Raw genomic sequence first — 288,358 nt, forward strand, 5'->3', positions numbered from 1 at the left:
GTCCTGAGTTCAATTCCCAGCAACCATATGGTGGTTCACAACCATCTGTAATGAGATCTGGTGCCCTCTCTGGCCTGCAGGCACACATGTAGGCAGATATTGTATGCATAATAAATGAATAAATATTTAAAAAAATGTAAAAATGAAAGAGTAGTGGTTTTTTCCAGAGAAGCAGAAAGATGTCTCCATTATATGTACAAGATGTCTATTATTTCTGTATTGTTTATGCAAAGAATGAAGTAAATCATCTTCTTCCCTTCTAGTGTTAAAAAGGAGATGAAGAACCCAACAGCACTATGGAGTATGGCTTGGAAGGAAAATAGTTTGGTTCAAGGCTAGTTCAGGGCCTTGTTTCATATTAAGGTTGAGGGGATTTTTACTTTTTTTCCTTTCCAAAGTGTTTTCATATGTATTGTTTCATCTTAGTCTCTCAGTAGGTCTCAGAGGCAGCAAAGTCAGAACTTGTTAGCAAAAGTTTACAGATGAAGAAAATAAGATGGCCAAGACTTGGTTCAGTGATTTCTTCAAGGCCACCTCTCTAATTAGTGACAAGGCCAAGGTTCAGAAGCATGTCTCCTGTTTACAAATACCTTCAAGTCTTAGACACAAAATTCTAGTAGTTCTTGGGTAATGATCATACATTCTGCAAACTGAACTTTACCAATTTCTAAATGCTAACATTGGGACCTACTGAGCTGCACTAAGTTAATTTAATGCCAAGAGTGATTGTTTCGCACTCTTAAGTGGTCCTGGGTTCAATCCCCGGCACTGTACGGGTGCATGTACACACATATCAACAAGTTGTTTCAATTCCTAGCATCAAAAACATTAATATTTCAAGTTCTAGTATCAAAAACATGAATAGTAAATGAGGGGTAAAGGGAAATATCTAAAGGTAGAACACTTGCTTGTCATGAACAGGGCCCCAGGTTCTATCCTTTAGTGCTAAATTTCTTTTAAAGGGATCAGCAAATTGAGATGGCATTTTCTGATTTCTAGTACTATGCTCAAGGTGTTTTGTTAGATCTGTCTAAATGTTTGAGAGTGGCTTCTTACGTGTTTCGCCTCTAAGGACATAAAGCAGATTGGGAACATCTAAATGACCACTGTGAGAAACTTCCTTGGCATCCTGGGATATAGGGCAGGCAGCAGTGAAGAAGTGGGAACCAGAGAAGGGACACCTGAATTGTAGAAAGCTTTCCAATGGAAGGAAGGGACTGGATAAGGTTTGCCTGCGATGAGGAAGAAATTGCATAGGAAGCAAGACAAAATAAGAATGCCCTGTTGATTCAGCGTTGACTTGTCAACACTTTCCCTGCTAGTGTGAAGCTCTTTAGAAAGTGACTTCCCACTTGTGGCTGCCGAGAAAACACCCTGAGAGGGGAGATAAACTGCTAGGTCAAGGCGGAGATATCAGCGTCAGGTGAAGTACCACATTCATCTCTCAGAACTGTTCCTGGAGCTCTTAGGCCTGTTTTAAAGGTCAGAGAAATAAGTTCAGCTAAGAACAAATGATTAGATAGTTTCAGGCCTCGTGTAAAAGCTGATTCTTCCAAAAGGCACATCGTGAATTGGCCATCTTATCAATGGATGCTCTTTCTTATAGGCTTGTTTTCTGCTAGGCACAGCTTTGCAGATCTTTGGCTTGGTCATCTCTGTGGGGCAAGTGCAAGGCAGTGCCAGGAGTCCTGGATGACTGAGACTATCATAGGACTCCCATAGACACTAGCAGGGAGCTAGCTTATAACTGAGCAGGGACATCCTCAGTGTTCCTTTATTTAAACTAAGCTCCCAGGCAATGTTCCATCATGACTCCACACAACTAGTGTGTACGTGGAACAGCCTACACGCACAACCCCACTATATTCACTGGTTCTGAGTGTACCTTCCTTTCCACCCCTGTAGGCAAGGTCCAGATTAGCAGTCTTGTAAGTCCCCTCCCCCGCTCCAGGACCTGGGTCTCAGGACCTTTTGAAGAAAAGGCACTCAAAAACTTGAAGGCGCTAATCAGAAAAGTGTACTAGGCCACGAGGGCCATGCACACTGACTTTCACCTCGGTTTGCTTGAACTGAAGGAGGGGCGGGTAGCACTGCAGTAAAGAGGAGGACCAAAGAGGGGGCCTACTTGAATGAAACAATGTAACAATTGATGTGAGGCCTCGCCTTGCTCCCACTCCTCAGCGATCCTATAGGCGAGGTCCCAGTGACTGCCCCTCCCCATTGCTCCGTTTTCTTGTCCATTAAGCACCATCCCTCCGCCTCTCTTTCCTTCTTTTCTTTTTCCCCCTTCTCTTCCCCCTCCCCCCTCTCTCTCCAGCTCCGTGTCATTTCCTCCTAGGGCTCACTAGCTGCCTGAGCGTCTCCAGCCGGGAGAGTAGGCGGAGCGGGGCGGCGCGGCGCTGGAGGACGATGGTGGCTGAGCTGCTGGGGGCGGAGGCTCGGTAGCCCCCGCGGAAAAGGAGCCCGGCGGCGCCTGGCCAGCCGAGCCGAGGATGGAGAGCCGGCCGGGGTCCTTCCAGTACGTCCCGGTGCAGCTACAAGGGGGGGCGCCCTGGGGCTTCACCCTGAAGGGGGGCTTGGAGCACTGCGAGCCGCTCACGGTGTCGAAGGTAAGGAGCGCTGGCTCGCTCCTCACGGCGTCCAACTTTGAATGGGCTAGCGGGTGCGCAGAGTGCGCCGGTGCGGGCCTCAGCCCCACTTGGCGACTTGGCCGGCCAGAGTCCGAGGGGCTGTAGGCGCACGGAGGGGGATCGTGCTGCGGGAGCGGGCTGCAACTCAGAGTGGCTGGAGGATGGGACCCGAGCCACCCGGCCCTGCCTGAGCTGTGCGCACAGTCCCACTCGCAGGGCACTGGGGCAGCTCGGCTCCCCCCACGACGAGGAGGCCACTCACCTCCGTGTGGGCTGCAGGAAATGGCGGCTGCTGGGGGTTCTCCTTGCTTCGGAGGCCCCTGCGCCCCGCAGGACAGCGAGGGGCTGAGGGCTCAGGCGGTGGGGCTCGGCGCTAGCTCTCCCTGCTCTCCCTGGGGCTGTCCTGCCCGAGGCAGGTTGCTGGGCTAGGGTCTGGCGCAGAGCTAGGGGGATGAGGCATTGCTGACTTTTCTCAGTCTCTTGTCCCGCAGCCGGACGCACACACACCCCGTGTTCAGCGCCGGGGCGTTGCTTGCTGCCGGTTTCACTCGGCCTTTTCCTCCCTCCCGAGTACTGCCCCGCGCCGGCGCGATTTCTTGCACGCTGAGAAGTGTGTGGAGAGAACTTTTGTGCGGTGGAGCACAGCTGTGCTGAAGTGGCCACTAGGGTTGGTTTGATTTAGGAGCCTGTGATCAGCTGGAACCAAGTTGCAGCTAGAGGCCAGGGGAGAGAAGCTCCCCCAAGAGCTCGGGAACCTCCAAACCCAGACGTCTTGAGTGGGGGAAGTGAGGGTGGAGGAGGGGGGCAGTTGGGGCAGTTACTGGAAGAGTGAGTGACTTGTAAGACGACTCACCTTGAAGCACTAGATTGCCAGGTGGAGGGACTTCCTGAACTTTAGCCCATTTTTGTTGTTGTTTTAGTTTCTCTACACACTCAGCTCTCTCTCTCTCTCTCTCTCTCTCTCGCTCTTCCAAACCACGCAAACTGCAGTTGAGATTGTAGATGGCGGTTTTGGCGGGAGGTAGAAAGACGTAGCTTTTTTAAGGTAACAAATGTGACTATAGGGATTCTGCTTTTCCGTGTTGTTAACATAGCAGCTGGGCTCTGGGGATTACTGCCCCCTCCTCCATCATAACCCATCTTGCTTTCTCCATGCGTTGGAATGGCTCCCTAGCTAACTTGTATGGGCGTTCTTCAGGTGTCGGGGCAACGCTTTATGTTGCTCATGTGTGAGCCAGTCAGCTCCGGCTCTCTGAGGTCTATTGAGGTAACATTTTGTGGGGGGTATTGGCAGGGACCCCGAGAGGATCTTTAGCCTCCCCAAACCAGGCTCTCTTCATCCAGTATTTGTAACCAGATATATGCCTTTGTGCTGTACCCTTCTACTCCCCCCCAACACTTCCCTTGGTGTTCTCTGGAGCTACTTAAAAAATCAAACAGCTCCATTGGAGAGAGGGGTATCCTAGCCTTGAAGAATTTCTTCTAATCAAACTCCTCCTCTTCCCCTCTCTTTCTACCAAGGTCACAATGGGATCTGCAGCCCATGGTAGTCTGGCAGTTCCTCCCTTTCTTTTCCTCCTTGGGCCGCCCACAGAATTTTCAGTCTGCCTAGACAACCTGCCCTAGAGAGGTGATTTTTCAGCTTTGTCCAGGCTGACCCAACCTGCCAGACACCTCTGAGAGTGCTTGTTGCTGTGGTCCTGAACTATTTTCTGAGCCCATAGGAGCATGGCAGGGGGTGTTACTAAGCATGGGGCAGCCAGCAATTTGTGGTCTGGCGTGGGGATTATTTGGGGGTAGATGAGGGTTTTCTTGGCCACACTGTTAAGGAAGTGCCTCGTGTGTGGAGAGGCAGGGTGCCTTTTAATGATTCCCTTTCTGCTGAATGTACACTTGGCCCCTATTATATGAAGGTTCATTATTACATGCACGGATATGCAGGAGGTAAAATCACTTTACCCATTGCTTTCAAACAGCCTGGCTCCTAAGAGTAAAAGCCAGGTATAACTGGGTTAGCTAGGATGTTACATAAAGGGGGTGGTTTTTTTTTTTCAGTATAATGTTTGCCTCCTTTTTTTCTTAGCAAGAAATGTTTCATTAATCCCATTTTCATTTTTTATACTTTAATGCATTTCTTTTTCATTTCATGAGATATTTCATTAATCCCATTCTATTTTTTTTCTACTTTAGTGTGCTTTCTTTATGCTTTAGAATAATAAAGCTGTCTCCCCACAGGTCTGCATTCACTGGTGGCTTTGGGCTAGAAATAGAGTTGAACTGGTAAATTAAAACTATCTGGATTCTAATCCTTGCCTTGCCATTTTTTGTTCTGGAATCCTGGGAATACCACTGCCTTTCCTGGGCATCCCTAGGTCTCAGATGAATTTGAAGTGGGCAGTCCTTAAACGACACTGTGATGGTTTGGGAGGGAACCCATTGTCCTAGCCCTGGCACTCTCTTCACCTGAACTGCTATGTAGTAGGGAAGATGGCTGTTTCATTTGTGTCTGATGGCACTGTGTAAGGTGTGCTTCTCGTTCCTCACTTCCTCAGCCTATCACAGGCACACTGGGAGACAGTCAGGGAAGGCTACAGAACATCTGATGGGAAAACCGACTCTTTGGTTCTTCCAGTGGCTTGCTTCACTCCATCATGCTGTTTATTTACCGTGGCCTAGAGAATAGCTTGATTTTGGGGGGAGTACTACAGGTTGTGAGAACCACGAACTAATAACTTTCAGGGATATATCTAGTCTTCTCAGCCTCTAACTCCAGTGATGTTTTCCATGCCATAAAGTCCTCCAGGATGGTTGTATTTCTGGTATACATTAATGAAGTCTGGGCCCAAGGAGGTGGGGAAAGACTGTTTTGGTAACTGAATAACTTAGCCTTGTGAAAGACAGAAGAGCCCAGAGCCATGATAGAAAATGGCAGCAAACCTCCTTTTGTGCTGGGGAAATACAAAAGTAGTTTTGGTTAGGATGATGGGTTGTGTCTGCTTGGGAAAGGTAGGGATATCAGGGAGATGAAGGAAATTGAGAAAGGGTGATTGGTAGGAGGAGGAGGTGTGGGATAGGAAAGCTTGCTTTCCATTTGCCATGGATAGACCTTTAGACCTGGGAATGATCAGGTTGGGAAAATCATCAGTTGTGGGAAAATCATCCTAGATGTGCAGAATTCAGCTGCCTGATTTATTGAGACTTGTATAGCTATCTGTTGATAATCAAGTGACAAAACGTGGATAATCAAATGGCTTTCTATTGATAATCAAGTGCCAAAAAGAGCAGTTAAAGCCAATTCTATTGATTATCACAAGTTGTGGGAGGTAGTTTATGATTTTCCCATATGCTATGGTAATATTACTGAAGTCATGACAAATGAAAGAAGATGACCATGAGGGAGCGGTTCTTTGACCTTACCAAGATTAATTTCTTTGACTAGCTTTTCATACTAGACCAGGGAGGGTACTGTTGAATGAAATGGGGATTCTCTTCTAATCAGATGTTTCTGTTTTACTGTGTAGGGTCCTTATCTACAGTTTAGACAGTTGTCCATGAAGGTGACATCTTGCATTGGAAAATAACTTTTAGAGGGTAATAAGTGAACCTTGCAAAGTCTGCCACCAGTGAATCTGTATCATATAGGGTCTTTTAGAGGCTACAGAGATTCAAGCAGTATTCTTCTTGTGTGTGGAAGAGATAGAAGGAGGGAAAAAATGAATTGCAGCCTAAGGTTCCTGGGTTAATTTCAAGTTCGTAAACATGTGCCTTTGAGTTAAACAAACATAGAGAAAAGAAAGGGTGGGGACCAGTGTCAGGATGCAGGGAAAGGAGGAGGAGAACTAGGATGAAAAGACAGGCCAGAAGATTGTGCTTGCTCACTCAACATATTTGCTTTTTTTCTGGCCTGTTTTTTGGTTAGGTTTCTCAATTTGGCACAGTGAGTCAAACGGGAGCTAGTTACTGTTCTCTAACAAAGTGGGGTGGCGTGGGAGAGAAGTCTGCAGGAGAATGCCTACATAGCATGCATGGATATTCCCCTGCCATTTTACCCCTGTCAGATCCAAGTAAGTATTTACAGAGTGCCAATAGGCATGCCTGCCTCATGTTCATTATCACAGAGGATGAGAGAATGACTTTGATAAACCGTTTGCTATTCTTGACCTCGTACAAAGGCAGGGCCTGCTCTTCAAGTTCTTTGTAGACTCCACTGCCTCCCACTCTACCCTTATTGCTAGACTCTCAAAAAGAGGGAGTAGAACCTTTAAAGGATGTCCCAAATGATCAGATTTAAGTTTTCTTGTGACTGGAAGTAAATTTGACTGTGCTTTTGAGCTCCGGTTGGATGCAGAGGTTATATAAGCAATGATATACCTTTCAGATATTTCAGCTGCGTCAGACCTAGCCCCACCCCATCAAGGGCCTGGCAGTCCCCAAAGTGTCTTCACAGGGTATGGATTGTAGGAGATAAATGCAGTCTGATTGCTTATATGAATCCTTTCCTGATCTTCCCCACCAGAATCTATAAAGATGTCCACTGCTTCAGTTCTATGACTTACTTCTGCCTTCCTTCCAGAAAGGACACAGCAGGTGGGGACATGGAATAGGAATCTATCTAAGGATAGAAGAGGAAGGCAGAACAAGAAGATTGTACAGTATGTCTTGTAAAGCTTGGCTAACCATTGCATCCATAGGCTTTTAGGTCCTGTCATATGTAACTTGCATACATAGGATTTTAGGTCTGTCAGATATGCCCAGTATCCTGCTGATTTGTTCTCTGAAGGAAAGGGGGCCATGCTTGTCACAGGGTTTTCCCTTTCCGAAACCCCAAAGACAATAGCTTCAGCTGGAAGACACTTGAGCATTGTTCTTTAAACAGTTAAAATGTTTTCTCCTTGCTTTCCCCAGAACCCTCTCCAGGAATTTTGTTAAAGAGAAAAAGAGACAGTTTCAGACGGAGACTACTAGTTATGGGGCAATTATCATGAGAGGACACGACTGTGTTTATAGGTAGGCTTCTTCCAACCAGAGGAAAATGTGCTGAGCCATCTGTGAGAAGTTAATGAAGAGCAGTAGAGATTACAGGAAGGCATGCTTTCAGTGCCCGCTGCCACCATGCCCCAAAGGGCATGTTTAACTCAGGGCTGCTGGGCTGCTGCTGCTCCTGGTGGGACTCAGAGACTGTGTCCCAAAGTTTTGAGAAGCCACCTAGTTTAAGATCATTAAGGAACTTGCTTTGGAGCGTGTCTCTGATATATTCTCTACTGATCCTGGGGGAGCGTGTGCGTATTTAAGCCTGTCCATTTTGCTGCTGTCAGGTTTTAGCTGTGAACAGTTTTCCCCCTATGTTGAACTGCAAACATTTCTTCTTGCCTATCATCCATGGGACTAAACTCTGCAAGTTTGGACCATATAGAACCATGCTGCTTCCTCTAATTTAGAAAAAAACCCTTGAGAGAGTGAAAAAAAAAATTATGTACTTCCTCAACATTTTCTTATGGGGTCTGAGATTCAGCTTTCCCCTCTGTACTTTCAAGAATAAGATTTATGGACTTTCTCAACTCTTATGGGATCTGAGGTTACTCTCCCCATTCTGGATCCACTCCACCTTGTCCACTGTGTGTGTTCTCTCTCTCTCTCTCTCTCTCTCTCTCTCTCTCTCTCTCTCTCTCTCTCTCTCTCCCTCTCTTCACCTCAATTTCTGGTGCTTAAGATCAAACATAGGACATTGTGCTCTACCACTGAACTATATCCCTACTCCTTTCTTAACTTATGGAGCCCACAACAGAATATGGCAACTGGCGAAAATTATAAAAACTGAGACTTTTTTTGTGCTGAGAATTGCTTCCAGGGCCTTTTCCATGGTAAGTATGCCTCCTACCATTGAGCTTCATCTATAGACCATTCTTTTAAAAACATACAGCTGAGGGGGTCTGAAAAGATGGCTCAGCAGTTAAGAGGGATTCTGTTCTTGCAGAAGTCCTTGTTTGATTTCCATTATCTAAATGGCAGTTCAAGACTATAACAGTTTCAAGGGATCAACCTTCTTCTGACCTCCACAGGCTCCTTTATGCACGTTCACACACACTCATAAAATAAATATTATTAAAAGAAGATACAGCTGAGGGTGATTAGGTTTATCCGGTGGCCCAGTCATAGAAGGTCTGTGTCCATGTCTAATAGTTGAAGGAAGTACTATACTTCTGGTAATCACTACTTGTCCAGGGTCTTTATATAAGCATGCAGGGAAGCCATGTGATAAATTGTGTGTGTGTGTGTGTGTGTGTGTGTGTGTGTGTGTGTGTGGTATGTATGTGTTTGCAAGTGTGTGTGCTTGAGCATGTGTGGAGAGGTCAGAGGCAGATGTTGGATTTTTTTCCTTCTGTTCTCTACTATATTTTTTGAGACTGGGTCTCTGAGCCTAGAGCTCTTTCATTGTCTGGACTGCTCGGCCTTTGAGCCTCTGGGATCCATCTATTCCTGACTCCGCCCCAGTGCTGGGGTTATAGGTATACATCATCCCACCTGGCTTCTATGTGGGTGCTAGGGATCTAAACATGGCTCCTTGTGCTTACACAACAAACACTTTACCCACCGAGCCATCTCCCTAGCCACATATAAAACATTTTTGAGTGATAAGTTTTATCTCCTACCATTAATGTGGAATTTCCCCTACTTCTAGCCCAGAGCAGCCATGAGAAAGACACTCCATGGGAGAGGAGACAGAAGGCACATAAGACTTGCCTTCATGGAGCATATATGTCTAAGCAAAGACATCATTAAATTACAGAGGAGGAAATGGCATTTAATAAATGTTGTCAAAAATCAAAATTTGGTTTTTTTTTTAACCTCTCTGAACTTCCCTTCTAGGAAAAGTAATTATTTCCAAAATTGAATATACAAGTCATATGTGACATATAAGCAGTCACACACATATATAGTATATATAGGATATATATATATATATATATATATATATATATATATATATAGTCTTTAAGTAGAGGTTTGGATATGGAGTCTTTGCCCCATGACTCATCAGGTATACTGCCATTGACACTGATTGCAGTGGTTCCTTGAAATAGCCACAGAACTTACTCCTGTTGGAAGGCTTACATTTATAGGCTTTTACAAATCTATCTCCCAGTATTTCACCATTTATCCCCTGATCTGTGAAAATGCCTTTTTTTCCCTCCTGAAGCATAGACCAGGAATGGATTGGATTAGGACTTAACCATCATTTTTGGAGAACGATGGGTCTAAGGGAAAGAGAGTTGAAGTCTAGAAAATATGTCCACAGTGACACTTGACAATTAGTTGTCATTAGGCTCATTCAGAATAATTCTAGAGAGACCTATTTAATCCATATCTTATGGCCAATGAAATTATTCCACATAACCATACTGTATACTATTTGTCTATAAGAGATGGTATTCAGGTCTGGCAATGGTGGTGCATGCCTTTAATCCCAGCACTCGGGAGGCAGAGATAGGCAGATATAGGCGTATCTCTGTGAGTTCGAGGCCAGTCTGGTCTACAGAGCGAGTTCCAGGACAGGCTCCATAGCTACAGAGAAACCCTGTCTCAAAAAAACCCAACCCCCCAAAGAAATGGTACTCAGAGTTCCATGATGCTTACTTACACAAGGTATTCTTCGAAAACATCTCTAAGTTATAGAAAAGCACCCTATAGCTAGTTCTGCTACAGAGATCTGGGTGACTGTGGGATTTCTGTTGCCATCAGTGCCTAATGTCCTCAGACCCTCAATATGTGTGCTATATTTCCCTGCAAACTGAACTCCAGGTTTACCTGAGAATTATCTGGCAACCGTTTTGTGCTGAGCATGTTGATAATGGGATCACTTTCTCTTAGCATCCATAAAGCCAAATATTTTGTTTGTTTCCTGGTGCTCCCTAAAACATTTATTTCTGACAGACTTTAATTAAGTCATGGATGAGTAAATTGAAATACAATTTCTCATAGCTAAAGATTATGTTCTAAGGGCTGGGATGAAGTAAGATTTGTGTCCTCGTGTCCCTTAGTCACCTTTAGTGCAAATAGGCGAGCGGAAAGCTAGTCACGTGTCTTTGTTTTGTAAGAGATGATCTGGTTCTTCCTCACACCACACTGGCATGTTTATTTGGGCAGAGCCGTCCTGCTGGGGCACTGAAGTGGCAAGGATCGAGATGCCTTGAGCTCTCAAAGTCATTTCTAACCCCTCCCTTTTGACTTCTCTTTCATCCCCTCCTCTTTCAGTGTGTCTGTGACTGTGCCCTGCGACAGAATGAGCCCTTCCTCAAAGAACAAGACTCAGTTGGCATTCAGCTAAGCTATCTTTATTTCATGTCCGGTCCTCACTTCCCAGCCTGCACCCACAAGCACTAGTTGTTTCAGGCTTACAGTTTGGGCTCTCTCATTCAAGGGTCATTAGTCTTTGTTCATTTTCTGCCCTGCCCTCAGTCCAAAACCCAGTTTCTCGCTTTGGTTGCAGTGAGCTCTTCTACTTTGCTCTACCAGCTTTGTCTGTCTTGGCTCACGTGTGCTTCTAATAGGAGCTGAGAGGAGCCAGTTGAGGCTGTTAAGTTTGAAATCATTCAGTAAATTCTAGTGGAAACAGGGGATTTGACACACTTCATTTTTTTTCTGTTGTGTCTGAGTTAAGGACAAGTCTTTTGTCACTTCCATTATTTATAGATGCTTAATAGTTTTCTGAGTAATCTTGGCATGTTCCTTCACCTCTTTGTGCCATCCTAAGTTTTTTGTAAGAATCTCCATGGAGCAAGCTTCTTCTTTATGGAAGGCCGATGAAGAAGGGCTTGTGAGACCTTTCCTGTTCTGCCTGTGGAAATGACTGACAGCAGGCAGCTCTTCTCGATCTTCTACACTGTTTTTCCCGTTTTACAGAAGTGGCTATTTCCTGGTGTGCTCTCAGCGATGGCATGGTCTGTTAACTTTCACTCAAGTCTTTTAATGTTACATCTCTAAGGAATGTGGGAGGTAGCATTCATTGACAGGATCAAGGGTTAAGCCCATGGAAGAAAGATGTCTTCTTTCTTTGAGACTGTCTTCTTTGAGCTGTCTTCTGGCCCTGCATGCCACCCAACAGATATCTAGCTGTTTCTCTTCCTGTAAGCCCCTGGCAGGAAAGTTTTGAATGGTTCTCCTATATTGTCTTTCACATTCTATCAGGAACTGATTTTTCTTTTGAGAAGAGGGGGTTGGAGGTGAGATGAGGTAGAGCTAGAAGTAAAGCTGGTTTGACTAGTTATTCAGGAAAGGGGTTAGATACTCGTGGCTACAGCCTCATCTTTGCTTATGATACTATGACAAGCTAAAGCCTTGTCTTTGTTGGGCTGTCTTGCTGTTTTCCATTTCTTTTTTTCTGTGTTTAAGTAAAAGTCTCCCCCAAACTTCCACAGGCAAGTGCTTTTAATGGCATCTCTCTAATTGAGTGTATGAGTGATGATGTTTTGACTACTCAGGGGTGAGTGTGTGTCAGAGCTGACTCATGTTCTTTGGAGGAATTGACTGCGACTTTGGGGCTTTCTTAATTTACATAGTTAATCAAGAGAGGTCAAGACCATAGGCTGAAAAAGGGATCAGGCAAGGATCCAGATACTTCCAGATATTTACAGTGTAGGGCCTGCAGTTTGGGCTGGTTTTCAGCAATCTGTTGAATGCAAAGGATGGTCAGAGCCTACACATGGAGGGATCAGAACAGATATGTCTGTTTCCAGGTATTGTGCATGTATTTTCATGTAATATTTATAGTAGTTCTTTGAGGTGGATACTGATGTCTCAGTTATGCAAATAAGGGATTGAGACCTAAGAGAAATTAAGTGACAGACTCAAAATTGTACACTGAGTGAGAGAGCCGGCATTGAAACTTAATTTGGGAGGCAGAGGTTTCAACCATAGTGCCACCACAATATTATTCTAATTTTAATCATTTTGTTTCATTTTGTAGTGCTGTAGACAGAACTCAGGCCTTTGTATATGCTAGGAAAAGCTGTACCACTGGGCTAATCCTCTGGCATTCAAACTTCTGTCTGATTCCAAATCTCAGTTTGTTTTTTTATAATGCCACGCTTGTATTTGTTAAGGAAAGAGCAAAGCTAAATAGAAATGGGTGGGGAGAAAGGAGAGGAATGAGAAATGAAATTTAGTGAAGAAACTGGTAATATTGTCAATAATTGCTCCTGGTGGCTGGGGTCAAAGGAAGGTTTATGTTTTAAATCTCAAATCAGGGTAAGGAAATTAGGCTGGGATTCAAAAGACCTGAAGTGTTTTGTGGGTTGTTTTTTCTTGTGTGTTCTTTTTTCTCTGGCAGTACTGGGGATAGCACCTACCACTTTGGGCATGCAAAGAGATTAGTCTACCAACAGGGCCATACCCCAGGCTTGGATTTTCTGAGCTACAGCTTCATCTGCAACCTTCAGAAAAGCTGAGCCTTAGTTTTACCTCTGTTCCTGATTTGTGAACCTCGAGCAAGTCATTTTCCTCTTCGTGTCTAGGTTCCTTAATTTTCAAGTAAAAATTATCGGATTTGCATGGCCAATAACAATTAGTGAATAAAGAAGCCAGGAATTTGAAGGCGAGCAGGGAGCGGTATATAGGAGGGTTTAGAGGAAGAATTGAATTAAATTATAACCTCAAGAGTAAAATAAAGTGAACTGGTATGGTTGTTCCAATAGAGAAGATGATTCCCTTTATCCTTTATTTCATATAAATACCATAGGTAGATATGATTAAAGGAGGAAATAGAATATTCCCTAGGTATCTTTATTAAATGGAAAGTCTTGTCAAAGAATTTTGAACTTAACAAATAAAACATTTGAGGGTAATGAGCATGGAGTAGCAGGGAAGCTTTAGTGTGAGGTCTGCAGCTGCCAGAGGTAGAAAGACAAGACATGATTTCTGGCTCATGTCTAAATAGCTGGAGCTTTAAAAGCCTGTGTTAAACCTTGCTTGGCTGTCCAAACAACTCCCAATTAAGACTTCAATCAATCAATCAGTCAACCAACCAGTCAACACCTATTTGTTGAGCACTTTGCAGAGTGCCTATGCGTAAAATACAGAATTCAAGAGATGACCACCATAGTTTTTGGATTCCCAAATAGATGGCGAGTTTACTAATGTTTATTTGTGTATTGTGGCCTGGACATACGGTACATGCATATTTACTATATGTCCAGGAAACATAAAGCTTTAGGTGCCAAGACTGGGACATAAAATCTAACATTTATTCATGGGTCAATGTTGGGAGCTTTGTGGGAAAAGTAATAATTGAAGCTGGGCCTGAGGGACCCATGATACTTAGGTAGTCATGGGAGGCAGAAGAGAGTTGATTTTTAGCAGGACAAAGAATGACTGTCCTAAAGACCAAGCAGGCTTAATATATTTAAAGCAGGCATCTTGTATGCTACCGGTCGCATAACTGCATGAGAACTAAACTGAACAACAGACAGGAATGACAGTTTGAAACAGTGTGGCAATGTGCTGAGTTATATGTTATCGAGCTACCAGAGGTTAGAGATAATGTGTACTATTGAAGAAAAGACGCAGAAGTAGTAGGAATCAGACGTAATGTCTATATTTCAAATGTAGAAGGTAGGGATTGGAAAGGGCACCTAGTTTGTAGTTTAGTTTTGGATCTTTTGATACTGTTTATGAGTCCATCAAGTTAGGTAACCTAGTAGGCAGGTAGAGACAAAGAGAAAGGGGTTTGTTTATATTTGTTTACTCTGGGGTCTAATCAGTTAAAATAACAGGTCATTCCCTTAGGGATACTATGGTCAACACACAATTTACTAATCTATTGATTGTTGCGTAAATTAGTTAATTGCCAGACAATCTTATGCCCCAAAGACATGGGAAACTGGCCTGCTTTGTGATTTAATGAGCTTCCCTAGCTTTGTCTTGTTGTTTTCTCCAATCTGCAGGATGCCTAGCCAGTGGAGGTGTTGCTAGCTGGAGTTCTTTTTATATAAATAGAACATTCAAGGGATGAGAAAATGGGAAAAAAATCAAACAAAAACTAGAAGAAACTGTCACAATGCCAAACCTCAGATGGACATGATAGAATGGATTGAGGCTGCCAAAAACCATCAGTTTACTTTGCCAAGATGTTTAATGATTGTTTTCTGTATATGTAAAACAAAATGTGGTGGCTTGGTGAGGCAAACCTCAAACCACCGGAGTTTCAAGTTTCTCTTCCATTTTTATTGTTAGAAGTATTATCCTCTCTGCCTGGCATGGTATTATTAATCTGTGACTATCATTGTTTATGTTTCCACAATAGTAAGGGTTCTTAAATATTACCTTTAAAAATATTGTTAAACCTCTCCTTGCAATTTCATTGTCTTAAGTGGTATCCTTACCACCCTAAAATCGAGAGGAGATGAGGATTCATTTCACAACCTCTTTTTCTGTAAATCTGGCTAGAAAACATTACTTTATCATCAAAACTTTATCATACAAATTTGGAGTGGTTAACTATAGCACTAATGTCCTTTATGGACATCCTTAATGAAATGCTTTGGAAAGGTTCCATTTGTGTGCCAATTTGAAAATCAGTCTATCTCTTCTGCTTCCCATACTTCACGAGTTGACTTTTTAGGTCATTACTACTTTTGTGCAACATCATCTGCCTTTCTCCACCTTCAGAAACTAAATTCAGGACTTTGTCAAGATGCTCATATTGTGGAAACTGACCTAAATCCTCGTCCCATTTCTTTGTAGATGGAATGACACTGTTGGCAGTAAGGTTAATGGGCATGTTGGTTCTTTAATTTGCCTCTTCTCTCTGACCAGGTGAAATAACTTGTAATTTATATTTAAAATCCATTCAAACACCTAGCTACTGGGGAGATTTTTTTTTTTTGTGTGGAAGAGATTACCAGAGTGCCTGGCTTTTACAAGAGCTAGCTTGCTGACTGCGCTGCTGTGTGAGCTGGGGTGGGAGGGTATAACTCTTTTCCTCTGGATGGAATGGGCTCGCTATGTAATTTTCATGTTTTCTGCATGCCCTCAGCTTGAGAAATGTGCAGTGTTCTGCGACCTGCTCAGGCCCTCCCTGTACAGTATCTGCTCAAGGAAGGTTTGGCTCTTAGTCCTTTTTAGCTGTGATAGGGTTTGACTTAACAGACTTTCCCTTCCCTGCACCTAATAAAACAAAGGAATAAAGGACTGGGAGGAGTTAATTTCCACTGCTAAGACCCAGGTGAGGCACTTCGGTCTCTCAACCCTAGGTAGGAGCCCCAATTTAAGGCTGAAGTTTAGTTTATGCCTCTAAGTGATGGTGATCTGGAACAGGCCCCTGATAATCAAGTTTGGCCCCATACTGGCTCTTCTCTTCCCCTTTTCTTTTGTCTCTCCTTTTTCTCTTCTCTCCATTTTTCCCCTCCCGTTCTGTTGACATCTTAGAGGAGGTGGGTTTCTAGTGGCCAAGTCAACTGTTACTGTTACGGAGGTGTGTTTCACGGAAGCTCCACTCACCCGACCCCACCAACCTCAGCACAAAATTAGGAGTCTTAATCTGAGTAAAACATATCATTGGGATCACTCCCAACTCAAAAGAGCGGCACGGGAATGAGCTGGGGGATGGTGAGCTCAAACGGGAAGAGGCAGTCTTGAAACAAGATTTGGAAAGAGCTGGAATGGGCAGAATGGAGCCTCCTTGTGGAGGAACAACTGCAGAGGTGTAGTTGCCCCCTTAAATGGTTTCCCACCTTTTGATCATTGTCGCCTACTGGAAATTATTTAATACTTTCCCACTGCCTGTAGAATAGAGCCCAAATTATTTTTGCCGGGTATTACAGATCGGTCTCCCTCTGACTCTGGTCTTAAATTTTTATTTCTAGTATCTGCATTAGGTTCCAGGTTATCAGACAGAATGGTCTCCTCTCTGTTCTTAAGCTCCTCAGTGGGAAATTCTGCCTTTTGTCCTCCCACTGTGGTGTCTCTTCTAGTGGCCATAGTTTTCCCTACAGTCCTCTGCTTCTTCACTTCTCTGCCTTCGTCTGTTGGGTCTACCCACGGCAGATCACCAGTTCTGTGTCCACAGGGCATGTCATCCCAGGCGCTACTGATGGAAATGCCCGACTTCCCCTAGCAGCTGTGGTGAACCTCAAGTCCACATGTTAGCTACACATGGGGGCAAGACATGAAAATAATGGTGGTGAGGCAAATTAAGAAGGACCCCTCTGGTGCAACTTGAGATGTGAAGAGGGATGGCAGTAGTGGAAGATGGGGCTGTCTCCAGGCCGTCTGGCTTGTATCTGTGTGTAAACTGTGGTCCCCAGGCTGGCAGTGGGGAGTGATGATTATAGCGTTCATCATGCTGCTGGGAAGTGTTGCTGTGAGACTCCTAACGCAACAGCCATTCCACTTGTTACTCTATGTTCAGAGTGGGTATAGTAATTTCTGTGCTTGATTCGAGTACTTCATTCCTTCAGCTGAAATGCAATGACTTTAAATCAGTGCGTGTGTGCGCGTTCGCACATGTGTGTGTGTGTGTGTGCGCGTGTGCGTGTGCGTGTGTGTTTTCACTTTTGCTTAAACAAGCCCTGACGTGTTCTATTTCACTGGCCTTGGTTGTGAGTCACTGTCTGGTATTTATACATAATGCCTTAAGTGTCTTCGTTATTTGACCATGACATTCCTTTTCTCACTGTTTCACTCAAAGCTGAGAATACCAAGAAAGGAAAGAAGGAACTGACTTCCCCTCATTCCTAATGAGGTTTCATGTCATTGGTTCTTGCCTGTGTGACGGCCAGGTTATCTTAGGGCACTAGGGGGACAGGTTAAGGAATCGGTGTTAAAACTCACTGGGACAGCACGGGAAGAGCAGAAGTCCGTGGCTTACTACTGACCAGTCTACTGCTGCACAGTGGGTTTTACTGGCACGGGACTTTCAGAACTGGACCGTCAAGGCACCCCAGGAAGTGCATATCCTCATCGGAATCCCTCGTAAGTATGAAAGAAGTGCAAATAATTAGAGCATTCTTAACTTGAAAATGATTTGATGTTTTCATACTTTTGTGGGGAATTTGAGTAATATTACCATGTTCCTTAATTCTAAATTTTCTTGGAAACGTGTTTCTAAGGGTGTGAGAATGGTACACCCTGTCTAGGGACACCTTAGTTATCAAAGGGACAGAGTCTCAGATCGGAAGGACATTGCTGTTGGCATGGTCATTTAAAGGCCAGACAGCCAGTAAATCATTTGAGAAGGAATTAAAGGTTCAAAGGGCAGGAGAGAATTCTTTGGGTGACCTCATAGGTGCTTGAAAAATCAAAGGGCTGGCTGATGTGCTTTTATGTATTGAAGGCTGGTCTGAACGGGCAAGGGAATGGAAATTCACAATAGGAAATTAGCCTTGCTGTTTTTATGTACTCGGGAGCCTTAACTCTGGGCTGGAGATGATCAAAGTTTCTATTAAGTAAGTGTCTTTTGTGTTCTTGAAATTATGCATGGATATTTATTATAATGTCGTCACTGCCATAAATTAAGTCATACTGATCCTGTTTCACAGATGAAAAAAAGTGAGGTCCAGAGAGGCCAAGCATTGTTCTTAAGATAAAGCAGAGTAGAGCTAGAATCTGAACCCACCTTTAACTGACTCCAAATCATACACTTGCCTCATTATACCTTAGAGTTTTGTTTAAAAGATCCCGTTTTTATACTATCTCATATTATCTTTCTAATCCCACTATTTACTATGATGTGGCTATGTTGCTGTTTGCATTGTAACATTGGACGAAGTTGAACCTCACAGACCATCTTAAAGCTTTCTTTGGAAATTCATTTAAAACACAAATTAGACACTCAGGAAAAAAATACAATGAGAGGTACTTAGTAATGTCCCTATTCTAAGATACAGACATGGAGGCAGGAAGGTTAATTAACTTGCCAAAATTCATGCAGTAATAGTAACTGGCAGAGTTAGTATTCAAAATTTGGTTTATCTGTTCCCTATCCTCCTAGTGCTCCCATTGTTTCTCGAACTGGGAAGGGAATTAGCAGTAAACAAACATTGGGTTTGGCCTTCTTGGTCACTACAGATCTATCTTTTTTGCCAACAAATAGGAAATGAAGGATAGCTGCTTCCTTCCTCCCTTTGCTTCCTTCCTCCCCATTCCCTGTCTTCTTATGAGGGCAGTTTACGTGTTTAAATTTTTATTTTGGAGGAGTAATAAATGTTCACGGACCAAATTTTTAAAAATATAAACAGATGATCTCACTTCATCCCTATCCCTAAACCACCTAAGTTTTCTTCCTAGAGGCAATTGCTGTTACCAATTCCTTATATACCTTGTGTGGGCTCATATACATTATGTGTGTGCTCAGTTGTTGTATTTCCTCCTTGCCTGTGTCTTCCTTATTCATCTCCAATGTGGCTTTAACTGATGTCTACTTGAAGGCTATATTTGCTATCATTTCTCCTGTCTTCGTTGTTTTTTCTGTACATGTCTTGAAAGCTGTTTACTAGGAAAAGGCAAAGAATTTCCTGCTCCTTTTATTCTCTTATCTCTCTCTAGCTTTATTTTGCCAACTGAACTTATTTTTTAGACTATCTATATATACACAGGCAAATGTGAATATATATTTCTTTATTTTGCTTCTTACGCAACAGGTAAGTGAAGTGAAGCGGGCTTCTGTGCCTTTTGGCCTGGAGGACTTTCTTATCAGTATCCAGAGAGCTACCTCCATTTAAAAAACAGCTATTATCTGTAATTATTTAACCAACCCCTAGTATCTTTTACCATTGGTATTGTTTCCACCATACCATTTTGACTTGATTGTCCCCAAAATCCTGTTGTCGGCATGATTTCTGTGGCGCCGAGTGGCCTTGCTCTCCACCCTCTCGCTGTTTTCACATTATGCTCTGTGAATCAAGGAGAATCCGTCCGAGTTTAGCCCCTGCACACTTCTCTGTCCCTCTGTCTCCCGTCCATCCTAAAGTCATCATTAATTAAAGTTTGTAGTTTTTAAGTCACTTGTCTTTCACTCAGGAAAGAGCAGTGAAGAAATCTCATGACTCCCAAATCCCTAGTCTTTACCTTTTCACTTATCTGGTGGACAATGTTTGCTTGAATATTGTTTCTTTTTTCCCTTGTAAGCCTCAATATGTCTAAACGGAACTTGTTATCGCCTCCTTACAAAACTGCAGTAGTCCCTGGCCTCTTCACCTCCCACTCACTTAGATTAGAATCTTGGAGTCACCACTTACTCATCCCTATATCATGTTAATTATCACATCCTGTCAAGTCTCTCTTCCTTCAAAATAGCCCCTTCAATTCTTGCTCCTCCCGCCCTCCCTCAAACCCTTGTTACTTTGTGTCTGGATTTTTGTGCTGCTGGCTGGTTTGCCTGTTTCTAGGCTTACTCCTTTGTAATGTATCCTATAAGCCACTTCCTGTCTTTGAGAAATTTAGTGACCTTTGTCTGTACAACAGGGAAGCTGGACTCAATGGTGGAACTCTGAAGTTCTTACGTCTGCCATTTCCTTCAGAGATTGTTGAAAGAGTGTATCTCAGCCTGCCACCATTACCACTCCCAGTGCTGTCCCTTTGCTCTCCTCTGCTTCTTGTGACTACATGCTCCTAGCAGTGCCTTGCATGCAGCTTTTCTCCACATTCCTCCTAGAATCGTTACCTAAACCAACTCACATCGGAAGGTCTTAGAGGAAGGGCGCACACCCTGAGCAACACTGACCCCTGCCTGAGCACCATTTCTAGCACTGTGAATTTGCTTGGCTGTGCTCCTCTTGTGTACGTCCTCCCACTAATGAGAAGCACTCTCCAACAAGCCAGGGCTTTGAATGGTCACGTAGCTATAGTTCTACATCGTCTGCTATCAACTGACACCTATTGCCCTGCTTTGCCAATACTCCATTATTATTTCCCATAGTCATTGCTATGTATTGTTAGCCCCAAATGTGACAACTCCCAATTTCCAGAACATGCTGAGTGCTTTGCTCATCATGGTATCTCAAATACATTTCTAATCCCAGCTACCTATCTGAAGCCAACCTAATTTGAAAGTCTCCACAAACAATATTTCTTATATTCGGTGTACCATAGCTTGATTCTTCCAGTAAATCCTGCAAGCTTTTCCCACTTTTCCTCAGATGCTCACCATGTTCTTTTTCAATGTTTTTTCTGTTTATTAAATGATGCTTTTTTATGGTTCAGGGGTGGAACCCAAGGCCTATGTACTGAGAACTAAATGAGGAACAACATAAAGAGGAAATGTTTTATTACATTGTTTATCTGCAGTCTGATCTTTTCTCTTCCTTGCTCTTAACATTTACTCTTATTACTGAAACTGATAAAAATGTGCTTTGGAAAGTATAGATGTGTCTTTACTCTATGTACAGACTGGATTTTCTGTGTGTTGGGAGGGAGAGAGACAGACAGACAGATAGGCAGACAGACAGAGATGTGTAGTGTGGTATGGTGGTATCTTTTGGAGAAATAAAACTTTGTTTTTTTATGCTAAAGAAAGACCCTTTAGATTTCTGCATCCTACAGAACTTCCTCTCCTATCTCTTCTCTTCCTTTGTCTTTTCTCATTTCCATGTTTCTCTCCCACACACGCATAATTTCATAGTGACTGTGGCTTCCCATGTGTATTTTGTAAATGACTTCTACTGAATTTGGCCAGTCTCTTAGGTTGAATGAGATATGCTTGTCTAGTATATTAAACAAAAACTTGATTTACTATCCAGACAAACAGGCTAATTCAATGGGCAACATATCGTTCTCTAAAGGATCATGATACTACTGTTAATTCCCTGTGGGTACCAATTTAATGGCGTTTCAGAAGTCAATAAATATTTAAGTAGTTCCAGTTGCAGCATTCCAGTTCACTAAGTATTAACTATAAATCACTAGTGGGTGCTTAAAATTTTCTTTTGATGGATTGGCTGATATTTTACATGAATATAAGTAAGTAGCTAAAGGGCTCTAGTTTGGTCCTGTAAAGTAAAACTGTACTCTTGATTTCTCTCTCTGGCCCTGTGTTTATGTCATCCCCACTCTACCCTACCCTGTACAGTTTTCTCAGGGCCCCCTTTCTTCTCCCTTTACATATTTCATCGTACTCTTTAAGGGACTGGTTGTGATTATTACTGAGCCATATGGGAACCACACATTTTAGTTTTTCCTCTACTGTCTGGAGTAAAAGAATCTCAAAGATTGCTTGTTAACTCTTGAAAGGCTTAGGATCAGGTGGCCCCATCTTAAATTCATCATCCAAGAAAGCCAGAGCGAGTAACTCTCTTCTCTATTTTCATTCAGCTGACACCTGACTCTGTTTCTCCAAACGGCTAATACTAGCTACTCAGGTATATGTTAATGTGCAGCTTTTGTCCCCCGGTGTGTTTTAAACTAACAGTATTCTGTATTAGAAGGGTCTGGGAGTCATTGTAAGTAGTTACCACTTCAAGCCTGGATTGTGCCTTCTGGATGAAGTTTGGGTACAAAATACGGACACTGATGTCTTTTCATCTTTCTTTTCAGTCCTCCATTCAGAAAGCATATTTGTGGTAATCAGCTTTCATAAGAAATACGTGGGACCCTCTGAACGTGGGTGACAGTTGTATTACTGGGGCAGACTGAGGGGCCACTGGCAGTGGCACCAGGATTTATCATTACTGCATGCACTGACTTTTTGGGAACCCATTCTCTTTGGATGGATACCTTGCTCAGCTTAGATATAGTAGGGAGGGCCTTGGTCCTTCCTCAAAGCAATGTGCATGTGCATTACCCTCTCTGAGGAGTGGATGGGGAGTGGGGGGGGAAGGTGGAGGGAAGGGGAGGAGGGGAGGGAGTGGGAACAGGGATTGGTATGTAAAGTGAAAAAGATAGTTTGTTTTCTTTTTTTAGAAAATAAAATAAATAAATAAAAAAGAAATACATGAGAAAATCAAATTACAGAAAACAAAGTTGATTTGGGTCATAGTTTTAGGAGTTTGATGCATATTGGTTGGTCCCGTTGCTTTAGACCAATGGTGACATACCACAGAAGTAGCTCATGGTGGATCAGACCCATTTATCTCATGGCCAGGATGTGTGTGTGTGTGGGGGGGGTGCATGTGCACACATATGTGGGTGTGCATGTGTGTGTTGTCTGAATGTATAAGAGGGAGAGAAGGTGAGGGGAAAAAATGAAGGAGGGAAAGGAAAAGAGACCAGAGTCCCACAGCCCCCTTCTGATATCCCTTCAATGATACACGGATGTCCCACCAGACCCTACCTCTTAAAGTTTTCACCACCTCTAATAGCACCAAATCAGGGAATAATTCTTTAATACACAGGCCTTTGGGGGACACTTAGGATCTAAACCATGGCAATATTCCTATGCCTTGTTAAAATTTTATATTCATTTAACTTTTTATTGTAATGAGAACACTTAAGATCTGTACTTTGAACAAATTTAAGTGGAAAATATATAAACAACAGGCATCGTATTTAGTAGATGTCTAGAATATTAGTCTTTTTTTTTTGATTTTTCAAGACAAGGTTCCTCTGTGTAACAGTCCTCTCTGTCCTGAAATTCTCTCTATATACCAGGCTGGCTTCAAACTCACAGAGATCCTCCTGCCTCTGCCTCCTGAGTACTGAGATTAAAGGTGTGCACCACCACCTGGCCATTGAAAGGTATTCATCTTATATAGCCATAGTGTTGTGCTTATGGAACAGAAGTTTCTTATTTGTATCCCTGTCTCTGGCATCCACCAATTCTACACTATTTCTGTAACTTTATCTAGTTTAGATACCTTGTGTAAATACAATCATGTAGGATTTACTCTTCTGTGATTGGATTATTATTTCATTTAGTTTAGGGCCTTCCATATTCACCTGGATAATTTTTTTTCAGAATAACATTCCATGGTGTAGTATATCAAATTTTCCTCATTTATATACCTACAGATGAACATTTACATTGTTTCCAAATCTTGTTTATTGTGAATAATGCTGTAATCAACATGGGAAGGCAAATATCTCTTCAAGATCCTGGTTTCAATTCTTCGACATTAACACCTGAAAGTTGCATTTCTGGGTCATATGTAGTCATGGTCTATGATGTACCACCTTGTTGCATTCCAGTTTGTATTCTATCCAAGAGTCTACAAGTATTCTGGATCCTATACATTCCCACCAGTGCTTATTTTCTAATTTTAACTATGATTAGTTATCTCCATGTTTTTTATAATATTTGTATGTCTTTTTTGGAGAAACATCTACTCATATTCTTAGCCTGGAATTTATTTTTTTTAAGATTTTATTTATTTGCTATGTATACAGTGTTCTGCCTACAGGCCAGTAGAGGGCACCAGATCTCACTATAGATGGTTGTGAACCACCATGTGGTTGCTGAGAATTGTATTTAGGACCTCTGGAAGAGCAGCCAATGCTCTTAACCACTCCAGTACCCAGCCTGGAATTTTTTTTTAAATGAGATAAGTCCTTGCTAGTTGCTCAGGCTGGCCTGGAACTTTACTATGCATCCAGTTTGGGTCATTTCAAATAAAGCTATTTGCTGTTATGTTCCTTATGCCTTTTGGATCCTGTAACAGATAAATCGTTTGCACATATTCTTCCCCATTCTTCTTGCTGCTCTTTCATTCTGTTTCTTTTTTTCTTTCTTTTTTTGTTTTTTGTTTTGTTTTGTTTTTGTTTTTCGAGACGGAGTTTCTCTGTAGCTTTGGAGCCAGTTCTGGAAACTAGCTCTTGTAGACCAGGCTGGCCTCGAACTCACGGAGGTCTGCCTGCCTTTGCCTCCCAAGTGCTGGGATTAAAGGTGTGCGCCACCACCTCCCGGCTTCATTCTGTTTCATTTGTTATGCAAAAGATATATAGTTTTCATGTTTCATTTGATCAAAGAGAGTTTCATTTCTTCAATGTGTCTTTTTGATACCATTGTGTTTGTTTCTGGACTTCTGTTTATTGGTTCATCCCTGTGCATGTCTGTTTTAATGCCACTGTCATAGTATTTTAACTCCTGTTATTTTATAGCATAACTTAAAACTGTGATATGTGATGCTACCAGCTTTGTTTCTCTTTTCTCATTTTTATTAGCATATGTTTATTGTATACAATGTCAGGTTTCATAATAACATCATTCAGGTATATCGTGTTTCACTTAACTGTCTTCAGATTCTTCTGTTTTTCCATAAATTATATGATTTTCTTTTTATTCATAGCTGAATAATTACATTGTATATATGTGCCACAATTTCTTAACTTATTTATTTGTTAATGGCCACCTAGGATGATTCTATAATTTTACTGTTATGAATAGTGCCACAATAAGTATGTGTTTTAATTTTTTTTGTATTTAAGGCCCTGAGTGAGTCATTATGACTTTTATATATTTTTCTATTTCAGTAAAATGTGTTATTAAAAGTTTAGCAGGGACTGCAATCCCTTGCTTTGGTAGTGTATTGCTTAGCTTTCCTTTTCAACTCACAAGTTAGGGTCATTTAGGAAGAGAAAATATGAATGGAGAAAACATTTCCGTCAGATTGACCTATGGGCAAGCCTTTGGGGAATTTCCTTGAGTGATTATTGATGTGAGACAGCCCAGTTCTCATGTCACTACTAAGCTGGTGGTGCCATCCCTGGGCTGGTGGTCCTGGGTTCTATAAGAAAGTGGCTGGGCAAGCCAGTAAGCAGCACCCCTTTATGGCCTCTGCAGCTCCTGTCTCCAGGTTCCTGCTCTGACTCCCTTTTGATAATAGGTTGTTATTGGGACTGTAACTGTAAGCTGAAGTAAAATAAACCCTTTTGTCCCTAAGTTGCTTTTGGTTGTGGTAATTAAAACAGTTATAGGAAGCAAACTAGACCAAGTCGAATAGGCATTTTGACATTAAGTCTTCTGCACATGAGCACAGAACGCTTTAGCGTAGAGTGCATTTATCATTTACTTGTAGCTTCTTTTATCAATATTTTGTTGTTTTTAATATGTAAATCTCAATTATTTCATTTGTTTGTTTGTTTCAAGACAAGATTTCTCTGTGTGGCCCTGGCTGTCCTGGAGCTCGCTCGCTCACTCTTTAGACCAGGCTGACCTTGAACTCAGAGATCCCCCCCCCCCCCCCCCCCCCCCGCCTCTGCCTCCTCAGTGCACTTTGCCACTGCCAGGCATAAATCTCACTTTCTTTTTTTAAAGTTTTTTTTTAATTTTTATTTTTTTAAAGCAACCTTTTCTCATTTTACATACCAATCACAGTTCCCTCTCCTTCTCCTCTTCCAACTCCCCTCATCTTCCCCAGAATAAGGCATCCCATGGGGAGTTAACGAAGTCTGACACATCATCTTGAGGCAGGACCAAGGCCCTCTTGCCTTATATCTAGGCTGAGTATGGTATTCCTTCAAGGAGAATGGCTCCAAATTGCCAGTTTAAGCACTAGGATAAATCTTGGTTCCACTGCCAGTAACCCCACAGACTGCCCCAGTCACACTACTTCCCCACATTCAGAGCGCCTAGTTTGGGCCTATGCAGGTTCCACCACTGTCAGTGAGCTCCCACTAGCTCAGATCAGCTGTTTCTGTGGTCATCCCCAACATGGTCTTGACAAGACTGGGGAAGGACAGAGAGGGAGAACAAGGAAAGAGATATCTTGATTGAGGGAGCCATTATGGGGCTAGCAAGAAACCTGTCACTAGGGAAATTCCCAGGAATCCACAAGGATGACCCCAGCTAAGAATCTAAGCAATCGTGGAGAGGATGTCTGAACTGCTCTTCCCCTGTAATCAGATTGATGACTACCTTAATTGTCGTCATACAACCTTCAGCCAGCAACTGATGAAACCAGATGTAGATCTCTGGACCAAGCTCCCAGAGTCCAGTTGAAGAGAGGAAGGAGTGATAATATGACCAAATCTCATTTTCTTATTTATGTTTTGTCTTTAAATATTTTGTTCTTGACATCAACACAAATTAGATTCACTTACTTCCTTTCCATGAATTTCATTGTTAGCACACAGAAACAGTACTCATTTTGCATGTTGAGTATGATTTGATTTCTTGAGACAAAGTCTCCCTGTATACTACAGGCTGACCTGAACTTACTGTGTAGCTCAGGTTGGTAGCAAATTGTGGCCATCCTTATGGCTCAGCTTCCCAAGTACTGAGATTACAGACATGCACCTCCATGCTCAGATAAATGTTAAATTTTATATCTTGTAGCTTTACAGAGTTCATTTTTTCTACTATTTCTGTATATGGTTGTGTAAATAGTAGTTAGAAATTTCTACATACAAGATCACGCTATCTGCAAAGACGATTTTCCTAGCTTCTTTTAAATTTTCTTTTCCCCACCTGGTAATCTAATACAGAATGTCTACTACTGTATTGACTAGGAGTGGTAGGAACAGAGTCTTGCTTATAGATCCATTTGGCCCTGGGCTTTTCTGTGCTTTAGCTTTGTGATTATTTCTATATACTAAAAATGTTCTTTTTTGAGGGCCTGAAGAGGTTGCTCAGTGGTTATGAATGCTTGTTGCTTTTACAAAGACCTAACTTTGATTCCCAGCATCCACATGGCAGCTAACATCTGTGTGTAATTCCAGTTCCTGGAGATCTGTTGCTCTCTTCTGGCCTCCATGGTGAATAGACACACATGCAAGCAAAATACCTGTAAACTTAAAAAAATGAAAAATTCTTAAAAACAATTTCCTCTTTGACCCATTTGTTCAAAAGTGTGCATCTTTTCCACATTTGCAAATTTTCCATTATGATTCTGCATTAATTTCAAGTTTGAACACATTATGGTTGAAAACATAATTAGTGTGGTTTTAATCTTCTTAAATTAATTAATATTCACTTTGTGACCTGGAATGTTGTCTATCCTGGGGAATGTTCTAATGGGCACCTGAGAAGAATATGTATTTTGCTGATCTGAGTGGAATGCTTTTATGTCCATTAGGTCCATTCAGTCTGTAATATTGTTTAAGTCTGCTATTTCCATCTTGCAGCTATCTATGTGAAAATTCTCTCCATTAATAAGAGTAGATTATTGGGTCCTCATGCTATTACAATTTTACTATGACTTTTTCCATTTGTAGCCACTTTTATGCATACATATTATCACTAAATCATCCCAGTTAATTGACCCTCTCCCCCTTTATATTTTCTGACAGTGTTGGACCTAAAGTCTCTTTTGTTTGTTGTAAATTTAATCATTTCTGGATCATCATTTCATGTCTCGCCATTTTTAGCTCATGTATTTTCTTAAATCTATAGCAAATCTTTTATAGATGACTTATGTAGGTAGCTCTCCACATGTAAGGGTCTGACATCTACAGATTCCACCAAGCAAGGCTTGAAAATATTCACAAAAAAGCTTGATTTGTACTGAATATATTTTGTCTTCATTTTTGTCATTATTCCTAATCATCACCATTTAACAAATTCTATTTGCATAGCATTTATATCAATTATAAGTTATAAGTAATCTAGAGATAACGTAGAATGAGGATGTGCATAATGGCTGTGTTTTAACATTTGTGAGTGTCTGCAGATTTTGGTATATACATGTGTATGTGTAGGGGAGAGGCATATCCTGGAAAAGAGCCCCTGTGGACATCAAGGGATTACTCTAGGTAATCTTACTTTCTTATCCTTTCAGCCATTCTGTATTTTTTCTTTTTGGATTGGGAAATAAGTGATTTCTACCTAGAGTAGTTATTGGTAGGAAATGATTGAGTATTGCTATTTCTTGTTCATTACATTCATTCCATCTTATAGACTGTTTATATATTTGGTTTTGTTTTGTGTTTTTTGATGGCCTCCATTTTATTTGTTTGTTACTTTTTTGATATTAATCGGTATAAATGTTTTCATTTTTCCTTTTGTGCATATTCTATAGATATGTTCTTTGTGGCTGATATAGGTTTATATAAACTATCATGCAATTATAACCTATATAAGATAATAACAACTTAGTTGAATCACATGTAAAAACTACAGTATTACTCTCATAATTTATGGTATTGATGCCATAATTTATATATATATATATATTAAGATTTGATGATTAACATATTTCAATGTTTCTCTTAATGTTTATACTAGGATTCAAAATGATTTACCTAATATTTTCATAATAATATATATGTACTTTATTGTATATTGTCTCTGTTTGCATATTTATCTTCATCAGCAAGTTTTATATGCCTTTGTGTTCCTGCTTATGTTTCTTGCATTCCCCTATTCTTTTAACAGGTAGGGGAAATCCTTTAATAATCCATTCTCATTCATATCTATTTTCCCCCCACTTGTCTTCCTACCTTTCTTCCTCCATTCCATTTCTTTCCTCTTCTTTATTGCCTTTATTTTACCAGGCACAACATTCTTAACATGGCTGGTTTCTTTTATCTTTTATACTTTGAATCTGTATGTCACTTTCCTTTTTGACCTGTAAAGTCTTTCCTGTGAAGTCTGATAGTCTAATGAAAGTTGCCTTATATAAGACACATTATTTTTCTTTCTTGTCTTTTCAAAATTCTGTTTCCTTTGAACAATAATTGAGCTGTGTCTTGATGAGGATTTCTTCACATTTATCCTATCTGCTGTTCATTGACTCTGGATATTAATTTCTTTTCTACATTTGGGAAGCTATGGATCAATACTTTTTAATAAGTTTTTGGGAAACCTTTTCCTCTTCTCCTCATGGAACTCCTGTAATGCATACATTGGTTTCATTCATGGTGCCCCATGAGTGTCTTAAACTCTCTTTGCTCTTTCTCTTTTCCTTTTGCTTCCCTAATGGGATTAGATAGGATAATTAATTTTGAGTTTAATAATTGTCTCTTCTGATTGATCTAGTCTATTGTTGAATGTTTCTAGTGAATCTTCCAGTTTAGTTACCATTCTTCAGCCCAAGATTTCTGCTTATGTTTTCCCATTTCTTTGTTGAAAGTTTTACTTTGTATACGTATTATTCTCCTGACCACCTCCAGGATCTTTATGCTTGTTATCTAAATGCTGTCTGATAAATTATATTTCCCTGCTTCATTTTGTTTATTTCAGGAGATTCATTTTGTTCCTTTGTTTGGGGCTTCTGTTCCTCGATTTTTTTTTTGTTGTTGTTACATTCTGCTCACCATTTAGACAGTTAACTCTTTAATATAGTCCTTATGTATCAGTTAGCTCAACTTTAGATTTTCATTGTTTTCAAACATTTGTACTAATTTAACCTCCATTCTTTGCTATTGGTGGCACCAAGGATTTGTGCATATACCAAGTCCAGTTAGCAGCCTGGCATAACACCGAGGCCCGTCTCTAGGACAGTCTCTGGAAAAACTGCATTAATAGATACTATTCATCTCTTTCCCAGCCCAAAGAGAAACTCGGGTTTTTGTTTTGTTTTTTTCTGTTTGCTCTGTATTGAACCTCTTGGTAGCACTATGGCAACTGCCAGCATAAACTGTCATCTAGGATCATACTGAACCTGGTAGTTAAGACTATGCAGGTCCTGTTAGCTCTTCAGGACAGACAAGGCCAGGGTCGAAGAATATTATTACTGAACTGCAAGAGTCACTAAAAGAGTCCTAAGTAGACTTCACATGTCCCCTAAAGAAGTTGGGGCATTGGGCAGGTGATCACATTCTTCCCTTTTGTGGTTTTCATCTGTTGTCTCCAGTGTTCTCTAGGGAGAGGGCCTGAGGTGACAATCATCTTAACCGCGGTCTCAGTGACCACAAAGTAGCTAGAGTATATGCCTACGACAATCAGTACTCTAAGAGAAAGCTAGAACTGTTCTTTCCGACGTCCCTGGAAAAGTCAGAGTGTTAGATACCTGCTCCGACTTTCTCTTCTTGGGGAAAAATTATAAACTGGTGAGTCTCTTGTCAATCATATAGTGGAGTGCAGCGGGTAATGATTATGAGAGGGTGTTTCAAATTTCTCTACCAGTTTTGGAGTGATCACTTTCACATTGACCTGTGGTCCAGGAGTGGCTCCTTTATTTTCAGAATTTCTTTAACTTTGATTGGTTTGTTAGGACTTGGCGCGCACACGCGTGCATGTGTGTGTGAGTGTGTGTGTGTGGGGGGGTGTGGGTGTGTGTGCACCAACACTTGTGTGCATGTGGGCCTACCATAGGTGTGGAAGTCCTAGTCTGGAGGGTGCAGTCATTCACTCCTTCTGTCATGCAGATTCCAGGGATTAAGCTCAGCTCCCTCACCCACCCACCCAGCCACCTTGCATTCCTTTCTGGATTTCTTGGGAAGGAATTTGCTGGTGTTTTACTCTTGAACTGGTGTCACCATTGGGATGAGAAAGTTAAGAGTTTCCTATTCTGTTGTCTTATGTTGATCTTTATTGGATAAATTTGACAAGTATAGTCAGTGTTATTGTGAAAGTGTTGAGGAAGCAACTTAATTTTGTCTTTTATAGCTTTATTGAGGAATAAATATTGTACAATAAAATATCTGCAACTGCATAATTTGATGAATTTTAATAATGCGTGTGAAATTATTATCATACTTCAGATATCTGTGACACTCCAAAGTTTTTTTGTGCCCTTGTGTAATCTAGCATTTTTGATATATTTTTTCTTTCTAACAGTGATATGAAACCCAGAACCTTTCTGTACCTTTCTGTTTGATTCTAGAAGTTATATATAACTTCACTTCTTAAGCTTAAGTTTTTGTATGCTGTTGAGGAAAGGACTGAAGGGTTTGTTTTGTTTTGTTTTGTTTTGAATGCTGAGTATTGAACACAGGGCTAGATGTGTGCTCTACCACTGAGCTACATCCCAGACTCTTAGATTTTTGAGACAGGGGCTCACTAATTTGCCCAGGCTAGTCTCTAACTCTCAGCTCTCCAGTCCGCACCTCCTCAGTACTGAGGTACGTACCATTGTATCTAGTTGTTTGTTCCCCTTTTTTTCCATCTAGTGGTTTCAGTAGTATTTGTTGAAGTAATTACCTTTCCTCCACGTGACTTATATATTTATCTTTGTAGTGATACCATACTATCTTGAAATCAAGTAGTCCTCAAGTGGTGTTGTTTTTAAAGGGGTTTTATTTACTTCCAGTTGTTTAATTCAACCTTTCAATTTTTATTTTCAAAGATTGTTGGTATTATGATTAGGGTGGTCTTATATCAATAGATCAAGTTGGGAGAGAATTAACATCGTAATGACACTGGTTCTTCTAGGTTAAGAATAAGATGGCTTTCCATCTATTTAGATCCTATTTTGTTAATCTCAGTCATGCTTTGTAGTTTTCTTCGATTGGTCTCAGACACATTTTGTTAAATTTCTCCCTAAATATTTTCATATTTTATGCTACTGTCCGTGACTTATTTTTAAATTTTTACTTACTGTTGATTTCCACTATGTAGAAATATACTCAACTTAATCTTATTTATTTCACCCATTACTCCAAGTATCATTTTCATAGATTCCTTAGAATATTTTAACCTAAATTGTTCATATCATGTACAAATAACGGTAAGTTTACTTCCTTTCTGATCTATACCTAGACCTGATTTGACCATCAGTTTATGGTTTGATGGCATGTAGCTTCTCATTTTATTTCATTTCCTAGGAATTCTCAGGATGATATTTAAGTATAAAATACAGTATTGTTATCTGGAAGTAAAATATGGTAGAGTTGATTTCTAGAAAACATTCTTCTTGCAAAACTGAAATTTTGTGCCAGTTGATTAGCAACTCCCTAGCCCCTAACCACCGTCTTTCCATTCTTTATTTCTTTTTTTAATATTTATTTATTTATTCATTATGGATACAATATTCTGTGTGTATGTCTGCAGGCCAGAAGAGGGCACCAGACCTCATTACAGATTGTTGTAAGCCACCATGTGGTTGCCGGGAATTGAACTCAGGACCTTTGGAAGAGCAGGCAATGCTCTTAACCACTGAGCCATCTCTCCAGCCCTCCATTCTTTATTTCTGTAAGGCTGACTATTTTCAATATCCCACATAATTGAAATCACTTGGAATGTGTCCTTGTTTGACTGACTTATTTTGGTTAGCATAATGTCTTTAATGTTTGTCCATGTTGTCATATGTTACAGGATTCCTTTTTTTAAAAAAATTTAATTGAAATTTTTATGTGTATGGGTGTCTTGCCTGCGTGTTGTCTGTTAGCTTGTTGCATACCTAGTGTCTGTGGAGGCCAGAAGAGGGTGTTGGATCCCCTGGAGCTGGAGTTACAGATACTTGTGAGTCACTACACGGATGCTGGGAATTGAACCCAGGTCCTCTGGAAGAACAAGTGCTCTTAACTGCTTAGTCATCTGTCCATCCCATTGTTATTTTTCTTTTCGTTGATTTATTTATGATAGGAGAGGGTATGTGCCACAGAGTAGGTGGAGGTCAGAGGAAAATTTGCAGGAGTTGGTTCTCTCCTTCTACTTTGTGGGTCCTGGGGATTGACTTTAAGTAGTCAGACTTTACTGAGCCATCTTTCTAGAGGCTAAATACTATTTTATTGTGTGTGTGTGTGTGTGTGTGTGTGTGTGTGTGTGTTTGTACACATGCATACATTTTCTGTGTGGTAACATTTTAAAATCTACTTATCTGTTTACAGACACTTGTTTACACTATATAACTTGTCTTAGACACCAAGTTCCTCAGCAGTTATATGAGGATTCTGATAGTACAAATTTATAGTTATTGTGACAATTAAATTAGACTGTGTGTACATTGTTCCTAGAAAAAGACTTGGCAGAATATATATCTCCTATTCATTTTTTGAGCCTTACTATTTTAAAGAGTCAGCACTATGTGCTCTTAACATTTATTTCCATTTTTTTTGTTTTTGTCATCAAATAGTTCGTCTAAAGTTTTAAAAGGAAAACATATTACTATAGTTAGGTTTTTCTATATTTTGGATTTGATATATTCTCTAAGTGTACTATCTCAACAAAATTGCTATTTATTGGACTTATAAATTTACCATTATAAATATTTTCTTTGAGCTTCTTCAGTTTGTTGCTGACATCCCTGGGTTATGGTAATCAGAACTACACATGGTATTTCAAGTGAGAGCAAATATGAAAGACTTGAGGGTGGGGTGAGGTCAGGAGAGAGGAAAGATAGCATGCAATTTCCCTGGGATTTACAACTTCTGACTTGACTAGAGCAATAATTCTTTTGGTTCAAATAGCATATTGGACTTTTTTTTTTAATTCAGGAAACAGTATAGAATAACTTCCAAATCTCTTTCCTGTTTAGAACTGATAGCTTGGAGCCCCTGAAAATCCTGTCTCCACCCAAGCACAGAACAACAGTATTACTTCGTATTTGTGCCTGCTGAGCCCCTGACACTGGAGCTAGAGTCTCTGGGAGGGCTCTTGGTTGGACTCTCAGCACATAATTATAAGGATCTAGGGTTCGAGAAGAGTTGAGCTGCTTCTCATCCATTGCTCTCCCACCTCTGGCCTCTCTTAGTAAGCACACTCATTACAATTATGTGTATATTTGGAGAGTTGTCCGCTAATCTTCCCCTGCCCATTCCTAACGTGCAGTAGGGTCTAGATCTGTTTATATGACCTGAGTTGTCTTAGTCTGTTTTGTGTTGCCTCGGCAGGCATATTCTGTGGGACAAAGTAATTTCTAGAGCAGAGCTTTCTTTCTCATAGTTGTGGAATCTGGGGAGTCCGAGGTCCACTGCCTGCATCTGGCTTTCTTGCTGCATTAGAACCCTGCAGTAGAGTGCATCAGATATGCGAGGTTCTTTATTTTTCCTGTTGTTGTTACTGTGCTAAATTACCTGAGAATAACAATTGAAGAAGAAGAAAGACTGCTGCTTTCCCGAGTTCTCAGCCTGTTTTTAAGCAATATGTCACAACAGGGGGAAAAAAAATCCAAAAACAAAAGAACAAACTTGTTTACCCTGTGGAAGACAGAGGACGGTGAACCGGAGGGGGTGCAGGCAGGGAGACACAGGGAGACAGCCATCCTGGCCACCGGTTATCTACCTTCTTGAGCTAGGCCCCATTTTCTCAATTGTTTACTACCACCACCTATAGGGTCAGTCCTTGAACAATGACCCTGTGGGGGGCATTTCAGATTCTAACTGTGACACATAATGTGAAAAAGGAAGCTCGGGCCTCCTCTTCACAAGGCCACTAATCTCTTGCCATGGACGACCCCTACACCTCCCCAAAACCCCACTTTCCAATACCATGAAGATATTAATTTGGGACTTAAGTCTCCAACATATGAATTGGTGATGATGGGGGAGTGGGGAATCATTCAAACCATAAGAAGGATACAACAAAATTAGCTTTTTTTGGTATACAAAAATGCAAATAAGCAGCTTGTTATTATTTTGCTCTAACTTGAAAAAATGTCCAATGAAAGAAATCGTGCAGCTTAATTTGGTAATAAAGTTAATATTTAAGTTAACATGCCACCATAGCAGAGGAAGGAATTTACTAATTAATCTCAAATTAGCTTGGTAGATGGAGATGGTTGAGGTGAGGGAGAGGCTTATGTCCATGTTTAACTTCTATTGGAGAATTTCGGATGGGAGGACAAGCAGTACCCTGGTAGTATTACTGTTGAATTGTCTCAGTGTTCCTATGCACACAGGGGACACGTCTTGGGTGTCTCCTAACTTAGTTTCTTTCAAGCTACAAGTTCATCTGGTCAACATTGTTGGGCATTTGTCACATGTAAGAATTACATTTCTGAAACAGGTTATTTCTCGCTTATTTGTTCCGGTCAGACAGACTGACACTTTGAGGGGATTCTTCAGTTCTTTTCAGATGTGGAATTGAAATGAAAAGAATGCATGGTCCCTCACCATGCATTCTGTTCAAGTTTTTAATTCACACAAAACAGGTAGGTACCATGTACTGCTTTAATAGCGTGAGTCCTATTCCTAACTATTCCCAGCACCACACATGGTGGTTCCCCTTGAGAACAGAGATTTGACTTATCTGGTAGTCATTGGCAATGGTGACTGGATGACTCTGTTAGAACAGGAAGGAAGAACCAAAGATAGCAACATCCAGTAGTGGAGGGTTGGAGGCCCATTGTGTGAGACTTTCCTCCTCCTTCCTGTGTGTTCCAGACTCCCTGATTCCATCACAGAACTATCTGTGCCTATTTCCTGGCCAGGGGCAGTCTAGATAGCTGGGGATCCAAAGTTTCCATTAACCCCCTCTGGTCTGGAGTACTTAAGGAGAAAATACCACATGACCAACTAATTACCATTATTTTATTCTCCATAAGCCTGTTCCCTTTATTTTAGGTCATCAAATACAACATCTGTGATACTATTTTGGTTATCTATATTACTGTGTTTATGAGCTCTTACAAAACTAAATCTTGGGTTCTGGAATCTGAGCACTCCAAATAATTAAAAATCGTTAGTTTTCACCTGATTCTGTATTTTCTTTAAACTGTCAACTATTTTTTTTCCTCTGTTACTAATAAAATCCATTTCTTTGAGATGTTAGCAACATGGACTCTGAAGTCCTTTAGATTTGAATTCAAGCACACTGAATTTTGTCTTCTAGAAAAATAAGGGTGGGCAGCTAAGTGGTGGAACAATTGTTTAGCATGCCCGAGGCCCTGGGTTCCATTCTCAGCACTGACAAGCATACGAATAAACAAGCGACAGACAAACACGGGTGCTATCCTAGGTGTGGTGGCTTGCATCTACGACCTCAGCACTTGGAAGGCTGACATAGGAAGACTACTGAGAGTTTGAGGCTGTCCTGGGATGTACAGTGGATTCTGCACCAGCCCAGGAAACAGTGTGAGACAGTCTTAAAATACCCACCCCCTGAAAAAAAGCAACAACAAAAGAAAGATTTGTTCTAGGATCTCCCTGTCTCGTCATATATTTAGCCTTCAACAGCTTTTTGAGGCGGATATAATTGAAAGCCCCATATCACAGATGGAAAGACTGAGGGATGTACTGATTAAGGTACATGCTTATGATCACACAGTGGGAAAGTGTTAGAAAGTGATGCTGGATGTCAGACTGGAAGCTTTCAGGTTCTATAGTCCTAATGACTACGTTGAAATCAGTTTTATGGCATCTTACATTATTTTTATGATTTGACTCTTCAGCTGAGAGAGGAGAAGAAAACATTTTATATGTTACGTTTAACTACAGTCTAGATCACAATTATCACAGAATATGCCAGAGGTCCAAGGAAAAGGTCCAGTGGGGGACGATCCATAAATTCTTACAGGCAAGATGTATACCTTAAAGGTTGTATTGGTGATTGGATAGTGACAGAAGTTCTACATTTATTGAGATACAAATTCTAACCAGTAACCCGAACTTCCACAACTTTCCTGGTGTCCCAAGTCACAGATAATCTCCATTTGTGCTCTTTTGACCCCAATGGATGTACAAAGGAGTAAACAAGTTTGCTTGAACCTCAGCCTCCTCATCTTTATAGCTTCAGACTGTCTGTTCACTTCGTCCTCCACGTGGGTGTCATGGCACAAATGTTTCCAAGGTGACTTTATGATCAAGAGGGCTATGGCTACTTTTAAATATAGTCTTTGAAAGTGATTTTAGTTGCTTAGCACTTAGTGCCTCTTGGATGGTAGCATTTAGAGCAGAAGGAGAGAAATGTACTTTTGAATGACCTTACCCTCTAAGAGAGGAAATGGACAAATATACATGAGAGTCCTACGGACAACCTAGAATGAATAAATCTGCCAGTTGATTACTTCGCCAATCAACTTTAGGGCCCTCTAGATCATTGCTTCTGAAACTGCTGTGCATGCAGACCACCTACGGGAAGGATATTCAAATGAAGGCCCCGATTTACCCAATCTGGGCGGAGCCACCTAGTCTAACAAACTTCTAGGTGAAGCTAGTGATACTGGCCCAGGGATGATATGGGGATGAAGGTGCCACACGTCAAGGAGGACAAGCTATATAATGAAGTACTTTCATTATTGAAAATTTTTGATCTGATTATATGTAGTCTGGAAGGATTATTGGACAATATCATAGAAAAATCAGTTCAAAGTTGGTGTGCTGGGAATTTGAGAGCTTCTTTGGGAGTCTGAACAAAGTGTTAATACGATCAGAAAGGTGGTTCTTGATGCCTGGTGGAGGGGGAGGATGGGTCACAAAACCAAAAGGATATCTAATTCTGAGACTGTTATGGAAATCTGGGCAATGAGAGGATAAAGGCCTGGAGTATGATTGTGACAGTGGACATGGGCAATAAGGCATGGCTGGAGAGGGATCAGGTGCCACAAACCACCAAATATGCATCACTTAAGATTCTTCAGTAGCTCTAATGGTTGAAGTCTCTTTCTTTCTGTTTCTTTTTCTTTTTTTTCCCCAAGACAGGATTTCTTTGTGTAACAGCCCTGGCTGCCCTGGAACTCACTTTGTAGACCAGGCTTGTCTCGAACTCACAGAGATCCACCTGCCTCTGCCTCCTGAGTGCTGGGATTAAAGGTGTGTGCCACCACCACCTTGCCTTATTGAAGTCACTTTCACGTCAATCATTTTGTTTCATGAGCACAAATGAGATTATGTAACAGAAACTTAAGCCGTGTCTGAGAAATGTCCAGCCTAACTGCAAATGAAAACTCATAGCATATGAGCTCAGAACTGTGCAGTTTGACCTTTACAGGTTTTTCTCATTAATACAGTAAAATATTTTACATGTGAAAGTAATTTATATTTGAGATTATGTTACAGAGTCATACTGTCTATCCTTTCCTCCAGTTCTCCTGCTTAATTATAGCTCTTATCCTTGTCTTTAGAATTTTTTTTAAAGATTTATTTATTTATTATGTATACAGTGTTCTATCTGCATGTGTGCCTGCAGGCCAGAAGGGGGTACCAGATCTCATTACAGAGGGTTGTGAGCCACCATGTAGTTGCTGGGATTGAACTGGCAGCACGGGAAGGTCCACCCAAGCATTCGTGCCAACTTAAGAAAATGGCAGTCTGTGTGCTTCCTGCAGGATGGGCCCACACAGCTTGGCCTGTGGAAGAGTCTCCTCTGAGTCTTCTAGATTTTATTTCCTGAGGAGTAAGGAAGACTTCCTTCAGGAGAGACTGTTTCAATTAGGAATCTACACAGCAGCCACAGACCTAGTTTACGTTAGGGATGCTCTCTGGCCACTGGTTGTCTTTTTTTTTTTTTTTCCCAGAGTTTTCGTCTTAAGTCCTAAGGTGTCCTTTTCTGAGGTAAAATCCATCACCTTTTGGACACGTCAGCAAAAACATAATTGTTAATGCCAATGTTCTGAGACTGTAAGGAAGTTGAAAGTTTGGCTTCAGGGTGAAGTCTGTAATTAGTGCATTTGCTCATTCAGTGACAGGGAAGCTGAACTCTAGCACCATATACCATCTCCAAGAATGGGGTTACCAGAAGTTCTCAGAGTGGGAATTCAAGGAGACAGCTGATCTTCATTGGGACATTGTGCATCTTGAAGGTCTCCACCAACAGGAAGACATTCTTTCATAACCTGTGATTCTGTGCCTGTATTCAGCCTCAAATGAGGGCTAGAACTGTTTGTAGAATTGTTTTGGAATAGGTGAATTATCTCAAGCTTAATTTCCTCGGATCAACCTTCATGCTCATTACCTGTTTCTTCATTGGCCATGATGACCTGGCTTTTGTTTTTAGATAAAATATAATCATTTACCAGGATGGATGCATCTTTCATAAAGCATGTAAAGAACATAGGCCTTGATGTAATCCAGACTTTGGTTTAAACTTTGGCGTTGTCACACTGAAGCAGTAGAGTCCTCAGTTCTCTGAACTGTTACCTAGAAAATGGGTATCTCCCTGATAGGGGTATTTTGTATCTCAATTTATGAAGACAATGACTATCATTTATTAGACATGAGCTAGATTATCACTATCTGATGTGCCCTTTAAGGTAGTTACTAAAATTAGCATATAAGGCAAAAAGTATGAATTGAAATTACCACTGACAAACCATTGAATTGCAAGATTACTACATCTGTGTACAAACCCCTATACAGTAAATCATTTACAAAGCTTATGAACGGGATCAAGGAAATGCCAAAAAAGTACCTATGTAGGTACCTCAGTAATCCAACATTTTTACCTCAGTAATCCAACATTTTTGCCTGATAAAGATGATTATCAGTTTCCCTGTGATAAATAGGGGATCTGTGGAGAATTCTGGAGTCTTTGTCTGTTAGTTTTGTTCTATTTCATTTTCATATTAATCCTTACCCATAAGAGATTTCCAGCTGTAAAAACTTGTATTGTATATAAAACACTGCCTGGTGTCTGTCACAGCTGCTAAGTGTGTGAGAAAATGTTAACTACCATTTTTTTTTTAATTAGCTGGAGTCCTAACAGTAGTAGTAACAGTCACACTCTAAGATGTGGGATGGTACCTAACACAGAACTACAACACACACACACACACACACACACACACACACAGACATACACGAGTGCACACACACGCACACACACGCACACACACACATTGTGCTTATAGAATGTAGAAAGGATTTGATCACATGTTTTCTATCACCATGTTTCTTTCAGTGAACCTTTGGTCACCAGACACTTTACCCTGGAGTTTGCTCTCATATCAGCTTTACAGGAGAGCAGGCCTGTTATGCTAGGCCCCTAAAGAGCAGATTGCATAGTATGTGGAGACTGGGAGTTGGCCTTACTCACCTGTGTGCCTCTGCAGTCCCTGGTGTATAATAGGTGCTTAGTGAAAGAGTGGATGGATAGAAAAAGAAAATATTTTAATGAAATTAGAAGAAGTCTTACTTACCTAACAATGTTGTAATGGAATAAAAATATTAAGTATACTTAAACAATAATAAATAGTACACATTCAGTAAGTGTTGGCTATTCCTATTGTCCCAGCGTGTCTCTGCTTCTTTTCGAGATTAATATAACTTTGTTTTTAAAAGTCATTAAAAGCAGTGATATTTGTTGTTTTGTTGTTAACTTAGATAATAGGTCAAAGTTTAAAGAAAATTGGCCACATTCCTGTTCCTTACATTCATATTGTGTGTATCTATTTCACGCTTTACTCTTACATGCCTATACATATCTTAATAACAAGATAATTTTAAGTACATTGTTTTATAGTTCATTATTTTATACTTAACAGTATGCTCTAGAATAATTTTCTGTGCATTCTATGTAATCATTTCAATGACTTCACTGTATCACATTTTATAGATGCTATAATTGGTATTTAATTTGCATCTACTGTTTGGTTCCTATAAACAGTGCCAAAATTACCATTTGTAGATATACATATTCATGTACTTACTGGATTATTTTAGTAAGAGAAAGTTGAAGGCTTAATTTCTCCAATTCCTATGAACTGTATGTAGATACAAACATGTGTGCAACTGCTATTCGAGAGGATGCGCATCCTCACTCCCTCCATCCTGCCAAGATGAGGAAACACGAAAACTTAAAGAGAAATAGTTGCTTTTTGCCCTGGTTTCCCAGCTGGTTTTATTATAAAGTGTTTTTCCTTCAGCTGTTGTCACCCATGGTAGGTGGTTCTCTATGTCTTCTTTCCTTGATTACACGTGGTTTGTGACTTTGACCAAAATAAAGCCATGTGATTTCTAATGTAAATTCCTAGATGGTTAAGCGATGAGGAACAGTTGCTTTTAGATATGGTTGCTTCCATGAAAATATTCCAACCTATTTTCAGGCAGTATCAACTTCTAAGAAAACTGAAGCACAGGGTCTCCAGAGCATCTTAGGCTTGAGTTCTGCTAAACTGTAAGTGGGTACTGCTAGAAGGGAGGACCAGACATAGTAAGTTAAATCTCTGGGATTCAGAACAAGACTTTGGTGTTTTACTCTGAGATAGGATCTCAGTGTAGCCCATGTTAGCCTTAAACTCAGTGTATAGTTGAGAACAGTCTTGAATTCCTGGTCTTCATCCTCCTGCTTCCATGGAATTACAGGCTTCCACTGCCCCTCCCAGCTAAGAGAGCTGTTTTAAGGGAAGCTTATAAGTTAGTGTCCTGTTTAAGGATCCCTTGGCCACACCTTCAGTAAAAATACCCAGGTTTCTATGGAGCCTGACAGTCTTCAAGTGTCTGGCCAGCCTTCAGAGACTAACTTACCCACCCATTCTTCTGGCTTCTTTTTTTTTTTCTTTTTAGCAGCCAGAGTGCCTCTTGAGCATAACTTTTCTATAAGCATAACTTTTCTATAAGCATGGCTGAGGAGGGGAAGTGTATGTTGAGAAGCCTTGAATCTGGATCTCCTCATCTAGCAGGCTGCATTCCCTCTGACTTCAAAGGCTGGGCACTGGTCCAGCAATGATGCTCTTGGCCTCTGCAGGAAGGTGGGGCCAGGTGTGGGAATGCAAACAGACTGTGGGGCCTGTAGGAGGCAAATAGGCAGAATGAGAATATGTGACCACAGGGGGGTGCAGATGCCTGTGTGCTTGGCAAGGCTCCACCTTGCAAAGGGTACTCCTGGCAGGAATGTTTTCTCTGATTTGTGTCAGGGAGTGGGACTGTTTTAAATGTCTAAGTCTAAATTGGGCGATGTTCTCCATAAGCAATAATAAGCATGGAAGTAATTTCCTCTGGAGCCTCGACTGTATTACTGTCAGCTCACCAGCATATTATACTGATGGGGCCTGTTGAGCCTTAAACAGTTTCCTGACTTCTCTACGAATGCAGTCTCTCCACTCCTAGCAGATTGCTTGTCACTGTTCAGTGGTTATATGTATGCTCCCTGCCTTGACAAACAACGCCCTATGGAGATTTCAGACTTTGTCTTTCTCCTCTTTACACAGTTCTCCAGCTCACTGGCCTGTGAAATTTCACCAGGCCTCGACAGTGTACATACCTTCTCTTCTATTTGTAAGTAAACCGATGCACATAGCTTTTCGTGTGTTTGCATGCATATCTAGGTACACATTCTTGGCACCCCACGGCTATCTGGAGATGTTTGGCTACGCCATAGGAGTGAGTATGCCTGGGTAAAGGCAGGTATTTTGTGTGAGCTTTGTCAGAATGTCTGACTGGGGAGTGCAGTGGCGCAGACCTGGGGGCAGGGTGGAGTCCTGCTGGAGGACAGTAATTAACTCCTCTTTTAGACAGACAGGTTTCCCTAACGCGCTTTAATTGAACCGTGACTCTGGAGAACAGGAGGCTTATCATCCAATGTTGAGAGAGTAAAAAAAAAAGAAGAAAAAAAAAAAAACCACTGACAGTGGAGGAAAATGTCTTCATCCCTTCTTTCCCCCCAGAATCTGTCCAGATTCTAAAAGGACTTTCTAGTTAAGAAAAGTTGGGCTTTGAGGTGCAAATGGAGTCAAGGAAAGCAAAGGTTTTCAATTTTTTATGGTAATTTATTTTTTGAAATTATATTTACTTCATTTCCTCCACTTCCTTTCCCTTTCTCCAGCCTCTCTCATGTGCCCGCCACCCTCTTTAAAATTCATGGTCTCCTTTTCTTTAGTTGTTTCTCTACATACATGCACACATGCGTGTATGCACACACGTGCACGTGCACACATAGAGATACAGAGAGAGACACACAGGGAGAGAGACACGGATTCTTAACTATATGAGTACCACTTGCTCAGTCTGTTTAATGTTACATGCATGTGTATGATCTCAGGGCTGGCTACCTGGTATTGCATGACTAAGGGGCAAAGATTTTAAATGATTCTTCTCCAACTCTTCTAGACTCTAAGTCCTTTGAAAGCATTTTCTTCCTTAGATTTTTATTTTCATCCTGAGCCCGCAGAGCACAGAGATCCAGTGACTGGTGAGTGGAATATTGGAGCAGGGGGAGCAGCAGCAAGGCTTTTTGAGTTTGTTGATGGCCCTGCCGACTCCCAAGTAACAGCCCAGGAAGGAAGACTCTGGTGGGGAGGTTTTGTGTCCAGAACTAGCCTTAGACAAGGGACCTGCCCTCCCCAGTCATGAAGTAATTGGCAGAATGACTAGAACAAGTGAATGATTGTGCCATAATTAGTTTCTGACCCGAGGGCATGCCAGCTGTAGCCCTGCCTGCCAGTCTGCTAGCTGCCACCAGGACAGATATGCCTCATAAAAGCCCAAGCAACAAGGCTATATTCTGTGGCCCTGCAAAGCCAGATGACTCAGGCCCATGAACTGAGAGTGACTGAGCTAGTGTGGTAGCGTTTCCTGAACTGACCTTTTCTACGTTTCATTTTATGCAAAAGTAACCTTTATATTTATTACAATTGTTAATCCTTGCTTTGACTTAATTGTAATGACTTTTCCTCTCCCTTCCCCCCTTCTTTCATCCCTTCCCACCTCTGTTCTTTGTTTTTCCCCTTTCTTTTCTTCTTTCTTCCCTTCCTCCTCCCTCTTATCCCTATCACTTTCTTTCCCTTAGTTTTCTTTTTCTCTGTTTTCCCTCCCCCTCCTTTTTCCTTTGTTTTGGGAGAACAGTTAGACTAGGGTTCATCTGGCCCATTGTGTGACAGTAATTGAAAGCATTCCCTTCTGATCTGCCCAGGAAATGGCTGAGCCAACATCTTCAGGTCTCACTCCCCTGCCCTGTTGCTGGGATGATTGCTGTCCAAATCTCCTTTTCCAGTTTCTGGAGCATTCAAGAGACCTAACTTTGTAATGAGAAATCTATCAACCTGCCAACCTAATTCACAGAAGTGTTTACCAGACTGTCGGTGCCAGACCTCAGCAGATCTGGATTCTAAAAAGGGTTTTGCTGCTAAGGATCTGTGCGTTCTCTCCTTTCCTGCCCATCAACCTGCACTGCATGTTTATTTCAGATGCTCAGCATATGGGAATCACTGCACCAGTTAAAGCTAAGTTAACGGTGCCGACAACTGTTTCTGATCAAAGCACTGGGCAGCTTGTGTTCCTAGGTAGAGGAAACGAGCTCAGTACTCATGAACAGTACTTTTACATATAAGAAACAAATGCATTCACAAAATGAACAACTTAAAGCCTTATTCTTATTCTGCAGTTTCCTTCAGAGCTCTTAAGATTCTTGTTTTCCAACACCTTTAATCTCAGCACTCAGGAGGCAGAGACAGGTGGATTTCTTAGTTCAAGGCCAACCTGGTCTAAAAGTGAGAACAAGTTAGCCACAGCTACACAGAGAAACTTTGTCTCAAAAATAAACAAACAAACAAACACTCTTGTTTCCAACAGCATTCAGCAATTTCAACACCCAGTCCTATCTAGGAAGCAGATGCCAAGTGCAGAGTCTGTCAATTTTTTGTTTGTTTGTTTGTTTGTTTGTTTTTATCTCCTTGCCATCAAGGCCAAGTTTTTACAGTTTAAATTCCTTCCAAGTGTGTGATTTTGTTGGTTGTGCTGTTCAAAATCAATATATCTTTTACATTCCCACTGAGAGTGAGTGATCTTCTTGTTTTCCATTGCCTTTCATGTGTACATCGACTTCTTTGGGAGGGCTGGTGTCCAGGTCTTTCACAAAAAAATGGCTCTCTGTTGATTGTGGGAGAGTCTGTCTGTCTTGCTTTGATTTCAGGCTTGAAGCAACTTTTCCAGAAGCCAACTTGAAGAAGAACTAGCAGTTTATTTTTAAAAATAAGTTTGAGATTGGGTCACAGTGCAGTTTTCATATATTGTGAAAGCCAAGCTTATTTTTTTTTAAATTTTATTATTATTTGCTTTTTCAAGATAGGGTTTCTCTGTAGGTCTAGAACCTATTCTGGAACTAGCTCTTGTATACCAGGCTGGCTTCAGACTCACAGAGATCTGCCTGCCTCTGCCTCCTGGGTTCTGGAATTAAAGGCAAAGCACAGAGAGTTTTTACTAAACTAAACAAGTGCCCATTTAAATGTATTTTAGTTCATAATAGACAAATGAACATAATAATGAGTTTATTATGGCCTGTTCCTCTTTATTCCTAAGATGGCCACATCTATTCTCAATATTAGTAATTCAAAGCGGCTAATGCTGTATTTCCTGACTAGAGGTGTTTCCATATGAAAATATTTGTATTATGAACTAGAAGAATTTGTTAAAATGCTTAGTGTTCATGAAAAGCAAACACTTTTGCTAAAAGCCTACAACTCAAGAAAAACCATTTGCAGCAATGTCTCACTTGTCTCGAAGCTCATAACAAAGTTTGAACTACAGTAATGGTTTAAAAAGAAAAAAAAATGCCTCAGCATTTTGAAATAGCTGCCGCAAAGTCTGTGGTACCAGAGGAGAGAGCTTTGTATACTAACTTCAGAGACACTCACTGATCCTTAGTTTTCTTCTTTCTTTTGTTTTATTTTTCTCTCATTCCCTCCCTCTCTCCCTCTCTCTCTCTCCCTCCCTCTCTCCCTCTTTTCTATCCTCTTTCCCGCCCTAACTTTCTTTCCAGCTTTTGCATTTTTGAGATTAGGCTTTGTGGCTCTGGCTGGCCTTGAACTGCTGGGCTTAATCTGTCCTCCCACCTCCGACTCCCTGGTATCTGGGGACTATAGGCACCTGTCATTGATTCATTTTACTGGGAGCCTGTTACTTTTTTAGGTATAGAAGAATTAAATCAAGGAATTAGAATTAGGGGCAGAAGATTGACTAGATTTGGAGAAGTAGTATGTTCTAAAAACAGGTACAGTCCAAGCTGAGTGTGAACAACTAGTATGGGTATACCATAAACGCCAAGACAGGCAATGCAGAATAGGCAGAGAGCGTTCCTTGCTAAAATTAAGATTGTGGTAATAATAGATATTATAATTAGTATATATATATATATATATTAATTATATCTGCCAGGTTTTGCTTAGGCATTTTACTATTACTGGGCATTTAAAGTTATTTAAAAATTCTTACACTTATAAACAATAGTGTTGTAAATAGCTGCCACAAAAATTGTGTTTCTTTTGTTGAAAGTTACTGCTTTCTGATATCTTACCAGAAATGTATTAACTAGGACAAAAGGTAGAACTGCTTTATTACTGCTGTTACATGTTGTCAGACTGTATTTCCAAATCCTATACTATATAAGAGTGCCTGTTCGTACAGAATCCTGACACATTGAATGTTATCATTTTAACATCTTTGCTAGTTCGATAGGTTAGTAAGTATACTATCCATTTGTTCCTTTTTAATTTATTTAACAAGGCTTTTCATTTTAAATGTCATATTTTACTGTCTCTTTGTTCCATCATTTTCTTTCATCACTTTTCAGGGAAGTCTGGACACTGATCTTGTATATTTTTATCCACTCTTTATATTTTGGGCAGTCAATTTTATCATTTATATTTGTCACACATTTTTCTAATTTTATTGTTTTCATTTTTATGTGAGCGTTATCATCTTTCACTATGGAAAAGTGTTGTCTTTTACATTTATGTATTCAAATACATCCATCCTGTCTGTGATGTTTCTTTCATTTTTCAATATTCAAAAATTTACCACTCCTCCACAGATGGGACAAATATGTGATTCTATCTTCCCTGTTCCCTCAGGGTATTTTTTTCTTTTTGTATTTAATTCCTGGGCCCATCTGGAATTTATTTAAGTGTATGGTATGAGGTATGGATCTAAAGTAAAATCTCCATACTAATATCCATATGTTTTAGCAATTCAATTTGGCAAATACTGCTTGAACTTTTCTTCTGTGCTAAGCATGGACTAAGTACCACAACAGGTCTTAAAGTCAAGTCCATGCTCTCCAAGTCTGTGACCATCTCTGTTTCCTGTCTCTGTCTCTCTGTCTCTGTTTGCCTATCTGTCTTTCTCTCTCTCCCTTCCTCCCTCCTCCCTCTCTGTGTGCATGTTTTTGGCATTCTCTCTGTCTTTCTCCCAAGAGAAGTGCAGTAATGGCTATAATAATGTATATATTTATGTAACTATAGTAAAGCACAAGAAAATCTTGATAGGTATCATTAGAAAGGTTAGGAGCAGGAACTGGAGGTGTAGCTCAGAGGTAGAGTGCTTGCTTAGTATGCATGAAACTGTTAGTTTGATTTCTGGTATATCCCCTACTCCCCCCACACAAGATGTTAGGCTTCTGGTATATCCCCTACTCCCCACACCCCCGAGATGATAGGATTCTTGTACATCCCCTACCTCCTCCGAGATGTCAGGCTTCTGGTATATCCCCTATCCCTCGCCCTGAGATGTTAGGATTCAGAAGCTGTGGGAATTTAACAGACTGGGATTCTACACAAATGAGTAAAGAGTCTACCCAAATAAGTAAAAGACTCAAAATAGAATGGCATTTGTAACGTATTCTGGTGGCAAGATTTCATTCATTCAAAACCATGCAGTGAATAGTCTTGGACTTGTGCTGAGAACTTAACTGTGCCCAGAATAGTCCCTGTCCTCAAGGATCTTTCAGGGTGATGATGATAAAGAGTCATACAAGAGAAAGAGAGTAGAGATTAAAATATAAGGACCTCTCACATCTTAAGTCAAATCATGCTTTCAAATGCAAGGTATGAATTTGAATTGGCATTTCTTCCAACAGTATATTCTAATATCTAGTAAGCACATGATGATAATATGCACTCAGCATCATTCATCATTAAGGAAACAGAATCAGAACCACTACAACAAAGTTTTCACATCTTTAAAATTGTTATGATGAAAAAACTAAAATTAAGTGTTGTTGGTAATGGTGTAGCATTAAAATTAGAATTCTTTTATACTTTGCTGGTGGAGATATGAAATGATACATTTCCTTGGAAGAAAGTTTGGCAGTTCTTCAGAATATTGAACACAAAGTTACAATAGTATGATTTGACTCTGGAATGTCTCTCTACAAGCCTTGAATGTTTGATTCTCAACTGGTGATTCTGTTTTGTAAGGTAGAGGAAACTTTCGGGGTTCTGACCTAAATATAGAAAGTAGATAATTAGAACCAGACTTTGAAGGTTATGGCTTGTACATGGCTCCTTTCTCTCTGTTTGTTTATTGTCTGCCACTAGGTACGTACCTTCCGCTACATGCTCCAATCTCTATGATTTTCTTCTTTACTATTGGCCTAGAATCAATGACACCAAAGACTATGGCCTGTAATCTCTAAGACTGTAAGTCGAAATGAATCTTCTCCTTTAATTTGTTATGGCAGATATTTAATCACTTCAATGAAAAGCCAACTAACACAGAGTGGAGTTGTTGCTAACCTGTGAAACTATTTGACAGAGTTTGGAGGAACAGGCTAGATGTTAACAGGCTAGGAGCTTAATGGTGATGGGGGGGGGGAGCCCAGATGATCAGAATGCGAATAGGAGGAGTGCGGACAGTGATGACTCTGCTCGTGAGATTTCAAGTGGGAGCCATCGCACTATTAGGAGCTGTAATAAAAGCCTCCGGTAAAATAACTTGCCCACATATTGTCCTTGTCCTGAGTCTGTGTGAGATCCCACTAGGAAAAGATTTGAAAATACAGCGTTTGATCAGGAAGGCAGGTAGTTTAAAGTGGCTCATAGGAAGGTTGTGGTGGTGGAGATTAGACAGACCCATTAAACAGAAATCAATTACTTTGCATTTGGATAATAGAAAATACACTTCAAGGTTGTCCCAGGAATTGTCAAGCCTCTGTCCCCATCCTAATAATGCAAAGGTTTTAATTAATTTGGAAAACCTTTTTGAAAAAAAAGAGTTTCTGGATTTCCTGAGTATGCAGGGCCTCCTAGGGAAATTATTAACCCATGGTTAACCACACAGGCACACAGGAGTCACCACAACCATTATTCAAGAGTGTGTGGCTCTCTTCAGTCTGTTAGCAGAACATGATGCCATGCCTGTGATGCCCATTTTTTTAGGTATGCGGAATTTATAGAGGCATAGGGGCTTCTACTCATTTCAGAAGAACGCTTAGGAGGCTAGGTGATGTGTGCTGGAGTCGGGATCTCTGCAGACAGCTTCTGAAAGGGTGCTGCATCAAACTGAGGGTGGAGCCTGAGCTCCAGTGGAAATCTAAGGAAGTCTGAGATGCCAAGGCCATGGAACATCTGCTGAGAAGATGAGCAGAGGCACCCAAAAAGAGAGACCATGTGTACTACAATGAGCAAAGCACTAGCCTGGGCTCCCCAACCTCATTGGAACTTATATCAGAATACCACACGCTCCAGAAGTTGACATGTAACTAAAGGATTTAATGCTTGTCTTTCTGAGTTTTGGTCTTGTACTTGCCCTGTTCTTCCTTGCTGCTCTCATATTCCTCCAGTTTGGAATGATACTGTTTGTTTACTCTGAGATTAAGTGTATAATTTCTTTCTGCTTCTTTTGTTTGACTTACTTTTCTTTTCTTTCTTTGTTTCTTTCTTCCTTCCTTTCTTTTTTTCTTTTTTTTTTTTGATTTTTGAGATAGAGTTTCTCTGTATATAACAGTCCTGGCTGTTGTGGAAGTCACTTTGTAGACCAGGCTGGCCTCAAACTCACAGAGATCCACCTGTCTCTACCTCCCGAGTGCTGGGATTAAAGGTGTGCACCGCCACTGCCATCCGGCTTCTTTCTGCTTTTATGGGGGCTCACAGCTAAGTGTTTGCCTTGAGTCTCAGAAGACACTTTGGACTTAAAGTTTTGAACAGTGTTGTAATGGTTAAGATGTTGTCAATGCTTGGAGATTGTCTAGGTGAATTTTTCTTTATGACATACGGTCATATTCCCTTGGGGGCCAAGAGTGGATTGCTGCTGTGTGAAGACGAAATCCACATTCAGACTTAGATGTTGAGTGTTTGGTTCCCAGCTGTGGTGCTGTTTGTGTGGAAACTTTAGGAGGTAGGGTATGACTAGAAGAATTAGGTCACTAAAGGCATGGCTTTGAAGGTCATATCCAGTCTCAGATGCCTTTCTCTCTGTCTGATACCTGTCCAACATGAGGCAATTAGTCTCTGCCACATCCTGCCGCTGTCATCGTGTTTGACTCACCACAGGCACAAAATCAACAGAATTGAGGGCTGTGGTCTGAAGCCTTTGAACCCTTTAGTTTAGACCAAAGAAATCTTTCTTTCTCTAAGTTGTTTATATCAGGTAATTTGTTATAAAGAAGAAAGGCTAACTATCATACCATACGATCCAGAATTTTCACTCCTAAGGGAAATTTAAACATGCGCATGCGCACACACACACACACAAAACAATATGACTGCCATTAACCTGAAAGTGTATTATGTTCACTATTTACTAGCCATCTACTGATGAATGTGTTATATACGCACAGTGAAATAGTGTTCAGGAATGGAGAGCAATAAAGCATTACTGTGTGGCACTATGTGAGAGAACCTAAAAAATATTATGGTTAGTGAGAAATTCAAGACATACAAAGGCATATGTTATATGGTTTTACTTATATGAACTGCTCAAAATAAGACAATTTTGTAGACGCAGAAAGTTATTAGTGGTTACCTGAGGATAGATGCTGGGAATTGGGGATTATTTTTCTCTTAAGTATGATATATGTGCTCTAAAATGAGATTTTGCTGATGGTTGTACAGTTTGGAACTAAGTTTAAAACGGGTGAGATTGATCAATGCAAATTGCCAATCAACAGAGGGACTAAGATTTAGTGGGTTAATAAAATAGTAATTGTAGAAATCATATGAAGAATACTACTGGCAACATGAATTAAGACTTAAAATTACTTACTGGTTAAAGTGTAATTCTCACATTTTTATTCCTGGTAACAGTCTAGGACCTTGTTGTTTTGTCAGCATCTTCTATTATCTTTCTCTACTCTTCTGTGGAGTCTCTCCTGTGAATTCTGTCCTCTACTTTTTCCTCTCCCTGTCTTGAACTTGTCCACCTTTTGAGACCTTCACTGGTGTTGTAGCTTAGCTCCTAATGCTCATTTTCTCTCTCTTTGTTATATATATATATATATATATATATATATATATATATATATATATATATATCCCCCTTCCTTCCTCCCTCCCTCCCCTCCTTCCCTCTTCCTTCCTTCCTTCCTTCCTTCCTTCCTTCCTTCCTTCCCTCCCTCCCTCCCTCCTTTCCTCTTCCTTCCTTCCTTTCTTCCTCCCCTCCCTCCCTCCCTCCCTCCTCCTCCTCCTCCTCCTTTCTTTCTTTCTTTCTTTCTTTCTTTCTTTCTTTCTTTTTGATTTTTTGAGACAGAATTTTTCTGTGTAGCATTGGAGCCTACCCTGGAACTCGCTTTATAAACCAGACTGACCTCTAACTCACAGAGATTTACCTTTCTCTGCTTCCCAAGGGCTGGGATTAAAGGCATGCACCACCACCTCCTGGCCTGCCCATTTTATTTCTAAATCTGGACTTTTACCTCTCAAAATTCTGCTTCAGTTTCTTTGATGAAATAGTAAATAATCTCTTAACAGATGTTTACTGGACATATACTGTGAATTTGGCCCTATAATGATACTCGTGATGCCCTGTGGTATCAATCTTTATGTATGGCAAATAATAAGGCTTTCAGTGTGCAACAAAACTGCTCAAGAAATTTTGAGTAGCTATATTTCATAGTAGCGTTAGCTTAGCTTATAGAAAGGTCTTTATTTAAAAATGACACATGTAACTATTTTTTCTTCATCCTTGAGTTGTCCATATGTCTTGGGGTTTAAGCCGGTCTGTTCTGGTAAATCACCTCTCCAGAAAAACAAGTTAAACATTATTGTGCTTGTGATTTCTGTAGTAGACGTGCTCCTACCGTGGTCAGTTTCAATTTACTAGCGTGACATTTAACTAAATCATAGTTGGTAAGTTAGCTAGTCTGAGCCCTTCACTCATCATATAGCAATCATATAGTTTCAACTCTACTAAAAAAAATTCTGTACTGTCTCTGAAGTATCCTCTAACTTTTTGGAGATAACATCTCATGTATCTGAAGCTGGATCAGAACTTGGTTTATAACCAAGGCTGATCCTGAACTTCTAATTCTCTCTCTACTTCCTGAACTCTGGGGTTTCAGATGTGATGCCTGGTTTTTGTAGTCCTGGGAACTGAACCCAGGGCTTCATGCATTCAAGGCAAGAATTCTGCCAACTTAAATTTTATATTATCTTGGAAGAAGAGAAATAATACTTCTTGAATGCCAACTCTACCATCTGTGCCCTCTATGTATTCCTTTCCATTACCTTATAATGGAGATTTATATCTTATAAGTCAGGAGATAGAGTCCCAGAGAGGCAAGGATCACTGCCTAAAATCTGCACAGCTGAGATTATATCCTGATTATTTGACATCAGCAGAAATTCATGGTCCTTTCACCATGCTATGGCACCTTCTGGAGAAAAGCTAGCAGCAGAGACAGTGAGACAATGAACCTTCTCAATGGTAGTTCCTTGGATAGTGTTTACCTTAGGAGCTTTGGGCATAAACTTATCACTTACTACACAAGAAGATACTGGGAGTAATCTCTCTGGGACTATCAGGCAGAAAGGCTGTCAAATCAATGCATGGTATGAAGAGGGAACTTCCTAACGCTTTCATAGATTTAATCCCAAGGAAAGGATCGACTGGAAGTTCTTGACTGCTGGGGAATATTTAGTGGCTGAGATTGCTGGAACAACACCTTTTTATAGGCTTTAGGTGAGATCCTGAATTATCTATTAGTGAGGTCAGTGCCTTCTCTGGAGATCATAGATTTCATGCCAGGTAACATGAATGACTGGATAAAGTACCTGAACACAAGTCTATGACATCATTGCTTAGACTGTGCTCCAACTCGCAGCTCTCCAGCCTCTACTTCCAAAGATGATTATATGCCCTAGCTATCATAGTAAGCTAATGATGAGTAGATGAACTCTTTGCCTTCCTCAGGCCTGGTTGCTGTTCAAATCTCTTCTCAGAAATTCATAAGTCAATAACATGAAAGTTTCTCATGTTTTCTCACCTCACAATATGAGTGTTTTGCCTACCTGATATATGTGCATCACATGTAGACAGTCACCTTGGTGGACGGAAGAAGGTGTCAGATCTCATGGGGTTGTCGTTACAGATGGGTGTGAGCCATCATGTGGGTTCTGGAAATTGAACCTGGGTCATCTAGAAGAATAGCCAGCACTATTAACCACCTAGCCATCACTCCAGCCCCCAATGCAACAATTTTATTAGTAATTATTTAAAGATAAATAATATCACTTGGGTGATGAAATATGTAATATATTTTGAGAAACCCTCTTTACCGTCTTAGTAGAATTCTCTATACTGACTATATGCTATATGCTAAGTACAGAGATAAGTGCTTCATAATAAATACTACAAAGACTCTTTTTTATTTGGCCTGGAGAGTTCATATGTAGAAACATTAGTAATCAAAATTATAGTTTTCTGTAACTATAAATCGTATATGTATTCCACTATATTACCTTACTTTCTGTGTTAATATTTGTTCATTGATTCAGGGAATATTTATTATCTTTTTAGAAAGATTTATTTTTACTATTTGAAAGTGTGTTTGTGTATGTGAGTGTGTGTGTGTGTGTGTGTGTGTGTGTGTGTGTGTGTGTGTTTGTACCTACCTGTAAGTGTAGGTGCCCATATAGGTCGAAGACATAGTTACTCCTGGAACTGGATTTACAAGCAGTTGTGAACCGTCTCATGTGGGTACTGGGAACCAAACTTGGGTCCTCTGCAATAGCAGTCTGTGCTCTTAGCCCCTGAGCCATCTCTCCAGCCCAGTTAAATCTTTTGCATGTCAGACAATTGAAAGAAATGGGAACTATCACTTTGTGAAAATACCAAGTAAAAAAATTTTCTTATACTTTTTATTCCTGTTCCTTATAACGACAGTGCCACTAATCTGGAGTTACCATGAAGTGTTTCTTTGTTGTTGTTGTTGTTTTGTTTTTGTTTTTTGTTGTTGTTGCTTTTTTGTTTGTTACTTTGTTTGTTTTTTGGTTTTTCAAGACAAGATTTTTCTGTAGCTTTGGAGCCTGTCCTGGAACTAGCTCTTGTAGACAAGGCTGGCCTCGAACTCACAGAGATCCGCCTGCCTCTGCCTCTCTAGTGCTGGGATTAAAGGTGTGCGCCACCACCGCCCGCCTAGGAATTGTTAAATAACTTCACTTCTTCCCACTCCTGGGAATTTAAGGAAGGTTTCTGAAGTGGGAAAATCCTATTGAGTTCCAGAAGATAAATGATACCCTAAGCAATTGTCTTATGGAGTCCATCATCTCTGTTTTAAGCGCACTGTGCCACAAATACATGGACGTGCTTAGGGCCTTCCGCGGTTGTGAGGAGGGAACTGAATCACAATAAATTCACAAGCTTCATTTTACTCTAACTTTAAGTACTAAGATTAACACTCAGATCACACATTATAGTCCATAAAGTTGTGTGTGTGTGCGTGCACACACACACACGTGCACTCACACGCACACTTTAGTTACAGAGTGGCAACTATTGGGTTAAAAAAAACACAGATGATGGATCCCCACAGTCTCTAGCTCCCAAAGTTTTAGTTTTGATCTTTAATACCTGAGATGTTCTCAAGAAAATACTTATATGAGATTTCTTTAATATATATAAATTCTAGAGACAATTAATACAGATGAAAAGAGTCAATTCAGTTTGTTAAATAAGATATTAAGAAACTCAATTGCCGAATTACTGGAAGCAACTAGAAGAAGCTTTCAACAGGACAAAGCCTAGCCATAAAGACACAGGTCCCTAGGTCAATTTGCAGGACCAAATCGAGATGGAGGGAAGCATGGGTGGTCAATTGAAGCTATCCAATTTCAGCAGTGGAGATCATGTGGAGCTGAAGCTAGGGTACACCCAGTTCTCTACCCAACAGTCCATGGGCGCATGTACTAGGTGTTTGGATGTCAGTGATAACAGCTCATATGGGCATTCCAGGGTACCTACTGGAATATGGGGGCAGGGATTTTCAGGTCCTTGTGTCTCTGAACAAGGAATTGAGCAGAAAAACATGGGTGGACCCAAAGCGGACACTTTGCTAGGAAAAGATACATTTTTTAATGTAGTAAGTGCACAGGGCACAACAAAAGGAGAGTTTAGTGGCTCACTTGGCACTGTCCTACAAAGAGTTAGGTCTTCTCTTAGTGAGAAGTTTTGGATCCATTTTCACAGTGTGGCATTTAACAGACTCCTGTATTTGCCTTGAATCCACTAGCCATTTTCATTAAGTTTTATCTTAAAAGCATTTGTATAGCTTCTTTAGCTTTTAATCTAAATTGTATGCCTCGGAGTAGCGGGGAAAATAAGGTATGGGCGTAGGAATGGCCTTTAGCTTTCAGGTGAAGATTTCCAATGTAATGCCTTATTAGGGCATGTAAAAGGCAGTCGCTAATTCCGGGGCTAGCTGCACTAAGTCCTTAGAGTTTTCAACATTTTCTACATTTGTTAAACTCCATTCATTTAGTAAGTGCACTTGGGTTATTGAGTAAGCCAGAAAATGGAACTCTAATATTAGAAAGAAAATGAATGTTTTTACCTGCCATGTTAAGAGCTACCGGAGGCATTTCAGTGGTTGGCTGCAGTTACGTCAGTGGGGCTTTTACTAGGAAACCTATTTCAGCTCAAGGCTTTAAGGGTAGTCATCACTGAAGCTGAAGTGCCTCCCTCCTTTCTGAGGGTGAGCTAGCATCTCTTTATGTTCCCTTTTTACAGGGGAGGCTTTTAGAACCCCAGCGAGAGTATTTCTTTTCCAGGAAGCTGGTTTCTCATCGTTGGTGAAAGCATTGCCTGTTTAGAGTATGCTTCTGTCTGGAGTTTCTCTGTTTGAGGGAAATGTATTGTTTCCCAGGGCTAAGGCTACCAATTGGGATTGCTCTTATGTCTGTGATCATTTCCTCTGAGCCTTTTAGACTGTTTCTATTTTATCTCTGTTGTTGGTAATCCCAAAAGCCAAAGTTAAAAGTTAATTTGGACTCTCTGGGGGCCCATTGCCTCCTTTTGCAATTTCCTTCTAATGCCTCCAATGTATTGACTGATGAGATAAGTGTTATCTTATAAAAAAGAATAACCTTTAATTATGTCATATTACATACCTATAGATAAATATATGCCTTTTTCTCCTCCTCCTCTTTCTCCTGTTTTCCCCTCCTCCTCCTCTTCTCCTCTTCACCTCCTCATCCTTTTCCTCTTTTCCTCATCCACTTTCTTCCTTTTTTTTGAGACAGGGTTTCTCTGTGTAGACTTGGTTGTCCTGAAACTTCCTATTTAGACCAGGCTGGCCTTGAATTCGTAGAGATCCACCACTTCTGTCTGTAGAGTGCTGAGATTAAAGGAGGCATGTACCACTATGCCCGGCTTATATGCCATCTGTTTGAGCAGCTTCTGTCTTTTATAAACCAATCAATTTACCCCCTCACCCCATTTCTTATTTGGACCTTCTGCTTAAGCTTATTGACTTCGTTTTTTCTTCCTTCTATTTCTGTTTTTGAATAATACTTTAGGACAAAACCATCATCTACAATCCCTTCTTACATAAAAGCATTCTTTTTTCCTTACCCGTCTTTACCAAAATATGCATTTTGTATTTATAATGTTTATATCTCCTTGTTATTTGATAGTCATTTATGTATTATTTATCTTTAGATAGGTTTTATTTATTTTCCAATGAATATACAAATACCTTTTATCTTTTCCTCTTATTAAAATTAGACTCTTTCACATACAATGTATCCCAATTTCAGCTTCCCCTCCCTCTACTCCTCTTAATTCTCCTCTCCACACCCCATTTAGATCCACTTCCTTTCTGTCTCCCATTAGTAAAAGAACAGGCTTTAAGGATATAATAATAAAATATAGTAAAATAAAATATAGGATAAAACAAGCACTGTCACATCGAAGTTGGAAAAGACAAACCAAGAAAAGGCACAAGAATCAGAGACCTACTCATTTGCCCACCCAAGATTCCCCTAAAACACTAAAGTGGAAGTCATAATACGTATGCAGAGGACCTGGTGCAGACCCATGCAGGCCCTGTGCATGCTGCTTTAATCTCTGTGCATTCATATGAGATTTCCTCAGTTGATTCAGAGGACTGTATTCTCCTGGTGTCCTCCATCCCTTCTGGCTCTTACACTCTTTCTGCCTCCTCTTCAACGGGGGTCCCCTGAGATCTGAGGGGAAGAATTTGATGGAGACATCTCGTTTAGAGCTGTGTGTTCCACAGACTCTTTCTACTGGTAATACCTGGCTGTGAATCTCTGCATTTGTTCCCATCTGCTTCAGGAGGAAGCTTTACTGCTGGTAGCTGAATAAGAAACTGACCTATCAGTATAGCAAAATGTCATTAGGAGTTGTTTTATCAATAGATTTTTAAAGAAATATTTTGTTAGACCAGTATTATTTGGTTTTACCCTACCTTCATTGACTATCCAGTCTCTGGTTCTTGGTCGCCCAAGCAATGTGGAATAACAGGTTTCATCTCATGGAGTAGGCTGTGAATCAAACCAGATATTGATTGGTTACTCCAACAAACTTTGTGTCATCATTGTCCTATCATATCTTGAAGCTAGGACATTGTTGTAGATCAAAGTGTTTGTGGCTGGTTTGGTGTTTGCATTTCTCTTTTGGGAGCATGGAGAGTACCTTCTTGTACCAAAGACATTAGGACATAGTGGCTCTGTGTCGACACCAGCTTAACTTCTCCATGTTCAATGAGTTATATAGGTGTTGTCTTCAGTCTTGTTGGTTTGAAATAAGTAACCATTTCATTCAAGCAGAAAAGAAAATACCTTCTTCTCATAACCTCATGGAACTTTCTCCAAATTGACCACATATTCAGACACAAATCAAATCTCCACAGATATAAGAAAATTGCAATAACATCCTGCATCTGAAATAACATCCTGAATCTTATCTGACCTCCAAGGATTAAAGCTGAGTATCAGCAAAAGAAATAATACAAACTCATGGAAACTGAACAATGCTTTACTGAATGAAAATGGGTCAAGACAGAAATAAAGAAAAAAATTAAAGACTTTCTAGAATTGAATGAGAATGAGTACACAACATACACAAACTTATGGGGCACAATGATGAGTTCTAAGAGGCAAGTACATAGTACTAAGTGCCTACATAAAAAATTGTGAAAAACCTCATACTAGCAATTTAACAGCACCTGTGAAAGCTCTAGAACGAACAGAAGTCACACCCAAAAGGAGTAGAAGATAAGAAATGATCAAATTCAGGGCTGAAATCAATAAAATAGAAACAACAAAAAAATCAATAAAAAAATTTCAATGAAACAAAGAATTAGTTCTTTGAGAAAATCAATATGATTAATAAACCCTTATATAAATTAATTAAAGGCAGAGAGAGAATATCCAAAGTACCAATATTAAAAAAGAAAAGGGAGGCATAACAGCATACACTGAAGAAATGCATAGAATAGTAAGGATATACTTTAAAAACCAAATTGGAAAGTCTTAAAGAAATTAATAATTAACAATTTTCTCAGTACATATCACTTATCAAAGTTAAATCAAGATCAGATAAGCAATTTGAACAGACCCATAACTGAATCAGAAGTAATTATTAAAAGACTCACAACCTGGAAAAGCCCACAGCCATATGGTTTTAGCATGGAATTCTATAAGACTTTCAAAGTAGAGTTAATGCCAATACATCTCAAACTGTTCCACAAAATAGAAATAGAAGGAATATTGTCAAATTCATTTTATGAATGCACAGTTACCCTAGTACGCAAATCAAGTAGAGACCCTACAAAGAAAGAGAATTACAGACTAATTTCCCTTATGAACATATATGTAAAAATTCTCCATAAAATACTTGCAAATTAAATTCAAGATACATTAAAAAATATCATCCATCGTGGTCAAGTAGGCTTCATCTCAGAGATGCAGGGAAGGTTCAACCTACATATGTAATCCACCAAATAAACAAACTGAAAGACAAAAACCACATGATTATTTCATTAGATGCCGAGAAGACACCCATTCATGATAAAGTCTTGGAGAGATTAGAGATACAAGGGACATGTGTAAACATACTAAAGGTGATTTATAGCAAGCCTATAGCCAACACCAACTTAAATGGAGAGAAAATCAAAAACAATTCCACTAAAATCAAGAAGAAGACAAGATTGTCCACTTTCTTATTCAATATAGTACTTGAAGTTTTACCTAGAGTAATAAGACAACTGAAGGAGATCGAGGGCATAGAAATTGGAAAGGAAGAAGTCAAAGTATCCTTATTTGCAGATGATATGATAGTATACATAAAGGACTCCAAATATTCTACCAGGGAACTCCTATAGCTGATAAACACCTTCATCAAAGTAGCTGTATACAAAATTAACTCACAAAAATCAGTAGCCCTCTTTTATACAAATGACAAACAAACTAAGAAATAAATCTGGGAAACAACACTTTTCACAGTATCATCAATAATATAAATTATCTCTAAGCAAGTAAAAGAATTACATGACAAAATCTTCAAGTTATTGAAGAAAGAAAGATGGAAAGATCTCCCATGCTCATGGATTGGTAGGATTAATGTAGTAAAAATGGCCTTCGTACCAAAAACAATCTACAGATTCAATACAGTCCCCATCAAAATTCCAACACAATTCTTCATATATCTTGAAAGATCAATTTTCATCTTTTTATGGAAATGTAAAAACCCAAGATAGCTAAAATAATTCTGAATAATAAAAGAAATGCCGGAGGTATCACCATCCTCAATTTGAAGTTGTACTACAGAGCTATAGTAGTAAAAGTAGTATGGTTTTGGCATAAAAGCAGACACATGGATCAATGGAATCAACTTCAAGTCCTAGACATAATTCCAAATACCCATGGTCATCTTATTTTTTAATTTTAAAATATTTAAAGTGTTTTTGTTGCATTATACATTTAAGTGGCCAGAAACACACACTGGAAAAAGGACAACATCTTCAACAAATGGTACTATTTAAACTGTATGGTTACATGTAGAAGAATCCAAATAGATCCATACTTATCACCCTGCACATAACTCAGCTCCATATGGATCACAGACCTCAACATAAAGCCAGGTACCCTGAACCTGACAGAAGAGAAAGTGGGGGATAGCCTAGAACTCATTAGCATGACATGAGACCTTCTGAACAGAACACCTATTAGTGTAGGCACTCAAAACAACAATTAATAAATGGGACCTTATGAAACTGCAAAGTGTCTGCATAGCAAAGGATACCATCAATAGGACAAAGTGACAGCCTACAGAATGGGAAAAGATTTTTTTAACCAACTACACATTCAGTAGAGGGCTAATATCCAAAATATGTAAAGAATACAAAAAAGGGATATCAACAACCCAGTTAAAAAAAATGAGAGAATTCTCAATAGAGGAAACTCTAACAACTAAAGAGCACTTAAAGAAATATTCAGCCTCCTTAGGCATCAGGGAAATACAAATAAAAACTACTCTGAAATTTCAAATTCTACTTGTCAGAATTGTTAAGATTGATAGAACAAGCGACAGCTCATGCTGCTGAGAATGTAGCGTAAGGAGGGACTTTCATCCATTGCTAGCTGGTGGAAGTGCAAACTTGTGAAGCCACTATGCAAATCAGTGTGACAATTCCTCAGGAAGATGGAATGGATCTACAAGATCCAGGTATACCACTCCTGGTCATACACCCAAAAGATCCTTCATCCTACCACAGAGACACTCACTAAATCATGTTCACTGCTGCTCCATCATAATAGCCAGAAGTTAGAAACAATCTAGACATCCCTCAACAGAAAAATGGATACAGAAAATGTGGTACATTTACACAGTAGAGTATTACTCATCCATTGAAAAATGACATCATGAAATTTTCAGGCATATGGATGGAGCTAGGAAAAAATCATCCTGAGTGAGGTATCCCAAACCCAGAAAGACAAATATGGTATGCATTTACTTATATGTGGATATTAGCTGATACGTCAATGATCACCAAGCTACAATCTGTAGAACCACAGAGGGCAGTTTAGAGTAAGGGACTAAAGGGTACAGATAGATCTTATTAGGAAAAGGAAACAGAATAGACAATTATGGATGGATGGAGGGACTGGAACTGGAGGATCAAATTAGGGGAGGGTCTTGAGGGAGATAATATGGGGAGACTTCGCTAAAATTAAGGGACATTTGAGGAGTAATATGGAAACCTAATACAGTAGAAACTTCCTAAATTATATATGTCATGTAAATAAAATCACCAAATAATGGTGGAGACAGAGTCCAAACTGGACTTCTTACCACCAAACAAAACTTCTGTTACCAGGATTGGGTCACATTTAATTGAGTTTTTGCCCAAGGGGTCCCCTGGGAATCTCCCAAGTACTTCAGGCTTTTGCCAAGCATTCCTTAATAAAATTACTAAATTCTAATTAAAGCACAAGAAGCTGTCTAAAATACAAGCAAAATATGTTAGTCCTTAGATACTGTTTTTCCCTTTTAACTAAAGGCAAGATTAAAATCTGGCATCTCTACTTTTATTTGTATTCATTTTCTTTCCTCAGAAGTAAACTTAAGATTCCTTTAAGGATGCTCAATTAACAGCAGCAGTTTTATTTCAAAAATGACTATTATTTTTAGTGCCAAATTGTCCATGATAAGGACTTTGATAAATCTGTTTTTCCAAAACAGCAAGAAGTAGGGAGCAGGGAAACAAATAACAGGCAATACATACTGTAGCTTCCATACCTTAATGCCCTCATTTCAAGCTAAAAAATTATCTTTTCAAGTTCATATTCACACATACATTATAAATTAAGTATGCCACGAGTAGTAATTTTTGGACTACAGTGATGGCCCAGCAGGTACAATTGCTTATTGCTCTAGTCTGAAGATCTGAGTTCAATCCCTGGAACCTACAATGGAGAGAGATTTGACTCCTGAAGTTGTCCTCTGACCCCCACACAAGCACCATGACACATGTATACTCATACTTATGTGTGTGCGTGTGTGCACACGTGCGTGCGCGTGCACACACACACACACACACACACACAATTTTAGCATGCAGTAAGTAAAACAATGAGCAATGAACTGGCCACAGATTTTACTACAGTTATTTTCAGGAATTCTGGGGATATATTGAATTTTGCCACATACCGTTTTAGACATAGAATGATACATGCAAACAATTACATTAAAACAATTATCATGAGCACCTGACACAATTGCATTAAATCATAATATATGCTATAGTCAACACAAAGTAGGAATTTTACATCTGTCTATGTTTGAGAGTTAAGAAAGGCCAAGTGGAAGTAAAAATATCAAGAGATAAGGTTTTGTTATCTTTAATAAGTTATATACCTTTCTCTCTACAGACTGAGACTAGATTATACACAATCCTCTACAAACTGACTATATAAAGTATACAGAAGGGGGCAATTGAGGCAAGCTTAATATTTTAAAGGTCTTCAGTAGCTGGATGAGAAATAGGACAAGGTTTGTATCCTTTTCTTCACTAACCTCTCTGGTGGATTTTTAGTTATTGTGTTTGGTTTTGTCTGTTTTTTGAGACACGGTTTCTCTGTGTAACAGTCTGGCTGTCCTGGAACTCACTCTGTAGACCAGACTGGCCTGGAACTCACAGAGATCTACCTGCTTCTGCCTCCCAAGTGCTGGGATTAAAGGTGTGCACCACCAATGCCTGGCTCAGGTTTCTTACTACAATTTTTCATCCCTACAAACAGGCCCTCTACTATCAGTTTATGTCCATGTGTTCCTCTTAGTGTTTTATAATTCAGTCCTAGTCTGGCAGACTCCAGGCAGACAGCCAAAGGATTTGCATGTGTCCTAGCTTCCTCCCAGATCCTTTGTTTCCTCTCAAGGGTACAGCAAATTGAACCAAGTATAGTAGGTCTTTTCGTTCTTTGGCCAAACCTCTCTATCACACAGCATGCATGAAGACCAGATGGTATTATAGTGAACTGTTTGCCTCTTCTTCTTTAGATTATCAGGATCAATTTAATTTCAATTCTTGAGGATTCAGTGCAATGTGGAGCCTGGGGAAACAATGTTTTCTAAGAGGAAAGACAATAACTGGAAGGCCTCTTGAGCTGGGGATGGATCCCTCTGGTCCACATATAAAGTCCTCCGCACTTTGTGATTTAGGGTCTTCCCCAGTTCAACCATGCTAAGAAGCCCTAATGCTTTGAAAATGTTGTATAGTTTCATCATCATAACAGGCATCCTTGCTGAACTCAACTGTGTCTACTAAATTTCTAGTTGAATACAACAAAATACCTGATAAAAGCATCTGAAGGAAAGAATGATGTATTTTGACTCATTGTTTGGGGTTGCAGTCCATCATGGTCTGGAAGTCTTGGGCCATCTGGTTATTTTGTATCTGCAGCCAGGAATCAGAGAGATTAAGTTCTTGTACTAAAAAAGCTCAAGTCTTATTTGTAGTAAGTTTGGGACTCCAGCCCATGGGCACACACATGTTGCTGCCCACATTCAGGGTGAGTCGTCCTTGTTGTGACCAGCCTTTCTGGAAGCTGTCACATAGACATACCTAGATATATGTCCCTATGGTAATTGTGCATCCTATCAACATGGCCATGAAGATTACCCAGCATGTGGGGGTAGTCAGGCAGAGGGTTAGAAACACAGATTTGAGTCCCCAACCCTTTTGAGTTCACTTACTTTCTGCTGTTGTTTGAATCAATCACTATTGTTGTCTTTCCAGGGACTACGTTCATAATAAATTCTCTGGGCCTGAGATACAAGTCCTTGGCATGGACGTCTCTGAGTTTATTTTTTTTCACCTTGGTGTAAAGCAAGGTCTCCCTCCTATGAGGCCCCCAAAATGTCCAAGTGGCTCTTTAACAAGAGGAAAAGGCTTGTCTATATGAATAGCTCTTGTGTCCCTGTTCTACCCCATATTGCTGTCCAAGATAAAAATGCAAAGGCTTTCTCTAAGGTCTCATGCTGAAGGGAGCATCTTACTATCTGGGAGACTGCATATATACCCTCAACCTACTTCAATAAGTTCACAGTTTGTTCCTTTTAACTTATATGAATAAATTATCAATCTATGCCTTCTTGTTTGTGCTGGACAGGTGGTAGTGTTCTGCACAAACAAGAGACAAAGTCTTTATGCTGCTGCATTTTTATTCAACATGGAGTCAGTCTACTGCTGCTCTGTGAAACTGAGCTGTAACATGAGGGCCAGCTTGTTGGGGTTTCTGTCCCACCCAGTACCCCACAGCCGGCATACCCCAAGGAAAATCACACGCAGGACTCCATAAGATTATAAAATGATTGGCCCTTTAGGTCAGGCTTCTTATTAGTCCTTGTAATTTATATTAATCCATTATCATTATCTATGTTAGCCACACGGCTCAGTACCTTTCTCAGCATGGCAGCTCACATGTTGCCTCTTCGATGATCTGGGCAGAACTGCGGAGGGAGCTTCCTGCTTCCCAGAATACTCCCAGTCTCTTTGCTCCACCTCTACTTCCTGTCTGGCTTTCCCACCTATACTGCCTGCTTGGCCAATCAGCGTTTTATTAAAATATGATTGACAGAATACAGACAATTCTCCCGCATCATTGAGCCACTCACCTCAAGGCTCAGCCTGAAAATTTTCTATATGAAGTAGCTTACACTAGGGAATAGCCTGATAGCCACAATCTTCAGTTCTTAAAATTTATGTTTGGCTTTCAGCACTTGAAGTGATTTCAAAATATGCTTCCCTTTTTCTCAGTGCAAGTGAGGATCATACAGTACAGCCGTTTCTTTCAAAAATGTTCTTTGAAAGAAGAAGCACCTGGGTGTGGCCACAGTTCAGCTACATGGGAGACTGAAGTGTAAGGGTCTTTTGAACACAGGACTTCGTGAGCACCACTGCTAGGAAGACCCCCTTTTGAAAAGCAAAATGAAAGCCCCACAGAGTCCAAGTTAGGACTGTAACCCAGTAGTAGAGTGCTTGCCTAGTAGATTCAGCTCTCAGCACCACAAAACCAAAACAGACCCACTTAGGAGTACTAGGCAGGAGCTTTAAGGGGTCATTTAGGAGGCTTGGCAATATATATCCCACCTTGGCTTAGAATTTCAGAAAGTTTAATCCTGCAGATGGACACACCATTCCTTTTTACTACTGGTAAGTGCCTTGTTATCTCTTCTGTTCTTTTGTAAATTCAAGCACGTAAGGAGCATAACCTGTCTGAGAGGCATGGAGTCACCCTCATTCCTGGTGGGAGAACAGGGCATCGTTTTCATTCTGCAAACTTTCTCTGAGCCAAGGAAGGCACAATCCTCTACAGACTGACTGAACTAAAGCGGAAAGTGATTTAAGCTAGGGCTTCAGGGTCATTAAAGAACCATCTGCTAGTCCATTGAGTCCTTTAATTCACAGGAAAGACCGAAAGGAACTCACTTCTCCGTGGGAATTAATTCTTTTTTCCTTTCCCCTCTGCCATTCCCCACTGTGCAATCTCTTCTTCTATAATAACAATTTTCAACCTGTGGATTGCAACCATTTTTTGGGGGGGTCTCATATCAGATACTGTGCATATCAGATATTTACATTATGATTCATAACAGCAGCAAAAATTGCAGTTATGAAGAAGCAACAAAAACAATCTTGTGTTTGGGGGTCACTGCAACCTGAGGAACTCTATTAAAGGGTCGCAGCTTGAGGAAGGTTGAGAATCACTATTTTAGAACATTCCTTCTCTCTAGAATTCCATCTCTCTTCTTTAGTTTGGCGGATGTGTGACTATATTCATTAAGAAGGATGAATGTGTCGCACTGTATGTGCACTATCATGAATATTATGGGTCAACTATGTAAGGGATGGAAGGGAAAGAAACACTCAATTAACAGAATCTTCCTAGTGCTGTTCCCCTTGGAAGAAATAATAGAGCTGGAATTTAGGCCCCGAGTTGACCTGACAATTTCTGTGTTCAATACTTTTTGTTGTTTTAGGGAGAGTTTAACACAAAGGAGGATTCAAAACTGGCATTCAGTTTTTCTCCTTTGGAAGGCAGTAACTTAAATGTATTCGCTCACATAAAAGGCTTTCACAATTGTCTTAGGCTCTCAGCAATTTTCCTTTATTGATGATTTAGAAATCTGCTTTTAAATGAGGACCCTTGCGGAAGGCGGGTTTTCTTTTTGTAATCTTTCCATGTATAAAGGAAAGGTAGGATGAGAGTCATTGCATTTCAGGGGAAACCCTTCTCAATAATCCTAAACCACATCAACCATCCCCTCATCTTGATAGTCCTTCCAGTCTGGCAAAAGCGGTCAATCATCTGAAAGCCAAGGCCAGGAGGTCATCTTGTATGAAAATAGGCACAACCACAGAGAGATGTGACCCTGGGCAAGCACGTCAAAGAGAAGAAAAGGGATTGGGGATATGATAACTATGATAACTCAGTGGTTAGAAATTTACACGGCTCCTGCAGAGGACCCAAGCATGGTCCCAGCACCCATATCAGGTGACTTATAACCACCTATAATTCAGGAGATCCAACACCCTCTTCTGGCCTCAGCAGGTTTCATGCAAGCATTAGGTACACATCCATTCAGGCCAAACACTCCTACACATAATTTTTTTAAAAGAAGAAGAAAAAGCACATTTCTTAGCATTATGTTGTGGGTGAGAGTCACCCATCCACTCTGTCAGACAAGGTTCTTATAGAACTCATTTCCCATAGGTCTTTGTCTCCAAGAGTCACGTGTAGCCAGGGGAAACTAAACAAGGCTCTAAAATGGAAAAGATATCGGAGCAGAAGTCCTTCAAAGATTGGTGTGGTGATCAACCTGTGTCATAAACAGAGACAGACATATTTATATCTTAGTACATTTTTGGATTTTTAAGACAGTTTTCAAAAGCTGTGCCAATTTTGTTGGCTTTAACTCATTGTTAATTTCAAATGGTAACTGTAGCCATTGGAAAACACAGGTTCTTATTCCCATCTTAATTGCTAATATGAATTCTCAGACCACATACTACTATCTATTCTATACTATCTGGAAACAGAGTGGCTAATAATGAGCCTAAATGGGTTAAAAATATCACAGGGTTCAAATAGACCTTACTGCAGGCAAGAGAGCTGACAGAGATGCGACCAAGATTCTCTATTGGTGATCACATTAGCTATTTTTTAGTAATTTATTTATTTGTTTATAAAAATTTCCACCTCCTCCCCTCCTTCCCATACCCTCCCACTCCCCCCACTCCCTCCCCCCCCACTCCCTCTCCTCCTCCCTCTCCACTTCCAAGAGCAGTCAGGGTTTCCTGCCCTGTGGGAAGTCCAAGCTCCTCCTCTCTCCCTCCAGGTCCTGGAAAGTGAGCATCCAAACAGACTAGGATTCCAGAAACCCAGTACATGCAGACAAAACAAGACCCAGTGCCACTGTCAATGGCTTCTCAGTCAGCCCCCATGTCAGTCACATTTAGAGACTCCGGCTTGATCACATGCTCGTTCAGTTCCAGTCCAGCTGGCCTTGGTGAGCTCTCATTCGATCAGTCCCCTTGTTTCAGAGGGTGAACGCCCCCCCCCACCACGATCCTGATTTCCTTCTTCACGTTCTCTCTCCTTCTGCTCCTCATCTGGACCTTGGAGGCTCAGTCCAGTGCTCCAATGTGGGTCTCCGTCTCTATCTCCATTTATCGTCACATTAGCTATTAACATAAAGAATGTAGCATAAAAAATGCCAAAGTACAGGGCAGGTTCAAAACATAGAAAGACTCCCAGTCACATTGGGTCTGGAGGAACTGCTCTTCAAGAGGGCCCACAAAAAGCCAAGGGGCTACAGGGACTTTATCTGTTGCTCCATAATACATAGCTCAGCTGGCATAATATTGATACACTGATGACTGGATTATGTTTGCCACTGGACCCCAGTATTAAGTGCCTCTGTTTTTATGTGAAATAGTTGAGGGCATTGAATTATTCATTGATATGGTATATTTGATAAATTCATGCTTTGATTTCTCTGTTATTATTTTGGCAAAACTAGGCAAGCACTATGAGCTACACCTTCAGCACACACACATATAATTGATATATATAATCAATTAAATTATTCTCAAAATAGTATATTTTATAGTATGTATATATGCAATCTTTGAGACTATAATTATTACAAGACTTCTCTCTTTCTTTTCTTTCTATCCCTTCTGTATCTCCCTCCCCACCTCACTCTGCTTCAAATTCATGGTCTCCTTTTTCATTAATTGTTATTGCATGTGCATGCACACACACACACACACACACACACACACACACACACACTTCTCTGACATCTCTGACATATTTTTGCTGTACACATGTGTCCATGTGCTCCTGGTCTAATTTGGTAAGTTCATACTTTATTGCTAATTTTTTTTATTTAAGCACTAATATTTTCTTTATATGTTATTTATCATTCTTACCTTGAAGTTTTTGATAGATCAGTCATGGTTGATCACTTGCACAAGCAAAGGTCAGAGTTATTTTGCTCAGTGTTTTCTGATTTATAAAAATAAACTTACTAGAGATAAAGCACAGTCTGAAAAATGATTTTCTATATAATATGCTGTACCATACGGCAGGGTACAGCTTGATCTCCACAGTTGGGCACAAAAAGCCTGGAACAATGTTTCTTTCTCTATTTATACTCAAGATTTAGTGAACACCTGCTCAGAACATCCTGTGCTCTTTGAAGATGTAGGAACAGTCCAAGGGAAAGGACAAGGTAAATTCTATTTACAGAGATGTGCTCGGCCCTTACATACTTTCAGGACATCTTGTGCGCCACAATTCATTCTCCACATTACATAGATAAAGAGATCAAGATACCAATATTTATATGACTTGCGCAGTTACTCAAGGACAGGAGCAGTTCAAACTTGGATAGGCCTTACTCCCAAGCCCATTTTCCCACTGACCTAAGCTACTATTTTAAACCTTACTGTTTAGCTAGAGAAAAAGCCAGAGAAAGTAAAGTACTATGTTAATTATAACTAAGCCACGATTATGCAGTCGAGACAGCATGTATAGGCATGATCACAAACAGTGCTAGGATAAGACTTTATTTTTCCCTGCTGGTGTTGAAGAGTCTTATGTGGAGTGGCACCAAGAGTAGACAAAAAGCTATCTACAACATAGCCCACTGCTGCTAAGGGAAATAGTTACTCTTCTCCTAACCCACTATAGAAACAATTCTGGACCGAAATCTGACAATGAACTCCAGTTATTCCTGGGTCTAAGTTATCATTAGCTCCCTAGCTAACATTCTTTTTCGAAATTGGTAGATACCCTTTCGGAAAAATAAAATAAAATAAAATAAAAAAACCAAAACCAAACAAACAAAAACAAACAAAACCAGTGGGTTTCTACTGGTGAGTAGAAAAACACTAGTCTTCTGTTGTTCTCCAAGAGTCTATAGGGCTAAATGTACGATAGTTCTGGAGAGAAGATTCAATTGACCTGTTTTATTTCTGTTTTTACATGACCCTAGGAACAATAATTGCACAGTTGTCCAAAATGGTGGCACGAGATAGAGCCATATACATTGTAAACTATGTGTAGCCTGATTCCATTATTTCAACTAGAGCTACAGAATTCAATCATTGATTCATTAACCTTAGCAAGATCAACTGATTTGTTAAAACAAAGAAAGGCATAATTTGATACTAAATTATATTCTCCTATTTATATGCCTTTACAAAAACTTGAGTGGGATATTGATGACAAATCTTGAAATTTTATGTTTTATTGAGCATGACAGGATTCTACTGTTGCATTGAGACTGGTGTACTAAGTGATTTCTTAAAGGCTTGACAATTCATGATGGCCAGAATCTTGAAGCAGCCCATTTCAGGATTATCTGTAAACCACGGAGTGTTTTGAGAGTTTTTAGTTAAATGTCAAGAGTTTCTTAGTTCACCATTTTCCAACCTGATCATATCCTTTAGAATGATGAAGGATGAGTATTATAGATAAGGCTTCTTCCCTTATAGTCCTGAAAGATAGTTGAGGTCAGTTAAGATTTACTTTCGAAATAATTCATAGTTTGAACTTCTCTGAAAGAAGTAGAGGTGTGAGATAGTAGGTCTTTGAACCTTCTTAAAAGGAGCCTATTCACAATCTTCTAAGTTCCCCCACAACATTTATTTTTCTCGGCTGCTAGAACTGAACTGCCTTGCATTATACAACTGAACTAAATTTCTAACTTGGAAATTTACCTCTCTGTACCAACCATTCCATTTCCAGAAAGAGGCTAAGGTAATGAGATGTCTATTTACATGTAGTAAGTTTAATGTACTCAAGAAAATTTTCTGTTGTTCCTTTGCAGGTTACTATACCTCTGATAACTCTTAAGATACAGTTGTGATGGGGGGGGGGGCAAATTGCCAGGATTCCAATGGTAAGGGCACAGTCAAATTTAGGTCGGCACTGGAAACCAGTTCAGGGGATCAATAATTCAAAGTTTCCTATACTAAGAATAGCAAACATGTCCTATGTGTTATATAACTAAAGCACCTTCCTTATGCATACCACAATCATCCAATCTTTGTGCCTTTCAAAAATGCCTGCTCCCCCTTTCTACATGGTGAATGTTCAGCTCTTCTTCAAGGTCCAGCTCACATGACATATTTGCTGTTTAACATTTCTCTCGTTCAGGCCAACTTACTCTTTCTGTAGTCACACAACCTATTGTATATATTTCTATTCTGGGATTGCTCATATCGGGAAAGAAGTCTATGTCCATTGCATGTCTCTACTAAATTGTGAGCTTTGAAAATTGCCAGTTGTGCCCAATTCATATTTGTTTTCTGCATTGGCCAGAACAGATCCTGACATATAAACACTGAGTCAAGTAAATGCTGATTCAGTAGTAGAATAATTTAGCCAGATATGGCTATAAGTTCATATTCTTTGACTATATCATCATCAAGTTTTGTTATTATACTCTCCATGTATATATTTAAGGGACTTCTCTTTCTTCACTGAGGATTGAACCTGGGTTATTATACATACTACCTATGTGCTTGAATGCTTAAATTTTTGACCACATGGTTTTATTTCTTTGATCAAAAGATTCATTTGTAGCCTTCAAGCAAATTTGTCCAATGCTCATATTGCAGTGGAGCAACACTGGCTCCCTCTTGTGAGGTACTCTTAGAACTTCTTGTACAATTTCTTAGGAGCTCTGTAGACAAATCCCTCTTAGGAGAGCTGTTCTCGTGATTTGAATGTTTTAGCTCTTAAGTGTCAAGAAAATGCCAGTTCTTCCTTGAAAATCTTTAAGCTCTTCACATGACAAGACTGAAGGATCGTAATCAACTAACGATCTTCTAGGATTGCTGTTAGTTTGGACTCTGAGCTTCCTAAAGCAGAAAAGATTCCTGGAGTGTATCTTTGTTTTGAACTTACTATTTATTCATCTTTCTTTTTTTAAAAAAAAATTCGAGGATGGTTTCTCTGTGTAACAGTCTTGGCTGACCTGGAACTCCCTCTGTAGACCAGGCTGGCCTTGAACTCACAGAGATCCACCTGCCTTTGCCTGGTGATAGGATTAAAGGTGTGTGTCACCACTGCCTGGCCATAGAGCTCATCATTATGACCAGATATCAGAAAGTAATTCATGCCAGTTTTTAGTTGTTCTCTATTAATATTTATGTTTCAGAAGATCATTTCTTGATCTACTCTTACTGCTTCAGACTGTAGCCTTTGGAAACACATGAAACTGTTAATACTTTAAAAAAAACACTTATTATTTTTTGAGAATTTCATACATGAGTTCTTTATTTACATTATTGTCACCCACTCCTTTTCAACTTCATGACCTCTTGTCTAGTTGTTGTTACAATATAGGTACATGTATTAATACATATGTATGTAACAATAAAAGTTATACAATAATTATAAAGAACCTGTTGAGTTAGTGTTGCTTGTATGTGTATGTGCTCAGGACGAACCACTAGGGTTGGGTAAGCTATTTGAGGGCTCATCACTTGGGACTGAATAACCTATCAGGGGACTCATCCCTGGAGAAGACTGATTCTCTCTCTTTCAGAAGTCATTAATTCTCTGCGACTCTTCCTCTAGGGGTGGGGTCCTGTGAGATTTTCCCCATCCACACTGACATGACAGCTGGCCTTGCTTAGGTGACCATATTGTTAAGATTTCATGGGTGCAACTCCCTGTCATATATAGAAGATACTATCTCACAGCAGACATAACCTGGTCCTCTGGCCGTGATAATCTTCCACCCTCTCTTCTGTGAAGTTCTCTGAACCTTAAGTCCAAGGTTTGTGTGTTTTATATCTATCAATTGGGGGTGGGCACTGCACAGCAAATTGTTCTTTGTATTTTGACCAGCTGTGCATGTCTGTGATGGCCTCCGTGTGCTACAAAAGAAGGTTGGGCATTGTGGTGTGTAGGCTTTACAGCTAGTAGGACAGTTGATGGTTCCCCCCACCCCCTGAAAGCTTGCGTAGCATCTTTGGATACTCTAAGAGCAACTCCTCAGGAAGGAGGCTTCCAGGTCAGTTGCAGCTCCACCCTTCCCAGCCCTGTGTCTCAAATGTGTGATGTCTTAAACAGTATGGACTTATCTTCAAGTTCTGGGAAACAGCAAATGGCAGCATCATTAATAAATAACTGCTAATAGTTAGCTAAAACCAAATGCTAGGTTATTCCTAATATTTCTACATCTACCCCCACCCCAATGTCTGAGCACCTTCTTAATGTCAGATGTTCTGGTCTGATTTCCTCCAGGTCTCTCTCCTGTTATCCATAGGAGAATGGCTCTCAGTTCTTTCTTTTTTCCTTTTTTAAATTAAGATTTTTTAATACAATCTTTTCTCATTTTACATAGCTATCCCTGTTCCTACTTCCTCACCTACTTCTTCTTTGCCCATCTTCCCCCCACCCCACTTCCCCATCCATACTTCTGAAAGGGTAAGGCAAAGGCTGACACTTCACTTGGAGGCTGGACCAAGCCCCCTTTCCCACCCTGTATCTAGGCTGAGCAAGGTATTGCTCCAAAAAGAATGTGCTCCAAGATGCCAGTTCAAGCACTAGGGATAAATCGTGGTCCCACTGCCGGGGGCCCCACAGACTGCCTCAGTCTCACAACTGACCACCACATTCAGTGGGCCTAGTTTGGTTCTATGCAGGTTCCCCCACTGTCAGTCCAGAGACAGCAAGCTCTCACTAGCTCAGGTCAGCAGTTTCTGTGACCATCACCATTGTGTTTCTTGACCCCTTTGCTCATATTATCGGTCCTCCATCTCTTCTACTGGTCTCAGGTAGCTTGGCCCAGTGCTTCACTGTAGATTTCTATATCTGCTTCCAGAAGTTTCTGGTTGAAGGTTCCACAATGACAATTAAGGTGAGAAAATTAGAAGGGGGGGTGGGAGAAAGGAGGGTAGAAGAGGAGGGGAAGGGGAGGAAGGAGGAGAACACCAGGAAATGGGATGCTCAAGAAGGGGGAAGGACAGTGAGGGAGAGAAAGGAAAGAGATATCTTGATTGAGGGAGCCATTAAAGGGCTATCGAGAAACATAGCGCTAGGGAAATTCCTAGGCTCTCAGTTCTTAATCTTAACTAAGTCTGGCTAATTCCTTTCTCGTTGCTGGCTCCAGAGTTTATACCTTTTACGTGTTATCTGTGCTAAACATTTACTGTTCTATGCAGCCCAAATATTTTAAAATCACCTATATCTTCTGTGGATCCTACATGACCCTCCTTTTTAGTTCATATGAATAAGCTCTCAATGAGAGGATTTTGCTATTTTAGAGATTCTTCGGCCAGAGCAGGGTCTAGTTGAACTGGAGGGCACCGGATCTATGTTTGGTTCATTTAACTTTTTGGAGGCTATGCTGTTAATGACCTTAAAGATAATTATCAGAATTCATGAAATATCGTCTATAAAGCTTCAAGTATTGTATTTGAGCACTTAGTGGGCACACCAGAGAAGCTACTGTCCTGGTTCTTCTTCCTGTTAGCTTTACCCTGCCCACCACTGCCCTCTACTGAGAAGGGTTAGTAACTGCTTTGAACCCCAATTCTTTCTGACTTGAGCAAAGTAGCCCCATTCAGTTTAATTCTGTTTTAGCCCTGTAGATGATGGCTATGTTGTACGAGACCTGAACTGGAGGAGGGTAGAATGGTATCACTGTGGTAAAGTGGGCCCTGTGAAAGCAGTTACGAAGTGTCACTGCCGTCTTGAGGCACAGCACAGCCAAATTAGAGCCTATGTTTGCAGGTATAGCTGTTTGTGAGAACTTAAGAAATGACGAGATCCAAAAGGATTCACCATGGATTTTCGGAATATAATTCACAGGTTTTTTTTTGTTGTTGTTGTTGTTGTTGTTGTTTTTTGTTATTTTTTTTGTACATGGTCGTGTAAATAGTCAAAATAATAGCCTGAAATTGAATTCATTCTCAGGTTTTCTGGAGAATATGCGTGTGACCTGTGTTCTTTTGAAGGAGGGACGTTTATGTATAATGGTGCTATTAATCTCTCTGGCAGAGCAGCATGGATTTGCATAAGTGCAATACAAATCAGAGGACCCGAGACCCATACTGATGAAAAGAAATGTTTTTGGAATTCTCTTCTATGGAGGATTTTGGGGGTGTGGACGGAACTCCCTAAAGTTGGCAGTCATCTACTAGACTGGATAAAGAGGATTATCTGAGTAAAATACAGTATTTCAGTTCCTCTGCTGTCAATGCTCCCAGATTAGTGTTCACTCTTTTCCTTTCTCTACTAAATGAAACTTGACCTGTTTAGTATATTAAAATGAAAACTTCCACTTGCCATATTATTACACACCTCTAGTATTAGCTATTCAGGAAACTGAGGCAGAAGGATCACCTATGCCAACAAGTTCAAGGCCAGCCTGGGCAACATATAAGGATCTCCATTTTAAAATATTCTATTTCCCTACTGATACTTTCTATTACATGTAACATTGTTATTATACTTTTTACTTGTTGACCCAAGCTTAGGTTTTGTGAACATATTATGTCACTTTGAAATATTTTCTCCTATATCCATCATCTGGTCACTGTCACAGTATTCTTTTTCCTTTGCTTGCTAGGAAAGGCCCAGCATATGTGCCATACAGCTTCGCTGTTCTGTGGTTGTTTCTTTCTATCATGGCTGATATTTTGTCAGAAAGCTCTGCCTTCTGAACCCTTCTGAAGTTTGTAGTTTGCTTATTAGTGACTAGCTGGATTATTATTTTAAAGCCCCCCCCCCGCCACACACACACTGCATCAAGTGTCTGATACTGGCCCTCAGGGAGACACAGCATTGGGCATGCTCAGAAGCACTCCGGGATCACTGCTATGATTCTATGCTCTTTCTTTGGCCATGCCCAGCTCCTAAATCCCACCAATTGCCGGCTAATTGTCCTGTTGTCTGTAGTATTGGATTTGAAGTCTATCAATTTAATTGGATTGGCTTTTTCCAAGGAATAATTTGAGGTCACTGCTTGTTTTTTCCTGACCCTAGAAAAGCTTCCAGTTGTACCACCACCACCACCACCACCACCACCACCACCACCACCACCACCACCATTCTTACTTGTAATGCAATATAGGCTGCCTTCAACCTTGACTCTGTCTTCAGGTCATGTTTTTCCCCCAGTTCCCTTCACTATAACCTCCACAGTTTCTACTGTGCTTCTAGGTTTACTACTATTTGTGCTGTCTCGAGTGTAAAGGTAGTGGCTTTGGGAAAGGGTTAAGAGCAATGAGGCTTTCTATTTGCTTCCTTGCTTATTTGCTCTTCACAATACTGGAGACATAGCCCAGAGTGACAGGCATATTGTTACAGTAAGGGCTCTCCCGTCCCCAGCCTGTTTAATTTTTATTTTAAGCAGGGGATGCTCAATAAGCTGCTCAGACTTGCCTTGAGCACATTCTGTAGCTCAAGCTCCCTGTGAACTTGTGATACTCTTGTTTCTTTTCCCAGTTTAGATGGAACTACAAGGCGTGCATCACTAATCCCAACTGTTCCTTATTTCTTTTTGTGAGACAAAGATCTCACTATTTAACTCAGGTTGGGCTGTGTTTTCTTTTCCCTTCTCAGAGTTTAAAAAAACTCATATTTCATAAAAATATGAAAAATAATAATTATAAAATATATTGTTGCATTGATCCTCCCCAGTCTACCCTATGGGTCCTGGAATTACAAGAGTCCACAATCACACCCACCGCCGGCTATTTTTTATGGCTTGCTTCTCTCTCCAGTCAAAGTTTCAGAGCCAGGACACTGGTGACACATGACACTCCCACTACAGGAACTGAATTCTAGATAGAGACGGTGGTCCTTTTGGTTTCGCCTGTCCTGCTGTGTGCTATTCAGAGAAGAACTACTGGTATCCGCTGCTCTAAGCAAACTATGCATGGAGGATGGAAGGAGGACAGAGCGGCTCCTTTCGGATCTGCTCCTGGGACTTAGTCTAAACATGTACAGCTGTGGCCAATTGAGAAGGCTGTAGCCCTTTTGCTCTCAGGGAGAGCGCCACCTGCTGGGAGGGAGCAGAGAGAGCGGCTAGATGAGGGGAGCAGGGGTGGGTACAAGTAGGAGTGGCTTGGGTTCTAAACCATACACTTGTCTTTTTTTTTTTTGACTGTTTTTATAGATTTTTCTCCAAAAATGTTTCTTCATTTGTTTTAGGACTTCTTCTAGAGGCTTTAAACAATTGTCTTTCGATTTGTTTTTTTCCCCCAACATTTCTCACCTCTTTCACTGGTACATGGCAGGAGCTTTGGAGAATGGCCGTGATGGCATTCCAGTAGTCAGTCTCCAAACAACATATTTTTATAATTATTATGTTTTTTAAAAATATTTTTATGTTTTATCTTTAAAACTCTGAAGGGAAAAGAAAACACAACTATATGTATGACTTTAAAAATATCACCTTGGGTCTGGAGAGACGATTTAGTGAACTAACAGCACTTGTTGCTCTTACAGAGAACCTGGGTTTGGTTCTCAACACCCATAGGGCAACAACTCTAGTTCCTGGGGGACACAACGCCCTCTTCTGGGTTCTTAGGGCACTTGCCATGGAACACACACACTGTGGCCCATACACATCAATAAAAATAAAATATAAGTAAAATAAACTTAAAAATAAGTTCTTAATATGCTATTTCCTTTTCTCTTCCTATCTTCCTATTGAGCTTGGTTACCATTGCGAGCCATTGCTTTTGGAATTAAAAAATAAATTACGGCCCCTCCTGTGGAGGTTGTCCCAAGTTACATTTCTGTATGCTATAGGCTCCTAAAAAGTTTTATAGTAATTGTCTTATGCATTTTAAAACAACTTAAGAAATAAAAGACAAAAATGCATATATTGTTATTACCTACATAATTTAACACAGTGTTTTTGTTTTCATGAATATTCAAGTTGCTCTCTGATATTACTTCGTCAGGGCTAGGAAATTTCTCAAGGAAGGCATGTAAATAATACTTCTTTTAGTTTTCATTATAGGGAAGCATATAGTGTCATTTTGCCTTTAGTATTTTAGGTAACTACTGATTATATGATACATTGTTTATCATTTTTCTTGCATGATAAAGTTTTCATCCCACTCATTGTTGCTACCCTTTACTTTTTGTACAGCAGTCCACTACTAGTCTTGTTGGTATTCTTTTGTAGGAGAGGAGTAATTTTCTCTTGATGCTTTCCCTCATTCCTGTTTCTCTTTGTTCTTAACATTTTGGCTATGCTGTGTCTGAACTATTGTGTCTCCCCCATTTGGAGTTTGAGCTCGTTAGCTTTGTAAATTAGCCTCGCCATCAAAGTTAAAAGGTTTTAGTCATTGCTCTGCTAATGTATCTTCAGACTCTTTCTCTTTTCTTCCCATACTTCCAGTATTCCTATGTTGGTGTACTTAATGGTTTTCCACATTTCTTTGAGGTTATGTTCCTTTGGTTCCATGTTTTTCTGTTATATATTTTACGTGATTGCTAGTAATATGTACCCATATTCATTGATTCATTCATCTGCCAGCTAAGATCTACTCTTGAGTCTTTCCAGTAACTATTTCATTTGTGTAGTTGTACTTTTCAACTCCAGAATTCTATATAGTTCCCTTTATAATTTCTGTCTCTTTATTGGTGTTTTTGACTTGATTTTTTTTGTTACAATTGACTTCAATTATTTCAACATGCATTGGTTTAGTTATTTTAACATATCTATGACAGCTGCTAGGTCTAGGGTATAGTGCTCACTTAGAGCACTTGCCTAGCATATGTAAGGCCCTCATTTGAAAAAAATGAGCAGGAAAAAAAGAAGATATAATATCTTCTTTATAATCTTTGGCAAATCCAACATTTGGGCTCCTTCAAAGGCTGTTTGCAATGTTTTATGTTCTTCCTGTGTATGGGTCACAGTTTTCTGTTTCTTTTATTATATAGTTGCAAATAAACCTGTATATTAAAAATGATATGTGAACTCTCTTCTATATCAATATGCATAGCAGTTTTTTTGAAGCCTTGTTTTGGGGTGCTAGGGCTTGAGCTCAGGGCTTTGTATGTACTAACCATGTATTTGTTCTACCACTGTGATTGGGTACCAGTTTTAGGTAATGACCTTGCTATCCTTTAATATCTGTAGCTTGTTATTTGTTTAGTCATCTGATTTTGCTGTTGTTGAAGATGATTTGTTTGGACTACTTCTGTGAAGTCTAATTCTCCTACCATGTGTATTCTCTGATGCCTATGCTTAAATTCTTAATTGTTTTTGTTTTAGCCTAGCTTCATAGGGATCACCCTCAGGTCCACATGAAGCATTTATCCTTCAAACACTGTGCTTAGACATTGACTCCTTACTCATAAACTTATGTGTAGTTTGGAGTTTGTTTTCACAACTCAAGGTACTTATAGTTTAATCTGATGCGCTCTCTCTCCCTCTCCCTTCCTCTTCCTCCCACCTCTCTCAGCTTCTAGGGTTGAATGTGACTTCTTTAAAAACAGCCTAGATTTCTCTGAGCAACTCCAGAATAAGAAGAACCTACTGTTCAACCCATGTTTCTTCAGGGTTGTGTAAGTCCCTTGATCTGATAGATCTGTGTAGATGGAGAGGATTTTTCAGTCTGCTTGCTTTCTCACTCGGATTGCTCCCTGCGAAGCACATATGCACACAGACTTCTAGATTTCCAGATATTGGTGACCCCAGGACAGCTCTGCTTAGCACTGTCTTTTGTTAAACTTCTGGTGAGTTTGCCATTTCATCAGGTCCAAATATTACAGAGTTGCTGCTTCCCTCTTAGTTGCTCACCTAGATCTCTATTTTTTTTATAAGCCCACAGTCATAGAGCCTTCTGCATATTGTTTCAGATACACTCAGTTGCTTCAGACAGAGGTGCTAGAAACTTCTGCCTTCATTACCCTACTTTCCCAGAGTGGAACCTATGCCTCCCTCCCTGTACTGGAACTGAAGCAGTACCAGGCCTCCGTTTTTATTTATTTTTTTATTTAACTGGCCTCAGTTTTTTTTTTCATTGCTTCTGAAGCAACAGCACTGCTCTATGAGCAAGTCCTTGGAGGATAGTAGGTCCTGATAGTCTCTGTTTGTACCCCCAAACATGAAAGATATGCCTTCTTTTTCAGTAATGGCAGGGTGATGATACCATTGCTATTGGTTGGTCTTGCCTGGAGCAAAGTGTTCATAAGTGGTAGCATCCTAGAGCTTTCTATAACAAAAGATTCCTGCCCCCCCCCCCCGCCTCAGTGAAACTCCAGATGATAGAGAGAGCCTATCTCCTATCCATATTTGTCTGGAATAGATCTTTAACATTGGGAAAGAGGTGACTTAGGAACCAGTCATGTCTCAAATACCACTGACCCCTATTGTTCTGACCACACTCCAGTAGATAAAGTTGACTATTTCTCCACTTCCTGTATGACTTTAGGACAATTTCAATTTTCTTTTAATAGTTGGCTTTTTCATAGATAAATGTTTGTTTCTCTGGAGAAAGGATTCACAAACTCCCTATGACTCCATTCTCAAATTACTACCAAAAATAATTTCTGACATGCAATTCTAAAGGTAAAATGGATAAAACTGCAAATAAGCCTTGAATGAAGCTTGAAATTTTTGTGCTTTGAAACCCACTATTAAAAATTGAAGAGATAGCCTCGTTTTATACTAATGATGTAATAAGTTGCTATAAACACATTAGTTTATAACAATAAAATTATTTTACAGTTTTACAGATTAGAAATATGATATGATTTTAGTCCATTTTCTATTCTAATAACTGAATGCTTCATGCCAGATAATGTAAAAATAATGAGTGTCTCTTCAGCTAATGTGTCTGGAGTATGGGAGGTCTCAGGTCAAGGTGGGGGGTTCTGCAGAGTCCCTAGATCATCATGGGGAGACTGCATCAAAAGGTTAGAGGAGCACAATATCAGATAGAGTCAAACTGGTTTCTCTAATAGACACACACTTGATGTAGCTGCTAACCTATTTACCCATTCATGATACCAAGTCCTTACGGCTCGATCACCTATAGAAAGTTCTACGTAGTTCTGTTGCTTAATATCTCACAATAGGGATTAACTTTTTAACTGTTTTAGTAGAGACATTCAAACTATATGAGAGGTCTTAGGAGACTAAAATCCATGTCTGTAATGCTGTACGTTTCCTAGATACTCTAGAGAATTCACTTCTATTATCTTTTTTGGTCTTAGATGTACTTCCTTTGTGACTCTTGTGTGTTTACCTCTTCTTCCCACAGCCTGAATAAATTCAGTAGTTTGAGAGATTCTTGTAGTTTAAGCATTCTCCTCAGTTCAGGATATAGACATAATCATATCTAGAAAGTCCTTTTGCCATGTAAACAAGCACATTCATTGTCCCAGGGATTAGAACATGAGTGCCTTTGACGCTAATTATACTGTTGATAACAGCAATCTCTGTGCCAGGCGAAAATATTTTCAAAATATCTAGCTAAAAGGAATTTGTATTCAGGATATAAATAGTTTGTTTCACAACTCATTAATAAAAAGGTAGCCTATTGAAAATGAGCATAGGATTTGAACAGATACCTCTCCTCAGGAAATGAACAAATAGTCACTAAGCACAGGAAAAGATGCTCACCATCATTGTTTATAAGGGAAATGGAATTGAGTCAAAATAGCCCATCGTTCTCACCTTCTGTAGCAATTATAGTAGAACAGGCAGATGATACAGGCATTGGTCTGGATGAGAAAATGGGGCACCCATCCTTGCAGAGGTAGCCACCTAGAATAGAGATTTTATATTATTGGGGAAAAGGTGGGTTAGGGACAAGTCGTGTCTCAAATGCCACCGACTCCTACTGCTGCCACAGTTCAGCAGACAGAGTTTGTTTAGCCATTTCTCTACTTTCTGTATGCCATTAGGACAGTTTCCAGGGCCTTTAAATGGTTGACTTTTTCATAGTTTCCACTAGCCCAGAGTTTGTTAGAACCGTTATGAATGTTAATAGGAATATAAAATGGAATAGACATGTTGGAAAGCACTTTGACAATTCCTTTGCTTCTTAAGATACAGTGACTATGATGTAGATATCTTCCTAGATATCACTTAAAGAAATGAAACCACTTCCATATAGAAATGAGTACAAATGATTTAGCACTGTTATTTACAACAGCAAAACACTGGTGTGACCCAAATGTCTGTCAAGTGGTAAATAGATGAAAAAAATGTGGTGTGTCCCTAGAGTAGCATGTTATTTGGAAATTAAAAAAAATTGAAATACTGACTTTTTCCATGACATGTATGGATCTTGGAAATATTATGCTAAGTAAAAGAAACTAGGGTTAGGTAGATAACAGAGTTGGCAGAGTACTTTCTGTGTAAAGATGAGGAACTGAATTTGACCCTCAGAACCAAGTGACAACTCTGGGTGCTATAGGTACTTGTGATCCTACTGGAAAGGCAGCCAAGTGGCTTCCTGGGACTTGCAGGCCAGCCAGCTTCCTACTGGGGGAGCTCTAGGTCAATAAACAAAAAATGCCTCAAAAAAGCAAGATTGACAGCACCTGAAGAACAAAGCCTGTGGTTGACCTCTGGGTTGGTTGTCATGTACATATGCACACTCACACATACACACGCATACTCAGGCGCGCGCGCACACACATAATAGAGAGAAACAAGACACACAAATTACCTTATTCTTTATGATTCTATTTTTAGGAGAATGCAAATTTATAAAAGCCGTGATTTGTGGAGGTGACTTGGGGCTGGGTATAGTAACAAAAATAGGTTACATATGAGCTGAAAGTTTCTTCTTGGACCATAGTAATGTTCTAAAATGAGATTTTGGTGGTCATCTTCATGCCACTCTGCAAATACATTGTATTGCATTTAAAATGAATGAATCTTTATGATATGGCAATTTCATGATATGTTATATCTAATAGAGCTGTTAACTAAAAAGAAATGATCAAAGAATCTTTCTCAGTCTCTCTCTTCCTCTCTTATCTCTGTCTCCCTCTGTGTGGGTCTCTCTGTCTCTCTGTCTCTTTCTCTGTCTCTGTCCCTCTCTGTCTCTCTCTCTCTCTCTCTCTGTCTCTCTCTCTCTCTCTCTCTCTCTGTGTGTGTGTGTGTGTGTGTGTGTGTGTGTGTGTGTATGTGTTCATACATACCGTAAGGGAAATGACAGGGAGGTTGAGGAAAAACTCTTCTTTCTTTGCTTTTTCTCTGCAATTGAGATTTCAGGAATGAAATTTCTCATTGGCTTATGTATATGAATCCAGACTGGGATGGATATATATGAAAAGTTTTCTCATCTGGACTATATCTCAAAAACATACATTATAACATACAGTCTGTTACAGTATGAGTATAGTATATTGTTCACATATATTAGGTGAATAGGAAGTCGAGTGATTAGGTAGAGGAGGGGATGAGTTTGGCATTGAAACAAAGGTAGGTAATGGAGGGTTCATATCAGCAAAGTACAGGCATACACATGAGTGAAAATGTAATGAAACCATTATTTTGTGAGACAAAGATAGCAATAATAAATATGAGTTCTTATGAACATCCTGTTCTATAGGAAGGGTGGGCTTCCCATCGCTTTTCTGCTGACTGTCTTTATCCATGAGGTACATGTGACTCATTTGTATGCTTCAGTTTCCTTGGTTAATGGAGGAAGTCCACACTTTGGAGTCATACTAGGGCTATACCAACTACAGCAAAATCGACTCTGCATGCTGATTGCAAATAAGCTAAGGAGTGTAGCTGGCCTGGTTATCAGGCAAGTTTGTCCCGCGCTACCGTCTCGCCTGCAAGAACGACGCGGGACACTTAGGATCCTTCTGCAGAAAAGCTTTAATGCGTCTTGAGAGAGAGAGCATAAGCTTACATGGCAGAGACCAAGAATGAGGGGAACCCAGCCCTTATAAAGGAAACAGTCCTCACTTCGGACGTGTCACTCTTGGATTGGTCCGCTGCCCATTATCCCAGATGATGCCTGGGAAGTAGGCAGGGATGCAGCAGTAGAAAGTTACCAAGCACATGCGCTGGGATTAAAGGTGTGTGCTACAACACCTTGAACTCAGAGATCTGCCTGTCTCTGCCTCCCAGGCATTGGGACCAAAGGCGTGTACTACCACACCTTGAGGTCACAGAGGTCAATCTCTACCTTTGTCCCTTGAAGCAATGGAGAATGTGATTGCGACCCTCCACACAAGTTAATTTTGCCTGAGTTCTATATATTTGTGCTACCTGAAATTTCCTATCTCCGCTCTACCCCTGGCAGCCTCATCTCTCTGTTCTTTTGTGAGCGTTGTTATAGTGTTACATGCTGGATTTTCCTTCCTCCTGAGGACTTCTGTTCAAACATCTTTTCTGCATTGCTGTAAACTCTTTCCCTCTGCTATTATTTAGCTCAAGGACAGCAGAAATAGCTATAGCCCAGACCCAGAACCACACTTAGAAAAAAGAAAAAGAAGCCATGAATTGCCATGCGATGTGGGGAATGCGAAACATGTGCTAATCAAGGCCCTTTGTGTTTGGAGCCTACCTGATTTCTCTCTGCCTGCCCCAGCCATCTGGGCTCGGCTGGGCCCAGGGGAGCCCCAAAGCCTCCAGCTTAGAAAATGGAGACAAATGAGGAAGCCCCAAAGGACCAAACAAAACTTGTTAGTTGTTTGTAAGTCAAAGTACCATATGCAGTGTTTAAGGCAAGGCTGAGAGGACTAGATGCTGCAAAGCCTGCAGGCCCAGCTTTGAAATGAAATACTGAGGCTAATTCAGTGACTCTGCTGGAAACAGCATTTTCAAAACTGGGCCTCAGATGGACTGTTGCCATCTGTTCTTGCATCCCTGTCCATATCCCTGTGGTCAGTGCCTCCTTCGCTATGTTGAACCATCTATCCTCATGGCCACTATGCTTTTTCAAAAACGAGACCGGTTCTGGTTCTTATCTTCTAGTCTATCACATCTCCCCCAGTAAAAAATCTATACTACTCAATGTGGGATCCCAACCTCTTCACGGTCTGGTTCATCTGTTCCTGCTTCATGTTTTCCCACTATCTGGAGCTAAGGGAACCTTACAAAAGTATCCATCATTTATTTGAGTATTATTCTTTCTTCTTTGAATCTGCTAGTGCTTTAGTAAGAAATGAATGCCCCTGCCTTCTTTTTCTGTTAGGGCATGCTACAAAATATTTAAAACCAAGTGTGTGAGCATACTGGGAAGGCACAGCACTAGGAAACGCCTATTGAGTTATAACTGTGATAATGGCTAACAGAATTGGTATCCTAGTTTCACCATTTTTAAAATGAGAATAATAATCCCTCTGGGACAAAATAATTGATATTGCCACTCACTATACCTGGTAAAATTATGTGTACTTGGCTAGTTCTGCATATTGTAAAAGAAATAGAAAAAAAATATTCCTTCACCCTTGGTTGGAGCTATAAGGAGTTTCTTACCAAATGGCCAAGAGAATGATGTTCTATTTGCCTAGTTGTCTTCTTTGAGTTTACTTGTTTTCACCATCCTCACTGCTAAAGGATGTTCTGCAAGTGTCCTGTCTTGCAAAATTTAGCTGCCTTCTCATTTATGACCCTAGAAAATCAGAGAGGAGATAGTTGTCATTATAGTACCTCATTCTTGTCTTTTCCATGCCCTAGTCTTAACCAGACTGGCCACAAGCTTCAGTGAGATTGTTTAGCAATCTCTCATATATTGGCCTGCCTCTTTTCTACAACCAGTGCCTGGGTGTCTATCTGTCTCTGTCTGTCTGTCTGTCTGTCTGTCTGTCTGTCTGTCTGTCTGTCTGTCTCTGTGTGCATGCGTGCGCTCGAGTGCGCATTTCACTTGGGGGTTCAGCAATGAAAGCGTCTATGAACAGGAAACAACTGTTCTTAGATTGGGATGGACATACACATGTGCTTGTTTCTCATCTGGACTCTATTTCAGAAATGTACACAAGATGTCAAAAATATACCACTTGGAACAAGAGAAATATTTATTTTGAAAAATTAGGGGGTAAAAGTTTTCTTGCTTCAATTCCTGCTGGAATGTAAAATAACTATGTGCTGATGCTGCATTTTGACAGTACTGAGTTAGTTACTCTCAGGGTCATTGGATGAGTAGTGAATAGATGCAAATGGGCATAGCCCTACACTGCACATACACACCACACACAAACACACACTTATGCACACACATACACACAAACATATACAGACAAAAATATACATACACACACCACACATACACACACAAACACACACATACATACACACAAACACATACAGACACAAATATACATACACACACCACACATGCACAACACACACAAACACACACACATACATACACACAAACATACACACACATACCACACATACAAACACCACACACACATATACACACATACATACGCACACACACAAATAGATACACACAAACACACACACATACACACATCACACACAAATTTAGAGTACATTCTTGACTTGGGAATCATAGACATTGGTTTTAATGAATCAAGTCATCCACTAATAGCGATTCAGTAAGTGCTCCTTTTTGTATCTAGTTTTGTGCTAGACAGGAATAAGAAAGGGGGACACAAAGAAGTCAGAGACTAATTATCAGAAAACAATGCGACAGAATAAAGCACTAATGTGATAACACAAGAAGTAAACATTTAAAGGGTAATAGGCTGAGGCTATTGAATTGGAGTCAACAGGGGAAATTTCTTGGTTGGTGATGGTGAGTCCTGAGTAGGACCCTAAGAAATAGGTTTGATGTCTCTGAGTCATCTGTGTTTTAAGTGTTCTAATTATTCCTAGTGTATATGCTCAATTAATATATCTAAGCATTATCATAGATATAACCATTAAAATGGGTAGAATAATTACTGGTTTATAGGAAGTGGGAACAAGAACAATTTGAAGTTATGTCTGAAATAGACTATATAGATGGATGAGAACAAAACCAGGATTCAGAAGGAATTGAATTTAATTCTAATACCACTACTGTTTCCTTGTAAGTGATCTTATGGAAGCCCCTTCTCTATGATGCTCAATTTCCCCATCTATACATAGAGCTATATAGTGCCAACCTTATTGATCCCATTGGTCCATTATTAAGAGAAAAAAACAAGTTAATTATGTGATTGTGTTTTGGACTAGTAGAGAGGGTCACTCCAAACATAGTATTATGAAGGCAGTTGTCAGCCCTGAAAACCACTCTTTCACAGCTGGAAATATGATGACTTCAACATTTGACTGAAATTTTCTTAGTAGGCCTGTTTTTAGCCTGACAGCCACTAGTTGAGTATGTCCACTGAAGCCAAATCTGTCAGACAAGGATACACCCCACCTTCAGCATGTATGCATGCACACATGTGGGAATATGTAAGTTTGTAATGGAATTGATGATCAGACCCAGAAGAGCAAAAGGCCTGGACAACTCTTGAGAACAACAATTATATATAGAAATGGTGGTTTGTATAAGCATCTTTGGGCCTCCATATAGAAATATGTGCTTGCTGCCATTGGAAATTCAGGCTATCATTCATCTTTTCTTATGCATTCAAAGCCTTATTATCTATGGTTCTCTTTGTATGCTGCTGATAATCCATTCCATACTGAATATTGCTGCTAAGGCTACTTTTCAATCTAAATGACATTTTCATACTCCTACGTATCCACAAGATAACTGTCATACTTATTCAACTGGCACGGAAACACTGCTGTCTTTCAATGGGCTGTACTGACAGGAGCGTGACTCTTGTAGAAAGTGTACAATAATTATAGCTGCCCTTGTGAGTTCCTTATACCTCCAGCTGCCTTCCCCCCTATCTTGGGCCACCTCAAAGTACCCTGCTCAATAAGGGGCCTGGAGGACATTGCTCCATATCTAGACTAGACACATTCTGTGTGATTGATGCTCCTGTCATGCCGGTTTTCTCTTCCTTGTTTGCTCAGTATTTTGAATAGTACCTCTACATTCATGATTCAATCCATCCACGCTAATTTTTTTTTCTGACTTCACTACTTAATACTTCTGCCCACAGATGCTAAAAACATTTCATACCCCAACGCTCATCTTAGATCCCAGTCTACAGTGGCCACTCAGTGATTTGTGTTTTCCTTACCATGGTAGAAATTTGTAAGTCAGACTGTCCTGTTCAGCCCTCTTCATAATCCTATAAATAACTCCAGGCTTGGGGCCCCGTAGTGGTAAAAGACACTTTTCATATCTTCATACAGATATAATGAATCTCTTTCATGGTTTTCGTGTACTTGGAGAGGAAAGGACAGACTCTTCCCATTCTATTATTGGAGAAATAGACATCTTGAGAGTGTCTTGGCCACACAATGAGTTCTGAATAGAAATAAAATATAAAGACATCTCTGGGGAACTTTTCCTTCTAGTGCTGGAAAAGCTTTGAAACTTGGAGGAGGAAACTTGTATCCTAATGTGAGCAGTTCAAGACCGCTGCCTTCTAAAAAGGAGTCAGTTTGATGCCATCTAAGGTGGAGTGAGGAATACTTACTGGAAGTGGTATGAGCATAAGTGCCCTTGCCTCTTCATTCCTAGCACCAACGGGAAAGGCAAGGGATTGTGGGAGTTGACTTGAAGATGACATTACTTTTCTTCTGATCTGGTCCTCCGCTTCTGCTGGTGTGGATTAGCATAGTTTTAATAACTGGTGGTTAGTAAGCAGTAACTTTGTTTAGACAGGTCTCAGTTTGTAGTTCAGGCTGCCCTAGAACTTACAATGTAGCCCTGGCTGTTCTCAAACTTATAATAATCCTCAGCCTTGTACTCCAATCTTCTAAAGGCTAGGATTATAATAGAAGCATGCACTACCATCCTCTACAACTTAACTTTCATTTCAGGAACTTCTGTGCTTCCCTGCCTCTGAGACCTGCCTTCCCCACCACAAGAGGATAGCCTACAGTAGCAAGCCAAGCTATGAGGAATAGAGGATGCCAGACTTGGTAGAGCTAAACCCCAACTTCAAGAAATTAGGTCTTCTGAGCCAGGTCTACCAGCACAGGCCTGTAATCCCAGCCCCTTGGGAGACTGAGGAAGAAAGATAACAATTACATGACCTGTCTGGGCTACAGAGCAAATTCAAGGCCAGCCTGAACAAATTAGTGGGACCCTGCCTCAAAATAACAAGTGAAAACAGGGCCAAGGTGGGTGAGGATGTAACTTAGTTAAGTGATTCTGTAGCATGCACGAGGACTTTGGTTCAATCTCGAGTCTCTGTCTCTGTCTCTGTCTCTCTCTCTCACGCGTGCGGGCACACACACACACACACACACACACACACACACACACACACACACACAGGCTCGCACACACAAAATAATTTTATCTTCCTTGAAAAACATTCCACAATCACCAGGTTGGCTTAGACAACTAAAACATGAACTCTAAAGGAAGGAAGACTTCAGATTGACTCAGCTGATCATAACGATTAATAAGTAACAAGTGGGTATAGTTTTGCCTTTTGTTATTGAGTTGATAGAAAGGAAATCTAACAACCAAAAAGTCCAGGAACGTCCACAAGTATCAAGACTTTCTCAGGTTTCTCTTAGTAGATAGGTGGACAGTATAGGCACTTGAGAACATCTGGATTTTTGGAATGCCTGAGTTCATATTACCTGAGTTTATATTAGCTGTTTGGCCTTGGGAGACTCAGCTGAATTTCCTGAGCCAATTCAGTTCTTTTTTTTTTTTTCAGAGATCATGGGACTTATTGCATCTAATTTGCTTCCTATGAGACTGGTAATAAGAGTCTTGTAAGATAATGAAAGAATATTTGATAACACATATAAAATGTCACACACATTTGAGGCCTGTTTAGTTTAGACAGGCTCTCACTTGGTTGACCACACTGGCCTCATTCTTGTAAACCTCCTACTTCACTCCCACAAGAAGCTGGGACATATGCCACCATACCCAGCTCATTTAACAATTTAAAAACATCATTTTTAAGTGATAAGAAGTATAATTATTATATAAAACAATTTTTTTAATCGGTTCATGTTGTGGAATGGCTAAATTGAACTAATGAACAGATATAGGAACTTCAATACTTAGCATTTTTTGTGGTAGAATATATAAACTCTGCTCTCTTAGTGGATGGCAACTGCACTCTCGTTCCTATTATTTTCTTCCTCCTAGCCTTCTGTTTTGAACCTCCAAAACTCCCTGCAGCTCCTAATCAGCAGTCTGCAAACGAAGCCTCCCAGTAACTGGAGTCTCAAAATATTGATGTGCTCTGACCCTTGCAGGCAGAACAGGTTCCTCTGAAGTCACCTCATGATTGTCTGTAGCATATACTTTAGAAACTGCACAGGTCCATGAGAACTGGCTGGGACCTCTGGACCGGGTTTTCAGAAAAGATCGTTTAGTGATAGTCTCATAGATCCTATCATTAAAAATTGCATTTATCTGATATGGCTATCTTAATGTACGGTTTATTAAATCATATTTAAAACGTTTAAAGCCCATTTAAAATGGTCAGTAATCCCTGAATGTACAGCAACGTGTTTGTGTTTTCAAATGCTGTGTTTCTGAGTACTGAGAGTTGTGTATGCTGTATAAGGGCTGCTGCTGGTACTGGAAGGACAGGTACAATTTGTAGCCTCAATTATATGTTGAGTCCCAGTGTTAAAGATTTGCTTGGTATTATTGCCTTATGTAGTCTCCTTTGTCTTCTGTCTCTTTAAATGCCTTACTCATGACCTAATTGGATTTGAACCATGGAAAGGTTGGTTGTGCTTTGGGGGCATGTTTTTCTGTGCTACACAGCAGTCTTTTGTACAGCAGTTTCATAAAATGCTCTTTTGAACAGCTTCTTGGACTGTATGCATATTCTTGTTGCTTCCTGGGCTTTATAAAAGCCCGAGACTGGTTGTCTTAGTTAGGGTTTCTATTACTGTGAGGAGACACCATGACCATGGCAACTCCTATAAAGGTAAAACATTTAGTTGGGGATGGCCTGCAGTTTCAGAGGTTTCATCCATTCTCATCATGGTGGGACATGGTAGTGTGCAGGCAGACATCGTGCTGGAGCAGGACCTGAGAGTTGTCCATCTTGATCCACAGGCAACAGGAAGTGAACTGTGTCACTGGGCATAGCTTGAGCATATATGAGACCTCAAAGCCCACCTCCACAGTGACACACTTCCTCCAACAAGGTCACACCTATTCCAACAAGGCCACAGTGCCTAGAAGTGCCATTCCCTATGAGCTTTTGGAGGCCAATTACATTCAAACCACCACACTGGTACTCACCTGACTGTTGTTAAGTTGCTTCCTGGGCCCCAAAGTTTGACCATGCTTTCTTGGACATTATAGCTAGCCTCCCTGTTGTTTTAAACCTGCCAGAGTGCTCACTAAAACCAGAGATGACCATTTGCAGAGAAATGTGAATGGTTCACCTGTCTCATATTAGTTAGTGACTAAGGGAGTTCACATCAAGGGAAAAATGCAAGGAGAACCCTTGCAGAAAACGAACAAAAAAGGAAACCAACAAGGAATATGTTTTCCAAATAACAGTGTCCCATTCCATTGAACACCAGCGCTGAGCTGCCAAGGTGCTGGAGCTATGGGACAAAGTTAGATCAACCAAAGGTGTAAACATTTTGGCCATCGGATCAAATGATTGTAGGCAGAGCTACCTTAGACCTTATTTGATCATCACTTTTTGTCTTAAAGTTTTCTGGGTATTTTTTCTAAACGTTTCCTCCAGATTGCCCCTTTGCAAGAAGTTTGCAAGCCAAGTTTGACTGAATGTAAATTTAATCGTTTGGTTTGTGGTACATACATCATAATCCAAAGGCTTGGCCCAATTTGCAAGCATTTCTAAAAAAGTAAAGGTATTCAACATTCAACCCCGAGGTTGATATGACCTTGTGGAACCCATAAGAGATAAATAAGAAGCGTTTTAATCAAAGTTCCCTACTCAACAGATCACTCTCTCATTAAGTGGTCAGAATTTACATGCTGTTCCAGTTCTAACCACTCTGTGAGGTAGAACTTCTTTTCTCCATTTTCTAGACAGGTGATGTACTAGATAAATAAACAGGTTCCAGAGAGGTGATGCCCCCCTGTTGTAAGATATGAAGGAGTCAAGATTCAAAAAGGTGTGCAGCACATGGTACTATTTCTAGAATGGATAAATTAATGAAAGGTCTGTTTCATAACTAAACCAAGTGGTCTTCTCCATCTTTTGGATTCATTTTTGGTATTTTGTAGTAGAAAATTTCAAATATATAAAAATGGGAAGGAATTTTAAATAAAATACTCAAACACTATCACCTAGAATCTACTGTTAACATCTTGCTATACTTTCTTTTAAAACATAAAATAATATATATATATATATATATATATATATATAAATGACAGTTTCATACAACATATTTTCATCATCTTTTTGTTAGTTAATTTTTTCCATCATTATCACAGTTTCCCCTCCCCTCCTCTCTCCTCTCCTTGTCTCTTCCCCGAAACTCCATTCTCTTGCCATCCATTCTTCCTTTCTCTTCAGAAAGAGGCTTCCGTGGATATCAGCTAGGCACCTCCTCTCCTATTAAGGCTTGAGAAGACAACCCGTAGGAGGTGGTCCTCTGGATCTTACAGTCTTTGCGCCCCCTATTCCATAATGTTTCCCAAGCCTTATGTCTTGAAGTTATGTTGTAAATATGTTAATTTGGAATGGACACCCCAGAGTCAGTTGCATCAGTTGTGGCTTTCTGTAATGGTCTCGAGCTTCTGCAAAAAGAAGCTTTCTTGGTGAGGGAGTGAGAGCTTCACTTATCTGTGGATATAAGAATGTGTATTTACAATAATAAATTAGTTTTAAGGCCAAAGTCAATTCATCTGGAAAGGCTATAGTTTTAAGGCCAAAGTCAATTTGGAAAGACTATCGCTGAATCAGACTTAAACCACTCTTTTTCACTAAATGATTCACAAGGCCATTTAACTATGGCATTCCAGGCTGCTACAGCTGGCACATTGATTTTCTTACCGTTTCCTAGTATGGAACCCAGAATCCATCTGGAGCACCCATACTGTAAACTACCTATTCAGTGGTTCCTAAGAATACCTCCATGAGCCCTTGACAGTGCCAGACCCAGCAGCAGAGTCAGAGAAGGTCATCCACTTCCCCCAGTGCGATCCAAGGCCAGCCAGCCGCCAAGAGCCAGCCATACTGAACACAGCAGGTCTGCGTGCTCATTGTCATTCTGACTTTGGCACTGGTAGCTCTTATATTTTGACTGACCAATGAGTACATATGTGACTTTGAGTTACAATGCTGACTCAGTTGCTTCATTAAACATTCTGCATTGGGTATAATCTGAGAGAGAGAGAGAGAGAGAGAGAGAGAGAGAGAGAGAGAGAGAGAATACATATTTACAATACAGTTAGAAACTGTATACTTTACTGGTTTAGGAAGTGAGAGTAGCAGGTTCTTCCCTAAGATTCATGATCTCAACCAGCCATAGACAGCTGGCTAAATCTTCAGTACCCGACATAAATTTCCTTATATTGAGTACACCTTGGATCCAATTAGGTGACTGTTGGTTACCTCTTGGATACAAGTACCACCACTGAACCCTTTGGAATATCTTTTTATGCTGGTCTCTGTTGTGGTTTGTAGACTTTACAGCTGGACAGAACTACTGATCGCTCTTCTCCCTTGGCAGCTTGTGTAACTCCTCCCAGTACTATGAGGGCTAGTACTCAGAGAGGAGGTCCCCTGGTCAAATTCACATGAATTTCTCTGTCTTCTTCAATAAGGCCTTACTATCAATATCTGGAAAGCAGCTAAGGTCACAGCAAAATCCTGTGTTATTATGTAGGTCTTTCGAGTTCCCTTGACCAACAACTTGAGAGGAGATTTCTCATGTCTGGCGCTGGAGCTTTTATCGAATAATCTATGGCTCACTTTATTCATCATAGATCTATTTACCTGTTGATTTGTTCCACTTAGTAGCTTTATTATTTTCTGATACATTTCTAAGTAAGAACCAGTCCCCACAAAAACTTCAGTATTATGTATTACTTACCCGTGTTCAATGTTTAGAATTCTCCTCTTTTGAGGCAAATTTCCTGTATGATGAAATACACAAATCCTAAATGTATCAAAGGGTGAGTTTTGATATATTGTGCATATGTGTACTCTGAATTTCTACTAATACATAAAATGCTACCATCACCCCAGAATTTTTCATGTGTTGATTTTATTTATTTTTTTTTTTTTTGAGACAAGTTCTCACTGTGTAACCCTGGTTGGCCTGGTATTATTTGCAATGAAGACCAGGCTGGCCTCTGACTCTCATGCATTGATTTGAATTAACTATGCTATGTGACTTTCTTAACAGAACCAGCAGCTTAACTGGCAGCCAGAAGTAGTTGATTAACTACAAGGCTGTGCTTAGATCTCTTTTTTTGTCTACTAACTGATACTGTACAGGAGAACCAGGTGGCATTTAATAAGATTTGGCACTCAGTGCCCTTCACTTTAATAATTAATTCACCCAGAAGCGTTTCTTTTTCCTGTTTAAGTAGACATTATGATTAAATATATCAGTTTAGATCAGGATGAAACAATAATTGTTTTATTTAATTATAATTTAATGTTAATAAGGTTTAAGGACCATCATTAAGTGGTTGTCGTTTTATCTATGTCTGTTTCAAAAAAAATAATGCTGCTAAACAGGAAATAGTCCTGGTTCAGTTTGTAGGGCAAGCCTTAGTAAGATCAGATTCATATTGAGGCTAATGGCTAATATATTCTCAGAATGTTCAAGAGTAGTGTATGTATATCTGAGTAGCATTTAGATGAGAAACTATTTGCTTACTTGAGAAGGACTATTAGAGCGACCAAGCTGAGCTATCACCTTGAAACCTAGCCTCTGATTACAGTTGTTCTTCAGTATCCATGAAGGATTTGTTCCAGAAATCCTCCAAATACATACGAAAAATCTTGGGATGCCCAAATACTACATATAAAAGGCATAGTGTTTGCACAGAACCTGTGGGTCTCCCCCTGAATACTGAGAAGCATTTTTAGTTACCCAGGACACCTAATACACTGTACATACTGTATAAATGGTTGTTACATTGTATTATTTAGGGAATGGTGTTAAGAGGAGACATCTAGGAATCTTCAAACCAGAGACAGTTCTTCACTCTTCCAGTTACTTTTAGTCTACAAACGGTTGAACCTGCCAATGTGAACTGTATGTCCAACTACAATTTGATAAGAGTCAAATGATTCTATAATCCTGGGATTTTGAGAGACATTATAGGCTAGATTAGCAGATATTGCTGGCTAATCCATATCCTTAGTGAACATGCCTGTGGCTTTCATTTTCTTGGTTAATGGCATTATTGCTGATTGTCATTATAAGCATCCCCAGGAGAGTGTCTAATCCAGGGGTTTTTTCACACTTTAGCACTCACCATCACCTAGAGGAGTTAAAACACACATCACTGGCCGTGCCCCAGCATATGGGATTCAGTCAGCATTAGAGAGGTTGATTTCCGCTTCCAACAAGCATCCAGGAGACAGTAACACTGCCGGTGTAGGGTTGACTGTTTTAGAACCACTGTTGTCAGGAAGGAAGGAATTAGGAAATGAATGAATGGGATTTTTTATTCCAGGTTACATTTCTTCCCTTCTATAATATCCTTCAGAGCTGTCTATGAAGAGAAACAGGCAAGGCCCTTGGCCTTTGCAAAGTTTTGAGTGGTGGAGGACACACAGCAATGTACACAGGAGGAATTTCGGTTTGTACTGGTCTCTTCACAGTCCTAACTGATTTTGTTGTAGACAAAGAAAGAATGCAGACCCGCAGACAACACAGTTCAGTTTTCCTTAACCCCCTCCGGTGTCAGACCCCTCCGAAAGAGGTGATGCGTGGCTATGGAGACCATACAGCCCACACCTCCCAGGCCAGTTCTGATTTCACATACTCTGTCCTTGCGTCCCTATAAATATAATTGTTAGACCATGTCCTGCTTTGGGCTCAGAAAATATTGTTCCCATATGCATGGCCTAGGGGCCCTGGCAAGTCAAAAGTGAGCCTTTTTTTCCCCTTTTAGATCGTGGGGCCAGCGTACAGGCTTGGCTCATAGACGTGTCTAAAGAGTTGGGGTGAATTTGAACATTTGGGAGCAGCAGTAAGCTACTTGTTGCTCTTGTTCCCCTCTCAAGTATGTCAGTGACCCTTGTTAAGATTCTGGAATGTTACAGAGAAGAAAAGTCTGGGTACTGGAAGGGTCCTGAATTGGGCTTTCAGCTGCCTTTTGTTCTTTGCCTCTACCGCTGGAAGAAGCTCTTCAAAGAATATTCCATAGCTGTCGTTGACTGGCCACTCCACCCCATCTAATATTTATCTACCTTTCCTGGCAGGAAGTTCTTCCTTCTTGCTATCATAAGTCCTCTTATTACAATTTCAATATCTTCTCCCCCCCCACCCCACCCCGTTTTCAATCAAAATTGAGAATAGTTGGCCTTCATCCTCTAAATCCTTTAAATCCTTTCTGTGCCTTAAAGTCATATTTAAAGCATCCTCTCTGGGCCCAGCTTTAAGTATCCTTGGAGCTCCTTCGTCTTCCCTGCACATATCTCCCTTGCCAACTGTTTAATCGTCTTTGCTATAGGAGAGTGACTCAGGCAATCTCAGCGAAAAGTGCGGCACAGCCTAAAGCTTTAGGGCCTGCACTAATAGGCACGTGAAATGTTTCGTGGGGGCTATTTGCAAGCACACAATTGTGAGCAATTTAAGGCGGACTGTACATGGAACCCATTTCCTCTCCTGCCGCCCCCAACAGGGCCTCTCCTTAGCAGCTGAAAGGAGTTAGCAGCAATCAGGGCCGAGTCGGAATCCTGTGGGGTTTGCCCCTCCCTCCTGCTGGTACTGTGGCAGCTAGTCTCTTTAAATGAGCTTTCTCCCTCGTAGAGCCAGTAAGTGGGACTTTAGAATAGGTTAGACAAAGGATCTAGGGCTCACCTTTGCCTAGGAATAGGAGTTACTAGTGCTGAAGCGCCACTGGGAGTTGTAAAAGCAATGGAGGAGGATGGGTCGGTGGTGAACGGGGATGGATGAGAACAATCAGGGCAGGAAATGATGCATCTCCTGATTGTAAATTGTGCTTTTGCAAGTTTATCGGGGATTTTTTTTTTTTTTTTGGTTTTGTATACTTGGCCTTTTCCTACTGTCCTAACGCAGTCGAAGTGATGACAACAATCCGTGCCAGAATCCCAGCCGAAGGCCATTCGGTTTCTAAAACAAAAGATGGCAGTTTGTTACACGCTGCGATTGTCTTTGTTGGGTGGCTTACCTGCCCGGGGCGAGATGTGTTCTTAGGTGGTGGTGAGGTTTGGGAGGGCCTGCTTTGTAGGTAGTGCTGCAATGTGGAGCCAGGGCTCGTGACTGACAGGATAATGTTCTAGCTCATGGCGCTACTGGAGAAAGCGCAAGAGCCAACTGATATTTCTTCTCACCTTTTCTCTGCTGGCTTTTCTGTTTTAATCAAATCTTGAAAACTCTTCTCGTTATAACTGCTAGCCAAGCAATTTGTCTCTGCAAAACTGCAGAGGCCATTAATATGTCATGGCATACAAATGGAGGAGGAGGAGGAAGAGCAGGAGGACAGAGAGGAGACAGGGCCAGGGAACCCTTCAGCTTCAACCAGGCACATCCAGACTGGAACTGCAAATGTCTTGGTGTGGGGGGAGGGAGAGCAGTTTGATTGAAGCATTAGCTTTCTTGGCTTTGGGCCAAGGCAAATTGCCAGAGAACCATTAAACACTGTGTAATTCCATATCATTCCCAGCAGCCACAGGTAATTTGAATCAGACCTGACAAAACTTCACTCTCACTTATTGTCCATTAGTGCCAAATGCACACTACAGATATTAGATAGTGTAAGCTAAAGATGGTGTCTGTATTTTCTAAACCCAAACCACGAAGTGTGGCCTGATAAAGGATTATTTTCTAACCTGTGAATTTGCTTATAGGAAAACCTCATAAAGGCATAAACATGAAACTCACTAAGGTATAAACTTCTAAATCTACTGAGCAAATGGTCTTTAAATAGGAACTATTGTCACTTGATGTCAGATTAGGGCAAACTCCCCTTCAAATATTAGAGAACCCCCCCCTCCCAACACAACTTTTAGGGGTCTAAAGGAATTGGTTAAGAATTGACTCAACTTAAAATCTGCTTTAAACTCATGGTCTGTGTTTGCTTTTAAATTTTTCCAGAAATACTAGACTGAAAAAGTCTGTTCAAATGGCTGTATACAGACAGGTAGAATATATGGTACTTTGAATTTCCTGATGCTGGGAGTAGTTGAATCTCTCAGTGTTCATAGTTTCTTTGGAAAGGCTTATATATGTGTTACACTGATATCTCGAGGCTTGGAATGTTAAACTAAGGAGAATCCTATCTTGGCACAAGGTATTATTGCAGTGCACCTAAGTCTCTTTAAAAGCTTCATTCTGCACATTCAATTAGAAATCTAACACTTACTCTTTGGGCAATTCAAGGAATATTTGCCTCAAGGAAATAGTGCTTATTCTGGAATATTCTAACCATCCCCCCCCCCCCCCGTGTGTGTGTGTGTGTGCATGTGCGCATGTTGGGACTGTATGAAAGGAACTCAGTAATATGTGCATAGTGAGATCATGTTGAGCTTCTGATTTGCTATTTACACTGTGAGAATCATTTCTTAGTCTGTCTGGTTTAATTAGTGAACATGAGTAGCAGATATTAATGGTTACTTGAACTTTATCTGCAGGAGTCCCAGGAAGGAGTGAGACAGAGCAGAAGAGCTAGGAGAACGCTAGGAGAAGGCACACTAGGCAATCTCAAATGCCTTAGCAGGGGAGTGAGGGACATGGAAGGGTGGCCCAGGAGGGGTTAAATGCCTTTTCTTCAGGTGAGGGATATAAAAAAACCACCAGAGTGATCCTCCCTGTGAAGACACTCCATGCCAAGGTATGTGGAGTCTGCTGGCGGAGCCGCTCCAGCATTATTGGGTAAGGGACAAGGCTCTACTTCTGAGCTTAAGGTTAGAGAAATGCAAATAAGCAGGGACAGGAGCTAAAAAAATGTTTCTCTCTTTGAACTTAACCCAAAAAAGCTGAAGGAATGGCTGGCTCCATAGGTCTGGACATAACATGCCCATTGGTTTCTCCTTCATTTTCATTTTTTCCTCAAAGCTAATCCTGGCCTTTGAAAAAGAAAATGCTATCTGCTGTAAGAATAAGTCATACCTTAGACATCTCACTGAGCAGGAGAGAGACGGTGTGTTATGTTCCCGTCACTCTGGGAACAGGAAGCTCAGAACCGACAATGTGATGGCTCACTTGCTTCTAGATTTGCTGCTCCCTGTGAAGGCAACGGCAAGTGTGACAGTTTAATTTAAAGATAGATTTGTCCTGAAGCAAATAAAGAATATTGCTGCTATTGCCTTCACACTGTACACATATGCCTGGCACTGCTCAGTTTTGCTGAGAGCCTTTTGCTTTGATAGCCCAGCAGGGGATGTGAAGAAGTCAGATGATTCTTTTCATCTTCATTCCCCACCCACCAGAGGGATACAGGTAGACCAGAGATTCAAATCATTGCCAAGGAAAGGAAAGAGAGCCCAGACGGGAGTAAGCAATGTTCCGGGCATGGAATACAGATGCCCAGGTCTGGAAAATAGAAAACAAGCTTCGTTTTACTCCTTCCACATCTGGGGGAGAAGCTCGGGTACCTAGTAAAATGATCACGTGGTTCCCACTTAGCAGAGCAGGCTACTGGTTTCCATAGACAGCCTTTAATCTCTCCCCTGAAGACTGTTTAATGTATCAGTCTTTTTTTTCAGTCAGAAATGACTAATGCTGGGTTTGTGCACTTTTAGAAACTGCATTTGGCTTTTTTTTTGCATAATAGGTTATGAGTAATGGCTTCAGAGAACTAACATTGAGTTATTCAGTGAGCTTGGCTTGCAGAGAGTTCAGATTCCAAATAGTTAATCATATCCTTTTAGATCAGAAGGTCATTTCCCTTTGTCTGTATCCAGAGAGCTATTTTAAAATAGGTTTTGATCAAATCAACTAAGAGTTTTCATATTAACAATAGGTTGGTAGTGTAGAAATAAAGATTATATTAATCCAAGCAGTGTTATTGCCGTCTCTAAGTAGTCTGTTAGACTTTAACACATATTCTTGTTTTAATTTGGTAGTTATGTAGAATTCATAAATGCCAGTGAGTTGATATGTCAGGATAGACTTGTTGTTGATGTTTTTTTGTTTTTGTTTTTGTTTTTTTTTTATGATCTTGGGGTTGGTACTCAGAGCCATACGTATGTCACACAATTGCTCTTCCATTGAGCTATATACCAAGCCCACAGAGTTTGTATGCTGAATTCTGTGTAAAATATTGCTGGTCCTTTGGTCTCATAGGCTTATCCTCATGCTCTCTTCATATTGGAGGGCATTTAGAGTTCCTGGTTTATCCCAGACAGTTTTAGCCTTGTATAGAGGAGCTGAACATGTACGTGTAGAGTGAACTCTAATGATAACAACTTCTAGAAGGCGGGGCTACTGCTTTAGTTCCCATCATACTGAATAGCCAAGAATCATGGGAAAATTCAATGAAAGGCCAGTATTGATGCCTGGGAAGACTTAGTTAGCTGTGTGTCTTGGCCTGATAAGGTTATACTTCTAGGAGTAGGTGTTAGTAATCCTGGACCATAAGAAAGACATATCTGGGATAGATAAGAAGAGTAGCAGGCGCTGACTCTCTGACAATCAGTGAGGACAGACCCCATGTCTAGGATATGCCAATAGAAGGTGACAGGAGCTGTAAAACCAAACAAAACCTTTGACCTTTGCCAGTAGGCAGGTAAAGAAATGAAGTGTTGATCCTTGTTTTCATTTCCTACTGAAAGTATCAACCCTGGGGGCAAATGTAGATGAAAACTCTCTCAAAACAGAGAGAATTATGGAATGTGTCAATTCATACAGTAAAGCCCTATTATGGAAGCTGACCATTAATACAAAATGGTTTGCCTTGCCGCAATATAAGCTGCTTACCTTAGAAATATTTGTTTTTTTTTCCTTAAAAATTAAGAACTGATTTATATATAGTAAAACACACAAGTCTCAATAAATGTTAAGAATATATATATATATATATATATATATATATATCGTCATATAATCAACAGTTAGATGATTATGTATAGCATTTCTAACACCCCCTTCACATAGTTAATTAATTTTCAAAGTTATCATTATTAATTGGTTTTTTAGTTTTAATTATGTGTGTGCATGTGTGTCTTTGTGTGAGTATGTGTATATGCGTGTGGTACAGTTACCTGTAGAGGTCAGACAAAAGCATTGGATCCCCTGGAGCTGGAGTTACAGGTAGCTGTGACCCACCTGAAGTGAGTACTGGGAACCAAACTTGCATCTTCTCAAAGAGCAGTAAGCACTCTTAACCACTGGCCCATCTCTCCAGGCCCCATTGATGATTAGCTTTTACTATTTCCTGACTGTCATATGGAATCATGTAACAGAATTGTCTCTTTAACTTAATGCAGTATGATGTTCCTGAGATGCACATGTTTTATTGATGTTTTGTATAAATATATGTACTCATGCACTTCTAGGTTGTTCCTCATTTTCCTTTGTTGTGAATAGGCAAGTTTTTATGAGTGCATACATTTTTTCCCTCAGGTATTTCTAGGTCTGTATTGGACGTAGAAGTTTCTAGAGTAGTTGATTAATTTTGGATTCCTGCTAGCATTATTGAGAGTTCAAATTGCTTCTTATTCTTTTCAGTGGCTAGTACTTTCAGTCTTTTAATTTTTTTCCATCCTAGAGAATATATGTTGATATTTTTCTGTGATTTAAGATTACATTTCCAAGATCAAACGTTATAGTGAACACATTTTCCTCTGCTTTTTTGGCATCTGGCTCTCTCATTTAGTAGAGTGCTTGCTCAGAGCCTGCTCAGATGTTTTGCCAGTTAGTTGGCTGTTTGTTGCAGTTTTCAATATTCTAAATATATAATATATTCTAGTCTTTTTATTTAAAAATTTCAGGCAATATGTTTTGGCCACATTTTCCCTATCTCCCAATTTTTCCCAGATACTCCCCAGTAGTCCTTTGTCAGATAAATGTTATGAATCTTTTTCCACCTGTGGTTTGTCTTTTTACTTTACTCAATGTCACCTTTGATGAAATACAATTTTTGGTTTCTTTTGTGGTTTTTGACTTTTGCATCCTGACCAAGAAGCCTCTTCCCACTTCAAGGTCACAAAATATATTCCTACGTATTCCTCTACAAAATTCTTTTTTTTTTAAAAAAAAAAACTCTCTATGGTCTATATTTTTTTAGTAAGTGTTTCTATCTGTAAAATTATTTTCAGCTTACATACCCAATATAAATGATTTTATTTATGGATAATATAATGCATATTCAATAACATTAATATCAGCAAAAGACTTTATCCTAAGTAAAAGGCTTGAGTAAATTAAAGTGCAAAAAGACCCCAGTGAGCATGCCTGCGAATAATGGAAGAGACCCTAAATTCATTCTAGTGCTGTCATGTTTGTCTTATCTTACCTGGCCCACGGAGAGAGTAGGACCATCTGCATTGGCAGGAACAAAAACAGTCTCACTTTTGGTTGCTGATCTAGGGTCACTGCTTTTAAATGCCTTGCCCCATTCTTATCACCTAATTCCTAGAGCTGATCTTGGCTCTGGGCTGACTGAGGTTTTGGCAAAGATGCTGGGAATTTGACTTGGGCTAATCTCTGGGGAGATGTAATGTTTCAGAACTTTGAAGTCCTTTGTTGTGAGGCTTTGTAAACTAGGTGGTGATTAAGCAGTTGGGGAGGATGATGTTGTCCTTAGGGATAGATGACACCACTGGCCACATCAGAATTCCATTGACTAAGGATCAGGGGAGTCACTGGGCCACATCCACAGGGCAGCTCCTTGTAGGATTTGGGCAAGAATGACTTCTCCCTGGTATTTGTTTCCTCACTTCAGAGGTATATATAAATATATATCTCCATATATATGTATATATATATACATATATATGTATATGGATTATTGCTTTGAAATAGTACTCCTTACATATTTTAAACTGGCTGTTGTTTTTGAATTAACATGTATGTAAAAGACAGATGGTTATCTGTACATTTTCTTGTGTGTTCTGTTGTTTAATTTGTATATAGTGTGTCTAGATGTCAAATAATTATGTTTGATTTTTAAAATTAGAATTTTACCACACAGAAAAAAGACAGATTTACTTTTTATTTGTCTTTATGGGATAACATGGAAGATGAAATTAGGTACAAAAGAACTTTTTCCCCTAGGCTGTTTTATTTTGATGACTGAGGCATATGAGAGACAAGCTAAGGTAGACAGTGTCTATGAACTAGAATCAAAGTGTTGAAAGCCATGGCAAAGAGATTGCAGAGGTTTCAAAGTCCACATCTGCTCTTTTCAGGGCACCCTGATTAATTTCTTCTGGCATGAAGAGAGCCTAACAGATAGCATCAGCGAAGAGGGGAAAGATCAGAAACAGTCCACAGTCCGAGTTTGCTTATGATTTCACACTAAATTTCAGAAGGAGCAAGGACTTTATCTGTCTTTGGCGAGCATATTTCTTAATAGTTGAACTTGCCAAAGCCAGCATATCCTCATCTCTACATTTCACTGTGCTGATCTGCCAAAACAGAACAGAATGCTGAACATGTGGTTGAGTGTTATTAAGAACTCGAATGTCTTTCAAAGATGAGATATCCTGTAAATAACATCTTAGCATCTTTGAAAGATATGTATCTTTATATTGTATTTATCTTTATATATATGATATATATACATATATGAGATATGTGTAATATATATATTAATCTTTTCTGTTTGTTTGCAGAAACAATGTATCAACCTACAGGCATGTTTACCTTCTTAAAAATGGGACTAAACTGGTGGAGTAAGGATTATGGTCTCATAATTTGGCCAGAATCTTGGAGAACTGACCAAGAAAGTTTCATTTGACACCTAAAATTACCCATATTTTAAAAATAGAAAGCAGAGGTTATCATAGTCACATCTCATTTATAATTACTACCTCTTGATGAACTGTTATTCCCTTTATTATTATGTAATGGTCTTTTATCTCTTCTAATTTTGAAGTCAACTTTATCAAATAGCAGAATAGATGCCCCAGCTTGTTTCAGCTTCCAATCATGTGATAGATTGACTTCCATCCTTTGATTCTCAGTCTATGGATGTCTTTACTCCTGATGTTTTTCTTAGAGACAAGAGCTGGTTCTGTCTAGTTTTGTTTGGTTTTTGTTTATAAGTCCAGTGAGCCTGTCTGTGTCTCCTTGTTGCTGATTGAAGAGTATTCATAATTAAGGCTTTTACTGAGACATGTTTACTAATTCCTATTATTTTGATGATTACATTTCTGGTTGCCTGGATTATTGTTTTCTCTTTATTTTCTCATGCGTTAGTGTTAGGGTTTTGCTGATTTACTGTGTTGGATGTGATAGAGTCTTACCTAGCTCTCCTTTTTTTTTGTTTATCCCTCTCATGAAACTAATTCTTTCCCTGTATTTAATATTTTTTTGGTATCTTTTGAAGCACTACCCTGGTTGTCATAAACAGCCTTGGCTTGTGATTGCCTTGGTGTCCTTATTTTTCCATCAATTTTGAATGAGAAATTTGCTGAATATAACATTCTTAGTTGTTAGTTGCTTTCAGTACTTGGAATATGTCATCTCCTGCTTTTTCAGCTTTAGGCTTGACTGACAAGAGAGCTGATGTTATTCTGCTATTTCTGCTTTTGTTGGAGAGTTATCCTTTCCCCTCATGTAGATTTTAATATTGTTTATTTGCTTTCTAAGTTTTTGGAGATTTTATCTATCTATCTATCTATCTATCTATCTATCTATCTATCTATCTATCTATCTATCTATCTATCTATCTTCAGGTACTGCTGAGTCTATTTAGCACCTGCTCCTATGCACATGTGTTTCTGGTTGACCACTAAGGATTGGCTAACACATTAGGAAGCTCATCCCTGGAGAGCCCTGATTTTCTTTTTCTCAGCAATCATTAATTTTCTATCTAGGGGTGAGGGCTTGTCAGCTTTCAGCTATCTAAGTTGGCATGGCCACTGGTGGTGTCATAATGCAAGTCTGGTGTATGTGACTTTATTGCTAAGGTTTCATGGGTGCAGCTTCCCTGTCATGCATAGAAGACATTATCTCATCCCCTGGCTCTTACAATTTTAAAGTTCCCTTCATCTGTGATCTCTGAGCCTTAGGTATAGGGGTTGTGTGTTTTAGATGTATCGATTGAGCATGGGCACTACACAGTCAGCTATTCTCTAAATTTTGACCAATTGTAAGTTACTGTACTAGTCTCCGTCTGCTGCAGAAAGAAACGCTTCATTAATGTTGGGTGAGAGCTACAAGCACACACACACACACACACACACACACACACACACACACACACACGCATAAGTGTTTAGAATACAGTTATAAATTATACTGGTTTAAGAAATTTGTAGTAGTAAGTTCTCCTCCATGGTGCATAACCTCTCTAACCATGGGTAATTAGAAGTTTACAATGCCAGGTGTAAATTCTCTCCTATGGATCAGGCTGTAGTCCAATTAAATAATCGTTGATTATTCCCAGAATATATATGCCACTACTGCACCACTAGGTGCATCTTGACATCTGGACATTGTTGTGGTTCCTGGGCTTTACAGCTGTGTAGGGAATATTGACTGGTTTTCTACCTTGGCAGCTTGCACAGTATCTTTGGGTAAATGAAGAGGTAGCCTTCAGAAAGGGGCTCCCAGGTTACTTCCAGATCAATTCCATGGATTCATAGGCTTGGTATTTTGATTATGTCCTGGATTTCTGGATTATTGTGATCATTTTGATCTCTTTTTCTCCTCACTGGTACTTGAGTGTAGTATTGCTTTGACCTTGTACTATGCCCCTAATATTCTTCCTTCAGCTTGATTGAGTCTATCAATGCTGCCTTCTACTGTGTTTTTTATTTGGTTGCTTGAGCTTTTTATTTTCAATGTTTCTATTTTTTTTCATCGAAAATATCAATTTCCTTGCTGACTTTTTCAAATAGGTTGCTGATTTTCTCATCCACTGTGATGATTTTTTCCCTCTGTGTTGCTGACTTTCCTCTCTAGTCTTCTTCTTTTTTATTCTTTCTTTCCCTTACTAAGAACATTAGCAAGTGTTTTTTTTATAAACAAATGTGCATTTTAGCTACTGACCTGGAGGTCTAGCTGTCAAAAGGCCAAACGATAAATGGAAGAATTAAATATGGAGCAGGGAGGAGATAGAGTAGAGGGGAGGAACATTAATACAAAACAACCCAAAAAGTCCTGATAGGTAAGGAGTTAGTTATACAGTCCAATAAATAGCCTGCCTCTACAGAGTGATTAGTTTGGCATTTACTTCAATGGCTCGTCAATCAAATGGAACCGTATTTCCTTATCTGAATATATCTGGATTCTGGATTGTGCTAAGTAACAAAAAATTACTTGTTTCTTATCTGAGCATCTTCATACTTTCACTAGAGTTACCTAACTATAGTCAACACATCTGTTCTGAGGACTATCTGCTGGTGACTCAAAAGAAATGTGGACTACAAAAAGGGGCAATTGACCTATAACTATAGTTCAAAAACAAATAGTCTCTACATAGATGCAGAAAATGGCAGCTAAAGTAGCAATGCGAAGGCTTTGGTTGTAGCATTAATTAAGCATTTTAGTTTAAAAGGTTTTTGTTGTTGTTGTTGTTTATCTTGTGACCTGGAATGAACAGGCATCTTTTTGATATAACTGAATACTTATCCAGAGATTCTACTTAACATCAATATATGTGGAAGAAACCGCTCTCTATGGGTAGCAGTAATATGGATTATTGAGCCGTATGAATACAAAATGTGTAGAGTTAATTAAGACTAATATGCATCAGTGGAAAAAAGATGATCAGCATTCATTAATTAGTCCTCTTTATGGTTACTTGTTAGCTGTCAGAAAGCTAAGGGCCTCTCATGCAAGCCAGAAGAATGAGTCATTCAAACTGATTTTCTGAAATACAACTACAGTACTTTACTTCGATTTTCCCATTAATATTATTGTTGCTGGTGCTGTAGTTTTTGAAACAGCGTCTCACATAGCCCAGACAGAACTCCTGGTTCTTCTGCCTTCCCTTCACTTGTATGTGTCATCATTGCATGTGGTAATTTTTGAAGGCAGGCAGTAGTGACTATGAGGCAGTAATGCTAATGACGATGGAAACAAGAGTATAATCCTAATTAATTTGCTGAGAATTATTCCCCATTTGCCATTATTGGGTTGTTTTATCTTGAATGGGTGCCCAGACACTGGAGAAAGTGTGTGTGTGTGTGAGAGAGAGAGAGAGAGAGAGAGAGACAGACAGACAGACAGACAGACAACTGGCTAGCCTGTGATTTCTTAGAGGTTAATTTTTTAAAATGTTGGTTTAGCAGCAATATACTTGATAAATCTGTAATTTACCCAGAATTTCAATTTATTTAATGGTGTTTAAAAATCCTGAATTGATATTTTTTTCTTTAAACTCAAAATATCCTACCTATCCCAAAAGCAATATTCTGACTCTGATGGTGTGGGCTTCAGGGAGTGTGCTAAGAGACCGAGAGAGCAGAAAGAAAAGCAGTCTAAGCATAGCCGCAGTAAGGGTCAGCCCTCAGTGATAACTCACTTAGAAGCTTCCTTCCCATGAGAATTGGAGGATTTGATCATTCTTACTTCACATATTACCCAAAACACTTAATGTGGGTGGGCTGGATTTTTATTTAACATGATTGTCTCAGTGGGCATATAAAATTTAGACAGTATTTCCCTTCTGGGGCTAGGAGCTAAGAGCTTTGTTTATTTGTGTATCTCTACCACTTAGTGGGTTTGTTGTTCTGTACATGCTAAAATATATTAAGTACTTGGGGAATAGGTTAATGATGGATGAAATGACCCCATTACTCTAGTTGGAATTAATACTCTAACAGGTAGAATTCACTTTTGTGTTAAGTGGAATATTATGTACAAAATTTCCTGTAAACTTGGGTCTTTGGGGCCATTCTGCTTGACTTTTGTCTATCCCAGTGACTATTGCTTGTACTTTTGTTTTCAGAGTACTGCAGCCTGAAAACATTTTTGCCAAGGTTACCCTGGTCATTGAGAATGTTAGAATGTGGTGAAGAGACAATAACTTTGTACTTATTTCATATGTTTAGAATTGGGGATTCTGACTACAGAGTACTGAACTGGAAGTCACCATCAAAGTTTTCAATATCAGCCTCCTTGTTATAATAATCAGAACTCCTACTGAGCTAAGGACTCAGAGCTCCCAAACAGGTGACCTATCTATCCTGTGAGGTGGGTGCTTTTGTTAGCCACAGTTTGCGTGAAAGACAATTTAATTCTAAAGTGTTAGGTATACTTCTCAGGCTCTCCCAGTTAGAAAGTAGCAGAGTCAAAATCTGAACCCAGCTTTGTCAGACTCCAAAGCCTGCCCAAAAGTAGGGAAAGCTTTGCCTACTTTTGATGGCGCTCTCCTGGCTCTAATTTGTGTGCACAGTTTGCAATCCCATAGGGCTACTTCAGCTACATGATAGACTTTCTTTTAAGCATCACTCTCTTTTATAGAAGTGCTATCTTTAGGGAGGAGTTGCCTTATTTCTTGTTGCCTCCTTTCTCAAGAACTTGTTCAAGCTCTGCCTTCAGTGACCATGGCCTGTGATCAACTCCTCAGCTACTCTTGAAGCTGCATGGAACAGTTTCCCACTCCTACTTGTGACTACAAGGTTGGGAGAAGTCAGAAAAGAAAATTATAGGGCAGAAGTCCCCTCACGACCTGCTTTCTGTTTTGTTCTCTGCAACAGATTGAAGATGGAGGCAAGGCAGCCTTGTCCCAGAAGATGCGGACTGGTGATGAGCTGGTGAATATCAATGGCACTCCATTGTATGGCTCTCGCCAAGAGGCCCTCATCCTTATCAAAGGCTCCTTCAGGATCCTCAAGCTGATTGTCAGGAGGTAAGGTACAGGTGCCGAGGCCATTGAAAAGTGCTTGATTGATAATAAAGCCTCCATAAAGTGCCATCTCTATCATTATCATCAGCAAGAGAGGTATTTCATGGGAACAGAATTGTGCAGACAGCTAAAGCAGAATGGTCAAAAGGCTGTTGGTTCATATTTTGACACTGTCATATACTCAGTATACCCCTTCAGATAAATGCTTCTTCAGAACTCATTTACTCGCTATTCTGAGGACTCAATGACTAAAAACATATAAAGCCAAGGTTGTTTTTTTTTCTGTCTCCTCTGTCATAACAGTCTTCATTCAATCATCACATATCAACAAAGATGTAAAAGAATCCTACTGCCAGCCATGGTAGACTCTTTGGAGGCTATGGCAAACTCCAAGTCAGAAATGTTACCCTTGTATGGTTTAACAAGTGAAAAAAAAACATGTATGTGTCAAAAAAAATTAATAATACAAAGAAGCAATGAAAGGTTTCACAGAGTTCCTTGTGGTCGTTAAATAAATTGCTTAGACAGAAATTGCTAATTAAAGAGAAAAAGGGGTCATGTCAGGATTCAATAAAGTTACATTCAAAAGAGGAGGTAAAATTTGAGCTAATGAGTAGGTAGAATTAGAAAAATAAACCATCAGAAATAGATAGATTTTTGGCTAAATGGAACTACACAAGCAAAAGGAAGGGCAGGGACACCATTGGGTGTAGTCATGCCAATGCTACCCCTTTTAAATTTTTTCTTTGTTTTCTGAGATTATGATGTAATTTCATCACTTTTGTCTTCTTTCTCCTCCAAGTCTTCTCCCCTTGTTTGCTTCAAATTCATAGTCTCTTTTTCTTTAATTGTTACCACTGAGAGCAGGAGAAACAGTCTTCCCCAGGAATGTTGCATAAGGAGCAGCGGGCCCCGTTCCTGCCGCTCAGCTCCCCGGCTAGTTTTACACCCAAAATAACAACACATAAATTGTATTCATTTAAATACTGCCTGGCCCATTAGCTCTAGCCTCTTATTGGCTAACTCTCACATCTTGACTAACCCATATCTAATAATCTATATGCCACCACAAGGTCGTGGCTTACCGGGAGGATTCTAATCCATGTCCATCTTGGGCAGGAGAAACATTGCCTTGTTCTCAGCATTCTGTTCTGTCTACTCCACTCACCTATGGTCTGACCTATCAGGCCAAGCAGTTTCTTTATGAACCAATGAAAGTAACACATAGAAAGAAGACCCACCTACATCATTTCCCCTTTTTCTGTTTAAACAAAAAAGAAAGGCTTTCACTTTAACATAGTAAAATTACATATAACAAAACAGTTATAAAGCAAGAATCACAGTTACAACATCTATATCTTTTATCTTTTATAATAACGAAGGAAAACTATAACTATCTATTTATTCTTCAACTCCATCAAAGACTCCAGAAGGATATAATATTACCTAAGTAAACAAGAAATAAGCAACTTCCAAACTCTAGAAATAACAGAGACATCTCGCTGCCTACACAGTCACCCAGAGTTCCTCTGTACTGTTGGGGCATCCATCTTCGGCCTCCAGGCCCATAGTATCCAGCAGACATTTCCATGAAGCAGGAAATTTCAAAGACAGTTCAGTCGCTTTCTTTTGTATCCTGCAGAATGTCTCGCAGACTCTTTCATGAATCAGGAACCCCAAAAGACCATCTCACCTTTAGGCAAGTTCAGCAGTCCTTTCTCTATGGGTTCTTTGTGTCCAGTTTATGCATCAGTTCATGCAAGAGAAGTTTCTTGCCCAAATGGCTAACAAACTCCATAAGGAGCCTCTTCGATGCCCACCTTCCTCTTGAAGTAGCTGGTGCTGCCAGGAGCAGATGTGTCTCATTGTCATGAAAAGTTATTAAAACATATGAAATTCCATATTCTGTAGTCTTTGAAAGATATGAAGAATGCCCATCTAACTGAAATTTATCTCTATATATCTAGAAAATCTAACTAACATGACTACAAGCTTTACTATTATTGATGATTATCCATTAACAACCTATATTTCCTAATTATACATTAGATTTTTAAATGAACTATACAATCACAATACCTTAATTAAGATCAGAAATACATATATATATAATAAAATTGACCTAAAATTTATATCAGTAAGTCAAGTTTTATACCAATGTAAATTATTCATATCTATATCACAGGAATAGTACACTAATTGGTTATCCAATATCAAATGGTCAGTCCCAAAAAGATAGACATGCAAATAACATTATATGAACTTGACAGGTTGTGTTTATGTATTTATGAAGACAGACAGACAGGCAGACAGACAGACAAACAGACACACATTTTTTTTATTGTGGTCCTGGGGATGGATAGCAGGGCCTTCTGATGCTAGCTAGACAAGTGTTCTCACATTTGAGCTCTGTTTACTTCTGTGTCTTCTTCCTTTTGACTATGTTTTAACCAGTCTCCTTTATTACTTGATTATCACTTTGACCATGCCTTAAACATTTTGTTTTCAGAAGTTCTACCTTTTCTGATATCATAATACAGAAATTATAATATGGACATTTATATTTAGATGTGCCTATAGAATTTCAAGTACAATATGTTGTTCCAAGCCTAACACCTTATTCTTTACCAAAGCTTCCTATCTTGATGATACTCCAGCAACCTATCCAGAAGGAGAGCTATCATAAATTCTTCTATTGATCTCATGTAACATTCAAACAATTTATCCAAACAGTCTTTCCCTAAAACATAGAAGTTTAGAATTACATGGGGTAGATTATATAGAGTTCCATTGGTTTATTGCATGATCTTCTGGTACCTAGTATTAAGTCATGCCTTTCCAGATATAGGCATCATGGTAAGTAGTGCCTTGTACTATATAATAGCTATGTGATCACTGATTTCATTTTATTTGAAGGGTTGCTTTTCCTATGCTAGCGATGGACTCCAAGGCCTTGAGTATGCTAGTCAAGTACTCTGCCATGGATCTGCATCTTCACCATTTTGAATTGTTATGATTTATATTTTAAGTAAGACTTCATGGAGGGTTCACTTGGTAAGAGTTCTTGTTTAGTATCATGAATGCTACTCCTTGGATCTAGTGCATAGAAATGGTAATTTCTTGAGTAGCATTATTATTATGAGGTTCAAATGATTTAATTTATATAAAATTCCTCTTTATAAGTACTAGTGAGACTTGATCGTGCTTGACTTCCAAGGTCAAGGTGGTTTAGTCATAGATGCATAATGCTGTATTGTGGAATTTCAGTCCATTCCCTTCTCTGAGGTATAAACGAAGCATAATTGGAGTAACCAAACACTGTCAGACGGGAAGTGCATTGGAACTGTAATGTGCATTGTACCCTAGTCTGCAGAGTATTATTTCCTGGGAAACCAATTGGGGTGGCAAATATCTGAACAGAAAATATGGCTCTTGGTGAATTTCTGATCGTAGAAAGACAGAGGCCCTTTAGAGTGTGAATACTGTCAGAGAAGTTTCTGAGGTTAGTTCCACAAAGGGATGTGAAGATGCTGGGGTTTTAACCACTCACCCTCTCTTCTTTCTCTTCTATAGCAATACTGCCATTACAAAACATCACTTAGGAGTGGCTCTAACTACAGTCTTGGAAATGTCAGGGACCTTTAATTTTTATGGGGTAAAAGGATCTATGGCTCCCAGGACCTACATTTTCTACCTTTTCAGCACCCCCACTTCAGCCCTTATTACTTGAGGTATTCCATGCATAATTTATGAGATGATGCTGCCCTCTTGTGGAAAGCTTAACCTTCCCTATGGACTACTGGGGACATAGTATAGGAAGTTAGTTCCTTCATGCTTAGTTCCAATTTACCCTCTAGCTTATGAAAACGGTCTCTGTTCTTCATAAATTAACACATAAAAGAAGTGTGATATACTTATAGTTTATAAGTGTTCATCCTATTTTCTTAGACACAAGTGAAAGGACCTTGGTTTAAGTATATCATTGACAAAGTTCCAATGCTGGACTTTAGGTCTTGACTTAAGTCCTTTGAAGATGGACATACAAAGAGACCTTAGAAAATGGCTTATTCTGAAAACCCAATCCACCAGCTTCTCTCTCTCTCTCTCTCTCTCTCTCTCTCTCTCTCTCTCTCTCTCTGTGTGTGTGTGTGTGTGTCTGTGTGTCTGTGTGTCTGTGTGTGTGTGCGCACATGCACACACACACGCATGTGTGCACATGCACACTTCTAGGGATCAAACCCAGAGCCTTGTACATTCTAGGGAAGCACTTTACCTCTGCACCACATCCCCAGCGCTATATTGATTGCCCTTTAAATGATGGTTAACTAAGTCAGAAATCAAGGTGGCATTGTCAAGCCACCTCTTGCCTCACTCTCAAGTCCAAGTAATTTCAAGCCTTCACATGTCTAACCTGCCCTAAATCTCTGTTAGTTTGTCTCAATTCAATCACTCTTGATTTCTCACCTGTACTATTTTGAGAGCCTTCCCACTGGCTTCTCAGCATTCAGTTTTATCTCTTTCCAATCAATCCATGCTTCAAAAAAAGGGTCTGAGCAGGTCACTTTCTACTTGAAAAAAAATTAAAAATAAGAGCCATAGAACTATGCTATTTTCAAAAGGTTTAAATGAATAGAATGTATAACCATATTAAAGACATATTCATAAGCAATTTCGAATATTTTGTTAATTATGGAAGAGTTTCGTGCATTGTAATTTGATTATATTCATCCTCTTCCCCATTTATTCCCAGCCTCCAATTCCATACCCACCCAACATTGTACCTTCATGGATTTTTTTTTTTTTAAAAAGTCAATCCAAGTGGTCCTGCCTATATGTTTGTGAGTGTGTGGTCATCCACTGGACCATTTTTTGATCTACCAGGGGACAGACCCTTCACGAAAACTAACTTTCCCTTCCCTGCAAGCTGTTCTTTACCACTAGCTCCTCAGCGAGGGCTAGAACTTTATGACTAAGTACCATTTTTAACTAAAAATAACGATATCTAAATATCTAAAAAAAACCTTTTAGCAGTAGAAAAAGAATTGATGAAAATGTCTGCACTGAAGACTTTGACATAACTTAAGCATGAAAACAAAGAACACCAAAATGTTAGTACTTGGAAAATTTGAAAACCTAAGTTATTCATTATAATTAATAAAATTTAAAAATATTTTATAGGTAGTAATTCATTATTTTCAAATATTCATGGAAAATTTTAAAATGTTATACTGCAGAAAATATATGCAAATTCTTAGCAGCAGAAGTGACATTGGCTTTATTTCTGATAATGTACAAATTTCCCAAATTAAAACAAAAATCTTTAGCAACTTTAATATAGCAGAACACATTTATATGCAAATAGCAAACCAAAGAAAAAGTAGCAAAGTGATAAAAATAATAAAGTTGAGAGCATGACCTGTCAAAACTTTGAAATTAGTATTCTGAAGTAAATTATAGCATTTGATATTTTATTAAAAATAAAGAATGCAATTACATATCTAAAAATCCAATATAATATTGATGCCAAGAGCTCGATTTGGAGGACTGGGAAGATGGCTTAAATAGATAAGCCTCTAGCAAATTTAATCAAGTAAACAAAAATGAATTATAAATAAAATTTAAATGATGAATGACAACATCATAGAAGCAGTTTCTTGAATTAACTACAGATTACTATAATTACACTTTAGGAAATCTTGAAATCACAGAGAAATTTAACATATCTACTTCAGTTTTAAATGCCAAAATTATTGAAAAGCTGTATAATAAAATGATCTGAAACAACAGAATCACTGAAAACAATAATAATCAAATGGGAATTCCCAGAAATATTTTAAGTTCATATAGTTTCAGTCAGTGAGTGCCTTCAAAGTTTTTGAAATACCCTAGACTCTATTACAGTGTTATAGATCTGAAAATGTTGCAGATTTACTCAGGTTGTTTTTGAAGCCAGAATCAGGATACTCTAATTATTGAGTTTAGATGCAAAGTTTATAAATGCAAGCCTATCAAATATAATTTAGAAATATAGGATGATAACAATTTATTTTAAATGCTAAAAGATTTTTTGAAAAAAGGTAAAATCATAAGTCTAATACAGACTTAGAAATTAACATATGTTGGACTTTATTTAACTTCAATAATCAAACTGTAAAGTATGGAAATCAGTTTAAAGTGGAAGTCAAAGAAGAACAAATTTCATGTAAAGTTAACACTAGACCGCAATAACCAGTTAGAAGCTGTACAATGTAAGAACTGTTACACTTAAGAACCCTTAAGAAGAAATATGCTTAACATATAAAGGACATATATGGATGGAATTTCAAAATAAACTTTCCACTGAAAAATGTACACAAATAGTTTTGATTGTACGAATAGCTGAAAGATATTGCATAAAGGGATTTTTTTGATAGCTGATACAGCTCAGTGGTAGAGTACTTGCCTTCCATCTGTGGAGCCCCAGATTCAATTTTCCATTCTCAGTACCGCAAAGCAAAGAAAAACTCAGTGGTAGAGTGCCTACTTAGCACAAGGCCCTTGGCTCCCTGCTCAGCAGGAAAAAAAGTCTATTGCAATAAAATTTAGAGGGGGAAGGAAGAAAAAGTAATGGATAAAAACACAAAATGTAATGATAGGGTTTTTTGTTTGTTTGTTTGTTTGTTCTAGGTGTGGTGGCATATGCCTATAGGCCCAGTGCTTGTGGTTGTGGTACTTTTGGATGGTGGGAGACAGGAGGATCAGGAGTTCAAGACCAGCGTTAGGTATATAATGAGGTCAAGACCAGCCTAGGCTACATGAGAACCTGTCTCATAAAAGCAAAAGAAAAACTAAGAAGTAATTTAATGAACAGTATTTTCACTTGGCCTAATTTAGTTATTCCTCTATGCTGTCGTGATATTCTGTAATTTTTGAAGTTCAAAGTAGCCTTTATCACTCTAGTTTCCTTATAAATGTTATCGGTTGGCCTCCAGATCATTTTCTCATTTGTATTTCCCACTTTTGGACGTGAATCCTAGTCATCTTTTCTATCACAATTCAGAATGTCAGACTGATAAATTTTGTTGTCCTTTCAGATGGCCACATACTTTAGAGTCTTGGGCATTCTCAATCTTAAGGAATAAACACTTCTGTATCAACAACTTGCTCTTCTGATTGTGCAATTGACCTTGGCAACTCTCCCATGTTTGAGATAGGGTCTTATTCAGGGTGGTCTTGAACTCATGATCATCCTGTCCCAGCCTCGAAGATTGTGGAATTATAGGCATGCAGCACCATGCTTAAACTTTTGCAAGCATTTGAGTCAGCAATTATTTATTGACTGTCAGGCTTTTTTCTGCAGTCTGAATTCAATCGTGAATACCTACAGTCTCTCTTGACTCAGTCACTGAAGACAGAATGTAATTTGTGACTATTATTTCAGTTTTTCTAAGGAAGATGCATAGGTCCATTAGAAATTAATTAATTATACAATAGATGTTTTAGAGCTGGTACTCATTAATGACTATTACTTAGAAACTTGTTACAAATGTATTTTATTGGATGCCACATTAGGTCTACTAATCAAAAACTCTTGAGTAGAGGGAGCTATTCCAATTACGAATTTTACTAAGATTTCTAAATGAAAAGTCAGCAGTTTGAGAACCACTTCCAGGAAGGCATCAGGTTCAATTCTCCAGAATTAGTAGAGAAAAAGTAACTTCAACTCTGCAGTAACAGCTTCTTCTCCATCTAGCTTTTTCATGCACCACTCTCTTCACTCCTGTTCTTCTACATTACCAAGGCATCAATTCCACTTTCTCCTATTCTGTTTTCCTCCTTTTGACCTCCGTGGCTCACACTTTGCTGACCCTACTCATTCAACCTGTGCTATTCCGTTCACTCATTTTTTCAACTACCACCCCAGTGCTAAGGAGTATATTTCCAAGTCTGATCTCCCCCAAAATTCAGATTCAGAACACCAATAAAGTCACTGCAGGAAAATCCAAGAGGAAATTCAAGTGTAGTATGTAAAAATCTGAACTATTTTCTAGTCCTTATACTCCCCCACTGCCAGTAGTAGTTGATAGTACCATGGTCCAGACATCCAACTGCAAACCCAATAGTCATTCTTGACTCATTAATGTCTGTCACTGAGAGTGGTTTGCCCTTTAGATCACCCCAGAATCTTTACTCTTCTTTGCATTTTCTCTTTGACTATCTTAGTTGAGTCTTCTTTGAACTATTTCATTAGCTTCTTCACTGTCTCAAATCTGTCTGCCAAAGTGGGGCTAGCACAGAGACAAATCTAGAATACAGATTCAATTCTATGTCCATCCCCTGCCAAAAACTTCTCAGTGACCTCCCTTGCCCAGTGGGCAGTAAGAAGAGTGAGCTATTTATTCCTATCTCTGCTCACACCTGCAGCTTCATCTATTATACCTTGTTGCTGATTTATTCTGGAGCAATGAAGTTTTCAAGAATGTCATGCTGATTATCAACACTATGAGTCTTCATTTTCTGCTTCTTATCAGAACTGGTTATTTCCATTTCTTTCTCTGGACTCCTTCACAGTAGCATTCACAAGCTTGAAATTAGAGCCCAGGGATACCCATTCCAAGGATATTTTCTTTGACACCCTAGGTTGATTCAAGTAGCCCTTTTCTGCTCCTATGGAATTCTAGTATTCTAGCCATTATCTCAATGCATTGGACGAACCAGCTAATGTATGTTTCCTATAGATTATATCAGGATTTGGCAAGCCAGTCTAATCTACCACTTATTTAACATGTCCTACTGAATGTTATTTGTTAGTTTTATTCTTTAAATATTTCATACAGGCATATAATGTACCTTGATCATAACCAACCCTCACTTTTCCCTCCAACTGCCTGCCCAGAACCTCATCATCATATCTTTCTCCAAATTTCATATGTTCCTTCCTGTATTTTAACTCGAAGTTCAGTTAGTGCTTTCTGTATGCACATGGGTATGAGATCATATACTAGGGCATGAGGAACCTGCCTACCAGTGGCCACACCTTCAGCCCCCCAAAGAAGAGTGACCCTCCATCTCTTAGCATCATCAGCTGCTAACAGGTCCCCTAAGCTTGGGGTGGTACCTCTGTAGTCCCTTCCCTTTCTGCATTGGAATTTTTAACTGGCTTGATCTTGTGATGATCTTTTGTAGATAACCACATCTGCTGTGAGTTCATCTGTGCACCAGCCACATCATATCCAGAGGCCAGCATTTCACAACATATCTATGTATCCTCTGACTCTTATATTCTCTCTGCCCCCTCTTCTGCAATGTTTCCTGATCTTCAGGTGTTGGGGGAGGCCACTAGTTTGTTTCTTGACCACTTTGACTCGAAATAATTACACAGAAACTATATTATTTGCAATACTGTTTGTCTAATAGCTCAAGCATATTTTTAGCTTGCTCTTATATCCTAAACTAACCAATCTCCATTAATCTTTGTATCGCCCCATTGCTGTGGCTTACGAGGTAACGTTCAGTCCCTGGTGTCTGTCTCCTGTGGGGCTACATGGCTTCTCCCTGACTCTTCCTTCTTTCTCCCAGAATTCAGTTTAGTTTTCCCTGCCTAGCTCTGTTTTGCTCTGCTATAGGTCCAAAGCAACTTCTTTATTAACCAATAAAAGCAACACATATACAGAAGGACTTCCCACACCACTCGGCAACAGGGAAATTGTTGTTACAAGTATCCTGTCTTATGGTTGAGCACACACAGGTTCTTTTTACTCAGCATTTTCGATAGTAATGAATCTCTGCATGACTATGACCCATGCAACAAGAAACTTTTCTGACCAAGGTTAAAAGCAACACATATATAATAGATATAAATATTTAAAAGGTAGTTTGATAACATGACCATTAAGAAAAATAGGTTCTGCCCAAGGGCCTATGACTTCCCTAGACATGAGTTTTCACCATATATACATTACTACGTATGAATTCCCTCCTGCGGGATAGGTCAAAAGTCTAATCATGAGAGTCTTGCAACTATGACACCAGTGTACACATCTTGCCTGGTAGGTCAGTATTGTAGCAAGCAGGATCCAGGACTGTATAAAATCACTGTCTTTTCTTCCGCAGCCTGCATAGCATCTTACAGAACTATAGAAGTTAGCCAACAGAGAGAGAGAGAGAGAGAGAGAGAGAGAGAGAGAGAGAGAGATTCCTTGTTAGTTCAAGACTGATGTTCTATGTCCTGCAACAGAAGTATGTGATGCCTTCAGCAATATGGTGTTACTATCTAGTTACAGAGGGTAACTTAAAGCAAATGGTAATAGCTTATGTTGTTTGGAGTGCCTCTGAGATCTTCTTGACCAATAAATCATAGGCAAGTATAACCCATGTGGTTCAGAAATTTTCTCACCCCAACTATAAGAACCATGAAGCAGTGAGGACAGTCTTTTTTCATTGTTGTGTCTTTATCATGTAGTGCCGTAGCCACTTCCCTATTATCAGGCTGTGTGCAATATTTTCTTAGGGTTTCTATTACTGTGAAGAGACACCATGACCATGGCAACTCTTATAAAGGGAAACATTTAATTGGGGTGGCTTACAGGTCAGAGGTTCAGTCCATTATCATCATGGGGTGACATGGTAGTGTGCAGGCAGACATGGTGCTAGAGAGGTAGCTGACAGTTCTACATCTTGCACAGGCAACAGGAAGTTGTCTGCCTCACTGGGCATGGCTTGAACATATATGAGACCTCAAAGCCCACCTCCACAGTGATACACTTCCTCCAATAAGACCACACCTGCTCCAAGAAGACCACACCTCCTAATAGTGCCACCCACTTTGGGAGCCATTTTCTTTCAAGCCACCCCAAATATGTGTGTGTGCACATGCGCATCTGTGCGTGTGCACATTTGTGTATATAATACACACACATATATATTTTATTTTGATATTTGTAAATCTCTGAATTGTTTCTACTTTCCTATAGCAGGATGTAGATAATAACTCCTCAGTCTACCTTAGTTTATAAAACTTAAGTATAAAAATGGATATGTATATCATACCCCTGTTCCAAAGGCTCAAGGACCATTGTGGAAGTGGGGGGCAGAAAGTTTGTAAACCAGAGGTCAGGTTGGACATGAGCAGAGCAATACAGTATCTCTACATGACAGAACCTCTGCCTTCAGGAACTCACAGCAGCTGTGTTTGCTTCCCCAGTTGCTGCCCAGAGTCAAATAAGTTCACTTTCCAGTATGGAATAGGGAGGGGATCTTTAGGTCCCAACACTAGCTGAGGAGCTATTGAAAGTTTATGGCTTCTGGGGAAGGCAGAGTCAGTTTTCTGATAAGGTACCCAAAAGAATATGAGCAGTACAAAATTGGATTCAATGGGTTATAACTAAAGAAGATAAGATTCTAGGTGGGATAGAGGGTGGATCTGGGAGAAATTAGAGGCGGAGCAGGAATAACAGGATCAAACATTATATGCATGTATGAAATCCTCAAAGAATTAATAAAATACCATATTTTAGAACATAAATATAAAGTATTTTATTTATACTTATATAAATATTTAGTACCTGGCCCTATATAAGTAAATTTGCTGGTCTCCGACATAAATCATTTTCAGAAAAAGACTGAGACTCCATATGATAGTTAAAAATGAAAGGATTTTATACATGACAGGCACTCAATGCCACTGAGCAAGAGAACCTCAACTCTCCCATCGTTTGTCTTTGCTATGTTGTTCCTCAACCTAGAGAGTTTTCTACCTTTGCTACACCAAAGACTCGTCATCCACCAGAATGAAGTTCTTAGCAAAGGGACTATGCTGTTAGAAGTAGCTGCCATCACTATTTTCCATTAGTCTAATGTATTGTCCTCCATAATTTTGTCGAGGCTTACAGTACAGAAGGACTTTCCGACAGCCATGAAACTCAAAATAATGAAGTAGTACTAAATGCTGCAGTTCCTGTCTACCAATCTGGCTTTCTTTCTAATGTTTCTGGAGATTTTCACATTTGCTACCTCTTCTTGGGAGCCTTTCTGCTAGAGAGACAACTCCTTCCTCTACCTAAAGTAAAGTTGGGATTCAATCTGTTACCTTGCTTGACTTGTCTTTTGCTAGTTCTTCCTTTATGAAACGGTCTACTTCTGGACATAGAAGAGTGCCAGATCCTTCTCCCCAGCCTTTACGTCTTTCTGAGCCCCAGATTTCCATTCCAAGATGCACATTGCCTCTGTCCTGATAGCTCATTATTTTTTTTGTCTATGGCATCATTCCCATCTCTATACATCAAACTCACAACTATAGAATCTCTTTAATTTCTTCTTCATCCCCCAAGTCCTTTCTGAGCTCTCTGCAGTGTTTCTAATATCCATGCCATCCATCTCCTTTGCCTTCTTCCTACTACTGCCTGGGACTCATTACCTCTTATCTGGATGCCCTCCAACCCATTCTTTGCACTTCTGCCAAATTAATCTTCCTAAAGTACATCTCAGTATTTATTTCAATCAGCAATAATTGTGCTTTGGGTAAACCTCATGAGTTATAAGAGTTCTATTGTGCCAGCCTGGGTCATGTAATTCCCTTTCTCAAATGTGCCCCAATTGTCTCCAGAAATAATACAAGTACTCTGTCCTAGATTTTATGACCCTCCATAGCTGGATCTACATGACTTTTTTCTATCTTATCTTCCTGAAATCCAAAGAGTATGACTGTCCTTTGCACATTCTTTTACCTGGGCCAGAGTTTTTACTGTCCTCCGCTTGGGAAATAACTTCTTTAATTCCTACTCTCCATTATTCAGATACTGTCAGCTTGTCATCTTTTGTTGTCTTGTTGCTTTTTCTCCTAAGTATACAAACTTGCATGGACTCCTCCCATTTTGAAAATATATGTTCACTTTTAAATGTATTAAACTGATTAAATTTTTACCCCCAAACACTAATAAAATCCATGTCTTTGTGAGTCTCCATAAACATAGATAGTTCAAAGAGAAGCCAGTTTTCTCCACTGTGATTTTTATGTTTAATTGGTCAAGTCCTGATCATTTTTATTTACTTATTTATTTTTAAATTTTTTATTCATTTTACGTACCTTCACAGTTCTCCTTCCCACCTCTCCTCCTGCTCACCCCCACTTACTCCCAACCCATCCCCCATCTACTCCTCCCTAAGGGTAAGACCTCCCATAGAGAGTCAACAAACCTGGCACTTTAAGTTGAGGCAGGGCCAAGCTCATCCCTCCTGCATCAAAGCTGAGCAAGGCATCCCATCAAAGTGAACGGGCTCCAAAAAGCCAGCTCATGCACTAGGGATAGATCCTGGTCCCACTGCTGGGACCCCTCAAACAGACCAAGCTATACAACTGTCACCCACAAGCAGAAGGCTTAGTTCGGTCCTATGCAATCTCTAAAACTGTCAGTCTAGAGTTCATGAGTTCCTACTAGCTTGGTTCAACTGTCTCCATATATTTTCCCATCATGATCTTGACACCCCCTTTGCTCATAATAATTCATCCTCCCTCTCTTTGACAGGACTCCTAGCGCTCAGGCTGGTGCTTGGCTGTGGATCTCTGCATCTGCTTCCATCAGTTACTGGGTGAAGGTTCCATAATGACAGTTAGGGTATTCACCAGTCTGATTAAAAGGAGGGAAGGCCAGTTCAGGCACACTCTCCACTATTGCTAGGAGTCTTAACTGGGGTCATCCTTGTGAATTCCTGAGAGATTCCCTAACATCAGGTTTCTCTCTAATCCCATAATGGTTCCCCCCATATCAAAATAACTCTCTCACTGCTCTCCCACTCTGTCCCTCCCCCAACTTGACCATCCCCTTCTCTCAGGTTCTCATTCCCCATCCCTGCTCCTGTGCCACTGCTCCCACCCTGCCCCCAGTTTACCTAGGAGATCTTACCTATTTTCCCTTCCCAGGGTGATTCATGCATCCCTGGTAGGATCCTTTTTATTACCTAGGTACTCTGGAGCTGTGGATTATAGTCTGGTTATCATTTGCTTTACATCTAGTATCCTCTTATGAGTGAGGCTATACTGTGTTTTTCTTTCTGTCCTTGGGTTACCTCACTCAGGATGATTTTTTCTGGTTCCATCATTTGCCTGCAAATTTCCAGATGTCCTTGTTTTGAATAGCTGAGTAATACTCTATTGTATAAATGTACCACCTTTTCTTTATCCATTCTTCAGTTGAAGGTTATCTAGATTGTTTTCAAGTTCTGGCTATTATGAATAATGCTGCTATGAACATAGTTAAGTAATGTCCTTGTGGTATAATAGAGCATCCTTTGGGTGTGTGCCAAAGACTAGTATCACTGGGTCTTGAGGTAGATTGATTCCCAATTTTGTGAGAAGTCACCATACTGATTTCCAAAATGATTGTACAAGTTTGCTCTCCCACCGGCAGTGAAGGAGTGTTCACCTTACTTCACATCCTCTCCAACATAAGCTGTCATCTGTGTTTTTTATTTTAGCCATTCTGACAGGTGTAAGATGGTATCTCAGAGCCATTTTGATTTGCATTTCCTTGATGCCTAAGGATGATGTAGAGCAATTCCTTAAATGTCTTTCGGCCATTTCATATTCTTCTGTTGAGAATTCTCTGCTTAGATCTGTATACCATTTTTTAATTGGATTACTTAGTATTTTGATGTCTAGTTTTTTTTTTGAATTCTTTATATATTTTGGAGATCAGCCCTCTGTCGGAGGTGGGGTTGGTGAAGATTTTTTACCATTCTTTAGGCTGCTGTTTTGTCATGTTGACCATGTCCTTTGCTTTACAGAAGCTTTTTAGTTTCAGGAGGTCCCATGTATTTATTGTGGCTCTCAGTACTTTTGCTGCTGGGGTTATATTTAGGAAGTGGTCTCCTGTGCCAGTGCATTCAAGGATACCTCCCATTTTCTCTTCTGTCAGGTTCAGTGTGGCTGACTTTATGTTGAGGTCTTTGATCACTTGTACTTGAGTTTTGTGCACAGCGATAGATATGGATCTTTGCAGTCTTCTATATGTTGACATCCAGTTATGCCAGTACCATTTTTTGAAGATACTTTCTTTTATCCACTGTATAGTTTGACTTCTCTATCAAAAATCAGGTATTCATAGGTGTGTGAATTATTGTCAGGTTCTTCGATTCGATTTCATTAATCCATGTGTCTGTTTTTATGACAATACCAAGTTGTTTTTCTTACTATAGCTCTATAGTACAGCTTGAAGTCAGGGATGGTGATGCCTCTAGACGTTCCTTTATTATACAGGATTGTTTTAGCTATCCTGGGTTTTTTGTTTTTCTCTGTGAAGTTGAGTATTGATTTTTCAAAGTCTGTGAAGAATTTTGTTGGGATTTTGATGAGGATTGCATTGCATCTGTAGATTGGTAGGATTGCCATTTTTATTATGTTGATCCTACCTACCCAAGAGCATGGGAGGTCCTTCCATTTTTGATAGCTTCTTCAATTTCTTTCTTCAAAGACCTAAAGTTCTTGTCATATAGGTCTTTAACTTGTCCTGATCATTTTTATCTTCTGAAAAATTTCTATTTCCTTTTTCTTATTTGTATACTGCCACAGCATCTTAACTTAGTTTCAGTCTTATTGTTCTCTTTACCACCTGAATATAGTCTCTGTGCTACAATCAGAGTCATCTTTTCAAATGTAGCTCTAGTTACAAACCCATTACTTGTCAAAATCACTCAAGGTTTCCCATTGATTCAGAATAAAATCCTAACTTTCTATCATGGTTGAATGGGCCTTTTAAGACAGAATTCTCTCTATGTCCACTTTCACTCAAAGTTACAGCCACTTTTAACTGTTTGCACTTCTCGAACTATAATGTCATTTCTCATATCTCGTTGCCTTTTCACATCTTGCTCCTTCTGCTCAGAATCTTGACTGTTACCTTTTAAACTTTGCTTTGCTTGCTTTTACTCAACACTTCAGAACTGATCCAAGCTTTAGCAATTCTGAGCTTTTCTTAACCAGTACAGTCTTGAAATGTATTATGTTTTCTCACAAACACAACACCTCTGCTTTCCTCTATCTAGGGTTGTGACAGCATGTGTGCTTGTCACAAAATCTATAAGATGGATAAAATCTATAAGATGATCATTTTTGTATCTTCAACATGCCATCCTAGTATCTAGCAGGATTACATGCTGAGTACCCACTGTTTAGCTAAGTGAGTTTAACATATGTGGCCAAGCAAGGACAATGAGAGCCACTGTTGTGAAAAGTAGAAGCCAAGAATATCAGGGGTGTTGGTTTGATGGGCATCCAAATACTTGAAAGTTGATGTTGGGAATTCAGTAAAGATATATGAATCAAAGATAAGTCCAAATTTTCCTAACAGGCTAGATTGAGTTATAAGACATTAATTTTAAACATAATTACATGAAGTTGAATTTATTCAGTGGTAGCTTTGCACTTGACTCTTTATGACTGTTAAATTAAAATGAAGGAAAATAATTTAATTTAAAAAATGTAGAACTTGAACCTTATAAGACTTTTATGATAGGCACTTGTAACTATGGTTTTAGGATATAGAAAAAACGTTTGTACTTAATAATTATATGGGAAGTTATTATAATAAATGGTAGTTCATGCCACTGAGATGAATGGGATTTTCCAGAAACAGAAGCATAAATAAATAAATAAATAAATAAATAAATAAATGCAAGAGGTCTAGGTACTTATTGTTTGGTGACATATATTTATTAGCTAAACACAGGTAGAAAATCCTTTCATTAATTAATATGAGAATAATTGCTAGACATACACTCTATTGTATGTCTATGCCAAGTACTATTGTGGGAACTAAGAATACAGCACTAAGAAATCAACCTTTCATCTGACCTTCTAATGGGAATGGATAAACAATTCTCACAGAGAAGCGAATATATCCTCCCAGTTAGTTATTGGTGCTGTGAAGGAAAATGAAGTCATGTAAGAGCACGGAAATGGGTAAGACAAAGATATGCTAGAGGCAACAGAGATAGAAGGGACTTTAACCAGGTCAGGGATGATCCTTCTGCAGGTGGTGTGTGTGTGTGTGTGTGTGTGTGTGTGTGTGTGTACTTACACGTGTGTACACATATGCATCATGAAGGCTGTAGTTTAAAATTTAATGACTTCCTCTATTTTTCTCCATCTGATTTTTTTTAAGATTTATTTATTTATTATGTATATAACGTTGCTTCCATGTATGCTTGCATGCCAGAAGAGGGCACCAGATCTCATTATAGATGGCTGTGAGCCACCATGTGGTTGCTGGGAATTGAACTCAGGACCTTTGGAAGAACAGTCAGTGCTCTTAACCTCTGAGCCATCTCTCCAGCCCCTCCATCTGATTTTTTGAGATAGGATCTCACACTGAACTTCAAACTCACCAACTGTCTAGACAGTCTAACCAAAGAGCTTTTGGGATCCATTTGTTTCCACCTGCACCCTAGAATTATAAACGTATGCCACCATGCTGACTTTTACATCATTCCTAGTGGTCTGAACTCAGGTTCTCATGTTTGCCTGCTTGACACTTTACCAACTGAATGATGAGAAAGATGCAGCTCTATAAAAATCTGGGGGTAAGTGCAGAAGAATGTTAAATATAATCACAAACATAAAGTATCTAAATGCTTATGAGGCTGATTTAGTAGAGACAGATAAATTGATGTTCTAGAAAAAAAGAAATAATTATGGCAGTAAGATCTTTAGGAATATTAGAACAGAAGTCTAAAAAACTTTGGTGAAAGTAAGCGGGATTCATCTTCTGCATGAGGAGGCAAGGAAGGGTAAATTGGTGACATGAGAAGAGAGGCTTCTCTATTCATTGCTTCTAGTTGTTAACCTAATCCAAGGGGTTACCATCAGCCTAGAGGAAGGGGAGAAAGGAGGTTTAAAATGATAGAGAAAAAACAATTAGAGATGTAGGAAGAGAAGTAGAAGAGAGTGGTGTCATGTTAACCAAGGGAGGAGAAAGGAGCAGCCCATCAATCACGACTGTCACATCAAATATTGCAGTCAGTTAGATGAACACTGAAAAATAGACTACTGGGTTGCATAATTCAGAGGTTATTAGTTGGCGCTGGCAGAAAGCTTTCATTAACACATTAGTAGGAAGTTCTGTGAATGAATGCAGTGTGAGTGGGCTGAACGTGCAGCTTGGCCTAGCACTTCTCTAATATCCATAAAACTGTCAGTTCCATCTCTAGCACCCTCTTCAAAAAACCCAGTGAACTGAAGGTGAGGATTGTACATGTAGACAGTGTTTGTGGTATGGAGGTGTTAGGTATTGGGCATGATTGGTGAACACTGTACCACTGAGCTGTACCCCAGCTCAACAGTGCCTTTAGAAGTGGGCAGTGTCAGAGGTAAGTGCTGAGAGGAATCTACTTATATGTCTATTAGACTGTGAGTTTCCTGAGGAAGAGTGGCATGCCAGAGTCATATGGGTTTTCTATAGTATCCTGTCCAAGATAGGACACTGCTGGTTTCCAACAAAGGTTGAGTATGAGAGTGAATAACTGAATTTGAAAATTCTGTGCCCACATAGAATCAACTGAATCTCCTACCATGTCCTTTGAAAAAAATTGTCTGTTGTTGTGCCTCCTTCCATATTTGTGCTTAGAAAAAGATCTCTAAAGACATGCTAAAGAGCAAAACAGTGGAAGAGCCAAGAGGTAGTTCAAATACAACCTGGGGCCTCTAGAGAGGATAGACATCTGGAAAGGCTGACCCAAGAACTGCCAGAAATGAGTTGGCACTGTTCTGCATAGAGTAGGAAATATTGGTACCCAGAAGTTGTGCTGAATTAGTTTTCTTTGAGGGTAGCTTAGCAGCCATAGCAGAGAAGGAGAGCGAAGTGTGTATAATAGACGTTAGCTGTATTTGAAGAGCATAAATTCATCAACAAATAGGAAATTCATGGAATGAGATCAAGGTAGATCAGATTGCAACTAGATGAAATCAAGACAAAGGTTATTTTAACTAACTCTCAGAGAAACTGAATCTTGACAGCAAAAATACTGCATTGTGGGTTAAACTTTGAAAAGAAAAACTGGAACTCTGCCACTGAGTCATTTTAATTATTAACAATTAGACAGGACAATGTCATTGAAAATAATGTAGCATAATACAAGGAGTGGTTTTGCTCTGTTCCCAGAGGGGTAGACTGGATGTGACCTAATAGCTTTTTCCTACACTAATTTGGCTGATTGTGTCAGAGAAAGAAAAAAAAAACAGGTTGATCATTTTGTTTGTTTTTCTTCTGTTGAATGACTCACACTTGACCACAGGCATATATAGAAAGAATTCCCATGGAGAGGAAGATGACAGAATGTATAATAGGAGTCCAGTAGATTGAAAAAGAGAACTCCCCAAAAGTTGAAAAATTAGTTAGAACCTTGAGTTATTCACCATCCAATTCCAAGCTATGGCATCAATGCCTGGGTGACAGCATTTGATGATTGAATGAATAAATTAAAAATTAATGAATTAATGAATGGCACCCTGGGAGAGAACACCTAGGAAAATCAATATAAAATGGCAATAAACTGATAGGTCAAACATGTTATCTCTCTGAATCACCTTCTGGTTTCATTTTTAATTATTTCTTCTGAAGATGAAATTAAAGAATTCAGATAATGTACTTGGAATCTAGCATCTTAAGATGGATTAGCTTTTTCATCTCTTATTTTTTCCAACCCATCCCCCCCCACATAAGTCAAAGTTTCTGTTTGCTTTATCACACTGAGAAGAAAGATAATTATGCTTTTCTCTTAAGAGTCACAGATATTGATATTAAAATTAGCTTAGCTTAACATTAACTAATAACTGCAATCAATTGTAGAGTAATTTAAAAATATTTCTTTTATTTTTTGAGATTATAATGTAATTACACCATTCTCCCTTCCCTTTCCTCCCCAAATCCTTCTACTACCCCTCCCTGCTCTCTTTCAAATTCCTGGCATCTTTTTTCATTACTGCTGCTACATGTATACATATATGTATATAGCCACTACCAGGAATGGTGGTATTTCAGCTCATTTTTATCAATATGCCACAAGTACAAGTTAAGATAAAATGACAGTATTCTCCTGGCAGCATATTTTTATTCTTGGAATTTGTTCACTATCCCAGCTACCCGATTCTGCCTCTTTTAGTGAGTAGCCATCCTTCCTACCATGTTGGCCACAGCTGATAAGTTAGTGGTTCCCCTAGCCATGGCTGTTGACACTAATCAGTGGGAAGTCCAAATTTACCTGTTTGACTGTCTCACTCTCAAAATTTCCTCCTTCTGTTGTTTTTGTCCTCACCACGTAGACAGAACTTATAGAAAACAAAGAAAGAAGAGAATAACTCCACTAAGGAAGTGACAGTCCCAAGTACAAAACTTCAGTTTTCTTTCTTTCCTTGAACAAGAGACGTTTTCAACTTTTCTCCCTTTTGCATGTCTTCTCTTCCTTCCACTTTGGAGCTTTTAAAGCTACGGATAGGAGATACCACTTTAATTTAGATACAATAACCGGACTTAATTAATATTCCAGACGCACTCATTTCCTTTAACAACAGTGTCCAACACATTTGTTTCCTCTGAAATGCTTTATTTTCCCAGAGGCTCATATCCCTTGCACAGAACAGAATGTTTCGAAAAACAGTTGAACAGGTTTTTATCAGCGAGGTATCACAGCTATAAAGATGGGTGCAGAAAATTTGGTGAGCAATCATGAAAGCACTATAAAGCTATCAATGGAGAGAAAAGCTATTCAAATGAAAGCTTTGTAAATGAATCAAGATTATTCAACCTGAAGAGATAATGTTTTCAGAGCCTTAGAAAAGCTAGACACTCACTCAAATGGCTTAACAAACACAAAGCAAAAAATTCTCACCTACTACATGTTCTAACCACAGGCAGGTTTGTCTTACAAAATATATAAGCCGGCTCTCTGCTTTCTTTTACAAAACTGCCTCACTTTGTAGTCGAGGCTCCTCTTAAACTCACAGCTTTCTTTCTTATCTGAGTGCTAGGATTCCAGTTGCAGCACCCTGCTCAACTTGTTCTTTACATATTTGCTTTGTAAGACAGGAAGAAGTGATTTATGAGCTGCTTTTCAGTACTGAAAATATTCTCTAGAAAAAAAGTATGCGTCTTTAGAAGGCCAGAAATTGATTCTTATGGTGTCCTCTATTCCCCCAGTTTTCCTCGTCAACCCTAAGGCTCCCACCAGCCACTTTATTCTCTACAAATCTTTTCCTTGAAATCAACACCAGAAACACAATTTGGTGATGCATACAAAGAATTTTTGTTTTCCTTTTTTTGTTAAAGATGGAAGAAATAGCAACATTTGTAGCAGCAGAGATTTTAGCCAGATCTGCGTGACTTCTAAGTCACTTTCTGTAGTCAGTGATAATGCACTAAGGAAAGCTATGGAATTTTCTTTACTGACTTCAGCAATTTATTTTCTCCCCAGGGAAGGCTTACTGAGACAGAAGAGAAGGGAGTTGGCAGCAATGACAGAGAGATGAATTAACTACAACCTTTTCATCTCTTATTTAAGCCAGGTTCTCTGAATGTTGATGCATTGAAACTACTTTTGTGAAGGCTAACTGGAAAGCAGTCAGAAAGGAACTCTGGACTTTTCTCTATCAATTGATCAAGTGTTTTCTAGGGAGGGAGGGGGGCAGGGGGTATGCTATCATACATTTTCAGCCTTTGAGTGTAAACTGCCATAACTTCAACTACTTGAATATTAATGCATTTACATCTCTAGGCCCAAGCTGTTTTCTAAATAATAACAATATAGTTCTAGTTTTCTTACAGTATTTTTACATAGGAACCTGAAATACAGTATATTTCCCTCCTCTCTTCCTTCCATGGTCTTGATCATATCCAGTGGTCTGTCCCCAGAAAGTAGGATATCATGAAGTATTTGAACTTCACCCTTCTCTCAGCTACGTTCATCTTCATCCTGTCAATGACATAATCCTGTTAATATTACCTCTAATATGTTTTCCCCTAAATGCCATTCTTCTAACCTCTTCCAACATGTTACCCATGCACCCAGAGCTGTCTTCTCAGCACTCTGCCTTTACAGACGCTATTCTCTTTGCTTAGAATGTTCTCCTGCCCCTCCTCTAATGAGTAAAATCCCTGCTCTGTCAACAGCCATCATTCCCACAGGACACAAAAAGATTCTCCTTTGTGTTCTTACTGCATAGCTACCAATTTGGGCATCCTTTTACCCTGCCAAACTGAGAGCTCCTTGGAAGTGGGGAGTGCACTTTCCTCATCTTTGAAATCCCAGTACCTAACACATCATAGTCTCTGATAAATATTACTAAAATAATGAATTATGTAATTTAAAATCCAAGTTTATCAACTCCTTTAATGAATCTTGATATTTGGTTTCAAGTCTAAAGACTATTTTATCTTACTTTTTAAAAAAAGTTTATAGTTTTACACCTACATAAAACTTTGCTCCAGTTTGAATATGCATGTGTCTATGTAATATGTATGTGCATATGCATTAAGTATGAGTCTTGAGATTAGTTTTTAGGTGTGTAGTTGTATAATTGTTACAGTGTCATTTCCTAAAAAGGCTACCTTTCATCCATTGAATTGTTTAGCTTTTTAAATTTATTATTATTATTATTATTATTATTATTATTTATACATGCACACACATGCGCATTATACTATGCCAATGCAGATACATATTGGAGGCCAGAGAATGGGATACCCTGGAACTACAGCTATGTAGACAGTTGGGAGCTATCTGGTAATGTTACTGGAAACTGAGCTTGGGCCCTCTGAATGGGCATCAAGAGCCGTCTCTCCAGCCCCTTTTGAATTGATTTTGAAACTTTTCAGAAATAAGTTTAATATATCCAAGGGGTCTGCTTATGGCATTTCTATTGGTTCCATTTGCAGAAGAGTATATAAGTCTCCACCAAAACAACTAAGCCTTGATTAATGAAATATAATTCTTAAAACTTGGTAGATGGACTCTATAAAGCTGCTGATGAGATTTTAATACAAGTTTCATTAAATGTGTACAGAAATTTGAGGAAATTGCCTTTTTTCCTTACTATATTGAAACTTCTAAGCCAGGAGCACAGCATCTCTCTATTTATTTGGATCTATGTTGATTTTTTTCAAACAATATTTTGTAGTTTCCAGTATACACATCCTATACATTTCTGTTAGATTTATACCTAAGCATTTTATTTTGGGCAGCAAGAGTAAGTAAATTTTAAATTTGTTTCTACATGTCTGGTGTTAGTGCTCAAAATACCATTAGTTTAAAAAATGTATGCTTCAACCTGTTGAATTTGTTTTCTGAGTTTTCTTTTTTTATTTTTTTCCTCTGAGTTTTCTTTATTTATTTTAGATTCCTTGAGATTTTTTTAACACATCCTCTTTAAATGGGAGCAGTATCTTTCCTGTCTACCTTGAGTGCGTTTCATCATTTTTGCATGATCCTATTGTGTCTTTATACATTCCAGCAGTATTGAGTAAGTGTGGGTTGAATCTCGTCCCTGGTTTCTGGTCTTAAGGGCAAAACAGTCAACCTTTTATAAAGTATGATGTTAAAGGCAGAGTTTGCTTAGATATTCTTCAGCATATAATGAAATGTTATCGTTTATTTTTTAACATTACTATTTTTAATTAGTTTTATTTTGAGATTATGTAATTCTATCATGTCCCCCCCTTTGCTTTCCTCCCTCTAAACTCTCCTTGCTCTCTTTCAAATTCATGGCCTTTTTTATTAATTAATATACATATATATTCCTATATACATAAATACTGATCAGTCTGCATGATGTTACTTGTAGTTATCATACAAATTAACAAGTTTTCTTATGGCCATTTTGAATATACTTAGTTTGGATTTCGTCTCCCCCCTCCCTCATCTTCATCCCCTGACCCACTTATACCTGCCTACCCATCATCATCCTGTTCCAATAATCATATTACATGCATTATATAAACCTCTCCACTCTTCTTCCTTAAAGCCCCCTTTTGTCCTGCTCATGGGCCCTCTAAATTTCTGCTTTATTCCACATTTGCTGAAGGTCGTTGGAAAAGGATGTTGAATTTGTCATATGCATTTTAGCTCATGAATACAACAGATCCTTTGAGTTGGCTTCAGTCTATTTGATGCAGCATAACATATTCACTGGTTTTTTTAGCACGTAACTGGGTTTACATCACAGGAATAAGTTTTTCTTGATCACATATAATTCTCTCTGTACCTTAAAGAATGCGAGTCTATAATATTTTCCTAAGGATATTTGTGTCATTCATTTTTCATGAAGTCTAGGGTTTGTGTTTTGTGTCTAGTCTCATGTCATAAATTGTCATGTCTAAAGTGAATTGGGAAGAGTTTTTTTTTTGTTCGATTTTCAAGAGGATTTTATATATAACTGGGTAATATTTTCTTAGGTGATTCATATTCTTTCTATCTGGTTTTTATTTTCTTTGTAGATAAAGTCTTAATATATAGTACAAGATAACCTGAAACTTGCTACATAGCCCACACTGGCCTCAAATTCCTGATTCCCCTGTCTCTGCCTAGTGGAATTTTTGGTTTCAGTTTTATTTATTGCTACTCTTACATTTTTTGTTTTCTTTTCATCCCTCTGCTTGCATTTAGCATTTTTCCTAACACAATAATGTTTGACAATAAATTTCCTGAAAGTATTTTTTCAAATGTGCCTTACAAATTTTAATCTGCTGTACTATTATTTTCATATTGTTAATGTGATATGTGATTACTTGATAAAGTTCTGCTTTTACTCATGTTTCTTATGATATGTTGCTTAGTCTTGTTGTTTTTGTTGCTAATATATAATTGGATTTCACTGTAGTAGAAAAATGTCCTTATGTATGATGTGAATTCTTTAAAAATTGTTGATGTATCTTATGGAAAAGGACATATAAACTTGTGTGAAAAGAACTTTAAATCTTTGAAGAAAGAAATTGTATAATTTAAGAACTTCTTTAAGACCAATCTTTAAACTTAAGTTCTCATGAGCTTGCCAACTCTGGATCTTAGAGCAAGTGTCAAGATCCCTTTGGGGAATTTGTCTCTGAGCTACCAGCTTTTGGTCTACAGGCCAGTTTCTATTTTGAGTGAAAGCTCCAATCTCTCAAGAGTGCATTGATTGCTTTCCAGCTAATCAAAGGGAAAGCATTAGTTGGCTGTTCTGGCATCTCTATGCAGCTAAAAATGATTATGTCTCTGGCTCCTAATGCAGCAATATATTCTTAATATATTCTTTCCCCTTTTTCCTGTAATGAGGATGCAGAATATTTTTCAATTTTCCTAAGTATAAAGTTAATGTATATCTTTGAATGGTCTTTGAGAAGTTACATAGGGTAAGTTGATTTCCCCCTGCCCTAGGGAAAGAACAGAAAAATCAACCTCCCTTCTCATTATCTCAGTCATATGAATGGTTCATATATAGCAGTTTATATATTGTCGATGGTTTGCATATAGCAGGGGTTCTTTATATGAGATTGTCCCTCTGTGCTTCAAAAAGAGTCTTCCTAAGATCCTTAAGATTGTTGGAGAGAATGAAACGCTTTGAAAAGAATTTTATGGGCTAGTTTTAATGCATAAATATGAAGGAGATTAGGAAATTTTCATTTGTAATCTCTGTGTGTTTGTCCGTCCCTCCCTTTCTCTCTCTCTTGCCTGTTCTGCTTAAGTTTGCTATTGCTGTGATGAAACACCATAACCAAAAGCAAGGTGGGGAGGAGAGGGCTTATTTGGCTTACACTTCCACATTGTAGTCAGAAGTCAGGACAGGAACTCAAACAGGGCAGGAACCTGGAGGCAGGAGCTGATGCAGAGGCCATGGAGAGGCCCTGCTTACTGGTTTGTTCATCATGGCTTTCTCTGCCTGCTTTCTTACAGAATCCAGGACCACCAGCCCAGGGATGGCACCACCCACAATGGGCTGAGCCCTCTCACATCAATCACTAATTAAGAAAATGTCTCACAGATTTGCCTACAACCCAATTTTATGAAGGCATTTTCTAAGTTGAGACTCCCTTTTCTCTAGTGACTATAGGTTTTGTCAAGTTAACACAAAACTAGCCAACACACTGCCTCCACCCCTCTCATTTTCTGTGTATATGTTATTCTTTGTTACTTTGTCTTTTCTGGAAAGGTTGAAGGCTTAATAATGGAAAGTTTAGGGAAGAACAAGAGAACATATTCATGAAGTGATGGGGAGAGTGATTGATACTTTATAAATGAGTGAGAAGGGCCATTAAAATGAATCTTCTAGACAGGAAGAATTATGAGAATCCCAAGGAAACCTCTGTCATAAAAATTTCTGTATCACATAAGCACTGATATTGGCCATTATTTTGTCACAGCTGGACTGAGAAGTAGCTTTGTATTACCTATGTATTATATCCAAGGACAGGAAATGTTTGCTTTGTCAGAGACCTTGTAAGATCATAGAACACAATAATGAAAGCTTAACCAAGGCTCAGAATTGATGTCTCTTGTGTAAGGCTATACAGCTAATAACTGTTAGAGTTAAGATTCAAATCTATTACCTCTATGTGTCCCCTTCTCTTCCCCCCATATAGACATTTGCTGAAGTTTCAGTTACCAAGACTATCCTAATTCTGTAACTCATTGAAATTATGCTGTATCAGTCTAAACAGTTGGTTTAAAGGTGTTGAGAATTTTGTCCTTAAGCAGTTGAATGTAGAATGAAAGGTTTTTCCAAGGAACTTTCCCATGTAATATTAAGGAAATTGACCAGAACTAAAATCACTTTAAATTTCATAGGATCCCTATAAATGTCCGTTCTGTCCCTCTCTTCCCTTCTTAACTGTGGATCAGTTACAATGCTAATATATCTCAAGTGCATCTTGTTATTTAATTGACATGCCTGTCTTTTGAGTGATAGGGCCGAATGCCTCCCTGCTTTACAGGCAAGGAGATTAGTTCTAAAGACATGAATGACGCAACATGTCCACTCCCTTACAGCCCAATGTCTCTGGCTTCATATCTAGTATGTTCTCTGTAACCACGTCAGTTGATACTTACCTACTTCTGTCTCAGTAATATTTTCAAAAACTTGAAATTTAGGTGAGTTCTTCAGAAATTCTTGCATCAATTTACAAATCCTTAGGCTATGCATGCACCATCACTTCCTTGCTCTGCGAAGGTTATCCTTAGCGGTAGCCTTGTATGATCCCAGAGGGAAAGTGTAAAATAGCCTGAGGTAATAATTGATTCCTTGCGTGTTACTCAGGCTTTAGCTTTGCTTGACCACAGAAGACTGAACCGAGTTAATTGACTTTTGGATGGGTTAGAGTTGAGGTTCTAGGCAAGAGAACACTTAAGAACTGAGCCAGTATGATTGCTGGTGCTTCCATCATGAGACACCTGTTGGGTGAAGGCATTTTCTTTTTCTGACCAGAGGCTAAGTCAGTCTCAGTCAGTAGCAAAATATTATTACTTATATTCTGCATTCCTGTTGTATCTTTGGGGTGTATTATGTTTAATAATGTATGCATTAGCAGATACGGAAAACATGCTTTTTAATATAGTCTTTTTCTCCCAATAGTTCTAGATTGCCTCCAAAGAATGTGTTTATGTACATGTGTATATTTTAGACCACCTATCATTGGAAAAAATTGACATCTCATATTTTGTGAGTTATTGTGTTGGTGGAACAAAATCTCTCTTAAGTGATATATCTAATATGTATCATAAAAAGTTAATTCACATTATAAGTGCATGTTTTTAATTTCAGGTACCTTTAATAGGAAAATATCTTCCAGTGGATTGGTTTGCAGAATTTCTAAGTAATAGCTACCAATAAAGGGACATGTAAATTAAGCATATTTGAGAGCCAATTACATGTTGATTAACCTTATGTACTTTTGTCATAATTCTTCCTATAACCATTTTCTATGGATGTCAAACAGCAATTCATTTTAGAACACAAGATTCAAGATTCATAATTATGAGTGTTAATACAGTACCCAACAGCATCTCATCTCCCTTTGTTTATTTCAGGAGTACAAATGTACTTTATAGTCATAGTAACTGTGCTTATACACTAAACTTAAAATAGAAATATGTTCATTGGTAACATATTTTCTTAATTTGAGTTTTATATAAAATGTATAAAATAATATTTATAATTTAACTAATAATAATGGAGATCTGTTTTTAAAAGTAAAAATGAATAAAAGGAATCTATGTTTTATGGACTAGAGCAGTGGATTGAGTTTTAAACACAGGTTATAAGTACTAGTGCAAATAGAAATACCGTGGAAGTGTTTAAACATCACTCACTCTAGCTTTTTTTCTTTTTTATTGTTTTTATTGTGCTATACATTTTTCTCTGCTCCCCTTCCTTCCTCCCCTTCTATCCTCTCCTGTCACCCCCATGCTCCCAATTTACTCAGGAGATCTTGTCTTTTTCTACTATCCATGTAGATTAGATCCGTGTTTGTCTCTTGCTTTTATGATAGTTAAAAGGAATGCTTCTCACCTGACAGTTACCTGGCAAGCAATAAATTAGCACTTTATGAAAAAGTGTTAAACCAGTTTCTGATACTGTTCATATATACCATGAATATATATATATGCATATATATATTTCATTTGTGATTAAAAACGAAATAAATGTTTTCCAAAAACTAGTTCACAAAAGATCTGTTTATCGAGTTCTTATCACATGATTTCCATTTATAAGCCATTTTTGAGTACTTACCATGTATTTTAAACAGTGTGGTAGGAAACAAGTGGGGACAGAATGTCCTAGGCCTATATTCTAGTTAAAAGAGATGTAATATATCTAGCTGATACAAATGGGAGGGAAATAAGAGAGGGTAGTGGGAGAGAATAATCTGATTGACATGTATTTATTACCAATTTATTATTCATTACATAATTAATATAATAAGTTAATTATATTATGAATCTTAAAATAATTTGAATGAATCTAATAATATATCAAATAACAGGTGCTTGAAAGACAGCTTAGTTTCTAAGTACACTTACTGCTTCCAGAGGACCTAGGTTCAGCTCCCAGCTTTTATGTTGGGTGGCTCATTTAACTCCAGTTGCAGAGGATACAGTATCTCTGACCTTGTCAGATACCCAGACTCTAGCATTCATATACATACAAACATATACACACATATGCATGCTCACATGTACACATACAAGACAAAAAGAAAATTTCATAGAACAAACAATAGAAAATAAATAAAATAACTGAGCAAAGGAGTTGGTGATTACTGAGATGAATGATATCTGTTTCAAGTAGTTTCAAAGATTTGAGGAAGAAAACTGTTCTACATTTACAGAAGAAAAAAAAAAGCAAGGATATTGTTTTGAAGGTTTATGTGAATGGGTAAACACAGGCCAGAGAGTAATCTAGATTTGGGAGATATTAAGGAGGTCAAGCCCATGTAAAATTAGGGAGAGGCAACAAGCAAACATAAGCAATCTATAGGAGACTCACAGAAGGAACTTTTTTTAGGTGGCAGTGGCAAGCCACTCTAACAGAGTTGGTGAGTAAGGGTGATTGGCACTTGTAGAATTTGTAGAATATTGGAATAAGTTTGCTTGGATCTGGGCTGGTCATGGGTTGCTTATACAGAGAAAGGAATAGTGAAAATTGTAGTAGGCAAGATGAATTAATAAGGGACAATGCCTTAAAACCACCACCTGGTAACTAATTCAGTATGAATGCTAAAGAAAAAGAGTAATACACATTGAGAAATAAATAGCAGTGGTGTGATGTTTTGGTGAGACTGGAAATAATGATTGTCCTCTGCCCACAGACTGCTATTACCAAGATAAACTGATCTTAAATATGTGTAGATGGTCTTTTGTTTTCTTTTTTTAAATATTTATTTACTTATTATGTATACAATATTCTGTCTATATGTATGCCTGCAGATCAGAAGAGGGCACCAGACCTCATTACAGATGGTTGTGAGCCACCGTGTGGTTGCTGGGAGTTGAACTCAGGACCTTTGGAAGAGCAGGCAGTGCTCTTAACCTCTGAGCCATCTCTCCAGCCCCGGTCTTTTGTTTTCTTAAAACATAATCTTCTCTTAAAATTTCACATTCTTCCAGCTATCAATATCTTTTCCTTCACAATGAAACAGATTGAACTCTTAAAAAATGTTCTTAGGTTCGGTGTCTCATTTTTTTCACTTCCCATTTTCTCATTACCCCTAATCACACTCTTACACTACAGCCCTCTTCTATGAATCTTCTCTGTATAGTTAGGTCCAAGATAAATGAGTGTCTACCAGACTGATAAAAACATCAAGATTATCTTTGTTTTCCAACAAATAGTTTTTATCAGTATGTTAAAGTAGGGGATGGAACTTTACCACTTGTATATATTAGAACTGTGATCGTCATCTATCAATTGGATGAACTTCAGCAAGTTATTTAACACAACTTATCTATAAAATGAGGATGATTTAGTTTATAGAATTATACAACAAATGACACACTTCATATAAACCATTTTGAAACAGTACTTGATTATTAGTTTCTTCAGTGCAACAATGGATACTTTTGAACACTTTCTGGAAATTTCTTCCATTCAATTATTTTAAGAATTCTTTCTTCTTGTTTCCCTCCTTCTATTTACCTTGAACCTTTCCCCCTTTAATTAGTCTCTAAGCCACTGTGCGCCCCAAAGTAATAACCCTCAAGCTTAAGTGCACATTTGATTCCACCATAGGATTGTGAAATGCATTTTGCCCCTCTCTTCTCTACAGAATTTCTAATTCATAGAGGCTCAGTAAGTCCTCAGGCAATGGTAATGTTGCTGATCTGAGAATAGAACCTTAAAAACTATTGAGGCTTCATCTCAGACCCAGTTTTTTAACAGTGGTTCAAGTTCACTTTATTCTTGTCTATATTATCATCCTTACTCTGGATTGTGTTTTCCCTGTGTATTATCATCCTTATGGTATTGCATTCTTGGATTTTTAAAAGTGCTTGTCAGTAGTACGTTGGGCATTTTCTTTCTTATTTCCAACCAATGGGTGGGAAGGGAAGAAGGAATGGATGGGTGGAGATTCCTTCAGCCACAGAATGAGAGGAACAACTTTGTAGTCCTCTTGAGATAATCTAGGACATGTACTCATTTCTGGACCAATCGCAGTGCTAGCTAGGTGCCTGTCATAGCTAATTCTGATTGCCCGGTGACAGGATCTACGATCACCTAGAAGACACCATCAAAACTGACTGTGGTGGAGTTTCTAAATTGGATTAGTTAGGGTGGGTGGATCTTCCCACCCCAAATGTGGGAAAAATCACCCAACGGGGAGGGGAGCACTACTGAATAAGATGGAGAAAGGGGTCAGACCCAGTTTTAATTGATAAACTCATGCCACTGATGACTCCCAGAATTGTATGTCCAAACTATGACTTTCAACCTCATGTTGTCTCCAAGGCTCATCACAACCAAGCATGCCCTAGCTGATTCTAAAGTATGTATATGAGATTTATCAGGAACAGTCTAGAGAGAAAAGAAATAATAATGGAGATAAGGACTAGTCTTGTTGAAATATACTCTAAAAGTATAATAATTAAAATACTTTGACACTGATATGTGAAGAAACAGATTAATAGGTCATAATTAAATCTGGAAATTCATTGAGAAACATCATTTAGCATAGTCATCTTTCTGTTTCTAAAGTTTCCACAGTTATAAGTTCAACCAGTCATAGATCAAAAATATTCAGGAAAAAGGTTACATCTACACTGAACAGACTTTTCTTTCTTTGCCATGGTTCTCCCAATAATATTGTCAAACAACTATTTGCATGCATTTCACACTACATTGGATACTAGTAATCCAGAGATGATTCAAATATCTGGTAAGATGTGTATGGGTTACATGGAAATGCTATACTATTTTATGCAGAAGACTCGAACACCTATGGCTTTTGGTGTCCTGGAGCTAATTTTTCACAAATGTTGGGGGACAAGTGTATATGACTTTTTAGTATATGAATTTATTTTGTAATACTAAAGACATTTTAAAGCAAAATACAAACCTTGGGAGTCATAAGGGAGAATAGTTTATATTTGACTATGCAATATTAAATTTTAAAGCACTATGAAATATATAATAAGTAAAGATCAAATATTTTAAAAATGAGGAAAAGATTTTGCATTTTCCACAAAGTATATATCAAGGAGCTGTTCTCTTTAAACATGAAGAACTCTTGAAAATAAAAGTGACTTACAGAAGAAGAAACAGTAGAGGAGGCAGTTCAAATCAAAAGAAAATTTGCTTATAAATATAAATAGACAGACATTCTGCCACACATAATTTTTTAAGACAAGATATCACACTGCAGTGTAGGCTTTCCTGGAAGTCATTATAATTAAAGAAATATTGATTAATTTAAGGAGCAAGATAGAACTTTCATATATCAGACTGGCAAAATTCTGAGAATGTAATATTCAGTTTTGGCAAGAATGCCAAGAAACATATATTCTAAGGCTTTGCTATTCAAAGTATGGGTCTTTGACCAGCAACATCTACATCAAATGAGAACTTCTTAGAAGAGCCTCCTCATCCAGAATCTGCATTTTAAAGAGGTCCTTAGATGATGCATTGAGGGTTTAAAGGGTGACATGGAGCTAACAAACTGCTGGTGGAAATGCAAATTGCGTAAGCTCTTTGAAGTTTTTTTCTAATTTAACTTTTTATTGATTCTTTGTGGATTTCACACCATGCATTTTGTTCCCACTCATCTCCCCATCCTTTCCCATCTGTCCTCTTACAACTTTCCCCCACAAGATAAAATTTAAAAGAAAAGAAAACCTCTCCTTGAGGAAGTTGTATTGTGACTCGTGAATCACACAGTATATACCTTTTAGCCCGTATATCTTCATTTGAAATTGTTCATTGCAGGGAGTTATTGTTCTGTCTGGTTAAAGACCTTTTGTTTCTGCTACACTATCTCATTACTGGGTCCTCTCTGGGACTTCTCTTAGATATCCTTTTGTTGTCCTGTGTCCTGTGTCATGGAGGTCAGCAGGACTGGCCCCTTCAAATGCTCCAGCAGATCATATATGGAGTAAATGTTGGGATGCCCCAACTCAAAACTGTAGTTCTGGGCCTGGGTGTTTCCCAGCCCATGAGCTCTCTCTCATCCTCAACACTAGGGTGAGCTCCCCAGCACCATCCTAACTAGCTCACCCTATGCAATAAGCAGCAAGGGACGGGGCAGTTCTGCTTTCACAGCTCACCACCACCTACACCACCAGGACCAGCTCTGCTGTGTTGCCCAGGCAAGGTGCAGGGGCCGCTCTTTTGTGCTTGTGACCCCAGGGCCAGCATTTCCAATTGCCACAGGTGGCAAGGGGTAGAATAAAGGCCTCCTCTCCCTCTCCCTTGCCACCGCATGGCAGATGAGGGGTGTGGGTCCGGCCCTCCTACTCTCAAGACCTCAGGGGCAGGTCACCCTTGCCCCTGCCGGCAGGGTCAGCTCTGCTGTGCTGCCCAGGAGAGGTACAGGACCTACTCTCCCAAGGCTGCCACTGATGAGGACCAGGACTGGCTCTTCCATTCTCCTGGCCAGGGGCCATTCTCCCACCTGCCACAGGCTCGGAGGGGTGGAGGGGGCGCATCTTTCTCTCCTTTACACCGCCATATGGCAGATGAGGGGTGGGGCCAATCACCCACTCCCCTGTCATTAAGGGCAGCTCCACTGTGCTGCTCAGGCAGGGTGCAGGGCCCAATTTCCTGAGTGAGTGCTACAGAGTTGATGGGGTATGTGGGTGGGGAGAGCAGGTTCAGCTCTCCAGCCTGCCACCAGTGACAAGGGGCAAGGGGAAGGCGTCTTTGGATTTTAATGGATGGTCTTTTCTTACCTCAGTCACATAAGATACAGAGTTCCATGTGCAGAGCTTTGTCTGAAATGATCCAATCAGATATATGTTTGAAGCAATACAAAGATATTCATTGCAGCGTTGTTTCTATTAGCAAAAAGTTAGAAATTACCTCAATATTCATTATTACTTTGGAATAATGGAATTATTTGAAATAATTACTTTGGAATTAGTGTTTTGGAAATTTCAATGAAATGCTACAGTTATTAAAATTTTTGAAAAGGTATTTTAATATACGAAATTATCTCCAAGATATACTGTCAAATATAAACAGCAAGATTTCAACCAGCATTATAATATACTGTCTGTGTTCCATTTATATAAATCTCATTCTAGAGGTAGTGTAAGTGAAGAGGAGCTGGTAAACAGTGGAGCCAAGGCCACATAGTTAAAGATGGGGGATTTAACTCTAGACACTCTGGTTCTAGAACTTCTGTGGGTTTTTTTGTTTGTTTGTTTTGTTTTGTTTTTTGTGAGCGTGAGGAGATTACCAAGTCTGGCCATGAATTTATCATCCTCCCTTCTTAGCTTCCCAAATTGCTTGGACTAGTGTGTGCCACCATATCTACCTGAAATTATGCTCTTAATCTTGTATCATCTTGCTGCTTTGATGAATACAGTTTTTAAAGGAATATGGGAGGCTCTTTTTTATTATATGCATCTTCTTACAATTTGGATGATTTGCCTTCTGTAAGTATTGCTTTTAAAATCAGAGTATTTTGCAAACCAACTGATCTGAAACCACAGTTTCTTTGCTGATCCTGGTGACAGGTTGAATACTAAGAAGTCTAAAACTCATTTTGGATTCTCTTCTTTCTTACCCTTCCATCTATGTTCAGGTACTATTGTAATCTATTTCTTTTCAATTCCTTTTGCTATAATAAATATCATATGTGAGCTTGTTAACAGAAAAAAATGTGGTTTTTTTTTTTTTTTGTAGTTCTCAAGGTTGAGATTGCTTCTATTAAGGGACTGCCTCAGATTAAATAAGGTCTTCATGGTAGGTACTCTGTAGGGTATTGATCATTACAGTGCAAAATAGAGTAAGTCTTGGAGTTTAGATCCATAGTTTTATAAATAGACTGTTGAAATCACTGTGGTTCTCTATGCCTGTAATTAATCCAGACATCATTGAAAAGGCCCTACCTCCAAATATCAACAAAATATTCATTTGAAGTTTCAGTGCCAAATTCAGATTTTTATAAATAATATTTTATTTTTATTTGCATATGGGGAGAATGGGTGTCCACAGAATCCAGAAGAGGATACAATATCCCCTCCTGTGGGTGTTGGGAACAGAACTCTGGTCCTCTGAAAGAGCAGCAATGCTCTCAACCAACTGAGCAGTTATCAATTACAAAAAGCTTTTTGGCTAGGGGTGGGACTTTATGCCTGCCTCCTTTTCTGGGATTTTTCTAGCTTGAATTTGTGCAGATCTTGTGCATGGTATCAATAAACCTTCTAAAGAGTCATAAGGCTCTCACTGGAGGTCCTCAGTAATCTGTAGAAAGGTCACATGCTTCTACAGGTGGTTCATAAGTGGCAGAGCCTGGGGTCACAGCAAAAGTGACTGATACTAACTAGTTGGGGGTGCTCAGAACAGCAGGCAGGGGTGAAGTCATGTTGGGATGGCATACTTGGTCCTTAGGTGATGGACAAACATGATCTTACAGGAAATGATAAGAGCGTATGAAGATATTACAATAAAACCTAGGATTGCTCACATTAATTCTCCTGTTTGTGTTTGATGTTTTTTGTTGTATACAAAGTATAGATCTACCATCAAATCTAGGCTCTACAGATAAGAAAAACTATGTGATATTTGTCTTACTTTCCCTTTGTAGTTTACTCATTCTGGTTATTTTCTCTTGGTATCCAGTGTTCCCTGTACCCTTTTCTCCTGATGAGGCTGTCTTTTCCTCCGTGTTTGCTTTTGGCACCTTTTTCAAATCTCAAGTGGATACAGCTGCATGTGTTTACTTCTGCAGCCTCTGTTTCATTATATTAGTCTGTTTATCTATTTCTGTGCAGCACCTTTGCTGTTTGCATTACTATATCTCTGTAGTGTGACTTCAACCAGGTATTTTAATATCTTCAGCATTGCCCTTTCTGCTCTGGCCTGCTCTGAGTGGTTGAAATCTTTATGCTTCTATGTGGATTTTAGGTTTTGTTTTTTTTTCTAGTTGTGTGAAGAATGTCATTAGACTTTCAAAGGGAATTGCATTAAACCCTAGACAACTTTGGGTAATATAGCCATTTTCACAATTCCTCCAATCTTTCTGAGACTATGTAAATTGAATTTTTTCTCTTTGATTTCTTTCTCGGGAGATTTTTTTCTTTGTTGACTTATAGAAAATCTACTACTTTTGTATGATAGCTCTTTTTCTGATACCTTGCTGAAATTATTTATCTTATCTTAGATTTTTCTTATAACATCTTTAAGGTCTTATAAATATAGTATAATTTGATCTGCAAACAGGGATAATTTGACTTCTTCCTTTCTTATTTCTTTTCCATTAATTTCTTTCTCTTGCCCATTTTGCTGTAATGTTTCAAACATCTATACAGAAAAAGAGTGGAGAGAGTGGGCAGCCACCATCTGTCCGTCTGTCTGTCTGACTGTTCACCTGTCTGTCTGTCTGTCTCTTAGAGGTGATTTCTGGTTTCCCTCACTTACTGTGGTGTTGTCTATCAGTTTATTTTATCTAGCCTTAATGTGTTGAGTTATGTTTCTTCTATTTCTAGCATCTTTAGGACTTTTATCATGAAGGAATGTTAGACATTATTAGAAACCTTCTTTTGTATCTTTTGAATAAACATCTCACTTCTCTCCATATTTATTTGCTATTACATTTATTTATGAGTGTTACATTATCCTTATATCCCTGGAATATAACCAACCTGAGCTATGACCTGTAATGTTTTTAAAGTGTCATTTACTTAGTTTTCAACTATTTACTGAGTATTTTTGTGTCTGTATTCATAAGGGAACATGGTCTATAGTTTTCTTTTTGTTGCTGTTATTATGTTCTTATATTGCAGGAGATTGTTGTCTTCCTAGATTAATGTTGATAGTGTTTCTTCACTCTCTGTTTTGTGAAACAGCATTAGGATTCCTTAAAAATTTGTAAGCTCCGAAAAAGAACAAGAGGTGTACAAGGAGAATTTGGAGAGAGGAGAGAAGGAAAAGATGTAATTAAAATATCAGAAATAAAAAAATATTTTAAAAGTTCAAGAAATACAAAATATCAGCAGTGTACCTGAGCAGTCCTGGGGATTTTTGTTGTTATTTGAGATTCTATAAGAAAGTAGACTTTTTCTTTTTTTGGACAGGATCTCACAATGTATCCCTGGTTGATCTGAAGCTTGCAAAATTCCTTCCAAAGTGTGTGTCATCATGGAGGCCTAAGTCAGAACTTAAATGTTCTCATCTCACACACACACACACACACACACACACACACACACAAACACACACTCACACATATACTTACACACTCTCTCTACCTGTGTTATATCATAAATGTACTATCATAATTTAAATATTAATAAATGTTTGCATATGTAAATCATATATATCATAAATGTGTGTTTATCAACTGAATTTTATAGCACTACAGAAAGAAAGAAAGTCACAGAAAATTCAAGTTTAGTGAACTATAAGTTTATAAATACCTCAGAGTGCAAAAATTCCCAGGGCTGTACACAGACTATGGTTCAGCCAGGTAAGGCCTCCCAGGGAAGACTCATATATGGAAATTGCTTGTCGGTCCATATGTCCTTCTGACAGAACAGTCATGACCCAGAAACTGTGTTTGTAGTTCTGAAACCTTCTTCATCATAGACAAGTCTGTTCCTACCCCAGAGGCCAAGAACTTTTCAAGCAGTTATTGTCTGTTATGTATTTAGCACTGACAGCAGAAAAGAGGCCCTCAGCCTGCCTTAGAGGGCACGGTTCCACATGTCTAAGCAACAGGCACCAGTGGCCATCAGTAGTACTTGGAAAAGGATTTGGAATCACTGTTCCAGAATATATGGTTGAGTAAAGGTTCTCAAGCTTGACCATGCCTACTTGTACCAGAATTACATCAAGAACTTGTAGAACTCAGTGTCTTCCTCCCAGTTTCTCATCCAGAAGTTCTGAAGTGGGGCCTCAGAATTTTCCTTGTGCTACAACTCCAGGGGATGCTAATGCTACCTTAGAAAAACTTATGAAACAGCACAGAAACTTGGCTCGAAGACTTATGTTCAAGTCTTACTTTAAGTCTCTGCAGCCCGGGTTTCTTCTTTTCTATAGGAGTAGTTATGTGGTCATTGCGAGGGCTTAGCGGGCTCCTGTGTATGGAAGGTACTTATTGACTACAATACCATACACAGGGTTAGCTGCTGGACGGCTTGGCACCTGCTGCTTGATGCATCCTTCATGTATCCATTCTTCAACCCTTGATAGTAATCTCAATTGAATTCCCCAGTGTTCTGTTGCTATGCCTCCCCAAAAACTTTCTTCTTATTCTTCCAGACATGATCTGATCTTATAGCCACTACCATTTCTCAGCGCTAGTACCATGAGTAGCAACTTGTCAGATGATGGAACTGAATAATAGGGTCAGGGCTCTGCATGTCTGAGGCCCTAGGTTCCATTTCCAATTACCTAACCCCCCCCCCAAATAAAGTAAACCTGTCACATAGAATCTTTTTTAATTAGAGAAGTGAAGTTATTTAATACCAAGCAGTGAAAAAGTATTTGGAAAGGCATTTTGCTAGGCTGATACTCGGAGGACAAAATCCGGATGTCTGAAATAGTTTAATAGTCACACGTTCACCTGGAGACCCTTGGTAGCAATGTGTTGGGCAGCTGTAGAGTTGCTTGGGTAAGTTATGGATTCTTGTAGAACCTGGTCACTTTTCCTTAGGAATTTCTTATTATTCATAAAGTTATGTATATGTCATCTAGAAGATTGGAGAATAATTTAAAAGTGAAAGATAAAATGGTATTTTATTTACCTTTTGAATTTAGTTAATTAATTAATTTTACATCCTGACCACAGCCTCTTCTCCCTCCTCTCTTTCTACTTTCTTCCCCAACCTCTCCCCAACTCTCCATCCCCCAAATCTACCCCTCTCCATTTTCACTCAGAAAGGGGCAAGCCTCCCATGGGTATCAGTGAAGCCATGGTGTATATCAATCTGCCCTAAGGCCCAAAACCTCCCTCTGTATTCAGGCTTGGCAAGGCAATCCAGCATGAAGAATAGATTCCCCCCCCCCCAAACAGTCAAAGCACTAGGGACAGCCCCTTGTACCATTGCTAGCCATCCCACAAGTAGACCAAGCTGCATAACTGTCACATGTATGCAGAGGGCCTAAGTCCTTCCCATGTAGGCTCCCTTGTCATTGCTTCAGACTCTCTGAGTTTTCAAGAGCCAAGCTATCTGTTTCTGAGTGTTTCTTGTGATGTCCCTGATGCCCCTGACTCCTACAATGCCTCATCCCTCTCCTCAGCAGGACTCCCAGAGCTCTGTTCAGTGTTTGACCATGGGTCTCTGAATCTGCCTCCATCAGTCACTAGATGAAGGCTCTCTAATGACAACCATGAAAGTCACCAATCTGATCACAGGTGATGGTCAGTTCAGGGTATATACCCACGATTGCTAGGAGTCTTAGCTGGGGTCATCCTGGTAGACTTGTAGGAGTTTGCCTTCTATCAGGTTTCTACCCAACCTCATAAAGCCCTGCTTCCCAGTCATCTTTCTCAGCATCCTCCCTCTCCACACACACACCAGGAGTCTGATCCCTCAAGTTCCCGTGCCCAATCTTCCCCAGTCCACTCAAGAGATCTCCTCTATTTCCCCTTCCTAGGGAGGTCCATGTATCCCTATTTGGGCCCTTCTTGTTTCCTAGCCTCTCTGGGTCTGTAGATTATGGAATAGTTATCTTTAACTCTACAGCTAGTATCCACTTATGAGTGAGTACAGACTGTGTTTGCCTTTCTGTGTCTGGGTTACCTCACTCAAGATGAATTTTACTGGTTCCATCCATTTGTCTGAAAATTTCATGATGTCTTTGTTTTATCAGCTGAGTAATACTCCATTATGTAATTGCAGTATGTTTTCTTTAACCATTCTTCGGTTGAGGGACATCTAGTTTGTTTCCAGGTTCTGGCTATTATAAATAAAGATGTTATGAACATAGTTGAGCAAGTATCCTTGTATGATTTGGGTATATGCCCAAAAATGGTATAGCTCAATTTTGACATAGCTTGATTCTCAATTTTCTGAGAAACCACCATGTTGATTTCCAAAGTGGCTGTACAAGTTTGCACTCCTACCAGCAGTGGAGGAGTGTTCCACTTGCTCCACATCCTCTCCAACATAAGCTATCATTTGTATTTTTATCTTGGTTATTCTGACAGGTGTAAGATGGTATCTCAGAGTCATTTTGATTTGCATTTCCCTGATGGCTAAAGATGTTGAATATTTCTTTAAGTGTTTCTCTGCCATTTGAGTTTTTTTGTTTGTTTGTTTTTGTTTTTGTTTTGGCTGAGAATTCTCTGTTTAGAGTTGTGCTCAATTTTTTAATTGGATTATTTGATATTTTGATGTCTAGTTTCTTGAGTTTTTTTTTTATATTTTGGAGATCAGCCCTCTGTCAGATGTAGGGTTGGTGAAGATCTTATTCTATTCTGCAGGCTGACACTTTGTTTTCTTGACAGTGTCCTTTGCTTTACAGAAGCTTTTCGGTTTCATGAGGTCCCATTTATTAATTGTCAATCTTAGTGTTTGTGGTACTGGTGTTCTATTCACAAAATTGGCTCCTGTGCCAATGCATTCAAGGCTATTCCCCACTCTTCTATTAGGTTCAGTCTTTGATCCACTTGGACTTGAGTTTTGTTCAGGGTGATAGGTATATATCTATTTACATTTTTCTACATGCTGACATCCAGTTATGACAGCAGCATTTGTTGAAGATGCTTTCTTTTTTCCACTGTACAATTTTGGCTATTTTGTCAAAAATCAAGTGTTCATAAGCATATGGATTATGTCTGATCACAGTGGAATAAGCCTAGTTATAAAACAGCAATAGAAATCACAAAATGCACATTGTCATGGATATTGAAGAACACCTTACTGAATAATGAATGGATAATTGAAGAAATAACAAAGAAATTTAAAATTTACTAGAGTTTAATGAAAATGTAAATACAACACTCCTAAATTTACAGGATACAGTGAAGATAGTCCAAAGCAGAAAGTTTGTAGGGAAACCTGCAGTTGGGGTGTGTTGTGTGGGAGAAAAACTTTTTAAAACATCTGAGAGAATCCAAACAAAAACTTCTTGACAATCTTGTCCAGACATGTCAGGGCAGTCAGTCACACACAGGAGCACAAGACCTGTGCAAGATCAAAGCAAGCCCAATTACAGCGTGAATGTGCAAGGAGGTCACAGATTTCCGGCTCTAGCTGAAGAGCTATTTGCAAATGATGGTTGCTGAGAGAGAATGCATTTTCTTCAGGGACATAGCCCCTGAGATGCTACCCCATGCTCTAGTAGGAGCTCCTACCTTCATGCATATATGGGCAGCACCAAGTGGGCTCGGTGGGTTTTAGAAAAAGAAAGCACATGAAATTGGGAGGGAATAATGGTGGGTTGAAAGGGGCAGGAATTGAAGGGGAGGGAATGGAGGGTGTAGATGATCACAGCAGATTATATAAATGTAGGATATTGTGAAGCAATTTAAAAAAATTAAAAAATTAAGTTACACATGCACTCACTCATATTTTCCCCATTTGATTGAGTCTTTGATAAAGAAGGGTATCTGAATCACTAGGCTACAGTGTCCCCCAGCCAACTGTCTAGTAGGGAAAGGCATTCAGAGTTCTGTGTCCCTCCATTATGACCAAGCCTTTCCTTCTCTGCCAGATAAACAAGCCATGTATATTGTTCTGCACTGCCCTGACCCCCTCCCCCGATCTGTAGGCTTCTCTTCCTGCCTTGTGGGCCAGGATATGCTTGGGCTTCTTCATGTGTAGAGGTGGAATCTACTATTTGTGGGGTGGCTAAAAGAGCCCCAGAAAGTAAACAGAGCTAATCAAGGAGTCTCTTTTGTGCTTCTCCTTATCCAAACACTTTCAGAAAAGGAAAGAGTCCATATTGCACTACAGCCCAGACCACAGTCCCAAATAATAGGGGTCACATTTTCTTCTTGCCCTGGGTGGGAAAGAGCCATGGCTCACTTTTTGATTGTCGTCTCCCATCCACTGTCTTTAAAGGGGTTTACTGAACCAAGAACAAAGACAGGAGGTGCTGTAAAAATATATTGACACCACAGCCGACTAGGGTAGCTGTAGATTAGCTCCTTCCAGAATTATCCTGTTTCCCTCCCCCCTCCCAACAGTCTTTAGACGGACTCTTCTGGGAGACAGCTTCTGAATGACCTGCCACGTCTCACTGCATGTGTCTACTATCCTCCCACCCCAGACTAAGTGCTTGTCTTCTCGGGTCTTCAAAAACAAGTGCCTTGCTCCAAGCACAGGAGATTCTATCATACTATCTGCTATGCTGCAACCATTATCGAGCCCCCATATTTTCTAACCTCTAGAAAATTCCAAACGAGCCAACTAGTACTCGAGTTCTTATCTTACTTTTCCTTGTCTGAGGATTTCTCTGCCTATGTGCCCACCTGCTAATCACCTCATCTGGGGCCTATCCGACCTTCCTGGCCTGACTGCTTCCCTACCTTAACCAATGCCAAGAATATCCTTCGACCTCTACTCATTGTTGGCTCAGCTTCAGCTGGCCTGCCATGGCCTCTGACCGTTGTCAAAATAGTTGCTCTTTATTTTGCTCAGACCTGGGGCTCAACAAACCTCATCAGATAAACACTTGCATGAACCAACCTTGCTGAATGAAAAGAGGAAGATATTTGGCGAAAGGAGACAACAAAAGACTAGATACCCAAGCCTGAGTATTAAAGTGAGAATAGACTTTTCACCTTGTAATTTTTTTTTTGTAACAGGGATTATTTGCCAGTATGTTGGTACTTTTGTGGTTATCGCGGGAGCAGGCTCATTCTAAAGCTCTGTAGAAAGTCATCCCTTTGTCCCCGTTCTAAATCCACTAAGTCCTAGTCTGCTGCCCCATGACCCATATGCCCAGTGAAGTTTGACAAGTGCTGATTGAGAGCACTAAGTCTGGCTTTGAGCCTTCTTTTAGCTGAACCTTTCTCATCTATCCCTGTTTGGATCGAAGAAACTGATTTTCTTGCTACTAATAGCACTGTGTTCATTGTACTCTTTGCTTAAGCTTAGTATTAATAACATACATATACTGTTTATCAAGTGCTTGTTACATGCCTACTGTGCTCCATACATGAGGAATTTAACATTCTTGTCAGTAGGCCAAGCAAATTTATTTAAGGGAAGTCAAGATTTCAAGTCAACTCCGTATTCCCTGTAAATGTAGCCCTGCAATAGTACTTTTATAAATTGATAACCTTATGTGAGGTACAGAGGAATGCAAGAGGATGGGACTAACTTCCCCTAAGAGGAAAGCCCTAGCATACTTTTGGCCTTGAGGGAGCTTGCATAAGCCCTCCTGGGAACCATAAATTACCAAAATTGAAGCCAGAGGCCAAGGGAAATTGGAGTAGGGATCAAGTTAATTATGATGGGAAAGCCCTAACTTGACATCCCTAAGAAAACTTTAAGTTCTGATACCTGGACCTGGGCTTAGGGGTATAACAAATTTGTAATAGAATGTTCTGGGTTCTGGCCAGCACAGAGTCGATAAGGGTATTACTGTGCACCTCAGACTTGGATGTACCACCACTACAATACGTTATGCCATGGGTGCAAGAATCACTCCTGACAATTGAGTTCCTGATTTATTTTTCAGAGAAGAAATCGAAGCCAATAGAAGGTATGATTGCCAGAGTTCCACGTGAACTAATAGCAGATCTAGGAAGGCTCCCAAGTGCCACTGTTCTAACATTGCTTCTTTTCTGGAATTGGAGTGTTTAGTGTGAAAGTTTTCTTTGGCAAGAAACAGATGTTCACTTGTTTCTTGAAAGTAAAAGACTGGAATATTTGTAAACTCTTGTATCTCAGAAGGACCCTTACCTTGAAAACTCTTTAAGTCAGTGCTCCCTAGCTTTATTAAAATGAGCTATAGTACCATTTCCCTGGACCTGGAGGCTGCTAAGCCAGGCTGGTTCTTCTTTCTTGGGGCCCTGAGGACCTGCGGAGATGGCTGGGTGGGGTCAACTCAGTCCAGGAAGTGCAGGAATTCTTTTAAGTGTATGCGTCTGGGGTGTTTTTCTCTCTCACTTACGTGTATTTTTAAAAATTCTTTTTAGACACCCGCTTTATCTTTCCCAAACATCATTTCCTTGCTCCTTTCCTGAGTTCTAGCAGTGGCCAGGGGCCCAGCTTCCTTATTGGTCTCTGAGCTGGAGATGGGATGGGCCAGGGCACAGAAGAGGTAGGAGTCAGGAATGGGGTGGGGGTAGGGGGGAAGGGAGGGTTGCTGCTGGAACTGCCTTTCCTCCTTTGCCTTGCCACTAGGGCGCTGGCTGGTTCCTGGAGCAGGGTCTTTACTCTTATCCAGCCCTTGACACTGGCTGACGTTCCCTAAGGCTGTGGCCACAGAAAAACCCAAGCAAGCTGATAGCTGTCGCTTGCTGTCCACTTGAACTCCTTGGATGGCATTTAGGATCTTGGGCTGCCTGCCTCACACCCAGGGTGTCTTAGTAGAGGGCTGATGGTCCCCAGCTAAGAGAAGACACTGGCGTGGTTGAGACTGAAGTAGCTGCATACTCCAATCTGTCATAAGCCACCTCTCCTCCCTGAGCAACTTCCATGGTAGGTACAACCAGAGTTTCCAACTTTTGCCTCCTCCCGCTGTCTTCCTTTGGTGTCTTGGTTTTCTTCCTTAGACAGGCATTTGAGGATCCGGAGTTATTGAATATGTTCAGTCCTAGTGCCTACCCCAGCTTTAGGAAAAGGGATGAGGGTTCTAGTTGTCCCTATATTGGGGTCAGGCTGTCTAATTGATGCTGGGCTTCTCTTACCCTACTTATCGCTCATCCCCTCCCTTCTCCACTGGAGGAGATAGTTTTAAGTCTAGAACCACTGGGACCTCCGTTTTCTTACTGCTTCTTGAGGTATGGTTATATCAAGCCTTAAATATATAAACCTTATGAGGCAGAACCCTTTGAGCATGTTTTCCCTTCAAATTTATTATTTGAAGTACTAGAAGCGTTTGTGTACTAGAAGACAACTCTGTGTCTTTGGCTCTTCCTGTGTACCTTTATGTGAATTCTGGCTTGTGCGACAAATGCTTTACCTACTGAACCACCCTGCTAGTCCCGGATCTAAGTATTGATCCTAATTCTAACCATAGATCTAGTTGCTAGCTATGTGTTTCTGAAAAATAATTTAAGTTTTCTGCATCTCTCTTTCTCTATTGATAAAGCGGGGGTAATAATAGGTTTTAACATGACATGAAAGTGAGGGTTAAATCAGCTAATGCATATGAAGTACTTAGTACCTGACATAGCTTCAGTGTTCAGTAGAGGACCTTGTTTTATTTTATCATACGTTTATAGAATGTCCGTATCAAGCACTTTCCCAATCGATTCCACACATAGGATTGCATCATTTATATCAGACCATAGCTCAAGAGAAATAGATAGTCATTATGCAACTTTACATATAAAGACTATAAACTATACAACCCAAGCTCTGGTGGTATAGACTCATTGCCTAGCATACACGATCCTAGGTTCCAGCCCAGCCCCCTTGCCCCAAGTTACAAAAACCAACACCTCAGGAAATCCTTGGGCAAGGTTACGCAACTAAGGTTTGAACACAAGTGTTGCTTAGTGTCTAGAGCAGTTCACAAATGATAATGGGCCAGGTACTGGGCTTGCGGGCTGTTTCTTCCCTTTCTTAAACGAGGGTTAAGTGGGAACTTGATCTGGCTCTCTGCTGAGATTTCCTTCCTCCCAGTCTTCCTTTTTTTTTCTAGTGTCTCCAGAGCCCTCCCTCCCTTCCTCTGTCTCCTCTGGGATTATTTTCTACTGGAGAAACCCTAGAGACTGCTGGGCCTGTTTCAGCTACTGTTTTAAGTGTGACAGGGAAGTAGTGCAGCGGAACTTTGATGAAGTTTCTCAGGCACACTAGCTTGGAAGTGCCCTGAGCCATTTAAAAGAACAACTTTGAGCTAATAGCCAATATTGTACTCCATAGGATTTACTGACCACTTGGTAAAGCACTAGACTGTTTACAAGATTCTTTGAGAAGGCTTCTTCTAATGCCCACAATAACATAGGCAGGTGAGGATGCTGCTTCTAATTTCTATAATAACCTAGCCAGTTAAGAACTTCAATTTCTCAAGAAAACAGTAGCATATAAAATTCTAGAGTTTTGCTTCTCATAACTTACTAATTTAATATAGTTAGTAGGACAAAGCTAATATACACAAAATGTTGATAAACAATACAAAATAGCATGTTATGATGGGCTAAATTATGAAGACTACATTACTTGGGATAGACTCCCCAGAGGAGATGACACCGGCAGTACATATTTATTTACTTTAATTTGTATACTGTTTAGTGCCTCATGTCCACAAAGATGCACAAGTTAATGACCATTGAGAATATCCCCTTTTTACTGCTATGGAAATGATAATTCTGAGAAGCTGTCACTTGTTGACAGCAACAGAAATTAGTAAGTGATAGAGTTGGGATTCAAATCAAAGCAGTCCAATTACTGGGATAAATTCTACTAAAAATGAATGACAATAAAGGAGAGTTGGGAAAAAACAGAGCTAGCTACAAAGTGTGATCAGAGCAAGAAGATGAAGCTATAGTATGATGCAGCTTATGGAGACTTTGAAATCTGATCCAGTTTGTATTTAAAGCAGGACAGGGTAAGACATTGGAATTTAGTGGTAGAGAATGCCCCTCCAATTGAGTTGTTGTTTAACCTGGTAGGACCTAAAAGCCACAGGTGGAAATATACTCTTTAGCAGGTGGACATAATACTTTGGACACAATATTGAGGTCATAACTAGAATGGAAAGGTAGTAGCAGTGGATTCTGGAAGAAGAATTGTAGTTCTATAAGGGTACCAAAATTGAGAGAAGAAGGAAGGAGAGAGAGAAGGAGGAAAGCAGGGTAGATAGATGGAATGGGCAGACAAGCCAAAGATACTTTATAAAAGAAGACTTAACAGAGAAAATAGTGGATTAAGCAGTTGGGAAAAATCAATGCTTACTAGTTCATGTTTTAGACTCAGAAGAAACTCAGAAATCCTGGATATGGAAGAAAGACCCAAAAATAGCATAGGTTCCCTATTTTATAACTACAATCTCAGTGTTTAGAAGCACCAGACATAATAATGGATGTATACAGACCTAATAGTAAACATTCCTCCAACTGGGAGATGCTTGACCACATGACTCTTTGACCACATGACTGCTGGATGAGAGTAACAGCAAGGTTCTCCCAACACCACAGCTTTGGGTATGATCTATGGCCCTGATGTTTGACAGGTAACTTTTTCTGCCCTTCTTCCCATATATTTCCTTGTCTGTGTCTTTTGCCTCCAGCAAGGCCTGCTCCTCAGGACTACCTTTTTAGGCTTTGACTTTGTGCTGTCTGAGTCTTCAGAATTTTTGCATTTCCTCTTTTCTTGACTCTGCCTGCTCATGGGAGTTAGAGAATTTATTTACCCCGCTGGACAGCAAGCTTTCTGACAACAGAAGTCCTCATCTGCACTACCAGTGCCCAATAAGGGGCCCATGAATAAATTATTAAATAATATATCATCTAGATATCTTTCTACTATCTACTCACTTAGTGGATTTTGTCCTGCAGCGTCATTCATCTGCCTGGCACCCACTGTATGTTCCTATAAACTTTCTCAGTTTCTTCCCTTCTGGCATTTGTTTGTCCCTCTGTCATCTCTCCTTGTCTCTTGCGCTACCTGACCCTCCTGTGCCCTCTCCCTTTCCCTACTTCTTCTCCTGCTCTCTCATCTGTATGTCTTTCTTCTCCTGCTTCTATTCTCCCTCCAATCAGTCATTTCTTTCTTCCCTAGTTCTACCATGTCCTGGCTTAGCTTTCCCATTCGTAAGAGTGGCATCTAATCATATGAAGTGTGACGGTTGACATGGATGAGCCTTATATAAGCAAGTCACTGTAAGAGTTGCAGTTGTAGGCTTTAGACCCAGACAGAACCTCTGGTTATATTGAGGGCATTGGCCACAGATCTGTTTCCAGTTATCTACCCCCACCATGCTAAATAGCCAATCTCTTCTGTCGCCCTAGCCTGTTCACCACTTTGTCCTTTTTCTCTTCACAAGAGTTTGGACTCTTTGTCATGACCTTGCCTTCAAGTTTAAGTATCTCCCTTATGTGTACCTGTGTCCATCTTAACCTTCAGTCTCTAGGGCAATTTTATGATACTTTGTTTCAATTATTTCTGTCTCATTCATGAATCAGCAAGCTCTCAGGAGTATAGACAGTATTTGACTCATTACAATATCCCCAGAATTACATGTATTTTAGAAGACACATAGTAAACATACAATAAATACATACAGAATTAATGAAGAACATTTGAACAATTCACACTCCACTGCTGACTTTTTAAAGCATCTCAACCACTCACCTCCTTTTGCAGAGAAAAATGGGAAGATTGGTCGTTTTGATATTCTCCCTTAAAGACAAGTATAGGTAGGCTTGCTATTCATTGGTCAGAAGCTTTTGTGCAATCCACAAATATTACTGAGCATCTACTCTGTGTTTAGAATTATTATATATCCTTGGGTATGATTTTGTTTGTTTGCTTTGGTTTTTTTCAAGTCACGGTTTCTCTATGTAGTCCCGGCTGACCTGGTACTCCTTCTGTAGACCAGGCTAGTCCTCAAATTCACAGAGATCCACCCACCTCTGCCTCCTGAGTCCTGGGGTTAAAGGCATACACCACCATTGCCTAACCATACTTGGATATGTAATATTTCCATTGAAGCTGGCGTTTTATGTCTCCAGGAATCATCCATTGGATAAAGGAAATTTGAGTAATGAAGCTAAGGGGAATGCTTAGATGTCTACACTAACTCCTTGGAAGATAATCTAGCTCATTGAATAGAAAGAGGGGGTAGGGACGGAAGTCGCTTGGGAAGTGATTTCAGCACTGACTTCCTGGCTCTTTCTTGTTGTAGGAGGAACATCCCCGTCAGTAGGCCGCACTCATGGCATGTGGCCAAGCTATTGGAGGGGTGCCCTGAAGCGGCTACCACCATGCATTTCCCTTCTGAAGCCTTCAGCTTGTCTTGGCATTCTGGTTGCAACACAAGGTGAGTCTGCAGGATGGCCAGCTTCAAGGTGGGCTAGAGGACGGACAGCCTGGTCACTCGTGTCCTCTGATCTTGTCCCTGCTTGATGTTTTAGAGCTGAATGGGTATAGCAAAAAATAACACGGCCATCTAGAGTCCCTGGGCTCTTATCTAATTATATGACTAACAGGCTAGCACCATGACCTTGAGTCTGCATTTTTACTTCTTAATAGTGTTTCCTTGAAGTACCTCGTTTGAATCACAAAAATAACCACTCTGCCCCCGATTCTCATTCTATCTCACTATTGATTCTTCTTCAGATTCTTTTCTTGATTCCTATCGGAGCCAGTCTTCTCTATAGTTTCTCACTAGGAACTTCCTCTAGTGTTTGTTTGTTCTCTCACAGAGCAGAAATCTCCAAAGCAGGGACGTCCCCAAGTCCAGCTCCATGAGAGGAGCTTGGTGTTGTCCATTTTTATCAAAACAACTACTCAAGAGACAAATCGCTTGTTTGTTTTTCCCCCAGTCACAAAGCCAGCCAAAGTATTTTCCCTTCAATAATCATATCTCCCCTCCAAGAGTGGATTTTTTTGTTGGGGGTGCTCAAGGAAGCTGAGGGGTAAGTTTTCCCTAGATTGGTCATTTTATTTGGTTTTAGAATCCAGGGACTCATGGCAGAGGCAGTTTTGTTCTAGAAGAATGCACAGAGATATATTGTAGATCTAACTCCTGTCTGAGTGTGTGTGTGTGCATGGTGTGTATGTGTGTGTTCCAGCAGAAAGTGAGGGGAATAGCAGGTTCCCTTGACAACAAGAAATGAATGTATTGCTAGCTCAGAACCAACTGAGCAAAGTGCTTAAAACCATGCATTAAGCAGGACAAGGGAAAGCTGTTCAGAAGCTCTCGTGGGCTGCTGTCACAGCTCAGCTGTGGCTTGGTTTCTGAGAGCAAACCTGCAACCTGTAAGCTTCTAGTCAAGGAGAGCTAATGGCATTTCTTGGCTCAGCCTGGCTATGTGTTTGGGAAATGGTACTTAACATTCAAAATGATGTCTTCCTGGCGGGCTTTGGCTGTTAGAAGATAAGGGAAGAATGGGTGAGCATAGCCCACTCATAGATCATGGCTAATAGTAGAAAGGACATTGATAGCAATGACAGCCGAGAGCAGCTCCTGCCTTAGTAGATGCCTGGGCTCTGACAAGGGCCCTTTGTTTCTTATCTGATTTCATCTCCACAGCAACACTCTGGTAGAGAGTTTATTATTTTTCCCCATTTGGAAGAGTTATCAGAGAGGAGGTAAGACTTTGGATGGACAGAGTCCTGGGTTCCAAGTGCAGTTCAGCTTCTTCCGCAGATTGCTGAAATCATCAGTTTGCTTTGCTTTGTGGGTTACAAAGTGAAGAAAGTCATCTCATTTGGGCTTCAGATGGAAGACTGTAAAAGGCCTCAGTAAATAATCAAAATTTCTATTATCAAGAAAAATCGTAAGTTCTGAGGCTGTAGCCCCATAGCCGAGCCCTTCCCTAGCATGTTCCAGGTCCTCAGTCCAACCACCAGCACTACCAATAAAGTGCTAGGGAATCTCCAGACCAAAGGAACATTTCAACTCCATCTCTGACTGCGCCACTAGTTAGAGTTTGTAAAAAATTATCTTCTCAAGGTCACTTCCCTCTCTGAAGCTCTGTTTCATTGACACCAGTGGCTTTCCACAGTGCGGGGAAGCCCACTGGCCTGCTATAAGAAGCCCTCCATGTGAGTGTGGTGCACACTCAGAATGCACTTTGAGAATCACTGCTTTAGGAAATGCTCCGACTGAAGTCAAATCCGTCCCATAGGGCTTCTCTCTAATGCTGAAGCTTTAAACTTCTAATGCTGGCAGAGAACCATACGCTGACCCAACAGAGACTACTCAGAAGCAGCTTCAAACTTGCTGTTAGCAGTGACATCGTGCCTAATCCCCATGACATTTCCCCGGTCTTTGGGATGTGTGCTCATTCTTCCTCTCTGTGCAATCCTGTCTCACATTCCATCCTGTTTCTGTGCTGTCCCTCTGTCAGTCTTCTTGCTCATTTCTTCTGTTTCTCCCTTTGCCTCATTTTCCTTTCGTTTGTAACATGGGTGGCTCTGACTTGACTTGTCCTTTTCCGTGGTGGATGGGCCAAGGTGGGAAAAGGGTCTATTTTCTTGGCTAACTCACGTGTATGCCTTGTGTCTTACAGTGACGTGTGTGTGCAGTGGTGCCCCCTCTCCCGGCACTGCAGCACTGAGAAAAGCAGCTCGATTGGCAGCATGGAGAGCCTAGAACAGCCAGGCCAAGCTACCTACGAGGGTCACCTCTTACCTATCGACCAGAACACGTACCCCAGTCAGCGTGACTCAGCCTACAGCTCCTTCTCAGCTAGCTCAAATGCCTCTGACTGTGCCCTTTCACTTAGGCCTGAGGAACCACCCTCCACAGACTGTGGCATGCCAGGCCCAGGGCCAACTAAAGCCACTGATGGCCGATCTAATGTATGTGAGACCTCAGAAAGTAGCCACAGTACCAGTGGGGCCCGTGTGACCTCCACTTCCCAAGAGTCACCCTGCCCAGAGGAGGGTCAACACTCAGGACCTGCCAAGATAGTACAAGGTCCACCAGAGCCGCCTGTGAGGCGGGACAGCCTTCGGGCCTCTAGAGCTCAGCTCCTCAATGGAGAGCAGCGCCGTGCATCTGAACCTCTGGACTCCTTGCAACAGAAGGAGAAACAAGGCTTAGAGACAGTGCTGCCTCCACGGAGCCCTAAGCAATTCTGCTGCGTAAGTGGGCAAGACCAAGTGACAGGTGAGGGCCACCAGAACTGTGAGCTCAGCCAGCCTTCTGAATCCAATCAGGAGGACTCTGAGCATCTACTGATAGAAGGCTCCTCCAAAGCACTTGATTCCCCAAAAACTCATGACAAAGGTTCTAGCAGAGAGTTCAGCCTGCTCAAGGAGGCTTCAGCAGATTTGGCTAACCCTTTGTCTTTTGGTGCCATCCCACACCTCCGAGGAAGCACAGAGCATCGCCATAGTGCTCCAGAACAGCTGCTGGCGTCCCAGTTGCAGCGGATGCGTGTGGATTCCAGAGGCAGCAAGGGGATGGAGTTGCCAGCTGGGCAGGATGGGCACCAGTGGACGGTGTCCCCTTTGCACAACAACCCTAAGGGAAAGAAAAGTCCAGGTCTCCCTACAGGAGACCCTCAAGACCAGCCTATCAAAGAAAGGAAGGTTAGGCCCATAGATGATAAGGTGATGGGTCCGGTGTACCAGAGCCAAAGTGGTTCCCCACTTGGAGAGGTGGATGGACCCCTGCCAGAACGAACTTACTTAGACCCAAACCAAGCAAGCAGAACAGGCAGTGACTTGGCTAGCCAGCAGCCCTCTGTCACTTGCTCCCCTATTCAACAAGCCAGAGATGCATTTTCAACTTCCAAAATAGCTGGTCATGCAGAAGCAGCTGAAGAAGGTGACAGTGAACCCAAGGAAAGTGGCCGATTAGGTGGCAGAAGGAGTGGAGGTCCCCGGGGCCGTTCCATCCAAAACAGGCGGAAGAGCGAGAGGTTTGCTACTAATCTTCGTAATGAAATTCAGAGGAGGAAAGCCCAGCTCCAGAAAAGTAAGAGTCCATTGTCACAGCTGTGTGACACTAAGGAGCCAGTTCAAGAGACCCAAGAGCCTCCAGAAAGCCCTCCACTCCCTACTTCTAACTCAGCTCTCCTGTCTTCATATAAAGAAGTCCCTAGCCCGGGAGACAAGCTCTTCAATAAAAGCATGATTCTCAGGGCTAGGTCTTCAGAATGCCTCAGCCAAGCCTCAGAGAGCTCCAAAGCTAGGGTAGGCTTAGAGGGAAGGCTAAGCCCTGGCCAGAGGTCTGGCCAGTCTTCTTTGAGCCTGAACACCTGGTGGAAGGCATCTGACTCACCCTCCTTAGACACTGACAAAGCAAATGCTCCCCCTGGGGTCTGTGGAGGTCAATGGAGATGGTCGCCAGAATATAACCCACAGCCACATGTGCCACTATCCACAGAAGGTCCTTCCAGCCCAGATGACAGCAAGGAACTGAAGACATCTACTGCTCAAGCTGGGGAAGAAGCCATTCTTTTGCCGTTTGCAGACAGAAGAAAGTTCTTTGAAGAGAGCAGTAAATCTTTGTCTACATCTCATTTGCCAGGCTTAACCACTCATAGCAACAAGCCTTTTACCCAGAGACCAAAGCCTATAGACCAAAACTTCCCGTCAGTGAGCTATAGAGAATTGAGATGCCATCCCCTGGACCAATCATATCATTCCACAGACCAGCCATACCATGCCACAGACCAATCATATCATTCCATGTCACCACTTCAGTCAGAAACTCCCACTTACCCAGAATGCTTTGCTACCAAAGGCCTAGAAAATTCCCTGTGCTGTAAGCCACTGCACTGTGGGGATTTCGATTACCACAGGACCTGTTCCTATTCCTGCAGTGCTCAGGGAACTGTAATGCATGATCCTTGCATTTATTGTTCTGGAGAAATCTGCCCTGCATTGCTAAAGAGAAATTTGTTGCCAAATTGCCTCAACTGTAGATGTCACCACCACCAATGCATTCGGTGTACAGCTTGCTATCATAATCCTCAGCATGGTGCCCTTGAAGACAGCAGCCTGGCACCTGGCAATGCTTGGAAATCCAGGAAGTCAGCAATACAGGTGAGGACTTGGTTCGTGGGTGAGTGAGAGTCATTATTTTAAAATGTAATCAATCACAATGCATTGCAATGATGTAGTCCTGTCTCTACACTCAGCCACCAAGATTGCAGTATAGCTGTGCAGCTTTAGAGATTGGGGAAAGTAAGGTTTGCTCCTTAAAATGAACAAGACTGGAATTTGTTCTATCTTTAAAATTAGTATCCGAGTGACCTTAAGTAAACCATCAACTGATTATAATGTGAAGTTATGCCATTTTTAAAGGGAAAAAATATATTCACTTATAAAACAGCTAGTACTAATAAAAATTAAAAGGTAGGATCCACATAAAAGATAAAACGTACTAATCGTCTTCTTGCATCTGGCTTATTTTGTTTGATGTAATATTTTTAGTTGTACCCATTTTCTGCAAATGTCATGATTTATTCTTTTCTTTATGAATAAATAAAATTATATTATGTATAGTATCCAGAGGACTCCAAGTCCTTCCACAGATACACTTGCATACCCGTTACCATTATAATTACCATACTTAAAACAGTTGAGGACTAGAACCAGCCTAGATGTCTGTCCATCATCAGATGAATGGATAGCATGGCTCTTCTGTTGGAAGCAAAGGTGGAGAACAGTGTTTTGCAGTGTGTATTTGCACGGAAGTTGACGGGAACAGAGCACGAAAGCACATTAAGAGCTTGATATGGACTAGATTTACATGAGTGTATTAACAACCAACAAATGTACATTAATATTTATGCATGTCATAGGAAATATATTTTGCCTAAAATTGTATAAGCAAATGATAAACTTTAATATGCATGCTGAAGTATTCTTGAAGTATACTCACGTGTACAAATTATTGTCATTTCCCACCTATGCATCTTACACATATTTTGGTTTACATATGCCTACAGTTCCAATAGGCTTTGAAGCTATAGTAAGCAATATTGTTTTCCGAATAGTAACTTGAAGTCCTTTGCTACTTCTTCTCCATATACAGTTGAACTTTGCCAGTGTCTTCATATCCTATAGCATTGCCGAACTCACTGATGAATTCTAGTCCTCTTTGGTAGGTTATAAAAGATTTTGGACATAGGAGGTTGTATGATCTTGGAATAGAAGGAATTTTGTATCTTTTTCATGTTCTGTATGCTCATTGATTTGCCTGGGACCCCCAATACCCTGTTCAGAAGGAACACTGGAGAGTAACAATGTTGCTCGATTTTCAGAGCTTCCCTGTGAAGTTTGGTGGCTACGATCTTCTAGTGATTGTTGTTGTGTAGTTGTTCTTAATCTTGAGGAGAAATGCCCTTTTAGTCTTAGTTTCAAAGGAGCTCTTTTTTAAAATTTAAGAAGGAACTTTGGATTCTTTCAAATGTTTTCCTATTTCTATTAAGGTGCCCACATAGTTTTAATTTTTGTCTAAATTTATAGTGAATTATACTGATTGGACTTTGAAATAAGTATCCACCTAGCATTTCCAGGATAAACCCCACTTGATCATATGTAGTAACTTTTTATGTAGCTAGATCTGACTTATTAGCATTTTGTTAAAGGCCCTTTGAATCTACATTTAATACAGAATTTAGTCTGTATTATAAAATCTTTTTTTTTCTAACTAGGTAGTAATGCTAGCTAAATGAGGTGGGAAGCAGTCCCTGCTCTTCTATTTTTCAGGAAGAATTTGTACAGCACTGCTGGGTTTTTTTTCTTCTTTAAGCATGTGATAAAATTTATCACTGAGCCAGGCAGTGGTGGTGCAGGCTTTTAATCCCAGCTTTCAGGAGGCAGAGGCAGGCTGATCTCTGTGAGTTTGAGGCCAGCCTAGTCTATGAGAGCTAGTTTCAGAATAGGCTCCAAAACTAGAGAGAAACCCTGTCTCAAAAAACCAAAATGATAAAAAAATAGTAAAATCATTTGGACCTGAATTTTTTTTGTAAGAATATTTGAAACTGCACATGAATTTCCCTGATAGAAAAAGAGTTATGGAGATTATCTGTTTCTTCTTGAGTGAGCTTTGGTAGATTGTGGCTTTTAAGAAATTTCTCTATGTCATTTACATTTTTACATTTATGCAGATAAAATTGTTGGGACCTACTCTGAAGGGCATGTCAGAATTTAAGATGTACCGGTTGATGAGTAGAGGAGGAAACAGGTACATGATAAGGTGAATATAGCAAAAATGTCCATTGTAGCATCTTGATAGGATCCATGGATGCTCACGGTAAACTGCTTCCATCTTTTTGGTATGTTTGGAAATATTCACTGTGCTGAAAAATGAGAAAAGAAAACATAGATAATACCCAAAAGGCATTGAAGCTGAAGCTAGATGTACTGGGCTTACATTCTTTCCCCAGAATTTATAGTGCCTAATCTTTCCCATCTGAAAAATGAAGGTAATAACAGCACCTGCTTCGTTAAGGTGGATTAAATGGCGAACATGTGCAAGGCCTTTATAACAGTGACTGCCAGGCAGTAATCACCTTATAAGTAAGCTATTTTAAGATGAAGGGAAATTTGGCTTAGCTCGAGAATCTTGGTTGAAAGAAGTACTCATAGCAAGTAATAAGGAGAGGGGGTTGAAGGTGAATGGAAAGAAGGGAGAGGATGAGTACAGGGCTGTCATCTCTGGACCAGAATTTCCGAAAGAGAAGGAAATTCATTTGACAGGTAGCAGCAGTTGGCTGTAGCAATGTAGCCAAGCTGTGCCTATGTCATCCCTCTCCTTTTGTACTTGGAGGGACACACTGGGTTGCTAGTGCCTCTTAGACTTGCTAAATATATCTGCTTGGACACTAGACTCTCAGGTATGTGGATGACGGTATATATAGGGGTACACCGTTTCTACCCTTGTTACTGGAATCCTCTATTTTTGACCCTGTGAGACGTATAGCATAGGTTTAGACACTCTAGCTCTGGCAACTAAGGTCGTTGCTGTGGTGACTGTCTGAAGAAAGGCTGGGAGCCTGCCAGCTCTTTCTGCCATGAAGAAGGTTGGGAAACTAACTAGCTCTGGCTCAGTGCTATCTAGACAAGTGAAAGCAGCATCTACTTACAATCACGCATGTTTAGGCCAGTCAGTTTTACATATATTGCCAGATGATTTCACTTAACACTTACATGAAACTGGTGAGGAAACTGAGTCTCAGAGAGATCACACAGCTCACAAGGTGCAGAGCCAGGATCTGAACACCATGAAAATAACTTCTATATGGCTGTCCACTAGATTCTAGCTGCTATAAATATAGCAATGCATTAAGTCTGCTAACAATCAAGAAATAGGTACCCTGGTCATAAATATGCTACCATATAGCAAGTACCATATGTTTATGGTATAATGTTTAAAAATGTTAATATATATGGGTATAACGTGTAGTATCAATGTATATATATGCACATATGTATAGCATTTATGTTTATTGTGTATAACATATGTGTGTGTTTGTACTATAAAACAGTTAAAAGGGAGTGGGGGCCATCCACTTGCTGAAGGGTAGATGTGGAAACCAAAGCTCTATTTCTTGCTTAGCTGTGTTATGGAGTGTGTGCTGCTTGCCTCTCCATAAGTAGATTGCAAAGCTAGGCCTTCTCCCATGTAACAAACAGGATGGCTGATAACAATATCACTTTCACCAAGACAGCAAGTTTTCCTATATTCTTCGACTGCCCTACCCCGTGTGAGTATTGCTTCTTGGGTTCAAAGAGCACAGAACAGTTTTAGGATACTGAGTGGCTCAAACAAAAGAATAAAGTAATACCGAGTCTCTCAAATGGTCAGTGGGAGTGGGTGGAGGACTCGGCCTGGTTTACCCACTGCTGTTTTCTAAGCGCTTCCACAGGTCTAGACATCTCATGGACAGGAAATCCTGGCTCATGCTGTAGCTGAATATGTTATGGTGCCTTTGTGGACAGTGACATCTCACAAACATGTCAAGGCAGACAGAGTCTGAAATACAAATTGTTCAATTTGCTCTGGTGTATCCCAAACAGAGACTGCTCTCTAGTCTTGTGAAAGCTGAGCTCAGAAAGTACTCCCCACCTTTTCCATGTTAGCACCCAGAGGCAGATCCTGTGGTGTTCAGGCTGGGCTTGTCCACTCAAGTGGTCTTTCTACAATAGACTCCCAAGTGCTGTAACCACAGAACCTTCTAGCTACCATGCACTGTGCCGGGCATTCTCCACCCATCTTTTTCGATCCTCACTGACTATCTTTATTTGCCAGAGAGCAAACTGAGGTTCAAAGTGGTGACAGAATATCCCTCACATAGCACAGATAATAAATGTCTTAGCCAGGATATCTGATACCAGAGACCTGTGTCATTCTGCTTCACCGGGTGTTTGGCCCCCAAAGAGAGGCCTGCTAGGGCTAAGGCAATAAACCTTGGGAAAGACTAATAATAGCAGTATTGGAGCAAAGTGAATTTAGAAGCTCAGTGTGGCTTAGGAAAAATGCCTTCTCTTGGGCTGAGTCTCCAGGTAGAGGGTGCTAAATGCAAAACCTGGAGGAATCTGAAAAGCAAGCATGTGTTCAGGTTCGGGCTCTAGTAAGAAAGGGAAATTTTTACAAAAGGCGTATATGACTGAGCAACTCAGGAAACTACATCCAAGATAGACAATCTACTTGTATGATATATGAACCAGGGCACCCAATCCTCCGTCTCCCTGAGGTGAGCTCATGTCAACCCTTGTCTGAATATGTGGGCAGAGGCGTAAGAACAACTGCAGGATGGGAGTAGCTGGCATCTCTGCTCCACCTTTTCCCACCCTGGGAGAGGGATTTCTGCAACAGGACCCTCCAAACCCTCTTGAGGTCAGTGCTTCCGAGAAGATGCTTTCTAAATTTGAAAAAGCAGGAACGATGGCCAGGTTCATCCAGTAGGATAAACAAAAGATCTCCAATCCTCAATGCAAGCAAGAGCTAGAGCAAACAGCTAACATGCTAAACTAGTTTTTGGTGTGGGTTGGGAGGGGTGTGGAGCAAGAGGGAAATTGAATATTCTTAGCCCACAGTGTCCAAGTCCCTGAGCGCTTTCTGGATATCTGCATGAGCACAGAGGCTCAGCAACCTCCCAAGTGCACATGGCTGTAGACTGTCTGGGAGTGTCCATGCTACCAGCCAAGGAACCTGGGCCAGGCTGATGTTTGGGAAACTACCTCGAGGCCTGGATGTTCAAAGTGACCTAACTTACCAGATTTTCTTTTGCAGGAATTTCCTGGGGACAAGTGGAAGCCAATAACCGGCAACAGGCAAACTAGCCATTCAGGGAGGTAAGTGATGGCTCCGGCAGGTGGGTGATTGGGTGCCCCAGAAACTTCTGTAGCAATGGCTATGGCTTTTGGTTTGCTTGATATTTTTCATTTAACAGAACTGGTTTGCTATTCACACCAAGGACTTGTTTCTATAATTATAATCCAATGACCTCCCTACATCACCATCTGAATATAGATTGTGAGGCCATTTTAAAATAGTGTTGTGAGGGGATGTCTGTCTGAGGGAGGCAGCCCTGTCTAGTTACACCCAAGGCCACAGAAAATGAGACTGTGCAAAAATGAGCGAGAAGGCCCAAACTGTGGCCATGAGTAGTTGGAGTCAACAGAGAGGAGTGTCTGTTCTCTTTGACCAAGGTTGGTGGAGGCACCTGCTTCTTGGCTTCTGCCACCACACTTTTAGTAGGACTCCTTGAGAACTTACGGGTCATGAAAACATGCTCATGGGTTACAACTGCTGGAGAAAGGTGCAAACAGCTTGGAATTAAAAAAAAAAAAAAACTACTTTGCTCAGGGTGGAACACTGAGCTCCTCTAGGTGGATCACAGTACCCGGCACTCATGTTCCCTAGAGATGAGGCACCCTAAATGGTGACTCTAAGTGAACCAGAGGTATGGCTGGTCACTTCTGGCTTGCCTAGTTGGATCACTTTTTTGTACATTTTGATATGCTGTCTCAACCATATCGGAAAGAGGGTAATGAAGCCCATTACCATCTCCAGAATAAAGCAGAAGACAGAAAGGCTTAAATAGTCCAGAGTTCTTTTAGGTGGTCTACATTATGCTCCATTATTTTTAATTCAAATATAATTAGGTCATTTCACCTTTCCCTTCCTTTCCTCCAGCTCCCCCATGTCCCCTTCCCCCAGCTCCTTCCATGCCCTCTACTTGTTCTCTCTCAAATTTATGGCTTATTTTTCTTTGATTATTCCTCTCTCTCTCTCTCTCTCTCTCTCTCACACACACACACACACACACACACACTGTCTCTCAAATTTATGGCCCATTTTTCTTTGATTGTTATTGTCACACACACACATATACGTTTATGTGTGTGTACACATAAGTGTATAAATGCAACTTGACTCCATTTAGTGTTGCTTGCATGTATGTTACTTTAGGCATGGCCACTTTGAATTGGATAACCAATTAGGGGTTCCTCCCTGGAGTACACTGACTAGAAGCTTCTTTGATGAGGGATAAGAGATACAGTTAGCTGTGGTCATAACCAACAGCTGTCTCATTGGACCTAAGGCCAACTCAACAAGAGGAAAATCAGACCTCGTACTGGAAACCTAGTCAACTACACAGTTGTGGATCTTAGAGGAAGTCCTACTACTTATAAGAAACTAAAAACTACTACTTAGAGGAAAAGCCACTCTGTTTGACTGGTGTAATTCCTTACTGTATTCTAAATACTAGCCCCCATGGTTTGATAGTATAGGTAGGAATTATTTTGGCTTTTCTTTGATCCCAAAGTGTGGAAAAATTACTATTTCCACCCTGCAATGGGAAAGGGGATGATGCCCAATATTTATTATCCATCACCAGGATTATACATTCAAAATTGCGTTTGCTCTCCAGAGTAGTTCTCATGCTGCCTAGTTTATAGGTGAGGTCCAGAGATGCTATATAATTCAGCTAGGTCACAGCAAATGGTCATGTTGGGTTTCAGACAACCTGATCCCCAAAGTTTCTGCACCTTCCCTCATCCCCCATTTCACCTGCTTCCATTGGAATTCATAAAGGACAGTCTGCAAATAGATCCCTCAACATAGTGGTCCAGGAGTCTAAGTCCTAGGCAGAGATTCTGCAGGATTCCATGGCTAGACTTGATCCCCTCTCCATCTCCCACCGCAAGCTCTGGGCTGCTTTATATTATGTCCTTAGGGATATTATTTTAATCTAATGACACTGTCAAGTTTCATATGTTATTAGATTGAGACCGTTAAAAAAGATACCAAGCCTTGAGCATAGCTTTATTCTATGTGCTTAACACAGAGAGGCCTTTCAAGTGGTATTTATCATCTGTTTGCCAAAAGAGGAGATAGAATCTGTTCACCACTGCATGAGTAAAAAGACATGAAAACAATAACGCTAACAATTTCCGGGTTTTTGCTTTCTTTCTATTTTCTTCAACACTAGGGAAGGAATCTATGGTCTTTTGCACACTAAGCAAGTGCTTCACCATAGCGCAATACCCCAAGGCAGTAAATAACTCAGTTACATGTTGTAGCCACCATGGGATGCATTTTTATAAGCCTTTATTTATCACTGTGAGGTTGTAGAGTAGGTATAATCAGCGTAGGTGTAGTTTCTTCTCCGTTTAATACAGAGAAGCAATTGAGGTACACACAAACACATTCATTTGCCTAGAGCCTCTCAGCTGGTGAGTTAATTAGCCCCAAGTAGTCTTGCTTCGGAAACAGTATTGTACACCTCACCAGGCTCCAAAGTGCTTCTCCTACTCACTCATCAGTGAAGTGAGAGAGTCTTACTAAAAGCTTAGCATGTGCGCTGCCTTTTGCTTAGCAAGGTGGGAGATTCTAGTAAGAGATCAGCGAGAAGCAGTGTCTGCCCACAGCTTGAGCAGAAAATAGTAGCCCACACCGAGTTCAGCAGCAGTAATAACACATTATTACTTGCAAAACAACCTATGCGCTATGAGTTGAGTTACACAACTTAGCACAGAACTTCCTAAGAGTTCCAGCGAGTGGGCACTAGCCGAGGGTATTGAATCTCAGAGATGAGTATGCAGCCAGAACACCTGGAGAACTTGTTGGAACACGAGAGTCTGCTGGACTCTGCCCCTCCAAATCAGATTTCATAGGTGCGAAGTAGGGCTCAAAATTGGCCTTTCTAACTGGCTCCTTGGATGATGCTGGCACAGCTGGTCCTGGGACCACACATTGAGAACTGCTAACTCGGAGAAAGGATTTGAAATTTAGAGAGGGCAAGTTCTCCACGCAAGTTCTCCTGGCTGGTAGGGGGATGGGCTCAGCTTTTAAGCCAGCTTTTTCTTATGAAAGTTTCCAAAAGAACATGAAGCTTAAACAAGGAACACCTTAAATCAGGCCCCAATACATGATAAGTATTTATTGCATTTTGGATAAGTTCATGTAAGGATAAGAAAACTGCAGGCTGTAAGTGGAAGGAGAAGAAACTAAGCAAGATGTCTTAGAGTAATCAATCCTGTTAACTAAACAAGGCCTTGGAGTTAATACTGCCTCAGTCAAGATCCATGTTCGTGTGCTTCCTCGTCTTCCCTCTCTCCTTTACTGACTCTTCCTTTTCATCTCTTATCTCTGCACCTGTCTTTATCTCCAATTATTTGTAAGAGAGGATTAAAGCAGCACCAGCAAATTCTTCTGAGAATCAAATGAGTAAATGGAGAGAAACCCTTGCAAGCACAACTGAACACTGTAATCGTTAGATGTGGTGCTGACGACACGGGGCACGCTCAGCAGTCAGGGTAGAGAACTGTAACTAAGGACACTTTAGTCCAGGATGGGCAGGCCTGGAGAATGAGAATGGGTGACAAACATTGGGAGCAAAATCATGTTCGCCTGTCACCAGGGATTACTAAGTCCCAATTAGACGGTAACATGAAGCTCTGATGCGTGGTGCATGATGTGGTAACTACAGATCGCAGTGATGAACTTTACACTCGAAAAGGCCAGAAGGGGGTTTTGAACACTTTACCATAAATAAGTGATAAATATTAGAGAGAGAGGTGTTTGTTCGGGTTGACCACTAGTCATTGTCTACATGTATCAGTCAATATCTGATGCCCCACTTATAAGTACAACTTTAGGATTATATGTATATATGACATATTTTACACATATAATTTACTTTAATTTGTATAAATTCATTATATATTCATGTAATTCTAAAGTTGTACTTAAATATCAATTAAAAATAAATTCAGATGGGGTATAAAAGAGGAGAATGAGGCTTGAAAATGACTAAAATTCATTATAAACATATGAAACTTTCAAACAAAAATAAATACAAATTAAAAATTATTGACAATCAGGTAAGTGACCTGATAAATGTGGCATTCTAAGCAACTTGGCAGCATTTGAAAGCTAGATGAGTTGGAGAGTAACCAAGTGAGGCAGTCATCCAGAAATTACACTGTGTGTTTGAACTAGAGAGGTGGCTGTGGAGGTGCAATCAAAATACAATATAAAAGGTAGATAAATACGTGTGATGTTTTGGGAGAAAAAAATAATTGTTCATTGTGAAAACAATATTACAGAAAATTAAACCCAAGAGAAAATAGCCTTGTTTCTACCACCTTATTGCTCCAATTTCCTGTTGGCTTTTTATATAAGTGTAGAGATTATTTCTGGCATGGTTATAATAACTATGCAAATGAGCTTTTGTACCCTGATACACTAAGCATTATTTGATAAATAATTTTCATGCAGGCTTCCTCAGTAATTGTAATTTTAATGGCTATATAATATTTCATCTGTTTATTGTATACTAATTTGTTTAATCAATCCTAAATTGTTGAATAATCAGGTTGTTTTCAATGCCTTGTTGTTATAAAATAATTATCTAGAACATTTTGAATATCTATAGATTTTTTTCTCATTTTGAATTAGCTCATGAAAACAATTATCTGAAACACTGAAGAAGCTACTATCTGGAGTTTGCGTTACTACTTCATAGTACATGAACATCCTTATGGTCCCTCACAGATTTAAAAATGACTTTCCTCAGTACCATCTGCAACATACTAGAACAGTTCTTTGCACCAAATTTTGCCATCATTGAAATTTTTCTAACACAAGAGTTAATACATGCTCTCGTCTTCATTTGCTTACCTTGATCTTTCTATTGTGAACATTTTTCATGTGTTTATTTAATGCCTTTGTTGTGTCTCCTGTGAATGTCTGTTCAGATTATTTGTTCAAAACTATAAGACATCTTTTGAAGGACAAGTAGGGAAAACTGTTTCTAGAACTTTGGAGCAAAGGAGATAATTAAAACTAGCCGAAGTCTGCTGACCTGGGAAGTTACTGACATAGATGGGGCAGTCTATGGTTTAGAGGAGAGGGTGATAGATAGCCTAGAACTGGGATATAATGGAGATGAAGTTAATGAGGTTTACAAGCAGATGCTTTAGAGGATGCCAAGCACTCAGAAAGGGAAAAATGAGGAGAAGACAGTGATAAAGCAGGTTCAAGTGGCCAAAGTGCTGGCTAGAACAGCACTCTGTCAGTGTACTGCCATCATGGAAGACAGCATTAATGGCTTTGACAGTTTGCAATCATATGTGTCCTTCAGAAAAGCAAGTTTAGCAAAATATTGGGTATAGGAAATAGATAACATGATTGCTTGTAAGGGAGTTCTACAAAGAAGAAATGAAAACAGCTTTTCTCATTATGAGTTTACATATTCCAAGTTTAGTAGATAATGTGTAATCTTTACCACCGTCTAGTTTTAGAATATTCCTGCTGTCCTGCAACAATCTCTCACGTCTGTTTAAGCAGTCACTTACCATTTCCATTTTCAACCTCAGGTAATCGTTAATTTGTTTCCTGCATTCATAGATTTGCTTTTTTTCTGTTTAACTCATTGAACATGTGCTTTTGTGTCTCATGTCTTTTAATTGGGAAGATGTTTTAGTCATTCATCCACAAGGTAATATATTTCGGTGCTTCATTTTTTTTTATTGCCAAATAACATGATTAGCTGACATTTTCTTTACCCAGTCATCTACTGAAGTTGGGTTTTTTTTTCTCTTTGCTCTTTTGGGGGTCAGACACCCAGCTCCCAAATAAATACTTGGAGTCTTCTTCTTACTTATGAATGCACAGCTTAGCTTGACTTCTTTCTAGCCAGATTTTCTAACTTTAATTATCCCATCTACCTTTTGTTTCTGGATTTTATCTTGCCCTATTCTCTCAACCTTCCTTTGCTTCTTTCTCTGTGACTTGCTGTGTATATGGATGGATGGCCACTGTTGGCCACTTCCCTCCTTCTTTTCTCACTCCTCCATCTTCTCTTCCCAGATTTCTCCTCCTATGTATTCTTTCTGCATGCAAACCTCACCAGTCTTTTCTTCTGCCTAGCTATTGGCCATTCAGCTTTTTATTAGACCAATAAAGTGTTTTAAACAGGCAAAGTAACAGCTTCACAAAGTTAAACAAATGAAACATAAAATTTGCATAAACACATAAACATGTCTTTGCACCATTAAACAAATGTTTCACAGCATAAACAAATGTAACACATCTTCAACCAATACTCCACAACAACCTACTAGCAGATATTTGAATTGGTTCGACTTTTTATTATAAATATTATTGTTATAAATATTGATATATAAATTACTAGGTAGATATGTTTTAATTCTTCTTAACATATACTTAGGAGTAGAATTTCTGGGCTATATGGTAACTTTATATTGAACTTTTTGAAGACTTGCCTGTTTTTCAAAATGGCTGCACTGTTTTTTTTCGTTTCTATCAGCAAAATGGGAAAGGGTCACTTCTTTTCACTGGTTTTTAATTATCATTATTTTACTGTTTGGTTAAAATATCTAGAAGGATTTCAACACTAAAATGTTTTAAAAGAAACGGGCTAGGGAAAAGACAGATACAGGGAAGGGAGTTTTACTCATCAATAAGGGAGAAAAGGGTTATGCCATTTGTAGAAAAGTGAACAGAGCGGCAGATCATAGTGTTAAATGAAGTCAGATTCAGAAAGACAATTAACATGTTTTATCTCATGTTGAACATACATATGTGTTCATGTATGTATCTATATGTGAAATGAAACTAGGATACTGTGCAGAGAGAAGAAGACATTAAATGGAGGGATAAGGGGGGATGAGAGGGCAAGAGGAAGAGAAGAACAAACTACCGCATTTCCTCTCATCTGAGGTGTTTACAGTTAACAGCATATAAATAAATGTGAAAAGAGCTGGAGATGGAGCACGAGGGAGCCCAGTGGTGAGGGCCTAGGGAAAATGCAGCACCAGAGGATGGTTATGAGGAGAGTACAATTAGATACATGTAGAAATGCCATAATGAAACTTATTCTTTTATATGCTAACTTTAAAAATTAGTAAGATTCAAAAAAGGGATTTTTTTCCAGGTATGATTGAAAAAAATACTAGAAAAGATCCAGGGAGGAAGTGGCATTTATACAGAAAAATCCTGATGGAGTTCCTCCCCCACTCTGTCTTAGTAACACACACATACTATTTATTATATCATTTCTGTCACAACTGGAATGATGGGTGTAGGTGGGAAAATCAAAAGTCTAATCTTCAGCTACTCTCTCTGCTTAGAAGCAAAGCAGATAAGTCTATGTAGTTACATTCTTAGTTGTCTATCTCAGTTGTATTTGGTTTACATGCAGAGAAAATGCAAACTCATTTTGATATTAGTGGAAGGGGGAAATTATGAGTAGATCTAGTGGGAGAAAAGGTTTCATAATTGTAGAAATTTAAAAGCCAACAGACATTCCTTTCTGGATTATCTCTCTTGGATCTCTGTACTTGTAATTGCCCGCTTTTGATTCTTCCGTTTTTCCCCTTTGCATGTAACTTCAAAATATGTATTTATTATATACACAGCCATAGTTAACCCCAACAACATTACATGACTTATTTTGCCCAATTAATTCTCAAGGAACTTAATACTCAGGAAGAAATTAAAGCTAAGGAAAGAGATCTTTATGCTATTAACGACAAGACAAAGACATGGTAGCTAACATTTATTGGGTGCTTACTATTTCAGACCCATGTTACATAAATTATGTTATCAATTATAATGATCCTCTGTTATTGTTACTATTCATGACATAGTTTGCCAATAAAACACTGACTCACAAAAAGATTAAAGTCACCTCCCAAGGTCAAGCAGGCATCTTATTCCAGAGCCCATTACATCTAGGGTTATATTGTATTTGACAAAATTAGAGCTCTGTGCAGTTGTTTTAACTCTCTGCTGAAGGCTCTCATCTGTTCTCTGACTTAGTCCAGCTCGAGCTAGGTGTGGGAGACATGCTTCCTATTTTCTGAATGAGTAGAAGAAAATGTATAGCGGAATCTGATTACATAAGAAATAGTACATTTTCCAGAATGGCCTTCCAGTTAAGATTGAACTCTTTAGAAGCATGTAGGACTTGTTAGCAGTGTGACAAAATAAATATTTAAGGTGTTGAAATATGGATAATAATGTAACATTGGGTACACAACACTTAATCAAGGAAAATTATAACATTCTAATGAGAGAAATAAATACATATCTGTAATCTTCTTCAGCTTGCAAAGACTATACAAATCTCCCAAATTAATACACATCTGTAATATACTACAACTGGGATCCTCGTGGTGTGGTTTGTAGAATTTGTCAAATCCATAGTAAAATGAACCCAGAAGACATTAGCTAGACTTCGAGCCCTGTCTTAAAGTGACAATTATCAGATACATGATAGTTGATTTAAAATGTTCAATGAAGTTGAAAATGGATTCTTTGAACACACAAGTTAATTTGAAAATATGGACACACTGAAAGCAACTTCAAGCTTGTTTTAAAAATCAGTTTAAGAAATGTGAGGAATTTCAGGTAACTGCAAAAAGGAATGTCAACTTACAGATATGCCTTTCTTAAATCCATAGCATATCCTAGCTAGAAGGGAAATCAACGGAACAGCTTATATATTCTGACTGAGGATGCAAGATTAAAATGTTAAGTTGAAGATGTCACTGGAGACAAGATGGATGGGTTGAAATATAAAAAAGGTTAGGAAAAAAATCTTTGTACACAAAATGTAATAAAAAGCTAAGCCTTAGAATGAGGGAAGTGTCTAAGAACAACTTTATTGATAATAGTTGCCTGTCTAAAATATATGAAGAATAGATACAGATAGATAAGGTTAGTTTGAAGATTTGGCTTCCTAAATGGACAAAAAAAATAAGTTGGCATTTAATTTACACACGAGGAAAGAAATTCCATGGAAAATTATAACCTCTGTAGCAATTAAAGGAATATAAGTAAAAATCAATTTCAAGGTATTATAGCCTTCTTATTAAATTATCAACAGTTTACAGAAATGATAAGTGAAATTTTAGAATCCTGCCTAGGCAAGGCGTGGGCAAACAGAATTTTTTTCTAGAAGCACTATACAATGGCTCAGTTATCCTAGAGGACAATCTGGAAACATGTGACAAGAATACATTACTCGTCATACTCTGGCCCAATATACCCTCTAAGACAATAATCTTTTAGATAAAATTAATTTTTTGAAAAATAGTCATACTATTGGCTACTTGTATTATATCATCAGTGATATAATATATTATATCTTCAGTGATGGAACTAGAACAGAAAGAACAGCCACTAACAATGACCGATATGCAAATACTGAAGTTTTCAAAGAAGTGGGGATTTGTAATGATGTTAACCCCAGAAAGCTTAACACTAAACCACATGTTAAATTTGAAAGAAAATTCAGGAAAGAATCTGATCAAATATAACTAGCTTGACTTGAAAGCACATAGTGTTCTTTGGGCATGTGTCAAAATGTTGGAATTTATAATAAAAAAAAGAAAATCTGAAGAAGTAACAAACCACATGAGTTTTATTTAGCTCTGGGAAGTTTGAGATCAAAAGCTTTAGAAAAATCCTTGTATCAATGACAGACTGGTTCTCACCAGACATGCTTGACTGCACTTCTGGCTATAATTTGGTTTGCTAGAATTCTCCACCAGTCAGCACTTCTGCTTATTTAAATTCGTGAGAACTTTGACATCTAAATGTATCAGACCTTCATGAACCTCCACATAATGTCACCACTACCATGACTTAGCTCCCCCTCCATACACACACATAACTTTCATATTTTCTGATTCATCTTCATCATTTTCTTAAGGACTTTTTCATTATTTTCATTCAATCAGTATCCTATTGGGAAGTGCAAAAAGCACACGTTCTGTCTACCAACCTAACTTCTGTATGTGTGGTACCTTGAAAAGTGAAGCTGAGTTATTTGGGGAGGGCGTGGGAAATTAAGCTTTACTACTGACAGCTCCATCAAAGCAAGGGGTTCTCTATCTCTTTGAACACCAGTTTGTGTTCCCCTCTTGGGGACTGAGAGAAGACCTGGAAGAAGTCCTGGCACTTGGCTGTTATTTGTTGTTATCAACTGCAAGTTTCTGTGAGCTCAGGGGCAGGGAGAGATGACAGCAGCAAGCTGCCTGGGTCTTTTCTCCTTCGTAGACTCTTTGGATCTTGTTTCCTGGATCTTGAAAATGTTTCCTCTAGTAATAACCTGGGAGTGCCTGTTTCTCTTGGAGCAGTCTTATCTCTTGGCTGTGTAGGGACGGGAAAGGCAAGATGAACTGACCCCGTGTGCTTTTGCTACTATGATCCTGGAATGCCAAGCTATTGTGGTAAGTTTAAAAATAAAATTTCCAAACAAGGAAACTTCAAAAGACTGAAGGAAGAGGCAGGAGGAGATTTTTCTGTCTCTGACAGTACTGCTCTTCATTTTTCGTTTAGATCCCCCTAACATTTTCAACAAGGAGGAAAGCGTATTTGTCAGAAGAAAGGGCAACCTGTGCTAAGAAAAGAGAACAGCCCAAGCCTTAGCAGGCAATTTGCTTGTTGCTTTTGGGATATAGCCATATAGCCTCCTCGCTGGTGTCATCTTAATTGCCATATAGCCTCCTCGCTGGTGTCATCTTAGTTTTCATGTTTCCTCCCTTCCCACAGTGAGGAGCTAAAGTCTTCATAGATACTGGAGAAAATGTGATGCCTAGAACTCTTGCTTCAGTGGAACTGCCCCCAGGAGCAGGATAAGATACACTCTAGTCTGAACACTCTTCTTTCTTATTTGATAAGAAAATAGTTTGTCCTTGTTAGCCTAAGGATTCCCAGCTACAGACTGGATAATGCTGCATGCTTTATTGGTTATTGGGAAAATTCATTCAAATACATACATGAACATGCCTAAAATAGTGCCTAGTATATATTGAGAAGCAAGAAACTATAGTTCCTTCTATCAATGAAGACACCTGCCTTCCAGGCAGAAAATCCTTTCTTGGTCCCAAAGCACAGTTACAGATTTCTATATAAGTTATAAGGCCTGAACCTTTTTTTAAATTAAAACCTCTACATGTCAATATCCCTGACATAATTCATTGAAAGACTGTTAGACCACTGTGCTGCAGCCATGCTCTGTGATACTCATCAAATTTACCATTCTACCCCTTTCTCTAGCCATACCCAGGAAGTCAGGAAAGCAGTGCAGAAAGTATTGGGAGAAAAACTGGGGTTTCAATTCTAGAAGTCTGAAAATCTAGGACATAAGTCAAAGAGTGCATGGCTCTAAACAAGATATGTCTCAGTAAACTACTTGCCTTACAAAGCCTTCTTTAAGGTTAACTTTATTAAAAAGCACAGAACTGCTTTGGTGTACATAGGCAGATTCCCAGTAGATGCAAATTATCTTCATTAGAGTGGAGTCCAGCATAAAGTTGGGCGAAGTGCACAATACAAGCCTGTCACAGCTGTGATCTTCAGCTCTGTTCCTAGGTAGGCAGTGTTATCTGCTATTTAATGTTCAACCTTGCTCAACAGTAAAGAAGCTAGAACTAGGCTCCCAACTCAGCCCAATGATTGCTTAGCCAGGAGGTCCTACTTTGCCAAAGACTGTAACTGTAGACTCATTCGCTCACTTTTGATCCAGTAAAAATGAAGACATGATAAGAAGCAAATTAGCCACTAGAAAGTCCACCATACTCCAGCAGAGGACCACATACCCAAAAATATTTGAGCTGCACACGGTGGCTTAATGTTTTAGTTCAATGACACAAAGTTGAGCGGGAAGAAAATGGGGTGTCTATCTAGAAAGAATGGGGAGAAGGGATGAATATGATCAGCAGTAGACTCCCTGGTAATCTGGCTCACAGTCTTTCCTTCCTTCTTCTGAGATGTTTGCTGAGCCGTAGATGCAGGAGCTTTGATCAGGGGTATCTCTTGGGGCCGGGTTTCCCATGATTTTTTGATCTCTGCTTTGTATCCAGTTGTGGTTTTCTGTGAAGGTCTTCACTTGCTGTAAAGAGACTTTGTGCTTATCTGTGGGTGTATGGATAAGATTTAGATGGAGTTACGCTGATCTAGCTAGACTATAGAACAGAGACTTTGAGGTCATATGCAGCTTGAGCATCCAAGTCCTGTGTCCTAAGTGTGTGATGTTCTCAACAATAGTGTCCCACCCTTAAGTCATGATAGATAACCAAGATCTACACTGATAATCTGTATTGTTTTGGAAGTCACTTGGACTAACCATTCAAAGGAGGTTTCTCATGTTTGGTACTGCAGTTTCTGTGAGTCTGTGATTCCGCCCTAGTGGCTTAACTGCCTTTAACACACACACACACACACACACACACACACACGCACGCACGCACGCACGCACGCACACAAAATGTAATTTTAGGTACATATACAATAATATGATTACTTGAGGCTTTATCAAACAAACTAGGTGCTGTATATTCCACATCCTTCCTTCCCTTTTCAGATTGATCTCTTTCCCTTCTCTCCAGTTGGAGCTCCCCCAATTATTTTATTTCTGATTTTATATCACCCTCTTCCTGCTATTCCCTTCCCAAGCCCCTCCCCCACTTGTGATGCACTTATACTTTCCTGGTTTCTATTTTAATTCACACTGTACACTCACATCTGAGGATCTGGAGCTAGGAAATGCCAACAAGAGAAAATATGCAGCATTTGTCTTTTTGTTGTTTTTGTTGTTGTTGTTGTTTTGGGACCTTATTCATTTACCATCCTTTACCTACAAATTTCATTTTTCTTTTCAGCTGAGTAGAATTCCACAGTGTGTATGTACCATATTTTCATTATTCATTCACTGGTTGAAGGACATTTAGGTTTCTATTTCCTCTCTATTGTGAGTAGAGTGCTAATGAACATAGCTAAGCAAGTACCACTAATGTAGAGTATTCAATATTTTGGGTGTATGCCAAAGAATGGTATAGCTGGGTCATGGTAGATTTATTTTTAGCTTTTTGAGAATTCTCCACCATGATTTTCCTAGTAGCTTAACCAGTTTGCAATCTCAGGAACAGTGAATTAGTATTCCCCCTTTCTCAGTTCTCCAGCATTTCTTGTGAGTTGTTTTGTCGTTCTTTGCCATTCTGGCTGGGGTAAGATAAAATATCAAAGTTGTTTTTATTTGCATTTTGTAATTCCTAGGGATGATGGGCATTTTTGAGATATGTCTTAATCATGTTTTAGTGTAAAACTAAGTCGAAGAGTACTGCCATTTCCTCTAAAGAAACATGCCCAAGGACCTAAGCCTTCCCACTAGTTACCACCTTTAAATATTTTCAGCCGCTTCTTATACCACCAAGCTTGTAAACAAGCCTATAACATGTGAGCTTCTGGGGTCTGTTTCAGATCCATACCATAGCAAGTGGGAAGTAACCCTTGTGGAAGCACCTTATTTTCTGAGATGTGTAGTTAAGAAAGGGCTTCGCCTGTCTTAGGGGTTCATCACAGCAGAGATGCTCCAAGTACCTCACAAGAAGTGCCATAGCAGACATCAGCCCAGTAATAAAGTTAGAAAGCATTATGTGGGTGATAAAGTTCATAATTTGTACTAGCCTACACTACTCAAAACATATGGAATTTAGTGTGCTTGCTGTGCAAACACAGCCACAAGCTAAATACTATTCCCACCCACCCACGCACACAAGCACAAACCTCAGTTAGATTATAGAGAAGTTGGAAGCTACTCTCTGATTTACTATTATTTACTGTTCCCTTTGCTTAATGGCTTTGTCCTTGGGGCTAGAGGACAATAGATGAGCTTTTATTTTACCATAGTCATAAAGAAATTACCAAGTACCCGCTGTGCATAGACACCGTGCCGGATACTGATGATATGTAATAGTCAACATGACATGGTTTTCACCTTCATAATGGTCGTATTTAAGGGACAGGCAACTAAGGAGTACTATATTAGGAAGGTTGATGTATTCTGAGACTGCCTACTTGCCCCATACTTGAGGGGTGGAGAATCAAAAATACTTCCTTGGGAAAGTGAGAATTAAATATGAATTTGACAAGTCGCAGAAAGAAAGGAAAGACAATGAGATATAAAGGGAACAGAATATATACAGGCAAGGAATATAGAAAGGGTGGGAATGTCGGGATCTTTAAGGACCCTTATAAAATCCAGCAAGGGGTTTGTTTTCTGATTATTTTAAGCTCCAGACAGGAAAGTATATAGAGTTAGTTTTATGCTGTACGTTCACCCTGAATGTTGCTAATTATTTGAGTTTTCTATGTTCACTTTATCTAGATGTATATTGATTGTACGTAGAAATGGATTTACTAAAGAAAGTAGCTTCCAAGTCTATTATATATTTGCTCATGCGTATTCCATGCTCTCATACATTAGAAGAACCATACTTTGATCCACCAGTACAGCTCCTCACCAAGCAGATACTTCTTGTGTACCAAAACTAGTGTGTATTTATTATGTATACTTGATTCTATATCTAATCTATATTTTTTATTTTTGTTTTAGTTCTATAGATTTGTGTAAGTTGCAGCCAGGTATATTGCATTACTTTGAGCAGCTATAATCCAGTATTTCATATTTAGCTCTTCCTATTTTACTTTAATTCCTATAGAAAGGCATTTAGAATATTTCCATACTTGTGATTACACATAAAGTCATAATGAATATCCTTATGTATGTCCAACTGAGTTCATGTTGAAATGCAAACATAGAATATATATGTATATTGAGAAGTAGAAAAAGACAAGACGTCCTGAGTAAATTGGGAGCGTGGGGACAATAGGAAAGGGGATGAGGGGAGGGAGGAGAAAGGGAAGGGAACAAAAGAATATATAGCTCAATAAAAACAATTTTAAAAGAATATATATTTATATATACATAATATGTAAATGTGTAAAATCCTTAGAAATTGAATTGCTGGCTCAAAGGATAAGCAGTGTTGACTCTGTTTTCTTTACAAATGGCCTTTGAAGAAATTATGCTTCCACCAACAGTGTGTTAGATCCTTTCAGTTCTTTAGTTTTTATTTTAAAATGGTTCATTATCATTTGTATATACAATTTCAAAGTTTACATGTGGTTGAACCTTTTCTGTCATGTTGATAAGACATCCTCAGTTTGCAGTGAGCTGCATACTTTTTCCCTCTGTTGTGTTGCTGGTTTCTATTGTGGCTTGGTAAGTATGTGTCACATATCAAAGGCATTTACTCTTAGCTGCACTTAAAACAGCTTTTCTCATTATATCATCACCTTTTAGTTCTGTTTCTGATATTTTCTTATCATGAATTTTTAATTTGGGGGAAATTAAAATTAAATATCACCTTTGTTTGATTAAATCTATATTTAGTGACTTACATTAGAATTTAATCGTAGGATTAAAGTTTTTCCTTGTTTCCTCTAGAATTTAATTATAATGTCTTTTTTACATTTGCATATGAACTTTATTGGAAACAGTGAGCTGAAGGTTTAACCTTATCACTTATCTTAGTTGTTCCAAAACTCTAGGCAAACGAGTCATCTTTCCTAGCTTAGGTTATACTGAACTAACTTCACATGTTTTTGAATTTACCAGTTTAACATTCTATATGTTTTGACATTTTTATTGCCTGATTAAATATTTAGAGACAGAATCTTGCTGTGCAACCCAGGTTGGCCTTGGACTCGTGGAAGTCGAGCTTCCTCAGCCTCCATCCTAAGTGCTGGGATTGCAGGTGCTGCTCTTGCTGCCGCTATTCTTTATTTTATGCCATGAGTTCACCTTTCTATCTGGGAGACTGCCATATTCACTGTAACTTCGGAGCAGATTCCACAGCTGGTAACAGTCCTTCTGCCTCACACCTCCTTGCTACTTACTATTCATTTTCTAAGCTAATATTTAGAATAATCAAAAAAATCCCATCTGCTGGCAATTTTATTGGACTCATATTAAATTTCTATATTAATTTGGGTAGAGTTAATGTCTTTACAGTGCAGAGTTATGTTTTCTAGGAAAGTATATGGGTTTTTACTTATGTACATATTGTTTTATATCCCTCAATAGAGTTTTTAAAGTTTTCTACATATAGGTCATAGGTATTTCTTGTTCAGGTTTATTCGTAGATCTTTTATCTTTTTAATTGCTGTGCCAAACCTGGTCTTAGCCTCCATTATATTTTCTGATTGTTGCATGTATAAGAAAGTTGTTGGTTTCTATATATTCCTTTTATACCTTGATACTTAACTGAATTTTCTTACTGTTGGTATTACATTTTCAATTATCATGAATTTTCAGATCAATTATATCATCTATGCATAAAACCACCTTCCACTGTTTACATATCCATCATGTCAAATCTTCATTTTCAGAATAATATTAAGTACTAATTGGGAAAGTAGGCAGTTTCTCTTTTTTTCAATTCTCATAGGAATGTCTTTACTGTTTTGCTGAGCTAGGTGCATAGCTGAATGATAAAACATTTGCCTGACATGCATGAAGCCCTGGGTATAAAAACAATGATAAATTTACAGAGCTAGCTACATTTTTCCTGATAGTTGCTTTTTAAGTCTAGAAAGGTTTAATAATTTCAATCAAATATGTTTTAGGTCAAGGAAGCTGTTTTATAACATTTATCTTTTGATCTATTGGTATTGTCAATTATATGAATAGAATTTCCAATACTAAAATGAGATTTTAATTTCGAAGATGAGCTTGCATGTTTATGGTGTAGTATTTTTTAACATCCTTCTAGATTATTTTCACTAGTACTTTAAGTCTTTGTATATACATTCTTAGAAAAAACTTGTCTCTACTGTTTGTTTCTATGTCCCCTACTCATTGGAATTAAATCCCTTCTGTCTTCCCTAGATTTCAGAGTCTTGAAAGTGTATATTTTATTAGTATTGTATGTTCGTTAAAGGTTGGCATAACAACACAAAACTGTGATTTGTGTGCTTTTGGTTAATTACTTTGAGTTTCCCTATGATAGCTATAGTTTCTTTTCCAATCAGTCAATATTGGCAGTTGGTGGTTTCTCAGAAAATTGCCCAAAGTTTTCCAAATGGTTATATCAAAAGGTTTTCTTACTGTTTTCATCCATTGTGCATATATACTTATTTCTCTGTTTGAAATTCTATAATTTACTTTTGATTCATGACTTAAGGCTATAAAGTATGAGAAATGTTTATCTCGTCTATTAGCAATATAAAACAATCGGGAGTATTCTATCTGATTAGTAAATCATTTGTCAATTTTACTATTTCATTTTTCTTTTTAAAGTTTAATTTCTTTTGTTTTTGAGATTTTAATATAATTATATAATTTTCCCTTCCTTTTTCTCCCAAACCCTTTCATAAACCCCTTCGTTTTTATCTTTCATTATTAGTTATATAATTTGTTTTCTACTCTATTCATTTTGGCTATTTTTAAAATACTTTCCTTCTTTGTTTGGATTAATTTTGGATCTTTTTTAAAGAGTTTGTTGACTGAGTACTTAATTCATTTATTTTACTTTGGTGTTATTTTTTTCCCCTTTTACTGAAAATAGGTTCTTCTCTCACACAGTATGTTCTGATTATAGTTTCCCTTCCCTCTGCTCCTCCAGGTTCCTCCCCACTTCTCCTCCCCTCTGGATTCACTCCTTTTCTGTTTCTCATTAGAAAAGAACAGGAATCTAAGTGATAAAAGCAAAACATGACAAAATAAAATATACTAAGAAAAAGTAAAAAACTATCACATAGAAGTTGAACAAGACAAACCAACAGAAGGAAAAAGCCCAAGAGAAGGCACAAGAGTCAGAATAAGTCAGGAGTCCCATAAAAACACTAAACTAACTGAAAGCCATAATTTATACACAGAGGCCCTGGTGCAGACCCGTGCAGGCCCTGTGGTTGCTGTTTCAGTCTCTGTAAGTTAATATAAGCTTTGATCATGTTGATATAGTGGACCGTGTTCTCCTGGTGTCCTCCATTCCTTCTGGCTCTTACACGCTTTCTGACTCCTCTTCCACAAGATTCCCTGAGATCTGAGGGGAGGGATTTGATGGAGACATCCCATTTAGAGCTGTGTGTTCCCAGGTCATCTTATAGTGTGTTGAGAGCTGTAAACTTTCCTTGAGCTACCACTTTAGTGAAGCATATCCTCTGGCTTCGGATGATTTCTAGATGTTCTCAGTTACAGATTTCCTCTTTAGCCAAAATGCAAAAGTTTTCCTGTTTGCTTTCTACATACTATACATTTTCATATTTCAGGTTTGGAATTAATTTCCAGTATTACGTTATTATGATTTGAGAATGTGGTTTGTACTGCCTTTGGTTCAATATATAGACAATTTAAAAATATTCAGTGGGGTCCTGAAGAGAAAGTGTAGTCTTTGTTAGTGTTTTCTCTTATTTTAATTTGTAAGTTGAAACAGTCTTACATTTTGCTTATGATGTTTGATTTTGTTTTTTTTTACATGAAGATCCAGGATTTGTGGGTATAACAAAATATGCCTTTAACATTGCTCTTATGTGGCTGACAAAGGAGGATTTTAAGTTCAAAGCCAGCCTAGACTATATAACAAGACTCTCTCTCTCTCTCTCTCTCTCTCTCTCTCTCTCTCTCTCTCTCTCTCTCACACACACACACACACACACACACACATGCATATACAGTGTGGGGGGCACATACATATATGCATGTGCTCAGACCTAAAGAGAAAGGAGGGAGAAAGGGAAAGAATTCGTGTAATGAGATCTTTATCATGTATTCCAGTTGTCAGCACTGTGGTGGTGTTCCTTTGGGAGAAGAATGAATGCCAACTAGAATCGGGGCAATTAAGAATAGTAGATAAGGTCATGAGCAAGGGCCTCTCTACCTGATATGCATTGGTCATCCTTTTGCTGTCCACTCACTATTTTTCTTTTCTTTTTATTCCTGGAGAGGATATGCTAGGTTGGATCATTTGTGCATGGGGAGTCTCCAGGTAGGCTCCGGTAGAGTGAAGATATGTGGGCATGAGCTTTTGATCTATGTGGGAACTAGTGATGAGGGGAATGATGGTTTGTTCCCATTTTATCTCAGCTTGGTTAGCATTATGTATACTGTTATTTTTAAAGAGATAGTCTCAGCCATTGTCATGTCTCTTGAATGCATAGTCTCTCTGCTGATAATTGAACCCTTGGAATTTCCTGGCAGTAGGCAGGACGCAGCATGATGTTGATTGCTCACAGGCTGCCATAGGAAAGCAGATCATAAGTCTAAAGAGCTTACCTCTTTATAATCAGCTGAAGAGAGTCATTTCATTTTGATAAATCTTACCATATACAAGTTTGACATTTTACAAATATTCAAATAAAACTGAACTTTGTCCTTTGAGATTATCTTTTATAACTTAAAAGTATTTTCATATGAGAGATCATATTTTAAATTTCAAAATTTTCTTATACGAATATATAACATAAAATATTAAGTATTTATACACATGTATAGCACTGATCAAAAGTTGTCTCAAAAGATTTACTGAATAATTTTTATCTCCTTGTTTATAATGTTTTGTGTAGATGATGTTTTTATAGTCTACCTTATTTCTTGTCTTTGAGACAAGAAATCTGTAGTATATATAGCCTTGACTCTCCGGAAATTTACTATGTAAATCAAGTTGGCCTCAAACTCACAGAGATCCATCTGCTTCTGCCTCTTGAGTGCTGGGGTTAAAGGTGTGTGTCGCCATGCTTGATTAGTTTACTTTATTTCTAAATTTACTGGTTGGTTCTGTTAATTAATAACATACTTTTACTTACAGTTGTTTCATAAGATGCTTAACCTTTATATATACCTTTATATATATATATATATATATTATTTTGAATATATTTTGGTCATATTCTTCCCCTCTCCCAAGTTCTTCAAGATCCTCTCTTCTTCCCTACCCACACAACTTTAAATTATTTCTCAAAATAACAAACAAAACCCAATATAACAACAAAACCAAGAAAAAATAAAACCATGCTACCACACACACACACACCCTAAAAACAAACTATAGCCAAATGAAATCACACAACAAAACTGTGGAGTCCATTACATGTTGGTCATCTGCCCCTGACCATGATGCCTACCCTAGAGTGGTTGACACAAGCATTGAGTGCCACCCTATGGAGAACACTCTCTCTCTTCCAGTTCAGTTGTTAGCCTTTACAGTGGTGTCTAGATTTACAGTCACTCACTCATTTTAATATAACAAAATAAATATTATAAGATAAAACAAAAACAATCATATCAAAGTTGGATGAGACAAACAAATAGAAGGAAAAGAGTCCAATAGAAGGCACAAGAGTCTTTCTCACACTCAGGAATCTCATAAAAACACTAAACTGGAAGCCGTGTGTGTGCGCGTGTGCGTGTGTACAGGAACGACCTGGTACAGACCTGTCCAGGCGATGTTCCTGCTTCCTCAGTCTCTATGAGTTCATATTTGCTCATGCTATTAATTCTTCTTTATCCCATCCTCAATTTTTGAGTAACAGAATAATTGGTCCACTTTGAAAGTTAGTTTTCAAAAAAGCCTATAATTTAATGGTTCTTTTTGAAATTTCAGATTGTGATGTGATCAGAAGGAAATATTTTTAAGCAAAAGTGGTAGATCCTTGCAAATAGCTTATTTAGTATTCTTAGCACACATGTAAGACCAGGGAAGTTATATGTAGTTCATTTCTAATCTATCTTGCATCAAATAGGCAGTAGGAGAATGGAAGTGGGGAGTGAGATACAAGAAAACTTGGTGCACTTTTCATAGTAAAGTAGCAAATTGTGCTGGTTCTGGGTAGTAAGCGGCGCCACGGGCATTCATTATGGAAATCACTGTACATTTCTAAGCACTAGAAACCTACATAGTAAAACAGGAGAGAGAGAAATCATCAAATAAAGCAGGAAAACCAGGATTGTAAGTCCTAGATTATCGCATTTCCATACTGAGTGCCATAAATAGACCGGGGTGCTATGTGTTTATTTTTGACTTTGGCTAAACAGTTGAAGTTCATATCCTAGCTCTACCTCATAACCTTTATAACCCTGGACAAGTTCCTCATCCTAACTATGTCTCATTTTCCCAAACTCTAAAATCCAAACTGTAAGAACTACCTCCTAGGTTTATTGTAATGAGCAAATAAGTTTGAACATGGAAAGCACTGAAACTATACACTAGTGCTGAGTTGTGACCCTTTGGGGGTCCCCAGATTAGATGTCCTACATACCAATATTTACATTACAATTCATAACAGTGGCAAAATGACAGTTATGAAATAGCAACAAAATAATTTTAATGATTGGGGGTCACCGCAACATGTATTAAGGGGTCTGTATTAAAGGGCCACAGCATTTGGAAGGTTGAGAACCACTGCACTAGTGTTTAGTACTTAGTTTATGCACAAAATGTGTTTGTTGTCTTCATAATTATATTCTTGTCAGCATGGCCATTACACTTACTGCATCTATTAGAGTTCTGTAGTCATTTTAACTGTGGAAATGATGTCATCCAAAATACGGGCCTATCCACCACATGCTTCTCTTGGTCAATACTTTTCTTCTGTTTTGCAGGGAAATGGCTCATTCTAAGGCCAACTTTTCATGGTCTACTCCCTTCCACCCTTGCCTTGAAAACCCAGCACTGGACTTGTCAAACTACCGAGCAATCTCATCTCTTGACCTCCTTGGAGACTTCAAACTCGCCTTGAACAAAGGAGAGGAATCTTCAGTTTATGAAGATGGGAGTTCTGTTGCCTCCATGCCCCGCCCACTGCGAAACCGAGCCTTCTCAGAGAGTCACATCAGCTTGGAGCCTCCAAACTCCCGGGCCTGGGGGATGCCTCAGAGGGAGCCATTTACTAAAGGCAGTGAGACTCAGCCAGAACTCCTTGGGGCCCGAAAGAAGGCTTTCCCTCCCCCTCGCCCTCCTCCTCCCAACTGGGAAAAATATAGGCTTTTCCGTGCAGCCCAGCAGCAGAAGCAGCAGCAGCAGCAGCAGCAGCAGCAGCAGCAGCAGCAGCAGAGGTGTGATGAGGAAGACGAGGAAGTAGAGGAGAAGAAGGAGCAAGAGCAGGAGGAGGAGGGACGGAAAGAGGAGGACCTTCCACCCCAATATTTTAGTTCAGAAACCACTGGTTCCCATGCCCCTAATCCAGATGAGGGCCTGGAACAGCCACAACCCCTGAAGGTGGGCCACCTGGAGGCCTCAAGGCAGGCCTCACAGAGTCTCCCAGAGCAAGAGGTCTTTGCTCGTCATCCCAGTGATTTTGTGCCTCCTGTAAGGGGCCACACTGGAGCCCAGCCTGAGAAAGCTCAACCTCCTTGCTATTATGGCGCTCATGGATTGTGGAGGACAACTGAGCAGGAAGCCACTGTGACCCCAAAGTAAGTGTTTGGAAAAGACAATGGGTCCCAGAAAAGGCAGCCAGCAACATGAATTAGATTTCCCCTCTATTAGTTAGCAACTGTTCAGTCTTCTTACCTGGAAAACAGGTGTGATAGATAATGTACCTGTTCTACCAGGTTCTGACTATTAACATATTGCATGTAAAGGACATTAACAGATACTTGATGCATAGTAGGTGCTCAGGAAATGAAGTTCAAGGTTTTATCCTTATCATTGAGAAAATATGCTATTGCTTCTCAATAGCTCTATAAGGTAAACATCAATATCTGACCCCCAATCATGAAAGCATGAGCCATTCTTGGCTTGTCCTCGGCCTTTTCTAAAGCCTGGCTCCTATCTGCTCTAGCAAAGTAGCCTGGGCCTCTGAATCATTCCCCCAGTCCCAGAAGAAAGATGTTGCTGAACTAGATGCTCTGATGGTTCCTTAAATAGCCAAGGACATTCTTTGTCCCTTCCACTTTCTCCTCCCTCTTGTTTTCCTGCTTCTTCATGTTTGCTTTGCCAGACAATAGGCAGCAGTTGACAGGGCTAACTGACTGGGCTGAGAGATCAAAACAGGATTGTGGGCTGCCATTGACTTCTATGTGAGTGCTCATCTGGGCATCACTCTCTCTCTCTCTCTCTCTCTCTCTCTCTCTCTCTCTCTCTCTCTGTGTGTGTGTGTGTGTGTTCATGATCTCCATTGCTCAGTGTCTGGCCTCTTAGCTCTCCGTTCCCTCTTGCAGAGCTCCACTGGGGATGAGCAGACAGGTGTCCCCTAATTGTTTTCTTTAAATCCTTTTATAGCAGGATCTTGCCTGGGAGTGGTTGCTATTAGAAATACCTTGTTTATGTGACTTTTATGGACAGGCTAATCTTGTTACTTGGTTATCTGGCACTGATTGAGCAGTTCTCTGAGGTGCCATAAGGAAAGCATTTATAAATCCCAGCTCCTGGGCTCTGTGAGAAGCCCTTAGCAGACCACATGTGGCTCCTTCTCAAATGGAAAATATGTTGCAGAAACTAGCTGTGCTGTGCTTGTCATGTATTACAGCTGGAAGATTGAAAGGTTACCTGGCAGATAGTAGGCACTGAACTAATATTTCAAAGGCTAAATAGATAATCGAATAAGTTTTCAATTAAGCACTTACTATGTGCCAGACACTGCCTGACATTTAATGTACATTATTTAAGTTACTCTTCCCAACATCTCTGTTGGCCATTATCATCCCCATTTGACAAATGAGGTAGCCGGAGTTGAGCAAAATAAGGGACTAATTAATTCAGTATTGTGCCGCAAAGACTCAAATCCAGATCTATCTGCCACCAAATGCAGGCAGCTGCAGCTGCTGCAGATCTATCTGCCTCCAAATGCAGGCAGCTGCAGCTGCTGCAGATCTATCTGCCTCCAAATGCAGGCAGCTGCAGCTGCTGCAGCATCCTTGTCCTCGTCGTCCACGTCCTCCTCCTCATTGTCCTCCTCCTGCTCCCTGCTTCCTCCTTCTCTTCTCCTTCTCCATCTTATTGTGCAGCCTCTCTCAGAAAGATCTTCTTCTTCCAGTTGGGTGGGAACGGTACAGCATTATCTTCTCTCTTACAGGGTAATGTATACCAGAAGTAGCAGTTCTAGGCTATGGACTTTTCTCCCTTATGACTCTTTATTGTCCTGACACCTGGGCCACTGAGAAAGAAATCACTGTTTCTAAACATTGTATAACCTGCTCCAGTCATTTGTTTGTAACAAATTATAGGATGCAAGGGAATACATTCATTTGCACCCAAGCTTGGCCTCTAGCTGCAAAAATCAATTCTAAATGTTTCTTCTGGTGATAAAAAATTTAAGGAAGAGCATCATTTCCATCCTAGGTGAAGTTTCTTCACCTGTTTACTGTGTGCTGAGCCTGATTTTAAGTATTTTCATGAACAGCTCGTTCCTGACATGTGATGTGCTCGTTCTTCGGGTTTACAGTGATGTGAAAGCAACATGCACTCAGTAGAAGTGGCATTTGAAGGTGGGAGTGTGTTGACTTTTTCCTAAGCTAGTAAGAGTCTTCCAGCAACCTTTAGTGGTACTGGGGAGCAGCAGAGGCCGTCAGCAAATGATGAGAGAAATGACTGCCGCTTTGCAATGTGCTGTGCTAGGTTGCAGGCTTTGAGAGGTTAGGTGTAGAATAAGTTGTTTTCGTTTAGGATGGGTTTATTTGGCCATTGATTTAGTCTCCCTTAATGAACCTAGTAGAGAGTTTTAAGTACTCTCCTCTACCTTTCAGGTGAGAAAGGTGAAGCTAAGAAAGAACCTTACTTTCTCACAAGATCGCAGGCAGTCCAAGTCATAGCCCACAGCGTTGTTTCAGTACCATCGGTCCTGGTGGTTCTCTTCAGACTCTAGGAAAGTATAAGATAGATAGTGTTGAGCCCAGTAGATGTTTAAGGTTTGCAATGTGAAAAGCAACAAAAGATGTCCAAATTTCAGCCATGCTAAGCCACAGTATCATTACCACACATTTACTGTTTAGTTACAAATTCTGTAGCATGTATGAGAGGAAGTGGTGGAAATCATCAGTCGTTGCTCCAGGCTAATAACTGATGCCAGTGTAGATCTGGTTGGCACTGCAAACTCTAAGCACGTTCTCTCGGTACTCAGTGGAAAGTTCTGATCTTATGTTTAATGTTTACTTTCAAATTCAGATTAGGTTCTTATAGATTTCTTCCAATCCCTTTCCCATTCATGAGGGTAATGAGGAAAAGACCCCTGGAGCACAGTGCTTCACACGACCTACTGTAATATTGTGCAGGGTTGTACCGGCCAACAAACTGACTTTCCATGGAGCACCTGAGTTTGCATTGGTACACTTTCTGACTCCGAAAATTGATGTGTACCATAAATTCTTATAAACAGGAGTTCTCAAAGCTCATTTCTTTTCATTCCCTCCATAATATTCTCTCTTCTCTGATATCAGAGGCATAGTCCAGCTTGAAAGTTCCTTACAAACAGGGGTTTGTAGAGTATCGAGTTGTTCATTGGTCGCCATCAAAGAAAGTAGAGGATAACTGCACAGATGTGGAGTCAGGTGGCCGAAGGAGAATCGCTGCTGTGCACTTTACTGGCTGCTCACCTGGGGAATATAATTTTCCCCTCTCGGTTCTTCATCTTTCCTGTCTGTAAAGTGGTTATGATGAGCATTCAGTTGTGAGTGTCCAAATGTGCACATGTGTGTTACCTGTCCTGGGACAGTTTCTGGGGTATAGCAAGCACTGTGTGTGTGTGTGTGTGTGTGTGTGTGTGTGTGTGTGTATTAATATAATAGTTCTAAGCTTGAAACCCTCTGTGTTAAGTAAGTGTCTCTAGAGTGAGGATTATTGGCATGCCCAGGTTGCCTTTGTGTGATGAATTGAGAGACAGCATAGCATGAATCAGTAAATAGCTGTGGAGCCTTTTTAGCTATTATATTTGACCTTTATCTAAGAGCTACAAATAGCTTCAAAAATGACTAATGAGTTTCTCTTACTTTCCCTTTCAAACAGCTAGAGGTTAGAAAGGACTAGTGACGCAGACAGGTGGGTGGTAGGAGTAGCTGCTAGGCAAAGGGAATATGTATGTACATACATATGTATATGTATATATGCATATTGCTGTATATGTATATATGTGCATATATACATATACATACGTATGTACATACATACATACAAATGTACACACAGCACTATAGTGAGGGTAGACTTTTCCCTTGCATGAACCCTGAGCAGAATTGTTCACCCCTTCGTTACTGAAACCTGACATTATAGCCTTCACTTTCCCACTTTTCTCACTAGACAAGAAGGCTTATTATCACCTGAGTTTAACTCCAAGCCAGGGTGGAACTAGAACTACTTCTTTCCTAAGGAGAAATTTTCTTTCTCTGACTGGGACTCTGCGAAGCACCACTGTGGCCCCAAGGCAATAGGCTCTGCTGCTAGACTTTTAAAGCCCCTGGTATCACTGGCTTCATTCTCCCCATTTCACTCTGCAACCATGCAGGAGGCTTGGGCCAATAAGAATATTCTGTAAGTGGAGGGATGCTGCCCCTTCTCAGGCCAAAGGGCTGCCCTACAAGAGGCAACGTCAGAAGAGTCTGTGAGAGATGGGATGGACCCTGAGAAATTCTTGGCAGGGATGCTAATCCCAGCCTTCCAAATGGTGGCCATGGTTGAGGTCACAGGTGACTTCTTTGCTATGGGAAATCTATAGTGGGGTGACCATTTCAAGCGGGAGTAGCAACAGGATAGAAGAAATGAGTATGAGGAAAGCCACGGGGTAACTTTGTAATCAAGCAGATCAGGTAGAGCTGGGCTGAGTAGGGGCTGTACTTAGGCAGAAGAAAGGTCCCCAGGAATAAAGGAACACATTTATTCATCTGCTGCCCAGTCCCTCCCTAAAGGTTGTGAACTAATCATTTATCATCAGAAGCCTACAACTTTGAGGTCTTTGTTTTAATAGTGTGTTAATGACTGAACCAGATGATAAAAATGTCTTTTGAGCTAAGGGCAGGCACATAGAAGGATATAGAAATAGACTTTCTACAAGTTTTCCATTGCTTGGCTAGTAGATAGCCTCCATGTGACCTGTCCATGTTTGAACAGTGCCTTCTGGTCCATTTTATAACAGCTAGGGAAAGTGGTGTCATATGTTACAGGTCGAGAAAACCAAGAAAGGAGAAACATCAGTGGTCTCTGAACAAAAGTGCTCAAAGGGTTACCTTTTGTTTCCACAGACAAGAGTTTCAGCACTTCTCACCTCCTCCGGGGGGCCCAGGAATCCCTACCTCTTACTCGGCATATTATAATATCTCTGTGGCCAAGGCAGAACTGCTGAATAAATTAAAAGAGCAGCCCGAGATGGCAGAGGCAGGCCTGGGAGAGGAGGGAGTTGACTATGAACTGGCTCAAAAAAAGGTAAGGTTTTCATATGTCCCAGAGATTTCCAGCATTTAGCTAAGTATCTGAAGGACAACCAGCCCTTCCACGCCCTCTAGTATGTCTTTCATGCCTGTGTTTCAGTATGGAAATCAAACAGCCTCCCCGCAGTCTATTCTCTGATCAACAGTAGTAGCACTAATTGTTATCTCTCTAGTCCTTAAAACCACCCTGCTACAGGGGTTTGGGAGGGGTGTGTGTGTATGTTTGTCTCTCTCATTGTCTGTCTGCCTGTCACTGGGGATTGAACCCAGGACCTTATGTGGTCTGCGCTGGTGCTCTGCTGCTGATCTAAATGCTCAACCTGAAAGAGTCTCAGTCGAAATTTTTGAAGTATTTGGGACCAACACTAGGGCCTAGCATGTGTTAGGAAAGCTCTTTGCAGTGAGCTGCATCCGCAATCAACTTCCCTTCCTCCCTTCCATTCTTCCCTCCTTTCCTACCTCCCTCCCCCTCCCCTCCTTCCCTACCTCCCTCCTCCCACACTTTCTTTCTTTTGTAGTGCTGAGCTACAGCCCTAGCCCTGCAAGATAAGTATTACTATCGCCCCCACTGTTATTTTAACCAGTTAAAGGGACTACCTTTTCCAAGGTTATATACTAAATGAGTCCTGGATTTCTGCTCTCCCATACTGTCCTTTTGAATTAAGCAATCTAAGTCACTGCCTAAGGCACATCAGAGCTCTGACCAATGGTAGTGCCATTAATTCGTATTCTCTGTAAGTTTCTGGGAGAGAGAACAGACTGACTAAGGAGAAATTATAGGCTCGAAGACTATTATTTATTTGCAATGATGGTCAATTATCTCTTGAAAATACAAAATAGGTAAATGGGGATGTTGTTGTTGTTGTTCCAAGTCTCCCTTTCTTCATCTAAGTACCAGTAGCCTAGTTTTTTAATCAAGTTCCTGGAATCATTTTACCCCCCTTGCACTTACCTATTTTACTTCATAAGCAAATAGAGTTGTCATAGCAACTTCAAAGGCCCAATTTGCCATTTTGTGGGCATGTGAACTCAATGTAAATTGCTCTTCTGCCCATATTTCTCTTTCAGGACATGACCTGTAGGAAAACATAAGGCCATTTTCAGAAGCCTTCCTTCCATTTTTCCATCTGAAGCAAAATGTCAGGGAAATAATTGGACCATGGAAGTGTCAAATTGCATTGATCCAGATGCTCCTCCTTGGAGTCTATGTTTCTTGAACATGGCAGAGCTTCTCCTTGCTTATTCAGGGACGAACATAATGAAGGTCTAGCTAAGGGAAGAGAGATGACTAGAAACGGTAAAGGACAGGATAGCAGAGGGTGATTTGCAATGGCTGCAGGTGGGGCAGGGCAGGGCAGGGCAGTGTTTGTGTGTAAGGGAGAAAGGAGGGGAAGGTCATCAGTTTGCGGTGTTCCAGAAAAACAGCTCAGCTCTGGCTGGGCCTGTAATGACTGGCCAGCTTCCTCCAGTGCATACAAGTACACCTTCTCCAGGTTAACAGTTCAGGCTACAGAAGCCAGGTACTGAAAAACCAAGTGCTCCCTGCGTCTTCATTCTTTCCTCGGTCCCCAGAGGGTTGGCATCCCCAGTGAGTAAGTGAAAATCCAAGTGGGTCCTCCTTTGACACTGACTTCTGTATGGGAGAATGGAAGGTGACAAAATAATCGAGGATGTTTTGAAACCTAGTTATATTTCCTCATTCATATCCCTGGGCTCCCAGTTCTTGGTGGATTTGCTGATCTTTCCCACACTTCCAAGCACAAACATGATGATTCCATGACTTCTCTTGACAACAGGCTTTGGAACCTCCTAGTCTTGATCACCTTCAACATTCCCAAATGAACTATTAGAAAGGAACACTCCAAACCTACCCATCCCAGAAGCTTAAACTAGAATAATCATAACTCAAACACTGAATGGAGCTTACTTCCTGTGCACACAATACTATCCTCAGCATGTATTAGTTCATTTAATTCTTATAACCACGCTGTGATATGTGTGTTATTGTTATTCTACTTTTTTTCCTGTAGGGAAGTTGAAGTCCACAGAAGTTGAGTAATGTGTTATAGGTCAGGCCACTACTTTATGACATTCAAAACAATGTTGCTAGGGTCTATGATCTTAACCACAATGCAATACTGGCTACAAAAGCTGTAGGCAACCAGGATAGCATCATGTCATTCAGAACCTCTTAGTTAAACAAGGTGCTCTCTCTCTCTCCCTCTCCTCCCCTCTCCATTCACTCACCCGCTTGCTCTCACTCCCTCTTGCTTCCTAGCTCACTCTTACTCGTTCTGGTATTTATCTACACCAGGATGTTATGTGTGCACACATATGTTTGTGTACATGTGCATGTGTAGCCTGGAGGTCAACACTGGGTATTGCATTCAGTTGTTTCTTACCTTATTCTTTTTAAGAAAGTTGCGCTCACTAAACTTGGAGCTTAGTGATTGGCTAAAATAGCTCATCAATGAACTCTGGGAATCCCTCTTTTTCCATCATCCCCCAGTGTCGGGGTTACAGATACATTCTGCTGTGCCTGGCTTCTTATGATCCTCATACTTGCATGCAAGCACTTCAACCACTGATGCATCTCTCCAGCCCCTAGATATATATATATATATATTCCTGAGTTCCTTATAATAATAGTAATGATAATGTTTATGATAACAATAGCACAAATAAATGTGTACTTAGCATTTATTGTCTCAGACACAGCAGTAAATAGTTTGCTTCTGTGATCATATTTACTATAAATTGTCACAGCGCCCTGGACAAAGGTAGACTGCTCTAGTTAATAGATGAAGAAGTAAACTTCTTTGTATCCAAAGTTTCTGAGTTCGTAGAAGGCATGATTGGTATCTAGCAGTTTATATGACTCAAATTTCACTCTACTCCATTGCCTTCTGGTGAGTGCAGTCACACAACTGATTATTGCTATAAATTAGAGGATTAGGCTGTGGTGCTTAATTTTGTCGACTTGATTAGATCGATAGGTGCCTAGAGACTGCAAAGCATGCCTCTGGGAGTTCTGTGAGACATTTCCACAGAGGATTAGCAAAGGGTGAGTGAACACATGCCCAGAATGTGAAGATAGGCTGGGGACCCAGGTGTAATAAAGGTGTGAGGGCAGGAAAACCTATAGTATAGGCTCTTACTCTCTGTGCTCCTGGCTGCCACAATGAACTGAAACTTCTGAGATGGCGAGCCAAAGTTCTTCTCTTATTCCTTTAAGTTGTTTTGCGTGGGCATTTCATCACACAAGAAATACAACAAAACTTAGCACACAGGAAGTGCTTCCCTGGAGAAGGATAATAAACAGTAAGAGATTGGACTTGCACTCATGAAATAGAATTATAACAAATTAAAATCACACTGTGTCTTAGTCACTATTCTATTGCTGTGAAGAGACACTAGGACCACAGACACTCTTATAAAGAGAAGCATTTAATCAGGACTTGCTTATAGTTTTAGAGGTTTAGTCCATTATCATCATGGCAGCAAGGCAGGCAGACATTACAGCTGACAGTTTTACATCTAGATCCATAGGCATAGAGATACATGGGAAGATCCATAGGAAGAGAGAGACACTGGGCCTGGCTTGAGCTTTTGAAACCTCAAAGCCCACCTCCAGTGACACATTTCTTCCAACAAGGCCACACCTACTCCAACAAGCCATTGCCTTCTCATCCCTCTCAAGTAGTACCACTCCCTAATGACCAAGGATTCAAATATATGAGCCTGTGGGGGCCATTCCTATTCAAACCACCACACTCTGTAAAGTCTGATTCTAGAAGTTTTATTTTACTTTGTTTGGGGTTTTCTGTTTGCTTGTTTGCAGTTCTAGGTATGGAAGTCAGTATCTTATGTGTGTCAGGAACTGTATGACTGAGCTATACCCCTAGGGTAAAATGCTTCAAAGCTCCAAAAAGAAAGAGGCCACTAAGAGATTTCTAGAAGAGGTTTTTCCCTAGAAAGGGTGGGAGCAAAGCCGGGCCTTGGAGAAAGAACAGGAATAGCCCCACTGCAGAGAAACTGAGCAAATGGAGCTACAGAATCAATTCAGAAATTTAAGAATAGGGGTTGTGAATATCATGTAGTGGAGAGCTAAACCTGAATGGTTCTGGAGAGTGGAGGTAATGGCTCATATTGGATAATAATAATAACAGTGGCCTACCTTTTATTGAACACTTTCTGTGCTAAGTCATATTAATTATTATTGAATCATTACCACTCAGTGTAATGAACACAACCCTTAACTACAGTCCTTCTGCAAAGAGAGAAAGTGAAGCTCAATTAAGTCAAATCATTCAGGTCCTTCAGATAGAAACTGGCAGATCTAGAGGTCAAACACAGGCATTGTGATGGGCAGAATTTTCATTCTCATCCAAAGGCCTCAAAGATGATCCAAGGGGGCAAGGAGCTAGCACACTGTAATAAGCACCAAAGGAAAACATATAAAGTGATTAGCAAATATCTGGTGACAATTCTTTCCAATCTGGGGCCTTAGAAGCTCTCTAGTTACATTTGTTATAGTCTCAGTTGCATTTTACAATGTGGCTTGGTCTCTGGGTACTGCTTACCAATACCAAAAGCTTTGGTGGTAACATGGAAATTCCTACCAAACAGGGAAGGAAACCTGGAATTGCTTTTCAGTTGCTCAGATTTCACTCTGTCTCTTTAGTCTCCATTCTGTCTTTCCTTCCCCTATTCTTCCTTCCCTCCCCCTTCCATTTTTAGTCTGATCATTTAGACAAGTATGTAGGCCAAATTGTAATGTTCTTGCCTTCACCATCCTTGTGCAGGATACAGGTGTGTGCTCTGCTGAGCCCAAATTTGTTTCTGTTGAAGTCCAAGTTCATCCTTTGTCTTCTATTTAACCCTCTTAGATTCAGCTCATTGAAAGCATTGGCCGGAAACTTTCTGTCCTGAGGGAGGCCCAACGAGGGCTCCAGGATGATATCAATGCCAATTCTGCCCTTGGAGAAGAGGTGGAGGCCAACTTAAAAGCTGTCTGCAAATCCAATGAGTTTGAAAAGTATCATTTGTTTGTTGGGGACCTGGACAAAGTGGTCAACCTGTTGCTGTCACTCTCTGGACGACTGGCTCGGGTAGAGAATGCTCTCAACAGCATCGATTCAGAGACCAACCAGGAGAAGGTACAGATGTTGTTCCTGAGGCTGTAGCTTTAAGAAACGCCTCTTTAGCTTTTAAGGGAGCCAAAAAACAGCATTGAGAGTGTGAGCACTGGTTTTCTAGTACCACAAGATATTCTGCATGTTAGCTGTGTGACTATAAGCAGCTTACTTAGCCTTGTTCTGTCTTAGTTGCTTCATTTATAGAATGAAATAAGCATACAGCCTGCTTCATGTGTTTTATGTGATGGTTGAGATAATCCAAGTTAATTACATAAAATAGTGTCCAAAACAGAGTCCATATGGAATCAGTGCTAGCTGTTAGTGGTAGTGATTGATGGTGATGGTAATGATAGGGGTGGGGGTAGTAGCAGAAGCAGAAGCAGAAACAGCCGCAGCAGCAGCAGTAAATTTGCCTCTGATCCCCTTAGAATTGCAAAGGGGCCCTCCATTTTATAGGTTATTTCATTCTGTTATTATTGAATTAAACTCCATTACCTTCCCCTATACAAGTAGCTTTGATCCAGGGTAAGAGGTCCGTACACGTGCACACACCCTCAAATACACACCCCAACTCATGTCCACTCACACAGAGACACCATACAGAAAGCATCACCGCAGTTCAGCAAATGGAAGGGACTTAGTTCAACTTGACGGGAGGCATCCTCAATACCAAACCAAGTGGTGATCCGTGCTTTAAAGACAGACTTAGAGCCGGAAAGATGTGATTGCACACACCCCCATCCCAAAGTGCTGTCATGCTTGCCTTTCTCAAGCTATAGGAAAGGGAACTTTGTATGTAAATGCTTCCAGAGCAGGAAATCTGGGACTGGTTAATTAGCAGAATGTATAGGTGCTTCCTTGGTGAAAGACTTCTGTACAGATGCCTGGGGATGGGGATAGCATTTAATTGGTCCTCTCCTTCCCCAGTTGGTGCTGATAGAGAAGAAGCAGCAGCTGACAAGCCAGCTGGCAGATGCTAAGGAGCTGAAGGAGCACGTGGACCGCCGGGAGAAGCTGGTGTTCAGCATGGTCTCCCGATACCTGCCTCAGGAGCAGCTCCAAGATTACCAGCACTTTGTGAAGATGAAATCTGCACTCATCATTGAACAGAGAGAGCTGGAGGAGAAGATTAAACTTGGGGAAGAGCAACTTAAATGCCTCAAAGAGAGCCTGAACTTGGGGCCCAACAATTTCTAATTCTGCGGGTGCCACTGTACCCCTGCCCATGTGCAGTGGAAAGTGCTTTCGGTCTCCCGTAGCAGGTGCACTAGCCAAGTATATAGAAAGTACTTCACAGATGGTTTCAGCCATCTCCCAAAGAGAGCCTGGGACGGCCCCAAGCTTCTACCTTGAAGGGCTACAGCAAGGTGTGGTTATACTACCATGCTCTTTCCCAGTGAGTGGGAGCCCTTCGCTGCCCATCGAACCATTAAAGTGCCTTCATCTCTGTACTAGGACACCAAAGACATCATCAGTCCTCTCCCTTGCCACATACCCTCTTCATGGTCAGTACAAAACTGCCTTGCAATGTCCCTCTTCCCTAGGGCTAGTGACCTAGCTTAGCCATTGTCCACAGATTTGCTTGAGTTGAAAGCATTCACCTAACACCAGCTTCAGGCCCTCACCCAAAATTGACAGCAGGAGGCACAGAAGGAGAGATTGCATATAAGGGGAGCAAATGTTGGGTATTCATCCTCCCTTCCAGTAAAACCCAGGTTTAAACAAAGTGCGTCCATGTCTACCCTCCCCAACAGCTAGTTGACAGTGTTGTTGTTATGGCCTTCCTGCTACTTTGTTTCTTGCCCTGATATCTCCAGGAGTCGTGTGCCAGGACTTGACTCTCTTCTCCGCTAATATTTCTTTTGCAACTGACTTCTGGATAGAGCTTCAGTATTGAGGAAGAGGGTTCGTATTATATTTCAAATGGCCTTTGATTTTATTTATTTTTATGTTATTTTTTTCCCTTTTAACTAATGAGGCAAGAAGAAATAAGTTAGAGAGGGGGAGATTAGCCAGAAGGAAAACATTTTCTATAGGTAAGCCGGAGTCCACCCTGGCTATGTAATCAAGTGTCAAGACATTGAATTCTCCCTACCATAGCTTCAAGTGTCTAAGAAAGTTCTCCCCTTGAACGCACACCTTCCCTACCATAGCTTGGCTGTGTGCTTACTTGAGGTCTAGATGGCCATGGCATCCCTGAACAGAGTTCGTTCAATGTTTTCTAACTGCCTTTTGAAGCCAGAGTACTCTCCTAAGACTGAACAATGCAGGATGCATGAATGCGTGAGAGTAAGTGTGGACGGCACTCTTCCAACAACTGCTTTCTCACTGGCTAGCCTCAAGCAAGCAAATCTATGAGAGTTTTCAGCCAGGGCCAGACTCCAGAGAAAATTATGATCCATCCAGGATCTAGACATAGAGTATCCCTCCTTATCTTCTGGGCCTATGTGCTAAAGCATCCTCTCTGGTGGACGCCTGAAATCTTGGCTAGTTCCAAACCCCGTATTTACCACAATTGTTAATCTCGTCACTGAGGGGACTAAGTGACTGAAGAGAGGTAGCCTATATAGCATGGATACACTGGATAAATAGATGATTCATGATCCATGTGGAATGGAGCAAAATCCTATCACACTTCTCAGAATGGCACATAATTTCAAATTAATCAGTTTAACTCTATGGATATTACATTTAATATCGTCAAACCATGGTTGATCATGAAAACCATGAAAAGAATGGAAGGTAAAACCACAGATTAATGTACAAAGAACTGAAACTGTCTCTTTTGCCAAGACCTGACATTGGTAGCCAGCTTCTGTCCTAGAAAGGCATTCAGGACAATAGCAAGAGGGGAATTACCACCAAACTGCCTTTTCATCTAGCTCAGTCTTCTGTTCCTTACTAACTGGGTACAGTCCTTGATGTTATCTGTAACAATACAACAGAAGCCCAAAACTACCAAACCCAGGCATCACCACACGTTACTGCTGAGTTCCTCAGGGTCCTCGGAGGTTCATTGTAGCTGCAGTGTTACCTCATTCAACCAAAGAATTTGTCAAGGAACTTCACTGCTGCTACAAGTACTGGCCACTCCTTCCATTATCTCCACAGTGTGTTTTGGGAGAATCTTGGCCTGCAGGGTATTCTAAGGGGTAGCAACCTTTTCTGTGGTTTGCCGGGTATGCTTTTTTTTTTTTTTTTGTACTGCTGCCTCTACAATAACCACTGTTGATATTTCAGCACCGCCATTCTCCCCTCAAGTGGAAGATTACAAACTATTTTAAGCATAACCCCAAAATCTGTACTGAGCATGAAGCTCTGTAGCCGCTATTCTGTGCTATGCTGTGCAGTGCTGTGATGTGATGTGCAGTGGGGTGGTATGATGTGAAGTGCTGTGATGTGGTGTGCAGTGGGGTGGTATGATGTGCAGTGCTGTGCAGTGCTGTGATGTGATGTGCAGTGGGGTGGTATGATGTGCAGTGCTGTGCAGTGCTGTGATGTGATGTGCAGTGGGGTGGTATGATGTGCAGTGCTGTGCAGTGCTGTGATGTGATGTGCAGTGGGGTGGTATGATGTGAAGTGCTGTGATGTGATGTGCAGTGGGGTGGTATGATGTGAAGTGCAGTACTGTGATGTGAAGTGCTCTCCGGTGCTGTGATATGCAGTGCTGTACTGTGCAGTGCTGTAGTATGATGTGAAGTGCTATACAGTGCTGTGCAGTGCTGTGGTGTGATGTGCAGTGCTGTCCTCTGCAGTGCTGTGCTGTGAGTGAAGTGCTATGTAGTGCAGTGCTGTGCTGTTCTAGCCTGTTCTATTCAGGGTGGCTGAGTACTTACCAAAAGGGAAATTGGGAGAGGTGAGGAGATGCTTTGAATAGAGCCACACTTGCCTTACCTTCTTTTAACAATGGGCCCTAGGACAATCGATAAAACAGTTCAGATGTCTTATACTAGGATGATGAGAGTTACATGTTGTATCATTCGAAGATGTATGAGAGTTATGTGTTTTATCTTTTGAAGATTGTTTGGCTATAGTTGAACAAGGAGCAGTCACTGTGCTAGATATCATGGCCATAGGCTGGGTATTTGTAGCCTTTGTTATGTTTATTATACCTTAAGTATATGATACCAAAAATACTATTAACTGTGGTTTGTGTGTGTTTGTTGTTTTAGCATTGTTGGAAGTGGGATCCAAGGCCTTATATATACTGGGCAAGTGCTATATCACTGGACTACAGCCAAGCCTTAACTTTCATTTTTGTCATTCATCCCACCTCAAAAGAGTTCATAGAGTCGGATTCATAATACAAGGCCAAAGTATTTGAAAGATAACCTCAAAAATAAGCTGAGTAGCAGAGCTCAATCGACTGACACCGGCATGCCCTCCTCTTCTGCTGTGGCATTCCACAGTGAGGAACAGCGCTGCAGAGTGCCAGTGCTACTTGGCATGGGATAGCTCTCTCCGGTCTTGGTTTCTAGGATCAGCCATCCTCCAAGGTCCCTGAGGAGATAGGGGCATGAAAGTAGGTCAGAAGATTGGCAACCCCCACCCAAAGGTTACTGGCCTTTTGCTCTTTCCCTTTAAACAACTTACATAGACCTCACTGGCTAATAGGAAAGCAGGGTGGTGGATAGAAGGGAGCCAATGCAAGATCACTGTCATCCACCCATTCTCCTCCCATCCCCAGGATCTAGATAATAGATGCTCCTCAAGTCAAATGATTGAAGACTCAGTCAAGATATAAAGTAAATACCCAAGTAGAATCTTAGAGAATGAGACAGATATACTGGAATTAAAGCCAGGGAGAAATTGGATGCATAGGAAAGGAAAGAGTAAAAATATAAAAAGCCTCTTTCAAGACTGGGTTCATATTTCTGTTTGCCACTTAACTTCGTGTGCCAAAAAAGATGTGTGGGGTACCAGAACTACATCCTCAACTCTAGCCTTCCCCAAGGGTGCTACTTTTCTAGTAGCAAACCTCAAAGGGTAGAAGTTGGGTATACTTCTGGCTACTTCTATGCATGTGGAACTTGGCAGTTCCCTCTCATTGCCAGAGGAGCTATGTATGCCAATAATAAATCTGTGGCAGAATATGGTATTATTTGAAGATTAAATTCTTAGAAGGGGTGGGGCATGGGGCAGTGTATATAGATAAAGAATCAGTGTTTGCTGTACAATTTTGGGGAGTTGTCTATTCCATGTAATGCTATTATTTTTCTGACTCTTACTGTTTGTGCATTTGTGTCCTCCACCATTCCCCTCTTGGCTGACGTTGATATGCCTGCCATATTGTCATCAAGGGTCATACTTCAATAAAAGGTGCTAAGGACAACAGAGATTGTCTCTTATGTTTTGCTTATGAAACATAAATTATCTAATATTCTGATGAAAAGTAGTAGAAAAATGTGGTTACTTATCTGTAGTCTTCCCTACACAGCCATATGGCCAGAGCCTTACCCACAGTCTTAAACTTATAGCCCGACACCCTAGGGATGGTATTAATGCTGCACCATTCATTATCACCAGTAAAACAACAGTGTCTGCCATAGCCTTCTTAGGGGACTAGCTCCTACTACTACTGCTGAAGGATAAAAATAACCACCAGTCTTACCCAGATGTGAATCCTGCAGGCCACAGTAACACCTGGCCTGGCAATACAATCCACCTGGTACAATAGTGGCACAAACATCATAGCCTTCCCTCTACTACCCTGCCCTCCCATCTTATCTGTCAAACGGGAAAATAATATACTGTAGGTATTTTAATGTGGAATAAATTTTAATTTGCAAATAATAAATAAAAGCGCCGAGGCATATACTGAGGTATTGCTAGAAAGGCAGAACTCCAGGCCCCATCCCAAGGCCCAAGACAACAGTCTGACTTTTAATTAAATTCTTGGGAGATTCATGTGTTTAATATTAAAGTTTGGAAGCACTAATACATCACAAACATACCCAGGAAAAGTAACTATTTTATAGTCTTGATTCTATGTTTATCCAAAATATACTTTCGCTTTTCTCATATTGATCACAGCTGTCCAAATACAGTTTCCAGATCCAAGGTTGATATATCTCTTAGCTCATTTTGAGCTGCTATAACAATGTACCCAAGACTGGGTAATTTATAGTAAATTAAAATGTACTAGCTTATAGTTCTAGAGGCTTAGAAGTCCAAGATCAAGGATCCAGCACCTCTTGAAGAAGTCCAAGATCAAGGATCCAGCACCTCTTGAGAGCCTTTTTTTCTGAACCTCATTACAGAAGAAGGTGAGAGGAAACAAGAGATCAAACTCCGAGCTTAAGTCCTTTTACAATCAGTAGCAATATAGTCTTGAGGGTGGAGGCCTTATGGCCTAAGTGCCTCCCGTTAGGCTCATATCACTGTCACAGTAAGAATTAAGTTTTCAAAACATACTTTTTGGAGACACATTCAAACTATAGCAATATACAGAATCAAAGGAGCAATCTGAAAAGGAAATTAAATAATTCCTGACTGTTGATATTACAAAGATACAGATAAATGTTTGAGGTGATGGCTATACCAATTACCTCATCTATTTATACACTGTTAATATATAGAAATGGCATGCCATATTCCCAAGTACAATTCCTGTGAATGGATTCTAAATACAAAACTAATGGGTTAAAGGGGGAAATAATTTGATTAACTGTAGCATAGAAAAGAACAAAATAATCAGAAATATATTTACAAAAATGCAAGACTTTCCCAGTAAGAACAATAAAATATTGATTAAAAATATTGGGAAAGCTCTAAACAAGAAAATACCCATACTCATGGTTTATAAGACATAATATCACTAAGATGATTAGATACCTCAAACTGATTTACAAATTCAACATAATTCTTGTGAAAATTCATACTGACTTCTTTGCCTAAATTACATTATCATCCTAAAATTCATATAGAATCTACCAGGACTCAGAATAGCCAAAACTAGCGCTAAAAAATAAAAGTATAGGACTTAGACTTTCAAATTTCAAAATCTATTACAAATTAACAGTAAAGGAGATAGTTATTTTTAAGCACAGTGACATACAAACAAATGAAATAAAGAATTAAAAATAAACCTTCAAAATTATAGTCATTTTCAATGAGGGCACTGAGTCAAAAAAAGGAGGGAAAGAGGATGTGTGGCTCAGTAGATAATGTGCTTGCAATCATGAGGACCTAAGTTCGGTTCCCACCGTCAGGGTGTGATGGGATATGTCTATATCCGCAGTGCTGAGAGTTGAAGACATGCAGATCTTTGGCGGTTATTGGCCAGTCTGCCTCTAGCCAAATCAGTGAGCTCCAGATCCACTGAAGAGACTGTCTCAGAAAACAATGTGCAGAGCAATAGAGGAAATGTAATCATGAGTTGACCTCTGGCCTTCACAGGTTCCCACACACATGCACATATGCATGCAAAAACCACATACATAAAATCCAGACAATTATTTTTCTATAAATAGTGTTGATGTAGCTAGATGCCTACATAGAAAATATGACCTTGGACAAAAGACATTGCTCCAAAAATATGTATGCCTTAATTTGCTTGAATTTCTGTAACTTAATACCATTAACTGAGTACATAGAACAACAAACAGTGGTTTCTTCTATTCTGGAGCACAGGAAGTTCATGGCCAGCATTAACTGAACTTAGCCGGTTATCAAGACATGGAGGAGGAGAAGGGGAGGAAGAATGAATTGGGAAGGAATGTGTTGGGGAGATGCAGATACAAGGAAAGTTGGATGAGGAATGGGAAATATGATCGTGTACTGATAAATTCTACAACAGAGATGAACCTTCAACATTTTTGTACTAAGTGAAAAGGAGCCAAAAGCAAAGGACCATATTCTATGATTCAATTTATTCAAAATATCTCAAATAGACAAATCTATTTGGCAAAGGACACATTAGTGATTGGCATGGCCTAAAGGACCAAGGGGGATGAGGAATGATTGAAAAGGATCATAGCATTGTTTTGGAGGACAATGGAAACATTTTAAAATTAGAATATCATCATGATTGCATGACTCTTCCAACGTACTAACAAGCTATTGAATTATATGCTCTAACTTCATTAGTCACAAGGTACAAGATCCTAGTAAGTTTTATAGAAAATATTCCTTGTTTCATCAGTTTCACTCCCATTTACAAACTGATTATCATAGAATTCATTCCTAGATATGTCATAAAACTTCTACAGACCCTCTTTTTCTTCTCTCACCCTGCTCTGCACACAACATAAAGATTTTCCTTGAACTTGCAGATAAAATATCTCCAGGCAAAGGGATTTCTTATAGAAAGGAGAATTTCTGATAAACAATCCTGCTATTATCAACATTCCCCATGCTGGAGTTAATTCCAGGCCACTTGTAACATGACTGCATATAGACAGAAGAAAATGCCCCGTTCTGAATAGAAGGGAAATGACGACTTACTTTGCATGCTGTCTACTCAGGCGCCAATTTGAGGGGGATTGTGTGAAAGTCTCCACTCTCCAAGTCCACCTCCTGATGTGGAGTCCCATCTCCCGTGTTACATATTTTCACCCACTTTTTACATATCCAAACATTCACTTTTTAAAAAGGTCCTCATTCAAGCTTTAAAACTGCCCTGTGAACTTTTGAAAATTGTAATTTTGACAATAAACACTGACACTTGGCTCAGCAAGTTTTGCTATTTGTACATGACATGGAGGGAAGGGTTTGGTATGATCTATTCACACACTTAAAAGTGGAAAAGCTAGATGTCTCCAGCCTCATGAAGCTTCCATCCTAATGAAATTGATAAATCAATCAATGATTGCATAGTATATGCAACTGTATATATCTATATACACAATGAGACTACACTATCACTTTTCACCTTGTTTCAGTGACACAAAACCAATTATTGATTTTTCACAGCTGTAATCAATTCACTAAGCTCATGAATCTTTGTTATTAGATTAAATAGAATATTTCATATTAATTTTCAGAAGAGAATAATGCTACATGAACATGAGAGTATAAATATCTCTTCAAAATACTGATTTAATTTCCTTAGGTTATCTAGTTATTAAATCACTGGGTCACATCATGTTCATACTTTTAATTTTCAGAGAACTTTCTTACCATTTTCTAATTTACTGTTGATCTACTTTACCTTCTCAATTCCCATGTGAAAGGTTTCTCTTTTCTGTACACACTGAAAAACATTTTTCTTGTCTTTTTTTTAAACATAATTTCTTTATTGAGTCTTTGGGAACTTCAAATCATGCGCCTTAATTCTGCTCACCTCCCAGTTCCTCCATACCTCCCCTCCCTCTTGAAGTGCCCCCCAAACGGACATTAAAACATCAAATCAAAACAAGCAAACAAACAAACACAAAGAGAAAAACAAAAAAAAGAATAAAACAAACAAAACCTCTTCATTCCTCCGTCTTTCCTGCCTCTCCAACACCTCCTTCATTCATCCTGGTGGCATTGGGAGCTGCAACACCTCCTTCATTCATCCTGGTGGCATTGGGAGCTGCAGTGTGTCACATGGTACACCTTTTTTTCTAATCAGCTTTTTTTGCAATCAGCTTTACTTGCAAATATTTGTTGCAATGAGTCACTGGCCTGGTTCAAAGCCTCTGGTTTCTGATACATAATCATCACTGGTTCCTCACCAAAACTTGCCTGGGGTATCCTGCAGCCTCCCTGAGTCATGGAGATCCTGCAGGTATTGTTCCACATCACCAGTCCCTTCATGAGCTCCAGCAGGTCCTAGATGGGATGGATGTTAAGGTAGGCCAACCCCAGGCCCAGCTGTGGACCTGGGTGGTAGTTAAGTCTAGGCTACTGGGGCCCGCCGTCTCAGGAGAGGGTTGGAGCCAGCTTTCCTATGCTGCTGGTGACCTTAGAGTCAGCTTTCCCCAGCTCATGGTGAGGGGTGGGGCCACCTTTCCCAAGTGCGAAGGGGACGGAGCTCTCCCATGAAAGCAGGGGCCAGTTCATTTGCTGCAGCTTCCAGAGAGGGACAGGGCCCGCTATAGGGCCAGCAAAGGACAGGGTCATCTCACTATTGCCCTCTGATTCCATCAGGCATGGTTCCCATGGTCCCCTGAGGTGACACAGGTCACAAATATCAACACTGACCCTGGCTCCAGTCGGGTCATGGACCCAGATATGGCCCTCATTGCATCTCTGGCCCAGATGTCACTATGGCACCCAGTAGCAGCACAGGCCCGTGAGATATACATGGCCCCGGGTGCAGCATGTCCCTTGGCCCCAACAGAAACTCAGATGGTTGACCTGATCCCAGCATCCACATGGGTGACGGACTTCAACATAGACCCAGGCTGCAGTGGGACCACTTTTCTTGTCTTTTTGATAACAACTCATTATGACAATATGGATGAACCTGAAGGGCATCATCTTAAGTAAAATAAGCGAAATATGAGATGAAAGATGCTGCATGATCTCATGTATATACAAACTCAAAACATGCTTAACATAGAAACTGAGTAGAATGGTGGTTACAGAGGGCAGGGACATGAGGAGGATACTAAGGGTGCAAAGTTACGGTCATAAAGATAGGATGTGAGTCTAGAGGTCTAATATACAGCAGGAGGACCATGGTTAGCAACACTGCATTGCATACTGAAAAGCTACTAAAAACATAAAATAAAAACGGTAACTTGGGAGAAAATTTTACTAGTGTGATTGTCATTAACCTCTTTACTATATATACATATATCAAAATATCATAATGTAGAGATATTCACTTTTTCACAAAATAAAAATCATTATGAGAATTTTTAAATGCCTATCATCAGATGGCATTGTTATGATTTCAGCCACAATAAGGCTCACACTTCCGAATTCTAGGGCCATGCATGTGTGGACAAGCCCTCAGGTAGAAGTGCCTAATGGCCCCGGGCCCCCCCTCCATGTGACCCACACACATGTGTGATTGCATCATCCACATATGGCTCATCTAAGCCCTTGCATGCATGCATGCATAAGCCCCGTCATGTGTATGACATAGCCACATCAACCCCCTGTGTGCATGTGCTAGGCAGCTTTTAAAAGCTGGACACGCCATCTTCCTCTCTCTCTCTCTCTGCACACTGACTTCCCAGGCCTGTGCACACTCCCTCTAATAAACTCCTACGCGGTTTTGTTGTGTGTTCCGTGTTTCCTTCTCACTCACGCCAGGTCATTTCAGATATATTATTACTGAAGAACATAATCTAAACAACTAGGTTGAGTTCCACTACTTACAAAAGAAACCTAAATTACATCATATGGGAATATTGCCATTCTGTGGGTTGTTCAATCATGGCCAAAGGCTAAATATCCAAGGCTCTGATCAAAACACCCCTCCTTCTGGGCAGTGTATAATACCATTCTCTGGCTGTAATCTTCAGGTCTCAAGTTTAGAATTGTGGCCAGTAGCACAAATTCTAATTGGTCTTAATAATAAAAACCTGGAATCAGATATTAGGGGGTGAAAAGTGAAAGATCAGAGAAGCAGAGCTGCCAGCCACTAGAGTTCTTACCTCTACGAAACCCTCAGACTGAAAAGGGTCAAACTCCTGTCTCTGCCTGTCCTATATTCCTCTCTCTGCCTAGCCATATCACTTCCTGTCTCCTGTATATAAAGATCTGTCATAAGCTACACTTTGGGGTGACTTCTGCCATGGTCCTAGCTATGATAGGTTCGTACATTCCAGGGTAGAAGCGTGAAGATTAGAAATGTTAGGCAGGAGAAACAGAGATATGAGAGAAATACAGAGACATATAGTATACATATACATATACTATCTCATATAGTACCAAGAAGGCAACTCAGTGAATACTGAATGCTGAATTCACCCGCTTTTATTTTCCATACCCTTTTATACCCCAATACAAAAGGGGGAGAAGAACGCAAAAGACTGCTTTAACATGACACAAAGGACAACCAGAACAGTTACTTGCTTCAATACTTGAGACTCGTTTCCTGAGTAAAGGTATATGATGGTTGGGGCAGAAATATGCAGTGAACACACCCTAGACCAAGGATCCTGTAGGCAGACACTTGCTGTGGGAGTTCCTTCAGCTCCTTCAGCCAATCGCCGCTGAGTTACCAGCCCATTGGGGCGTGGTCTCTCTCCCTTTAAAAAAAAAGCAGCGGCTGTCCTCCACTCTGTCTTTGTCTTCCGGCTCCGTTTCCGGCCCCTGGACTCCTTTCCTGTTCGCGCGGAGGGGCTGTTGTCTGGGACGGTAATCTGTAAGTTTTTTCCCCTTTGAATAAATAACCATTCTATTAATCATAATTCCAAACTGGTGTGGGATTGTCTGTGACTTACGCCTTCAGACACTCCCTATGTCAAGTCTTCTATTTTAAAAGAGAGCAGAAGTAGGCTTGAAGTCTCTGACTTTTGGTCAGAGTGGAGCACATCCACCTCTATGGACCATCTTAATGTTCAAAACACCAGGTAACCACACCCTAGGTCGGGATATCTTGCTTGTAGCCACAGCTGTTGTCAACAACTTTGAAAGAGCAAAAGTAAGCTCAACCTCTCTGACATCCAGACAAGGTGGAACAGGCTCACATCTGTGTGTCCCCACACAAGTCTTCAGACCTCTATGGTTAACTAGTGGCTAACTCCACCCTCTAATCCTCAGGTAAGCTTTATTTGTTAGAACACAAACAAAATATCACCATGTTTCCCCCTTTTGGTCTAAAATAAAAAGGTTATAACTAATATAAGAAAAACTATATACAATAACAATATACAACATATACAGGCAATAAATACACCAACAATGTCTTATCCAGAAACATTTGACAAATTCAGAGAAAATGCTCCATTTTCTAACCTATTTTGGTGAGTCCAAATGGTTGTACCTAATTCACTTTCTATTCTAAATTGCCTTACCAAAACTATCTTTCTATGTCTCTCAACCTTATACACTTTACGGTTCTTAAATGAATTTCTTTTCTGAATCTGGTATCAAGGAAAACTACAACTATAAAGTCTTCAACTCCCTCAGAGACCCAAGAAGGAAATAATATTCCCTGAGTAAGCAGGAAATGCAAGGAAGCAACTTCCAGAGCATGTGAGAAATGACAGAAACAGCTGGCTGCCTGGACAGTCACCCAAGGTTCATCTGTAACATTGGGGCATCCATCTTCAGCCTCCAGGCATAGAATATCTGACAGACTTTTCTGTGAAGGAGGACAACCTAGAGTAGCTCTCTGTCCTTAACTGAGTGAAGGCATGGCATGTATGTGAATGCTCATTTTCCCTCAAGGTATTCATTTCCTATCTTAAAGGAATAATTAATGGAATTCGCCTCCTCCAGCACTGAGTTGATTGTATTTTTCACTGAGGAAATAATTTGGGGAAAGGCCATTAGTGAATAATCTTCTTGATTTTAAAATGTCTTGGGTTAAATGTGAATAAATCAAAGTGCTTAAAAACTATACAATCCCTGTCCTGATACGTTTCATTTATCAGTTTGGTAAATGTGAAATAGCAGACTAAACATATTAGGAGATAGAACAAATGACTTCTAATTGAGAAAAATCCTTATTTGAGCTATGCTTAAAAGGATATTGCTGCAAAGACTTATTAATGACTAGACATTTATAGTCGTTTTATAAATATAGAAATGTTACTTATCTTCTAACAAAGTAGGTAAGAGTAAAAAGAGGCAGAGAAAACTAATGAGGTTGTGAATAAATTAGATAATGCTATCTGTTTTGGACAGGATTTGATCATGTTCCCACATGCTGGTAGCTATTTTCTTTATCAAATAATCCTGTCATAAGAATCAAACAATTAATAAAAATCTTTTATAAACAATTCTCTATTTTACGAAGTATACCCTGGTATGGAAGCATTCTCAGAATCCTCTGGACCTTGCTAGAATGATGCTCAGATTTCATACCTGCTACCATTTCTGCCACACTCTGCAACTAATATTCCTCTCGTTTCAGTGAAAGGGTACTGTGGTGGACATTAAATAGGTAATCCCCTGTTTTCATCCAAACTCTGAGAATAAGGCATATACAATACTATGCTCATATCTGCTATTCAAACAGTCCACCAACACAACCTCTTCCTATTGGTCTCATTGCTCACAAAATGAAGTTCTAAGACATATGACGTGTCTTCTCTGGACATCTAACTCAGACTCCTGACCACTTCCACACTCATCCCAGGCTCAAACTCATTCTGCAGAAGAATCCCGCAGCCTCATTGCTCGGTACTTTCTCTATCTAAAAAGGTCTCCTTCACTTAGCTTTCCCCCACTTAGTTAAATCCACTTTATACTATGGCATCAGCTCATATGTTCACACATTCAGAAGTAGTCCTTCACAATGCTAATGATACTGTATGCAATTCTGATGTGCTCTTTATACTCCCCCTCTCTCCCTTTAGACTATAGGCTTTTAGAGGGCAGACACCAATTCAGTCCACTAGTACTTAGGACAGTGGTCCTAGCTCCTCTGAAAGGCCCAGGATAAATAGTTCAGAACTACAGGCTTCAGGAAGCCTTTTTTGTAGGTTTTAAGTTTTGGAGGTAATTTTACATGGCTTTATCCCTGTGGACAAATTTATCAAATGTTACACTCTCTTAAAGTTTGATTCTAAGTGTCTGTATATCTATCTATCTATCTATCTATCTATCTATCTATCTATCTATCTATCTATCTATCTATCTATATCCTTCCCCATCTTTCTCTAACTCATCCACACCTCTGTACCCACAGTACAGCTTATCTCCCATAACAAAATAACTTCCAAATGGGTATATGCAGTTTCTGGCTATTATGAATAGAGCAGCAATAAACATGGATAAGCAAGTGTCTGTGTAGCAACATGTAGACTCTTTGAGTATAAACCTAAGAGAGGTAGGCACAGACAAATCCTGTGATCATTCTAAGAAACCTCCACAGTGGTTTCTGTAGTGGCTGTGCAACCTTGCACCCCCACCAGCAATAGCTAAGGGTTCCCCTTCTCCTGCATCCCCAAGGGCACGTGCTGTCATTTGTTGCATTGGTTCTAGCCATTCTGACTGAAGTAAGATGAAATCTCATAGTAGCTTCACTTTGCAATTCTCCAATGGCTATGGATGTTGAAGATTTGTTAAGTGTTCCTCAGACATTTGTGCTTCATCTCTTGAGAACTCAATTATACCCTATTTTTAATTGGTTTATTTGTTTTCTTGATGTCCAGTTTTTTAGTTCTCTGTACATTCTAGATAATCCTCTGTCATATGTGTAATTAGTGAAGATGTTTTCTCATTCAGTAGGCTGTCTTTTTGTCTGAATGATGGTGTCCTATGCCTTACAGAACTTTTTAGCTTCATAAGGTCCCATTTATTAATTGTTGAGCTTAATGTCTATTCTACTGATGTTCAGTTCAGAAAGTCCTTTTCTGTGACAATGAATTCAAGGTTATTCCCTAACTTTTCTCCTGTTAGGTTCAGGAATAACTGGTCTTACATTGAGGACCTTGATCCATTTGGAATTGAGTTTGGTACAGGGTGTTAGATATGGATCTATTTACCTCCTGCATGCAGCCACTAGTTTGACAAGCACCATTTGGTGTAGATGCCGTCTTCTTTTCTTACTATTTTTTTTCTGTTGTTGTTGTTGTTTGTATTTTGTTTTGTTTTGTTTTTCGAGACAGGGTTTCTCTGTAGTTTTGAAGCCTGTCCTGGAACTAGCTCTTGTAGACCAGGCTGGCCTCGAACTCACAGAGATCCGCTGCCTCCGAGTGCTGTGATTAAAGGCATGTGCCACCACCGCCAACTTGCTCTTCTTTCAAAGTTTGTTTTTGATTTCTTTGTAAAAAAAAAAAAATCAGGCGTCCATAGGTTTGGGGAGTTATGTTCAGATATCGAAGTCTGTCCCATTGACCCACATGTCTGTTTTATGCTAATCCATACTGTTTTTATTACCACAGGTCTGTAAAAAAAATTGGGAGTGGTGATACTTCCAGCTGTTTTATTATTATTATTATTTTAAATATTTATTTATTTATTATGTATACAATATTGTGTCTGTGTGTATGCCTGCAGGCCAGAAGAGGGCACCAGACCCCATTACAGATGGTTGTGAGCCACCATGTGGTTGCTGGGAATTGAACTCAGGACCTTTGGAATAGGAGGCACTGCTCTTAACCTCTGAGCCATCTCTCCAGCCCCCTATTATTATTATTATTAAAGATTGTTTTAGCTGTTCTGAAATTTTTGTGTTTCCATATGGAAGTTTAAGAATATTTTTCACTCTCTCTGAAGTACTGTGTTGGAATTTTGATGGAAATTTCATTAAATCTATAGATTTTTTGGTAGAATGGTCATTTTCACAATTAATTAATTAACTAATTAATCCTACCAACCCACAAGCGCAAGAAATCTTTTCATCTTCTGATGTCTTCTTTGATTTCTCCCTTCAATGTTTTAAGGTTTTGAATATATATAAATATTTCACTTGCTTGGTTAGAGTTATTCCAAGATACTATTGTTTTTATTTTTCCTTTTAACTTTTTAAATTATAATTTAATTACAATATTTCTCCTTTCTCTTTCTTCCCTCCAAATCCCCCATATATCCTTCCCTGCTCTTCTTGAAATTCATAACTTCTTTTTTAATAATTGCTATTGCTTATATATATGTATATACATTCACATATATTTCTAATTATAACCTGTTCAGTCCTTATAATGCTACCTGTATGTAAATTTTCAGGCTGTTGTGAAAGGTACCCTTTCCCCGATTTATTTCTCAGTCTGTTTATATATAAGAAGGCTACTAATTTATGTGTATAAATTTTATATCTTCTTTCTTTGCTGAAAGTGTTTATCAGTTATAGAAGTTTCTTGGGTTTTACTAATGTAAAAAAAAAGTCATACCAAGCAAGCATACTTTGACTTCTTCCTTCCCATTTGTATTCGCCTGGTCTCCTCCAGTTGTCTAATTGCTCTAGCCAAGACTTCGGTTACTGTATGGAATAGGCATGAAGAGAGTGGACATCCTTGTTTTGTTCCTGATTTTAGTGGAATTGCTTTGAGTTTCTCTCCATTTAGGTTTATGTGGGCTATATTCTTACCATAGGCTGACTTTCTTATGCTTAGGTATGTCCCTTGTATCCCAGTCTCTCCAGGACTTTTATCATGAGGCGCACTGGATTTTATCAAAGACTTTTTCTGCGACTAATTAAATGATCACTTTCTTTTTAGTCTATTGGCACCACCATGCAAACTATAATTTTCTTATTTTATTGGGTCTTTTGTGTGTGTGTGTGTGGTTTCAGTATCAGGGTATAGTAGCTTCATAAAAAGAATTTAGGAATGTTCTTTCAGTTGTATAGTAGCTTCATAAAAAGAATTTAGGAATGTTCCTTCAGTTTATTTTTGTGGGGTAATTTCAGGAGGATTGACATTAATTCTTCCTTGTAGGCCTGGTAGAATTCTATGCCAAACCGATCTGGTACTTCTGAGGGTCCCTACAAATGCTAGAGCCAACCTGTGGGAGGCAGGAAGCAAATTCAATTCAACACTACTCACTTATCAGTGCTGGTTCAAACTTTTAGAGCCTAACACCAGAAAGTTTTCATTTTAGACATTGAAATATAGCACAGTTTTTTTTTTCTTTTTGCGGGGGGGGGGACTTTTTGGTAACAATTATCTCAATGCACAATGAAGCTTAAAGCAAAGTGCATATGACCTCTTCCATAAAGAAGAGTTCTGTAGTTTAACAGCCTAGGGTCTGGTGGGGTATCTGTCATGCAGATAACAGAGAGGTCACCAAGCTATAAAGTAATGTGACACCTTGTGTGAGGATGGGTTCTACTGACTGAAAAGCAATGCTTAAGATAAAGGTCTGGGGAGGAGGCATCTGGGATAAACATAAGTCTAAGGCAGCAGTTCTCAATCCCTTTGGGGTAGAATGATGCTTTCACGGGGGTCAATTAAGACAATTGGAAGACACATGTTTACATTATGATTCCTAAGAGTAGCGAAATTATAGTTATGAAGAAGTAATAGAAATAATTTTATGGTTGGGGATCACCACATGAGAGACAGTAGTAAAGGGCCACAGCATTAGAAAGGTTGAAAACCACTAGCCTAGGGGATTGGGAACATTTCATGTTTTGATTACTATGTGTAATGGGAGTTTCTTTTTTGGTCCAGTCTATTTGGTGTTCTGTATGCCTCCTGTACCTTGATAGGCATTTCTTTCTTTAGATTGAGGACATTTTGTTCTACGATTTTGTTTGAAAATATTTTCTGTGCACTTGTTCTGGGTTTCTGTTCCTTCTTCGTATACCTATTATCTTTAAGTTTGATCTCTTCATAGTGTTCCAGATTTCTGGATGGTTTGTAACAGGTGTATTTTTTTTTAAGATTTAATGTTTTCTGACTGAGCTATTCATTTCTTCTACCTTGTCTTCAGTGCCTGAGATTCTCTCAGTCTGTTGGCTCATGAGGCTTTCCTCTGAGGTTTTTGTTTGGCTTCCTGAGTTGTTCATTGTGAGTTTTACTTCCGTTTAGCTTTTCTTTTTTATATTTATTTATTTATTATGTATACATAATTCTGTCTGTGTGTATGCCAGAAGAGGACACCAGACCTCATTACAGATGGTTGTAAGTCACCATGTGGTTGCTGGGAATTGAACTCAGGACCTTTGGAAGAGCAGGCAATGCTCTTAACCACTGAGCCATCTCTCCAGCCCCCGTTTAGCTTTTCTTAAGTGATTTCATTTCTTTTTTAACGTTCTATTTTCATGCCTTGCATTGTTTTCATTATTTCATCCAATAGTCTGTATTTTATGGTTTCATTTAGGTATTTATTCATATCCTTTAAGGTCCTTGGACATAGTCATAATTACAACTTCGAAATTCTTGTCCTGTGCTTGAGTTAAATTGCATTACCCAGGACCTTTTACAATAGGCTTCTGCGGGAGGTATACTACCTTGGTTATTCATGGTATGTGTCTTTGTGCTGGCATCTAGGCCTCCAGAATTACGATGGTGGAGGTATTTCTTGATGTAGTTATTTGGCCATGGCCTTTGTTGAGTGGATATTTCATTCTTTGTTTGCTGTTACCCTAACATTGATTCCAGCCAAGTATGGCAGCTGTGGGGGTCTCTGGTAGAGCATGGTTCTGCGGGTAGCTGGGGAGTCACAAAAGAATAGTTATGGGCTAGAAGGAATGGCTGAATCCTAGACAAGTGTAATGGGTGTCGGGTCCCTGGTAGAGAGCAGTTTTGAGTGCTAGACAAGTATGGCAGCTGTGGGGTCCCTGGTTAAAGAACGTTTCTGGGTCCTAACCAAATATGGTGGCTGTGGGTTTCCTGGTAGAGGGTGATTCTGCAAGTAGTTGGGGAGCTAGAAAGGAGTGGAGATGGGTTAGAAGGAATGGCTGAAAGGGGTGACAGGGAAGAACTAGGGTTATCTTTGTCCTTCAGCTAAAATACTTTTCCCAGTGTCTATTACAATAGACTTCTGGGAGAGGCAGACTGTCTTGGTCGTTCACAGTGTGCTTGTGTGCTGGCATTTAGGCATCTGACATTATGATAAGGCCAAGTCCCAAGGGAATGAAAGTGACCAGTGAGGAGGGACTGAGGTTAGTGAGCAGTTGCATGTCTAAGAGTAGACTGGGGAGACCAGGATGGAAGAGGGTAAAGAAGGCAAAGTTAGACTACCTGAGTTTCAACCAAGTGTGGTGTCTCTGGTCCCTGACAGAGAAGCTCTCACAGCAAAAATTTTCATTTTTTAAAAGAGAAACTCTACATCATCTTAATTAAAGCCTCTGCTCTCGTTTTTAGTATTTTTTAAACTTTGAGGAAAGCTCAGACATTGGTGTGCTCTAGCATATACTTGTAGATTGCCCTCGTTTTGAGCCTATTAAAAATGAAAAAAAAATTAAACCCCAGACATTTTAAATGTCAGTAGTCATAAGATGTTGGACACAGCTTGGATGAGTCTTAGTAATACTGTCCTCATGGTCTTGTGTTTGGAGCACAGCATGAAGGTCCATGAGCCCACAAAGCTTCTGAGAAATCAGGAATGTTTAGCACAAGGGATTGTCTTTCCAATGAGAAAGATGTAAAACCTGTTCTTCCATTCAAAAAAGCTGAGAATTGGAGGTAATTAACATTATCTGTTGGAGGTAATTCATTATCTGTTGGACCAGGCCATATCTAGCTCCTACAACCAAGACTGGAGATGGCTAGTAATCTAAATGACCCCTACGGCCAGGGACTTCCCAGGCTCCCACAACCAGCACTAGAGATAACTAGTAATCTAAATTACTTTTGCATCACTTGCATAGCCAGAGGCTCCCCCAAGTCCCCACAACCAGGACCAGATGTGGCTAATAGCCCAAATGACCTCCACACTATATGATTGAGATCAGGCCAGACCCTTTCTTAGGCCCTTAAGCTAGCACAGGTAGCCTATCTCTAGAGCCCATCTTCCCAGGTGAAATGGCCTGTATCCTGAGTTGAGTTTCTATGTAATTATGTCTCCGTGTGCACTGGGGCTTGTGTTACGCCAGGAAACTTTTTTCAGAATTATACTGGATTTATTAAATATGCTGCCAATAAACTGCCTGGCATCAGACTGTCTGAAGTCTTGATCTAGGTTGACAAAGCCAATCTGAACTGTTTTCATTCTTACCTCTGTACTTTGTTTCCCTGCCATGACTACCTGCAGGGTCCTTCTCAGTCTTGCTCAGGGCTGAACTCTCATCTAGAAGGTTTAAGATTCCACTCCAAGCTGGGTCTAGTGGTAGACTAAGATGAATTCCAGCAACGCAAAACCTACTATTACTTCTGTATCAATCTAATATTGATACCTTTGCTTTAAGAATTATGATGGCAAGTTGCTTTTTCCAGCCAGCAATGGGATAGGAGGGGAGAGGGACAAATATTGTACCCAAGAAGCAAGTAGGAGTCTCCCATAGTATAATCAAGAACATGAAATCCATCACCTTTGCCACATTTTGTGGGTTAGAAAAACCCATAGATCCCACTGACCCTCAAGAGGAAAAGGATTACACAGACATGTGGATATCAGGATATGAAAATCATAAGACGGCATCAAAAGTACATATACATTTGAAATCACAGCAAGATACTAATAATAACTGTGACAAATGTACTAATAAAACATCAGTAGCCTGTTTTTAAAGTTGAATATTACAATCTGAGAACAATATTCTGAAAATTACCCCCCTGCTTACCATTCCCTATTCACAGCATGTGAGCTTTCTTCTGTTGAGGCTTGGAGACAGAGTCTGACTCTGTAGTCTTCGTTGGCCTGAAACTCACAGAATTTGGCTTCCCTTGTCTCTTGAGCAGTGACATTAAAGGTGGGTACCACCATTCCCAGTTCATTAACAGCATTTTATAGCCACAAATTTGCATTGATTTGCATGACTGATTTGTTAGTAAGAGGTTGGCACAGAAGTAATTGTGTGTTTTGCATTGTTGAAGTTCTTTAGATTTGATATTGACTCATAAATGAACATGGTTCTGTCATACAACATCTTAATGCACATTATTCATTTCAGGGTTTTTGGCTAATGGTTTATTATTTGATATGTATTTTATATTTATTTTATACTATAGAAATGATGTTAGGCCAAAAGCTAATCCAAGCAATGTCTTATTTCATCTCAAAATGTGTTGTAAAGAGGCAAAGGCAAGTCAGCAGCATGAAGACTCATTTGTCTCAGGGACTGCTAATGAGAATACAGCGCACTGGGAGGCCAGGAAGTCTGAAAATGAAATGAGAACTTGGAAAATGAGGGGCATAGTGGCCACTGTCACAAGTTGACAGTGACCAATTAAAAGCAATTATCTAAACGATCCACTTAAAATTGCTGGAGAATTAAAATTGCCAGAGAATCCAGTGTCAGAATTCAACATCAACCAGCATAGGAAAGGGTCAACCTGCATAGGAAAGTGGAAAGGCAAAAAGGCTTGGTGAGGAGGTGCCTCATAAGCTACCTGAAAATACACTCAGGAAATCATTTGAGCTGTTGTCCTGAAATGCCTTCTCCTAGCCATTGCCGCAAGGAGCCACTTTTTGATCAGATTGTGATCAAGCACGTGCTAAAAAGTGGTGTGTATGCACCGACTGGCCAAATTGTGTGAAGAGAAAAAAAAAGTCAGTCACTGTTCAGTGGTTCAGGTTTCTGAATCCTGGGGAACTCGTCCCACCTGAGAAGAATGCTCAGCAGATCTGTGCGATCCATGCAGAACCACAACTCCTGCAGCTGCTGTTGGTTAGTAGAACACACCCACATCTCCATGACAGCACTGGCTGGATTTCATACAATCAACACTTCAAACGTCGAATAAATTGGGATAATAAAATTTGCCTTATCCTTTGTTACACTTGCCAAGTAACTACATATTCTTTAAGCACCTCAACAGTCTTTGCAATCAAAACACTTCCATGACCATCAGGATGTATGATATGCTTTCCAAGAGTTGATCAAATCCTACGAAGCATGGGTTTTTATACCTCAGGGGTACGCAAGTATTTACAGTTATATTACTAGGTACACATTTAAGTCTAATTATAATGACTTAAAAATCACAATCTGATTGCAAATCCTTTTGCACCAATCTTATAGTTGAGTTTTTTGTTAAAGCCGTAAAATCCAGGAGCCTATGCCTAATTTTGTTCGTAGCGTTGCCTTTTGTAGGTCAGGGTTTGTGATGTCCGTTTCTCACTCGCTAGTGTTCATAACAGAACTCACGGGAAGGGAAATTTTTAGTGTAAAAATGTCCCACCAAAATATGCATCAGGACCTTGGAGAGATGGCACAGCAGTTAACAGCACTGAACTAACTGCTCTTGCAAAGAACCCAAGCTAGCTTCCCAGTATCCAAGTTCAGTGGCTCTCAATGTTCGAATGGTTTATAACTCCAGTCCCAGGAGATCTAATACCGCTGGCTTTTCCTGGTCCCTGCACTCACCTGCAGATATCCCAATACAAACATCCACATGATGTAACTAAAAATAATAAAATTAAAAGAAATTTTAAAGCCCACCAAACTAATCATGTCAGCAAATGGTAAGAGACAGAGTTCTGAAGGAAGGATTTAACTTTAAAGTTGTTCATGATTATGAAAATGTTTGAAACAATAGAAGACATATGAAGTGTAACATAGTACATCCAACCCGTTCATGGAAAATGGGTGCCGCTCCTTCATCTGTTAAGTGTTTACTCTGTCTAGGGACATAAAAAAGAATGAGACTGTTGCCCAAGCAATACCACATGCATTTCAAAGTAATAATGCAGTACATTGAAAACCCTAATTCTACCAGTTGTGCAGAGCCAAGTAAAGCCCTGCATATCTTCAAAGTGAAGCAGCGGGTTGAAGCTCTGAGAAACCTGATCCTTGAAGCAATGCAACATCAGCATCAAGTTAAAAGTGCTTAGTTTTTGATTCTCAACCCAGAATCACACTATGGGAGCAGAGTCCGGCATTCTGCCTTAAAAAAGCCTTCAATGCAATTGTGAGGCACACTCAAATCAAGACACTTTTATTATTATTACTATTATTTACATTATATGGAAGCCTCCTCTTGGTTGTTTTGGTGTTTGACCACTAGGTGGCGACCTTTGTCTTATGTCCCCGAGGTTGACCAATGTTTTCGGTGGGTGTGTCTGGTGGTCTCGCCACCTAACTGTCCAGAGGTAATAATTAGTGTGATGTGATATTGGGATGTGAAAGGAGGAGCTGGGAGAGGAAGAAAAGAGATGGAATGAGGGTCAATATGGTAGGATGCTCGTTTTAGCTCTACTTGAACACAACAAACTGTCTAGGGAGACTTGGTAGCACCAGTTCATTTTGGATACAAAACAATGTGAAACAACGTTTGAAAATTTGTGGGCAACCGACACCATCTGTGCTCTTCTTGCTTGTACTCTCCAATCACCGCCCAAAGACAACTCCCTACCGCTCCATTATCTTACGTCTTTCTACCCTCATCAAATCACGACTTCCTTCCCCAGTTCTCGTCCATCATTGGTTGCCCTTTCTTCCAGCCCTTTCACGGTCATCACTGAAATTTTTGCACAGTCCAAGTTCAAGTTATGAAAATAGCAGAAATTCTTTGTCACCTCATTTATTTGAATATTTTCTTCATATCTTTCCTTAATTAAGATCTCATTTTCACTCTGAAGATTCTGCTTTCCATACAACCTCTCCTAAGGAGATCTGCCAATTTTCTACTTTCTTATGAACTATTGGGTTTGAGAAAGAGGAAACCCAGGGATGGATGTCTTAAGAGAGGATAATTTTTCTCCCATCTCTGGCAATGGGTTCATATAGAGCTGGCACCAGCCTTGCTTCCCAGTTCCATTGTCAACCTCAGTTCTTCACTTCAGCAGATGACATCTCTGACTACACAGTAGATGCTTTCAACACTTAAAGGAAAAAATGGAGATCATATTTGACTCATTTAATCTCTTTCTTCTTCCCAACTCTCTATACCATAGGCTGAATTTCTTTTCCTGGTTTTTAGGTTATTCCTTCTGGTGTGTCTTTTGCTGTGGTTGTTCTAAATAGCCACATTTAACTAACCATATTATTTATTAAATCAATTAATATTAATGTTTTCAACTTAATAAACATACTTGAAATTTTTCTTATGTCTCTTGAGATCTACCATAATACCCAATTGCTTTGTATTTTGTTCGTGTTTAAAAATCTTAACTATGGATTAATATGGTTACACACCTTTTCTTCTGTTATTCTCAGTGTCGTTTTTAAGTTTTCAGTTTGGCAAGAAGATATTTCACAACCTATTGATACACATATGCATATATATGGATATATGGTTTATCTTTGCTTTCCATGTCTTGTGCATATTCTCTCGTATGTTTTTCTCATTTAATGATCTCTTCAGTGAGAACCTTGTGTGGCAAATGTTCTGAGATATTGTATATCCCATCATATTTTATCATTCTGATACATTAAATGAAGAAGATAAATAAATGCCTTTGAAATTATAGACTCAAAGTCATTAAGCAAACAGGTCCAGAATTCAAATAATTTCTGTAAATAAACTACCTCTAAAGAGGTGGAGCATGACTCCCTCCTCGTTAACTCTGACTTTATTACAGAGAGTATCAAATAGAAAGCAATTTTAAGACGGGGTCATTACAATGGAGAAACCTGAAAAGTACTACTTAAGTCAAATAATCAAGGTTAATAGAAACTGAAAAATCATCTTGACAGTACTCATGAGAATTTCTGGAGTTCTCTCCTAAAAACAATAACTTTCAAGTAATGATTAGGAAGGTATCAAGTAAATCCCAGCTGAGAGACATTCTGTAAAACACCTGACCAGTGCTCCTCAAAACTGTCAACATACCAAAACCAAGGAAAATGGGAGAAAACATTAGAGTCAGGAGTATAGGGAGCTGATGGCTCATGTTTGATGGTGGAAAGGGACGGTCCCTCTCGCAGAAACTATCACCTGCCAAGAGCTCCTCAGCTAGAGATGGGACTCCTGCTCACCTCCCCTCTCCATGCTGGGGCTTTGTCTGACTTGAGCTTGCGCATGTGTTCTGCCACAACTGCTTGGAGCTCACATGTGCAGCTCCCCTCATGTGTTCAGAAGGCCTCACACACAGGAGTACATGGGTATCATAAATTGGACTTCCAGGGTTTGAAAAAAGGACACAAAGTTGGGCGGGTAGAAAGGGGGTGGATCTGGAAGGAGTTTGGGAAAGGGGAAATAGGAATCCAACTACAGTGTATGAGATTCTGAAAGAACTAATAAAACTGAGGAGAAAAAGAGCTAAGTGTTGTGGCACACATCTGAAATTCAAATATACCTATGGTGAGATGGGAGACAGAGACAGAACAATTGCCTTGAAGCTCTAGGGCCAGCTAACCCGGGGTACAAGCCAGTACAAAGAGAGAGACCTGCCTCGACAAGGTGGAAGGAAGCAACTTACTTCTCAAAATTGGTCCTTCACCTCCATGTGTGTGCAGTGGTACACAGTGGATCCCAGTCACATGCACAAACGAACAAACAAGCAAACAAATAAATAAAAATCTTCTTTTGAAAAAATTGGCAGCTTACAGAGAAACGGTGACTAAATAGACTAAGTAGTATCCTTGAACAAGAAATGATTCTAAATAACAAGCCCAGAAGCTATGAATAATTAAGGGTTTTAGTAATGTGTTAATATTAGTTTAATTATAATGTATTTGCTTACTAATATAAAGTATGAACAATATGGTAATTGACTGTGGTGTGTGAACTTTCTATTATCTATTTATTTTTTAGCAAATTGAAAATCCTTCTAAAGGTAAAGATTCTTTTAAAAGTACACTTGGTTGGTACAATACAAAGATGGTCATTAACATTAAGCATTGAGGAAATGAAAACTAAAACTACAATACCATGCCACTGTACCACATTTTAAACTAAATTAACATTGCCATGTGCTTGCAAAGGTGCACAGCAGCTGGAAGCCTGGAACATTATTAGTGGAAGTCAGAAACTGGTGCGGCAGCTCGGAAAACAGTTTGGCAATTTCTTTTAAAGTTAAGGATATATACCTACCATATGATCTCATAATGCCCCTTCCGATAATTGCTAAGGTGAAACAAAATCTATATTCAAACAAAAATATAAACACGAATATTTGCTGTAGATTGATTCATAATTTCACAAAACCATCAACAGTGCCAGTATCCCTCAAAGCAAATGGGTGGATAGATCCATATATTGAGATATCACACACTCATCATTTAAAAAGAAGGAACTATTTACACATGCTACTTCAAAGGATCTTAAATGAATTATGTTAAAGTAGAAAGAGCCAGACTAAAGAGGCTTTAGACTATGGCCCAAATTGTATGACATTCTGAAAAACCAAAAGCTCTAAAGATAGGCAGAATCAGTCAGTGACTTTGCTTGAGGGTTGGGGAGGAAAGTTTTACTGCAAAGATGATACTAGTGGGTATTGGGGAAAGGGATATAATTGTTATATATCTTGATTACGGTGATGATTAGACAACATTATTCATTTGTCAATAAAGAACTATGTACCAAAGAACAAATTTTACTATTTTGAATTAAAACTAAAACATAAAAACCAGTTCTGTTTATGTGTTCTGTCAATATTGAAAATAAGATTCTTCTTTTTTGTTTGTTTGTTTTGGTGACATGTTTTCTCTGTGTAGCTCTCTCTAGCTGTGCTGGAACTCAATCTGTAGACCAGGCTGGCCTTGAACTCAGATATTAAACTTGTCTCTGCCTCCTGAGAGCTGGGACTAAAGATTTGTGCCACCACCGCCCTACAAAATTAAGGTTCTTAAGAGACATTAAAAGTTCAGTTGAAGAGTGGGAGGAGTAAGAATATGAGCAAAGAGGTCAAGAACATGATAGGTTCATCCACTGAAATAGTCTACCTGAGCTAATGGGAGCTCACCAATTCCAGCCAGACTGGGAAGGAACAGCATAGGACCAAACTAGTCCCTCTGAATGTGGGTGACAATTGTATGGCTGGAGCAGACTGGGGGGTCACTGGCAGTGGCACCAGGACTTATCCCTACAGTTTGTACTGACTTTTAGGGAATCTTTTCTCTTTGGATGGATATCTTACTCAGCATAGATATAGTAGGGAGGGCCTTGGCCCTTCCGCAAAGCAATGTGTCTTACCCTCTCTGAGGAGTGGATGGGAATTGGAGTAGTGGGGGAAGGTGGAGGGCATGGGAGGAGGGGAGGGAGTGGGGACTGGGATTCGTATGTAAAGTGAAAAAAAGATAGTCTGTTTTCTTTTTAAATAAAATAAAATAAAGTGAGGGAAAGGGGCATCTAAATTAGTTAATTTTCTTGGTGCCGTGATGAAGTATCAGACAACAGCAACTTAAAGGAAAGAAGTGCTTATTTGGGTTCACAGTTTGAACTTCTAACCCACTATACTGGGGAAGGGATGGCAGCAAGAGTTTGAAGCAGCTGGTTACATGATTTCTCTATTTCTTTACTGGGAAAGATTTCTTTACATCTAAGTTTCTCCTCCTTTTTAAGACCAGGATCCCCCACATAGAATTGTTCTGCCCACATTTAGGGTTGGTTTTGTCACCTCAATTAACCTTATCAAGAATCTTCCTTATATGTGCGCGGAGAGATTTGTTTCTATGGCAATTGTCCAGCTCATCAATTTGACAATTGAGTATTAAACAACACCATTCCTTGCAACCTTGATACTCAAACATATCACTTTTAATTCATGACTGTTTTAGGAATAGAAATGATAGAATGAATATCTATCATTATAAATACATACACACACACACACACACACATATATATATATATATGCATAGATGTATATAGAATTTATTGGACTTGTGGTCTGGCTTGTCCAATAATGGCTGTCTCCTGAGAGGAAGACAATGACTATGATCGTTGTTAAGTACATAAGACTGGATGCCTCAGAAATCCTAGTCTGGTGTCCCAGGGAATTTCAAGGGAGCTGTTGGCCTTCAATCTACCTCAAAATCTCAAAGAAACAGATCCTAATACCAGCAGACAATGTATTAATAGCAGGATAAGAGAATGTATCAGCAAGAGTTTGGGAAAGAAATCAAAACTTAAATCCTCTATCTTTCAATCACTTTTACGTATGTTACAACCAGAAGTTGTGGCCTTATTATGGGTCTTCCCACCTCAAATGAACCAATCAAAAAATATCTCACAGTCTTGTCTATCTGTTTGGGATTTAATTGATTAAAGATGTAGTCAAGTTGACAAAAAGATCAGCCATCACAGTCACCTTCTCCCTTTTCTTTCCCGCGGCTTATGACCTTCTCATAATGCAAGGTATGTTCAGTTCAACTTCAAAAGTCTCCATAGTCTTTAGAATAGTTTCAGCAAGTAGCCCATGGCTTTGGCATCTCCAACATCCTGGAATCTCAATTACAAATTAGGATTTACCTTCACATCTTCGTGAAATGGACTGTCAGGACCTCCTTGCAGTCTCCGATCCTGCCATACATTGTCTAACATGCATTGTTCCCTGGAACTGTGATACAAGACTCCATAACCTCCTCATTTTATATCAGTCATGCCTTCAAAACAAGCATCATATGAAAAACTGTTTTCATGAACCCCATTTTAATGTTTTCTGTAAATGACTGAAACTGAAGTGCTCTTTCACTGAGCCCTTCTCTTATGCCTCACTGCATTGATGAGAAGAGTGTCTCCCAGCAGCCCATCTTTGCAAGCCAGTAGGTCTGTCTTCTTAGCCTGCATGAATTAAACAATTCATGGAGAGTTTGATGAAGCTACATAGCAACTGCAGCTCCTTTCTTTGAAAATAGAATGAATTCTGGCTCCAAATGACACCAACACAGTCATGATTATTTCAAACAGTTCACTCTGGTCTTTTTCCGATCGCAGGTTTCGGTGAATTATAGATGAATCTGCACGTGGTTATTTTCACTCAGAATAGAGGGAGACACATCTCTGGGCTTCCAGAAAAGTCTTGTGAATAGTGTAAAAGCAAATTTCATTTAAATAAAGGACTGTGCAACAATTGGTGGAAGCACAATCATTCATAGAGAACTATGACGAGAGTGGTCAAGAATAATCCTACACTCACATGCAGATCTGTGCTATGATTGGCAAAAGCATACCCATCTCTTGCATGAAGGATTATGCACTTATTGATGCAGGTACATTACTTAAATTGTATCTAGCTTTGCCATGATTGGTACAGTCACAGTATTTCATTTGCCATGAAGGGCTATACCTTAATTGGTAAGATCACAATCCATCATTTGCATAAAGAGTTGTGATATGATTGGTACAGCATCATTTCTTAGTTCACAGCAAACTTCCCATGATTGGTGCAGTCACAATCCTTAATTTGCATATAGGAATGTGTCTTTGTTTTTTTATTTTTGTTTTTGCAAATTCTTTTTTAATTTTTTTAATATTCTTTTTTTAAAATTTTAATATTTATTTATTATGTATACAATATTCTGTCTGTGTGTATGCCTGCAGGCCAGAAGAGGGCACCAGACCCCATTACAGATGGTTGTGAGGCACCATGTGGTTGCTGGGAATTGAACTCAGGACCTTTGGAAGAGCAGTCAATACTCTTAACCTCTGAGCCATCTCTCCAGCCCCAGGAATATGTCTTGATTGGTAGGATCACATCCCATCTTTTGCCTTAAGGATTGTCCTATAATGATCTGTCCTGTCCCTTTAAGAGACAAGCCACGCCCACTCCCTCCCCCACTCTGATTGGCTCAGGGACATTCCTTGATTTGAATCAAAGTCTGTTATGATTGGTAGGGTAACAGTCCTTTATTTGCATGAAGGATTGTGCCTTGATTGCTGGGGTCAAGTCCCATAATTTGTATAAAAGGCTGTACTCTGATTGGTGCATGACTATCCCTTAAAAAACATGAAGCTCTGCCTTGATTGGTGCAATCACAATCCTTCATATACATGAAGGGCTATGAGTTGATTGATGCAGGAACATTTCTTAAATTGCATGAGGCTCTGTAGTGATTGGTACAGTCACTATTCTTTATTTGTAAAAAAAAAAAGTTATATCTTGATTAATGGGATCACAATCCTTCATATACATGATGGGTTGTGCCATGATTGATTTAGGCACATTGATCATTTGAATGGTGGGATATTCTCTGACTAGTGTAGGCACAATATGTCATTTGCATGAAGTGGTATGCTGTGACTGATAAGAACATAATATGCTTGATGTGAAGAACCTGACAGACTCCATTTTAAGGAAGGAGTCACTATGCTCTGTTTTAAAAAAAATAAGTTTCTATTTACTGTGAGAGTTGAGTTGATCTCTTTCCTGGAACCTGACTGTCCCTGACCTATGACCTTAATTTGTTTTTGAGAATATCCTTATCCTCCCTGACCCTCCCTGACCCTTCCTTGATCAGATGGTGGGTAACCACACGATGTTTTTCTTTAAGGTTTTTTTTTGTATTTCCTTATTGCTCCATTGTCTCCCTTCTGTAAAACTATTTGTGATTTTACTCCTTAAACTGGGCCCAAGAGGTGGATTCAGGGCTATTCTCATTAACCAGACTTAGGAGGAAGTCACTGACCAATTCAATAAAAATAGAGCTTGCTTCAAATTGGGCTCAAATTGTGGTAGTGGTCTTACTCTTGCCATTGAGATTAACAGATGGGCCAGAGTTATGATTCTTATAGGCATAGCCCTTCGTTTATTATTATTACTGAAGTGCTAGCACATGATTGGTAGAACAACCCCTCATTTCTATCAAGATATGGATATTGTTGTAGGCACAATCCTGCATTTGCCTGAAGTGCTGTGGCATGACTGGTAGAAAAACAAAATTTTCCTTGTGTGAATGAGCGTTGATATGCTAAGCATGAGCATAATCCTCTATCTGCATGAAGGCTAGCCGTAATTTGTAGCAGCACAATCCTTCACTTTCGCGGACAGCTATTCTGAGGCTGGTGAAAGCACAATCTTTCACTCGCTTGCAGGGCTGTGAACGATGGGAGAGCACGATCACTCATTTGCAGCCGGGCTGCTTCCTGAGTCATCCACGCACAGCTCTTCATTCGCATGAGAAAGGCGGCGCCTTGATCGCTGCAAACCCCCTCAGCACACAGTAGCCTCTGTACACTTAAGCAGTCGTTCAGCTCACTTTTTGACTCAGCCAAGAGCTACTTACCCTCTCATGCGCTTTTCAGGTATGATTCCATTAATCTTCGTTAAAGGCTTCGCTCCAGTGGTGCTTTTCTTGTGTGGTTTTTAATCTTTATCATTAGTATTACGGTGCAGTCACTGAAAGATTTTCCAGAAGGTGTCAAACCTTAAGCTCTGAGAATCCTGTCACCCTAGGCCTGATTTCTGTAACACTATCTGCACTAGCAACTGAGGTCCACTCAGGAGATGTAATACTGTCAGGTGTTATCTGGTGCTGCTGCTGCTGCTGGCGGCTTGAAGCCAATGATCACAATAGTTTCTAAGTGCCAGGGTTTCTAGTAATTCAATCTTACAAACCTTTAACTTGAGTGTCAGCACCTAGTGTCGTAAATCTCTGACTTCCATCAGATGGGGACAATACGGCACTAACTTTCAGGGCTTGAAATTTTAAGCATCTTGGGATACCTGATGGATATCCACTAGGTCATTGGTACTCAACACTAAATGTCTCCTCACCACCTCATGATTTCTTTACAGGTAGAGCAAAAAGATCCCAGATAGTTGATGGATAACAAAGAGATTCTGCTTCTTTTTTCGTTTTCTTTCTTTTTTTTTTCTTCAAGACAGGGTTTCTCTGTAGCTTTGGAGTCTGTCCTGGAACTACCTCTTGTAGACCAGGCTGGCCTTGAACTCACAGAGATTCCCTCCCTCTGCCTCTTCAGTGCTGGGATTAAAGGCGTGCGCCACCACCGCCCTGCAAACAAAGGGATTCTTAAGGAATTGATGTTGGACTTCTGTTCAGTTCCAAATGGGAGCTAATGTAAAATTTGTATTTTTTTCTAATATAATCCATGTAGACATTTATTGTACTTTTAAAATGGATGGACATGAGAAAGCATGTATATGTATAAAGTAATTTCTAATCATTAAAAGGGCAATTACATGGAGTTATTTTAGTGTACTGGCACTGTATTAAATTCTGCAGTGAAATTTAAGATCCCATACGTCAAAACTGTTCAGAAAGGTAACTTTCTTGAAGTTATTTGGATATTAACAAAAATTATGTTACAAGTTTATACCATTACTTGCATTTATACAAAGAAAAACAAAATAATGACTGACTATAAAATGTTATTTTCTCAATCTCACAAACCAAAGATTGAATTTTATTGTAGTTAAGCATTTAGGACATAGGTTGCTTTTTAGTTAATTAAGCCTATTTTGGATGCTGGGGTTAAACCTTATATACAATAAATATATGGTCTAACATTGAGCTACATTCAAGCCCCTTAAAATTTATAATTGAACTTTTAATTTGAGAGAATGATTCATTCACCTATTCACCTGAAGTGAATGGAATGAGCAGAGAAAACACATAGTACTATATATTCAATTTACAGAATCTCACATAAAAATTAAGTACAAAATAATGTAGAGAGATCCTCGCATGCCTCATGCAGTCGCCCTCAGACTTGGAAATTGTGCAATATCACAACCAAAAAGCCAAGCTGTTTCCTTGTTTGTCATTTCCAATTCTTTAGAGAGATAGACTCACATGCTGTAAAACCTTCCGCTAGCAGCTTCTTCACTCAGACTGATTTCTGAAGTATTCTTCCAGTGATTTATTTGCCAGTTTATAACTTCTTCTTCTCTTCTTAGATTTTCTTTTCCCCCATAGTATTTTTTAACCTTTTGCTTAATGTGGCATAAAGGCACTTGAACAATGGCTGCTTTGAAGCAGTTATCTGATAATTCTGATATGATTCATTTGAGTATGTGTGTCCTTTAGTTGTTGCTCTCATTCAACTTGTTTTCCTAGTTCTTATATGACGAATTATTTTTAATACATTTTGAAGAATATCCTCACTTCTGCTATTGTATCAGGCAACCCATAGTCCTCATTAAATTTTCTATTTTCAGCAGTCTTCTTGTTTAGGTTTATCATGCAGGTCCTGTTCTATTCTCATGTGTCATGGTTCCAGTGACAGCAGCATAACATAATAGCATGCCCTTTTCAATGGGCTCTCCACCACACAGTCATCCTGTCATCGGGACTCTTGTGCAAATTAAGTGAACTAAAATAGGTAAAAGGTCTTGCTCCATGGCAGATGTTCCTTAATAGTTTGTTGAATATGGAGATGAAATGAGACAGTAATATAGACTGGCTCATATTATAAACATGCTTCTGACATCTCTAAAGAAGGAAACCACAAGATATATCTCTTTTTTATCTGGTAGGAGAGGGCAGACATTAAGTAAGGCTTACCTTGTGTGTTAAGCACCATAAAAAATGATTTATATACAAGGCATCATTTAACATCTGTAATTAGTGCTTTAAAAAAAGGCTTTCCTACTTGACACATGAGAAAAAACAAAGTTCGGGAAGGTTAGACAACTAGCAAATGACAGAACTAGACTATGGACATTGACACTGGTTCCAGAATACACAAGCAAGTCTTTGCAAAAAAGCAGAAGTTAAATCCCTCTTCTTAGACGCAGCAGATCTTTGCAGGATTTTCTCTGCTTCCTTCTCCGTTTTTGTTGTTGCTGCTCTTGTTCTCATAATTGAGACATCTCTCTCTTATTCTTCACAGCAACTAAGCATTACGCTTTTACACCCCACTGCTTCTCACTTCTGGGCTTTGCTCAATCTACTCTCAGCTTGACATCGCTCCTCTCTCCTCTCTCATTTATAGAGCTAAGTCACCTTACAGAAATCGTTGCAAATCCCTGGTATCCCTGTCTCTGTGAGCTACCCTCAACATAGTTACAACTGTGCTTGTTCATATAGAGCCGCCATAGAGTTCTTTCTTTTCCACGAGATACCTGAATTTATGAATCATTCCTGGTTTTTAAATAATTTATTGTGCTTAGTATGTTACCTGGCACATAAATGCCATCTAGTAAATATTTGTTAAGTGGATAAATGACAAAAGAACAAATAAATGGCCCCTTTCCTTTCCAACCATTTCTCTACCTCATTCTGAATTTTGGAGCTATATTCTAATGTCAACCATATCTATTATGATGAATTGCTTAATATGTTTCTTTAACTAAAGTTGCTTTTCAAAATGCTTTAATCAATTTAGCTTTGTTTAATATCTGTGAAATTATGGGTTATGTGCTGGAGATCGATATTTATTTTTATTACATGGCAAGATAAGTGCATATCTGTCAGTTAGAAATTGTCTTTGGTTTACCAGTTTACCTCATATACCATCATGTGTTCCTCTGTGGATTTCTATACCGTGGGTAGAGAAATAATGATCTAATGTTGCTGCTACTGCTGCTGCGGGCAACTTTGGATTCCATGAGCAGAAGAAACTTGAGGAGGGTGAATGGCACGGTGATCATTTTTTCATTAAACACTGTGAACGGTGGAGCCTGTTAATACTTGAACTGTGACAATTGAGAGAGTATCTAGAATGTGGCATCCTGGACTGGGCCCCAGGTTGCTTACATGATAAACAGAGTCTCACCCAAACTATATGTGGCCTCATCATGGTGTTCCTGTCCTTATGAAATCGGGTTTGGGCTTCATTTTCCCTCTAGCCCACAGTGGGAAATATTGACAATGAATCGGCCAAGTCTGGTACCGATTCTAACATGGATAATTTGAATAAAACTATCTGAATCATTAATCTGTTAAATACAGGCGCGCGCGCACACACACACACACACACACACACTCCATCCTAGTAGCCCTCCATCCTAGCTGTACATTATAATTATCTGAGACATTTTTTAAAGACCAAATTTTGTCAGAAACTAATCCAATTGGCACAATGTTTTCTGTTCATTGATTTTTTTTTCAAGTTCTCCAATGTATAAGGTTGATGATCACTGGCTTCACTGGAGAATTAAACGAATTTAAAACATTTCTAAAGCATCTGGTACATGATAAATTCACAGGGAGCGTAAGCTATCATTAATAACCTTATCATCTTATTAAGCTTATTCATTTGTTACCTTTTCTAGTTTCCATCCTGGTAACCGCTTCCCAACCTGTCTTCCTGACAAGCCTACGCATGTATCTCCGGTCCTAAAGACCTGGCCAGCTGTCAGAGTCATGTCTACCTGTGACGGCTTTGAACCTCATCCTCTGCTCAGCTAGCACAGCCTCTGTGATGAGCCCCTGTCACTTGGATGACATGTATTCTACAATATCTAGTGCTCAGGACAATTTTGAGAGGGACTGAGAATAAAGCCCCTTGTCCTGCCTGTCTACCAAAGCTGAGAGGCAGCGGGTGGCCATGGCAATCACAGTGCTTCTCTCCCCCTCCCTCTTATGTGGGGACATCAGGTTACAGGAGAACAAGCTGTTCTTCTGCCTTAGCAATGGGTGGGGGAAGGAGGAGAGGCCAGCTGTATGCATATGAGTTGCATATGAGCTGCATACAACCCTCGGGCTAGTTTGTTGTTTGGCTGTTTTTTATTTTATATATACTATATATTTAAAATGTAATTACCAGACACTGAAGTTAGTTTTGCATCTAAGGAAGACTATTTGTTCATGATCACCATAAAAGCGATAGCAATGTTAATTGAGTGCATTAAAATATATGGATGAGCTTCTTTAACCTCCAGAATAACTCTTTGAGACAAGGTCTATTTTCATCCTCTTCATTTTTCACATAAGAAAACTTAGACACCCGTGGAGGTGAAATAAACTGTCTCAAGGTAGCAGATGGCGAAAAGTAAGAAATCTGGCTCATGGGACTGTGGTTTTTAACCGTGATCTCCAGATTTAGCCAAAAAGATATATGAGACGTGAGAAATCATCCAGTCTATTACACATGTTTTATCAATGAGAGTAACTAGGGAAAAGAACAGTTTCTTGAACCATGTTCATCTCTTAAGAAAATTCATTCAATATATTTATTGAATATTTACTAATCTGAGGTTTTGTGGTTTGTGTAAAGGCTATCCATTGATTGATAAAAACAACAATAAAAATAATCCTTGCTCTCGTGAAGCCTATATTGTAGAGGGGACATCTTCAATGAATAAATTAGCGAAATAAGTACAGTATATGAAAGGTGATGGTACAATAAGCACAATAAACATGAAAACAGACAAATGGTGCTTAGGTAGCTCTATGTTAATAGAGTAGTCATGGAAAAAATTCACTGGAAAGGGATATAATTCAGATCTGAAGGAGATAAGGATATAGGTCTTTTAAGTACTTGGGGTAGATTGTTTGCAGGTAGAAATAAAGATAATGCAAAGGCCCTGGTGGCAGAGGCATGCCCAGCATGACCAAGGATCAGCTAAGAGGCCAGTATGGTTGAAAGAGAGCTCATGTGAAGCAAACTAGAAGATCTAAGAAGGGAACAACCATGCAGGGTTTGTAAGCAACTGAAAGGTTTTAACTTTGAATGTGAATGAGGTATTGGATGATTGGAACAGAAAACTGATGTGACTCGAAAATTGGAAGTTACCCTTCCCTGGCTGCTTTGAAGAAAATGAGTTGTTGAGGCTACAGTGGGTGAATGGTAGCTTAGTACAAAGTGCTAGTGGGGAAAAAAAGAATGAAAAGTAGCCAAATATTGAGTATATTTTCAAGACAGACCCCCTTTCTGAGGAAAGAATAGTCATGCAGTATGAGTAAATGGGAAGTGCCAAGAATGTCTTCTCCATGCTCCCCCATTCTACTTCTGGTTGGGCTTGAGAGTTAATCTGACCCAAGCAGCTTCTGCTTTTATCCTCTTAACTGTCCTTAGTCCACTCGAAATCTGAGGGTGGACTCTCGGCAGCCTATTGCCTTCTCAGTCCTTCTCTCGGTCCTTCTGGAAGAACTAAAGCCAACAGTTACCGAGCCACTGGAGCAAATGTGAGACAGTGTGCCCTATCCCATTCAGATTTGCTGCTCCAGGACCACATCAAGAAGGGTTCATGGATGTATCACACAGTCACGAGTGCCTGAGCAGAAAACAGTGTGGTCCCCTGGGCTCGTCTTTCAGACAGCTACCTCTTTCATAGCCTGCAGATATAACCTCCGGTGGAGCGTCCATTCTGCTTAAAAACAAAATTTCAGGTTGTTTTTAAGAAGAGCCACTGATTCAAGGCTGACATTTGGGAGAAGAGAAAAAAGTCCTTTGTTTTCTGTTTTAGGTGACAGCTGCACGTACATTAGGACATTTATAGACATGTGAGGTCAAGAGGTCTTCTCCTCCCCTTTCTCTGGTTTTTGTTTTGTCCTGTTTACTGGGATTTACAGTTACAGGATTCTAGAGAATAGCAGCTAATCCTAGCCATGCTTTTAACGCTTACATTTCCAGGAAGATATGCAGATTCAGAGTTGCTTTAGCAGACCCACAAATTAAAATGGGTGAGGTATGATATTTTATCTAAGTGTAAAAAAAAAGTATACTAAGAAACAGGGGACGAGCCAGAATCCAAGCAGGGCATCTGGACCATGTAACCCAGCTACTTACTGCCATGTGCCTTGAAATAGACTGGCACAGGGGAGAATGACTAGGTGCTGAGGACATCGCTGGAGTTCACCATATGGCTGATTAGAAAGAAGATGTGTTGAAATAGAGCTGCCTCCCTTTTCAGCTGTCCCCATCCTAATGGTAGCCAGTATGACTCATTACCCATTTAAGAATGGTCAGTGCATTAGCTGGGGGAAGCTTTCCTAGCTCATGGCAAGTTTTGGTAGTATTTAACAACTGGAAGGACATCAGCAACCCAAACCCCAGTGAATTCAGCTACACACACATAACACCAGGAGAGAAAATACCAAGTAAGTGTGCCTAGCAAGGAATTCTACTTACATGGGGCTACATTGATATTTTAGTTGTGTTTTAATTAATAAAGCTTGCCTGAAGGCCAGAATGCAAAGCTAGCCACACAAGTCTGCCATACAGGCCAGACAGTGGTGGGACACACCTTTAATCCCAGCAGCCACACTAGTTAGCCATAGAGGCTGGGCTGTGGTGGTGCATGTCTTTAATGCCAGCACTAGAGAGGAATATAAGACAGGATGAGACAGGAACTCACTCTCTATTCAGTCTGAAGATTTTTGTAGAGGTAAGAGCTCTCTAGTGGCTGGCTGCTTTGCTTCTCTGATCTTTCAGCTTGAATCCCAATATCTGTCTCTGGGTTTTTATTAGTCATGCTACATGGTACTTTGAGGAGTCATGGCTTGGAACACTTAAAATAACTATTTTGGGGGCTGAACAGACAATTCCATAAGTCATAAAGGAACAATGGATATAGCTTCCATTTATTGTGACGTACTCTGTAAAGCTATACTTTTTAATTTATTTGATCACTACAACTCCACAAAATTACAACTGATATAGAAAAGAAAGCTAAGGAAAGCAAAGTCACCACTGGCTTGCCTTGTGTTACAAAACTAATGAGTGAATTCAGTACTGAAAGCTGTGCCTGAGGCTCTTTTTCCATAATACATGATAGGAAAATCTCGAAAAGTCAAGTTCTTTGGAAGTTGACTCACTCCTTACCTACCAAAGTTGTTCGCTCCTCACTCCATGTCTTAACAGTCTCTAACCACCCCTCCATCTTCGCATTCTCTCATCAAAGCCCCTGGTGTGCTCCAGGAGGTAGGTGAAGTGCTAATCAAGATTTTACCTTCTGAAGTCAGTTTATCTGGGACCTCTACCCCTTACCTCCAATGTGGTCTGTGTAAATGAGGTAATAGCATGAAGGTTCATCAGTTGATGACTGGATAAACAAAATGTGCTATGACCACATAACAATATGGATACTCTCTTTAATCTGTTTATTATTTGAGACTTTCGTATGTGAGTTCTGTATCTACATCACTTCGGCTCCTCTCTCTCCCCCTTTGTTGGGTGACACTATTCCTAAGAAGATATGAACAAATGTCTGCTCACTCCAGATAGGGAAACAAAAAAATATCTAAGTAAGGCTACAACCGAAGCCCAGCTTGCTGAGCCAAAGAGTTTTAACAGCTGCATCATCAGAAGCCCATCCTAGCAATGAAAGCAAGAAACCATAGAGTGCTGAGCAGCTTTCAGGTAGGACAAAAGGTCGGAAAGTGCCCTTTTCAGTTGTCTGTGCCGCTTCCAGATGGTTTTCCTGCTCTCTGCTTCTCCCTGGCCTGGTTGGCCTTAGCTTGGCTCAGCCAGCCTAAGCCTCTTCCAGGCAACTCTGTTGGGGAGTCTTTTAGCAGTACTTACAGCTCATACGTGCTCTTGGAGAGAGAAGTCTAGTGAATTTGGTCATTTCAGGGACTTCCTGAAGCCATTGTTTACTTCCTAATTTAAAGGAGCTTCCCTGCAGGAAGGAATTCTTCCCCTCCCCTTAGAACATCATATTGTTTCACCTCCCCTTTAACAACCTGTGTCTTAATGAGCTTCCGAAAAAGATGGAAGATTTTAATCTCGCAGGAAACTGCTATACTGCACCTCTCCAACTTCCCCATGCCATTACTAGATCCTCTCAAGTTCAAATTCATGAATAATTCCCTAATTATTGTTAATATACAAGTATACACAGAGAGAGAGAGGGGGGGAGAGAGAGAGAGAGAGAGAGAGAGAGAGAGAGAGAGAGAGAGAAAGAGAGAAATTCCTAATGAGTTAATTTACTGTTGTTTGTATGTTACATGTTAAGGACTGACCACTTGGGATTGGATAATATATCATTCAGCTCGTCCCTAGAGAAAACTGATTCTTCACCTCTCACAGGCCACTTCTTGACTATAACTCTTCAGCTGTGTGTGGAGTTTGTAAATTTTTCCCCATTACTCTGGCCTGTCAGCTGTTCTTGTCATTGAGGTTCCTGGTCCTGTCTAGAAGACACCATCTCACCGCAGACTTCCCCATCCTCTGGGCCTTGCTACCCTTCAGTCACCTTTATTCCTTGATTTTTTCCTGAACTTTAGCTATAGGGGCTACCTTCTAGATGTAGCATTTGGAGTTGATCCCCACAGTCTGGAGGTCAGTTCCAGTTCTATCCTTTCAAATCCTGTGTCCAAAGTTTGTGGAACTTTCAGTAATAGAGTTTTACTTTCAAGTTCTGGGAGGCAACCAAGGGCCATACCAATACTCTTCATGGTTTTGGGAGTCTCTTGGACTCCAGTGAACAATGACTCAGAGGAACATTTCTCATCCCTGGCACTGTAGAAGTTTTTGTTAGATCATCGATGGCTCTTGGGGTTACCAACCCCAAGTATTATCAACCCAAGTGGCAAAACTCTATTTAAACTCGTGTGTGTGTGTGTGTGTGTGTGTGTGTGTGTCTGTCTGTCTGCCTGTCTGTCTGTGTCTGTGAGTCTCTCTATATAATGTATTTTTAAGAAATGTAAAATAATATGCTTCCCTATTGCTTTTCCTTAGTGTTATTTATCCCTTCTCCCTCCCTTTCCCTCTATATTACATTCCTTTCCAACTCATTCATTCCTATAAAGGAATGCAATGCTGAGACATACTACAAAAAGGATGAATGTTTCTACTGCTGTGCTGAAACACCATGACCAAAAAACAAGCTGGGTAGGAAAGAGTTTACACTTCCACATTGCTGTTCATCACTAAATGAAGCCAGGACAGGAACTCAAACAGGGCAGGATCCTAGAGGCAGGAACTGATGCAGAGGCCGTGGAGGAGCGTTGCTTTCTGGTTTCCTTCCCCTAGCTTGCTCAGCCTGCTTTCTTATAGAACCCGGGACTACCAGTCCAGGGATGGCCCCACCCACCATGGTCTGGACCCTTCCCCTTTGATCACAGCTCATACCATCATTCTCTGGGACATTCTGTTTCCTCTCATACTGACATCGACAAAAACCGATAATTATGAAGAGATTTCTCTAAATTCTGCACTAATTGAACCATCTGCTCTTAGGATAACGTTTCCTCACTTTCTTTCTTGGGCAATTTCAAGTGTCAGCTCGAATGTCTACATCTCTACCCACCATTCTTGTAAGGTTGTGTAGAAATTGTGTAAGGATCAGCAGACGACTCTTTTACACCAAGTTCTTATCTTTCATACTATACTACGATCAAATGTTTTCTTCCCCGAATCCTGTGAACATTGAGAACAGAGGCTATATTTCCGAATCTGTGTCTCTGGCCCTAGAATAGGATACGGTATACATTCTAAGCAGCAGTCAGGAAATATTTGTGAACTGGATTCGTTCCTCCTCTAGTCGTCATGTTCCAGCTCAATCTACTTGTAGCAGAGATTTTTTAAAAGCTACTTTAACCCCTTAACATTTCAGAAATGCCGTTCGTTTTCTTTCTCTGGGCCCACCAGGACTTTCTACTCCAACCACTTGGTTTATTTCCACCCTTCTGAAGTAAGTCTTTGCTGTAGGCAGGCTCTCATCAGCTATTCCTTTTAGAATTCAGAAAAGCTATCTGAACTCTATGTTCTTTTGAAGAATAACTTGCTATCTTACCCAGCTACTCCCTTTTAGTCTTTCCTGAAGGTGCAATAGCACACTCCCTCCCTACACATGCACATAACTGTAAATTCATTCCTTTCTAGTCTTTCTTTTCATTTGTTCTTTTTTTGCTTTGTTTTTCGAGACAGGGTTTCTCTGTGTAACAGCCCTGACTGTCCTGGAACTAGCTCTTGTAGACCAGGCTGGCCTCGAACTCACAGAGATCCGCCAGCCTCTGCCTCCCGAGTGCTGGGATTAAAGGCGTGCGCCATCATAGCCCGACTCCTTTCTAGTCTTCAATAACACAGTCCTACCTATGGGTACTTTTATTCCCATTTCAAACCTCAAAATACTAAGGGTCTCGGACATGTAGCAACATTTCCAAAATCAAACACATGAGAAGGAAACTATAATTTCTACTTATCTTCTTGTATCTTTTGAAGAGTTCATTTCTCCTTTGCATTACACACATTCATGTATTTACACTATTACTAGTACTAACTGGCAAACTTTTTTACGAAGGAAAATATTGAAATATTTTGAAGAACATTTGAATGATTTGTTCTATTCAACATGAATAGTAAATATTAAAATGTTTGTTGGATGAGCAGTAAAACATATGAATAATGGAAAGACCATGAACAAAACATACTGTACTGCTATAGCCAATTCTACTATTTCCCTTGCTCAGTAAACAGGAAGCTTCATTGCAAAGCTCCAAATGAGCCAAGCAGGCATGCCTCTGCCCAGAGTTTCAACAACTCTTTGGACTTAACTTCATCATTGAAATCTTTTTCATACTGCTCTAGAAATATCCCTTGATACTTCTGTCTTTAAACTCTGAGATCCTCAAAGGCAAGAGCCATGCCTGATAAAGATTGAATACTTAATGGGAAATTTATAAATGAAAAAAACATGATTCATTTATGTAGTGAAGTTCAAGGTAGAGTAATAAGGGAAGATGAATCCTTACTACTCCCACATCAAATCTATCATCTATTCGTTGATCATCTCCATAATGCCTAAGGTCCAGCAACCTTTCACCTAGTATTCCACCTATACTCCCCTAGTGGAACATGTCAACATTAACATATCTAGCTTCCCCCCCCCTCCCCGACTTCAATACTTGATATTCTAAGCTTGAAACAGCAACTGCAGAAATCTTGGTGGGAAGGGAAGTCTATTTGGTGTTTATTTCCTTAAAAATCAATTGTCATCTGCTACACCTTGCAATTCCCCTTCAAATTTCATGGTTAAATTTAATTTCCACTGGAGCAGTATTAAAAAGTGGGATATCTGCATAATTATGTCACAGGGGCTGTGCTTTCGTGAATTGATTAATGTCATTTTCTTAGGAGTAAATTAGCACAAAAATGAGTATGTTATAAATTAGGTCCCTCTCACCCCCTTCTGCCATATCATGACATTGCCTCCAGATCCGTGTCCCAAAGGAATGTCTATTTATATATTGCATGGACTGTGTTGTTTCATTACAGCAGCAGAAAATGAGGGTGGGAGGTGAGGTTGTTGATATAATAAATAACTGGAAATGTGGAAGCAGCTTTGGAAGTACATGACATATAGAGACTTGAAGGACACAATTAGAACGGTCTAGGAAAAGTTTATGTTGCCATGAACAACATTAAAGGGGATTCTAGTGGGGACCCAGAAGAAGTCTAACTTAAATGTCTGAAACTTTCTTACGATTGTCTAAATGGTTATGATAAGAATATCAGTGTGACTAAGGATGGTAAAAGCAATTCCAATGAGATTTCAGATGAGCATGTAAAATAAAGTATTAGTGCTTGAAGTATAACCATCCTCGCTCTTAAGCAGCAGGGAATTTGGCTATTTTATTTCTTGAGAGTAAATAACCAAGAAGGAGATTTCTAGGTGATATGGTCAGTCTATATTAAATTTTATGAAAAGCAGTTTCTCAATCAATAGAATCAATCCATTCTTATGAAAGAGGTCCCATGTACTTTGCAGAAGAGTCTACTATAATGCTTATTCCAAATCCTTTATCCCTTGGCCCTTATGCTGAGCACTGTCTCTCAGTCAATAGAACCCATGCTTATGGAAGAAGTCATAGGTATTTCGCAAAAGACATGTGCTTTGAAGAGAATTTTGATGTAGTTTTTCCTTAAGCTTTGTGGTGATAATCGTCACATGGAAACGTTTTTTCCAAAGTCATACTGTGTTTAAATATGCAAAAAACAAACTGCTTGGAGTCAGACTCTAGAAGTTTGAACCAGCACTGACTAAGTTGTTTTGAACTGGATTCCCTTCTTATCTCATGCAGATAACTCCTCTACTGGCCCGGAGCATTTGCAGGGACTCCCCTAATAACTAACGTATCCTTCCTCCCTCCAAATCTCTGGCTCCCCTTCCAAAGCCATAAATAAAGTCCTGGTGTCAGACCTCTGACTTTCTTTAACGTTGATTTGATACTGTCTATTCTAGGTATTTTGCCTTTCTTATATTCAAAATATTCAACATATATCCAGATATTAGTTTTCCAATAACCATAATAAGGCTTACCAGGATATTGGGTGTTGTTTTTTTATTTGTTTTTGAAAATGTACTGAGTTCAGACATCAAATTGGGAAAAACTGGCATAATAATTTTTTTATTGTTGACTGAGTATTCCTTTTCATGGCTATGGAATATCATCCTATGAATTTGTATCTTCTTTGATTTCTAACATCAGAGTTTTATAGTTACTTTGCTAGGTTTTGTGGTGTTGGGAGTTACACATAGAGTCCTATACATATTGGGCAAGTATTCTACCATAGAACTAAATCCCCAGCTCAGAGTTTTATAAATTTTCTCATATAGGCACTTACAGATATTTTGGTTTATGCCAAAGTATTTAATATCATGGTGCTAATTTAAATTATATGGTTCTATTTCAATTTAAAATTTCAGTGTTTGAAATATCTTAAGTCTAAAATGGATTTAATATACTTAACCTACCAAACAGGATAGTTTAGCAGTGCACACTGTAGAATATTGGCCATTTAATCTACATGGGTGCATGGTAGGGTCAGATCTGTGACTTCCTGGCATGCCTAGCATACTAAGAGAATGTGATACTATACATTAGTAGCCAAAGAAAAAGTTCAAATTTCAAAATTAAGAGTATAGTGTCCTTTGATTGTGTATCATTTTCTAAGAAAAAATCATAAAACTACAATAATTCTAATACCATGTGTACTTGTATTCAAGGACTTTTCTTTTGATAATTGTTTTATTTATAAGCTGTAGGAGGGTCTTCTATCTATCTGTTGCTTTCATAGGTTAATTAATAAAGAAAACTGCTTGGCCTGATAGGTCAGAACATAGGTAGGCGGGGAAGACAGAACAGAATTGTGGGAGAAAGAAAGCAGAGGCAGGCAGACGCCATGAAGCTCTGGTCCAAGATGGACATAGGTTAGAATCTTCCTGGTAAGCCACCACCTCGTGGTGCTACAAACATTAATAGAAATGGATTAATCAAGATGTGAGAGTTAGCCAGTAAGAGGCTAGAGCTAATTGGCCAGGCAGTGTTTAAATGAATATAATTTGTGTGTTGTTATTTCGGGTGTAAAGCTAGCCATGCGGGAGCCAGGTGGGACGAAAAGCAGGCCTGCTTCCCTCATCACTACAATAAGTATGTTGGTTAATCTCTGAGTATATTTCCATTTTTCTGCTACTTACATGTAGTATAATTTTAATGCAGATTTCCTGTTACTTATTTCTAGTGTAATTCCCATGTAGATTTAATGTACATTCCATAAATTATTTCAAATTTGAGATATTTTGGTGGCCCAGAATGTGTCTTTCGTAGCATGTGAAGATGAGGCTAATGTGCATTCTGCTGTTTTGGAGTAGGATATTCTATAAATGTCAAGTAGATCTAGTTGATCTATGGTGCTGTTGAATTCAACTATATCCTCACTGATTTTCTGCCAACTGGATCTCCAACGGTAATAATGTAGTCATCTCTTCCTCTTTGTAGGCCTATTAATTTTTACCTCATATATTTTGATGCTCTGTATCTTCATAAGTATTCAAGATTGTTACAATCTTTTAGAAAAATTATCTTTTATTATCTTTAATAACCCCCCTTACCTCTCTGATAAATTCCTTTGTTATGATGTCTACTTTCTGAAATTAATATTAGTAATTTAGCTTTCTTTTGCTAATAGTTAACATGGCATATCTTTCTCAGTCTTAATGTTTTATATTTATAGATTCCTTAGAAAAATATAGTTATTTAATCTTTTTTATGACAGACTCTGTCTTTTAACTTACATAGTTATACTGCACACATTTAAAGTGATTGTTTATAATTAGCATGCTCACTCTTTTTAGTTTGTTGCACTTATTTGTTTCTTTTTAATGACCCCATTTTCAAATTTTCTCTAGTTTTTTTTTTAACCTTTCCTCTCATTTTCACTAGTTCTTTCAGAACTTCATTCATGTTAACCCCTTCCCTCAATTCTACTTAGGTCCTTCCCTGTTTCCCTACTCACACAACTTTGCTCTGCCCCCTCTTTATTTTAACCATCAAGAGCAGTTCGTGCTGTCCATAGATTCTTGTATGTATGATCCGCACTGCAGTGTGAACACACCCTTAAATAAAAATGCCTTTTCCTCTCCTAGCAGTTATCCATTGAAAACAGGTCCTTAGCTAGGGGTGGAGCTTGGTGCCCACCTCCTTCATCTCCATATTGGGTGTGGCCTGAGCCTGTGTAGGCTGTCTCAGATTCCACGTGAGTTCATTTGTGGAATTGTCCTGCTGTGTCCAGAAAACACTGTTTCCTTGTAGTCACCCACAGCCTCTGGCTTTGGCACTCTTTCTGCCTACTCTTCTCTAATGATCCCTGTAGCTTGAGAGAACGGGTGTGATACAGACTTCCCATTTAAGGCTGATCACTCAACAGTCTCGTATTCACTATACACTGACAATTTGTGAGTCTCTGTGTTAATTGCCATCTACTGCAAGAAGACGCTTCTCTGATGAGGACTGAATGATGACTGATCTACAGGTACAATGATAAGTTTTTTGGAGTCGATTTAATATTATATCTCAATAGTAGAGTAATAGTAGTTTCTCTCCCAGGACCTATGATTAAGCCACAGGCTCTTGGCCCAAATAATGGTGCCAGATGTGGTATCATCTTATGGAGCAGGGTTGGTTACTGTCATGTTATGTGTGTTACTATTGCTCCAGTGGACATACCTTACCAGTGCAGTCATTTATTGTAGCTCATGAGGTTCACAGCTGGGTAAGCCTGATGATTATTTTTCTCCTCTGGTAGAGTGCATAGCATCTTCCAGAGCTTTTAAAGCTAACCAGTAGAGATGAATCCTTCAGGTCAGGTACAAGCTTGATTTCTCTGGGTTCTATGGCTCAAGTATGTGAAGTCTTTTTTATTATGTTTCATATGAGACAAGATCTCATTAAATATCCTAAACTGTTTATAACTCGCTTTGTAGCCCAGGTTTCCTTTAAACTCATTTTGTACCCCATAATATCCTCAACTGAAAAGCTTCTTGCCATAGACTTCTAAGTGCTAGGGTTATAGGTGTGGACCAATATATTCAGTTAGACACTTCTTTGATTTTAACTGAACAGGCTGCATGCTTTCATTTTTTCTCCTTTATTGACATGCTAATTATCCTTATTTTAATAAAATTTTAGTGATGTCCTTGCTACATTTCCAATTTAATATAATTTACAATTAATCAAACTCAGCTTTCAAATAATAGTATACTTCTTGACAGGTCCAGTAGGTATTTTATAACAGCCTATTTTCAATTCCTGCTTTCCATCTGTCATAAAATTGCTTTCACTTACTCATAAGTTACAATTATCAAATATGTTGTTACTATTGTTATTTTGAACAGTCAGCTCTTACATTGTCTAAAAGGAAGAAAACTAAGAGGAGGAGATTCATTTTATTTTTATTTAATCCTTCTCTAACACTCTTTTTTAATGTAAATCTGAGTTTCTAAACACTATTTTACTTTCCTCCACTCTCTGATGAACTTTTAACAGTTCTTGCAAGGTGGGTCTACTAGCCACAAACACCTGCAGTTTTCATTCATCTGAGAGCGTCTTTTTTCTTTCATTGTTTAAAAGATGAAGACATCGGGATGTTAAATAATCTCTTTCTCTCCCACATTAAAACTTTATTAATAATGAACACTCTCTGGAATACAAGTTCTGATGAAATACATATATAGGAAGTGAAAATAGGAATGTTAGCCAGACATGGCTCACGCCTTTAGTCCCAGCACTCAGGAAGCAGAGGCAGGTGGATCTCTGTGAGTTCAAGGCCAGCCTGGTCTACAAGAGCTAGTTCCAGGACAACCAGAGGTATATAAAGAAACCCTGTCTTGAAAAACAAAACAAAAACACAAAACTAGATTTGCCAGTAGTTTAAGATGTCGTAGCATTAGACAAATGTACAGTTTTCATCGTACTAAGCTGTCTTAACTCTCCTTTTGTTTACATGGGTTGCGAAGGAAAGGGTGACCTAATTTGTATCATCATTTCTCCATAGGTATAGGATCGTATTTTTCTTATTTGTTTTGTAATTTTCTTTTCGTCTTGATTTTGTGACATTTGAATATGCCATTCGACTTTGTGTTCTCTGAGTTTTCTGGATCTGTATCATTCTTCAATTTTGGCAAGTTATTGGATATTATTCTCTTAAATATTTATTCTGTTCTTGACTTTATTTTCTTTCTAAGATTATCATTCCATATATGCTACATTGTTCCTAAGCAACCTCGGGTCTGTCTTTTACCTTCTTTCTTCTCTCTGCTTTGAAGTTCCTATTCATGTACCTCCAAACTGTCTGGTTCCTTCCTTCCCTATGTCCAGTCTCCTGCGAGCTCATCAAAGGCAGACTTTTTTTTCCTCTTACAGTGTTTTTGACACCTAGAATTTATTTTGGGATCTTATTAGAGTTTCTATCTGTTCTTTCATGTTGTCCATTTCTCCATGACAGCCCTTGGCATATTGCTCATGATTATTTTAACTCCCAGTTGGATCGTTCTAAACCTACCATATCTGAGTCTAACTCTCATTATGTTTTATGCATTTATTCGTATTATTCCTTATAACTTTGGGTTAAAAATTCAGATACAATATCAACTAATAGGATTAGAAGCAGTTACATCTTTGATACGAGGTGTTATATTTATCTGTCTGGGAACTAGACTATTTTGATATTTTTCTACAGATCTAAGTATCATGAATTTCAACTTCCCTTGTATTCTTGTTTTTGCATTCCCTGAAATCTTTGAGCTTATTTGGAAACTTTTAAAAATTTCTATTATGTCATGCAATATAAATACTATGAAATTACACTGTTGATAAAATAATAACCAGATATGTGTGTCCATGTTTCTTTCCAATGCAATCTCCACATTGCCCCCATCTCCCTATACTGCTTTACCTCCGTACCTTTCAACCCTCTGTCAACTTGTGCATTCTGGTGTTTTCCTTTCCTCGCTTCTCCTTAGGCAGTCTGTTTAGAAATTCCTTTTTAAAAGAGGCTCCCAAGTCCTCTATCCCGCACTCCACTGCCAATATAAAGTGACACTGTTGGCATTGTGGTTAGGTGTAGGGAGAAAAAAACATTCTGTGGTTGTAACTCTGCCTTTAATACAATATGATGATCTTTCTTTATTGAAGCTTTACTCCATTGACATGCAATGTTATTCTTATTGTAGATGATTAAATTTACACTGGTCATTTCTGAAAGATTTAATACTTTAAACTCTCTCTCTCTCTCTCTCTCTCTCTCTCTCTCTCTCTCTCTCTCTGTGTGTGTGTGTATGTGTGTGTGTGAGAGAGAGAGAGAAAGAGAGGGGGGAGGGAGGAAGGGAGGGAGGGAGGGAGGGAGGGAGGGAGGGAGGGAGGGAGGGAGGGAGGGAGGGAGAGGGAGAGAACATGTATGTACAGCTGCCTGAAGTGGCCAAAGCTTTTAATTCCATGAATCTGGAGTTAGAAGTGGTTGTAAGATGCCTGACAAAGGTGCTAGGAATTTTACAGGAACAGTATATGCATTGGTCATTTTACTTTTTGCTTCTGTATATCTCAGAAATTTTTTGATTCCATTGTTTGTTCTTTATGCTTTTGCTCTTCCCTTAATGTCTTCTTTATATACTGGTGTAAGTACATACGTGTTTTTGCACATGCATATGTGTGTGTGCATGTGCAAACAGATTCTTATGGTTTCTCCTTTCTTTATTTTCTCTTTATATAATTTAAGTATCAGAATTTGCTTCAGGTTTATACTAAATTAATTTCAGTAGGCTATATAAACTTTATTACAATATAGTTCTTATACTCCTGTGCCACTAGATATACATACATTACATTCATATACTTTAAAATATTGTAATAATTATCACATTATTATACTCTTAAAAGAACTGAGAAAAGAAATGATATCAAGTACAAAAGAAAGGATGTCAAGTACATATTTTATGTAGTTTATTATAATAGCATTGCTAATTAAAATTTTATTTTTGTTTCATATTGTGCAGTCAAGTAACTATCTGGGTGTCATTTTCTGAATCTAATTTAGTGCTTCTTCTACATGTATTCTTCCTTCTCTTATGAAACACACTACTTTCAAATGTTATAGGTACAAAATCAATCATATACATATAGTTTTGTCACTATATTATAAATCAGCCTAACAGCTATGAATAATTACCTACATAATTTCTTTCTGTTTTTCCTGTGGATTTGAATTGCTGTCTCATGATACTCACTGAAAATCTTTCTAAAATAGTTTTGAAAATTTCATATTTACTAACCACAAATTCCCTCAAACTTTGTTGAGTGTCTTTCTTTCCTCTTTATTTATAGAATATAGTCTTAGCATGTGTGATACACTTCTTTTAAGGGTATCTTCTTCCTGCATTGTAAAGCTATTCCCACTTCTCTGTTTTCCTTTGTTTCTGATAAGAAGTTATCTGTTAATCACCTCATTTCCCTCTTGGAAACAATGAGTGTTTTTCTTCTCTTGGAAATGCGAAATTTGTTCTTTCTCTTCGGTGTCAATATTTTACCTAGTGTGTGTGTGTGTGTGTGTGTGTGTGTGTGTGTGTGTGTGTGTAAAACCTGAGTCCATCTGATATTGCTGTATGTGCATGTGCTGACCACATGAGATAGATTGGAGAAAACTGACTCCCCCTCTCTCAGAAACCATTGTTTGCCTGTCGTTCTTCATCTATAGCTGCAGCCTTGTGAAATTTCCTCTACATACACTGGCATGTCAGCTGTTATTGTCATTATGCAGGTCTTATTTAGGCAGCAGCAACCTTTTCATGTCTAGAAGAAACTATCTAGCAGCAGACTTCCTGGTTCTCTGGCTCTTACAATCTTTCTACTCCCTTTTATGAAATTTTTTCCTGAGCCTTAGCTGTATGGTAGATAAACCAACTGGGGTTGAGGAACCCACAGTCATGTATTCTGTGCATTTTGACCAGTTATGGATCTCTCTAATAGTCCTCATCTCCTGCAAAAAGAAGCTCACTTAATGAGGGTGACAGCTATGCTTACTTATGAGTAAAAAGATAAATACTTAGAATACAGTTAGGAAATTATATTGGTTTAGAAAAATAGCAGTAGTAGATTATTCGCTAAGGCCTATGACCTCTATAGCCATGGATAGTTGGCTATATGTGTTTACAGTGCCAGGCATTAATTTCCTTCTGTGGGCATGACTATTGGTTGCTCCCAAGATTTAGCACCAGTATTGCACCTTTGAAGATATCTTACTAGATCAGTCATTGTGATGACTCCGAGACTTTAGATACCTGGGTAGGATTACTGATACCTTTTTTTTCTCTTGGAAGTTTGCATAACATCTTCTGATACTATGAGAAGACTCCCAGGTCAATTCCATCTGGATTTCTCTAAGGCTTGGGTCTGAAGTGTGTGGTGCCATCAGCAATAGGGTCATACTTTGTCAAATACCAGACATCTGCAGAGATGGTGCCTTAGGGTGAGGACTTGTGGGCTTCAGAGTCCCAAGCAATGGTGACACAGCTCCACCAAGAGCCCTGCATACATGACATCTCATCCTCCTAACTCCCATTTGTGGAAGCATCTTCCATCAGGGTTAGTGATTACCATTTCTGCTCCCTGGGGATGAGGTGTGATGTGATGGCCTCCTACTGTCCCAAGATTACTCCCCACACCTCTTGCACCTCCTCCCCATGCCATATCACCGCACACCAAGCACCAGCAAGAGACACATGTGGGGCCCTGTAACTCACCTCTGCAGGAACATGGACTTCCTTCAGTGGGTGAAATGGATGCACCCTCAGTTCTTATGAAAAGCTCCACATAGTGAGCCAGGTGCTGGACATGGGACAAACACAATTTAAAAGCAAACAGATAGATAGATAGATAGATAGATAGATAGATAGATAGATAGATAGATAGATAGATAGATAGATAGAAAGAATAAAAAAGAAAGAAAATGGCACAATTTAAAAAATGTTACATGGATCTGAATGAAGAATTCTCAGAAGAACAAATAAAAATGGGTAAGAAATATCTAAAGTAGATTTCAACATCCTTAGTATTTATGGAAATGTGAATTAAAGCTACTTTCAAGTATGGAGTAATCCAGCCAGAAGAGCCAAAAGCAAGGAAACAATGGACACCAAATGCTGATGAGGTTGTGGAACAGAAGACCCCTCAATCATTCTAGGTGGAACTTGTAGACTGGTGCAGTCACTATTTCAGTCAGCATGGAGAATTCCCAAGAATTCTATGACTCAGCTATACTGCTCCTCAGCATATTCCCAAATAATTCAATATTCACACTTCATGGATACTTGCTGAGCTGTGTTTATTGAAGTTCTAATGCTATAAGCTAATAACATGGGAATGACCTAAATGCTCTTCAAATGATGTATGGATAATGAAAACATGGTGCATATACATTGTGGAATATTATTCAGCTATAAAGGAAAAGGAAATCCTGAGTTATGCAGGCAAATGGATGGATCTACAAAAAATGATATTGAGTGAGGTAACCCAGACTCAGAAAAACAAACGTCATATGTTCCCTCTCATCTGAAGCTCCAAGATCTAAATCTTTAGATTGATCTATAACCTAAAGTAATCAGGAAAGAGATGCCAGGAAAGCAGAAAAGGACCATGACGTGGGGTGAAGAAGGAGCATTTGGTCCTTTTAATGCCATTTCTGTCTCTTTGTATATTCCTTTATTTCACAAGATGTTGCCATCCAACTTTCCTTTCATTTTTAAGTGAAATTTATATTAGTTCTTTGAAATGTTTCCAATTACTGCTTTGAAGTGCTTGTCTACTATATAAATATCTGGATCACTCCAAAGCAGTTTCTATTGCTACTTCTCATTCTGTATTTTTTTTGCTTTTCTTCTCCTTATTTATTTATTTGTTTGTTTATTTATTTATCTATTTTGGTTCTTCAAGACAGGGTTTCTTTCTATAGCCCTGAATGTCCTGGAACTCACTCTGAAGACCAGGCTGGCCTTGAACTCGCAGAGGTCTGCCTGCCTCTGCCTCCCAAGTGCTGGGGTTAAAGATGAACACTACCACTACCGTGCTGTGTTTGCTTTTCTTTGTTTCAAAACTTTTGTTTAAAATGACATTTAGACAATTTACTGAAATAACTAAGTTCTAATTCAATCTCTCACTTTCAGTTTATATTGGTTGCTTGATTGCTTGTTTTTTGCATAGCTGGACTTTCTAATGAAACAAATTTCTCCCTCATAACAGTACAACTATTTTGCTATTCCTCAGAGATTACATCCTTAGGCATGTGCCCAGTTTTCTTTTTTACCAAGCATTTCTGTGCCTTCAGTCTGGTTGTCTTTGACTGTCTAGCCCCTTGCTATTTGTTCTTAAACTGTCCGATTTGCTTCTTTATTAGTATTATACTCAATTGTTTGCCTCAATTAATTTCTAGCTTGTTTTGTTGCTTTTAATAATGTTTCACTACTCTAGAGTTAATCATGTTGCAACTGGATTTTGTGGCATAAACAGACTACTACTAGTCTTTCAGGCTTGTTCAAATTGTGAAAATTCAGCTCTGATTTGAGAGTAAGGATCAGAAAAATGGGAAATCCTTACTCATTTCCACCAGATGATCATGCATAACCCTGCCCAAAAGATAGAGGTGTGTGTGCGCATGCGTGCGTGCGTGTGCGTGCGCATGTGTGTACATGACAAAAAAGAGCTAGTATCAACTCTGATGCTTACACTATTAAACATGGACATTGTATACCTTAAAACTTTTGGAGGATGTGATCTATAGTTTCACTGGTCACTCATAACAGGAATATATCCATCCCTGGAAATCTTGGCAAGATGGGAACTAACTCTTGACTGCCAAATGCAATGAAACATTTTTCTTATACTACAGACCTGTGCAGCAAAAGGGAACAAAGATTTCCTTTACTAGATTTTTCTATCTGCATCCTTCCTACATAGTAGACATCATGTGGCTACATCTTTTACCTAGTGTAGGCCTTCCACAGAACAGAGACATAGAAAATAGGATCTGACAATGTTTATCAACTGCCAAGTACAAACAAAACGGTTCTGCCAACTCCAAGGGTCTGAGAAAATAATGATAGGCATTAAGCAGCCAGGTCTAATGAAACAGTTCCATGGGACCGAACTGCCAGGCTGACAGCGGTACCTGGCATCTACACCTGCAGCTATGGCGTCTTGCTGCTATTTTGAGTAGTTTAAATGCTTTTTTAAAGAGTTATTTCTTCCAATTCCTCACTTAACTTTTATGGAAGTAGGAAAATCCCTTTTCCCTTTTGGAGGCACCTTTATAGAATGAATTGTTTACAGTTAGTGCCTCGGTTCCTATTTTCATTGTTGCTTCAAATTATTGCAGTGTTTCTTTTTGCCTAATCTCATGTGAAAATCTTATCAGAATTTGCTATTGTGAGCTAACCTTCTTTCTTTTGAAGTGCTGCAGAGGGAACCCAAATGCTCCCACGGTAGAGCTGGATGTAGATCAGCCTCAGTTTGTTTTGAATCCCTCACCCCTGACTATTGTGGTGGTTTTAAGATACATTGGTGGAACCCTCCATGTGTCCTTTACAGCAAGGCAGAGAAAGTTCTCCTATATGCCCAGATGCCAAATGAAATTCTTAACTTTTGGGTTGGTAGATGTTAGTTTTCAGTTAACAGATTCCAAATGGTTTTTATCTATTAGTTACAGAATGTTAGTTCCAACACAGAGGCGGGCAAACTATTTAGAAGGCTAATGCTAGCTTGAAATAAGGTAATTAGTCCCTGGACCTGCAATATTCCAACCTTTTTACACCGCTGCAGTTCTAATCCATCAGTCTTTGCAAACACAGCTTCTATCCAAGAAGCCCTATTAATAAGGAGAAGGCTGAAACTCCTTAGCAACTGCTTAAATGGCTGTGGTAAGCATACTGGTAGGAATGGGGGCAGTAAATGCTATGTGATGAAATTTTAGGTTAAAATGAAGAATATCTGGTGTGGGAGAATTGTCTGTATTCTGTCAATCATATTTTAATAAAATGCTGATTGGCCAGGCAGGCAGTATAGGCAGGAAAGCCAGACAGGAAGTAGGGGTGGAGCAATGAGAACAGGAGAATTCTGGGAAGCAGAGAAGTTCCTCTGCCACTCCTGCGCAGATCACTGAAGAGGCAACATGTAAGCTGTCACAGCTGAGAAAGAAAATGAGAGGTTGTGGATTCATTCTGAGTTAAGAAAAATCCAGTATGATCAAGGAAGGCCACCTGAGAAATCTCCGACAGGAACAGATGGCCCAGATGTCTGAGTTCTTCATCCAGAACAGGTTCAAGACTGCTGCCTGAGATGATCAAGACTCACAGGATACTCCAGTCAGGACTTGATGATAATTTTAAATTTTCTTTAGATTCCCCATAAGATTATCAGCGCCCCCAACCAGCAGGAAGTAGCCTAAAATACTACGCCCACATTCCCAACAAATAGACTATGGGTATTTTTCTTTGTTTAAAAAAAAAAAGAGGGAAATGGTGTGGGAGAATTGTCTGTATTCTGTCAATCATATTTTAATAAAATGCTGATTGGCCAGGCAGGCAGTATAGGCAGGAAAGCCAGACAGGAAGTAGGAGTGGAGCAATGAGAACAGGAGAATTCTGGGAAGCAGGGAAGTTCCTCTGCGACTCCTGGGCAGACCACCGAAGAGGCAACATGTAAGCTGTCACATTGAGAAAGGTACTGAGCCCGTGTGGCTAACATAGATAAGAATAATGGGTTAAGATAAGTCATAAGAATTAATAAGTAGCCTGACCTAATGGGCCAATCAGTTTATAACCTTATGGAGTCTTGTGTGTGATTTTCTTTTGGGGTTTGCCGGTTGTGGGGTACTGGACGGGCCAGATACCCCAACAAGCCGGCCCCCTCATGTTACAAATATCTGACTGGAAATGAGAGAGAAAGCCATCATTGTTGTGAAACAGCAAAGAGCTTTGTTGAATTGTTTTTTCCGTTGAAGGAAGAATTTAAGTGAAAGTATTTAAGATGTTTGACAAAATGAATTTCTCAGTAAAATATTACATGAGCTTCGTGGTTTGCTAACTATATGTAGTAAAATGATACAAATTACTACTGGTTTTAAAATGGAATTTATAAATTAAAAAGAAATAGAATGTGAAAAATCTGTCACCTCCCTAGTCAGGCTATGTGAAGATTAAAAAAAGAACATTCAAGAGAAAATGGTGAGCCAAGCATTCATTGGATAGGGAGATTGAAATGAATAAGAGACATCAGGTGCCATTCATTACGACAATGGACAAAAGCATTAAAGGCCTTCAATTCAAGGTCGTTCCAAGCGATCATGAGCTGAGATCTAGGGCGATGGAATAATTTCAGGGATTGGTCCCCGGCAGTCTTATGTGACTCTCAGAGCCACCTGTTTACTGTGCCCCCTACATTCTAGTGCAGCATCCCTTAGATACTTTTGTTGTGGCACAACTTGGCCAAGCTATGACTCATGCTGCCACTCTGAAAGATGAATTCATAAGCCTTGGTAGCAGCCATGTGGCACTAATTAGTTCTGCATGTCCACAGAGTTCTGAAGCTGTGGAGGCATGGGTACACCACATGGATCTCAGAGGATGCATCATAGGCTTGGGGGCCCTGTCAGAAACCTGAGATGAAACAGCCACAAAGACTTCCTGCTAGGGAAATATCTAGTGAAGTTGTGGGAAATGACTGACAATCCTACTTTGTAGGGTCCCTCTTCGCCTGATTGCATTCTTCACTGTGCAGAAGCTTTTTAGTTTTATGAGGTTTCATTTGTCAATTATTGGACTTAACTCCTGGGCAAATGGAGCCCTACCCTACATCGATAGCATGCAATTCATTCCATAGATTTTCTTCTACCTGTTTAAGTATTTCGGGTTTCACATTGAGATTCTGATCCATTTTCCAGTTGATTTTTGTGCCGGGTTATAGAAGTGGGTTTAATTTCATTTTTCTGTATGTGGGCATCCAGTTTTCCCAGCACCATTTGTTGAAGATGCAGACTTTTCTCCGAAGTATATTTGTGGTAACTTTGTCAAATATCAGATGCCTGTAGTTTCATGATTTCTATTTTGTTCCATGTACCTACATGTTTGTTTTTGTGCCAATGCAATGCTCTTTTCATTACTATAGTTCTGTAATAAATCTTGAGGTCCGGAATGGCAGTCCCTCCAACACTGCAATATTATTCTTGTTGCATAGGATTGCATTGGCATTTTGGAATCTTTTGTGTTTCCATGTTGATTTTAGGATTTTTTTCCTGTTTCTATGACGAATGTCTTGGGGATGTTGATTTGGATTGCACTAAATCAAAAAACTAGTTTTGGTGGAATGCTCATTTTTACGATATTAATTCTAGCAATTCATGGAAATTGGTGTCTTTCCATCTTCTAGCGTCTTCTTCAATCTCTTCAGGCATTAAAGTTTTCATTGTAGTGGTCTTTCAATTTTTCTCAGCATGTTTGCTTCTGGTATATGGAGAAACTACTGATTTTTGTAAGATGATTTTGGATCCTGCCACTTTACTCAAACTCTAGATTGTTTCTAGAAGTTTTTTGGTAGAATTTCTGGAATCTCTTAAGTATATTATGACACCATGTGCAGTTGTGATAATTTTACCTCTTTGTTTCTTATTTGTAGCCCATTTGTCTCCTTTTCTTGCTTATGCTCTAGATAGGGCTTCAAAGTTTGCATTGAAAAGGATCAAGGATCATAGACAGCCTTGCCTTATTACTGATTTTAATGGACTGCTTCCATGTTTTCATCATTTAGGATGCTGTTGGCTGTGAGTTTTTCATATATAGCTTTTATTATGTTGAGGCCTGTTCCCTTCAGTCCTACTTTTTCTAGGAATTTTAACACACAAACACATGTTGGATTTTTATCAATAACTTTTTTGTACATATTGAAATAATTGTGAGATTTTTGTCTTTGAGTAAACTTATGATTACATATATATATACATATACATACATTGAAGTAGTCTTACATCTCTGGGATGAAGGTAACAGTCATAGGGGATAATCTTTTTTGTGATATGCCTGCATTTAGTATATTTTTGTTTTGTCTTTACTTTTGTCTTCTAGTAATTTTGGATTGCAGAGGGAGTTTGTCAGAGACTTGATTTCCTTCACTGTCATCCCCCTGCACCTACAACAGGACATGACATAGAGTGGGATCTCAATAAATGTTTGGAAATGAATATTAGTTTTCATTTAGGCCAGAATGTTTTCTTTCAGTTCTCCTGGTGACCTTATAAGTTAGGCCCTTTCTTTCCAGTTTGAGTTGTTGTTTTCTCAGATAGTGCATGTACAAAGGATCACTTAGAAACAAGCCCTTCTCCATACTGAACTCCTGAACTAATTCTTCTTGAGCTGGCCATGTTTTTAAAGTCTTCATTATTGACTTCCAAACACACATTTTCTCTGAAATCACCCATCTCTCGGCTATCTATCTCCTTACCAGCCTTTCCAGATGTTATTAAAATAATGTTCTATATTTCCATCAGTCTTACCTTCACGAGATATTTATTTGCCCAGACAGAAACAATTTATATATGGGTAGAAACACATTCACATTAACTTCGCTTTGGTAATAAAAACTAAAGACTAGTTTCAAACCTCATTTGACTGAATAAAAAGTAGATTTCAGTAGTTTTCAGCTGTTGAGAGTTCATGAAGAGTTCAGTCTCCACATTCTGAACATGTGAGATAAAATCTTGTTCCTGATATATATCACTTTGTGTGTTTCTCCCACTGTATCTTTTAACAAGTAGGGTTTTACGATGTTTGTCCAAAACCACAAACTGAGGGACCAATGGTCTCTCATCCCACTATTTTGTAGAACTTTGGTCTTACTTTAAATGTTGAACCTGACTTTTCCATTGCCTACTTCTAATTTGGAGGTTAGCAAGAAATCACATTAATATATCGTTAAGAAAAATATTTCTAATCTAAATATTTGTAAAAATTACATTTACATTTTATGTTTATATTGCATCTATGTGCTTTGTGGTCAGTAACATGGTGGCTGACTGAATTTGAGTGCATCTGTTGAAATAAAATCAACGAATTGTCACTTGCTAATTGAATAAAGTAATGGAAAAGGAAAATTTCAAAAATCTCTCTGCTGCAAAGAAAAAGAGAAAATAAATTCTTTTATTTTCTTTTTAAAGCCTAAATAGCAATTTCCAGCCCTATTGCTTCTGTGGCAAATGACAGGAAAAGGCATTTTTGTGTTCAATCCCTCTGCTTCATGGTGTTGCTGTTGTAAACTTTCTGTATGCCAATTATTTTCTCACCAAGAAAATAAGAAGAAACTGTTAATATAAATTGGGCAGCCATCATTTTCATTTGTTTATCTGGGAAGCTGAAATGTACCTGCTTTACCCATACACCTTTTAACACTCAAAGAACTTCAGTAAAAGGAAGATAAAGACTAAGGGAGGCCAGAATTCTGTTAGATGGTTACCTCTGTGTAGAGTTTTTCTTCCAATAGCAAAATTTCAACTGGTTTCCAGCTATTGTTGTCAAACCCTAAACTTTCACTCTGTTAGTTGTTTTCTGTATTTAGTGAAGTTTATTTTCCTGCTTCTCTTCATTCTATTCCAAATAACTATGGGCACCTTTAAACAAAGTTCCAAGAGCAGTCTCCTCATTTGACTTAGTAAAGTACTCTTATCATTATCACATTGGTCCAGCCTTCTTAGAATCTGCAGAGGATGCCGTGGGCAGGCACCCAGTGTTAGGTTGGGAACGTAGGTCCCAGTCCCTCGCATCTATCTCAGCCCCCAGGCTTGGTCTGATCTTCAAATCCCATTCCCCAGGGTACTTAAGTGATCCCCCAAAAGAAGAACACGTGATCTCCCTTTCTTCCTCCTGGGGTCCCGTTTCTGAGGCTTCCCGGTTTCCCCCTTGGGGAGAGCACAGATCTCCCATTAAACCTGGATATTTCTTAATTTGGCTTCTTTTGATTTGGCTTGATTGGGAATTTTTGCGTCGTCAGGGAGCTAATATTAAAAAATATTCCTAACATTTGGAGGGTCCGCGGAGCTAGGGAAGGCCCTTTCCACGTGGCAGGTCCATGTGTTGAAAGGCCCCTAGTCTACAATTCAAGCTCTCTACGCCATGCTTAAAACCAGCTTCTGGGCTACAGCGGCTGTGTCTTGGTGAGCCCCTTTTCTTGTCTATGCTATAGGATTTTGGGGGACCCATTTGTACTTATTTTTGCCATTTTTCGGATTTCCAATGAAGTCGTGAGCTCACGCTGGGAATTCGATTCAGGTTGCGGTCAATCCTGCGGGATCGGGCTTGGCTGGGGCGGAGATCTGTGTGTTTTGGGACGCCAGGCATCCAATCTCCGCGGCCCCTCTGAACCTAAGAGCCATCTTGGTGGGTGCACTAAGGTGGACTTAGGTCATATAGGTGGGCATAGAGTCTAAAATGGGCACATCCAGTTCAAAGCCAGGTATACTGTTGCCCTTGTAAGCCTCTTACAAAAATCTTTTAAATTGAGCCTGCCTGATACAAATGAACAAAATTTACATATATATATATATAGCTTTTGGTCCATGTTTTTTGGTCTCTGTGCTCTCGCCCTATCCCTCCCCTTAGTCAGTCTCTCACAGCAAGGCCTTGGCCCCTCCCCCACTCCCTCAAGTCCACACTCCCAACCACTCCCTTGGATCAACGTTCTTTCCCCCACTTTCCCAATTCAGAGGTTCAAGGTCAACTTCCATCTTTCCCCTTCCCCTACTACCACGCTGCTCCACTCCTGAACCTCCTCTGTGCACTGGGCTAGTCCCTCCCCTGTTCCCATTTCTCTTCCAAATCTCTCTCAGGTAAAAAAGCAGCTAGGTTCCTTTTCTACTAATCATTCTGCTTCCTCAGCCAGTACCAGCTATTAGGGGGAAAAAAAAGTTGAGGATGGTCCCCAAACTCCTATAATGGAGTTGGTGAAAATGGCCTTTAAAGTTTTTAATGTCCGAAAAAATCAGCTGAGTCTTTCCCGACAGACAAAGCTACAACAATCTACAGGCCCAGACCTTACCAGCTGCCCTAAGTTCACAGGAAGGGGGACAAGGGAAGCCAATCACAGGGCTCTATCAAGTGTGGCCTAAATGGTCACATGGCACAATATTGCACTACACCTGCTCTGAGGTTGTGCCCTAGCTACCTGGACACTGGAAATCACAATGCCCCTGTAGAAGGAGCTGCAGGCTGTTTTTTGTCCTACCCAGCTCCTGGCCGCCCAGCTAGCTTTACTTACCTGAAATAATTACACGGAAACTGTATTCTTTTAAACACCGCCTGGCCCATTAGTTCTACCCTCTTATTGACTAACTCTCACATATTGATTCAACCCATTTCTAATAATCTGGACCTCACCACGAGGTTGTGGCTTACTGGGAAAGATTCAGCATGTCTGACCTGGCGGCTGGTTCCATGGCGTCTGCCTCACTTCCTTTCTTTCCAGCATTCAGTTCTGTCTACTCTGCCTACCTAAGGACTGGCCTATCAAAAGGCCAAGGCAGTTTCTTTATTAACCAATGAAAGTAACACATAGGCAGATGACCCTCCTACATCATGCCCCCATGCAGGATTGTCCTCTATGTCAAGCTACGGAGGTCGGGTCTCATTGGCAAGTGAAACTGTGCCAGTCTTCAAATGTCTCAGCCTTGCAGAGAATTGATGCTTCCCATAACCCTCTCCTAGCCTAGGGCCATGCTACAAGTGGCGGGTAAGTCCATTATTTTTATTCTCACTTGGGCCTTAAGTTTCCCTCACCAATTTCAGCTATGGGGGTAGACGGGACTAGTTCCTTCCCACTTAAAACTCTGCCACTGTCCTACATTCTTGTAGGACAATTTCTCCCATTCTTTCTTAGTGATACCGACTTGCCCAGCACATTTACTAGGTGGAGATATCCTTAGCCGCTTCCCCAAAGCTTTGTTCCGTTTCTTGGAGCCCCTTTTAATCCCACCCATCTCTAAGATTCTATTTTACAGGTTCACTCCTCCTGCTAGACATGTGCCCAGGCCAACCCACAAGGAGCTCTCCACATACACCAGCTTCATGGACACCAACCAGGCAAAGATTGGCAGGTTAATTTCACCCATATGCCTACTCATAAAAAACTCTGTTATCTCTTAACACTTGTGGACACTTTTACAGGATGGATAGAAGTGTTTCCAATCTCCAGGGAAGCAGCAGATGCGGTGGCTCAGGGTCATGGAGCTCGTGTCAGAAGCTCTCAACATCTCCTGCACGATGGGACTCCTCAAACAACTAAACAAGTTCTTCACTGAACTCAGGTTATCTTGGTCCTCGCCTCAGGGCCACCCCATGTTCCCCTATGGACCTGAGCCCTTTTGAGCTGCTTTATGACAGGCCCTTTCTCCTTAACCATCACCTACCAGTTCAAACTCCTCCACTGAAGGGGTACCTACCCTACCTCTCCCTCTTAAGGTCCCTTCTCTGTTCACACACTGACAGTTGTCTCCCTGCCCCCACACCAGTGGACCCTAATGCCCCTAAACCTGCCCCGCTCTCCCCAGGGGACAGAGTACTCCTCAAACAGCTAACTCCTAGGTCTCTTGAACCTTGATGGGCAGGACCTCACATGGTAATCCTCACCACCCCCTCGGCTGCCAAGCTCCTGGGACACCCATGCTGGTACCATCTCTCCAGGGTCAAGTGGGCACCTACTCAAGACACTTGGTCTGTCCAGCAGACAGGACCTTTCACCCTCCAGTTTTCCAGGATGCTATAATGAAGGGCCTACCTGCTCCTCATTCTGACACACTCATCTTTATCAATAACAATTTATTTTTTCAGACATCTGCTTTCTCTTCTCCCCCAAGGAACAGCTGCCTGCCTTCTCCAGGGATGGCAGTTCATGGGATGCCTTTCCAGCCACACCTCTGGCTAAACATGGACACCTGGTTCTCCCCTTCTCCACACTGCCCCATGTCCGCAGAAAGTAACCAGATTTGAGTCTACGCCCTTTTTCCAAAAAGAGCCTAAATGTTTGTCATAATTACCATTCCAATTTTCTGTCACCCCTATATCCAAAGAGTCTGGAATGTTAAGTTGAGAGTGTAGGTGCCAGCCCCTCGCATCTATCCCAGCCCCCAGGCCTGGTCTGGACTTCAAATCCCAGCAGGCCAGGTCCTGACACCCCCCCCCACCCGTGGTCTCTTTTCTTTCCTCCTGGGGTTGCATTTCTGAGGCTTCCCGGTTTCCCCCTCGGGGTCACCCAAGAGCACTGATCTCCCATTAAACCTTAATATTTCTTAATTTGGCCTCTTTTGATTTGGCTTGATTGGGAATTTTTGTGTCATCAGAGAGCCAATATTAAAAAATATTCCTAACACCCAGCAGGCTCATCACTCAAACTTCTGGTGACTGCTACACCAAATTGCCCTAGGAATTCCCTCATTTTTAATTCCAGAATTTTTTCTTTCTAACTATAAGAAGATCCTGGCCGTATTAGAACTGGTGTTGGGAGTAGGGGCGGAAATGGAAACTTTCATAATTTAATAAACTTTGGGCAAAAAAAATTAAAAAATTAAAAAAATTTAAAAAAAATAAAAATAAATAAATAAATAAAAAGAACAATAACAGATGAAAATCATAAAATTAAACCAAAAGAAAAACCATACAGAAAGTAGATCATGTAGCTTCAATGTGACACTAACATCCTACTTTTGGTTATTTTCTGGGTGTAAAGAAATATTTTTATTTATCATCTTCTCTAGAAGATGATAGTCTGCAACAAAAATTATTATTTCTCATGATTCTGTTCATTGATTTGATAACAGTTGAGGTGGGATAGCTACAAAGGTTTAAATAATCCCATTTATGTGACTAGTTATTGTTGACTAAAGGCTTGGCTTTCCCATGTATGTGCCTCTTTACATGGTTGCTTGGGTTTTTTCCACAACAGAACAGCTTAAGTAGTGAAAGCTGAAATTTCATATGCTTTGAGACACAATTTCAGAAGTTAAAAAGCATAATTTCTATTACTTCTACTGGTAGAAATGAGTTGGGGCAGTTGAAAAGTTGTGCTGGCTAGTTTTATGTTGACTCAGAGTCTTTTTGAAGAGGGAGCCTCAACTGAGGAAATGCCTATGGGCATTTTCTTAATTGGTGATTGATGGGGACCCAGCACATTGTGGGTGGTGCCACCCCTGAGATGGGTGGTCCTGGGTGCTATAAGAAAGCAGGCTGAGCAAGCTATGAGGAGCAAAGCCAGTAATCAGTACCCCTTAATGGCCTCCAAATTGGCTCCTGCCTCCAGGTTTTTGCCTGAGTTCCTGCCCTCACATCGCTGCTGGATGATGGACTGTAAGTTATAAGGTAAAATAAGCCCTTTCCTCCCCATGTTGCTTCCAGTCATGGATTTTATCATAGCAATAGAAATTCTAGCTAATACAAAAGTCAATGTGTAAAGGACTGTACAAGGATGCGGACAATGGAAAAAAAAATGAGTCACTAATCATCCTGCTTAAAGAATAACTTAAGAAGAGATTTCCTACCTCTGATCCCAGCAGTATTTGCTCTTCCACAGTCATAACTGGCAGATTTGTGAAATTAAGATATTGGCTATATATTTATATATGCACAGGCTTATATCTGCTGTAGGAACTTTTTCAGCCAGTAACCTTTAAGATACCAACCCACTTGGTTGTGACCTCTTATACTATAAATGTTGACCTCTCTCTCTCCTGGCTGCTGGATTCAGTTCCTGTTTCCTATTTGTGCAGAGGACTGTGATCTGTGAGTCCACCCCTAAATAATAACCCTTTATTATACTAAATTCTGAGATAGTGTAGTATTATTTTGTAACTTCCATCTTTATCTGGCACTCAGTATGAATTCCAACTTGAGGCTTACTGTGTGGACTGGCCTAAAAGACCCAAAAGGTCTATGGCCCAGAAGGTCTTCAACCCCCGACCGCCCACCTGGTTTGATTTCACCTACTAAGCAGTTTTCTTTTTCAAAAACCATGTCACATGGCTTTCCTTGCCACACAGTGCCTTGTGCAGCATCTGCACAGCTTACAGTTGGTGTTCCCTGTTTGAGCTCTGAGCTCTTTGATCCATATAAAACTCTCTGTGTATGTAAATGATTTAATTCCTCTTAAGCACAGAGCAAAGCATATTAGTCAGTATTTAACTAGGCACCAACGTGCAGAACCAAAGCAGCACAACACTGTTCATGCTGTTGCTAACTGTGTCTCATTGCCACACCACTGCCACCATGAGATGTGCTGGACAATAAAGATTATTACACATACAATTTACCAAAATCTCATAACGAAGCTGTATAGTGGCAGACAATATTACCAACCAGGAATTTAATAACTTTTTTTCTTATACTATGGATGATATTCTGCAAGACTTACATGGTTTTGCTGAACATCCATTTATTGGATAAGGAGACATAATTTTATTTTTCATATTGTATCCTTAAGAAAATGTTTTGATAACAGAGTCAAGAATGAGGCACTTTTAGAAATAATACAATCTTTACAGACTAATAATGAACAGCTAGCTGACAGGATGAATAAATTCTAAAACCAAAAGTTAGATGAAAAATTAATACTATTAAAAAGGATAGCATTAATTTGAAAAAATTCAATCCATGTCAAACGGTACTGAGAAATTATCTGAAAGAATTCATACTGTTGAATTTGACAATCAAAATTTTTTAAAAAGTTATGATAGGTTAGCAGACAGAGTATCTCTCCAGAAAGGCAATCTGCACATTATCCAAATAATGTCCAAGGATAAGATGTTATCTTTAAAATAAAAACTTCATACCTTGGAATCACATGTGCAGATTGAGGACCAGAGGATAGATGCCTCAATGAAATAACTACAAATATATACAGGCCAAGAGACTCAGTCTTTACAAAAGATAGTAGTAAAAATATTTGAAATGATTTAAAAAATTATCAAAGCTCATATGCAGGGAAAGAAGGTACAAGGACAGGATTTAACATCACCAGTACTTGTCAGAGTTAGAGATGACCTACCCAGGGTTGTAGATTCCTACCCTGTAATCACCTCTGAAAAATCAAGTTCTAAATGCCCCCAAAGGATCCAAAAAATGTAGATGGGTACCTACAAGTATGAATGATCTAAAAGATATTAAGCAAATAGTAATATCTTATGGCTTGCATTCAGCATTTTGTTAGGGAGATGGTAACGACTTGGGCTTCCAGAAATAAGGCTACCCCACGTGATTGGCTTCAATAAGTTTCAGGGGTCTTAGAAGATGGGCCACAACTACTGTGGAAATGCTATTTGCAGATGTAACTATCATTCTCCAGAATCTTGGCATCCAAATTGACCTCTTTAAGAAGCAGATGTTCAATTCCTAGGAATTGAAATCCTATCACAAGTAAAACAAAGCATGAGATGGGTTGAATGCATAGGGCTAGAAGGACAGAGAGGAAGGCTGAGGCCATATGTGGCTAATATAGCAGTGAATTTATGGGATTGTGATATACTTGTTAATATGACATCATGATGCTGATAGCACTACTATAAGACCAACCTGGGGTACCAGCTGCTCAAGATGGTTACAACTTGGTTAGCTGAAATGGTGCTCTTTCTTCCAACGTTCTGGCCAGAAATTCAAATAGGAACCTCAAAAAACCCTATGGAATACTCAGATTATTTGTAATTATACCAAACAGTAATCTTGGAAATAAACCATCATTTTACGTTTTATTACTTTATAAATAATGCCAATAAAAATTTACACTTTCTCCCCTCCTCCCACTTCCCTCCTGCTTCCCCATGAGTTTGTAGGCTTTCTGGGAGGTGGAATTGTTGTTAAATTCTAACTTTACTCCATGGTAAAGATAGATTCAAAGTCGAAGAAAGCCTCTAAATGGCTTACTGTGTGTTTAAAAATATATGCAGGTTTGGGAGAAAAAAGTAAAAGGTTAAAGTCCTTAAAATAAAAAATAAAGAAAGAGTAGTAGGATGTAATGGTACACACCTTTAATCCCAATGCCTGGGAGGCAGAGGCAGACAGATCTCTGTGAGTTCAAAGTGTGGTAGCACACATCTTTTATTCCAGCACTGGAGAGGCAGAGATAGGCAGAGATCTGTGAGTTCAAGGACAGGCTGGTCTACAGAGTGAGTTTCAGGACAAAGATACACAGAAAGCCGCATAAAAATGTAAAACACACAGAAAATCTAGATACTGTATGTTATTATGCTCTCTTTGAATTGTTTGAATGCTGAGGAAGGAGAAACAGCTGCTAAAAGATATTTGTTTATAAATACTACTTTGTTTATAAATACTATTTGTTTATAAATATTACTGAACTAATCCAAGTTCAAGTATTTTTGAAAATACTTTGACTTCAAAATTGAAGTCAAAAGTATGTTACTTTGGAGAAGAGATTTTGTTTTTGTTTCCACAGGAAATGAGAGGCTGTGGATTCATTCTGAGTTAAGAAAAATCAGGTTTGATCATGGAAGATCATCTGAAAAATCTCCAGTAGGAGCAGATGGCCCAGATGTCAGAGTTCTACATCCAGAACAGGTTCAAGACTGCTGCCTGAGATAATCAATAATCACTGGATCCTCCAGTCAGGACTTGATCATAATTCTAAATTTTCTTTACGTCCCCATAAGATTATCAGTACCCCCCACAAGCAGGAAGTAGCCTGGAGAAGCATGCCCACATTTCCAAAAAAATGGACTATGGATGTTCTTGTATTTTTTTAGGGGGGGCAAGTGGTACAGGACAATTGTCTATATTCTGTCAATTATATTTTAAATAAATGCTGATTGGCCAGTAGCCAGGCAGGAATCATAGGTGAGACAACCAGATAGGAAGTAGAGGCGGGTCAATGAGAACAGGAGAATTCTGGGAAGGAAGAAGCCCATTCCTTCCCCATCCTGTCCAGACTCAGAAAAAGCAGGATGTGACTGGCCCCACTGAAAAAACGTATTGAGCCATGTGGCTAACATATATAAGGATAATGGGTTAATATATGTTTTAAGAGCTAATACAAAGCCTGAGTTAATGGGCCAGTCAGTTTATAACCAATATAGACTCTCTGTGTGATTTTCTTTGGGGCCAAATGGCTGTGGAACCAGGTGGGAGGACAAAAACCCCAACAAGCAGGCCTTCATATTACAGTGGTTACTACAATTTTTTGTATCTGTGGATGTTTGCTTTGTTACCGAGTATCTGATCAATTTTCGAGATGGCTCCATGTGGTGCTGAGAAGCAGGTATATTCTTTCCTGATTTGATGGAATGTTCTATAGATATCTGTTAAGTCCATTTGATTCATTACATTTGTTAGTTCTCTGATTTCCCTGTTAAGTTTCTGTCTGGTTGGCCTATCCATTGGTGAGAGAGGAGTTGAAATCTCCTACTATTAGTGTGTGGGGTTTGATGTGTGATTTGAGTTCTACTTATGTTTCTTTTACATATGTGGGTACTTTTATATGTGGGGCATAGATATTCAGGATTGAGACTTCATCTTGATAAATTGTTTCTGCTATGAGTATAAAGTGTCCTTCTCCATCTCTTCTGATTGATTTTAGTTTGGAATCACTTTTATTAGATATTAGGATAGCCACATCTGCTTGTTTCTTAGGTCTGTTTGCTTCAAAAATTTTCCCCGACCTTTTACTCTGAGGTAGTGTCCATCTTTGAGGTTGAGGTGTGTTTCTTGTAAACAGCAGAATGTTGAATCCTGTTTTCATATCCAATCTCTTAATCTGTGTCTTTTTATAGGTAAATTGAGTCCATTGATATTAAGTGATATTAATGACCAGTGGTTGTTAACACCGGTTATTTTTTTTGGTGGTAGTGTTTGTGTGTTTCCCTTCTTGGAGTTGTGTTGGTGGAGGGTTGTCAGATGTCTGTGCTATTGTGGGTGTTGTTGACTTTCTTGGGTTGAGGTTTTCATTCCGGTACTTTCTGTAAGGCTGGGTTTGTGGATACATATTATTTAAATCTGTTTTTGTCATGGAATATCTTGTTTTTGCCATTGATGGTGAAACAAAGCTTTGCTGGGTATAGTAGTCTGGACTTGCATCCATGGTCTCTTAGTGTCTGCAGCACATCTATCCAAGACCTTCTAGCTTTCATGGTTTCCATTGAGAAGTCAGGTGTAATTTTGATAGATTTATCTTTATATGTTATTTGATGTTTTCCTTTGCAGCTCTTAATATTCTTTCTTCTGTACGTTTTGTGTTTTGATTATTATATGACAAGGGGATTTTTTTTGATCCAGTCTATTCAGTGTTCTGTAAGCTTCTTGTACCTTCATAGGAATATCCTTCTTTAGGTTGGGAAAGTTTTCTTCTATAACTTTGTTGTATATATTTTCTGTGCCTTTGAGCTGGAGTTCTTCTCCTTCTTCTACCCCTATTATTCTTAGGATTTGTCTTTTCATGGTGTCCCAGATTTCCTGAAAGTTTTGTGTTAAGAATTTGTTGGATTTGCTGGGATTTTTTAATCAATGTGTCTATTTCCTCCATAGTATCCTCAGCGCCTGAGATTCTTCTATCTCTTATATTCTGTTGGTTATACTTGTCTCTGTAGTTCCTGTTCATTTACCCAGATTTTCCATATCCAGCCATCCTTCCGTTTGTGTTTTCTTTATTACCTCCATTTTGGTCTTCAAGTCTTGAACTGTTTCCTTTACCTGTTTGATTGCTTTTTCTTGGTTTTCTTGGGTATCTTTGAGGGATTGATTAATTTCTTCTTACTTTTTGTTTGTCTTCTCTTCCATTTCTTTAAGGGAGTTTTCCACTTCCAGTTTAAGGGTCTCCATCATTTTCATAAGGTTACATCTAAAGTTGATTTCTTCTAGTTCTTCTGGGTTAGGATATTCAAGTCTTCCTGTTGCATGTTCACTGGATTCTGGTGTTATCATGTTGCTTTTCAGGATGTTGGAGGAATTCTTGCATTGGCACCTGCCCATTTCTTCCTTCAAATGAGGCCAACAGAGTTTTGGCATCTTGGTCCAATCTTTGCTGTGGCTGCCTGTATAATTGGGAGTTTTTCTTGGTCTGCCTTCTCTTATGTCCCCTCTGCACTGGTGCAGGCTCTCAGATCCCCTCTGCCCTGAAGCAGGCTGTGTTGGGGAATCCCAGGACCCCACAGATGAAAAGGCAGGTTTATGGGGCAGGATGAAATGGGGTAAAGAAAACCAGCAGCCAGGATCTTACTCTGCTTGATGGCCAGAAAAGCTTAGGAAATTGGAGGGGGCCTGGATTCAGTCCCCCAGGACTGTCTGGCCGTGTGGTCACTTACTCACCTCTCCAGATCCCCTCAGCATGGGAGGAGGGTTTCTTGCCCATCATTTTACTTTTACAGGATCCTGTAGAAATAACATTGCCCTCATGACTGCTGAAAGTAATTCTAGAAGACGACATCCCCTCTCCCAACAAAGTTTGTCCTCAGGGTTAGGGACATCAATTAGGGGTTGATTATAACTGGTATAGGGTTGGGGGTTGGGGTGGATTGATGTAGGCTCAGGGATCTCTTCAAAAATAAAGTAAAAAGGAAAACTGGATGGGATAATAGCTAGATTAGTATGAGTTTACACTAATAATAATAGTGAATTATAGAATGAATACTTGTAATCTATTATTTATAGGCAATTTAAATTCACATAGCTTCTTATATATAGATACAAATTCAAATTATATTTGTTAAATTGAAAAAGCTTCTATTTCTGTTTACAATATTTCACCTAGGCAAAGTTATTTTGTCAGATTATATACATGCTTGCTTCTACCTTTGCTTAAATAATTTTGTATATTGATACAATGTTAGGATATATTTATCATATTCATGTCTACCTCTGATCAAGATATTTATACATTGTTTATATTTTGAGGTCATTGTCCTCATTTAAACAGTTGTTTAAAGACTGTTTAATATTCTAACATGAAGTCTTAGTCTTTAAGCTATATAGGTATTAATAATTATAGGTCAATAGTCATACTTATAGTTAGACTAATTGGGTTCTTTAGGTACATAGAGATTGTATTCTGCATAGATAGGTAATCTTCAACCACTTCAAAGAACTAATATGACATTTAAATAACTGAGGGTTCTGTTGATATGAGACACAATTGCTCTTGGCAGCACCTATCTATTCATGAGAGAATGTTGAGCACCAAAGAGTCTGTTTTCTTCTTGGCAAAACTGGCCTTTGGGCAAAGAACTGCCCCTGTCTTGCCACTGACAAAATGCCCAGGGTCTGGACAAGACAAGCAGGATACAAAAAAATGAATGTCAAATATTGCCAAGACAGAGTAAGACAGTTTTGAAAAATTTCTGCCTCTAAAATGATTTGTCAGTTATTCTAGGCCTTAGCCAAAGTTGGTTATTCCAATGTTGCAAATGAGCCAGTTGTCTCCGTCATTTGTTGCACATTTTGGAAGTTGCTTGATTGCATTTCCTGCCTACTCAAGTAATAGTATCTCCCGTCTCAGGCCTTCGATGGGGTTAAAGAATAGATAGTCATAGTTACTTTCTTCTCATGACTTGGCCAAGTTATTTCTAATACAAGACTTAGATTCCTTAGAATAGGATAATTATTGAAACATTTAGCATTTGCTTCTTGTTTGATATTGTTTATACTTGATATCTGTTCTTATTGTATATAGTTTTGTATCATGTTTGGAACTTTCCTATTTAAACAAAAAGGGGAAGGTGATGTAGGAACTCCTTCAGCCTTCAAGATACCATCCCACTTTGGTGTGGCCTCTTATACTATAAATGCCTGCTGCAGCCAGTGCAGCCTGGACTTGCCAAAACTGGTAGGGGGTGCCAGGATTGAGACACAGAGGCTTCTTTTCAGAAGAACAGCAACCTTTATTTTGCCCAGAGCTAAAGCCTTTTATACCTCTACTCCTTCTGTGGAGACCCACCAGCCAGAAAGAACACAAACATCCTTGTCAATTACAGACCACAAGAAAGTTCCGCAGTCGGTCTGGGGGAGTGAGGGCAGCTAGATCACAACAAATGCCAATGTAAAGCGCATGCCTGTGCTCTCTCTCCCAGATGCTGGACTCAATTCCTGTTTCCTGTTCATGCAGAGGACTGTGATCTGTGAGTCTACCCCTAAATAAATAGCCCTTTATTATATTCAATTCTGAGCTAGTGTGGGATTATTTTGTAACTTCCATCTTCATATACCTTTTACATACTTACCATACATGTAGTCAAATGAGAATAAGCAAGTGAGATCTCTATTGTGAAATGAAGTTATGCATTTTCTTGCTACTAAGTAACTGACCATTGAGAAAGTCTCTAAATATCAAGATCACAACCTAAGGATCACTTTCTCAAAGAATCCTTGAACTCTCTCTCTCATAGTGTAGTTGTAAGGATTGCATGGAATAGCAGTGTTGAAAATGCAAACTGGCATTACTAATAAGAAGAGAACAGGGAGAGGTAAATGTGAATTTGGAAGTAGTGAGCAAAGGATAGAAAGCATTCCTACGTATTTTCTCTAACATTGCCTGTGACATCTGATGTTGAAAGTACAAACCATGGGGACAAACAAGGAGCTGGGGAGAAAAGGACTTAAAAGTTTGGACCTGCTGATGGGAAAGGGAGGTGCTAAGGAGCAAGACGATTACTGAGCAGCATCAAGGGCCTACCTTGACTTGTCTCCTTTACTGTCCTGCCTCCAATCCATCTTACACAACAATGATACTTTATTAACATTCTCAAAAAAAACACATTCATCATGCCATTCCAATACGAATCTGCTGAATAAAGTTCATGCATCATTGTTTGACATTTCAGGCCATTGGTATTCAGAATTCTTCCTACTGTGCTGTGTTATGTGAACCTACCAACCATCAAGCATATGGGCCATTTTCTAAATAGGCTTTGCCAAATTCTGCAACTTAGTTCATGTTATTCGTCATATCGTCAACTTGAGGTTCATTTCAAAAGTTTCTAATGTGCAAACTTTAGAGTCCTAAAGAACTTGGTTTTTATTTGGATTCTGTCACTCACCAGCCATAGCAAGGTGTTATTTCTCTGTGTGTCTGTTTCTTTATAAAATATTGTATCTTAGCCCATGTGCTTCTATAACAAAATGCCTAAGATTAGGCAATTTATAATGACTAGAATGAACAGAAATTTATTTTTTCAAAGTTCTAAAGAAGAAAAAGATGAAGAACAAGAAAGGAGCATCTGACTAAGGCCTCCTTACTATGTTATCCAATGGCAGAAGATCTAAAGATAGAGGAAGGGAAGGAAGGGAACAATGAAAGGAAAAGAAAGGAAGGGAAAGAAAGAAAAGAGAGATGGCAAGAGGAAGGGAAGGCAGGTGGAACAGAAGTAAAAATAATTCCAAATTCATCCTTTTATAAGGAACCTACTCTCAGAACAGCTTTTGATTTACAATAGCTGAACCTAGATATGCCAATTGCTTCATAGAAACCCCGCCTCTCTCATTCATATGTATACATATTTAATTATATATTTATATATAATATTTATTTGTATATATTTTATTATGCCAGTTGGGGTGACAATGCTCCTTGTCAAAAACTATTTATATGTCATTTAACAAATCCCCACTGCCAGGCAAAAGATACTTCCTTCCAAGTTGTTAGTAGAGAGTCCAAATTTCCCAAATCAATATAAGCTATTCCCATTACCCTTGGTGCCTTCCACAAAAAGGTAATAATACTACTGCTGAAGACACCACCACAGCCTTCAAGCATAAGACTTACATAAATCAGTCTGGATTTGACCTGAAATCCTACTCACTAAAGACTAGTTCTCATAGTTTTGGAAGGAGCCAACCAAGCTGTCAATGTAGAAAAGCAATCAGTAGTCCTATCTAGCTGTAATGTCTATGAATTACAACAATGACCAGTATGATAAGATATTCTGCAAGGTACAACAGTGGTACTTTTATCCAGAGGGTAACCAATACTCACCTATTTAGAAGTAGGCTTACTTGGTAGGATGGAATTCATGCCCAGCACATTTGTAAATTTAGCCAACTACCTGTGCCTGGGGAGGCCATCAAGCCTAGAGGAGAATTTATTACTGCCAGTTTCTTAAACCAGTACACTATATAACTATATTCTAAACGTTTATTCTCAAAGCTATAGATAAGTATTACTCTTACTTATTAAATAAGCTTCTTTTTGTAGCAGAAGGAGATTGCTACAGAAACCCACAGCTGTTCCAAATACAGAGCACAACTGACCTTCAGGTGCCCACACCTGATTGATTAATAAATTTACAACAGAGCCTCTACACTTAAGAGTCAAGGCACATAGCAGTGGAGGGGCAAAAAGAGCTTAAGAACCAGAGGACCAGGACCTCTGTCATGAGATAGTCTCTTAAAAGAGGCGGGGTGGCTTGGTGGTGCATGCCTTTAACTCAGCACTTGGGAGGCAGAGGTAGGTGGACCTCTGACTTCAGAGGCCAACCTGGACTACATAGTGAGTTCCAGGACAGCCAGGGCTATGTAGAGAGACAAATATTTTAGTGGACAGGAAGTGGAGAGAGGGGTGGATCTATGAGAAGTTGGAAGAAAGTGTGGGTGTGTGTGATATTATCAATATATGTTATATGAAATGTTCTATGAATTAATGAAAATATTATGTCTTTATGCATTAACATGCCAAATATGTAACATAATTACTCACTTCTGTTTTTTCACTTAATCATTTATGAATATCACTTTCTACACTTTTGTATCACAATTGACCCTATATTTGATCCACATTTAAGACTAAATTGATTTTATGGACTAGCCTTGAAACCTAACAATCATTCTGCACTTCAGACAGCTGACATACAAATGAACTTTGCAACTCAGACCATTTGTAAATTGGATATGACATGTTTGTGATTGAAAAATGTCATATGGTTGCAGCCAATAAATGCTCTTAGAATTCACACAGAATGAGCCCAATGTATTAGAGTTAATGAAAGCAATTTTTATAGAAAGGACATGAAAGCATCCTAGCCAAATAAAATAGCAAGAGTTGGAGCATTAATGCAGGAATTGCCAAGAGTGTACTTCGGTGACATTACTGGGGTGAATGACTGGGATGGAAAAACTGTTGGATGAAATAATGCTATAGAAATGTGTATGAGGGTCTAGAATTCTGCAGCAAGGAGTAGATAAAGCAAGGAATGTACCTCTATCTCCATAGTCCAAACCCTCAACATCTCTAAACTGAGCTACCTCAATATCCTCCTGCAATTTTACTTGCCACACCACCGCATAGAAACTTTACAGAAAGCCAATCTGGTTGTATTAGGCACATGTTAAACTCTTCAGTGTTTTTTGTTTTGTTTTGTTTTTTAATATTTTTAAAAACATAAATCAAAATAATAAAAAAGCAAAAGAACAACAACAACAAAATATAAAACCAAACATCTTAACTTAGATTTCATAGTTTGTCACCCACTATATCTCTACTTATTCTTCGATGCATCCACCTCCCATTATCTATTCTCAGCCACGATGACTTTTCAGTGCATACCTGCTGCCTTGTTTTGCACTTCCACAAGGATTCTGAACACTGAATTGCTTCAAAGTGGAATGTTCTCCCTTTTTTGCAATCTGACTAACCTGCTTAGCTTCTATTCATTTTCTATATCTCTACTACATAGCAATTTCCCCTGAGGAGACTTCCTTGATCTGCTGGTCTAAATTATGTTTTAAATTATGTCACATCCTATGAGAATCTTCTTCCTGGTACTATTCAAAATTGTGCCTTTAGATTTACTTAAGTGAATTTTTTATGTATCCCTCTTTAGACTATAAATCCCAGGAGAATAGAATAAGTAATAGATTTGTTTTGCTCCCTATCATATACCAAATGCTTAGGGGAGTGAACAACAGACTGTAGTTACTCAATAGAAGTATAAATCCATCCCCTTGTTCCTTTACACTTCCAATCATACTAGCCTGACACTATCCCTTTATCCTGCTTCTTGGACAATTCTATATGGAAAACCCTTGCCTCAAGTCACTTCCTCATATCATTCAGGTCTCTGGCCCTTTCTTTTCTTCAAGTGCATTTGTGGCATTCACTCTTGAATAAACTATACAAAACACCAGTGAGGATTACTAACAAAGCTCCACTAGAAGTTAAGCTCAATGAGCACAGAGGTGTTCATCTGTTTTGTTCTCTGAATAGCAATTAGAATATAGTTAGCACCCAATAAATATTGATTGAGAAAAAAATGAGTAGATTCAGACACCTAACCAAAGTTGTCTGTACCATTAAATAGAACTGTTTGGAAGAGGAATATTAAAGAGGAATATCATTCAAGAATTAGTGGATAGAAACTTAGAGCAACTTGTGTAAGAATTAGATGTTGGAAGATTTAATAGTTCTCAAAGATTTCTTTCTTTCAGCTTTATTGAAATACATATGAAAAAAATTGTGTGACCTTCATCTGAACATTACACATATTAAAACATTATATAACCCCAAACTATGTATGAATGTTTCTGTTAATTTGTAAAATAGAAAACTGTTCCAAAAGCGATAGACTTAATGTTATAAAGAGAACTTGGATTCTTCCCCGAATTGTACATGATGTGCCAATAACTGGAGCCCATACTTTTTATACTGATGCATACAAAATGGAAGGCAGGATACAAATCAGAAGAATTAAGTAAGGTGGAACAAAGCCCTTATAATTTTGCCTTAGGAAGTCTTACAGCCAGTGGTTTCCCCACTCACTGGGGCATGGCCTCTGGCTGTAAGACTTCCTACAACAGAAAACATTGTTTTTCTTTCTAAGACAGACCCAACATTGTTATAATGTATAGAAGAAGCCCACTTAGTAAAGTGCTTCTGAAGCCTCCTCCATACTCGGAGGCTAATGCCCTTGCCCTTGTCTCATCTTTAAGACCTATACTGAAAGTAACAGAAGAATGAAGTTGCAACAAGTGTTTCAAAAATAGCAGATGAATGTTCTCAGATGAATAACAATGTTTTCCCCACAGAAGAGCAAACAAGCTATGTAGAGAAATACATATGTATTTCCTAATATAAAGAGCTGTGGCTTTTGTTTGATGGATCCAAATAATAGACTAAATTATTTTATGTGAACAAATAATGGAACCAATTTACAACTTCATTGTAAAGTTCATAATTCATATCACCAAGGAGCTTCTAGGATTCATACAATCAATATCAGAGGGACCAGAATGCAGTTCAAGCACATAGATTAAGAGATTTCAGCTCTTCTTGGCTTACAAGTTAACAAACCAAAGATTTTGATTGTTTACTCTTTCATGGCTTGTGCGTCATTTCAAGCTTCTTAAGCGGAATCAAATAAAAAATAATTGTGTAACACAAATAGCAAGGTTTTGAGGTCCTCAATATTAATTTAAACTGTTCAAACTATTGTTGACAATTATTCCAACATCAAGAGGAATGGGGATGGATGGCTGCTGTGGAGTAATCCCTCTGTACACTGTGGATATATAGTACTCTCATTGGTTAATAAAGAAGCTGATTGGCCTTTAGCAAGGTAGGATAAAGTTAGGCAAGATAATCAAACTGAGGATACTGGATGAAGAAGGGCAGAGTCAGGAGAGATGCTAGTCAGCCACTGAGGAAGCAGGGCATGTAGAAAATAAGGTAACAAGCCATGAGCCATAGATAAGAAATATGGGTTAATTTAAGTGTAAGAGTTACCAGTAACAAGTCTGATCTATGGGTAAAGAATTTATAAGTAATATTAAGCCTCTGTGTCGGTTATTTGAGCGCAGGCAGTTGGGACAGGAACACTCCACCTATAGATGGCTTTTTCTTCATTCTTGTAATGCAAGACACCAACTGAGGTTGGATAGGCTGCTATTGCAGAAGTTGCAAGCAGTTATGATAGACATATAACCAAAGACCACAATATATAACTTTGAAAGTCCTTCAACATATCAGCCCCATTTACAATGTCTCCACTGTGTAGTATAAAAGAAATGTCCAGCAAGATCTCTTTTGACACTATGAATTCATTTTTTGTAGCAATCAAACTAGTATAAAGGCAACCTCTACCCACATGCCAGTCTCCTAAATTCCTGTTGTCCTAATATGTTTTTTATTGTCAACTTAGCACAACCAAGAGTCACTGCATATGTCACCACTGCAGGCAGGTCATCCTGGGTAAGATACAAAAGCCGGCAGAGGACAAATCAAAGAAAGCAAGCACTCCTCCATGATTTCTTCTTCTTCAAATTCCCATCCTGACTTTCCTTAACAATGGATCATAAGTTGTAAGATGAAACAAACCATTTATTTCCCAAGTTTCTTTTGGTCAGTGTTTTATCACAGCAATAGAAAATCAAGCTAGTATACCTGTTCTAATATGTGAGGTACTAATTAGAATCATCACAGATAGATAGACAAGTGTTATATAGCAGTTTCTGCTGAGATTAATACCTTTAGAGGGAAACTTTGTAAGACAGGATGTTTACAGGGAGGTGAAACAACAGGATATTCTAAGGGAGTGAAATACTTAGCAGAGTTCATTTAAACAGAAACTAAACAACTCAGAATAGTTTCAGGATGTCCCTGAAACTGACCAGATTAGGATTCTACCTCTCCAAGAGTACATAAAGAGTAAAGAGGGCTGAGAGTCACTCTAGACAAGCTCAGCCACCTGGAAGAAGCAGAGATCACCCTAACTGTCTAGAAGAAACAAAACAGCTAGCTGAGTTTCCTGGAATAATCCCAGACCAACAAATCCAATTAGAAAGAACATTCTCCAACCTGTTGTGCTGGCTGTAGGGTATGGAATTTATTCTAGGTTTCCAGCTTTGTTGAGTTGTCACTCATGTTGGGGTCACCTTTGATAATACAGCTGTCTTAGAGTAATTTATGCCCCTGTAAGTGACCCTAATAAAAACTCAAGTTTAACTCAAGGTTAACCAAGTTGGACCTTGGTGATATTCATACTTTTACTGCTGCTAGTTCCCTGTGTGGGGTGAGTAGACATTTGTTCATGTCTACCCAGGAAAAATTGGCCACATAAGAAGGGTATGTCAAACATGTAATTAGAGAAAAGAAATGGACCATAAAACCAGAAAAGTCATATTGAAGAGATAAATTTTGTCATCTTTCAGGCTAGTTTTTCTTTGTTTCCCATGGTAAGGTACCTCCAAAGCCCAACCCCTCTATGACCTGCCCCCATCTTATGGACAAATTAGCATTAGACCTTATATAGCTGGCACATTTTCCCATATATCCTTTGTTGAACTTTTTCCCCTTTACAACTCTCTTAATTTGGTCCCAAATAAAATTCCACCTTGTAAGCTGGAGCCATGACGCTTTTTTCTCTAGCTTATGTTTGATTTCTTTGCCCCTCTGCTCTGGAATTATCGGTATCTACTCACACTGCCATTCTCCTCTCCACTGATGCAAATCCTTAGCTCTCTATTTACACATTTCTCTAATCTAGCTAGCTTGATTCTAAGCTCATTAAGAGGAAATTTCAGTTATTATTATACTTCCAATATAACTAGTAGCATGGAGCTACTAGGAAATAAAATATGAATATGTATTTGACAAAAAGTCAATTTCCAACTTAATCCACAATTTTGCCTTAAAAATAAAACATAAACAAATTTAAATTATGAAGGTAGTGTACAGCAAACATTAATTGCATTCTTCATCAGTGACAGGGTGATGGCTAAATATTCTAGAACCCAGGATTAGCTTTTGATAGAGCTTTCTGTCTTCATCACTCATGTTAAGTGACAAAACTTTTCTTGGGAAGATGTATAAGTTAGATCTACTGACCCCCAATAGGGAACCCATTACAGACCAAAGTACAGATACTACCAAAGTCCAACTTAGTAAACCAATGAGTTTTATTGGGGTTACTTACAGGAATATGGGTGAGGAGTTACTTACAGGAGCAGAAATGACTCAAAGACACAGCTGTATCCACAAAGCCCAGCCCAGCGTGGGTGACACCTCATAAAACTGTGAACCTGGAGCATACTGAACAGCCTATAGGCAGATCAATAAGTTGGAAAGTGTCCTTTCCAGGTATCTCAGATAGTCTAAACATCTTCTAGGAAGCTTGGTTGGTTTCTGCTTCTTTCAGGCAGCTTGTCTAGTGCCAGAATCTTCTTTGTAACTTGACTTGTTTGAGAATCTTCTTTATAGAGTGATTTGTCTCAGTCTATTTGGAGACTCTGTTCTTGTTGTTTACTCTTGCTGGTGAATCTGGTCAGTTTCAGGGACTTCCTGAAGCTATTTTGAGTTGTTTTCCTTTCTGCTTAAGGAGCTTCTCTGGAGAATGGAATGTTTCAATCTTAGAGGAGATTGTTACAAAGCACTGGTTCATTCAATAAACTCTAGTAGAGGTAAAAGTACCTTAGCATGCTGTGGGAGCACAGAGAAAAGGACTATGAAAAGCACAGGGCAAAGGAAGGGTTCCAAGAGGTTTTCTCAGAGAAAAAACATGCATAGCTCCCTTCCACAGCCACTGCGGTAGAATTTCAGAAAGTAGCTTCATACGTGGCAGCAATGATATCATTGCCTAAGTAAGTAATACAAATATAATTGAATTAAAAATATCACATGAGTATAGAATTCTTAGAGAAAGCAAGTCAGAGACAGGATCTTATTGCTTACATGGGGTTTACCAGGGCTTAAAATATATAAAATATTCTTTTAAGGATTCAAGCACAAAAGAATAAAACAAAAAATAATAGTGATCTGTTGAATGTCTACTAAGTGACACATGTTTTACATACATTATTTCATTTAGATATCAGAGGAATCAATAATATGACATCAACATTTCTTCATCATCTGTAGGAATAATAGGGAAAACAGGAAGGAGAAGTGATTTACAGATTGCAAAGAACAGTTTGAGTTCAGTTTCAGTGTTCTTTCTACGAATAGTCATAGCAAGCATCCATACAGAGATTATTAGGTACTAAGCATGTTTCCTATAGTGTTATATTTGTAATGATTTTTAATACTCTCAATACCTACAATGATTAGTTAGGTGCTAATAATCGTGATTTATTTTACAGATACAAAGAAATTAATTTGCCCTATATAAAACAGCAAAGAAAATAATGGTGATAAATTCAAATACAAGTTATTTGTCTTTTAAATCATCTCAAATGTGCTGTTTCCACCATGTTAAGCCCAGTTAGCTAGAAGGAGACATTTGCCATTCTACTCCCAGGAGCCCATTATCATAAACCCTCCTTAGGAAGGTGATTGGATAGCCAAAGAGGAATAAAGAGAAAGAAATGAGATATGGGGTCAGCAAAGAAAAATCAGTATTTCGTACTAGCTGCTTTTCAAAACTCTGTGTTATTCTGAGGTCAGAAGGATGCATCTGTGTCAGACTACAGAACATAGAACTCACAAATTCATGTCCATAAATCTAGCAAGAGCATCATCAATCATTTTGGGAATTAACCCTGAGCCTAACCTCCAACTCCATTCCAGAGAAATGTATATTGGTGTTAGAGCTTTAGATTTGATCTTCAACTGTCCTTCTTACTACCCACAATGTGTACCATGGCAAAGAGTATTAACAGAAAAGGATAACTAATGCTGAGGCATCCCATTTATGATTTTATTAAATAGTTTCTTGTAACACTATCCTTGTTATCTTCCAGGATATAACTGTGATTTTCAGAAGTCCAGATCCAACTACGGTAACACATAGACATAACTGTAGAAAGATTTTTCATCTGTGCGTTAGCACATGACTAGTGATCTTACCTCTCCTCCTGAATGTCTTGTTCCCTCTGTGTCTGACTGTCAACTTCACCATTTTTTTTCTTCCTAGAGTTCTGTCTGTCCAGAAGTCCCACTTATATCTCCTGCCTAGCTATTGGCCATTTAGCTTTTAATTAAACCAATCATAGTGATGCATTTTCACACAGTGTCATGGAATATTCCACAACAGATAACTGCACAAAAGCAGGCCTCTACTAACTCCACTGTAAGAATGAGAGAAGACTGGCAGGTTGATGGCTATTCCCTACCCCTAACTTTGCTGGGATCATGATGTTTAAGCCTTCTCTCCATGTAGTGGGAACAGAAGATGAATAGAAATGGGCAGCTGAATCTTATAGAACAATCTCAGATTGGGAACCAGAAGCATCACTAGGCTAACCATAAAGAGTAAAAGCCTCCTGGGTTGAGAATTTTGAATCTGTCTAAATCCCAATTTCCTCTTCATTAGGGCAGGGTGGAACATAGAGGGAGGTAAGACATTTTCTGTTTCTGGACTGCAGGGATTCAATTTAAGAAGAAGAAAACATTCTAGACTGAAACAAGTTCTATAATAATTCTCAGTCCTTCCAGCAACAGATCTATTGATTTGTCCTAACATGGATTGTCGAAATCTTTATCTCCCCTTAAGCTACCCTTTTACTATACAAATTACCTTTCATTTCTGTTGTACTGCTTTAAAAACAAAACAAAACAAAATAGCTGACTTTGTCATTAACACTTTCAATGTTACCTTGGCAAATGTGTTTCAGTAATGTTTATTAGTTGTTTTTAATGGATAGGCCATTAGAGCAAGCAAGAACTTTTATTATGGCTCTCTCATCCAGACCATATCTCCTAAAGGCACTTCTGTCTGTCATAGTAATACTTTCCTGGCATGACAATAATAGCTAACATAGGTTCACCTAGATATTGGAGTTGAGCATATCATACCAGAACCCCTACTGACATAGTTGAGACACCCCATATCTCTACAAAAGTATAAAGCAATTGAAGTAGATCGCCCCAATCCTATTACAAGGAGTAAAACATTATACAATCTCCTAAAGTTTCCAATTTGCATGGCGGTGCATAAAGTGGTTTATAACAAGCTAGAGAATTACCATTCAAAGTGTTTCTGCAACTCCATTTATTCCAACTTTAATTAAATCAATGCGTTAGGCACCCACTCCCAGTGGAGGCAGCAAAGGGTGGTTAACTCCGAGAATTTCTGAGAGAAAAAAGGCTTCTCTATCTGGAAGCAGAAAATAATGTCGGCTCTAAGGAAGACCGCAGTGGATGTGGTGGGAAATGAGAGGTAGAAAGGGAGGGGCAGAGAAGGAAGATGAGATCTGAATCTGGAAGAGTGGGAGTGGGTGGAATACAGGATAGCCAAGACCAAGGAGAAGGTAGAGGTCAGATGCAGCAACTGTTGATCAAGCCCTGCGGCACAGGCTGACGTATCTGAAAATTTTTTTTTTCCTCTGGGAAATAACTAAATCGGTGAGAATATTAAGAATCTTGTTGAGCAATACAGTGGCTACAGTTGCTTGGAGCTATGAAGTGGGGAGAGCAGAATTCAATCCCTTAGCTATGGAAATGACTCAAGGCAGTCAGGGGTGGAGAAGGATACAGAATAGAGGGGGAAATGCAGCAATCTCTAAAAGAAATTGAAAAAGAAAGACAGTAACACTGGGATTCAGTTGTTGACATCCTTTTTACTGTTCGGTGTCAGAGTTCCACAAGGGAAAAAAGAATTGCTCAATTCTCAAGGTGAAAGGAATACACAAGCTGAATCACTGAAGGGAAGAGAAAGCGTCAGTAAACCATTCAAACGGTGATTTGTTGTCAGGAGTAGATACCCAGCAGTGTAAGTAAATATTCACACATAGACTGTGTGGTGGGAACATTAATAATTCATATATTGGGAGGTTTCCCAGGGATCTACTTCATATGATTTAAATCTGAGGCCTAGCAAAATTGGATGTAAGACAGGGGTCCACGGGACAGCTGCATACTGTAAGGTTAGAAATAAAGCGTCAAAGAACAGAAGCAGATGAATTTTAGAACTAAACAATCATCTAATTGATTTCTCGCCTTGACAGATAGATAGATACTATGACTCGGAAAGGAAAAGGATTAATTACAATAGGACCCTAACTCATTCCCAAACAATTGCTCTCTGGTGGCATCTGTGTGGGTCCAGAACTGAGAACAGTAGCGAAGAGACACCTGAACCTCACCTTCAGTAATCAGGAGAATTTCTGAAATGGGCAAGAAGCAGAAGGGGCCTGAAAGAAAGGTCGGGTCACCGTTAGAAGAAGAAATGTGTCTTCTAGCTTACTGTCTGAAGTTACTAAGCAGATTCACCACCAAATCATGTGAGGCCAAAATGATTCCCCAGTATTATTTACTAAAATCAGAAAGCATTTCTAAAATGTTGCTATATATTCTGTACTGTGTATGAGGCTAGGAAGGATAGAGGGAAGACATGACAATTGATTTTCTTGAACAAATATCTCTGTGTATGTGAGGAAAACAGTTGAAGCAAGTGATTTTGCCCACCAAAGGGACTGCATTTCCCAGGTCAGTCCTTATTTTAAATTTGTCCTCTCTATTATCCCTTTGTAGTGCACAGCTATAAAACAGTACCATGTCCTACTTGGGTTAGGATTTTGTGCCACTACTTGGTGTCTAGATGTACCTGACACTGTAGAAAGTACTTGAAATACCACTATGACCAGAGTTCAATCTCTGGTTTTGTTGAGCTGAGAATCTAGTGAGAGACAAACACATAAACGCAGAACTACAGTCATAGGGTAAAGGGAACCATGGAATAAAACAGAATAGTCTAGAAACACGAAGAAGAGGATACTAATTCCAGAAGCTAAAAAGGTTTGGTATCTAAATTAAGGACAGAAGCACAAGTGCAGAATAGGAAAACAAAGGAGAGCCTGAAGATAAAGTGATCTTCTTTGGCGGGGGGGGGGGGGGGGTGAATCATCTCAGCATTGTTTTGTTTTGTTTTTCTTTATGTTTCCTCTCTTTATATTCAATGAGCTCTCTCCTTGTGTCTTCTTTAAACTCCTTGAATTCTTTGAATTGTTCTTTTATGTCCTGTATCCTATGGTTCATCTAGGTAGTTCTCACTGGAGAACATTTCTATAGGACCAGAGGATCTGAGGTGGGGTTATACTGACTTGATGTTACATTTTTTTTGTTGTTTATTCAATCAGACCTGGCATGTCGACTATTTTCTTGACTCTATCCCATATGAATACGACAGAAAAGATAAGGCACAGGATGCAATGGCCTAGTTGTGATGTGGGATTTCCCCTTTGTATGCTGTGAATACAATTGGTTAATTAATAAATAAAACTGGCTTGGTCTTATAGGGCAAAATAATAGAGGTAGGCAAGGAAAACTAAGTAGAATGCTGGGAGAAAGGAGGTGGAGTCAGAGAGAAGGCATGGAGCCCTACTGGAGCCAGACAGAACATTAGCCAGTAAGCCACAGCCAAGTGACAATACACAAATTAACAGAAATGGGTTAATTTAATATGTAAGGGTTAGCCAAGAAGAAGCTAGAGCTAATGGACCAAGCAGTGATTTAATTAATACAGTTTCTGTGTGATTATTTTGGGGCTAAGTGGCTGGGAACCAACAAGTGGTCCCTCCTCCAACAAATTGGCACACCAACGTGGTGGAATAAACCCATGTAAAACCTGAGAGGGTTTGAAACGGAACTCTAGACACTAAAAAACAAAGTTGTACTGCATCTGTTTTTCTGAATGGGCTTTGCTTGCTGGTAGCAATCTGCAGCTCCTTTAAGAGAGGTTTTCCTAATTCAGTGGTAGCAAGAAAAAAGGCACAGTTTTGAAATGCTGGCTTTCTGAGCTATACTGCCAGCATGAACTCGGATTTTTTTCTGGAGATCCAACTATAGAGCACTTGAAAGGTTGCTGTGCATACCCACCAAAAGAAAATACTTCTCCCAATAAACAGCAGGAAGAAGTTTGGAGAAACTACACCCATATTCCCAAATATTGTTTATGTTTCTTTACATTTAAAGGGAGATATGCTATAGAGATTTGCCTTAGTGTGGTTCTTGGTTTATTGATACAAACTTAAGGTCAATTTTGTTATATGTAAATTTCTGCTCCTGATTAAGGTATTGTATTTGTGCAGCTCATTTAAAAATGTAATATATCATTAAAAATATAAGTTAATAGATAACCATCTATTATAGTCAAGCTTGTAGTCATATTAGCTAGGTTTTCTAGATATATAGAGATATATTTCAGTTAGATATGTAATATTCAAATTTTTTTCAGAGACCTACAGAATATGGCATTTAAAATGTTTTAAGAGCTTAAAACTTTTCACTACAATGAGACTCATCTGCTCCTGGAAGCACCAATTACTTCAAGAGGATGACAGGCATCAAAGAGGCTCCTTATGGAGTTTGCTAAGCCATTTGGACAAGAAACTGCTCTTGCCTAGGCTGCTTAACTGGACATGCAGGACCCACAGAGAAATTACTGCTGAACTTGCCTAAAGGTGAGACAATCCTTCAGGATTCCTGCTTCATGAAAGAGTCTGCTAGACATTCTGCAGGACACAGAAGAAAGTGACTAAAAGCTGCCAATATAGGTAGAACTGTCTTTAAAATTCCCTGCTTCATGAAAAAAATCTGCTGGATACTTTGGGTCTGTAGGCTGAAGATAGATGCTCCAACAGTACAGAAAAACTTTGGATGACTATCCAGGCAGCAAGATGCCTCTGTCAATTCTAGAGTTTGGAAGTTGCTTACAATGTACTTCCTTTTTGCTTAGGTAATATTATAGCCTTCTGGAGTCTTTGATGGAGTTGAAAAGTAGATAGTAATAATACAGTTTTCCTTAGTTATGATAAGAGATAAAATAGATATAAATATTGTAACTGTAATTCTTGCTTGATAACTGTTTTAAGCAATTTTACTATGTTAAAACCTTCCTTTTTATTTAAATAGAAAAGGGGAGGTGATGTGTGTTTCCCCTTTATATGCTGTGAATATGATTGGTTAACTAAGAAAGAAACCTGGCTTGGCCTGATAGGGCAAAACAATAGAGAAAGGCAGGAAAAACTAAACAGAATGCTGGGAGAAAGGAGGGGGAGTCAGAGAGAAGCCATGTAGCCCTGCCAGAG

The 288,358-nt window shown here is 39.6% G+C and overlaps 1 protein-coding gene across 3 annotated transcripts; it reads left to right on the forward strand.

Annotated features, from left to right (window-relative positions):
- Nucleotides 1-2,442: 2,442 nt before the first annotated feature.
- Nucleotides 2,443-206,122, forward strand: Shroom4 (shroom family member 4). 3 transcript variants are annotated; one of them, XM_048461482.3, is made up of 9 exons: nt 2,443-2,609; nt 108,914-109,065; nt 158,183-158,317; nt 160,515-163,002; nt 168,203-168,264; nt 189,897-190,709; nt 195,465-195,645; nt 200,540-200,809; nt 201,716-206,122. In XM_048461482.3, exons 1-9 carry the CDS (start codon nt 2,493-2,495, stop codon nt 201,983-201,985), a joined length of 4,488 nt encoding a protein of 1,495 aa, XP_048317439.3. In that variant the 5' UTR covers nt 2,443-2,492; the 3' UTR covers nt 201,986-206,122. The 3 variants fall into 3 exon arrangements, with proteins under 3 accessions (XP_048317439.3, XP_085540564.2, XP_048317440.3); XM_085684438.2 differs by lacking the exon at nt 2,443-2,609 and adding an exon at nt 17,343-17,597; XM_048461483.3 differs by lacking the exons at nt 2,443-2,609; nt 108,914-109,065 and adding an exon at nt 153,493-153,810.
- Nucleotides 206,123-288,358: the final 82,236 nt, after the last annotated feature.

The sequence above is a fragment of the Myodes glareolus genome, chromosome X, assembly GCF_982192425.1.
Source record: "Myodes glareolus chromosome X, mMyoGla1.1, whole genome shotgun sequence".
NCBI lineage: Eukaryota > Metazoa > Chordata > Mammalia > Rodentia > Cricetidae > Myodes > Myodes glareolus.

Coding starts and splice junctions, on each gene's coding strand:
- Shroom4 (XM_048461482.3), top strand. CDS start 2,493: ATGGAGAGCCGGCCGGGGTCCTTCCAGTACGTCCCGGTGCAGCTACAA. Junction 163,003..168,202: donor CCAGGAAGTCAGCAATACAG/GTGAGGACTTGG, acceptor TTTCTTTTGCAG/GAATTTCCTGGGGACAAGTG. Junction 190,710..195,464: donor GAAGCCACTGTGACCCCAAA/GTAAGTGTTTGG, acceptor TTGTTTCCACAG/ACAAGAGTTTCAGCACTTCT.